The sequence below is a fragment of the Athene noctua genome, chromosome 2, assembly GCF_965140245.1.
Source record: "Athene noctua chromosome 2, bAthNoc1.hap1.1, whole genome shotgun sequence".
Taxonomy (NCBI): domain Eukaryota; kingdom Metazoa; phylum Chordata; class Aves; order Strigiformes; family Strigidae; genus Athene; species Athene noctua.
In genome coordinates this window covers 36,878,781-37,167,138 of record NC_134038.1, presented here as the reverse complement: position 1 = coordinate 37,167,138, position 288,358 = coordinate 36,878,781, and the positions used below count along the sequence as shown (strand labels likewise).

At 39.3% G+C, this 288,358-nt stretch overlaps 2 protein-coding genes across 3 annotated transcripts; both read right to left on the bottom strand.

Annotated features, from left to right (window-relative positions):
• Positions 1-43,591: 43,591 nt before the first annotated feature.
• On the bottom strand, positions 43,592-50,892 carry PRDM14 (PR/SET domain 14). Its single transcript, XM_074897466.1, is given in 7 exon segments — positions 43,592-43,819; positions 45,843-45,944; positions 47,556-47,758; positions 49,279-49,549; positions 49,733-50,006; positions 50,267-50,558; positions 50,658-50,892. Coding segments are annotated over 7 exon segments (1,605 nt in total).
• An 8,386-nt stretch (positions 50,893-59,278) lies between these two features.
• On the bottom strand, positions 59,279-256,416 carry NCOA2 (nuclear receptor coactivator 2). 2 transcript variants are annotated; one of them, XM_074898853.1, is made up of 24 exons: positions 256,189-256,414; positions 246,098-246,177; positions 184,996-185,240; positions 140,516-140,617; positions 139,440-139,612; positions 114,528-114,631; positions 109,451-109,628; positions 107,866-108,051; positions 106,889-106,990; positions 106,653-106,793; positions 103,132-103,279; positions 99,703-100,972; positions 90,499-90,709; positions 87,129-87,338; positions 84,888-85,103; positions 84,111-84,240; positions 80,993-81,158; positions 78,840-79,118; positions 77,880-77,957; positions 77,117-77,354; positions 75,388-75,565; positions 72,894-73,092; positions 67,363-67,452; positions 59,279-63,079 (listed from the first exon to the last, which is right to left on the bottom strand). In XM_074898853.1, the coding sequence occupies exons 4-24, from the start codon at positions 140,596-140,598 to the stop codon at positions 63,068-63,070; spliced, it is 4,392 nt and encodes a 1,463-aa protein (XP_074754954.1). In that variant the 5' UTR covers positions 140,599-140,617; positions 184,996-185,240; positions 246,098-246,177; positions 256,189-256,414; the 3' UTR covers positions 59,279-63,067. The 2 variants fall into 2 exon arrangements, 1 of the variants encoding a protein (XP_074754954.1); XR_012633103.1 differs by lacking the exon at positions 72,894-73,092 and having other exon boundaries at positions 256,189-256,416.
• Between the last annotated feature and the right edge of the window lie 31,942 nt (positions 256,417-288,358).

Here is a 288,358-nt window from a genome sequence, read left to right as displayed (position 1 = left end):
GAAAAATTTCCTGATATTCAAAGAGAAACCTCCTATGTTTCAATTTGTGCCCATTACCTCTGTTCCTGTCATTGGGCAGCACTGAAGAGTCTGGCTCCATCCTCTTTGCACCCTCCTTTCAGGTATTTATATATGTTGGTGAGCTCCCCCTAAACCTTCACTTCTTCACACTGAAAGCCCCAGCTTTCTCAGCCTTTCCTCAGAGAAGAGATGCTCCAGTCCATTCATCACCTTAGTGGCCCTTCACTGGACTCTCTGCAGTATGTCCATGTCTCTCTTGTGCTGGGGAGCCCAGATCTGGATCCAGTACTCCAGCTGTGGCCTCACCAGTGCTGAGGAGCAGGATCACCTCCCTCCACAACTGGCAACAGTCCTCCTAGTGCAGTCCTGGATACTGTTAGCCACCTTTGCTTCTAGGGCACATTGCTGGCTCATGTTCAAGTCGGTGACCACCAGGTTCTCCCCAGATCTTTTTTTGCAAAGCTGCTTTTGACCTGGGTGGCCCCTGGCATGTACTGGTACATGGGGTTGTGCAGGACTTTGCACTTCTTCTTGTTGAACTTCATGAGGTTTCTGTCAGCCCATTTCTCCAGACTGTTGAGTTCCCTCTGGATGGCAGCATGACCCTCTAGTGCTACTGGTTTTCCTTCCCTTGTAAAGAGGGAAGATCTGTCACCATATCACTGCACATAGGAGACATCTCTTTAACCTGCACATCCAAGTGTGTGGTGGGAGGCCTGTGTTCAAATGGAACCTTATGACAGCTGCCAGGCTCAGTGCAAAGCTCTTTCCAAACAGAGGCCTTTAAGATATGATTCTGCAGAACTTCACCAGCTCAAAAAGCCCATGAACATCAATGGGAATTCTGCATGTTGTGATCTGCATGAAGATCAGGATTCATCTAAATAAATATGAGCAAAACTAATGACCCACATACAGGCTGTGTTTGTCTTCAGTACTCTGGTTGAGGGGAGCTGGACTGAGTCCTGGCTCTGTGCTGTGGTTTTATCCCATGGAAATCAGAATTTGAAGGGGAAGATGGACAAGTTTTATCCTAGCTCCACAACAGAAGTGGACATCTGGGCTCAAAGTAGATGTTCACTCAGGTCTTGCAGTTTAGGTGTACCTGTAATGACCTCCAGACAAACACTGTGATTTAAATAACCAAACAACTTACTAACTAATTCTGCATTTGGATGATATACTTCACTCTAATTTAGAGAACTTAATATTGTCTGACAGCTAATAAATAAAGGTCCACTATATTTAACATATTCAGTTGCTCTGAACAAGTAGTTCAGGGTCCCAAAGGATTTGAAAGATGATTGGAAGAGTGTTCTGCTTTGCACCACACAGCCCAGCTTCTGAATGGTCGCAATGCATGTTTGGCTCCTGCTCCTAACTACCTGTTAAATATCTAAAAAAAAAAAAAAAAAAAAAAGGGGGTTTGGGGAAAAAAATATGAAGAAAATTAAAAAAGATGAAATAAGAATACCTCTAAATGTCCTCTTTCTCTCCTTTATTTTTCTGACTCCAGAGGCAGCCCTCCCTATCTATTTCTGTGTTGACATGAAGACCCTACACATGCCTAGGTCACAACATCACAGCAGCTTCCTCTGGATGAGGGTCTTTTCAGGACATGACCCAGAGGCCCAACATCTCTGTCTGCAGGCAGCTCCTGAGGCTCCATCCACGGGTGAGTTTGCAGAGAGGTGCAGGAGTACAGCCTCTCTGGCAGTGGCCATCACCTGTGGGACACTAGCCACACTGGTACCCCGAAGGGAGTGACCCAGAGGCCTCCTTCTGCTGGCTGTGGAAATCTCTGTCAGAAATGGCTTCTGCCATTTCTGAGACAAGTGCAAGTTTTCTTTTAAAATTATTATCAGCTCTATGTTTTTCCTGATGTTCATTTTTATTTCCTAAGCAGCATGTTGGACTGTTGACTTCCTTTGCTTCTGAAAAATCAGATTAAATATGACATTGACAGACTGCTTGAAGAAATGGTTTCAGATGCATTTTCTGTTTAACAGGACCTCTCAGACATTCAAACCTCATTAATACAGCTACTCCAAAATATTGTGTTTCCCCAGACTTAAGCTCTTTTCACTATCTGCAAATAATGTCAGTATATGAGTACATGAAACTTTTTAACTTTATCTAGAATTTTTGGGGGAGGATCAAATGGCAAGCCAGTACTACCCAGTAACACACAACAGCCACAGATCAAGAAATCTGAGCATATGCAACAATATTATTTGTCTGCACAGCCATCCCAGCACTTGCAAGAAAAAGAAGTTTCAGAGTGTAGAAGGACCTAAGCAGAAGGAAAAAGGACGAGTTATTTGGCTGACACAGCAGTGACAGGAGACCAGGTAACTCACCTTAGCACTGGCCTTGTCACACATGTCTGTAGGCCTCCTGGTTGCTCAGAGCACTGAGCACTGCACATCATTTGTTGAACATATTTTTTTATAGCTTTTAAAAAAAAAAAAAAGGGACAGGTCTACTCCTCAATAGCTAAAACCTGGATGAACACTGCAAGAGAACCTTTCTGAAACCAGAGCCAGATGAGCCCTGGTGGCTAGGAGAGTTGTAATAGCCATGAGCTTTTAAGACTTGTGGTGTATATATATTAATATGAATTTCCACAAAGTGATCCCCCTTTCAGATGCCACTCATCTGGTGTTTCTGATTAACTGAGCAGGTATAGTTGCAGCACAGTCACTGAGGAAATGCAAAAAGGACCGGATTTAAATCCTGTGGGACTTTAGCTGCAACTCAGTGGAAGTCATTTGTGCAGGTCCTGCAGCCCACTTCAGCTGAGTAGTCAAAGTCTTGGCCGCTCCATCCCCTCAGCCAAGGAGCTCGTGAAAAGCCTTGGTGACAGAAGAGCACCAGCCCTCTGTGAGAAGCATGAATCTCAACATCTCCTGGCAGCATCTTGGTGGCACTGGCTGTCTGACTGCTGTAGTGGAAGAAATATTAGATTTGGTCCCTCTCTAGGAAAGGCCTTCCTTCTTCAGCTACTTACAGAATGGTTTTAGTCCAAAGTAAATGTCTCTGTTGAACCTGAGTTCTGTTTCCAAGCTTTCCTCTGCTGCAGAGATAAAATCTGACCTTTTTGTTACTGTTTAAATTATGCTATATACTCCAAATGTGAGACACAAATCAGAAATTCATCTTCGTTCATCAGGACTGGCATGTTCAAATATAGGCAATGGCAAGTGTTTGCCATAGAATGTTTTTCTATAAAAAAAAAAAAAAAAAAAAAAAACAAACAAAAAAAACACACAACAAAACACAAAAAAAACACCAAACCCCCAAACAAACAAACAAACAAAAAAAAACACAAGGGGAAATTTCGTTATGAGTTATAATGGGCTGCACTGCATTTCAGGAATAGCATCTGTATGGATTGTGCATATTAAATGTAATCATAGTCTTGAAAAAGGAGAGTACATTCATCATTCTGCAGTTCAGGGCTAGAGGACAGGCAAGACAATGGCCAGGAACAAACTGACCACAAGTGTAAGTGAATAGCTTAGGTTTTTTAATAATGTAGATTATGTTGTCAATTTTCCCAGTTTTAATGCAAACTTCAAGATTTTATTTTCTTCAGAGACCCATTTCTTGAAAACAAGCAAATACACAGAATTCTGACCTTTTTTTCTTCTTATGGAAGTACAAAATCTTTTCCTGTTAGAAGTTTAGGATTTTATTATTTTTTAATAGAAGAATATCTGAGAAAATTCACTTAAAAATCAAAAGACAAAGGAAAACAAAACCCCTCAGTTTATAACTGTTACTGTTCTGATTTTGTGACGCTTAAGTTAGACTTTCCAGCACTGAGGTCTAGCAACATTAATTTATGCTTATTTGCAACATGTGCTTGCATTTATGCTTAGAAAAAGCATTGTGCAGTCCATTCTTAGTTATCTAACTCCTGGATTTGTGAGGTTGAAAAAAATCAGTGCCTGGGCTGAGGAGGCACCAGTGCTTGATACCTTCAGCCACAGCGAGATGTGGTGACCCACCCTGGTGCATCCATTCATGCAGCCCTGAGACACGCAGGGCTACAGAGCTGTGGTTGCTACTTTCTCCACGCTGCGATTATGACAGAGGCCCCTTAAGCCTAACTTAACGTGGCGCGTTTTGTAGTTGCTGTCATTCAAACCATCCCGTTTTCTCGCGGGAGAAAGACTTGGCTGTACTCTCACCTCAACCAAAAAAAAAAAGTAATGTCCATATTTGGCCAGAAGAGGGCAATATTACGTCACCTAAAACACCCAAAGGTCATGCTAACTCCTTACAGACCAGAAAGAAATCCATGCTATGAAATTAAGGCGAGCGAAAGAACGTTTTATACCAATATAACATGGCATTTCTATTCCCTTTCATAACTATATTGCATTTCGCTGCTTTATATAGTTCAGGACCGTGTCCTGTTAGAGCTCTGCTCACCAGAAGACCTCTCAGCCTCCCACCTGCAATCCTGCTGAAGCTTCCACCCGAAGGGCTGAATGCAGCGATTCACCCTCAGAGAGCAGGCATTAACTTAAAGCATATGTGCAAGTACACTTGAAGGAAGGCAGAAACAAGCAAAGAAATTTATTTTAGGTTTTTGAAAGTTCAGAGAAGGAAAAACAGTGGTCAGTGTAGAGGAATTCAGCTCTCATACTACTGCAGTGGCATTGCATGTGTGTGAGGCAATGGCTGTGTAAGTGCAGCCAGCACAGCATCCCCTCCATCCTCCCCACCTCTGTTTTATGCCACTGCCTCTTTCTGCCCTTCATTTTCAACCACTGTTTGCTGGTCTCCCTGGCACAGACTTGTGCACACTCTGTGTGCATCTTCCTGTATGTTCCCCTCTGCATCTAGTTAATGCACTTTCAGCTGCGCCACTCTGTTTCGCCACATTGTGAACTTTAAACCCGTGGACATAAGGGGAGTTTATTGCTCCGTGCTTCTCCCTGCCCTTCTTCTGCCTCCCTGCTTCAAAGTTTTAGGGGAATTATCTCCCTCACTGACCCTGAGGAACAGGGTCTGAGCCATAAAGCCACCCTGGGGGCTACTCTTTTTTTCTCAACCTTCTGGGTGGTATCAGTGCACCATTTCTTGAGAACTTCTGGCAGCTCAGAAAATCTCCATTCACTGAACTAGGAAAGTGAATAATTTCTATTCCTCTTCTCAGTGCTTTTCTTGTGTGATGAGGGCCAAGGGGAGGTTCCCCCCATGAAACCAGGGGTCAGGAAGGCAGTCAAATGTCACAGATGAGTGCAGACACCCTGCACCCCAGTGTTTCTTTGGAAGCACCTCATATTTAAAGAACTTTTGCCAAATCTGGGGCAAGTTTCCTGGCAGACAGTGCCAGGGTTTTGGTCTAACATTCACCCACCACAGGTGATCTTTATCAAGAAGACTAGGGCAATGCAGACAAACACCATCCTCCAAACAATTTACTGGTTTCAGTCTGTCTATTTTCTTTTCATATCAAAAAGTCAAATCTTGCACAATTTGACATTTCCTACAGAAATGTTGCTTGCTGACTAACTATAAGTAAAATACCATGGCTTAGATTCTTCTAAAAATTGTTTCATATGACCTTTAGTTGTCCTGAATAGTAAGAGACCAAGTAGCCTACTCCTGCAGAAACTCTCAGCTATGGCTTGAGTAATTAGCAGCTTGCATGCTTCAAAGAGATGAAAAGAGCTTTACAAACACTAAATAATGAAGCACATCAGCTCTACTGGCTAATACAGCCAAGAAAAAGGAAGGCTCAGCTGACACACCACAGAAATTCACTTGTGGAGAGCACGGCATGCACCCGCTGCATGTTGGTTCAAGACAAAGACAAAAATATAATATCATCAGCCCTGAAAAACTAAGAGGGACTTTAGTTAGTCCAAACACATTTCATTTGACCTAAATGCTCTTGTGATTTGCTCCTTGTTTTTTTAACTACTGTAAACCCAAGAACCTACTCACTTGCATCCCATCAGACTGACCAAAGGAGTCATTGTGGGATAGTGGCTTACATGGAGGAGAGTTGCCTGTTATGTCACCAGCTGCCACAGCATCTCAGCAAACATACAGGGTCTAACTAGGGCCTGCTCTGCTGACCCATGAGCTCTCACAAGGTCACAGCACAGGCAATAAGGCTACTGCCCAGAGCTTGGGAAAGCAGTATCAGCCAACATTTCCCTGACCATAGTACTTGTCATGGAAAAATGCTCCAGAATTTAAACTGTCAGTGAAGTCAGGTCACACCACCGTCAGTTGTCTTGTTGTCTCTCGAGTACTCACAGTAATGCCTTCATGGACGACAATGATGTTGCTGTATTTATGCATTTGCACCTGCAGAAAAAAGGACTCAGGCAGCGTGGGCTACTTATAAACCACACTAATAGAAACCATGGCATATCCCTAGCAAGGTATGCAATACCTGAAAACTCAAAGTAATCTCGACAAAGCCTAGTCTTACCACCCACGTGTGAGGAGGGTATGAAAGCTCTCAACAAGAACTTGACAGAGTTCTTATGACATCATATCTGGAGTAGAGTATCCAAGAGGAGACCTCACATGGAAATGGAGCTGTTAGCAGCAGCACAGCCGTGTCAAGTGCTGGTCACAGCTATTGAAGGGTGAACAGTCTGTTGGTCATTCTGGCAGAGAAGCCCCCACAACTCGTACACCATCATTTCTCCTGTACCAAGTTACGGTTTCCTGGATTTGTACTATTACACAGCCATATAGAAATGTTCGGTCTGTTGGTGAGAAAAAACCATGATCACTAGGCAGAGGTAGTAAGTTGTTCTCTCATTTATTTTTTACATCCTTTTTCTTAGGAGCGGGAGGCATAAATACAACTGCAGTGTCTGTCTGCCAAACCTCTCACTTCTAGTGCTGTCTGAACTTCTTGGTCAATTGTACTCATAACTGAGAGAGATAAAGGCTTCAAAGATTTTACGTTGCCTTAGTTTGCATGACAACTGCAGTGTAGGTAGAGGGAAAATACCCCACCAGTGCTCTCACAGAAGAAAGGCAGCACCCAGCAGCTCCTAACCAGGAAAAGGCACTGCTCTGGCCTGACAGGCAGGGACTCTGTACAGCGACAACGTGGAGAAGAACAGTAGTGGATGTGGAAGACTGGAAGACACAGGTCACACCTCCATTGGAAAGCAAGGTTAGTGTTATATTTATAAAACCTCACTATCCTTAGAGACACTGTCTTTTTGCCTTTAGCTAATACAATTTACACATTTTTATTGGTTTCTTGCATTTTGTTTTCTTATCCTGACATCCAGCACCTGAAATATACTTTACTGGGTTTTATCTCCTAGTGCAATAAACCTCTATTAAATTTACTGGAAACATGAAATTTAAGTTTGCCTAAAATATCACAACTCCATCTTTCTTACTATTCTGAGGTTGATTTGTGCCTTTATATGTATAATGAGTTAGCCAGCCACATTAACACAGCCATGTGTGACTCAGTGGTACACTGAGTATTTTCAGGGCTTTGAAAGACAAAGACAACATTTTGTATACAGTGCGGATGACTCCTTACCACTGCTGATTGCTGTTCTTCTGGTTGGAGACATCTACATTTTCCTATCTATACATTTATAACTGGAAAAACGTTAAGTTTTCCTCAACTGGTTCTATGATTTTGAGTCAGTCAAAGCAAACATAAAAGCCTGGTATCCTGACACCAGCTCACAGGATGGCGTAGGGCCTTGCTGCAGTTTACTGAAATGAAATGCATGGCAATAGGGAGCTCCTGTGACTCCCTCTTCTATGCATCATGATTGATCCTAAAGGATGTGCAGCGTCCACTTGGGAGACTTGCCAAAGTTTAAATGACAATTTCTTTGCACCCAAGACAGAGAACCTATGGTCAGAATCTCCATACAGGGGTGTAGCTGAAAGGCAATTTGATAACTGATAATAGATGGACTATTATACTATAAAAATTATGGACAAAAAGATATACAAGAAAAAATTAATTAAAATTCAAGTAGTTTTCTGGAAAGCTGGGATAATATTGCAACTGTAGCAAATATAGGATGAAATTTTCAAAGGAAATTGGCCAACATCGATGAAAGTCAAATCCTTGGTTTTTCCTTTTTTAAAACATTTTCTGCGTATGTATCAATAAAGATGCAAAATTGCCGGTTTATTGTGGCATAATAGCCACGACAGCTAATATATTATTTCACAGATTGGAAAAAATATATTTATGAGATATCCTGGTATAGCGGTTTGTGGGAGCCAGGAAAGTGCTAATTCCAATCACACAGAGCCATTGACCAATGTCTGCGGTCAGATCATTTGACCTTCTTGTTCTTCAGTCATCCTAGCTGGAAAGTGTATTAAATGCATTGCCCCTGGAAAATGACAGTGTGTGTTCATGCATTAATGTGAGTTTTACCGAATATAGGATATTGTACTTCTCCTCCCCCTTCAGTTTGTAGTTTCTGGTTTCCTAAAGTGTTATGCAGAATCCTGTGCAAGTGATGTTTTACATTTCCTAAACCTTTTACATCCTTGAAGTTTAAGAAATTAGATAGTATTAGCTTTCCTCTCTTGGATTTCTAAAGACATTTCAGGCTCGTCTTTTATCTAAATCATTTTATGGGCCATTAATTGAATAGATAATGTTTCTCTGCAAAGTCTGAAGGGTCATTTAGCATTTTCAGCATGACTACAACATGAACACAGTGTATTTTCATCCAGAAAAAAAAAAAAAAATTACAGTTTTAACAACCAACAAGTGAGCCAGCCTTTGATATCTACTGTTCTTGATAAAGGTAAATATTTTTGCTGATATTTAAGCAGAAGAAAAAGGTTTTTGGTTAAAATGGCATGGCCTCTAATACATGGTTGAAATTCTGAAAGGGCAAGGGCGGCATGAACTATTGGTTTTAATAAGATAGAATAAAACTTCCCAAAGGCCTACCCACTAGCTCCAATGAAACTCAGACAAACTTTTCATATGCTAAGTAGTAAATATGTGTTTTTAAAGAAAAAACTATTTATAATATACAATTCAACTCAAAATCAGTTTCACAAGCCAGTTTAATCTCTGCTTACTTAAAGGCCTTGTTAAACATCCAGTTGAAAGTGCTGCTCAGGGAATCATTGCCATTAGTGGTCTGGTGGCACAAGCAGCCTTATTGCCTTATGTTACATAATGTCACAGCAAGTCAGACAGACAAGTCAAACTTCTTATAATTATTGTAGCATTCTAAACATTGGGCAGTATTCAAACTGGTCAACCTAAGCTACATTGAGTCTACTGGATCATTATGTTGCATCACATACCAAGAAAAAAGAAACATGCGCCCTCCTTGGTGTTCTTCTGACATTTCAAACAGGGACCCAGTTCTGTAAGATCTTGGAAATGTGTTGAGTTGCAAACACCCCTTCCAGACAGGTGTGGACAGGAAGATAAAATCCTCTTGATCAACTAGTTGGATGCTTGTAGCCTGTAAGACTTCTTGGATTTTAGGCAAATAAATGGAAAACTAGGCTTAAGGGTTCAAAAAAGATCTGCAGGTATAGCATTAGACCTTTGGCTAATAATCAGTCTTTCTGAAGTTAATGAGACTATTTACATTCCACAGTATTGCTTCTGTGTGCAGTCTTTGCAACTGAATTAGCATAATTTGCAGTGGGTCTTTAACTTCATCTTTTAGTAGCTACTTGAGTGGATATTTTAATGAGGTTGCACTGGGGAGGAAGAAAGGGAGTTGGCAATTCTTATAAGAATACCTGTAACTAATAGTTAACAGGTACTTTAAATCTTCAGTGGCCACATTTAACAACTACAGCCTAAGAGCAAGGCAGATTATAGTCCATTATATAATTTTGAAAGGTGAAAACTTTGGGGTGTGTTTTGAAAGACTATGTGCTCTCTTGATGAATAACAAATAACTACTCTTCATTTCTAGAATTAGTCCCTAGTGTTGCAATTCAAGTAAAAGAGATCATAATTGTGTACTCACATGTTACTCCTTATGGTACAGTTGCTCCAGTGACTACTTCTGAATTCACACTGTTTATTAAACAGATCACTTAGACCACGCAACTTCTATTTCCATTCATGTTTCATCACAAAAAACCAACACAGCAAAACAGGGAAGAAGCATCATAACACGTGCAATATTATTTTCTCATTCATGAGCTCCACGTATTAATGTAGGATTTAGATATTCTGTGAAATGAGAACAGTAAGTCAGCGAGTTTTGCTGATTGGTGTCTGAACTGCCAAAAGAAAATTCCATAGATCTTGTAGAGAGAATGAAGGCATGCAAAAGAACTCATCAGCTTTCAAAGTTGTCTCGATCATCCCTCAAGTTTCTGAAGCCCCAGAAAGGAATTAGAAAAGGCATCTCCTGCACATTTGTCTTTGAGTAGCACCAACACAAAAAAAAAAGAATCTCAAAGGAGCACTTGCCTCACATAGTTGGAAATATTTAGTATAGTTAAAAAAACCTTTGAACTGGTACCCAGAAGACTACACATGGATAAGGGCCTTATGTAGCACTTTCTGCTCAGAAAATATTACTTACCTCTTAAGGGACAGAAAAGTCTCATACTTTTGAAATATTAATTATATGACTGCATGCTCAGATTGGAAGCTGTGCAGTCCATCTTCAAACCACCTGAACCCACCTAAAGCACCGTCTCCCCCTTGATTCTTGCTCCAGCCATAAGAGAACATAAGTAGCAAGTTATGGAAGGACAGTTCAGGTTATTGTAGCCAACAACTACCTGAGCATAACATGGGACAGATTCTTTGTGAATTAATTCTCAGTAGCCACTGGATTTCATGTAGGATTTAATGCCAAGGTGACGAAGAACTCAGCATCCAACACCAAGTAAATTTGTGCCTATGATAGACCTTTTAGAAATGTGATTTCAGCAGTGTAATCATTGAGAGAACTGAGAGACTGACTATCTCTTAGCATTATTAAAACTATCAAGTGGTCCAGTTTTCTAAGAATCCCCTGAGCACCTATACAACCACTGGGCAATAAATAACAAAGACTTTAACATAATATGACATCACCTAGTAGCAGCAGTAGAAGTAACAGATGTATCACAGAGACTACACAAGGTGCTGCCTACATGAGGAGGCACGGCTTTCTGAACACAGGCTGTGGCCAAATACTGAGCAAGTACATACTTCCCAAGATTTGGGATGTAAGAAGTCATAAGAAAGCCTATTACAGTGGAGGAAGGTGAAAAAGAGCGTTCATGGACTCCTACACCCATTGTACAAGCAGTAGAAAATGTGATGCATTCTCCTTTACTTATATTGCATGATTTAGGGTAAAACTAGGATTCGGGCAGTAGAAGGAATTACAAAAGCAGGAAAAGCAGGAGTCACTGAACATCCAGAGACACCTGTAGAGCTGTGTGCATATTTTCACCTTTTTCTGCTCGTTGGCTGTCCATTCTAGTCCTGTTCCTTTCACTCCCTCATTTTCTTTTCCTCTGCTTTTCTGCCCCAAGCCAGTGTAACTAACAATGCTTGCTGCCATCCCACAGCTCACTGCGCGGTCTCATGATTTCCTTTTCCACCTTGTGCATTTATCTCATCCATTTGCATTGAAAGGTCTCTGGGACAAGAGACACTCAGATATTTTCCCAGCACCTTTAGGCAAACTCTGGTTTCTGACCTGATTTATAAGGTGCTAATCTACTCACTATAAGAAGCCACAGAGTATCTTAACCTATAGTGTTTTTAAAATAGATTATAGATAGCCACTCACTGTTTAGTTTGAGATCAAAACAACATAATATATCTGCTTCTTGTGAATAAGAATACTTGCAATGCGCCTTTTAAATGCCGAAATAAAACAGGCTCCTTCTCATAATTTCTTGTGTGCATATCTTGATGGAAACCAAATATTTTTGCAATGAGCATAGCAGACTGAAGACGTTTTGGGGAAATATTTATATTGTGAAATGAAACTCCTCTCTGGTTTGTTTTTTTGTTGTTGTTTTTTGCTTTGTTTTGTTTTGTTTTGTTTTCTCTCTCTCTCTGTGTCCACGTGCACTTTTCTAAAAATTAAATAGATGACTTTTTGGTAATGAGGTAAAAGCTTGCAACTGAACATTAATAGTTTTTGTGGTAGAAGAGCTTAGAGACAAGTCAGAATCAACCTACTGAGAACTTGGAGGGAGCTTGTGGCTTCCTGGTGAGCACCCAGTGAGCTCCTGGTCTGGGTGGAAGAAGGAAGATCTTACTAGGATATACCTACTAGGTATAATTAAATTAGACATGAGCAGCAGATAAAATAGATGAGACACAGTCTGACATAAGTGAGACACAATCTGAGATAAGTGATTAAAGAAGCAAACCCATCCTATTAAGAATGTGAAATTAAAATTATGGGTTCAAATACACCTTCCTTTCTAATGATGAGTCTACGCTGCAATCAGCACTGTGATTGCAGCATGCACAGACCTTTACCTTTAAACTAACCAGTGCAGATGTTGATATCCACGGAGTCCAGCAGGAGACACCAAATATCCAGAACAACACCGAGTTCACCATTCATTTATTACACCAGTGGTCTAAACTGTGGCAGTTATTTATAACTAAGAGATCTGACAAATGTGGTAATGTCCTAGAGACTCTTCAGGTTCTTTCGTGCTGGATCTTCTGCCCCCAAAAGCAGAATATGACAGAGGATAAAGAATGGATGGGGAAAGCAGATGCACAATTTATATGAAACTGTGAATGCGGTCATACTGCCATTTTCTCTGAGGGCAAAAAGGTTCTTGAGAAGTTCCTGGTTCTCATTTTTTCACCAGTTTTGCCTTCACACAATTCGCTTCCCGTGCTGCAGGTTAGAGCCCAGTATGCTGGACTCATGCAACTCTGCAGGGCAATACTGCAAACAAAATCATCATGACGACAAATTCCAAAATCACACAAGGAGGGAACTTCCCAAACTGGCTTTGCCAACAGAGAAAGCAGAGTACCTATAGCGTACGTCTAATTTCTCCTACCAGAATTGTTGCAATCATGTGAATGGGACTTAAAATAGATCAGCTTTTCTGTTACTGTGGGAGCCAGGGTAGGAGATCTTGATCTTCAAATTAGAGCACTGCTGTCGATGAACTTAGCTTCTGTAGTCATATTTGTGCTTATTTTAACGAAGCTAGCAAGCTCAGGCAGGCTTGCTTCTCTTAGTTTCCCCAATCTGTGAATGGTAATGGAAACATTTACTAGAGAATAATGTATTAGGAGAAATCAATGAAAACCTTGTGAAGTACATTATATTAGTACAGATGTAAAATTCTATACCAGGATTTTGCATCTTCTGGTTCATCAGAAAAATAAGCAAGATCTCTGGATACACTCACACCCCTTTATATTTAAAATACATTTTTAAATTTAAATTTAAAATACATTTTTAAATATAATACGTAAAAATAAATACACTCACACCCCTTTATATTTAAAATACATTTTTGCTATTTATAATTGTATTTCTGCATTATTGTTCGCTATATCTTCTAACTCCTAGAAGTTAGACTTGCATAAGCCAGTGTGACCAAAAATTTGTCTCGCTGATATTTATATAGCTTTGATAACAAAGATTTTTTTAAGGCATGTAAATAAGTATATTGTGTAAAGCTAGACCATACACAACCTTTATGATGAAATCATTTGTGTTATGTCCTTATTTGAATTTCCATATTTACTTAACAAAAGGTTTCGCTGGGGCTTTTCAGTCCATATTTACATAGATCCATCAAAGATGGCATAGTTAGACGCAGGATGTAGTTGAAACAAGACAATAGCACAGCAGGGTTAAGGTATTGGGCTGCAGCTAAAGTGTTTTGTTAGGAAGATCTGATAAGTGCTTAGACTTTTTGCTAAAATAAAGACCCTAACAACAGTGGGAATTCAACAGGGTAATCACACTTAATGCAGACTGTTTAGAGCAATTAGAGGTGATTGGCAGTGTCTTAAAGCCCTTAAACAGAAACAACATATAAAAAGAACTGACCTCAATTGGATTTCAGCTTCATTGCTAGTTTCAGTCTAATGCATTATAAGAACAGGTTTAACGCACATAGGAGTGAAGTATTTTTTATTGGTCCTGGGGCAGTAAAGTATTGTTCCCGAGACTTTCTCTGTCATGGAAATATTAAAACAGTTCACGTGATATTCAGCCCTGTCAGTAGACAGTGTAAATAAAGAGTTTGTACTGGCCAAAGGATAACTCTCTTCCCTGATGTCCATGAAATATTTGTCAATGAATGGATCAGGAATGTCGTGGGCAAGGCAGGGAGACAGTGACAGATGATCCAATAGCAGAATGGACTGCAGAATATGTTTTTATTGTAAAACCAAAGTTTGGGAAGGCTCATTTTCAAACAACTATGGATTTGTGCCTATAAATAACACAGAAGAGAGATTTAAACTACAGTGGATGCAATACTCTAATTCCAATCTATGCAGACATTCTGAATTCACCGAAATAAGGCTGATTTCCCAAGGATTTAACTCATAGCTCTAAGTGGAACTAGCTAATGTAATGAGTCACCAGGGCAGTTACATACAGTTTTAGGAGCCTTAGCAGGATGCATTTCTGTGATAGTGTATTTGGGCCTGAATTTGTTAAGACACTAGATCCACCGAAATAATTACCAAATGTTGAGTAGTAGTCTGTCCTGTAGAACAGTTGTTTGAAATTATAAAGTAGGCAGTAACAAAATTCACAAATTTTGTAAGTAATTTATATTTATATTTTATTTATATTTCTACTTATGTTTATTTATACAATGTTTTTGTGTTGGTATAAAGACGTCTTGTGTTGATCTGACTTAATCTGCTTTCAAAACCAATGATCTATATTAGTATACCATTACCATTGTAGCAATGTGTCTGTAACTACAGATTTTTTTGGAGTGGTTGCAAAGACACGTAGGGAGGGAACACAGCCACAACCAGTCTGCCATGACAGTCACACCAGCCAGAGCTTTTTGGGCTCCAGGGGAAAGAAGCAATGCTGAAATCCACAGCTGGATACATTGCTTTGACAGCAGTATTTATGCAATATAATTAATGCATTTCCACAAGTACAAAATAATGACCAAAGATAATAACAATCTTCTGTTAGTTTGAATGCACACTGGGATTGGTAGAGCCTTACTCTGGATAAAATCTATATAAAATGAAGCTTTGCCCACAGACTTTGCATTATGGCAGATAACAAAAAATATTGCTGGTTCAGTTTTCTTAATCAGCTCTCAGATTTATTAGTAGTCATAACAATCCCATCTACACAAGTGTGTGAATTGCCTTGGTTCCGCCACCCAAGAGATAAACTTCTGGTCTGACCCACTCACCTGGACTCCCTCCATGGCCAATGGAGACAGATTAGGCACCTTCACAGAGATATTCCTTCCACCCCTAGAAGGTATGTAAGCCAGGTGGGCAAGTGGATGTCTACAGTGGCTATCTACAAGAAAGACATACATGATTGACTCATCCCAGGGACTCAGCTTTCAGTTATTAAAGTTTAGATAAATGATTGCACAAGGTGTCTAGCACAGTCCAGAGGTCACTAGAATTGTGCTCATCTTCAATGAAAGGTTCTGCTGGTCAGGGTTAGGGAACATCCCATACACACAGATCCCTTGTCCTTCTGCTTCAGTTGCAGATGCTGAAAAGCCTTTTCTCTGCTTTCAGATCCAGTAGGACCAGAGTTTTCCTTTACAGTCATACACAAACCTCCCTGTACACATGGGTAACTCCTGAGTCCTTTGCCTTCCACTTTGCTCCTTACTGGTCATAATCCCGATGTCTCAAATCTCTGCTTATGCATATATTTCACCAATAACAGAACAGGTAAATGACATTTTGCATGGTTTCTATGTTAGGATCAATAACATTCCATTATTTTATTATGTAAGAGTCCAGAACAAGTGAAATTGAAATAATCTCCCAAAGGCAAGCTCTCAAAAATGAGGAAACACCATCATTTTGGTTGCTTGGCTAGTAGCATAATGTTGAGGCTTATTGCTACACAAGCAGCTTTGCTCTAAGTTTTGTTTTCATTTTTAGAATATTAGCTGGAGGCAGAGGCTTATGGCTACTTAGAATGTTAGTTAATTAAAAAAACGTTAAATTAACATAATTTCCCTTGCCACGGGAAGCAAACAGCCAGAGGATAATGAGTTTTATTAACTCTCATAATGTCAGTGTTGATTGCATCCAAATATTGGATCCATTGTCAGTCCCCAAAGAACCACCTAGAGAAGCAAATGGGTCAAGGATTAATTGATCGGTGCAAGGTTCTCTCCTATCAGTCACGGTTTTGCTACTGTGCCATTTATATGTGCAGGATAGGAGAGTCAAGGCGTTCTGAGACGCGGTTATTTCTGCACAGCACTCGCAGCATACCACCCTCTGTTTGCCGGGCTTCTCGAGTTTCAGCAGCTTCTCTTTTCAGCAGCTGCCAAATACACAAATACAATACGAAAAGCACTAGTCTCAAGTGGGAACTATTGAGAAATTTTCTAACAGATGTTTTAGAGTTGAGTTTTGTTTTGTTTTTTAAACCTCATGCTAATTTGTGGAGATGGAGACATTACCTGAGAATGTACCCCCCTCCAGGAAATTCTCACCGGGAAAGGACTCTCCAGCACAGGAATTTGGAGAGACATCTCCACCCCAGACTAAGGAATAGATCAGTGATTAGGACACTTGGCTGGGGTGGTGAAGATCTATTCTTCCTCTGCCCCAGTTTTGCACTAGCCCTGGGCTACAACAGGAGGAAGAGACTATTCCTCAATCTCTTCCAAGGGCTTTCCACTTTGGATAAATTAACCATTCCTTCCTGAGTGACAAAAGCTGCGTTATTTCATAATACAGATAAATTTATCAAACATCTGGCTGCTATTCCTATAGCTCCTAGGCAGACGTTTCCACAAATTCCCTCTTGCCTGCACTATCAGTGACATTTGTTCATGGGTGAGACATGCAGAATACTAAGTCTACAAAAAGGGGGAAAAAAACATTTCTTCTCCTGAAGTTGCCGCTTTGTGGGGGATCCCAGAAGCATTGGTAGCAGCACAAAGGAAGCAGATCACAAAACGAACAGAACTGCTGTTTGATAACAGGTAGCCACTAGTTCACATGCATTAAGTGATCAAGTTACATCTTCACATATTTCCCACCCTTGTTTGCCTCTTTCTTGAAGGAAAGGAAATTGGATTATCATTTCTTTTATTCTTTTAAAAATGCTTGGCTCTACCTCACTGAGGAAAACAAGCCTGGGAAGAAACATTGCTTAGCAGTTTTCCAAATGAGATTCTGGGGGATTTTATCCATCCAGACAGCCCTGAGCTGGAAGGCAAAGTGGCAAATCTCCATGAAGAAGATCCCATTGGTTTGGTGTCAGAGATATTTTCTGACCTGTAAAGAGCAGGTAACCATGCAAAGTGTCAGAACACCACAAATATAGAGGAAGCAGGTAAAAGCAATTGTTTCCACTGTGCATTTGTGTTAGATGTGGCTGAATTTTCAGGAATTTGCCTCATTCCCCATGTTAGTCCCGCCCACCTCTGTTGTTCATATGTTGACTCACCCTTTGACTCTACTCTGTGGTGAGCCAGACAGCTCTGCAGACAGGGCACGAGGGTTCACCTTTCTGAAATTAAAGAGAAATGCAGTATTTCCTACACCTTAAACTGTCCATAAAGTGGATTTTGTTTTTATTTTAGCTCATGCTCAAAGGAAATTTGAGAAGCAGAACCAGTTGAAGGGAAAAAAAAAAAAAACCACAAGATATTCAGATGATATTTTTAAATTACAAACTCACTCACCAGTCAGCATTTCCTAGATCTTTAACAGAACACTGGTAAACATGATGTTGAAGCAGTTCAGCACTTCAGATATGAAGAACTGAAACGCTCAGTTTCAAAATAGACTATGATGCTAAAAATAAGCAGTGAAATGTTTGAATATAAAAAAGTATTTTTTTAATTATGCACAAAATCCTTCAGAATAAGTTAAGTACAAGAAGCACTGGAAATTATATCATTTTGCACTGTACTCCAATAAAAATAAAGTCTCAGCTCCTGCAAAACTCAGACAACAGATAAACACAGGTTTTCAAGAAGTGTCTGCTGGTTGTATATCTTCCCATACTACTAAGAACTGAACAACATGATTATAAAGTTCCTGAGGTATCATAAATGCAAATCTTTTAGGAGCTCATTTCCAAATATCATTGTGCTATTTCCACAAACTATAGTTTAACGTTGGCAATGTGAATGGAACATTCTCTGTGCCAGCTTTTGAAATCCAGCTTATTGAGTTCATACAGCTGACAAAGTAAATTGCCAATAGCAATAGTAAATTGTGACACAGCAATGATCAGCACAAGTGTTCATTGCTCCATATCACTGAAAGGTAGGTGATGTGCCGATATAAGATATCCCCCTCTTCTCCATTCGTTCCAGTTCCTACTCAATGGTATGCTGTTCCCTTAGCTGATCAGCTGCTCATGGGCACATCCTCTGCACCACACTGGAAAACTGACCTGATTTTTTAAAAAAATAAACAAATGAATAAATGCTTTAAAAAATATTCAAAAGGCATCCATAAACCAGCACCATGACTTACATCAGCAACAGGAACACTGTAAAAGGAAAGACAAAGGGGTTTAATGTAGTCAGTGTAACAAACTTTGTGCTTGCTTGTTCTCAAGAGGTGGTTCAGCAAAGCTTCCACTTAATAGAGCATGCTGACCTCTCCATAAAATAGGTGATGTTGCTGGATATTAACACTCAAAGCCATCTGCAACTTGGAAAGTTGTATGTATTTTAGATCAGGCAAATCCTCTAGGGTAGTCTTGTTTTGTTAAAATGGATAGAGAAGTAGGTTAAAGGGTCTGAAGATAAATAATAAATGAGTGACAGCTCAAGACCACAATTAGGCCAAAGTTAATAAGCATCAATTCCAAAGGATAAGGGATTTATCTTTAGAAGTAACTACCACATAATAAATGTCCTACTACAAGCTTAATGGATAAACTCACTTGGTATTACAGTTGATTACAAAACAGGAAAAAGGTTACACATAAGCAAAATACAACTAAAAGTCAGATGACTGGCTTAACCTTTCATAAAGCCAGACGGTGGGTTTTATTTACCCCTTCACTCTATGCTTTTCCAGTGCACCCAGAGAATGCTACAAGCAATTACAAGACACATCTGCAGATTTTTCTCCCTTGCTTTTTTCCCTCCTTCCCTTTCCTGCCTCAGCAACAGAGTTACAGTCATATCCACCAGGAAAAAATATCAGCCCATTTTTCTGCCCTCCTGTCACACAAACCCAGTCTTCAAGAAAGGGTCTTCCAGTCATAACTAGCTTTGCTTTGTGTACTACTGGCACCCCATTCTCAACCCAGAGGGGAACCCTTTTCTGTGGCAATTTAAAATTTGCTAACTGATAGGAGTTATACTAAATTCTGTTCCAGCTAAACTGGTAGGTCTTCTCAAGGCCACTGAACCAACCTGTAGAAGATAACAATTCCAAAGTAAAAATGGTGAATTAAATTAGATCTTTTCTGTTTGCTTGCTTGTTTGTTTCCCTTCCTCTCTTCTATTCTTGCTGTTTATTTGATCAAACTACACTGAATGGCAAAACATCCCTCTGACACGTCTGGCTCCTGCTGAGCATATTAGCTTATCTGTCTTTTAATCCCATCTTTTAAAAAACTGAATGCTGTGACAAATCACAGCATTTCATACTGTTTTAAGTTCCTCAGCTCTAAATGACTTACTGTTATTTTACCTTTGTTAAAGGACACAAGTCTTAGGGGCAAGATAATGATAATGTCCAAATTTATTACATGAGATCAAGATAGGACAAATATTAACTGGTAAGAAATAGAACTTTAATATGTGGTTATAAGACAGAGACAACACAACATCAGGAGAGACATTCAGAAATGAAGATGCAAACCACACCATTAGTCAGGACTGACTTTATGCCTTGTCAAGCCTACAGCAGTGGAATTATAACTTACTTCTAATGCTTTAGAGCACTTCAGCCAAGCACAGGTTTTCATTATGCTGACTCAATAAAAGCCAATTTCATGGTGCTGCCACAGCCCTGTTTTACCTTAAGCCAAAAGAGTTATCCTCCAAACTCACACTCTGGGTCTAGCAGGTATCAACCCAATTTTTCTACTTGAAGCATTGGAGTTGGGAAGAATGACCCACAAAGCACAAAATAGCATCATTTATATGGGAATCTAGCAGCACAAATACTTTCTTTTAATGATGAAAAATAGCACTGCTTAAGTAACACAGATGTTCTTTTACCTGTCAGATAGCCAGGAAGAGAGTTGGTCTCACCATGAAGGTGTCTTTGCCTAAAATGTTTAGAATCAAGAGAACAGGAGACTATGTCATTTTTCTCTTAAGGAAAAGTAGTGTTAGGAGTAACACATACATGTGATCAGGCACTTTAACAGGAGGATTTCCTCCATCTACCAAGAATTTACAACATGAACACTTTTCTTATTAAAAAAACATTATTTCATGAAACTGCAAGCTCCATATGGAGTATAACACTAACACTAATACTAGTAAGAATAACAACTACTACTACTACTTTCCTGGAGGTCATTCAAGCAACTACTGTTACTGCAGTCATTGTTTCTGATGCTGAAGCAATGAAAGAGGTAGTGGAGGAACTAATACACCTCTGAGTGAAGACATCCTTGTCAAGGACCTGACACAAGGCCATTATGCTACTGGCACCTCCAGAAAAATATCAGGCAGTATCAGCTCAGGTAACTGATATATCTCAGCTGAGTGATTAAATGGATTATGGCCTCATTTCACAAACAAGAGGGACATTTACCCAGCACTCAGTGACTGGAAGATTTAAGTTTCCACTCTGTTAGAAGCCCATTGATTCTAAAATACAAATTAATACTGGAGATAATAGATCTGTTTTCTAACATATTGAAATCTAAAAATCTTCCCAAGGCAATAAATAATTACAACATTTCCAACTGCCCTTTTAAAACTGGGTATGATAGTTCACGTATCACTTAAATGATAGCGCTGTCTGTGCTAGAATAAGTAGATACAATCACTAAACTAGACAAGAACAGACAAAAGCATTAACCCCATGCTATGAGCATGTCCAAAGCAACAGAGATAATAGTAACTGGATATAATATTGAAAAGCTAACTCTCAAACTACTTTGGCAGTGAATGATTAATATGGTCTATTAAAAGCCTGCTTGATGTCAAACAGCTTTGCTTCTCACTGTCGTTCCAAGTTTCCCAGTGTCCTAGCTCACACCACTGTGCCCTGCCTGCCCGAGGCAGAAAACGGCAGTAATTATTGACGATTACCATGATAAACTCAGCATTAATGATGTACGATGGTGTCAGTGCTTATGTTCATGTACCTATGACCCTGCACACTTTCAACAACAGTGATTATGTTCATGATTGATACATTCACTTTGTATCCTTTTAGAGCAGTTCAAAAGGCAAACAGTTATTGGTCATCTTTATTATAAAGCTGGATAATTGAAACCTTGCTGATATTCTCAAAGCTTCATATTTCCTCATGTTGTTTTTATTTTCTCAGGTCTTTGAGCAATGGTTTTGCATTAGGCCATATACCCTACATACCAGGAAGAATGAACGTATGGGCATTACTGTCTCTAGATATTAACAGCAGGCTGAAATTCAAAACTCCTTCACTCAGTTTCCCTTCAGTTTTTATGCTATTAAAATTCTTATTAAATCAGTTGGAGGTTTACCTCAATGAGGATGCGAGAATGCACACAAGGATGATTTGGCTCCACTTGAGTGGTTGTTTGGGTGAAGATTGTGTACATTAGGATTACTCACCAATGGGTGAAATAACTGGATAGTTCAGGGACCGCTAATGTTTTGTTAAGGTTTTCAGTTCTGTATTACTGCTGTCTAGAATATGACTCATGGTGGCACCAGGTGACAGCTCTTCAGTGACCCATAAAAAATGAGCTGGTAGTAGATGTCAGGTCCTTGGGGACCAGACATCCAAGCAGAAAGGTGAGCGAATGCTGAGTGTGAACTCCCAAAGTGATCACTTCCCAAGGCCAAGAGGGCCCTGGCACACCACAAAGGAATTGCCCTACTTGCAGTTACAACCTTTTATTTTCCACTGCTGGTGGAAACCTGTGCTGTTAATTAACCTCTCATTTATAGCTGATGAAGCTGCTCCTTTGTTGCTGTGGGGACATAGGTACTGGCACACTCTGTCCCTTCCTGATGTGAAACCTGGTGAAGGTTTCATGGTTTATGAATTTATTTGAACTTTGAGATCTTGTAAAAATATAGATTTTTTTTTTTTCCCTACCTTTGGAGGGTATCAAGGATGCGTCATGAAAGATGTAGCATCTCACATGAAAGAGATGTTGAGATATTTCCTCCAAAATGTTAGCCAGTAGACTTGATGTGTTTGTTATGGACTTTTTACAAAATATTGAGCAGTGGAGTTGATGTATGTTCTACAGGCTTTCTCCAAAGTGTTAGCCAGCAGAGATACCTTTATGCTATGTAGGAGTTAGCAAGCACAAGCAAATGTATGCGAAGATGTCTTCATTTTTAGTCCTATTTTTCAGTATCTAGCTCCTTGAAGCCACTGTTACTCTCTGGTTCATACTGTGGTTTTCTGAGGCAGATAGGATTTGAAATGTATATGAGTTTACATGTGTAGGAGAGAAAGGGGAGCCTTTAAAGATCGTATCTTCTTTATAGAGACACAGTAAAGATCACTGGATTTTCCTTTTTTATTTCAGTAACATTTTATTCTTAATTTTAGTGATTATACATTAACAGGCTCATTTTCATCTTACAAGCAATTATTAGAAAGGTATGTTTCAATATCATCCTGATAAAGCCTCTCCAAAGAAATATCATTTAGTATAGGTTACAAGTCCAGATGTGAAACACTGTGCACTGTAAGCCAGGACTTTTGCTGGTATCTTGGAGTCATTGTTCATCTGTGAACGATGAGACAGGGCACAGCCAAATTTGAGTATGGGATATATGACAGATTCCAGCATGAGCAGAGTGCTTGCTTTCTTTTTAACAAACAAGCCTGTGCTCATGATTGTCAATTGCTCATCAAAACAGAGCTTAAATTCAAAACTTGACATATGCAGCTCTAGCACTTCTCCCTTGCAGTTCCATCTGAGAACATAGGTAAGATTATCTGAATACTTTTCCTTAATACACAGGATACTCACTGCAGGATAAATTTGTAAATCAGTATCATTCAAACACATGGATTTAATCACCAGAACTAGGTACTACAGAACTAGATTTTGTCTCTCTCCAAAGCTGGAAAAAATAGACAAAAATATTAACAATTGAATCCCACATGTCAGGCCCTAGATATAGTTATAATTTATTTTTATATATCTATGAACAGAATTTAATTTCTCAGACTGTATGGTTCCAGAATATATATTTGAAGATCATTATTATTGAAGCACACTGAATCTGTACTTATTTTCTAGCTAACTAATCTTCCTTATTTTTTCTTTGTTATAAATGTATTGCTACACTATTTGTTTTTTTGTTTTGCTAAGCACTTGCAAAATCAAATCCCCTCAGGTAAGGATATAGGATGAGAAGGTCAGCTCATGAAAATTCAGATGCTTCACCTGCTCCTTTAATACACTCATTCCTTCAGTGCCAGTTTCTTTAAATACTTCTGTGAATTTTCCTCCAAAAGATTATTTTACTGCTTTTTATAATAAAAAGATTAAAATGTGAGGATTTTCGTTTTGAAAACAGAATGAAACTAAACATACATTACGGATTTATTTTTTTCCTGAAATTTCCAGTAAAATAACACATAGATTGACACTGGATGTTTTACTAAACTGCTATTTCAGCTAACTGTGGCTAGTTGACATCAAACATTAGATCCATCAGTGACTGTAAATGTGGAAGACACATATTAAATGCTATTTTTAGGCCACTAGTGGTTATTTCTTGTATGCTCTTTAGCAAAATAAACCCTGCCTACATTATTGTCAATCTGACAGCAGTGAGCTGCAAAATACAATCAGAAAGGCTATAAAAACTGCTTCTTAATGAAACCACTAAGTTTTTTTGTGGTATCTAGATTATTTTCAGCAGATCAGCTGAGGAAAGAAAGTTTGCCATTTGGCATTCTACAGTAAGCACTCAATAGGCTACAAAATAATGTTTTCACTTTAATCAATTTTGCCTTAACAAACATGTTTTTTTAAAAAAATAGGTTTGTAAGCCATATTGCTTCATTCCATATCCAGCAACCTTGGGATAACAGTCACAGGCAGTAAGAGATTGTTCTGTAGGCCTTGATATTGAAAAAAAAACCCAGCTTCTATGACCAAACATAGATTTCTTGGCAATTAGACTAGCTGGACTAAATTCTTCTCTGACATGATTTATAAATTCATCCAACCTAATTTGCTGATAGGAAGCTGAGCACTGTACCTGGGTCATTTGGTCTGATTTATATCAGAAAACTGTACAAAAGAAAATGGAGCTTCTCTATCTTGCTCCTGTCCTCTCCTAGATTCCTGTTACTATATAACAGGCATATTTTTCCTTTAATTACCTTCTTCACGGCTTGAGAGCTTTGATGACTTGATTAAGCCTTGCAGTTCAGTTCCAGTCCCTACCCATCTGATTAATTAGCCCAAACCTTATTAACTTCCTAATTCCAATCAATAATGCACTGATGCTGAACCGTGCAAGGGCAAACTAAGGATAGCAATTTTATCTGAAGACACAGAGCCACATACAGTTTGTTCTTTTACGTATACTTCTTCATAGCTGCAAAATTAAAATGACCTGTCAAGAATATATATTGGTAGAGGGATGCATTTTGTCACCACCTGTCGCACCTTAACCACATCTGCAATAAAACTTATAGAGACAGAGGCATATTTAGCTGTTGCTGGTGGAGCATGCAGGGGTTGTAGTTTCCTGCACAAAATGCATGGCAGACACCTGTCCTCTCCTGCATACCCTCCCTCAGACTGTCCAGAGGCAGGGAGAGCCAGCTAGTGCATTTTACTTTATTTTAATGATGCCAGTGGAGATATTCCAGTGCTAAAGGGTTATTTCAGCCAAAACAGCATCCAGCTAAGTCAATTCATGTTTAACTAAGGGTGGCTAAAATGGAGCTGGGAGGTGGTGGCACTTTCCCAGTGGCCCTCCAGCTCCTCTGCTTCTAACTGCCACTGCACTGGTGCTGGAGGCCTAAATGCTACCCAAGTCTGGGCAAAAGGAAATCAGGAACTTTTTCTAACCTGGCATCATCTGAATGTGCTAGCAGAGAATTTAGCATGGCCGGAGCAACTGCAAAATATGTCAGGCAACTGTTTCTCAGGCTGCCATTTTCTCATTCAATGTTTGACCATTGCTACCATTTTGTGTATTTTCATTACAAGCATGTGTTACACCTGTCACAGGCAGTAGACATTCGGTGGTTTTTTTTTTTTTAATTTTCTCACAGCAGCATTGACAGTGAAAATGGCATTCAGAGGTCTCCAAAAGTCTTATTCAGCAGAGATTGCACATAAAAGTAGCTCTACCTATTGTTATGAAAAGCATTGCTCTTGTTTTCATTCAGTTCAGCTGAGGTGGTTAAGCTTTCTTCAGCTACTAGGAGGTGAAAAAAGACCTCTTCACCATTCTTCCACCTGTGGTAGATAAACCTGGCAACAGCAAAGATAGTAAAAGGTGCAGCTTACAGCACACTTCTCAGCAATGCAAACTACTTCTGCTTCATTGGAATTTAGAAGAGTCGGTACCTAAGACTGATGCTTGCTGCTAACTATCTGCCATTTATTCTCCAAATTGAAACACACAACTTTCAGACCAAAGCCTCTGAATAACAGACCTTAAAAGCACTGGATTGTGCTAAGAATGCCTGCAAGAGGGGACCTGCATAGGTAGGCTAGCCACTGGGAGGACACAAGGTCTCCTAATGCAATACCATTGTTATTTTCAATGGGTTTTCGTTTTCTGCTCACATGGGCAACTTTTTTCTTCTCATTAATGTCTGCCTTTCTAAACAATCTATAGTACCAAGTACCTCCATTATGCTTTCCACAGGCTACTGACAACAAACCACAATTCTCTGTGCAATACATTGTCTGGGAGGTAGTGGGTATCAAGGACTCTTAATAGTGCTGTGGCAAGGATCAATTGTTCAGCTCTATAGTGCAGGAGTGTCTCCTGAGCCTTTCAGTGCCCGCTTTGCCTACCTTTGTGTACAGTATCACTGATGGGGAGTGACATTTCTTTCTTAGGGAACCTTCCATTAGAGAGGCTGCTTCTAGGCAAATCCAGTGGTGGAGTGTTTGGAAAAACAAAGCATGGGCATAAGTGGGCTTTTATCACATTTAGTCATGTGATTGATAAGGAATCGGACACTTTTCCCAGTACTCAATAAGAAACTCTATAAAAGCATTTTCATTCCTGAAGTATTGCTGTTTCTCTGAACTTTTAAATATAAATACCTGGCATCTCATTATCAGGGTAAATTTCCTAATACAGAATTTAAGAAAAATTCGAAAATTTCCTTCGTGTCTCTACATCTGATAGAAGGTTTACATTAGCAACTAGTATTTGGGTATCAATGGCTTCAAGTTACCTCCTACACTTTCCTAAAGGTATGAAATCATGTTTTTCATGTGCCTGTACTGAGATTTATACGGTAAGAAGAGTTAGGCCAGAGTAGTAATTGTGTAAGGGTTATCTTGAAAGAAAGCTGTACATGAAGTTTCAACCCCATGAAAAGCATGCCTACACTGTAAGCAGCTCTGGTTTTGAACGCCTCCTATTGTACCAATGTAAAATTCTTCTGCATGTGTGCTTGTGAGTTTTGAGTTCAGCATCATCCTGGGGTGTGAAGTAACTCATGAATATTTCATCTTTATTGATGATGGTTTTTATTGAAGAAACAGAGTATGGTATTTTGCTTGCATTAACACAGCCCTGCAAAGCCATGCCACAAATCTCTGGTTCCTAGCATCTCTTAGGATATTAGGGGAAATCAAGATGTAACTGGGGACAGCAATGAATATGTGAGCTACAGAACTGCTCATTTATTAGTATTTTGAGTCACATTGCCCTGGAAGGAACTTATGAGGACCTTGGTGTCTAAGCATCAGGAGTTAGGCAGAAGCATCAGCAAGAGAGGCCATACAGCTTCACTGTGCCCCAGCTTCCCATCTGCAAGGTGGAAAGGAGCAGTATGCTGATAAACCCCAACAGAGGACTGTGAACTCCAAGAAGAAGGTAGCTTCACCAGCAGGCAGTTCTGCATAGCTAGAGAAGGTGTGAGGAAATTATATTGTTGCAGATTAAAGGCACAAGTGGAATTCCACATTAGCCCAGGTTGTGAACACTTTCTCCATCCTGCTCAGGTTCACAAACACATGGCCCCAAGCAGAAAGATTTTAAGCCAGTTTTGCTACTGACACCCACTGCCAGTACAAGACCCTGAGGGTGTGCCAGGCTGAATGCACTACACAACTTGGCTGCTCTCCCAGGGCCGGCATAGGGCAGGGGGAGGCGTGCTTCACTGGCTGAGATAAGCATTTAAGCAGCTTGCGATAATCCTTTCATTCATTAAACCACACTAAGCAGATTTACATGGTCTTCAAAATGAAGTCAAACATCAGGAGAAAGGAAAGTGCACCTAGACTGAATGCACGAAGGGAGCATGAGGCTCTTGGTCTTCCTGTGCACCACGGGTCTCCTGCCCTAGGATGCACACCAAGGCATGAGGCTGGCTGCAGCAGCCAGCGTGTCCATGTTTGAATGGGTCACTGGGTGTTGAGAAGCAATGTGACTGCAGAGATCTTGGCACTTACAGGTTAGAGAAGCGTGCAGTTCTCCAGACACTTTTGGCATGCTGCATTTCTACCATGCTCAGGGTCAGTCAAGAACCTCAGGCAGACAAGGCCCAACACCTATCAAGTCTCCAATCTACCTCACCTGATTATTTCCACCACTATGTCTCCTTTCTGTCATCTGAAACACGTTCTTCACCTTGTCTCTTCCCTCCTCCTCTCCTCTAGCATTGTCTTCTGTTTCCTCCCCACCCTCCATTACTCCTTTGTCCTTTACCTTGCTCTGATAAGATGCCAAAAGAGCCCAGCCTCTTTTTCACAGATATTCAGGTAGCAAGTGATATCTTCTACCTGTCTTTTTTTTTTTTTTTTTTTTTTCATTACCTGTTCTTCTCCTTTTCCCATTCCTCCTCACCCCACTCAAAAACATGCAAGCCAGATAATCATCACAGGACACAGACAGCAATCCTAATGGCAGACAGCACTGAAAGAAAAACCAGCTCCTGCTACTAAGCCCTTCCATATGGGCAAAGTGCTGTGGAGCTGAGCACAACTGGCTACAGCAAGAGGAGAGGACAACACAGGTTTGGCCAGGCATACAGAGATGGCCATTCCTTCCCCAGAGCCACTCAGAGAGAGGCTGTTCCATCATCTCCTTCCCTTCTGCACAGGCACCAGTTTTCAGGGATGTTCTCTTTGTCCTGATACTGCTATGAATGTGGCGTCCACCTTTTCTGACACTTCTTATGGGATCCGTGCTCTCGAGGACTATATGGTGAGGCTTTTCCTAATCATTGTCTGGGCATATGCTCCTGACACTGTGAATGGCATTATCTGATCTGGTATGCATTTCCCTGCAATGCAGCCAGACCTGCTAGCATCAAGTGATCACAGAAAGGTCATTATGTTAGGTCATGTGGAAGATTTCTATCTAGTGCAATGGGGGAAGGAACAGCTCAGGAGAAGGCTTCAGGGACAGCCCATTGCTCCTCAGGCCAGAGGAGTCAGGATGGCAGGAAGCACAGCATGGGGCTGACTCTGCCAGCCCAGACCTTCCTCTAGACACCCCTGGACTGTACAACAATCTAAGTAATTACCAATAGCAATTGCTTAGTAGTTACTCAGTAAAATGTGATATTATTATATTGGGTTTCTTTTCTCAATACTCTTATCACAAACTATATATCCCATTCTAATCTATGTCATCCTATTTCGATAGTAGCTGCTAAAATTCTTTCCTCATGTTCCTTGGGACTGCAACAACAGGCTACTTAAAACCTGCCTGGACCATTCATAACTTAAACAGAGTGAACCTTCTTATCAAGTATGGTAGCTCCATCATGTGTTAAAATTTTTTCATACTTCAGGTGTGCCTAAGGGGGAAAAAACCCCACAACAAAATCCAGAAAAGTAGGAAAACAGGTGGTCATATATAAAAGAAAGGGAAAAATGGCCTTCTGTTTATTTTCCCTACATTCTTTCCTTCAATTATGTGGAAATCTTATTCTAAAATACATATAAGAGATGAGTTTTAAAAATAGTGCAACAAGAAAAAAAGATGTGGTGAGCATGTTATCACCCTAAAAATTAAATATTTCAAGTTAGGATCCATCTCACTCAGCATATATTTTAGCAAATGGATTGCATTGTACGGAGGTCAGTGAAATTCCCCTGTTCCAGATACCCCAGGGGCCTGAGCTATAGCTTTCATTCTAGGACATTAATGGAAGATTCCTAACCAGGCTGAATTTACTAAAACAAAAACAACTCAAGGTCACACTTCTTAGGATGAGATATGTTCAATAGAATCACTGAAAAGGGCACATATGTTCCATGCAGATGTACTTATAGATGTCAATCATATATGTTCTTACTTTTTGAAACCTGAAGTGTAATGGGGGTATATTTATGTTAAAAGGCATTAAAAAATCAAAAAATCAATTTCTGGTAAGAAGCCTTCATACAAGGAAAAGTAAATGTTCTGTCCAGCTCTTTGGGTCCTTTTTTTTTTTTTTTTTTTTCCTTTTGGCTCACAGACATTGTGGTAAAGTACAATAGAGACTTTGTAACAGTTTATCGATGAGTACACAAGGACATCTGTGGTCTTGAAAAACCACTACCAAGGAAAAAAAAAAAAACAAAAAAACCCCCCAACAACCCAACCTCAAAACCATAAGTGAATTCTAAAAAGACCACAAAAAGCTCCAGTTCACTCTTCCTGGGGTCTCCCATGGGAATTCTTCAAACAGTTGCCCCTTTTTTTGTGTGTTCAGATTTCCTGTATTATTAAGAAGCCAGCTGATTCTCTGGAGCCCAGAAGAAATCAGTTTGTTCCTTAGGTAAAACATGCCATGACCAGAGGAAGCAAAAAAGTGGTGTACCTGGAGCAGTATACTTTTTCATAAGAAGGAGTAACATTTTTCAGATATGGAGGTGCTGGTCTCTCAGTTCTGTGCTGATCCATGAAACTTCCAAGGCAAACTTCAAACATTGGTAAGTCAGTTGTGAAGGACTAGTTCTAGGATTTACCCCTCAAAGTTGTGTTTTTTTCCAAAAGAAACCTTCACAGTCCTGACCAATGTCGGACAGAGAGAGACAGTTTTCTTGACACGCTGACAGAAAAAAAAAAAAAAAAAAGAAATGATTACTTAAAATTATGAAGATTAACAAGGGTTGCAATGTCAGTCTGACGTCTGGCTAAAACTGAAGACACTTTGTTCTTCAATGCTATCAAAACAGTGATTTTTTAAAAAAAAAAACAACACAAAAAAATCCCCACAAAACAAACCAACCTGTGTGTGTATACACACACTTCCCTCCAGTCTTGTAACTACAGACTCATTATGATGGTGACATAACAGCTTACAAAGGCACCAGCATCACAGTTTTATTACACTTTATTTTCTAATTCATTAGAAAAATAAAATTGCTGAAAATTAATTTATTGACATTGTCTTTAGTGCTGTGAATTCACATATATCAAAATATTTATTAAAAGCTCTTACTTATTTAGCGAAGTAAATCCTCTGTATTGCAAAATATGAAGGAAATAATCATGTTCATTTCACTTCAGGTTTAACTTCAGACTTCAGGCATGTGATTTGTTATGCTGTTCTTGCAAGTTCAGGCTTTTAAATCAGGTAACACAATGTGTTGTGTATTTTGTGCAGCTCTGGTGAATTGCAGACCTGAAAATACTTAACATTCACATTGTAGCATATACAGTTTTTGCTGTCCTTACCTCAACATGCCTTTATAAATACCTATGCATACATTTCCACAAAAGAGAATTAAGAATCAAAATGGTCAGCAGCAAAGAAGAAAACAGCAATTTTAGAGCTTAGGTCGTAGCGTGACAAGTATTTAATACAGAAATAAAGCAATGAGTTAATTAAGTTTTCCTCTTCTAAGGAATGCTTTCTTTGTACTTTACACCACTGTTCTCAGGTGGAAAAGGAGTACTGACAAGGTTGTTGTCTCCCATTGCCCCATTCCTAATTATCATTTTCACCCTATCTCATACATAAAATGTATGGTGATTCACTGGAATGAGAATTATTTGTTGAAGTCTTCTGTTTAATCTCTTTGGATTCGTACAGCCTGTCCATCATGGTACAATCTGAGCATCGTCTAATGCAATTTTTTCTTCTGTAGGAACCTCCACCCACATCTGTGAGAAATATTTTTCAAGTGCGTGTGTTCAACAGTAAATATCGTAATGAGAAGGTTGACGTACAGGCCAAATATTAATTGGAATATCTTCATTCATCTTTGGTTTTCAGGCTTGTGTTGAATTTGTCATTCATCCAAAGGCCCCACCCTATCTCAAATGACTCATGTTCTACTTGTCACGTTTTAAGATCTGAAATATACAAAGCACTATGTATAAAGCAATAGCAACCAATAATTATGCTGCATGATGAAGATAAATACTGTAATGTTAGCACTCAGAGAAGAGTCTGACCCCCTCTACCCCAGACTATTCTTTATAGTGACTGAGGTGCAGAAAGCACTTGTAACTCAAGCAAGTGGTTTTGCAATGGGTGTGTTGCTCACCTATCTGCCATTCCACCAGGTCCGGAGACTGTGAGTAGCATGTGAAGGGAGTAGCTACTAAATATTACTAATGAGAAGTGTAAGAGGCCGTAAGTATTTCAACATAAATATGACTATTTTTTCTTTTTAAAGAACTGGCTAATAAGGAGTACATTAAGCAGCAGTTTTAATCAAGCAATTCAGACATCTGTCTCTCTTCTAAAGACCATGTGTGTCTTAGATCTTTTTCCATATATGTGCTAATTATAATCTTGAAAGTTTAAGTGGGTACAAAGTTGTGTCAATTTGTTCACTATTTAAAATAACAAAAAGGCTTCATCTCCAGGGAGAAAGGCTACACAAAAGGAAATACAGCAATGCAGGAGAAGAAAATTCCAAGTATACCTAAAAGCCTATAACAAATAACATCATAAAAAAAGGGTGAGAAATGAAACTGAAAGCAACCTGCCTGGGATGTTCTAAACAGCTACAAGAGCCCCAGGTACAATGGGGATAGATGCCCTCCATTGACCAATTCCAATGGGGGGTGAGTTATTAGTTTAGCAGACTATTAGATGGATTCCTGATCATGGCTGCTGAGGGACATGTACAGTGATCCAGCAAAAGGCATCATCAGGTATGTAAATGCAAGTTCTACCCTTGGAAACTGGGCAAAATGAACTGAACAAATGGGATTAGGAAGACATAGGCAGCAGGACAAAAACAAGGATCTGACAGAGACTATCACACCAAAGCGTTCAAGAGGGAATTTTTCCTTGCTTTGGATTTAGCCAGTTAAGAAATAGTAAACAGTGATTACAAATGTGCTGATCTGCTGCTTACAACACTGAAATTTTGAAGAGCTCACATGCACTATAATGTTCCTTTATTGCCCTTTTCTCGCCCCATACAGTGGGAGAAACAATGTGTTGTAGAGCACACGAAACAGAGGCTAGTCCCAAGCAGCCTATAGAGCTGACATGTGCTGCAGCTCCCTTCCAGGCCATGCACTGAGGCTCCTTCTCTTTCAGAATATACCATAATGGAAGAAGGAGGCAAAGCTGGCTGTGGGAAGTACGTGCTTGTGTCTCACTTCTGCACAACAATTTTTTGAAGTCCATTAACACAGATTTGGGCTCTACTTTTGGTATCAGTCTCTGCAGTGCAAGGGAAATAATGTAGCTGATCCGTGGCTCTTTTTTTCCATTTGGAAAAATAAGAATTGTTTTCCTCATTTGTCTTTACAAAAGCCTCTGAAGATCTAAGGACAAAAAGTGTGAATTAATATCACACTGCAACATTAAAATATACCTATTATAGCTCTCTCAAGTTTCTGACAGTGTGCATCAGCCCTGCTCCCACTTTTAGTGCCTTGAGAAGATCCTCTTTCAGCAGAGAAATCACAAACAGAAGGTCACCAAAACAGCTCCACCACCTCCCCTTTGTCTCAGGCTTTCACCTTGTCCTGGCTGCTGTAACAGGGCCTTGGAGAAGGTGTCAGTCCGAAGTCAGCAAGAAAGAGGCTTGGAAGAGACCAACCTTCACCAGAGCCTGCCCTACACAGCTGGGAGCCAGAGGTGTTGCCGAGATCAGCCCAGCCCAGCCAGAAACTCCAGGATTGGGATCATTGTGCTGCAAAGGAGCCATTGTAATGAAATCAATAGGGACGTTTTAAAATACCTTTACATGTCAATTCTAGTGTCAGAACAGAGCAGGTCAAAGAAGGTTGACTCTCATAGCAGGTTAAACTCCTGAGGGTGAAGATAATCTCGCAGCAGGAAGGGAGGAAAGTGCTGTGCCCGCCTGGGCCAAGATGCTTTCACACTCCCCATCGCCAGCTTTAGGCTACAGAGCCGGCCATTATCAGAGTCATTGTCATTATTATCTTTAAATCTGCTGCCTCGCATTCAGGCACCTATCAGGAAAAGACCCAAGACCCTATTTGTGAAGGCAATAAGCCCCCAGAAGGAGGGGAGGAAACTCATTTATAGATAAATTAACGTTCCTGCTGGCTACATTCCTATCAGCTTTGTTAATTCCGAAGTGACATTTATTGGTAAATCAGGTTTTGCCACCCTTTCCCATCAATCAGCTGGACAAGTCTCCTACCAGAGTTGGGTTTTTTTTGTTTTTGTTTTTTTTTTTTTCCGCACACAATAATTTTCCAGACACAAACACGATCTGCTGGCCCGGGGGAAGCTGAGCATCCACCCTCTGCTCCCGTGTGAAAACTATGTGCCCAAAAGGCAGCACTGCCAATGTGTCCTGGCCGGGTCTGTGCTATCCACTTTCCTGCTCTCAAGCTGCAGTTCAGGAAGTCAGCATTTCCCCGTTAAACATATGAATCATTTGTGAAAGAATATCACTCCACCTCCAAATGATGCTTTCTAAGAATAGGATGCCTAAATAATAGAAAAATCCCTTACCTGGAGGAGAAGCTTCCATTGCAAGTGCACACTAGATATTTCTAGTGGTTAGAAAAGCCTGTGTATTTTACTGATATAAAAAAGGAAAATGTTAGACAAGCCATAAGTATTCATCTCTCACCTCAGCCAGTCAAGTCCTGCTGAGAATCGAATTCCTCAAGCTGATTCAGAAACCTTTTGCCCTGATCTAGATGGTCAGTCACAAAAGACAGTATCTGACAGGTTCTTGTAACTTTAATTGAATATTTTGCCAGCAACTGCATAAAATAATTAAAAAAAAAAAAAAAGAAAAGAAAATGAAAAAAAAGAGTAATAAATAGACTCTTCCCCCCCTCAGCTATTCTTTTTGGGAAAGGGTATAAAACCCAATTAACTTCTTGATATATTGCTATCCAAGTGAATGGAAATGGGTGGGAGCTCACAATAGTCCTAGAGCTGTTTAGGAAAAAAAAAAAAAAAATCACTAAATCAGATGCAGGTTTAAGTAAAATAATCCAAACTCATGAAATTGAGTGTGAAGAGCATGGTCTTTAAGGTGATGAATAGTACTAAAAGACCTCTTTACCCCTCCAAAGGCAGTTACCTGAACTGACTGCCTCAAGGTTTGACACCTTTAAATGTCATGTTTTGCAAGGGAAAGATAGATTTAATTTGTAAAATCTTTGCCCTCTTTCTCCAGCCATACATTAACCCATTAAACCATATAATCCTTTAATTTTCCTTTAATCCATACCCTGCAAGTGATGATGAAAAGAGAGCTGCTCTCACAGGGCCACCCAGCCACGAGACTCGACCATGCTGCAGCTAAAGCACCTCACATTAAACTCCAGCAGGTTAAACTTCTGATGAGTTTCTAATGACTGTAAAAACTCCCCTTTGGCCTTGGGTGTTATAACTATTTATGAGGTTGACCTTTAATTACTCTCCCATGTAGAAATCTTTGATAATATGTCTTTGAAAGCTTGACAAATACGGACCTACACAGCACAGATCAATACCAATATAGTAACACTATGAAGTAGAGCAGCTTCCACAAAAGCAGATGCTAAAATGTATTACCAGCAAAGCTGCTTCAAAGGACTTACTTACGCCTTCAGCTGGGCACTGTCAGCTCTTTCATATTACAGAAGGGTCTAGGTAGTGTAAAAAAAAAAAGTGCAAGGGATGCCAAATATCAGTGTAACTTAAAGACTGGAAAGTGTATGAGCCACTATCCCACTGGGGCCCAAGGGAACCGCAGCTGTCATCAGCAGTCAGACAAGAAGAGTGGCTGCCATCTGCCATTGCTGTAAAGTCTTCTGCTCATCCTCTGTTCAGACAGGGTTGGGAAATATACTGATGATGTTGAGTACCTAGTTTGAAAGTCACAGCATTTCTTGAAAAGAAGCTCTAGCAAATTAATTGTCTTTTGCAACATGAGTGCCATTCAAAGGAGTAATGAACTGAAGGTGAATAGTTATTAGTTCTACATTCAGTTTACTTGAATATTCAGTATTGCTTGATTTTTCAAAAGGAGATTTTTAACAGACATTATACATATGAATGGACATGGACTGTACCTACATCTACAGAAATGCACATATATGTGCATATATGTACACACAAATACAAACCAAAGAGTTGGTAATATTCTGTTAAGATTAGTGAATACACTTGGAAATACCTACACAGTGTAGAGGAAGGGGTTATCAGTACAACCATACAGTTTTATAAAACAGAAGCAAATAGGAATCTCATAATCTAGAATTTTTTATTTTAACCCAACTAGCATAATTATATTATTATCGTGCAATTTTAATATATTGTGTTGTAAGTATTATGAGAATAAGTGGGAGTTTTTCCTGTGACAATGATTAAAAACACAAACCTGTATAAACACAATATGCATCATCTTTGGCCATTGCTGTACATTATACAGAACTGCCATTTGTTCTAACCTAATGAAATTCTGCTGCGAAGGGGATGAGTCCCAAAGACATAGATTGAAGAAAAAGGAAAGATAAAATTCAAAAGATTTTATAATCATTTTTATTTCCTTATTGCTGCTAGAAAACAAAGGGATCCATCTACCAGACAGATATAATTAAAGAAAAGTGTCATGGACCAAAAATTTCCATGGATTTGGGGGGAGGTTTTAAATGCTACCAGTCACTTTAGTTTTCCTTCTCTTCTGAATTTCCCTCAAATTAAATTATTTTCTGCTATTCAGAAGAACAACTGTTCTCCCTTTGTCCTCCCATAGAACCTTTTTGTTATAACAACACCCTGGCCAAAACAACTCCCACAACACAAATCAATCAAAGCCATAAAAGAAGAATGTTTTTGTCATGTTAGGCCCTACTGCTCATGTCTTACAGTTACAAAACTGACAGCAACTAAACTGGGTTAGACAGGCCATCTGAATAGATCTGGCCAGTTACTCTAACCAAAATCAACACCCCTTTTTAATTTTAATATTATACAGTTAAAAAACCCAACATATAGAAGCAAGCTATGTTAACATGGTGATAACAGTGTCATAATGGCATAGAAACACAAAAGGAGCTTAAAAGCCTGAAATCTAGGCACCCTCCCCACAGGGAGTTAAGCTCTGAGTGGTTTTCTCTTCCTCCCTGCCTGCAGATCTGGCACCTGAACTCTCTCTTTGATGGAAACAAACTCAAAAAATAAACTACCATAAAGGCTCCCTCCCTCTCCATCCTTGTTTCTCAAACCCTTGGGAAGGGGTCTGGTGGGGTACAGGTGAAGAACCCAGAGGCTTGTGCAAGTAATCAAATGTCTCTTTTCCAGGAATTTTCCCCTCTGCTGACATGTTTTTTCATGGTGAATTTTGGTTTGTGTGCATTAGAGTAACTGTGTGTGAGATCCCTGTAGTTCTGAAAATGAGTAAAAAAGGCTTAGAAAGAGACTCATGGGTTAAATAGAAGCTTACTGTGATAAATCTAGTAATATCCATACAAGATTTGATTTGATGACCATAGGTCCATCATAATTGAGAGAAAAACTCATTTTGACTAGCAAAGGTCTGGATCAGCCTCGTTGCACTGTGTGGAGCAAGAACACCCACCAGAGGCCTGTCTCAGCTCCCCTGGCTTCAGAGCCATGGTGCCAAGCCTTCTTTTACTGACAGCATGGGGAAGGAAGCCTTATAGAAGGCTCTAGACACACCAGGAATCAAGAACTAAGCACTGCTGTCCTCCAGGGCAGGACTGCCAATCTTTCAGCACTGCACATGACTTAGGGAGGGAAAAGCCCCCAGCCCCACCAACATCCTTCTGTGCTGCCATCTCCAGCGCTCCCTGTTCCTGTCTTGCCTGTCCCACATCACAGCAAGAGCAGGATGCTGCCAGGCTAAATTCCAGCTTGCTAATGGCTACAGGCACACATCAGGTTGCAGGGGTTGGTTCAAGAAAGTGAATGGATCCCCCTTTGGTTGTTTCCTTGGGGTTTTCACATCCCCGGGAAAAAAAAAAAAACAAAAAAAAAACAAAACAAAAAAAATCCACTTTTCGTTGAAAGAGTCGTTTGGGTCTGTTGGTGAAACTGATACTGCAGAAATATATGTTCCTGTGTGCTGCCTTCCTGCTCCGTAATGGCTCTTGCATTAGGGACTGGGGGGGGGGGGCTGCTGTTTTCCATTTGCTTTAGTAAAGATTGCTATTGAATGAAACCTTTAATGGGGCGTTTATGCTCCCACTCAGCTAAGAGCTCAGAGCTTGTGACAGAGTAGTCTTTCCCTCCACCTTCACAGCTATTAGAGAATCAATACAGGTAATCCTTCAGCTGGCCGTCAGCACCCGTCGGCCGTGGGGCTGCCCTGGCCACCGCGGTGGGGTCACTTGTGGGAAAGCGAGACTTCTCTGGGGAGCGGCGTGCCACCACATCCCCACGCCACCGCACCGGGCCAGCATCCTCCCAACCACGCAGAGCCCTGCGGCCCCGGAGGGAACACCGCTGACTTTGCTTGGATCAAGGCAAAGGATGGGCTCGACCATTTCTTCCTAGGGAGGAGGGGCTCCACAGATTGATTTCATTTCAGGGCCTATCTGTGGATTGCAATTTTTGGCCAGTATAACCCAAGAATTCACCTCTTTCCTCTTCTTTGATAAACAGAGGATGTTTTCTCTGCTACTGCATTTCTGTTAATGACCAAGGTGCCTCCTACTGGCTCTGCTCAAGTCCCTGCAGTCAAAGGGGGAGAAATTGTATTTTCTCACTGTTACTTTGCAGACTAATACCATAGTTTACAGGACTGTATGACATTCTTACACTGAGGTACGCAACAGTGCTCTCTACACTACTAAATTTCTGGGCTAGGGAGAGGTTAGTCCCGTGAATTTAAGCCTGGTTGGCTACTGCTGCAATGCAGTTAAGCTGGGCTTTCCAGGACAGTCCTTACAGCAAGAGCTGCTTCAGAGTGACCGGCGGGGTTGGAGTAGAGCCCCTCAGGTCCCACCGTAGGACACGCAGAGGTGCTGTGATACTCTCCTCTGGTGCTCCTGCATATCCCCAGTTGCCAACACCCAACTCCAGGCACTTTTGAGGAACTGGCTTTTCAGAAAAGGCCTTCACTGGTGGAGATTAAGCCTTTTCAAAGCTTGTGTCAAACACCAGTGCTGGTTCCATTGAAAATCTAAACATGTTTTATATGACATCAAAAAAGAAGGAAAGCAGAGTGCAAAGCCAGTCTCCCGACATCCCTTGTGTGCCTGAGGCCCTGCACTACATACATTAAGGAGAGACAGAAGGGAAAAGGTGCAAGGGGATGCATGTGTGAAGAGAGAAAGGGAAACGAAGGTGACAGTGACACTGATTGCAGGGGTCAAACAAACCCCAGTGCTTGCTGCAGAGGCACATAAGACACTGGGGACCCTGAGAAACAGCTTTGTGGAGAGGACAGCCAGTCAAAGCTCCCTTGGTGAATGATCTTTCTTATTTAATGGACAGTTTGGCACTAATCAATATTTGTTTGTGGCATAATCTTCAATTCACGAAGTTTCTTGCTGCTTTTTGCCTTCCCTCAGTGATTAACCACCTCCCTTTTCCCCCAAGTCCCCTGGGGAGCACAGCGGGACAGGGGCCAGGGCGGCAGGGGGATGGAGACCAGGCATTTGAAAAGCAGGGACATGCAGGGATATGTTGGAGGCAGCAGATGTCGGTGGCCAGACCTTTTATTCCCTCGAACTTGCCAGTCTGAGCTCTGGGACCTCCTTTTTGTTTTTGTCTCGCCATTGTCATTCACCAAGAAGGGGCTTTTCAGGAGTTAGCCTCACACACTGCTCATCTCTCTCCCTCCACAGCTCCAACAAAACAGTCGAGATGATTGCCCTCATCCTCTGGTTTCTATTTAGATCACTTTCCATTTAACATTTAAAAAACCCTGACACAGTTAATGCAAAGCACTTAAAATCAGCTAGTGTCTTCCATGGTTGACTCATCCTAATGACTTAACTTGCTGTTCCCCTTGGCAGGACCATTTTTAATTCTAGTTAGGAGAAAGAAGAGCCAGGGTGCACATGTCAGATCTAGGGAAACCACGCTAGAGCCAGTTTAAGCCAAACTGAGTGAGAAACATGGGTACCTATTGCACAGTGTACTATAGTCACTGTCATGGAAAATGTCACTTCTGTCCCGTATTTGATGATGCGAAGAGATGAGAGAGTTGGATGTAGTACAGCATGCAAAGCCACAGCCAGGTGCCTCGGAGATTTGCAGGGATGTCCTGCTTTCAGCAGCCTCAGATCAGAAATGGCCAGCAGGAGCAGAGTACCGTGGTGTCTGCTCAGGAGCAACCTAGTAGCTGGGACTTCCCAGCGAAAGGACTGAACCTTTACCGTTGGCTTGATCACAAATATTCTCCCTTCAGTCGAACTTGCAGTACAGCCTTCTTGATGCACGTGGCTTTCTGCACTGGGAACCTGCCAGACGAAAAAGCACATTGTGCATGCACACTCCTTCCCTCTCTCCGGTTCTGATCTGTGTGTGTAAATACAGAAACCCCGCTCCTGGTTGAGCTGGCCAGAGCTGCTGATTCATCAGGCTGCCGGCAGAAGGGCCACAGGTGCACATAAATGTGCAAATCCCTTGGAAGGAAAACCTCAGCTCATTGGGTGCATGTGGGGAACACGTACGCTACAGGGGCATTTCCTAATCTAAATCAAATCTCTCCTAAACCCTGACCGCTGCAATGTTTGCGCTGACTGTCACTGCATTCTCCTTGCAGAAGGAAATTTGCTGCGGGCTGGCAGGGCAGCTCAGCCTGCCCTCTCCCTCCTGCTCCCCACTGCTTTATTTCTCCCCACCCTGCTGTGAAGTGTGCTGTGGCCAACTGCCCCCCCCCCCAGCACAGCTGGGACTCGCTATTCAGAAGGGAGAGGACAATGTTATAGGGCAGTTAAATGTTATAGGGTAGCTAAATGCCTTTTAGTGCTCAATCCGGATCCATCATCTTTCTTGCAAGTAGGAGTAAACTCCGTCCAAACCTGAATAGCCTCATCTTCCATGAGGTATTGGGACACTTTAAGGGCTAATCCATCAAGACACTGGATGCCTTTGACTTCTAATGCAGTCAGCTGCTACCCAGCAGGACAAGGGATACAATTCTCAGCAAGAGACAGTTTGACTCTGTAGACTTACAAATGACACAGAACAGACCCTTCATTCATTTAGTAGTATCTCAAACACACAACTCCAACATACCAGGCAGAAAACAACCTATAGCCCTTTAGACTACAGTGCAGCCTCCAATAAATTATTTTCATTCTTTCTATGAATTTCGTTGTAAGAATCTGAATTATCATCAACATTTACATATACAGGTTTAATGTGAAAGACGACCAGTACCTTCAATCACAAGCACAAGTGAAACCCTTCACACAGTCTTACAGACAACTCATCACACACAGCTGTAGAAGAGTGCTGATACTTTAGTACACGATATTTGGGGGTTCTTCAAGCAGAAGAAAATGCACAGCTAAAAGCACTATGGAAGATGCAGCACTTAAATAGTTATTTATGAGACCAAACCAGCAAAGCCTTCACACAGATTTCACATTTCTTTTAGCCAGGATTCTCTACACTTGGGGAAAAACACCTCCATTTGGATAGGCAGCTGGAACTAACATTCAGTTCCTGGACCTGTACTTCAGCTTGTTTTGTAGACATAAATGGTGTGATAAATTTTCTGCTCAGGAGTGAATTTTACCTATTTGGAGCTCACCTGTTCAGCCCTCAATATGTACAAAATTCAGCCTGCTGTACTATGGGAATCTTTGATTAAAAAAAAAAAAAAGACAAAATGCGGTCTTTATTCTACCCTAAACCCTACATACATTCTTGCACAATAGTAATGGCTTGCTTATTTCAGATACTGCCTAGTGCTGGGCCTCAATATTTTACTTACAAGTAGGCAGTTTTATAAATTTATTTTTAGTATTTTTACCATGAAAACAATGAGGACAGAGCAACTTAAGGTACAATAAACCATTTAAAATTAGTGCAAATCAATATAGATATTTACACAGTATCTGCATGACATAAATGTTCAGGTAACATTTTTCTAGCCCTATGCATCAAGACATTGTTAAGGTTGGCACAAAATAAAAACTTTAATCTCCAATACTTATGTGCAAAGTCCTTGTCAATCCTAGCTGACCTAGGATATTAAGAGAACTTCATGATCCCAGTAACATCAACCTGTCTGTGTTAATCACCCAGCTCCAGCAAGGGCTTCCATTATCCTTCCTGGACACAATACACAGTCCCAGGGACACAGGGCGAGATTCTCCCTCACACAGCCCTGCCCATGGCGGTGGCCACTCAGTGGTAGGAGGCTTCTGCACCAGTTACAGCACTCCCTATACCATGCTCCTTCAGCACAGACATTTTGCTAAGCCTGCACTGAGATGATATTTCTTTAACGTTGCCAGAGACCGCTGTTCATTAAAGTTCTTTATAGTTCTGAAAATACTTTGCAAAAAATCAGGGTCAAATCACCTAGGAATTTACACTGAAATTACTTTATCCATTGTAATATGCACTTATGATAGTCCTGGCATTGTCTATATCCTACACCTTAAATCTTAAATTTAGGGCAGGAGAAGGTTTTCTCCCTTTCTAAACAGAGGTCTTACAGAGCTGATTTTGAAACCTTTGTGCCTTGAGAACTAGTATATGGTTCATTTTTAAAAGCATTCAGGAGTGACACTACAGCAGCCATCCTACAATAGAGCCAGCCGGAGGAAGCAGCCTTCAAGTCAGGACTCACTGCAAAGGCCTGCCTGGCCAAGACTCCCAGTAGTGGCCAATTTCTAGACAAGAGATGGTTACAGGACAGAAGAACCCAGTGGTGGGATCATGTCTGCTCCTGGCCTGTGCTGAGCCCACAGTGCAATGCCTCTACGAGGCCACTTGACTTTTAACAACCCACCTAAGAGCTCACTGGTGCTTGGGAATACCTTCACATTTGGTCCTCTAAACTGTGAGAAGGCAGAGTCAGCCTCCAATATCTCTGCTAGCTGGCACAGGAGGCTTGCAGCTATCTTGTCTCACCCTGCCTCTCTCCTGCTGGGCTGACTCGTGTCCAGTATGCTCTGGAAGTTGGTCTCAGTGTCCTGGAGCTCCCTGAGTCCCAGCGTCTGAATGAAGGAATTAAATGCCCCTATGCTGGTCCAGCAGTCAGTATCTCTGAGGCAGTTCACATTTAGAGAGAGCATCATTAAAAGACTTGCACATTAAGGGGAAGTAGACCCCGTAACTGGTCATGCACCCAAACAAAACAGGTTATATCAACTTTGGGAAATGTACTTGATAAAATGCCCCTCACACAAACTTTGACAGGGACTACACTAGGCAGTGCTTTAGAGGCACGGACACACTCCTCAACAGTCATGTTCATGCACAAAAGGTTCATGGGAGGTCAAACTCCCTCCTGCCTGTGTTTCCCTTTTGTGGAAATTAAGAGTATGAGAAGAGAGAAAGAAAAGTGGGATAGCGCATATTGGACTTCACCCCAGTGTGACATCAGGGTACCCAGGTGAGATAAAATCCTGTCCCCTGCACTCAGAAATATGCCAGAGACTGGACATACCCAAAGAGTCACTGCGAGGATCAGTGTCACCTCCTGCAGTATGCACATAACCACGCACAAGCACGTGCACATAGACTGTCACACACGTAAGCTAGTCCAGAACATGTCTGCATGGCTCTTGACTAATGAACGGTGTGAATCTTCATGTGGAAGTGGTAATCCTCCTGCTCTGGGAAGTGCTGGCCACACACCGAGCAAGTGCAGCCCTTCTCCTTGCTGTGTGTGCGCCGCACGTGGCTGTCATGGGCTGCATGAGAGGCGAAGGCTTTGCCGCAGTGCTTGCACTTGAAGGGCTTCTCCCCCGAGTGCTGGCGGATGTGAGTGCGCAGAATGCTGGATGCCGTGAATGCCTGAAAGAGCAGGGATCGGAAAGGGGGGAGAAGAGGGTTTAAAGTACTCTGTTTTCACATATATAATTGCCCAATTTCTGCTAACCCAGACCCTGTCAGAAGCACTGTACTCTGAAATTAAGTCCTCAGATAGCTCACATCCTCAGACAATTGGAGAAAAAAACAAAAACTCCCAGCAACAAGGAACCAGAAGTCAACAGCTAATGCTATACAGATGTGGCTGAGTCCATGGAGTTAGATGAAGCTCAGAGAAAGATTTCTGACCAGAGACACCAGTAAATATCTTCTGCATGTCAAAGGATAAGAAGTCAATACTGCCCTAATTAACTTTGCAGCTCCTTTATGTTTGGGAAACATAAGGCAGGTTTTCCTTTCAAAGTTAAACCCTTTCATGTTTACATACACTTGGCATTCAGCTGCCAGAATTCATCCACAGAATTCAGCATCCTTCTTTGGGGGTTTCATTTTTCCCTCTCCATCATACTCTGTTCTTCCTTCAGTCAAACCTTCCAGCTCATTCCCCCCGCCACACACACACTTGAGCAGCAAACTCTGTCCCCCTTGTAAATGCTTCTCCTTCACTTAGGGAGAAACCCTCTCAACCAAGACTTAAGCAGGAATGTTGCAAAGTTGCCCTCGTTTTCCCCATTTTTTTTTCCCCAGGAGACACTTTCAGGCCCTTCACTATTTGCTTATGACACAAAATAAATCCTCTTTAGTACCGCTATGTTGTTGAAGCATCACAAGTAAGTTTTCACGCAAAATACTTCTCAAATACCTTTTCACTAGGAACATTAGAGCACAAACAGATCTGAGATTCCTACAGCGAAGTCCCTGGAGGTGCATATTAAGAGGACCAAAATGGTGACCTTGGCCTAAAACTTTTCCTTTAATCTCACGATGTCACCAAGATAGTGAGAGCAAAGGGGAAGGGAAAGCAAAGCTGCCCTGGAGCACAGCCACGGTTAGAGGTAGAAGAGATAAAGAGGAATCATGACTGTGTAGGAGGAGCAGATGAAGATGATTTAAAATTGCCCCTGATTTCCCAGACACAGAAATGATGTCCCAGGATAGCTGCATCCTGCAGCCTGAAGACTAATGGTTTAATATGATCGAATCTGTAACAGTCCTACCAGAACGACTGGCGGCTGTCAATGGTCCCATGCACCCTAGAGATCTGTTGACAGAGTAACCTGTGAAGCTCTGCCACCTCTTTCTGTGATCAGAAGACTGAAGGAATGACATTTCATCCTAAACTCTACAAGTGTTCAGGATGTCTGGGAGAAAAAAAAAATAGCCAAAAGGAGTTTCTTTTAAGGTTTTTTTACTACAGGACACTTCAGCTCTGTGTTAGTCCAGCCGGTCATAAACAAAACCTCTCTCTCTCCAAAATCAGGAGCACCTTAATAGATACGCTGACAGTGTTTTTGCATTGCATGGACACTCCACAGCACCTGGAGCCCTACAGATATTCATCCAGCAGCAGCCTGTACATCCACCCTCCATCTGCTGGGAGAGCTGTCACTGCTCTCACTAGGAGAGCTCACCTGAAAAATCCCTGCTGTTAAGGGTAGTTAACAGCTGAGCACATTTTGACCAGTGCTGTATGGACCTATTTACGTTCTTTTTCAAATGAAATCTCCACACCCAGTTGCACATCTATGGCCCTGTTACTTCAAGGTAAAAATGCACGAAGTCACACCGTGCAGCTTCTGCTTATGGGTGAAATCTGTTCAGTGCACTCCAGAAGCAGTGTCTGTAATATAAAAAATTACCTATCTGATGAAAAAGGGGAATATTGAATCCAGCTGCATTGGATGGTATTTGAAATACTCAAGGTTTCCTAAACCTTATCCCCACAGCAGCTCTCTGAGCTGGGATGAAACACAAATTCCACATCAGATGGAGACAAAAAAATTGACAAAAAGAAAATGGAGCAGGGAAAGAGCCACCCCCCCAGGTGCAGTGTGATGCTGAGCACAGAAGAGGACAGACATGGGTACAGGACAGGGCTTTGCCTTACCTTGTTGCAGTAGACACACTTGTAGGGGCGCTCACCAGAATGAACCCTCATGTGTTTGTTCAGGCTGGAGGACTGAGAAAAGCTCTTCCCACACACTGAGCACTGGGAACAAACAATAAAGGGATAAAGTTAAAAGGAAGTACACAACAGCATAGCTAAAAATAAAAATTAGGTATGTCATGTGCATGTGTTTTTCTATATATATTTATGTATATGCATATATATCTATATACGTATATTTATGTATATACAAACACAGTTGTAATTTTAGCAGTAACAATCTGAAACACAGTCAGAATTTTAATCTGGTTTTAAGAACAATTTTTTTTTTTAAAAAAGGAAAATCATGCAAAATTTCAAATCCATTAAAATAATGATTAAGTGATTAAAGGTGTGGTTAAAACTTTAATTAAAAATCATGCTTATTCAGAACATGAACATGTTCTGAATATTGAGTTCTAGTTAATAAAAATCTGAAAATTTATGTAAAATCACCATTTTCTTCAAAATGTATATCAAGCTCCAGTTGCTATTTTTATTTTTTTCTCAAGAGACAAACTTCCTAAAAAAATATCTTAAGGAGACATCTTAGAATAGTAACTTTTTCAGAAATGTGAGTCAGTCACAGCACTTAAGACTACAGCTTGATCTGTCAGAAATGCCTCTCCTTTGGAGTGAAACAAGGGAAAAGGGAAGGGAAGGGGAAGGGGAAGGGGAAGGGGAAGGGGAAGGGGAAGGGGAAGGGGAAGGGGAAGGGGAGGAAAGGAAAGGAAAGGAAAGGAAAGGAAAGGAAAGGAAAGGAAAGGAAAGGAAAGGAAAGGAAAGGAAAGGAAAGGAAAGGAAAGGAAAGGAAAGGAAAGGAAAGGAAAGGAAAGGAAAGGAAAGGAAAGGAAAGGAAAGGAAAATGACATGATCTTTAACTCCTCATATTTAATAGAATAATATTTTTCACCTGTTACTAAGCCAATGCAATATTCTGACGTTGAAATATTGCTAATTTGGTTATAAAAGCTTTTCCTAAAAAAATCCACATTATTGCAAGATGATCTATAAATTGTGTATTTGAAAAATTTTCAGGATTGATTTAACTGTGCCATTTCAAACACTGGGACTTGCCCTTCCCAAGTCTTTAGGGAAAGTCTGATTTTCCACTCCCAGTGCTCCTAGAGAAAACTGATGCTACAGAGAGGCATTTGGTGGAGGTGAGGAAAGCATCTCAGAAAAATTCGCTTCCATCAGTTGAAAATGTACTCCACATTGAATGTAAAGCTTTTAACTCCTGTTTCATTCAGCGGACACAGATGTCTGTCAGTTCTCAGACTGATGTGGGGGAGAGACATGAAACATCAACTCTTCTGATCCTGAGCAAATGGACCCCCTTCAAATATAATTTACCCCCGCACTCTGTAAGAAAACTAGCAAAATCCACATGCCAACACCCAAAAAACCCAGAAGAAATACAGTTTCTTTTTGAAAACTCTCACTGAGACTGTGGAGTTAATTTTCCCAATATAAAATCATTACATTTCTTCAACTAAGCTCTGCTGCACAAGACAAACTTCCTGTACAGGCAGAGCGGTCCCACAGGGAGCTGCCAGGGTAACTGCAGAGGGGGAACAACATCAGCATCTTCTTACCTCGGCCAAAAAAACACTTAAGTCTTTAGCCCCCTCCCAGAAGAGTCAGAGAGACCAAGGAGCTGAGCAGGCTCACCTTGTGAGGTCTGTGCTTTTCGTGAACGTGGAGAACATGGATCCTCAGCCTATCTCTTTTTTCAAAGGATCGGCTGCAAAGGTGACAAGGAAATTTGCGGTCCCCCTGGTCCACGCAGCGAGTGTACTTGAGGTGCTTGTCCCGGTAGTACTTGTAGGCAAACACCTTGCCGCAGCGCTCACACTTAAAGCTCTCCCCGGCTTCTGTACGGCAGAAGGGAAAGTGCCACCTCTGCGTTACACCACAGCAAAAGGGGCTCATTTCAAATCTGCTGCCTTGTCAGAGCTGGAACCCAATCGGGAACTTTAAGTCACCGGGAGGGTAACAATGGTAAATGGATTCTGGCAATATAATTAAATACATGTCGGATCTCTTAAAGGTTCGCACCGCTCCACTTGTCTTTCTAACGGAGGGAAACAAACTGGAGTCCACAGCCCGATAAAATCATGGGGTTTAGCTACTGACTTCAGCAAAGGCAGGATTTCATCCTTGTATCTCCCACCAACAGCAAGCGAATGCAAGAAACGCAGTCCCACATAGAAGTGTCTCCCCACACGGAAACATAGCCAGTTATTTATTATGAAGATTATCGTAAACTTTACCACTCATCCCAAAAAGAAAAATTAATTTGCACGTCTTTTCTATCGTTTTTAAAATACTAACGAACAAAAGCACGTTTATTTGGTTTTCTTTTGTATTTCGAACTGTTCTTAACAGCTGAATTTAGGAACAACACAGGATATTTTTCAAACGTTTACACATCCTTTTCTGTTTTTAATAAAAGTAGCTTTGGCTTAAGCCTTAAAGTGAGATGAACAATTTACCAGCTGTCTGAACCAGGGACCTTAAGACAACAGCTACAAAAATTTCCATGCCAATTTGCTTCCCCCCCCCCCCTCACTGCCGCATCCGGGCACCCACTCCTCACTCGCTCCAGCTTTCCCTGCGTTGGCATAAATCTGTTTTCTCCATACATAAGTTTTCCTTATAAGATCACGTCATATTTTCTGCACATTATAATCAGAACTAGTCCCGGAGTAAGTGTATTTGGCATTTCTTCCGCCAGCAGTATCAGCATTATCGGGTCGCAACGACTTCAGCCCGCCCCATTTACTGAGAGTGTTAATTGCCTGAAAAATGTTATCAAGTCAGGTATGTGCAATCGCAGGATAAAACAGGACCCAAACCAGAAATGGCCCCCTAAAGTCCCTCTCCTCCCGGAACGGGACACACACCCCCCACCCCCCGAACAACGGCGCTGCGGAGAGTTAAGCTCGGCCCAGCACCACCAGACGTTTTACAGCCCCAGACGAACAGTTTGAACTCTCTGAGGAAAGGCGAGCCGGGAGCAAGCTGCGGGGCAGAAAGGGGTGCTCCCCGCTCCCAGGAGGCAGCAGCCCGCGGGGCTACCCCCGGCCTCCCCGGTGCTGAGGGGAAGCTGCCGCTTTGGGGTGCCGGAGGCTGCAAGGGAAGGGGAGGGGGAGCAGACCCGTGGGACGGGGGCTGCGGGGCCACCGCCACCCCAGAGCACCCCCGCGGCAGGGCCGGTCACCCCGCCACCGGCTCATCGCAGGGACTGAGGAGGGTTCAAAGTACGGCACAGCTGGGAAAAGGGTGATGCCCGAGCTCCTTTACCTCCTTCCACGCGAATCTAGTCCCCGGCCAGGCGCAGGTCCGTGGGAACAAGGGGCAGCGCCCCTCGAGGGGTGGCTGGCAGGCTCACCTTCGGGGTGCTGCGGGGGTCTCTTCCCCTCCGGCATGCTTTTCAGGGTGATGGGGATGCCCAGGAACTGCACGTAGCAATCGCCGTACCACACCAGCAGCTCCTGCTTCGGCAAGATTTCCTTGCAGCTCTCGTAGAAGATTTGCCCCTGGCACTGGATAGCCGTCAAATTCTGCTCCTCGGGGAACCTGGCACAGTTCACCAGGGACATCCAGTTGCCAGAGGTGCCCTTCCCGTCAATGAAGTGGCTCAGGCGCCCGTATTCGAAGATCTGGAGAGCAGGGAGGACCGGGTCAGGGCTGACCGACCCTTCCCGCACCCGTCCCGCTCGCACCAACCCCACCACCCGCACTGGGCCGACCCGCTCTTGCAGGCTACGGGACAAGGGCGGCCGAAAGCCTCGCCCCGGCCCCGTTTAAGGGGTACAGGGGGAGCCCGGCGGTGCCTCCGCTACCTCCCACATCAGCGAGTTGTCGTCGTAAGTCTTGATCTCGCTGGTGTTGACCACTTTGCCTTCGAAAGGGCCGAAGCGGACTCCTTTGGGGATGGGGTTCGTGCAGAAGACTCCGAGCTGAGACACCTCCCCGTACGCCACCCGCAGCACCGAGAGCCCTGCGGGGGACAGGGCGGGCTGAGCGCGGCTCGGCCGCGGCTGGGCGCGGCGCGGGGCGCAGGCAGCGCCGGGCCCCTACCTTCGGGCAGCCGCAGCGAGTCCCTGTCGAGCAGCGGGGAGGAGTCAGCTGCACCTGCAGAAGAGGGACCCCCTTTTTCAGCTCGGCGCCGGCCGTGCGGGTGCTGCAGGGCAGGGGGAGCGGGTCCCGCCGACCCCGGCCGCAGGCCGATTCGCCCCCCGGCTTTGCCCCGGCGTGGGCTCGTAACGCAAGAAAACAGCGGGGAAGGGAAGCCCGACGTGCCCCCGGCGATGCCCCGTGAGCCTGGCCGCCGCCGCGCCGCCTGCGCCCCTTTGGGGACCGTCTCCGAACCCCACCGCACACCCGGCCGCAAGGAGCGACCTTCCGCTCGGTGCCACCCGGTGCCACTCCCGCCGCCGCTGTCGGCAGAGACCCCCTTACCTGGGCTGGTGGGGGGCACCCGGAGCCCCGAGATGGCGTGGAGGCTCCCGGCCGGCTGGCTGCTCTGGAGCGCGCCGTACAGCACCGCGTTGAGCTCCTCCTCGGTGAAGTGGTACCTGTAGCTCTGCCCCGCCGCCCCGCCGGCCCCCGGGCTGCCGGCACCCCTGCGCGGGGGACCGGCGTAGAGCGCCGGGGGCGAGCCCGGGGCCCCCGCCCCGCGGGGGGAGCCCTCCCTCGGGAGAAGGGGGTCCGGCGGCTTGGCGTAAAGGGGCAGGGGGAGCCCGGGGAAGGGCTCGGCGGGCAGTGGGGGCGGCTGGCTCAGGAAAGCGGGGACCCTGTTGAAGCCTAAGGGGGGCAGAGGCGGGGAGGCGGGGACCAGCCCGCCCAGGGGTTTCAGGGGCTGTAAGAAGTCCGGGACTGTCTCGAAGTACTGGGCGGGAGGGAGGAAAGAGGGGTAGTAGGCAGCGAGTCTGGCGGGGCTCATCCCGAGCGTGTCTCCGCCGTCCCCGGGGACCGACTCGCCGGCCAGGGACAGAGCCATGTCGGGCCGGGCCCAGAAGGGAGGGAGGTGCTGGGGAGGGGGGCGCAGACACCCGGCAGCTGCCGGGGCGGGAAGGGTAGAGGCGCGGGAGCCGCCGCTCGCTGCCCTCTGGCGCCGTCGGGGATAGCGGGGCGGCCGCCGGCCCCCCGCGGCTATATGGGCCCGGGGAGGGGAGGGGAGAGGAGAGGAGGAGGGGGGGAAGGAGGGGGGGCAGGCAGCCGAGGGCGGCCCGCCCCGGGGGTCGCGCAGCCCTGGGGGAGGGCGGGGGTCTGCCCCGACCGGCGCCTCTACCCAGGGCGGAGCTGCGGCTCCTCCCGGAGCGGCCGGGCCGCCCCTCTCCACGTGGAGGTCGGAGGGGGCGGTGGGATGCCCCCCCCCCACGCCCCCCTCCCCGGGACCCACCTGCCCTGCCGCCGGCTCTGCCCCCCGCCTCGCCAGGCGCCGGCCGCTGGGCCCGGCCGCAGCCCGGGTGGGCTCTGCCTCTCCCCGAGCTCCTGCGGGGCGCGGGGCCGCGCTCCCCACGGGTGAACACCCACTGCAGTGGGTGAGCGCCCCAGCAGGACCCACAGCCCCCGCACAGTGTCTGGCGGGTTGCAGGTGTGGGGGTTGGATATGCAAAGTCAAAAGATGCCTCCCAAACCCCGGGGACCTGCACACGGAGCAGCACGCTCCCTGCCTCTGTAGGTCTCACGGGCATTGCGGAGGTTTGTTTTAGTCTGGGGCTGGTATTTGGGTGCTTGGCGGGACACTGGGCTCCTGCTGGGCTTTCCCAGATGCCATGACCAGGCCTCCTGTGCCAGGACTTGCCTGGAACGGGACCAGAGGAAGACATCTGGACATTGCCCCCTCCAGAGGTGCTGGTTGATCCCCTTCTGCAGGGTTTCATGCTATTTTTTTGTGGGCTTCATCCTTCTAATCTCCTTCCTCCCATGTGGCTATGTGCTGCAATTGCTATAAAAAGGGGATCTGGAAGGGACTGCAGGATCCCAGGATTGCACCCTGCCATTGCAGCATGTCATCCCTTCTGGTGCAGGGAGATGGAGAAATCTTTAGTCTGGTGCAAAACTCCATGCCAGACAGGTTACTGCAGAGCCTCCCCTTGGGTAGGTCATTTCCCTGCCAGTGTCCAACCTGGGTGACACTGCACATGCAGGCGTGGCAGGAAGGTACAGGGTGGGCTGTGCTGAACTGCAGAGAGCTTGAGGAGTATGGCAGCGTAGCATAGGGCTTCCCAGGGCACAGCATAGCACCAGCCAACCTGCACAGACACAGCTGGCGTGGGGGACAAACACAGCCAGGTCTGACTCCTGGAGGTTTAGATGCCATTTGAATAGTTATGGTGTCCTGTAAAAATTAATTAACATAGCTCCATGTGATCTGTAAAACATTGCCTTCATCCCAAAGAAGGGATGTATCCGGAATCACCTAAAGAGGCAGAGAGACTGTGGCTCTGGAGCAGTTGCTGACTGCACTTGACCAGAGGTGAAGCCATCCTTCCAGTCCTTATTTCTTATCTAGCCTGACCAAAGTGCTCTAAAATAGAGTTTGAGAAAGAATCACCAGGTGCCCCAGGGGAATGAGGGTGTTCAGAGCATAGGACCTCAGGCACTGTAATTCCTCTCTAACAAAAGCTTCAATTTGGAATTTCCCCTTACTTTTTTCACTCAGGACATAAACAATAAGACAGAAAACACAAAAACACAAAACAGTAAGACAGAAAACACAAGCACCCAGCGCTACTGAGGGAGACCCAGAACTGATCATGCTTCATGACCTCCCAGCTCCCAAAACTCCTTCCACAGTCAGCCCAGTGCAGCTTTGTGCCCAACCTTGAGTTTGAACACTTAGGTACTTTGCATTAAATGTATTGGGCTAATTCTCCTACCTTCAACCTCATTCTCCATCCTAACCTCTGTTTGCAAGACAAAAGTACTGAATACACCAGGGACAGCCAATATGCACAGGAGGCTTAGGGAGAAGGTAGGAATGCAGACTTCTGAAACTCACTTGAGATAGTCCCTTAGTTTAAATAGCCTGATTTTTTTTTTTGTAATCTGTCTTTTTTTTTACTCTCTCTGTGTTGTACCAAACTTCCGTTATTTGTAAGACAGAACTGAATGCCATATTGCTTTAGGAAGCAGTTTCAGGCAGGCAGTTTAATATAGTTTTATTGATGCAGCATCAGTAGCATAAAAGTAGTACCAGCATTAATCAGATTTACAGGAATAAGCCTTTGACTCTGATTGCACAGAAAATTTGCCTTACCCTTAGAAATTAAGTGTTGTCATATAATCTGGAATTCTTTGGCTACCCCATGCCCAGGTACCACAGCACAGGGAAAGGAAAAGGGGCTTTTGACGGAGACATACTCACCCTGGAGATTAAGGAGACATGAAGACCAACAAACACAATGTGAGATTGTCATTAGTTAAATTGTAGATATGCCCAGAAATAAAAATTTTTTTTTTTTTTGGAAGCCTGATGACACAGAGCCCAGGAGAAGACAAGGGCTTGAGGCACTGTTATCACTATATTGCACAGAATATTTGGAGGCTTTGATCCCTTAAGAGGTTAAAGGCATTTACTGCATTAAAAGAAAGATGGGGGGAGCAGAAGTGCAGTCATGCAGAGCCACCTCCAGCAGACAAGCCAGTGCCATGGCCAGCCCTGTCCCTGCAGCCCCTGACTCTCCAGGGCTGCTCCTGAAACAAGCTGGGGGTTGGTTTTGCTCACCATGGCAGGGGAGCAGCTCTGTAAAAATAAAGCCAATTTCCAGGTGCTAGTCTTGACGTGTATTTTCAGCCTGGCCAGGGAAATAGCTCGCCTCTTCCGCCTGTGAAAAGCAAGGCAAACAGAAACATTGATTCACTTTGAGGGGCTCCCACACTCGGTTTAGGCAGATGCCCCTTGGTGCGGAGCATCTCTGCTGCCAGCAGCGTAGGGGGCACATCAGGTGAAGCGAAAATTCACTCTGAGATTATGGCTATAAAAAGAAAAGCCTTAAAAGGAGCCCTGGAGACTCCTTTAAAAGGAGCCCTGGGGACTCCCTTGCTTCGGCAGGAGGGGCTGCTGTTATTTAGCACCTTGCTCAGTGGCACCTTACAGATGTCCCCCAGGCCAGAGCCATCCGCCCAGAGCACACCGCTGTCACCAGCAACTTGCCTGTTTCTGCAGCATTTGGCTTTTTGGCTACTGAAGTGCGGCTCAGCTTTTCCTTTGGGACTTTCTTATGATTTTATGTCTTGTTACAAAGTAATCACAAAGTCTGTCAGCCTCCCTCCCCAGCTGGAGGATTTCGGAGGGTCTTCCTTCTCCACAGTGATGTGGGAATGTGTATTAAAGACAAGCACTGAGGGACATCCCTGGGGGCTGCTTGCATACCATCCAGTCAGCTAAAAGTGGCCTGACACAGATTTCATCTCCTTGAATTGGTTCAGAGCTCTTGATCCAAAAAATTGCATTCCAAGCCCTCCTATTCTCCTCTCAGTTTGGACACAAGCTCTTCATCATCACCGTTACTCCCACCTTCCTTGTTCCAGTGTTAAAGCGCTCTGCTTCCTACACCTTCCCAAGCACAGAGGTTACACCTACGAGCAGCCTCCTGATCCTCCCAAGATCGCAGTGCCGCGGTAGACCCAGATGCCCAGCTTCCCACCTGTGGGATCCTGGTGCCCCAGCACTTACACTGACAACCAGCTGTGGCACGGACATGTGAATCCCAGTCACGGCACCAGATACTGTTGTGGAAATAACCCAAATTACAATTTAGATCAGGTCAGAGCCGAAGCAGTTTCTTGCTATGGCTATAGGATACAGAGCAGTGAAGCAACCGCCTCTGCTGATATGGACCGTTACAATAAGGGAAATCAGATATTCAAGTGCTTCAACTTCCCTTTTCTAGTACTAGTTGTATATTTAGATATAGCAGCATTGTAATTATGTGGTCATTAGCTCAGTGACTTCACTAAAGCAATCCATTGCTTTCATCACACTCCAAATACACTGAGAATAGACAAATAACTGAAAAATACATGTGCAAGAAAAAATTGGAGCAAGCGAATCTAAAACTTGGAGCAAACCAATCTTGTCATATAGCTGCAATCCTCCTACCCTTGCTGGAGTAGGCCACTGAGTGGGCACACAAGCAAGGGCAAGAATATCTATTGTCCTTGTCTCACAAAGCCACTTTGCCTGCGGTTTGCAGGGAGCTGAGTAAATTACCCTGGCCAAGTTAATCGTGGATACTTCCATCCTCCTGAATAGTTGTAGTACAATTCATATGAGGTTATGAAGTGAACTGTAGTCTGAAAATGAGGAGGCAGAGACATTTCTGGAGCATTAGGAGAGTCTGCCCACCTCTCCTGCACTGTCTTCTCAGGAACGTTTCCTAGAGAGGAATCCGTGGGCACATTGCAGGAGCCAGGGCAACCCCACCACCTCAGCAGCTTGTATAGGGCTGGCGAGTGTCTCACTGTCAGTTGGTTGACCTCCACCTTCTTCATCCTTAAATATCTCAGTTAGTGGTGGCTGATATGTTAATTTGGAGTGTATTCAGCATGAACTGAAACATTTAAAGCAAAGTTCCTGCTGCACTGTTGGATGAGCTTGACCTTTGGCTCTCTGGTGGAAGGAGGGTTTGAATGTTATCTCAGACCCTTCCCCTGCACAGAGCCCCCTTCACCATTGAGTGCTGCTGCCTTTGGTGCCTAACTTCAGGGTAGGTGGGGGAATACCATGTTGGATGGCATTGAAACTGTCACCTGGCCTGTCCCCTGTGCTCAAACTGTTGTTCTTAAAGCCAGAATATTCTAATGATCCCCAGAAGGGTTCTAGTGCCTCAGGGGAGCAGAAAGTAAAAAAACCCCAAACATATACCCCATTGGATCAGGGAGTTATCTGAGCATTCTTGCACACATGGACCGCTTGTACCACTGACAATCATACTGTCTGACCCTGGAGTGTCCTGCCCAGTCAGCTCTTGTACTCGAGCAGGCTGGTATGCATTTATCTAATGGCAGCAGCCACAGGAGATTCACATTTCCACTAGATATGTTATTTGCAGAGTTAGATGGTTGATCCACCATAATTCACCAATTTCCTCCGTATTACTTGGTTCTACTACTCAGCTTTATCAGGCTTAAATCTCTGTAAGTTGGGGCTATTCCTTTGCAACTGTGCATCTCCCTTTCTACCCAATTCTTCGCAACTTTGGAAGTTCAAATTGCAGACAGTTTGGCCTTAGCCAGATTCTCTCAGTTTCCCTCCTGCTTTATAGCCAACACCATTTATCCTTTCAATAGTTGGAAGTGATCTGTTACCTACAGAAAGAGGTCTTGTACATACTCTGGTAAACCTCTCTTTTCATACCCCACACTGCAAATTTGGATCACTACGCCTTCAGCTTCAACTGTTTACAACCCTTACTGTTCTTTAACATTCTATAAACATCTCTTTTCCAATCTACCCATGCCAGTTAACCCAAGATTTACTAGCACTGGTCCTGTTTGGGTGCCCCCATAATGCTCTAGATGTTTGTTTACAAACTTAACACGATGGGCACATTAGCAAAGGATCAGTCTCCCATCCTATAAGAATTATATACATTTAATCTTGGGAATATTCACAACTGTGTGAGATCCTCCTGGCTACAAAACTACTAAGGGATGTTAGAAGCAGCTGGCTTCTGTAGCAGCCCCAGCCCAGGCCCCTCCTGCCCAGCTGCTGGAGCACAGCCTGGGACCCAGCGCCTCTGCCGAGGTTGGGGGATGCAGCTGCCACTTTCCCTTTTGCAGGTTTGCCCGGTAGTGAAGCTGAGCACGAATTCCAGAGATACACCAACATGGGACACACATACAGAGGACACTGACATGGCCAGGCTTTTCCAGAGGACAGTGTATGCACTCAACGGGCTGGAGCTGCCTTTAGGAGCAGTGGTGCTTCCTCTGATTGTGTGGGTTCCATTTTCACTCTTTCAGGGGAAGAAAAGTCACGTCAGAGGGAGCCTGGGTCATCTGGATCCTCAGCCAGGGAGTACAAAGCTGAGACCTATCCACAGCAAAGGGATAGGAGAAGAGGTTCAGACACCCCCAAGAAGACTTAATCCCCTCAGAACAATCAATTGCATGTTTTCAGGTTTTTTACCCCCAGGGCAACTATCCAGAACCAGAGACTGAAGCTGAAGGAGACCAGACACATGAGGGGTCCCTCCTGGTCACAATGTCTAGCATGAGCCCACCGTGCTGGCTAAGGTTGGGATCATTAGCAGCGGTACCAAAGGAGCTCAGACTGAAACTCGAGACAGGGAAAAGTTAATGGGGCTGGTCACACCACCTGAGTTTTTAATAGCTAGGGTGATTTCTTTTGCAGCTGAGAGATGTCTCAAGAGTCTGTCCCTATGTGGTACAGACCTCAAGGCCCAGATCTCAAGCACCACCGTTCATACAGGTTCATTCACACTGTAATTCCAACCCAGACCTTTCCCAGCCTATGTCTCCTTTATCAATTTGTGATCATTCTTCCCTCTTCTAGCAGGCTGAAGAGTAGGAACTCTTAGTGGGACTCTGGACTGGCTTATATTAAAAACTGAGATTCAGCAGCCCCTGGACACCGCAGGAGCCTACAAGATGACTCTCGGCTGAAGCCTCAGCAGGGATTTCAGAAGGTCCCATACCTTTCCAAGCAGCACTGGGCGTTCAGCAGGGAGCAGCCCACATTCCTCACAAGTGAGGCAGGATGTGTGAATCCCAGTCATGACACCAGATGCTCTCATGAAAATAACCCAAACTGCAATTTAGATCAGGTCAGAGCAGAAGCAGCTTATTTCTATGACCATAGGAGAGGACAGGGAGCAGCAGAATGACAGCCTCTGCTGACGTGAACCCTGTTCCTGTAGAGTGGGTACACGGTGCACACACACCTAGAGATGCTGTGCCACAGACAGGATTAGAAGACACAAGTTGTATGTATCTGATACATGCTCAAGGCCACAGAACTGCTCAAGGCTGCTTTGGCTTCAGTGCAATTTTGCTTTCTTCAGTAGAACTAATTTATCATGATGGTTTCATTCACCACAATTATTGTTTCAGGGGACAGGGCAAGAGTTCAGCCAAGAGGCCCACTCAGGCTGTACTCAGCACTCTACTTCCACACCTTGGAGCCCAAGAGGACAAGGCAGAGGGCAGATACCCCCAGCTGCTCTCTTTCCTCACCACAAGCACAGCATGACATGCAGCCCTCCTCCCACACGTGGAGAACCAGGATAAGCAGCAAGCAGCAAGCTAGAGAATAATTCAAAGCCTCTGAGCATCCCTGTGTCACCCCTGTGAAAAGTCTGGTCTGCAAAGCTCAGCCATGAGAAGGACCTTCAAAAGGCACTGTCACTTTTTGCCTCTTCTGTCATGATGCCAGGTTAGAAGAACTGGGCTGTACGTTACATGCACTGGTCTCTGTCAATGAAGCCTAATCCAGAAATAAAAGGCAGCACTTTTTTTCCGTAAAGTCAGTTAGATCAGATGTCATTGTTATCATATTTAGACTGATGCCAAGAGTTTTAGCTAAAACTGTTGTCAAGATTTTTTTATTTATTTTTAATATTAATAAATTATAAGGGGATAATCATGTCAAAGGCAAAATGCCAATAAGAAACATTTTTCCTCTTACTATACACAGATGTTTTCTCTACTTGTTTTTGAACTCACATGGGGAAGAAACTTACTTCCTTCCTTTCCTTAACATGGCAGTATTTTCCTCATATCCAAGGATCATGATCATTTTGCTGAAGCCAAGAGAAGTGCAGGATAAGCCTTATTGTTTTTGTAGGAATGGTGAAGGGTTAATAATATTTGGAGGTCTTTAAAATAACTGTAGCTTCTAAAAATTTTGGATATAAATAGCTTTTCTCCCTTATCCATTTCCCAGAGAGAACAGTAGATCATTCTGATAAACTAGCACTCTTGTAGCTACTTTTTTTTTTTTTTTTTTTTTTTTAATTGACCAAACATTTCCAACTGTTTCAAATGAACCATTTGGCACATCAAAGAGAACCAGCCCTTAACTCTACTGGGTCCCACTTCACACCATTTGAGGTCTGCCTCTGCTGAAACTGCCATGAAAGATGCCCATTTTGTCCTGACTGATATAAAAAAGTAGTCATAATGAAGCATTTTCACATTAAGCTATATGATTAAAATTTTTAATTAATATAGCACTATAAAGATAAAAGGATTTGAGAGTTACAACTCGTTGGAAATATTAGAGCCTTCAACATAGAAAGTCTGCTGTCTTTTTAAAACCTGCTGATTCATCTACCCTCTAGTGCTTTAGTGCTACATCTTACACCATTCTATGAATAAATGAAGACACAACAGAAACACGTTGAAATCTCTAAAGCCATGTAAAACCCGAAGGCATTAAAATTTATTAAATGATGCAATAACAACAGAATTCTTTATTTACAATAGCATTATTTAACATCAAATAAGCAAATAGCATCAGCAAAGCAATATTAACTTGCATAAATGTATTTAAAATTTCTCTGAATATATCTACCTTTGCATAAACTGCTCACACTAGAAATACAAACATCAATGCAGGTGAACAAAGTGATGTTCAGAGTCAACTCCGTTTTGAAAATAAATCACAACCTGAAACACTGTAAGCTTTCTCCTGAAGAACCATAGTTTATATATTGCTTAATTTTACCCTTGTATAATCTTTTCATATACACACATCTCAGATGCAACTTCATGATGAACTGTACAAATAAAACCCACAAATGACATAAAGGGAAAAAAATTAAATGACAGTAAAATGTTTGAAGAAATGTGTCCATCATCTCTATTGAACAACATAAAGATTAAGTGATGATGCACTTATTCCAAAATTGTACACAATTCACTATACAAATATAATACATCAGACAGCTATGTAGGAATATACAAGACTTAAAAACAGATCTAAGGCATTATGCTAGATTTTAGCATTTTGAGGTTCTTGCACATAGCTTTTACCTGTAGTAAGAAACTTAAAAGATTTTGTTTTAGTCTACAAAGAAACACCAGGGAGAAAATTCTAATCTAATTAAAAATCAAAGCCACTACAGTAAATTTTCGTTTGTGCAGAGAATGCTTTTGCTCTTAGGCAGCATACTACCATACAAATACTAGAAAACTTTTAAATTCACACCAACAATTAATGGCTTAAGTTGCATTTCAAAACTGATTGTGTATCTTTGGGTTCTGCAAGTGGAGCTGTGCCACCCATTTCATCTGTTAAGCCCATATGAATTCCGCTTTTAAACAAAGATTAAAAAATGTATTGTATAAACTGCAAAAACATTGCTTTTGATTAATACAGGCCCAAAGGGATACTGGTGTGGGACAATATTTTAAAGATTGAGTACAAATTAATTCATTGTAGCAAAACAGCTCACTTCACTTTTTAAACTTACCACATTACATGAACATTTAAACAGGTCGTACGACCATGTATATATGCTTATTTTTCACATTATGCGCCTTTCACATTTAGTAATGTAAGTAGAACACTGATTAATTGTTCTGTTAAACAAAATCCAAGTACTTTATCAGACAAATTTACTGTATACAGGATGAAAAATACTGATAATGAAGGGAATTGATTTGGCTTTTTTGTTTCTATAGTGATCAATATGATCAGAAGATTCCTTCACTCACTTTTCTCTTTCATTAGTTAGAAGGCGACTAAAGTCACGATGAACCTAAACGGAGCCAAAGTGATAGGTACAATCTCCTTTCTGTCAAAATGGCAATGGATGAAGAAGTATCATAATCACTACAGATGATAAAGGTTTGCAGGTCTGTCATGAAATGGAACAAATTTCAACTATTTTGTCCACTGTGAAAAAGAATAATCTATCTGCAGAGGTTACAGTTAAAGAACCGAAAAAGAATGGAATAGAAACAAAATTATTTTAAAACTCATTTACACTTTGTGGTACATGAAGTTAATTTCTTCAAATTTATACATTTCCTACATAAATAATTTTTTTACAGATACATAATGCAAGCTTAACACAAATGTCATTGTAGCAATGAGGCTGTGGAGCTCAGGGCTGACAGCTATTTTGGTTTCCCATCAGCAGGTAAGAGGATGATGGCTCAGCCGACTAAATATTCTGTTTGAGTTTGGTAACAGAAGAGTGACAGCTGAAAAATGTTTCTCCAGAACGGTGGCACTGCCCTCCTTAGGGACAGGCACGACTGTACATTTCCTGGGCTTTCATCAAAAGCGTTCTACAGAAACAGCCTATTTCAAACCATCTTTATCATATTTTCCTCAGCCTTAATATAGAATAGCTGCTATTTTATTCGAACTCCCACCTGAGAACCAAAACAAATTAAATGGCAACAGAATAAACCTTTCACTCCCAAAAGGCATGGCTGTTGAGATATTATAAAATGCATTGCATTTTACATGATGTAAAAAAATTTGCGTTCAGGTTAGAAAGTTTGTGGATTGGGGGTGAGTGGAAAGAAAACGGAGGTCAAAAACATCAATTTCTTAATATTTCGAGTCCTCAGAAACTGATGTCAGTTTAATAAAAGATTATTCCAACCACAGTGGGCAAGAAAAAAAAAACACCCCCTAACAGTGGCCTGCTTAGTAACAGTTAGTTTTTCTAAGATTTGTTACGAAAGGATATAAACATACAAAAATCAAGAATTGGTTCCTACAGTGGCTGCATATAATATAGGTTAGTTAAATGACATTATGAGCAGAATCACAAGGTTTAGAAAATGAGAAGTCTCAAGCCTACAAATTAGGTCTAATCAAGGCATTGTGATCCTTTACAAAACACTTTTCCAGGAGACACACACGGCTAAGAAGATATCTAATTTAATACTGAAGTACCTCATTTGGAATCAACTTCACAACATGTATATCTCACAAAAATTATACAAGTAAAACACTTAAATTTTCAACTTAAATTATTGCTTGTTTACATATAAACTGGATTTTAGGTACCTTACAAAACGTCCTCGTAGTCCACACTGCTTTAAAATAATCAGAAACACACGATAGTGGTGAAGTCTGTAGTGATATCTGCTATAGGTATTACAGGAATTGTTATTTTCCCAGCTAAGGGGATGGGAACCAGAAATTATCATGCTTTAAAGCAGGTATCTTGAGCTCTTTGATATTATGCACCAATTCTGCCACTACCATAATCAGTACATGCATTACCATCGCACTTTGCTGTCCAGCATCCAGTAACAGGCCATCCAGATTGCTGGAAACACACCTAGGGAAATAAAGGGGTAACCTGGTTTTTTATTTGATTAGAAAGAAAAGGAAGATGACAGAGGTCAGGAGAGCCAGGTAAAAAAAAAAAAAAAAATCACCATTTGCTGATTGTTAGGAATTTAATTAAATAAGAATGTAACCAACTTGTATTTTTGAATTCATGACTTGCATTATAAACATTACCACAAAACCCAATTGAAACGCCCCTTATAAACAGCCCTCTCACAGGGTAATTTTCACCTGTTTCACAACTTTAACCCCATTTAAAATTGGTCTGTATAGTTTTCTGCATCGGTTCATCTTCTCTGACTTGCTGTCAGTGGAACGCGCTCGTTGGAGGTCTTTATATGTACCAGACGTTGCTTCTACACCCTCCTCCACACCTCCTCTTCGCCCCAAAATGCAGGCCTTAGTCTAAAACACCAGTTTTCAGACGGAACTGAATCCTTTGCACCAGACTGAGTAAGCCAGGGAAAACAAAGCAAAAAAACCCCAAGGTCTAGAACTAAACAGAAACAGAACAAGAGCATGGTTGTTTTTCCTTAAATACATACATTTAAATACATTCAATCTGACATGGTTTATGAAAATTGCCTGTCAACATTTACTTTGCAGGAGAGATCTAAGTTGCACTAAGGTGAATGCAGTGAACAGACTGAGCAACTGTCTGTACGCTAGCTTCAGACTGTCAAAGAAGAAGCTGCTCTTCGGCAACGACCGCCTAGCTCCCCTCGGGAAGGCAGGGCTGAGTCCTGTCGGCAGCAGGCAGCCGCCACCGGCGCTGGCAGCTCAGCTGGGTCACGACAAACAGACACAGCTCTTCAAACCAGTAAGGATTTGGGGCCATAAGCCCAGTCAGCTGAAGAAAGGAGCAACCAAACCACCCTCAGGGTCAGCAATATTTCTGAAAAAAAAGAGAAATTGGAGAAAACCAAATTAATTCTTCCTTCTGGGATAGTGAAGATGGATAGGTCAAGGAGAGCTGGATGCTGGACTGCAGGATCCACTGTCAACCACACATTGGTGTATTACTTGAATCTTGAAATTTAATTGGAATTTATAAAGCTAGACTATTCTCTGTGTACACTGATACAATTGACCTGCAATGTAATTCCAGTGATAACAGTGGGGGTTTAATTTCACTGCATTCTTAGGTCCAGTTATCATGACTGTTATGAACAACTCAGGATCATCTACCCCTTGTAGACTCCAGCTAAAGGCACAGTAATGTGGTTTAAGAGAATTCTCATTCTTGGAGTATGTGTAAAATCTCTCTGTGTTACTGCTGCTGCATCACCCTCAAAGGAAACAACTGCCTTCGTTCACCTTTGTTCACCTTTCCCTCCAAGAATCATAACAAGAAAGGGAATAACGAAGTAAAAAAATCTTCAGCTACTAATCCCTAGAGATGTTCTTCACACTTACTACCCTTGCAGTGTCTTTACACAAATAGAGTACAAACTGGTTTTAGATGAGTTGTATTTTCTTATTCTCGTACTTTCTTATTTGAAAGAAACTCAGGATGTGGTTTCCACAGTTGTTTTAAGACTGTCCATTCCAGTGACTGCAATCTGTGCCTCTTGGCCTTCCTCCCCTTGCAAACTCCTGCTCCCATGGGGTGCTGTGGTCAGTCATGTCAGAGCCAATCCAGCCAAAACCCATTTTTGTTCTCCCCTGGGGTTACTCTTCACTTCAATCCCGTGGCTCCACCAGCAGAGTAGCTCTTTGCTCACAGCCTTCTGCTGTGCATGAGGAAGGCCCTGTTTGCTCAGGGACGGTGCTGGAAGTAGGCAGTTTCCTCACTGGCCCATGTGCATGCTGCTAGACTGCCTTCTGGAAGCTGTCTACACCATGCTTTGGACTTTACCATGCTTTCCTCTGCAGTCCCACAAGGCCTAGAAATGTATCTTTACTGACAAATAAAGTCAGTGTCAGGAACCATTCTGGGACTCAGGAAAGAAAGGTCCTGTGTTTTGGACACCTGCTATTCCCAGCCCAGCTGGTGCAGATGGAGCTCTTGAGGGCAACCTGCCACAAGCACGGTCCAGATGCCAATACAGTGAGTCTTGCTCCTGCTCCTCCTTGCTTCATCACAGGACATACACATCACACTCACATCCCTCATGCCCTGACTAATACCAACAAGCTAAATAAACTTTGGCTCCTCTTCTTAACATGTTGAGAGGCAGTTCAGGGACACTGTGACAAACATGTCTATATTTTCAGAGTGAACATTTAACAAACAGTATCTCTACAGAGATGTTAAATAAATGTTTCTACCATACCAGTGTCTTGAAAAAAATTCATGCACTACAAAAGATTTTTTAAAATAATTTAGCAGAGATTTGAATCACAGGATGGTAAAATACATAAAAGAGTGGGTAAGACAAAGAAGGCACAAGCATACCTCTAGAAAAACATTCCCCCATCCCTTTTTATTTAGATGTAACCAAACCAAACAGGACTTTAAAGAAACAGGTCAAATTATTATTCCCAGGCTGACAGTGAATGTGGGAAAAATTGCTCAGAATAACTTCCATGGTTGATGTATGCAACTTCAGAGCAGAGCAGTAATCTGAAAACCCCAAAGATCATTGACTATAAGATTCCTGCTACACTGGTATTAAGTTAAACTGGAAGCCCTTCAAAAACCTCAGCTACGAACAGTACTCTTCAGTCATCTAATTTTAAATGAAGCAGGTTCAAAATTTTCTTTTACCATGTGAAATTAGTTAATACAAATTTGTTCCAATAATCGCAAAATAATATATTAAACTGTTCCAGATGCAACTATTTTCAGCTCTACAAATGAAGGGTACTTTGCACCTTGAAAAATTCTCTGTTCTGTAGTTACTTTAAAAACAGCTTCTCTGCTAAGCATTAGTATCATCCTTGCAAGTTTTAAACTGTAGAATTTTTATCCTCAACATGTTAAAACAAAGTTAATCAGTATTAAGCAAACAAATTAAAACAGTAGATGTAGAGATCTGACATCCATAGTTGTACAGATTTCAGGAACAGCATGTTATTTCCTGGTTATTCAACTCTAAACAGAACCAATCCCTTTAAAGAATACAGTTGTTGAGATCAGTTTTATGAAACATTGGGGAAAAAAAAATTGTCAGAGGAGTTTCTCATTTGTCAGATGATTTTCTCAGCTTTCATATGCTAAAGCCACAACTACCAAGGGATGAAGCACATTAATCCTCTCCTCAGCTTTCTAATTACACGGCTTGTGCTTAAAAAAGTTACACAGGAATAGTTTATAGCACAGACACATGTAACCTCTATTACAGTTCAAAGTTCTGTAAAAGGTAATTATAGTGCATATAAACCTTCCACATTTTCCTTGACAGTCAAAGCTACATTAGTAGAATAAAAGTAAAATCACAAAAAGTGCAGTCCAATGTACCCTTACAAAATAATCCAAGAGGTTTAAGAAGTTGCTTTTCCGCAGGTGACACAAAACTGCTCTCTATGCACACTGTCCTCCTCATTGTCATGGCACCGACTCCATTATTTTAATTTAAAACACCACAGGTTCCCTGTCCAAAGTCCTGTCACTTGTTTCCTTCCACTTGTATACTCTTCCCTGACTTCTCTCCACCCTCTCTCATGCATTTCCAAACCTTTTCTGTCACATTCACTCTCTCTTCCTTCTCTAAATATTGCATTTTTTTTTATTAATCTTCAAAGTGGCCGTGAGATGGTTGCAGAAAAGCCTCCCTCTATGCACAGACAGGCACTTGTCTTTTCATATGAACCATGAAGGTGTGAAAACAATAGGCCTCCAGGAAGTTTTAAACACATATGCATGCAAAAAAAAAAAAAAAAAAAAAAAAAAGAGGGATACAATAAAATACACATATGGTTACTTCTTCCTCAGTACTTTCGCATTGTTCATTTTCACTACTCTTGATATATCTGCAGTCACTTTTTTAAAATTTCCCCTATTATTCTATTCAAGTTTCTCTTGTCTTAACAGTAGAAAACTTTAAAATTTGCCATTGGATTCAGTGTAAGAGGAAAATTTGTTCATTTAATTCCATCTTTCTGATCTCAACACTGCATACAAGGAGATGACAGGAAACAATGGTGCAGGGAGTGGGCCCTCCAGCAGGTTACCTGATGACTCCAGTAGGAATAACAGCTTAGATCTGCCTGTTTCGATGACAACAAGCGGCTGGGAAAATGGGCAACTTAAAGCCTTTTCCCTCCCATCCTCCTGAGCCGGGGAGGAGCCAGCCGGGGCAGCTGCGACATAACACCCCCCACCCTGGGCCTGGGGTCCCCACAGGGACGGGCGGAGGGTCCCCACACCGCTTCCTCGGCGAGGCCACTTGGCTGCGCTCCTCGGAAGGTCGGCCTCGGACATTCGGATGGGTCCGCACAGCCGCCTTGCTGGGATCAGGCAGGAGAAAGGCTGAGCTCTGGTTTGAAATCACACAGGGTCTCGAAACACCAGGTTTCATGTAGCAAACTTATGTTATGTGAAGATTATCGCCACAAAAAAAACCTTCCGCTGAGGAGGGGCACATAAAACCCACCTCATTTACTTGGCCACTTGCCAAGAACTCCACAATGTCTTTCCTTTAGTACTGTTGCTGTTTGGAATACAAATCGGTTTCAACCTAAGCAAACGCTAATTACCCTGTCAGTTGGAAATTTGTGTGAAAATTAGTTCAGTTCTACCACTTTTCTCAGAAGAAGAACTGTATAGAATGTAATAAATTAAATAATTCATGAGATTTTTGCCCTAAGTATAATGCAATGAGAAGTACAGAAACACTTAGGTAGGATGAAACATGAAATGGGTTAAGCATGCAGCAGTGCAAATATAAATCACTAGTAAGTCTTCCCCATCATCAGCAAATAGTCATGTAATTGCTCTGTGTAAAAAGCAAATACTACTATACATAAGTCTGCTGAATGTGACTGTTAATTCAGTAACATAATGTATTCTGTTAATGTAAAGGTATTCTGTATTCTTCACTTCAGTAATGCTAGTGAGATCTAAACAAGGAACTTAATACAGATGTCACTAAAAGCAGAATTAAAAAAATTAATTGCAAAAAACTTAATTACTATTGCCCTGGGTACACTCAGCTTTGTAAGTAAAAAGACACTGTATTCATTCTCGACCACAATATATTCACGGTTCTGTTGCCTCTGTATGCTATTCCTTACCCGTGCTGCATCTCCGTCCTGCTTTATCATATCCATTCCAGGCAGCTGGTTTGGAAAAAGATTGCCTCCCCTCATAGCAGGATCATTAACCTATTGGTAACAAGACATGAAGGAGAATGAATTAAAAAATATGTTGGGAAGCGGGCTGGGAATTAAAAAGAAGCATTCTAAACCACTATGCCCCTTGCATATACCTACATCCACTTCTAAGATGATGTTGCAATCAGAAAAGTGACTACATAGCGAGCACCCTTCTTGTGCAGCATGTGTTTGACGCATATTATTCTGCTTCACAGTCAACAACCAAGATTTCATTCCTGATACTATGACCCTTGTGTGTATTTTACAAAGCAGGCTCCATAAATTAGGTCAGTGTTATTTGAAGAGGACATGCTTGCTACTGAAGTCCCAAAAGCAGAAACGTGTAACTACTTACTTAACCTCAGTAACACACAGATTTTTTGCTTGCAAACTGCCACACAATTTTTTCAAAGCCTGATAAGGTAACATGTAGGCTGAATAATACCGACTACTGACTTAGTTTTAACGACACTTATTTTTATGCTTCTAAGCAATGCAGAAAGTTAGCATGAAGTAGGAAAATGTGCAGTAGCATGCTTTCCTAACTGGACGGTCTCAACAATTTTCTGAACACAGCCACAGGAAAGTATTGAAACTATATATTTCTGCACAACCAAAGGGTTTGTCATGCTTATTTATGTGGAGAGAGTGGCTTTCCAAATTTACAGCATTGCTTTCATAATCAAAAGATTAATCTCTCTGTGGTATAAAATATAAAACACAGCCTTTCAAGGTTCTGAAATACTAGAAAATTCAGCTTTCCTTAGAAGTTTTACAGGGAAAGAAACCTCTTCCTAGGGACCCTTTGTTGACTCAGTTCTCTCTGTTACTTCCCTCAGATTAGATGGATGTGGTAATAGTGAAGATATACCCCTCCAGATTTTGCTGTAAGGAAAAAGATGTTTCCCATGTCACCTGCCCTTTAGGAGACTCGTGTTGCCAAGGAGAGGATATTCTGCCACAGCACTACCTCATGTCAGCTACAGCAACCTGCTGCAGCAAGCGGGGAAGACTCTCTTGAATTTACCGCATCAAAGTATTTTCATTTCAGATCCTCCTGACTGTTGTTTCTGTTGCTATTCACCAATTCTGCAAAACGTTGCAAAGCTAAATGCAATCTCACACAACCACCTAAAGAGGTGGTTTCGAATGCTGCCAGAGACAAAACTGCAGTTCAATAGGAACAGTTAAAATATTTTTGTCATAGAAATTTCACGTCTGAAGAAACTAAGTGTCGCAAGACTCTTAGGGATTTCTTCTTAACACAAATGAGCAGATTTTTAAACCTGAATGTGAAAATTTACATCACAAGGGAAGAGAACCGCACTATTTTGTTCAGAAAGAAATTAGACAGCTTCGCAACTTTATCTACATGCATTTGACTAAGCAACAGAATCCATGTCTGAAAAGTGTTTTCTACTATTGATCAACATTCATCAGAATGTACAGGCCTTTTCTGTTTTTTCAGCAGACAAAGGAAGGAAAAAATAAAAAGCAAAAATACAAAAATTCCATACTGAATCAACAGCAGTTCTGGAACAAAAAGATGATTGCATGATTTTCATCACGGCAGTTAGGACAGGTATGGAAAAGGAAGCTGGTTCAGTCAAGTTCCTACCACAGATGCTCTTTGCCAGTCATAATGCAAGAATCCTGTCTGACATGGTTATCAGATAAAAAAAAAATATCTGCGGTTTTGTTACATGAATACATTTGCTTCAGAAGTCCTTGAAACAAAACACTCCACATTCACTTATTAATTTTTCTGACTGCAATAACAATTCAATCAGAAAAGTATGGAGAAGGACAAAGACATGGAGGGGTTTATATAATTTTCTAAGGACAGGTCAAGTGGTGTTATCAGATATGAAATCTGACAAACAAGACAGAAGATACCATTCCTTTGCAATTAAGCACATTAATAGGGCCTCCTGTTAATAAAGCAGAATTATATACAAGGTGTCTAATAAGAAAAGTTTCCTACCCCTCCAGAGCTCCTTTCATCCAGTATGCTGAACAAAATCAAAATACTGTTCCAAGATAACTATAGATACCATGATAATTTTGGCCTGGGAAGTACTTCCCTGTGCAGATTAATAAGCATCTACTCTAAGTGGACAACTAGATAGGGGTTTATTTTATATACTGAAAAGCCTCTTCTCTTGCATAGGTTTCGAATTGCTTCTCCGATAGCTCAGTACATGGATCCATGCTGCAAAGTAAGTAACAAGCAAAACTACAGCAACAGTCCATTGTACAAAGAAGATAAGGGAAAAAAAACAGTTAATTGTGTGAATGGTGTAACACCAAGAAGATTTAGACTTTCTCGATGTCTGGGGAAGCTGTTTTGGGCAGAAGGAACCTGCAGACCTGGCAGCTAGCATTCCTGGTAGCAGCTTCCTAGAAGACACACTAGTAAGAGCAGCCGGAAGAGCTTTAATGTAATTATAAGGGAGAAGATGATAATGAGACAAGGTCTGATCTGTCAAGTACATAAAAGGGTCTCTAAGCATCATAAATAGAAAGCCCATTTTGGGCATAATCTTCATTTTTTACTTGGTGATGCCAGAAGCCTAAGTAGCAAACAAGAGAAGCTGGAGATACACCAGTATGAGCAGAAATACCAAACTATTTCTGAGCTCTGGATATGTCTGTATGATACAGTATAGTGCCACAAAGAGACAGGAGACAGAGCCAAACAAACCTCTTTGGTACCAAAGCTAATATACCTGCTTCTCACCAGGTAAATAAGCCCAGGCACAGCTTTTTACTAACAGGTAATACATATTAATTCCCAGGCCATCCAATAACATGTGAAGTGTTAAGTTTTTTTCAAAAGATGGAACACATTTTTAGTGTAAACACTGTTATCTGATGTGATTAGAAAGAGATGACCATGTGAAGTAAAACTGTGTTTTATGGAACAAAAAATGGCATTAAGTAAGTAAAAGTATGACAGTAAAAAAACCAAAAGAATGAATAAAATGGTGACAGTCAGCAGAATTAAAGAAAATGTAGTAATTTTGAAAACCACCAGTTATAAGAAGTAGTTCAGCACAGCCGAGGTCAACTGCTAAATAAAGATGCCAAATTGTAAAGCACTACGCTCTGAAAACTGAAAACAATAACAATTTTAGTATTCAAATGCACATATTTATTTATTCCCATCTCTCAGAAAAGAAAATGGAAAGCAGCACAGCAAACATTCTGGAGGACTAAAAAGTACTGTCTTGTGGCCCAGAAATGGCCCCTCAGCTGTCAGTTGGCTGACAGCGTTTGCAGATGACACAGTGCCGGGGTGGCAAATCAGGAGTAAAACAGGTTACTGTTACAGAATGAGCCACAGCACTTTGGCTAAACAGACTCAATCTAAGAAATGCGATTTGATGTAGACAAAAGGAAGGCAATACATTTGGGAACAAAGAATGCAGGTTTCATTTACGTAGAACATGCTGAGGAGGATCTGGGGATCATTGTAAGGGTTTCAGTATGTGCTCTCCAGTGTGACATTGTCATGGGAGCCAAGGCAACCCATGGATTGAAAGAGAAATTAGAAGCAGAACTTGACTTTACACAGCTTTGATACAGTCACTGTTAAATCACTGTCTCTAATTACTCTGTTCATACTTCTAGAAGGAGATTACAACAGTGGAATGTAAAGTAGATCCACGAAAGGGACTGAAAAACAAATGTTGAGATGCACAAGAACCTCAGACTATTCAGCTTACTGGAAGTTAGATAACTGCTATCTTGAAACAAGACCTTGTAGTCTAACAGGAAGGAAAAGCCATGTGACAACTGTGCCAGTGGAAAAAGTCTGCATGGAAATCCTTGAAATAAAACCAATCTCCTTCTATAATGCATGTGTCTCAGTTCAGGTTCCTGGGGAAAATTGTGTAGAACGGGCAGGCTGAAAAATCGGACTGGGCTGTCACCTTCACGTCTCCACTCCTTTTATTTTTTGGTTTTATTATTGTTTTACTGTTTTAAATGTGTGCAACAGTATGCACTTGGGAACTACTACTACTACTACTAATAATAATAAAGTCTGCTGTAATTTGGCTTAGCAACTGGGAATATCAGAGAAGATGACAGATTCAGGAGTATCAGAATTACTTCAGGTCACCAGTATGTGGCAGCTGTAAAAGACAAATGTCATCTGGGGCTATATCTGTCAGAGTATTCCAAGAGAAATGGGGAAGAACTGGTGTTATGCACATGGCTCTGGTGCTTCGGAAATACTGATTCAAACTGGAACAGGTGCAGAAAAGGAAAGGGAATTTAAAGCCTACAAGAAGAGACTGAAACACTGTGGCTTGTTTAACTTACAGGAAAAACCCCAAGAAACGCAAAATAAAACAATCCAACAATCTCAAAAGAACCAAAAAATCATGTTGATATATTTTAGAAAAGAGCCATTCTAAGAGAAGAGCTATTTAAGCTTAAGGGTAATATTGGAAAAGTTATCAAATTTAGGCTGGAAAATGGACATACATTAACAAGCCAATAATATAACTAGCTTTAAACTGGAACGTTATAGTCTCAGAAAAAATGTTTATGATATTGTCTGCCACAGCAGGAGACGCTGCCTGAAAACACAAGAGGTACTTTCCTTCCAAAATTTCTAAGAAAAGGCCATCATTTCAAGTCTGTGTTTTGAACAAACGGGAGTTCAGCTCTGAAACAAACATATGAAACCGTTAATTAAGAAGACTTGTTTGTCAAATACTTATTAATGTACTGTGCAGTTTAATTGCAGGTCGACAAACGGAAATGTTATTTTCCTTATTTCGGATACCCTAAGTAGCAGCCTCAAATAAAATCAAGTGTGTAAACCTCCTCTCAGCAGAAAAGAGCAGGTTACTTACCTATTGATTCAGCAACATATTTTATATGCACCACATTACAAAGTGTGGATTTTGTGTTTGTGAAGGTGCCAGATTGATAGTTCTTGAAGTTGACTGCCTATTGTCTGCTACTACAATCACAGTGGCAGTAGAAGCATCTTCCACACACTGCCCACACCAGCATCTTTCACTCTTATCTCTAGGAAACAGCTGCCATTCAGTCCTAGCCTCCAATGCTGAGAAAATTAGCAAGGACACTTGTGACCTCCAACTGTGCTATGGCAACTTACCTACTGAGAACAGCAGCTAGATCAGTACACACTTTCCACAAAGTCCAGGAGCAACTATAGGTGCTAACTAAAGTGGTGCTGGGTCAAAATGGGAAATTGAGATGCAAAAAGTGCTCTCTACCTCATCGGTCACCTTGGTTATCTGAGTGCAGAGCTAAAAACAAAGCCTTTTTAAACAGCATTATTTCTCAAGAAAACTAGTAAAAGAAACATACTGGCTTACAGCAGTTACAGCCCAACGCAGCGGACCTGAAAAACTACTGAAAGTCAAAGCAAATCCTCTAGCTGTCATCTCATGTCCTTAAATTCTCACCTGCTCAGGACCCATGGAGGACAACCCTGATGTAGGCACAGAGGTCGCTGAGGTCATGCTGATCTGCCCTGTCATCTGGTTCATGTTGTTCATACCACTTGTGTTGGTTGCCATGGATACACTGATGTTCATGTTATTATTGTACATGCTGGTGCTTGCTTGCTGCCCAAAATGTGGTGGGGACTGTTGTGAAAACATGCTACAGCAAGGAATGGAAAAAGCAATGTGTCAGACTTAGAATGCTGAAGCCTCTAAGAAACTACTCTCTTTTTAGTATATCTTAAGCTAGACTTTGTATATACTGTCATTTATCCCAACTTCAAAGGAAAAACTAGATTTCGTCTACATTAATGTCTAAGGAATAGATTTTCAAAATTTAAGGTCCCATGTCTGTGCACAAAAATGCATGCCTTTGTGTGTGAAACTATGGCAGAGTACAAATCTGTTATACGTGTGCAATAACAGACAATTAACTATCTAGATGAGCTTTGCATGTATTTTAAATACCTTTAAGAAAGTAATTTTTGGAGGGAAAGGAAGCCACCTTTTTCTCTTTCCAGTGTTAGCACAGCACAGGACTGTTGAGCTGAAGTTGGATCTGGTCTAAAAAACTTTTTATTTTTTTGCAAAAGAGGCTACTTGCACATATGAATACCAGATTTGCACATACAATTATGGCAAGTGGGCTCACAAATATAGACATGCAATTGTGCAGAAATTTATTTTCTAAATCTTGGGATCAGGTTTTGAAAATGTGGCACTGTAAGAAATATCATAAAGTCTAAGACAATTACCCTTTACGTTCCTTTAAGGTCATTTCAGAACAACCTAAGGAGGAGTAACTGTGGAAGATCTCATCCCAGATTTTATACAAAGTCAAGTCCTTTCTGGATAGTATCTTCCTTCCAATTATGTTGGAAGTTATACGAGAGACTTTTTTACATCTCCTAAAATGCATTTCACTGTTTACATCTCAGTCTTTTATACTCTTTCAGCATAAACCAACAGTCAATGAAGGAATTATTCCTGACAATGTGTCTGTTTAGAGGATCTGCATTAGACTGCAATACTGTGGAAGGGCTCCTGTGTGTCAGATGGCACTCAGTAACCACCTCTATATCAACGGCTGACTTTTGCTTCCCTGGGAAGGACTGCTCCCACAGCTGAGGAAATCTTTCAGGGTTAACGCTCGATCTTGCACTTGGGTACTCCATTAGGCTATTCCTGTGCACTGTGAGACTTGGTGGAGCGCAACGGCATTCTGGGCTTGGGACCAAACTCAGAAAATCCCACCATTCTCTTCCTTCCAATTCCATGTCTTTTCAGGCCACCTAACCCCATTTTTAAGTTGTTATCTGGATGGCTGAAACAGTACACTACAGATCATTGTGAATAGTCAGTGGCTTGTGTAAATGCATTTGACATGTCTCCACTGTAGAGCTGCAGTTTAGCAAGCCAACCATTAGTCTTATCGAGCTGCCCCTGATGCCACTTCAGCAGAAGCCACGATAGCGGTAGCTATGCCTCCTGCAGATGCTTCAGGAAGACAGTGAGGAAGAGGCATGGACAAGGATGAGGATAAATCAGTTGCTTTAAGGGGAACTTCACTTGGATCAGTATCATCACTGGTGGTCTGGGTTTATTAAATCTTTGTCAACCAGCAGGAAAAGGTTTTTTGCTGGGCTGGGATAATAAGAGCAGCCTGAGAACTTCAGGACGACAAAGGTACTGTGCTAGAGACAACTGTGTGTACCCCACTTTCAAGTGACACAGGCTGTACACCAATCTGATAGCTCCTCCCGCCTTTCACTGAAAAGCACAGATCATTGCCATCTGGAAGCTCATTGCTGCCTATTGATAGCGTTCAACATCCAACCCATTCAATGGGGACAGACTGATTAGAGCTACACCGACTGGGGCATGGGCCTCAACTGAAAAGGTGACTGCATGCATGGGGCATGCTACAATGCTCTCAGAGAATGACAGTTATATGCTGACCCCCAGTATGTGCAAGCACTAATGGATTGAACCCGGTTGCACTCCAGCGTTTAAAGTGGGAGGTGATACCCAGTCATCACAACTCCAGCGCAGTAGGGAATGCATATGCTCCAGCTCAGCTGATCCAGCCATGTGGAAAGCAGTGTGGGAGCACAACATGAAAGTCATATGCAGAAGAAATGCATCCACACAAACATAGGGGCTGGAGTTCACTGTGCAGCAGAGGTGCTTCTTAAGGACACACAGAGTTTTATCAGTTATCACAGATAAAGCAGTGCATTGTGTGGATGCAGGTCTTTTAGCTATGCACTCACTTTGCCTTATACGAAGACAGAATTTAAACCAACTCGTCAAGCCAAATTGAAAAGAAATCTTTTTTAGGATATAGTTCACAATAAACTATCAAACAATTATAGAAAACAACTCCATAAGTAAGTGTAGACCTTAAATGACCCCATTACGCTGTGTATTCATTTTGGTTTTGTTCTGGATTTACCTGTTTCCACCCATATTCCCTTGTGCCCACCCATTCATCTCTGTAGAGGACTGATAGGCAGGATTAGCCTGAGACTGCTGAATCATGGGGCTTTGAGTATGAGCCAGTCTTGGAGACATCAGTGGACTCTGAGGAGTGGTGGCCCCTGTGAAGCCTGGATCAGGCTGCTGACTAATACCTGAAAGAAGAAACAAGAAATTTAGCCACTGTAGATTCAAAGCTAAAACAAACCAAGGTCCCATACCTGCAGACATGTCTTTACTTAAGTAAGTCTACTTATGTAGACTTACTTAAGTAGTCCACCTGCAGACTGTCCTACTTAAGTAATCTGGAACCTACAACTTTGTGACTTAATGTGGGATTTAGATTAAAAGTAAGACATTATCAACTAATATTATACGCATAACCTTAAAAAAAATTTTGCATGTGTTGGCTACCTGTGTGTCCTAATCACATAAGTGGTCTCATTCCTCTACAGACCAAAAGAAAAACACTAGTAAGTGATTGTTTTTTCCCCTCCAGAAACTGCATTCAAACGAGCAAATAAAACATATTGCTTCTGTCTATAAATCCATTTTGGTGAAACTTACGCAGGACCCATTTACTGCATGGCACTGCCTTTTAACATTTAGGCTACAATTTTCAATTTTTTCTAATGTTCTTAAAACCTTAGTACCTCTATTTCTGTGTCCCTGCAAAAAGAGGCAATGCCATTTTGTGCAATCATTTAATGATTTTATAAAATCAAAAAATTATCTAGATGCAAAGAAATCCTAATTTAAGATGTAAAATGCCAATTGTGTGCAGAAATTATGTCTTAAACCAAGTCACTTTGGTCTTATTTAAATTCATCACAAACAGCATACTCAACAGAAACAAGCCACTCTTAATGCTGGGATAAGAATCAGGCGGAATAAAATCTGTTTTTACATTTACTGTCTGCGTGACTTAACTTCTTTGTATCTTTGTTTATATCATAAAATGGGAATAACACAATGTCTCTTAATTTTCATAAAGCAATTACAAATACATGGAGTAAAAGCACTACTATGATTTAGAAACTGGTGTAAAAGGTAAGAGATTGGTAAGAGTAGACAGCAAATTTAGAATTGGATGGCCATAATTTGTTGTATCAGCAGAACTTGCACATAACATATTATTTAATATAATTGCAATATAACTTATACAGTACTTATCATTATAACATACACATGAAGAATTATGTTTCCTGGGCAAGAATCTGTCTGATATTTAAGCAGGATCTCATTATCAAAATGAAAAGAATTAGGTACAGCTTTGGTTTTGGTCATTTTATGCTGTTCACTATCAATTCACATATTTTTCTTCATTCACACTTTATATATTGGTTTGTTTAGTTCAGTCAAAATTCAGAGTCCAACAAGCCAATACATCCACATATATGTGTTCATGTGTGCATACACACTTTTATCTGCATGTATCTATCTATCTATCTAAACAAACACACACCTTGCACTTCTACTATTGCTCAAAAGAAGAGCCGTGCTTGGAGAATTCGTGGTACTAGAGCTAGGAAAGTGGAAGGCACTATGATGCACTTAAGGACTTCCAAGGGGCCCCAACCTTCACGTTTCCCATTGTTCCCAGGGGGCCAGGCAAGGACCTGTGGGAGTGGGGCTTGAACCCAGCAGTGGGGAGGACACGGGGGACTAGGATTGCAGAAATGCACTGGAGGGGGTGGAACCAGTACCATAGTTTGGAGGAAATGGAAACTGCTGTGCGTTTGCCTGCGGGATCCGCGGATTGCTCATGGTTGCTGGTATGCCACCGGCGGCCACCATGCTGGGGGTCATGCTCAAGCCCTGCCCTCGCATCATCAGCGTCCGCTGCTGCACCTGCTGCTGCTGCTGCTGCATCTGCCGCTGCCGCAGGTGCTGGCTCAGGATCTCCCGCTGCCTCTGTGCCAGCATCTGCGCGTTGATAGGACCCTGCAAGGAAAACCACCACCACCTATCAATAACCCCTCCTCAAGCAAGCTGACCTGTGGAGGCATTTCCACTGGAGTAATCTGGCAGATTCCAGCTCTTCTTTCCCCTCATCACACAACTAACAATAATATTAAACGGGACAAAATCATCCTATTAATACTTCTGCTGGGAAAGACTTCCAACAGTGCAAGAGTCAGTAACTGAAATAATACCAGTGTTTAATGTTGCAGTGATTTGCAATTGCAAATAGAGTAGCTCATTAAAATTGCATCTTTAGGAAATGAGAAGCTTGGTTAAAATGCAGTTATATTGTATGTCTAGTAAACAACCATCCACCCCATGTAAATACGAGAAAGACTCTCAGAAATAAAACAGTAAAATACTTCTTATCACACATACTGCATTATTTGTATTCAAGCTTTAGAATTTATTATATGTGTTTACCACATACCATTACTACCCTATTTAACTGGAGAGAGAAAGAAGAAAACAAAGTGATTTTTAAAAAAGTACTATTTCTCTCACCTGTGTTGGCACTCCAGGTCTCAAAGACAGATTCATATTGGAGACACTACTGATCTGATTTATCAGTGGCTGCCGATTCTAAAGAAAAAAAGAAACAACCCAACACAAAACCCAGAAGTTTTTAGAAGGAAAACAAGAAAAGGGAATTTTTATATACAGAGGTATATATGTCTACTTCCCGATCAGTTGGTTTGAGGACCTAGTTTTACATATCCAAGCAGGGACTAGTTTTGCTGCTCAAGTCCTATTACTATTCACAGAATCCTGTTTCATAAGGAGATAACGCACTATACAAATGACAACACAGGCACTAAGCTGTTTACCAAACATGCTGCCTTTACAGCTCCTACTGTTTTTGAGTTTGGGACTGGACTGTTGAGGTTTACTCTCAATTAGACCTTATCCTGATGTCTGAAGGCAGAAATGATCTTTCCTCCTCCACTAGAAAAGCATTAATATCTTATTTAGAGTACTACAAACCTATAAATTTAAAAATGAAACAAGAAACAACAACTTAAAATGATCCTTAAAAGTTGACCAAGGCTACCACAAGGAAAAGATGTAGGTAACAGGCAGCAACAAAGAAAAGGCACTTCGGTTAACTGGAAGACTCAAGATACAACAAACAGGAAAAGACCTGTACAACAAAAAGCACCCTGTAGCCTTCCTAAAAGAATCAGTGAGACTTAGGCTTAAAAACTAGGCATGTTCCTGAACAGTGTTAGAGAAAGAATAACGGAAAGATGCAAAAAAGATTACAAAAAACGAATGTGCAGGGTATTGTCTCAGCAAAACTCATTACGGCTAGTGTTTTTAGTTTCAAAGCAGAATGACGCTATAATAAAGCAGGGTACACACTTAAGACCTGGTCTCCTCGCAGCAAGCTGACAGTCAGTCAGCCGGCTCTGCCTCGGAGAGGCACCTGCGCCGACGTGGAACCGGGCACGGGAGGGGAGGTACCTGCTGTGCCTGGAGCCTGTGCTGCAGCTGGAGCCGCAGCTGGTTTGGCTGGCTCTGCACGATGCTGGCGGGCCGGAGGCTGGGCCGGGGCTGCATGCGAAGGGCTGCGTACCCCGGGCGCTGCCCCATGGGGTGGAAGCTCGGGTCCTGCATGGGCGCGTAGCTGCCCTGCGCCATCTGAGCCTGCGCCGCGTACTGCTGGGAGAACACCGGAGCCTTCTGCTCCATCAGGATGCTCGACTCCTGGCTGGGGAAGGTCTCTGGGTCGACAGCTTGGCTCTGCAGAAATACATGAACAATAGAAACAGTTGGCAGGACATGGCTTTTCACAGGATTATGTGAGACTAATACAGTCACCCTGCAAAACCAACCTGCTAGGCTGTGAATGCTTTTAAACAGAAAATTACATAAATTTTCTTTACCTAAATATAAAAATTCAAAACAAATAGAAATGCATTTTTTGAGTGTCAAAACATATTCATGGAGACAAATTCCTCCTCTCTTCTTTTCTTTTTAAAACAAAGACCCACAGTCTTTGTCACATTCTTAGCATCATCACTCTATCATTCTGCTAACAAATAGAAACCTGAAATGACAAATGCTGTATCAAAATCTGTAAATGAAGTGTTGCCAGCACATTTTTGCCACTGAATACAAGATAAATTCAAGATGTTACAAATGAATAAGGATAAGAAAGTAGATATTTATCAGTATCTTTAAACAAAATAATGACTTCAAATAACTATTACAAAAGCTAATGTGAACAGAGAGCCTAATTCTTTCAGGGCACTTTTGGAAAAACTGATTTACATTAGCATAAAAAAGCTAACACAATTCTAAACTCCATTCTAGATACTCCCCTAATATTTGCTCTAGCCAGAATAATTTTATAGCTTATTCCACATCGACTTTGCAAATCAAGTTAAATATAAATTTCATTGCCCTCATGAAAGAAGACTTTAAGCTCCTATAAAAAGTTTGACTGGTATTTTAAAAACATGTTTTGAAATACAACAGTTCTGTTATCTGCAAAACTGTTTCCACTGAGGTATTAAATAAATAGAAAGTTATTTACCACTTAGTTTAAAATAAAACATTATTCATAATTTTTTGGTAGTGGACACTGTAAAATTGAAGTCCACCAATAAATTATATCTCCAGTTTAACACCTCACTGAGTTCTCTGTTGTACCAAATAGGCTTGGAGATAGTTTTCTCATGTCCAAAGCACGATTTCATTGGTCCTATTTCATATGTAAAATGCAGAGCTAGTTCAGAAGTTATGCTCAGGATGCTGATGAGTGCTGGGAAATGAAATATGTATTCTAGGTTTGTCTGAGAATATTAAATCATTACAAAGACATGTAGAGTTGTTTTTGGAAAGATGATTTTGATGCCAGAATCATCAAGCACTAACTTTTCCCCCCCAATTTTTTTTTTTTATACCACACTTCTTTACATCATATAAGACTGAAATGGACCAGAACCAACTGGAATCTACTAAGAAAATAACTAGAGAAAAAAATGGATGAAAAAGAATAGAACAAATTCATGCTGCAAAGTTTAGAAAACATGTTTACAATTTAAAAAAAAAATCTGCTTTTAAGTGCTTGGAGTGGAATCAGCTGCATCAGGTGAAACTTGTCCCTTAACAGACATTAACTAAAGGTAAAACTACAGGTGAAATTACATGTTACAGGTTTGCTCATGCAAAAGCTTGTGGCCCCCATCACATAAAGGTCTTGATTTTGCTCCTCTGCTCCTAGGCCTTCATATTCTTTTTTCATCTTTCCTATATCCTGATGCTGGCTGTGATCTTACCTTTTTCCCACACAGTCATTTCTTTGACCACCTAATGAGCAAAAGCTTCTGGCTTCGGACAGGTTAGTTGCATAAAACAAAGTGGCGCAGCACAGGTCAGAAGCAGGAGAGCTAGAGTGTGGCAAGGGAGAGGAAGGAAGACTAAACTTGGGGCTGAAGGAAGCTTTTCAGGTGACCCTGAGCTGTTAGAGAGACTCCCACCAAAATACGTAACTCTATCCTAGCTGGCAAGAAGTGTTTTATAATCCCCTTTTTCAACACATTTTACCTCCACCCTGACAACATATACTTTAAACGCAATACATAATACATGCAATGTAATGTCCACTATACCTGGCTAACCAGTTCTGGTATTCCTAGAGCCCTGTCGATTTCTTCTAAACCATCAAAATTCCTTAACGCCATGTAAAGCTGATCCAGGAGAGCACCCTCATCACTTGGTGACTCTGATGAAGGATGATTACACAAGAGATCATCTGGTGAGCTGCCAAATGGTTGCCTGTCAAAACATGAACACAGCGTTGGTAAACAGCTGCTGAGAAACAAGAAATAATATCAGAGGATTAGTACTCAGATTGAACTAACAAGTGGAGACAGAAATTATTTTCATCACTGCCAATTTTGTTTAGAAAACTATTCCAGATGAAAGTTATGTTATGCAAAGAAATAACTAAACAGCGTGATTAATGTCTGTCAAGACCCTGCAGGCACTGTGTGTCTGACAAGTAAGCAAGTCCACCAAAGGTACTGCCGAGTACTGATTTCATATTACAGAGACAACAGAGGAGCACAGTATAGAATATAGTCACTGAACGCAGAAGACTAAATAATTTAATCGTAACTGAATTTTAGATGTTAGATTAAGTATACTATCACAGGTAGAAAAAGAACTGATTTCCACACACACTCTTCTTAATTGCTTCTCTATCAGACCAAGCAAGCCAAAGAGGTCACAGAAGGGTCTGAGGACTATCTGAGCTGGCACAAATGGAACATCTGGAAAAGCTGGCCAGAAGCATGAGGGAGCAGGGAGAAAAGGACATTCCCCTTTTTGTTTGCAGCAAAACACTGCATCAGCTCAACCCACCTTACGGAATCGCACACTTGGGTGCCAGTTTATGCACTTGGTTATGTGCCTCAGAAGGGTGTCAGCAAGAATTTGGATATTGTCAGGCAGAGTGTGCTGGCGCTATAAATCCTGCTTACCTCACCCCTGAATTTGTATGCAAAGCACACTCACAGTTACAAAGGCAGAATAAAGATTTATTCCAAACCAAAAGGATAAAACTTACTGAGAAACAAACTAAATCTGAAATAACACCTTATCTGCAGCCAAATGACATATTTTTATTTTGCAGTTCACACACAAGCTTTACTTCATGTACAATATTACGAGACTACTATAGAAAATACAAAGAGCAAAGCATTCTGCAAGCAAGGGCAGCTACTGTATGCACATCATGGCAGAATCTCATCCCAGATAATTACTCAGAGACAACAAAAGCTGTCACACATGCAGGGAGGAAACAGCACTATATGTGAGCCCTTTTTACATGTCTGTTTGGAAAAACAAAGAAACATGTTTGTGTATTTAGTTTCCATAATGAGATATATGGTTGCCATGGAAGTCTAATCTCTCTGTCAAAGCTAAGCAGAAGGAAAGAGCTGCATCGTCAGGCTATAACACCTAAAAAACCAAAGGATGGCAGGCAGGAAAACTAACAAAAACATCTTTTAAATTAGATCCTAGACTGTAAGAAATAAAAATATGGATACATATGACATACCTTTAAAACATCACAAAGTATTGATCAATCTCATATAGAGAGAAGTTTCTATAACTCTCACAGATGGAATTATAAATCAGTAAAAGGGAAGAGGGGAAAAAAAATCCTTTGAATCAAATTGCTTGCAAACTTTAAAGATGACTTAAAAGAAGGAATCTGTGATCTGGAAAAATAATTGATAAGGCGAGCCAAAAAAACTCCCTCAAATTGTAAACAAGCACGAATACATATGATAAAAAAAAAGTCTAACACATTTGTCAAATTCTGTGTGTTAAACAATGACCATTACTTTGGGGTTTTTTGCCTTTTTTATATAGCACAATGATAATGTTTAACTTTTCTCTAAAAGAATTATTTTTACTCAGGATTTAACCTGTATCAAATTTAATACTCATTATGGTAATTAGATTATAAAAATACAAATACCAGGGATTAATAAATAAGAAATGCCAGCACCAAGCAATTCATCATCTCTCGGTGCAAATGATCAAAATATGGTTACTTTTAGATGCAACACGATTGGAATTTTTTTCACCATCTTCAGCCACAAGGAAATTATAAGAAATGCAAAGGTAACAAAATGGAAGAATTATCTGCCTGGCTTGTTAACCAGATATGGCCCTGTATTTTATTTTATGGTGTCATTTTAAGTGAATAATTAAGTTATGCAGACAGTGATTTTGGCATATGGATGCCAATATGAGAATTAGCACCAGGAAACAAATTGAAAAGCATGGAAAGTTACAGAGAAAATGCCACACTTAAATTTACAGATAATAATTTAAGACATCTTTCCATAATGATAAGAGAATATAGTCAGAAGATTAACTTTTTTCAAATGCACTTTTTTCCCCAACATCTTCCTCTTCATTTTCTTTTCAGTGCTCCCCCCATTTACTACTGAAAAATATCCCAACTTATGCAGTTCAAAATATTTCAACAATTTTCAATTACTTGTCCATTTTGTATCACTTATACAGTCCACATATATATATAGTTTCTCTAATGTAAGCTGCAAACTTTTTGGAGAAGACATAGCTCTTTTTTAAGAAGTGTAAACTGCTTTTCATAGTTTTAATAATGAACAAAGTTAATAGATTACATACGAGTTAATGAGCTGTGATCAGACTGCAGTTTTGGCTACCTGAGAAGGAACTTCAAGAAAGAGACAGCCTCCCTTTCCCTTCATCTTTCCTTCCTTGCCTTTTACAGAATTTAGGTCAATTGAAAAACCCCGAACAAAACAAGTTAACCATGTCCTGCTCTACCTAAAATGCTACCCAGCTGCAGGAAAACACAGCTATGTTATAACTACAAAGGCTCTGCTATTTTTCTACGTTTAGTGTTACGTATGATCGTTCACAGTAAGAACAACAAAATCAGACAGCATCAATGCCCACATTAATGCTCGAGAGGTGAAAATGGTACAATTACTCAAAGCACTGGCAGCATTCACTGTGAACTTCCAATTCTTCCAACACATTAAAAAGAGAGCATTTGTAAGTATTACTTGGACAGGTACACATTTAATAAGCATAAAATACTACAAGCATTAAATTGATGTACATTTGTTGAATATTTTATGTAGAACTTTGTTTCCATGAGGTGTATAAAATATAGGCCTGTAAAATCTCTCTGTGTTTTGAGGTGACACTAAGACTCACCTGTTCTGATTACCAAAAGATGCCTGATCTATAGGCAAGATGCTGTCTGGCCACGGTGCAGTCTGATTTGGAGGTGCCTGTTGTTGGCTATACTGAGGGCCTCCTATGTTCATCTCCAATTCGGATGGCCCTAGTCAAGGAAAAATAATCACATAACTTCTGTGAAAAGAATCTATTTTCATATTAATTCTTTCCACTGAATTATGTATGTTACAGTAAAAGCAAACAAAAACATTAAGACTTCAGTAACATTACACTTAAAAGCGTCTTGATCTTTTTGTTAAAAATTGCTTTTAAAATTTCAGAAAGTAACATGAGAAATCTGAAAGTGGTTCAAAACTGTAAAACAGCAGATATGACATCATAGATCCAAATATTAGTAAGATAGGCATAAAAAAAAAGACAGTATATCGAGTCAGTATCAAAATGTACTTGCTTTACAGTGACTAAGAACAATTATAATGTTCACAGCATTTCCTCTTTAAAAAACCTACAGCCTTTAATAAACAAGGGGAGCTTCATATCCCCTTTCTTCGGCTGTACCACTGTGGACCTAAAGAGTAGCAGGAATTGTTCATATCAATACATAAATAGAAAAGTTAGTGTTTTATGCACCTTCCTTCCCACTTCCACAGCAAACTTTCACTGCGGAATATGGTTCTCATCAAATCTATAATTGAAGCGAATATTTTACTTTGCTTTGTTTTGTTTTTCTGCTTCATCTTTGACAATCCAGCGTATGCCAAAAGGTAAAACTCCACATGTGCCCTGACTTACCCATATTCATGACCTGAGATGGAAGCATCTGCCTCGGGCCAGGCTGGTTGCTGGGTCTCAAGGGGATGCTGGCCGTGGGGTTGCGGATCATGCCTGCTTGCACCGGCCTGTTCATGCCACTAGCTGTGGGCGCACAGGTCACCCTCACAGCAGGAGCTTGGCTTCCCCAATCTCCAGATGTCATGGCAGGCCGAGGTGCGTTGCCACCGATCATTCCTGCACAAAAGCCAAACAGACTCAGGTGCCGGCACATGATTCAGAACAGCTTTACCATTACAACTGCCTGATGAGCTGCATTTTTAGCAACACAAATGCAGAAGAGTTTCACTCAAAGCACACGGTACCACAACTGCCCGTCCAGATGTGCAAAGCTACAGAATGATGCCTTACGCTGCTTTGTTAAGGGACTGGAGGTTATTATACATTTTACAAGAGGAAGATCCTTTTATCATTTCCGAAACGCTGTTCAGAGTAAGTGTTCCCACATGTAGTCTGCAACAGGTGCTGAGGGTGTGTGGATAGCCCTAACTTCCTTCCTCAGGAAATGAATCACGTTTGCTGATGTGTGTGTCAGTGCTTTACTTTCCAAGTGCTAAGTGAGAATGAAGACTTGAGTAACAACATGTTATTGCTACACACACTTACAAGTTAGAAGGCTTGAATTTAAATTTTCATTCTGCAAACATCTTTTGGCGAGTCCTTTCATTCAGAACTTAGAGCCTTCTTAGCTTCAAGGCTCACCCAGATAATCTTGAACCAATATACAGTGCAGGGAAATTACTCACAGGAACTTTCCGATAGATGCTGAAGTTCATTACCGTTATTTTAGGGGAAGTCCTCCTACATCTACTGTAAACAACTGATACAGTTTATTTACACTTGGAATATATAGAGTACTACACTCTGACAGTAGTGCCAAAAAAACCCAACCAAACCCCACCACAAAAATCCCCAAAACCCAAAGACATGCATTCATAGTATCTATACATTTCAGTTCTATACAGTCAAGAGAACAGATAAAAAACTGATTTCAGATTGGACTACTGATCTCTACAGTTGCATTTCACAACATCCTTAAATGAATACTAAAAGCCACACAAATAATTATTACTATTCCTCAGTTCAATTATTTGGTGATATATAACCAAGGAAAAAAACCCTCTGAAGAGGGCCATTGTTTCAGCTACTGTATAAAATTTGCCTCAGTGTTACACCCTCAGGTTTGTTCTGTTTGTGTACACATTCTATCAGCTGAAATATGTGGTGTGCTAGAGCAAACGGCAGGAACACAGATAATACTCTCTAACTTGTATACATAAGATGAATAACATCCTCTAATATGTATACAGAACATGAAAGTAATGGGACACTTGAAAGACTGCAAGTTGACCTCTAAACTGCTTAAATAGGATATCTCAGTGTCTGGCAGCATGTCTTTTTTAATACTGATGCAAACTAAATATAAATTTTTGACAGTGAATAGCCAGCTGAAATGACTTACAATACCCATTTATTTACTCACTCAGAGTTCTTAGCGGCTGTTGTACACTTGGACAGTCTCAGACTATGCACTAGTTGAAATAAGTCAATCAGCCAGACTTTTCTTGTGAAACCCCTATGCTATCTTTGTACAGTATTAGGACAACATGAATCAATCAACGCACCACAGATCAGGAATAAACTATGAGAAAAGGTAATTCAACTGCAACATCTGATGTCTCCCAAAAATTTGTTTCAGAAACTGATGAAAACATCAGCATTTCTTTAATTTAAAATGAGAACTAAGGCTAATAAATAAAGGATAACTGAGGCCAAAACCAAGGTCTGTAGAGATATACATCATAAGGACAACAACATTGCCCACAGTTTTGTTTTGAAAGAATGTCCGCTACAGACAACTGCTCATTTATTTGCTTTTTCGAGGCAGAAAGATTGGATTTTTACCTTTCTGAGCCCCAGCTGAATCTGGAACATTGATGTGAACAGACTATAATTGCCAATACACTGTGTTCATCTAGAAGTTTTCAAGTAGATGAAAAGCAGTGCATAAAGAGCAGGACTAAAAATATGCAGAAACAGAAATGAAAAATAAGTATGCCAGTACATAACAGCCCATGAAATATGATTTTTTCCAGGCTTTTTTACTTATAATAACCTGCACTTGTAATAACCCCAACATTAAGTTACACATGCTATAGTCTGTTACTCAATTATTTTTTAAAAAATGGAAAGTTATCTTACCTGTGCTACTGTTGCCTAAAGTTCCTTGACTTCCTATCATCCCTTCATTCCTGCCCATCAGTCCCGGCTGAGGTATTACTGAATAGGGGCTACTCGTTCTTATGGGTGGGAAAGTTCCTGCACCTGCTGGGTTCTGCAGTGTGATGTCAAGTGGTAAATTCTGGTTTGGTAATAACCTGCCCAGTTGCCCTGCTCGTGGATTATTAAAAGCTAGACAGGAGGAGCAAAGAAAAAAGCAAAGTTAGAAGAATGGAAACTTTACTTGTTAAAAAAAAAAAAGAACCCAAACACACTTTAAGCTCTTGGGTTGAGCTATTTAATGCTGTGTAATTTAACCACTCCATAACTGTCTGAGAAACATCCCTTCTTGACATTTTTATGTAAATTTCAAAATGGAACATTCTGACACTAAACTACATATGATGTATATTTTAAAAACTTTAAATGATGCCATTTAACTGACAGAAGAGCCACTACAGCAAAATATACCACTATGTGATGTGCATACTACTGCCAATTAATCTTATACCTAGTAGGACTGTAATTGCATGCAGATGTCATCCTGAGGCAGATCGTTAGGAATTATCTCAGCTTTGAATCTTTTCCAGCATAAGCTGTGCCCCTGCAGAAGTTACCAAAATTAAGGACAGACTGAGTCTATACCAGATCTTGTAGCCTCTTTTCTACATATCCCTCTTAAATTCTTTAAACATTTTTTTTTCATTAATAAAAATAAATGCTTCCATGACTCAGCAACAACAAATAAGTGGTCCAGAATTAGAGATGTGCCATCATAATACTCTGGTAAACAAAACCATGCTTGATGGTTACTGTCACCTTTATATAACCATTTTATTTTGTTGAGGTGTTTTGTGCTCTTAAAATCAGCCTCTGCAAAGAAAACTGCAGGCTGTCTCAGAAAAGTGAGCTTCAGACCATGACTGGCAGGCATCTGGCTCAGCTGGTCTTTGGGCAATGTTCCAATGCATGAAAGCATCTCCTGTGTGCACAACTAGTTCTCAAACACGAGTCAAACATTGACCTTGTGCCTATGATTCCACTTCTAACCATACCAACAAAATACATACAAAATAAATTAACCACTTCTGTGAAATTATTACTTGCAATACCTCTTGATAGCTTCCCCTAGGAGAGTCTCTGATAATGGCATCCTTAAAGTGACTTCTGCACTTTTATATTCACCACATTATAAAGAGGTTAAATAACTTCTTTCTTATTTTAGATCAAAGTAGTGATATTTTGATACTTTTGAATCTGAGAACTTAAGAGTTTTATTAAGCTTGTTAAAAAGTACAGAAACATCTTATTACAAAGGTCTCTGACTTTTCTTCTTATTTTATAAAATCAGATTACAGGAACTCATTGTTTTTTTGTTTTTTTTTTTTAATGTAAATTCTCTGCCAGGTGAATTTGCTTATATGTGTGTATAGGAAATACACCACATCTCATACACCTAATTCCTACCCATGAGATCAAAATTTTGTCTTGACCACTCAAACAAGCAAACAAAACTTACTTACAAGACAAAAATGACCATACCAAGCTTAGGGTCATCATAAAGCGTAAAACCAAACTTCAGTTACAGTTTCAGAACAGTTTGCCCCAAAAGTTTAAAAAAATCGCATAGGTGAGTAGTTATGATTGGGTAGCTTTGCCAGCACCCACTGATCCTACAAAAAGGAAAGCTGGAAATGCAGAACAAATTAACAACACAGTTGATGAGGTGCTGAGATCACATATTTGTCTCTTGGTCAAGACAGAACTGAAGGAGACTCCCAAGTCTCCTTGTCTGCCTGTCCCCCATGCAACAAACTCTAGCAATTTGGCAAATCTAGCATATTTTGAGTCTTTTTTTTTTTTTTTTTTTAAAAAAACCAACAACAACAAAAACCAGGTAAAAATATTTTAAGTATTTTCATGTAAAACCTATAAAATGAAAGCTGGTTATTTCATCAGAAAAAAAAAAAAATTTAAACCCCCAAATCTCTTTCAGAATTGTGTATGTCTTGACAGTCATTCTACATTGCTTTCTTTGAGCATATGAGAAGCCACTCACTGTTTCTGTGCACCTGTATGCTCTTCTACAGAAAACAAGGCAGAAGTTCCCTAGGGGAATCAGGCACAGACACAAGACTGAGCTGGGGGAAAAAGTTTTAGGGTTTTAATTTACATGGGAAACAGGATGCTGCTTTTACAGAACTGCTAACCACTGAGACACTCCCATTTATAATCATACTGTTACTGTACTGCCAGTAGCTTTGAAAGCAGATTTTAAGGCAAGTTAACTCTGGAAAGCCAAAAGGCTACAGTGGAAGGAACCAGCAGACCTTGCTTCAGAAAAAATATGGTAAAAATTTCAGATGCATGGAGATTTCCTTCTGATTTACGTGCTGTTGCTGTTAGTACTCCCATACTTACAGAAATGAGCACATTAAATCAAAGCATCTTTCTCTGAGCAACACTGATAACACATGATAATTTAAGGATCTGTAATGGTTTTAATATTAATTTAAACACTAATAATTATTAATATTAATCTAACAATTTCTAAGTAATAATACGAGTTCCTTTGAAAGCGGCACGGTGTTATTTCAACATCATCAGAATGGCTAAAAGTATTATCTAAGCCCTATGTTTTATTAAAAAAACACCAGTGTACATTTAGGGAAGTAAATAGAAATATATAAAGCCTGTAAAATATTTGCCATCCTAGGCAATAGAAATAAAAAACGAAGCAGTGGCTTTTTATGCTATTTTCTTCAACATTTATAGCCGATAAGACACCCATCTTGCTCGCTTTCCGTTATTCCATGGTGGTAGACCAACATTTCAACGCCGATTTGTAAGTTAATTAATAAAGTTAAGGAACACTGTCAGCTGGAAGTGACTCAATTAAAAGCCACAATTTCAGACTAAACTCGGGCATTCCTCTTAATCATACGTCTTTCTATTAATCTTGTGGTTTTAGAAGACGACTCTCCTTCACGCTCAGGAAAGCCTCTCTCGTCCCTTCTACTGCTGGGAAGGAGCGATCAGCACCGCAGCAAAACGCGCGCGCCCTCCGGTATCCACAGCAGGGGACGGTTCATGTATTTTGAGGGTGCCCCCGCCGGCGCCCCGGGGCCGGGGGTGTGCAGGGCTCGGGGTGGCGCCGGCTCCCGCAGGGGCAGGCTCCCGCAGGGGCAGCTGCCGGCGGCGCAGCGGTGCCGGCGGGGCGGAGCGCACCGCAGATGGCGCTGTGTCCCCACGCACGGGCACACCGCCCCGGCCGGCGCACGGCACCGCGCCACGACCCCGCGCTCCGGGGGTTCGCAAGCCCAGCCTGCGCGGCCGCGGAAGGTGGACTCACTGCTCTGTGAAATCCTCATTGCTGGTTTCTGGGTGGCCACAGCCGCGCCGGGGCTGCTGTCACTGGTGAGCTGCATGAGGTCATTGATGATGGCTTGCTTATCGACCGAGCCCGCTGGTGCGCCTGGGCGGTTATCTGGGAAAAGCTGCGGTAACTGGCTGTTCTGCAGGTCATCCAGAATCTCCTCCAAGTTATCCAGTTCACTGCCTGGCTGCAATAAAAACAAAACACAAACCCACAGTACACGCCGCTGCTCGCCCGCTGCTGGCGTCCTGCTCGTGCTGAGCCAGGCAGCCCACAGTTGTCACAACCCGCACCGGCTCTGGATGCTTCCTCCAAGAAACCTGATGTGGAGGAAGCTCACAAAGCTGTTGGAAACGGACTCTGCAGGCTTCCCAGGACACCTCTGCCTTGCATCTGGGGAGCCTGGCGTGGCACTGGCACCCCTTCAAAACCCTGGCATCAGGACATACAAATTCACATGTTCTGTACCTCAAGAAAAGGGGAGATTCTCCCTGTGCACTCTGGGACCAGTGCAGACAGCATGGATAATTTGGCAGGGGAAGAGATCCAACCATGATGAAGATGGGGTTTATGTAGGTATAACCAATATTCCTTTCAGCACAGTCATATTTCTAGTCTCTTTATGACTTGATTAAAAGCATATGATGGAAAAGTTACTTCATGGCTAAAACAATTCCCCATATGCATTTGCTTTGTTACATTCAAAACTTTAACACTGAATAGCACTATATAAGTTAACTGGCAAGAAATACACATTTGAATTAAGTTCTATAAATCAAAACCTGTCAGCTAGTTACTAGACTTAGGAATTGATTTTGCTCACAACTTCCCAAATCAGGGACAAGAACTTCCCGGTAAGAAAAAAAAAAAATAAATTTTTTTGTTACATTCAATTCAGTAGAAACTTATCATGAAATAAAGATGGGAAAAAAATGAAGTTCATCCTATACTAACCTAAATACTGACCTGCATGTTTTCCTTAAAAATGTCAATTTTCACCTTTTTTTTTTTTTTTTTTTTTTTTTGGTCAGCTTATCTGTCTATGAACCCTCAGAATGCAAAACTTCCTGACTAAAATTTGGAAGTTATTACAAGTATATTCTTCAATCCTAAACCTTTGAATGGGGTAAAACTCTTTTGGGTAATTAAGTAACTACAGGCAGTCCAGTCTCAGTTACCACCAAGTTCCACAGGAAACATTTCATGACAGCATTTATAACAAAAACCTACTCAAAATCAGCACCTTCATTAGGAAATGTGCAATGACGGAAGAGAGGCAGAGAGTGAGCAGCCAGCCGTGAAGGATGGGGAACCAAGAAGTAACATCACTATCATGCACACAACTGAAATACAATTCTCCCTGTTCTTTTTTGTTCTACTGCCACATTGTGAGCTTGTTATTTATTGAGAGCAAGATTAGAAATACCTGAGATGGCTTTAATCTACCTACTGAGGCTCTTACAGCCTAGCTAGGAAGCACTGCACATTAGTCTCCTGCTACCACAGCTAACCTGCTCCTGGGAAGCCCAGCTATTTTATTCAAAGGTAGCTAAGGTGCCTCGAGGTTACATCGCTACATACCTTTTTTGGATGACTGACTGCAGATAAACACAGTATTACTCTTTACTCCTTCCACACCACCTCCTAGTCTTACAGATTGGAATATATAGTGCAAAAGAGGACGGAGTTTACTCTGTTAAAAGGCAGCATGTGGGTGATCTGGAGGCTGGTGTTACTGGCAAAATGGGAGGAAATCACAGAATCAGAGGACTGGAAGAAATTTAAAGCCTCCAGGCAAAATCAGTGTATGCCATTTCTTACCGAAGTTCATATAGCCTCTTGTTAAAGACGTCCAGTGACAGAAAATCCACAGCTTCCCCAGGGAACTGGTTTCAGCGCTCTGTCATCTATACTATTTGAGTTTTTTTCCTCGGTGTCAATGCAAAATCTCCCTCACTGCAATTTAGGCCCTTCCTTCCTGTTGTATTTGGAATCTGGAGAACACACTGTATTTCCCTTTCTTTTCCTAACCTTTTCTGTATTTGAAAACATGTGCCTTTTGGGGTTTTAAGCTGAAGTTAATAGGCGATCTTAACTTGTTGAATTTTCTTCAGCACATAACCTGTTTTCTAGACCTCTCATTACTCTTGTTGCTCCTGTGGACCGTCTTCAGTTGATCCACACTTTTGCTGAAGTGCTGTGTCCGTAACAGGACTTAAGATGAATCCTTAACTGCTGAGTAAAGCAGAAAATTTACTCTACCCGTAGTACACTCGGATGGCATATTCCAGAAAAGCCTGTGATTTAATTACATGACATTACTGACTCTTACTCATTTTGTGCTCACTATGATCTCTAGACAGCTCTGAAAAAGTCCTATCTAGCCAGTTGCCCCTTCTTTTAAAATCTGTGACATTATTCTTGACTGATTATAATAAATAGCATTTGTTCATCCTGAATGTTCTCCTAAGATTTTTTCCTCCATATCTCCTGTTTGTAGCTGAATTTGAATTGTACTCCAGTGTATTTGCAGACATTCAAGTGCCACACACAGAGCTCTACCAAGCATACACTCTATTCAAACACTGAGAAGCTCTAGATGCCGCATGAGCTCCTGCAGCACCTCCATTTTGACAGTGAATCCTTAAATAACTACTTTGAGTGTAAGGATTTCCAAACAGCTTCCTACCCACTCAGTTTCATCCTGACCATGCATCTCTAATCTGCTTATGAGAATGCCATGCATAAGAGTGACAAAGAGCCTTACTCAAACCAAGACACATAGCATACGCTGCTTTTATGCCAAAAAGCCCGCTAACCTCTTACAGAAGGAAAAGAGGTTGGTCCAACACTACCTGCTCTTGACAAATACCCCTGCTGACTCGCTGCCTTCCAGGCATTTTCAAGCAGTTGAGTGGATACAGCACACCAACTGAAAAGGTAGGGCCAAGAGGAATCAGATGTGATTACAAGAAATCTAAAACATTGTGCGGACAGGTGATAAGCAGATTCAAAAAGGTGCTCTGAGAGACAGTCGCGAGCAATGTTTATACCATCTGCATTTTGAACACTGGGAGATCTGGTACAAGAAGACTGCAAGAGCCAGTAAGAGTCTGATGTAGGGTATCGTAAATTATAGTAGAATGATTCAGTACTCTTTGGGGGAATTAAGGCATATGGCCTTCATTAAACATATTGAGACAACAGTGAAGGGAAGTTTTAGATTGATGCAATGTATTTTTTGTTTGGTTTTGTGTGGGATTTTGTGTCTTTTTTTTATTCCCTTTTTAAAAAACATTCTGGCTACTGCCATTCCTTGTTTAAACATCAGATGTAAAAACCCCTCAACAAACCAACCCAAAACAAAGACAGAGAAGAACATATTCATCCAAATGTGTCAGAAAACTGCACTCCCCAAGATGCTTTTAATTCCCCTCAGGAAGTGGCAAAGAAAGGCCAAATACAACAGATGTATTATCACAATACAAATATATAACCTTCCTTTTTTTTTTTTTTCTTAACATAATATCAAATATTTCATCTTTATTTTTTGATGAGATGAGTGCTCTCAACTGCTGCAAAAGCTCCAAGATAGATTTAGAATTAACACCAAGTTATGATGCTAGCCTAAGTCTTTCCAGACCCACCCTCAAATGGCACCATATGCACAGAAACTAGCATTAAAACATTTACTTGGTTAGTTTAATGGGATTTTTCTTTTATTTATATTCTATATTTATTTTGTTAATGGTCTAAATTGAACTTTATGTAAATAGAAGGCACACCCTAACCTCCCTGTAAAACAATTATTTGTCATGAATTAAAAAAAAAAAACAGCCTGATAAAGTGCTAAGCATCACAAGAAAGTTCTCATGCACATATTTTCACTATCTCTAAGCAATGCCATTACAACAATCTCTGTAGAACTTGGACACTAAGTGCCAGAAAACATAAGACAAATTGTGCTTAGAAATATTTTTGCATTTGAAAAAGTACTTACTTTTGAAGTACTTATCACTGTCAAGTGCAGAAAGGCAGATTAAAGTGTTAATTGCTTATAGATTTTTTTCAGCTCTACTGAAAGGCAGTGCACCTCAACATGAAGTTTTGTTTACAGAAGTTCCCATGTCAAAGTCTAGTTTCCATAGATTGTAAAGGACTCAGTAAGATCCTAAATTCTCTTGAGATCTCATTTCCCCTTGTGGGAAAAGAGATGGACTGAACTGAGACCCCGTATTCCAAACTTCATACATGTGTATTTCCTTTAGGTCTATGTATGACGGAGGCACCTGGGACTTTTTCCTTACAACAGGATGTCTTCTGGTGGGGACACAACTTGAAACTATAGCTGCCTTATATAAACCCCAAGTTAGCCCATTAGCTACCTCTGTAGCGTGGGCAAAATATTTGACCATAAAAGGTAAATAAACCAAATCTCTGCTCTAAACTGGCCATAAATTAAAGTATTATAAAGAGAAGGAAAAAGTAAATCAGAAGTGGAATCAATATAGTCTTTTTGACCCTGGTAACTGCAGTAAACATACAATTGGCTAGAGATCCTGTTATAAGGCTAATCTACTACTAACTTCTGGAAACAGAACTCTAATTGAAAGACATTCAGCAAATAGAGTTTCCTTTCTAAGGTTTTGATAGAATTTCAAGAAGAAAGAAATGTCCATTAATTTAATGAATTCTGGACATCAAGAAATAGGTTTTTGAAAGATGAGGGGCATGTGTAAAGAAAATATTTTAATATTGGGAAAATACTGGTTTCCACATAAAGCAAGATGATAGCAAAGTTGATAAAGTGTATGAGAAACACCAGAGTAGTTTCTGAGTTTTAGGACAAAAAGGTACATGCTTAAGACGACTTCTGGAACAGCACTGGTGGAAGCTGTGGCACTGCAAAGTCCCTGTCAGACAAAACAGGCTGTCTGTATTCTCTGCTGGCTGAAAAAGAGAGTACACTTACAGAGATAAGGATTTTAATTCCACACTGTGCCAAGTGCTTTCTCAGAGAATAAGCTACTGCAAATTTCTACATTTTGATTTCTTAATCTGTAACATGAATATAATAATCCATGCCCAATTTTATAGAAGAGTTTTGCAGTGCAAAACAATGTGGCTAAACAAAATGTTTTTTGAGCAAGGCAATACCTGACATTGTCAGGGGATGATGCTTCCCTGACGTAACCCTACACTTTCACTCTCCTTCCCTCAAGCTGTTAGCCAGTCCTTGTCAGATCTGACCATCTGCTGACCACTACACAGGCTGCTCCCAACCAGCAGCAGCATGTGCTGGCTGCAGCCAGAAGCACAGTGAAGGTTTTTTTGAGACACAGCACAAGCAGTGGGGCACAGGGAAGGAGTGTGTGGGATGAAGTCCCACCATGGCAGCTCCATAGTAGCTGGTGGGCCAGCAGGGAAACATAGGCTTACTGCTGAGGGATGCCCTATAAAACAAACATGTAGCAAATCAAGACTCGTGTTTCCACTGCCTTCCCTTTTTAATAGTGGAAAATGATATTAGCACTCGTGGTGCTTGATAGCAACAGCCCTACTACTGTTGGTACTGTAGGAAAAGCTCTGCTGAGCCTCCCTAGCAGGTCTCTCTTTCATCCTCTCCCCCACAGCTGCCTTAACTGGAATAGCAATCAGCCTAATAGAGCTTGATAACCATCATCCCACCAAGGAAGGGAAAAAGGTACGGTGGCGCTGGAAATATTCTCTGCTATTTGAGAAAGGCTTCCTGTCAGTTGCTGCTCTCTGCAGAAGTATATGTTTAAACACACTACCTAGAAGACTGCTATTTTTAGTAGTGGTGCACTTCAAAGCATTTCCTGCCCAGAAAGTCACACCAAAAGTAAAAGGAGAAAACGTAATGGCTCTGCTACCTCCCAACACCCCGATCCCCCTTGTAGAGGCCATCCCACTGCTGCTCCACTGCAGTTTCCAAAGAAACTGCACACTCCAGTGAATAATTACTTAAAAATACAACATTCCTCAGGGAGGAGAAGTTTTAAATAAACCTGCAAAATAGGTAACACAAGCACACAGCTAATTTTTACATACAGGAGGAAGAAGGGGGGGGAAGGATGCAGGAGGATGGAAGAATTTAGCACAAGAATCTGTGTTCTAGTCTTGTACTAAATAGTTCCAGCTTTGATCTAAATTTAGGCAATGAGCACTTCCTGTGGGAGACCGTCTTCCAAAGCTGAAGAGTTTTTGATACTAAATATTTTCAGTGATTTTATAATTGGGGTAAAGTGGTTATTTGTTTAAAGGCCTGGCCTTCGGCTAGATAAACGCTTACATTATTTTATATTCCCTGCTATTTCCTCTCCTACTCCACGTTGGACTTCTCCTGTTTATTCAGCTCCAGGTTTCACTGCATTTTAAGCAGGTTTTAAAACTCTATTTACAACCAATGGGAGCAACAAAAGCCTTTCTGTCATTATCCAGCAGCCTTTCATCACAGCCGTGGGACTGGCTTCTCCGTACTTTGGCACTAAGGAAGCTCGAGGACTTCACTTCAGCCCTTAGCATTTTATCACAACTCCTGCACTGCTTCGTGGTTTTCTGAACAGCCACAACTCCTAGACCTTCCTGTACCTCTGGTTCCCCCTCTCTTGGGAGACAACTTCCGTCTTCAAATCTTAAGAAAAGGCAATACATCCATAGTCCATACTCCAACCCCCTCAAGTTCCTCCCCTGACCTCAGAAACACAAAACCTAAAAATAAAAAATGAATAGACTATTCACTTTACAACATTCATAATACTGGGGACCTGATTTTCAAATGCTTTAGGCTGGCAATGTTTGTAGACACTGAAGTCTCTTTCTTTAAAGTTAGTCTTATAATTACATGTTTACATTTAGGGTGAGATGAACTTGCCTGTCTTTAGTCATGGAAAAGTAAGGCAGCTAGTTTCAACTAGCCATCTAGGCTATCACTAGTCAATGGGAACATCACTAGAGAGCAGCTTACCTTCCACCTTCCCTGTTTGAGACACACATTAGAATAAGACAGAAAAAATCCTGGAGTATTTTCCCATTTTTCCATCAATGATAAAAGGAGTTCGTAGGACTACCTTGGACTAGACAGCTAACTTCCAGAGGGGACAAACCGGCTCTTTGTGAATGGGTTCACAAGCTAAGCTGTTTCTTGTCTATTCCACAGAGATCATGAAAGAGGAAATTTTAATTCTTTTAGAAATGTAATTCTTGGGGAGTAAAACATCCGAAGGCCGTTGATTTTGATCTACTTCCATGGGCCCAATTTTTTTGATGATTTCCAAGTTCTATGTTCTTGTTCAGTATCAAATACTGAGGACTGAAGTATCTCTGCCTTCAATCCAGTATTGACTTCAATGTGTAGGATCTGAACTAGGAATTGAAATCTGTTAACTATTTCCACAGTAGTTTATTCTGGCCAGTTTAGCTGTATATTTCTTGATATCTGTGTTTTTCTAGCCTAATAAAGCACAAGTTCTCACAGAGAATCTAAGCCCTCCCTCTACAGGCACTACAAAATAGCAGCTGTATTCAGAACTAAACTAGCATCCAGGCTTGAGGATAAATCCCTCTAGAAATTAGTGTAATTTGGCTCAGTTTCCTCCCAAAGCATGGGAAGGATTGAAAAACCACAACTGCTCCTACATAATGGTAATAGCTGTCAAATTTTGTTGAAACAGAGGAGGTGAAGTAACCTTAGGAGATGCCTGGATAACTGAGATTTTAACAATGCTGTGTCCATGCTGTAGTAGCACATTTGGCCATTATGTTTTGTGGTTATAACCACTGTTGAAAGAACTGTCTACTGGTTAGAGACTGCCAAAAGGGAAAAGTTAAAAAAATCCCATCCAGTGGTGTGACTTAGGGCTAAGAAAATTTTATCTATCCCTCCTCATCTTCAAAGCACAATATAAAAAAAATGTAAAATATTATGTATATATATATAAATACACAATAATAAAACCACAATATATTCACAAAAATAAACAAGGTCACAAAAAAACAGTCTGCACATTAAAAATACACAATATTTCAAAAGTGAAGGATATGGCTGTGAATGAGAGTCATGAACATTTGCACAGTGTATGATCTGATCATGATTTACAAACTAAGGCTTCATGCACAGGGCACTGTCTAGGGATTAATGACCAGCTGGGAGAGTTGATAGCGTAGGACAAAGCTAAGGATCATTAACTCCAGGTAGCTATAAACTCCCCAGAAAATGCCTTATACTAAAATTGATATGGCAATTACCCATTTTATAAATAAAATAAGCAGTAATATTGAAGTAGCAAATTGCTTTTGCTGCGTTCCTTTTTCTTGTAAAGCTCTGAAAACTGGAACATTTTGGGTGATGTGAACCTGGTTCTTTTTGAAAGTGGATTCTGCATGAAAGCCAGTGAAATAACACTTTTCAGCATAGGTCCTAACAACATACAGTTTATTAGTATGTTGGGCAGCAGAGCAACAAGCAATCTTGCGCAGAACGCAAAGAAATTCTGAATGCAAAATTCAATGCAGATAACCTTGCACAGGGAGACATGATCTTTGCACTGAACAATTAATCATCCATGGGAATTTGGGGCTGAATATAAAAAAATTTTTAAGTAAAAAAACCCAAACCCAACAACACCACAACCCCCCTAATTGGCACAGAAGCAAGAGAAGTCTATTTGCCTTAATTTTAATTTGCAGATCAAATATAGCACAAAGACCAGTAATGCAAAGTTGGCATCAGTCTTTTCAAGCAACTCCTGTCCTTAAGCATGAACCTGCTTTACATGGGAGAAGTGTAGTTGCTACGCTGGGATAGGTCAAGAGCCCATCTAGCCCACAGCAGTTCAACAACAGCCTATGGGAAAAGCTGTCAATGTGAGCATTAACTAACAGTTACAAGTACTTTCTCTTCATCTGAATACCATCCGGGAAAAGCTCCCCAGCATTCAGTCCCTGCTTTACCTATCCCCTCCCAGGCAGAGTCTATTCTTTTAGACAGAGTGATGATCACAATTTAGTAGCACCAACTGGAAAATTGAGTGATAGACTGGATTTCAAAAGACAGGTAACAGCCTCTTGAAGTGTCAAGAAATTACTCTTAGAGGGAGTCAGATGCAGGAATGCAGGCCTAGAACACCTCATTCACACGTAATGCAAAGATTTGCTTACCTGTTCGTTAGGCTCAAAGCTTATTTCTTCTTTTTCTGTCCTCATAGCTATCAACTTTGTGCTACCGGAAGGGTCTGTCTTACTGTCCAACCGCTCCAGTTTTGGGGGTATGTCTGGTAAACCAATATCTTTAGTATCATCTTTATCTAGCAAGTAGCGAAGTAGTGCATTATTATTCTTCTTAGGACTCGCTGGCTCCTGTTTAACAGTCACCTCTGAACCAGGAGCTGTGCTACTGGACTCCTGGTTCAGTTCTTTGCCTGTGGCCTCTGCTGTGAGCTTGGCCAAATCTACAGGAGAACTACTGTCCTGCAATAGTCTGTGCAAAATTTTATGCTTCTCCTTGAGCGAGGTTCCGTGTGCCGAACCAGACCCAGGCAACCCTCCCGTGGAGTCCTTGCTAACGTCTCCCATGGTACTGGACAAAGGTGAAGGCTCCATCTGATCCGATTTGGTGGTCAGCAATTGTAAGAGCTTTGTCTGGCTTTTTCCGTCGTGCAGTTTATTCTGTCCATCAGGTCTCTCACCACTGACAACCGGTGGCATGTTGCTATCGCTATTATCTTTCTGTTCTCCTGAATGGCAGCTATTCTCTGCTTGTCCAGTTGTACCTTCTGATTGCTCCCCATATAGTCCAAAGCAGTCTTTAGAGTCCAGGCTTCCCATCTTGCTTAGCTGGGGAGGATTCATATTCACAGGGGAATTTTGTAGATTTCCCATTTTTAGGTCAGGTGAAGCCAACGATGATCCTAGAGAAACGCCATGGCCCTCGCTGAGGGCCTGAAGTGCGTTCAGGGAACTGTTGGTGTAGTTATGGCTATTTCCTGTGCTGCTGCAGACTCCCACGGGTGAATGTAAGCTTCCTGCAGGGGAGAACTGACTGGGTGGGATGCGAGGGCTTCCTGCCACTCCAGGGCTCACACGATGCCTTGGGGAAAGCATAGAGTTTGGCTGCCCTGGGTTCATGCCGGGGCTGCTTTGTGAGGGACTATTCATTTTTAGTGCATAGTTACTACCCTGAGGAGTGGATGCTTGTATGCTTGACACATGGTTCATTCCCCCTGAACCACCAAACCTGCCTGCTGGCATGCCCATTTGTTCCTTTGGGCCATTTATGGCAAAATTTATATTGCTACTGATGGTCATATCCTGACCTGGGTTCCCACTGCACATGGCCTGATGGGCAGGGCTGCTGGAGCTAATTGGGTTCAATATCTTCCCCATTCCTTGTCCAGTCAAATCCTGATTCATTCCACAGACATTCTGCTCTCTATGTGGCAAAGGGAAGAAAAACAACCCATTAGCTAAATGACAGTGGCCAACTTGCAATTACATTACAGAAAAAGAAGCAAAACCTCAAACCTTGCTTTAAAATAACAGAAGAAACCTACAGTTAAAAACAAATTGACAATTTGACAAAAGTGATATGCAACTCTCAACATGGCTGCATGTTAACAGTATGGTTTTTCAGTACCTCATTAACAAATCAGTAGCAGAGAGGAAAAACAAAATTATACCTCATTTAAATGACAGTCATTAGAAATGCAGATAGATTACAATTTCAGACTCTCTCCCTTTAACGTATATCTCTTCTCTACAATTAATTCAGCAAGAGCTAACTTCTAGAACTGACAGAAATCTCATCTGAAACATATGATCCAAACAAATGCATGTTCTACAACAGCTGTGGACATCTGCTGGAGTTTTGAATTTCTACGACTTAGCCCCACCACAAGGCTGGAGTGGGCTATTTGCCCACCAAGTTCATAGTGAAAGGAAAGTTGAAAACTTGCATTTCTACACTGCCAGATTATTTCGATACTGCTCCAAAACAGTATGTGAGCCAACAGAACTACTGGATACTGCTTCAGAATGGGAACAGTCTGTTAGCAATCCAGTCCTGCATGCATGCTTAGGAAAAGAGGAGAAGAAAGAAAAAAAAAAAAAAAAAAGCCCACATAGAATCTGAAACTCGTATTTTAGATATGTAGGCTGTAGGATGGAGGAAACAGAAGAGAGAGACACACAGAGAAAAAGCTCTTGGAGAGCACCCGAAGGTCACTTCTCTTTTCCTCACTAAATTTTAATTAGTTTATGGGAGGATGCAATATACTTTTTACTTTTAAAACTTAAATCAGACATATTTCCAAATGCTAAAAGCTATAAAAGAGACAGAGTCAAGTAGATTAGGAAGAAAAAAAAAAAAAAGGTTCTGAAAAAAATCAAGTCAACTCCGGACTGCGAAACACAAATACTAATGGAATATTTTTAATATGTATTTTTGATGATATGAAAACCATTCGTACTTGCATGGGATAAGTGTAGATAAACTTTCACATTTTGCTCACACATGAGAAGTGATAGAACTGAAGCACACAGAGTACTGAAGCTTGTTACTCTGTTACCTTAGGTATAAAGGCAAAGGTGAAAAACATTGACTATAAAACGAGAGGTGGATTTTTAAAACCTTATTACAAATACAATAGTACCAGTGTTCTGCTAAAAAAAGCATGAATATTTGCAAGTACCATTTTTAACATGATGGTGGTTTTTTTAAATTTAAAATTTAGCACTTCATGAAATACCAAGTATATTCAGCAATCCAAAGAAAACAAATTTCAGACAGTTTTTGGTCAGGTCAATTTCCAATCTCTGTGAAATATTTTCAGTTTTAATTACATTTAAAGCTGTTTTCTTCCTCTCAAAAAAGTGATACTGTGGATGCAGGGGAATACCATTGTAATTATAATCAGCAAACAAAACCTGACACAAATACACCAGGACATGCAATGACTTAATTCAAATTTTATGCTGAAGTTCTGAGGTCAGTGATTACTTATCCTTGACTTCAACATATTATTACTTGTGACTTTTTTAAAAAAAAAACCTAATGGTGGTGGCATTTATCAGGATTGGACATGTGAAAGACACTACTCCGAGCACCATAAATACAAGGAATGAAGAGAGACAAGGTGTTAAAATATGCTGCTTGTCTAAAATGCAGTTCTAATAATTATAACATGTTTATTAAAGAAGACCCAGGCCTAACATATGACTGACTGTGAACTACAGGAATTTAATCCTTCAAAGTTTTCTACATTTAATTACATTTGGAAAGCTTCTTGTGTCTAATATGCAAAATACAGTAAATTAAAACACCAAAATTAAGAACATGAGATTAAGGGAAATGTTTTATGTTTAATGAAACATCTTGATGTGAAAATCCATCATGCCATTTTTAAGTACTGAAATAATCTTACACTCTTTTCCTGCCCTAAGTGTTGATTTCAAAAACTTACTTTGTTTTCATGCTATCAGTTCTATGTCAACTGAACATCTATCAGCCTTAAACAATCTATTTGCTTTGGCAACTTTGTACTTTCCCTGTCTCTCTGCAGAGTGTGGATGTAATAAACTGGTCAGGATTACCTGTGAAGCATATGCAAGGAGATTACAAGCTGAGGTTCACTAGTTGTCTGAGAACGGATGAGCTTGCTCTTCGTTTGGGCAGAAACGATAGTGCCATCAGACAAGGAAAACCGATAAACAGGACTGAACGCTAGTCCCTGCCTCAGCACTGCAAGAAAGAAAAACAACAGAATTAAAGAGAAACTGTAATACAGGTATCTTAGCTGCTCAACATCTGATGTTCTGAATCCATCAGCACTGATACCACAGACACTGCATTAATTTAAAACAAACAAACAAAAAATAACGCAGAAGAAAAATTTTGAAAATAAATAGATAGGATGCATATAAAATAAAGGGTCTTACATACTGTAGGGTGATCAAGAGAAAACCTATGAGGAGTGACAGCAATAACAGGACAGAGTATTTCAGAAGTGAACAAAGCAGTCCTCAATATCTATTTCACTCTTCGTCAAATACATGTCTAACTCCTTTTGGTCCTCATACATTTTTTCATCTGTATCACCTACATCACGATGATTAATATAAATGCCTTTAGCTTCTAGATCATCTGTTTCCATTAGCCTGTATCTTTTCCTCCTTATTGCCTTCTTAAATTATCTCGTAAGAGTTACTCTCACTACTTTAATTTAAAAAGTACATAAATCTCTCACATGAGAGCAATTAGGAATAAGAAGAACTGGAACAAGAAATTATTACTTTTTAAAGAGCAAATACAAAAATATACAGCTCAAACAAATTACAAATACAATTACCTAAAACAAAACTGCGGCTGTGCTATCCTTCCCCAGTCTTAAATATGACTGCATTTCAGGTTGGGGTTTACTTCACTGCACATATTCTGAAGCCCTTAAACTTTCAGTGTAAATCTGAACTTTAACAAACTCAGTTCCCTAACTTTTGTAGACCTCTGTGACATTTCTTTGATTAAAAATGAAAATCATGTTATGGAAAATAAAACTTCCAACCATTTATTCTGCTGTTCACTCTTTGCAGTCAATGAAATAAGTCTAATAATTTTCAATTCCTAGTCTAAAAGCTGTAGGATTAGGACTGCAGATACGGCAGGAAGGAAATACTTCAGAATTTTCATATAATTGTTTAGGGAAAAAATAGGAATGAAGCACTACAAATACTTCTAAATTCCTGTTTTTTCATACATATACATTTTATGTGGTTTTGGTTTTCTTTTTTTTTTTTTTTTAATTAATAGTATCATCTGATCTTCATTTCATTGCTTGTCTTTTAGCATTTCCTGTTGTAATGAAATGACATGGTTTTCCAAGTGTGGTTTTATTACATAGTCTCCACTACAGAGTTACTAGCTTTTCAGCCTTGCAGGACTGGTTATGATTGCTTTCCTTCCCTGTCCCCCCCACCGTTATATATTGTTCTGCAAGGTTTTAAAGTATTATTTAGACAGTGAGAAAACAGGAAGCACAATTTAAACAATCAGAAGGGGGTTTTCAGAGTAAAACATAAAGAAAAACAAAACCCTACAACTGTGAAACAATACAAAGCAAAATTTCACTGTTAGGTATGTCATTGTTTCAGTTTAACCTTTGGGCACCAGAAGGTCTAAAGCTCTTAACTTTAGCATATACCACATCAGGAAATTCCAGTACTCAATGCCAACAGGATACAAGTGAAATCTCTACTTAAATCATTTTCCAAACTAATTCTTTAAGCAAACAAGAATGTTTCCGTATTCCTCTTGAGGAAATGCTATTTTTCTGACTGTGGCCAATAAAAACTTACTATATATTTTGCACTTTATACTGAGAGTTAATTTGAAAGCTTTGTGGGTTTTGTTGTTTATCAAGCTAATGCTGATTTTTTTTTTTTTTTTCCACACTAACACTTAATTACATACAGGAGACCATTACTTTCTTGGCTTCTGTTCTCAAACCATGATGACTTAAAAAATGCAAGGAGTTCCTCACTCAAGTGAAAAGATGATGCTGCCCAAGATATGCCCTGTTTTTCTCCTCCATGCTGCAGGGCAGGGGAAGGAAACATTTCAGCCATTATTCCTCTCTAGTGCTGGATCCTTTGCAGCAAAGCATTTCCAGAGGTTTTTCCTCCTCCTCTTATCACTCACTCTCTTCACTTGCACAAGAAGAGCCCCCTCATTTAGACTAATTCTACAGTTTATGTGATGATCCTAAGCCTCTCCTGCAAAATGATACAGTGCAAACTCCAAAACGTGTATTTTTATCACTTCAGAGATAGCTTTGAGAGGACCCACTCAAACCTCGGCACTGGAGCTGCTAATTTGGTCAGGAATCATTTGAAGAGGCCTAAAGTAACAAGTAGCTGGATGTCGTAACAGAAACTTCTAAATCGCCTTTGGGACAGACAGGTCCTTACCTGACACTGCTCTCTCAACCTCTGCTGTAACTTTAATTGCACACTATCTTCAGTTCAGTCTGAAATCACAGCATGAGGCTGTGAACTTTTAGTACTCCTACTGTATATTCCCCAAAAGCACTTATCTAAAATATCACAGTATTTCAGTGCTCCCACATTCCCAGAATGAAGCCTGAAGGTTTCATGAAAGCAGAACATATTAAAGTATTAAAGAATATTTAACAAATGCCGCATGACTAACTTTTTTTTTTTTTTGTGTGTGTGTGTGTGTATTTGGTGGAATAATTTGAGATTCCATTTACAATTCAGTTTCCAAGACAGCATGCCAGTTGTTTAATGACCATGGCAACTATTTGTTACAGGCCAGCTGTAAACCCTGTTCTACAAACATGAACCCAAAAGAATGATGCTCCTGCACTGGAAATGTTCCAGTTATTCCCCACTGGTTTTGAAAGGACTTTCTTGTGGACTATAAAGTGTTATTTGTTTTTAGTAATTTGGATTTGTGTCACTAGAATTATTAGTATCAGGGTCTGATGAAAAGTAAAATCCTCACCTAATCACTACCACAGAAACTTCATGGGGAACATTTCACAGTGCAGTACTCTCCTACATCTTGCCTACCATAATCTTGACTGAGTAGATGTGCTTGTGGTATATCCTATAACACTTACCAGCTAGATACACTACAACAATGTAAGTTTCCAGATAGTACAACTTCTGCATCTTTGATAAATCACACTAAGTGTTTTTCACAGGAAATGTGACAGTAAAAGCCTATTTTTTGTAGGGAAAAGGAATACAGGTCAATGAACTGCAATGTGTGAGCTGAGGTTTTGAAGAATAGTGGGTAGTGAACGTTTTGTTGGGCAACATGCAAGGGTCTTTCTTTCTAAAATAATTGTGACAATCTGAAAATTTATAACACTCTCCAATACTGCACAGTTATAACAAGCAGGCTAAAACAAACAGGGAGAAAGTTGCAAAACATCTCTAGAGAGAGTCATCAGTGTGTCAGGCAAAGCAGCTTGAAAAAGGGACTGTCAGTGGCCCTTGATTGTTCCATGTAAACATAACAAAGAGAACACAACCAAGAGCTACAAATGACAAACAGTTTAAAGATAGAAAGTGCTAAAAATATGAAACCTAACCTTCCTGGTGATGCCTCTTGGCAAAAGATATTTCTCCCTCGTGCTGCGAATGGAACCTTTGAATGCATCTTCTCACCAAATCCTCCCAGCCAGGTTTCATAGCTGCTCGCATGGTACTTGTGTCCAGTGAAGTTATTTTGCCTGATATTAGATAAAACGTTTGTTACAGCAATTTCCCCTCTGAGAGGGGAAAAAAAAAAAAAAAAAAAAAATTAAACCTTCCTATTTCACAATACCTTGTAGATCCTGGCGAGTAGTAAAGCTCTCTGATGAAGGAAGAAGTGGTCTTTCCTTCATTGGAGCTCTTCTTGCAACACAAATCAAGCAAGACTGCAAATCTTAAAGAAAAATGTTACCTGAGTAATTTGTACAGAAGTGAAAGATTTTTCTTCCACAAAGAATTCAGAAATATTTTTAAAAAGGTCTTTAAATCTTTTTGCACCAAAAGAATAGATTTTGCACCAATAAAAGGACAGATAGAACTCAGTAGTTTTACATCTTCATTATTTCTTACAACACTAAACAACACAGGAGAGATGGGTTTCTTTTATTTTTTAGAAGAAAATTTATCAAGGACTCTACCACAGACCATGATTATTGGCACATGTTTATGCATATAACTGTAGCAGCTCAACCACTCAGGAGATAAATGATAAAAAACATATACTGCATGCACGGAGAGCACATTTCTTCACCACTTACCTTTTCATACCTTCTAAGCCACATTTCTTAAACATGCCCCAAATGTTTGCTCTCCCTGAGAAAGCAGCTTCATAAGAAGCCATTTTTACTTATCTGAATATTTAAAATACGAGTAAGTTTACCTGCTGAAGTAGTAAATGGCAAAGGAAATGGTGAACCACACTTGTCTTCAAATTCTAAGAACTCAGAAGATTGCCCATTGAAACTTTCCTCCCAGCCAGCTACATTCTTCTTATGCTTTCAGTAATATAAAACTAGGATATGTCTTTAGGGTAAACAGCTTCTCTCAATTTCAACTATATTGGTGTAACAAATAGATGCCTGCAATTGTATTTGCTCATAATCCAAGATGAAAGTACACTTCTACAGTTAAATGAAAAAGGAAAAATCTTACAATTTTTCAGAATTTAGAAGCCACTTTATCAAGTTTACCTCACAATCAACTGCATTGGAACTGTCAACCCACAACAGCATGGAAAGAGAAAATACACAAATAGAAAGTGGCAATTACCTTCACCATCCTCCTTGAAGGAATTTGGTTGAGAAACAGCAAAGCACTGCATAGTTTCATATTTCTGATGTGCTTCCTGGTTATCATGGCCTTCTTCAGAATCAGCAAGAGGTTTTACCAGCATCCGACAATTAAAGGTATGGCTATTACGCCTAGGAGTGTCACCAGACCAAGATCCCCCGTTCACTGAGCAAAGCAAAGATCATATAGTGAGATAAATCTGGTAGCAGTCATTTCTGCTGCTTATCCACAGGAAATTAATCAAGGTGCAGACTGGTCGGGAAACAAGCTCATTTAACAACAACAATCTATTTTTAATATTAGAGCCCAAACCAGCACATAACAAAGTAATTTATAAAATTATCAGATTTTAAGAGCACTGCTAATTTGTTCAGCCATCATGGTTTTTTAAAGTGACTTACAACATAGTAAAAAGGCAGGACAAAAGTCTAAATATTGGTGCATGTAAAAGTTATACAGTACAGCGAAAAGCCTACTGAGTAGATTTATGTGCCTGGAAGAAATAAGGCAGTATGTAGGATCTGTCCAGTGAATTTAGAAGTGATTAATACAAAAGAGATGGCAGCATTATATAAATATCTGTGTCCAAATTAGAAATAGAAAGAAAAGAAACTAATATGCACTTATAAAAATAGGAAGCAATAAAATCAGGAATATATTGAAACACACAGTCTCAGCTACAACAGCAAAGACTGAAGGGATGAGAATGTCCTGGGTGCAGTGATAAACAAAAACTAAAGGCTAACACAGTGCTTAAGTAAAAAAGGAAACAAAATTCTTGAGGTGCACAAATATAGGTACTGGACATCAGTCAGAGTGAATTAATGTAACACTACGTAAGGAAATATCAGGGTCATATTTAAAATACTCTTCACTTGCCCTCTTCAGTCATAAAATGTAATAAAGGCAGTAATTTATGGAGTTTAGCCACTTACATTTTTGATCCTTCAGGGGTTTATAAGTAAAGTCATAAAATGCCAAAGTGAATTACATAATACTTTTTAGACTGCTGTGAGTAAATGAGGTGCCCAGTATTGACTTTTTCTTTTCACCTCCTCCAAAAACTAATGACATTCAACACAGTATTAATATGAATCCAAAAATGTCTACAACTAACAAAAAAGAGGTTTTGAAAAATAAGGTAAATACTGGGGAGATGAAAAATGCTGAAATAAAAATTCCAACATAAGGAGTTTTCTGATTTTTCTTTTATATTCCTCTTTTCTTGGGCCATTCTTAGAATAACCAGCCTAGACAGAGAACTAACAGAGAGTTCACATAGCTAATGCTGTCTTTTAGTGATTCACTCTGGAGATCCATTAAAAATATCAGCTAACATGAGTTACTAAGAGTAATTTTAACAAAGAAGAATCTGAAAAGAGTGGAGGATGCTTTTGAGAATAATATTAATCATTTATACAGCCTATATATACATTAAAAATAAATAGAGTGTATATGATGAAACTGTAAGTAGTGGAAGGACATTAACTTAAGTTATTGAAACGCTGATTTATGAAACTGAAGTTAAATAAGTAATGGTATGATATGAGGAAAAGATATATACCTAAAGATTTTGGCAGCAGGATTTTGACAAATTCATTGTGGTCCCCTACATGCAGGATGCTATATATGCTTGTGTTCATCAGCTCTTCTTGGTTGTACCTTAGGTACTGTGTCACATTCTCAGAAACAAACACAACATTACCTTCTGGGTTCACTACAAAGAAGAACCCATCTAGGGCCTAAAGAGGGGGAAAAAAAGCAGAGAGAGAGAAAAGAGAAAAAGAGAGAAAGAGAGAGAAACACAATACCAAACAATCAGATTAACATCAAGATACCCAGAAAATAAATATTCCCTTCAGAAGACATAGCTGAATCTTTCTGCATCCATCTCAGTTCTTATATTCTTGTCTGTAATAGCAAAGGACACATTTCAGATTGAGCATCTAATCTTACTTATATCCAACCAGTGTAAAAGCACAAGGGTGCACACCTTGCAAAATAATGAAACCCACATATGAAAATAAACCAAATCCCCTGCCCCAAACAAACAAACAAACAAACAAAAAAAAAAAAAGGAAGAGATTGCTACCTATCTGCCTGTCTGTGAAGTAAGAAACCTGGACCAGAAGCTGGTTCTGCTAAACCCAGAGCCTGTTCAACTCCTCTGTGCAGCACAGGGAGACTGATCCCAGGAAAACATCACAAGATGTGCTGGCACAAGGCAAGGAAAACCCTGGCAGAAAAGAAAGAGAAAGGCTCTCTCCCTATCCCCAGCAGTGCATCTTCATAGAAGCAAGGCTCCATGCAGCCAGGAACACGAGGGATTAAAAGCAGAAAAGGGCAAAGGGAGCAGAGAGCAGGCATAGAGCAGTGAGGAAGGGGCAGCTTTAGTCTCTACTCCCAGGACTGCTTTCATATTTTTTATTTGACATTAGTTTTATTCAGTCCACACATGATCCAGGGAACAGGAACCAGACTTTCACCTCTTCAACTCAGCTCCATGGTACTTCAAAGGACTTAAAGTTTCTGTGAGGAAGTGTCTACGTTAGTAATTTCTGCTGATTGGCTTCCCCACTTATCTCCTGTGACGGTGACAACCTAGCTGTAGCATTCTTTCCAAGATATCTGCTGCATGTTATCTAAAGCCTAAGACAAACACTGTATCACTTCCAGTTGATGAGGATAAAGTAAAAATTTGAGTATCAGTAAGAACTTCTCATGCCAACTTTCTTTTCCTGAAGATGCAAACATGATTGTGGATGGTAGAAGTATTTCAGAATACATCCCTCTAGTCATATGAGCAGATAAAGTGGGATACATTTAAGCGTGAGGTACCAAAGCTTTTGGTCTAAGTATTCAATTCAATTAACAATCAACCCATACAGACTTCTGCAGCTTTGCCTGATTTATTCACCTCTCTAAAGACTGGTGGGAAATCACTGGAGCAGTTGTTAGTTATTGCATCTCCAGGGACAGAAACAAGTCAGGAAAACAGGCAACCTATGATTCATCATGGGTTAATTAAAAGTGAGTGGACCCATACTACACCTGAACTCAGCTCACTGCAAAACAATCTGACAAGGAGGAGCTGCCATAACAAGCGTATACAGGCATGTGGCATTTTTGGTATGACCAAACTTGCATACTGTACAACTTGCGTGTTGGTCTTAGCAGGCATTTCTTAAGTCCTCAGGCTACAGATCCATATTAAAAACATTGTACACTACTGAGCAGTTAGCAAATCCAGACAGTACAGATGGGAAGGCTAAGGAGAGGTCTCTTCTGTCTTCAGTCACTTGGCAGAAGGCTAAAGAGAAGACAGAGCCAGGCTGTATTCAGTGGTTCACAAGGGAAGGATGAGACACAGGAATCTTCATGGAGATACAAGAAAAAAAAAATTCACCATGAAGGTGGTCAGGTATGGGAAGAGGTTGCCCAAAGAGGCTGTGAAATCTCCTTTCCCAGAGATTCAAATCTTGGCTGGACTTGGACCTGAACTACCTGCTCTAGTCAGACCTGCTCGCAGTGGGAGGTGGGACTCCACAAACTCCAGAGGTCCTTTCCAGAATAAGTTAGTTAATGATACTGCGAAAGGGGAGGGACAGTGAAAAAGGGAGGGACAGTGAAAGCACAACACACAAGCAGAGCGGCTGAGCCAATGGTTGCCAAATGATTTGTTTGTTCCATTATTAAATTACAAAATAATAAAATCCACAAATAAATGTACAAGTATATAATTTTCTGGACTGCTTCTAAATTAAGATAAACTGGGTCTTTTTTTCTCCCGTTAGTTCTTACAAACTCTAGTCTCTGATTGTTTTTTATCATTGCCTTCTTTTTGTTTCTGATCATTCTTGGTTCCTCCTGTTAATTCATATTCTTTGGAGAGCTCTCTCTTTTCCATGTGCTTTTGTACTATTCATGACATTTTCCTGCTGACTAGTTTAACTAACGATGATTTACAAGATTTAATTAATTGAGGCCCTAATACAATTTTCTATCAGCATCTCTGCTATGGATTAGTATCTTAGACTGCACTTCACTACTGCTTGAAGCCAATGTAAGCATGGCCTCTTTGGATTAGTCCTTTCTGTGTCATGATGGCTCCCTGTACTGTCTAAGGATATGAAGAGCTGGACTAGAGAACTGAGTTGGCTGAAAACTAATGCAAGAAAAAAAAAAAAGCTAGCCACATCAGTCCCCTGAACTAGCCCACCATGGAACAACGTGGTGTTTAGAGCTGGCAGAAGGTTGTGGGTTTGGCTGAACCATTCTGCTTGGCAGTGGTCCACACTTACATCAATTCAAAGGGATTGCAAAGCCAAAGTCACAGCAGATGTTTATCGGAGTCGTAAGAAGAAAACTTTCCAAGGCAGAGATGGCAAGCAAGAGATTATGAAGAGATTACTGGCATCCCACAATAATCTTTGGTTTTCCTTACTATTTCCAACTATGGCAACCACTTTGGCAAGGAAGTTCTCTGTGCTGCTTCCTCACAGTTGCTTCTTGGGTTTACCACAGAAGGCGTCATCTAAGCCTAGACTAACACAGGGCCTATTTCTTTCTATTCTGTTAATAAAATAATCTTGTAGGTAAGCAACACCAGGCTTTGGAGCAAGTTAATACACCAAGCCACTTAAATCTTTCAGAAGCTTCCACTTTTGTAGTAATTTCTTAATTCTGTCCCCAGATGTATGCCACCACAATAAACAACTTTTTTTCAGAGCTATTGGGACAATGGGGGACAAATAATGGACAACGTGCTGGAAGAGAAAACAAGAGAACAGATATTATTTTAGATGATATACTGGAATGGAAAATACATTTGGGTTCTTTGAGATCCTGTCAGCTCTCTCTTGACTATTTTTTAACCCTCTCTTCCTATCTTCTTTATGTTTTAACCAAGAAATATGTTAAAATATTCCTCAGAGGCAGCTGCATGATGAATTTTACTCACTTTCTTCAGTTGGAAAGACTCACTACTTTGAGGATTCTTCAGTTTTATTCTTTAATAAAAACAGACAATTATATTTCTAAATAAAATCAACTAATAAACTGTTCATCAGCTCTACCATTTTTATTATTATTTGGCAATGGAAAAGGGTGGCTTTTTAAAGAGTTTGTATAAAGGGGTTCTGTAAAGATAAAATAACTTAATTGCATTTTCTTAAGGAGATAAAGACACAAAGAAAGATCTGTAGTCTTTCCACAGCAAACCTATAACAACTTTCAGTCCTTTTAAGTGTCTTGGTGAAAAAGGACCACAGTTTATTAATTTAGTTCCACAATCTTTCATTGTTAATATGCAATGGTTTTACTGTGAAGGAAAACTAAATTAAATGGAATAACGGAACAGACCGGTGATTTTACATGTCATGTTTGCTGCAATAGCCAATCATGCAAGATAAGCCAGGGGAAAAAAAAAAAATCATCTTATCCTTATTTTCCCTGTGATTAAAACAGGTCCTTACAATTAAATTAATAGGAAAATAAAGATAAACTTTAACATATCAATGTAAGAGATGAATGTTTAACCTTGCTTGATAGCAAAACCAACACCACTCAATTCAGTAAGCACATATAATAATTATTAAATCAATTAATTTGTTACCCCCACTTTTCAAAGAGAATGTTTTCACTCCAACCTGTCTAATCTTCCTTATGTTTAGTACTGTGATTTTGGAGCCTTTATTTCATACATAGTACAGAAAACTATGTTTTCATCTAACAAATCATGAAAAATAATGCAAATACTTAAAACTGTTACAGTGTGCATCTTATTCCTGCAACATTCAGAAATGACAGAGTAGTTATGCTCCTGCCAAAGTTGGTTCCTTTAGCGTGATTAAGAGTTTGTGTTTGGTTTTATCTAAAGTAACATTTATTTTTCCTTACAGATAAAGTCCACAGTCAGAACAGGAATAAACAGTTTGCAAGTGAGCTTAAGCAGATAAAGCAGTAATGCCAAAGGACAGTAGCATACAACATTAGAATCCCAGATAACGTACCTACCCAACACTACTGTTAATACATTTAGAAGCTAGATTTTAACCATGCAGTCTTTTGTGATATCAAAATAACAGCAAAATCAGACAGAAATCTTAACTGAACAAACTGAAACAAACTGTCATGAAAAGCTCTCCTAGATTACTTTCATATTCTAGAGGGAAGAGTCATGCTGTAAGTGCTGAAATGATAAATCATTAAAACAATATAGCAGTAACATGCAATTTTAGAGGAAGTATTATTCATGTGTTTAGCACTGTGTCTGTAAGCCAATGTTTAGGTACAACAGGTCTTCCAAATCTGTTGTGGTTTAGAACAAATAAAACTTGCACAAGCAGATACCCAAGATTTGTTACCAACTGAAGCCCCTCAAGTTGTCCGCGTTACAAAGCAGCAGAATTATTTCTTTCTCTGCCTCTCCCCACCCCAAGTTAAAGAGAGTTTCATCACTGAATCAAACAGAAATATGCTGCCTGCTCTTAAATGACATAAACCTAAGTAGCCAGGATGGCTTGTCTCTCTTGACCATTCTTTTACAGCGACCTCTGACTGTACTTTTTCATTTCATTACACTGCTTTTCAGCCTAGGGGGAACAGAACTGGCTTAAATAAAGGAATTTTGTGTTCTTCACCTCAAGCATCATTGGTCCAAGTGCATCCTTGTCGATGACACTCTGACCTGTAGATGATACATCTGCTTTCTGCACTTCATCTTCATTAGCTGCTGCTGCTTTTTCTGCAATAAAGAAAACTACGTGTTAAATGACAGAGCAGTGCTCTCGAAGTGATACAGTAAGAGCCCACAGAGTATTGAGACTAGCTATGAAACTGTTACAGTACAACAGTTCTGAAAATGAGATTAAATAGTCACCCATAATCATTCAACAGAAGCGTAACTACTGTATTTGCTTCTCAGTTTTGAAGTTTTATGACACAAAAGAAATAATTTCTGCTGTTTCTCTGCTAGACATTTTAATAAACTACAAAATGTAACACTGGACAAAGACAAGGGCTCCTTATGACGGTGCAATGAGCAAAAGCCAGGATCAAGGTGTATTAAAAGACTGATCTGCACAACGACTCACAGCTGCACAACTTTTCCACGATATCTGTATTTAGAAGGAAAAATGTAAGTCTGCAATCTACTGTTTCAGTACTGAGAAACAGCAGTCTCATTTCTGTTCCCATGCCTCCACCCATATTTTTACTATCACATAATTTTCATACTGCCTTATTTACCAACATGGTATTAAAACTACATACAATTTCAAGTGATATATTTGAAAATTACAGGCAAGAAAATAATGCTTTAAGGTTTCTGGACCATAATGCCACATATTACTAGATGTTATGTACAGTATCATAGATCATATCCAACTCCAAACACATACTGGAACTTTCAAATCAAGAGGGTTTTTATTCTCTATCAAGTAATGGACTGCATTAATTTTTCTATTCCAAGAATTATATTGGTGCTTAAGGAAGAAGTAATAAAAGTAATAAAAACACTATATGAAATACATATTCCACGTTCTAAGTTAACGAGACAAGTAATTTTTTTGTTGCTAGTTCTATTCTCAAAACATTCTTTTATTATTTTTCAAGCAATTAGGTAGAAGGTAGGGCTATACAGCTATCTAGAATATTAAAAATAATTAAATATTTTAATTTTTAATAGTAGGCAATAAGTTGTTTTAATAAACATGAAAGCACACTGAAATTACGATAACAAGCATTTATGCCTTCCACAACAATAAACCAGAAGAGGATTCACTGCAGGAATTACTTAAAGTACCACGTGTGGATAGAGCAAAGGGTCTTTGGAAAATCACCCTTAGTGAAAATTAAAACATCAGTCATACAAATTGAAATGTATCCAAATGTACAGTTTTTTCCACTATCTGTAGATCTGCAATACTGCAGCCAAAGTTCCTCTGAACTCTTTCCTTGGCAGAGGTTATAAGGTCAGTGTGAATATAAGCTGCTTAAACATACAGTAAAGGAACAGCTTCTGAGAACCCCTGGGTGCTCTCCCATCAGCAATCACCTGCTGGCAATAAGGCTTTGGTCACTCAGGCTGTCTCATCCTAGATTTCTACTTTTTCTTGCTTTCATGAAAAAACAGTCACAAAAATCTTAGCTGTCATCTCAGGGTATGTTCATACGCAATATAACACCATTGAGAATAATGATGAAACAAAATTGTTCTGAAGATGGAGTTTTTCAACTAATTGAATAATTTTAAATTGCTTTGATTATTATAATCTGATAGAAATAAATACACTAGAAAAAAAATTGACCCTTTCTCTGCCACTTAAACTCACCAGGACACAAAATTAGTATTTCTGTTTTGGACTGAGGAGTGCAATGGGTTTTTTTTACTTTTATTTTATTTTTGTTCTTCTTCTTTTGGTAAAAAGCAGAGATTAGGTGTAATGGAAAAGAATTGAACAGTCCTTCCCATACTACAATACAGTAGAGTTGGCACCATATGATGATACAATACTGAAAATATTTTCTAAAAATTGTGAAAGAATTCTAAAAGATTCTAAAAATAGGCTTCAGCTTTTAATAAAGTTGGTGATGATATTCGTTTCCCATCTGTTTCTGGTAGCATAAAGTGATCCCTGGTTTCACACTGCAAAATATTATAATGGATACAGATACCAGCTTCCTGCTTTCATCTCCTCATTCCTTCAACCACTAATACCATCTTGAGTATCGGAGAACATGGGATTATTCTCTATGTGCTAGAAATGGAGGGGCTACAGATATGGTCCAGCAATGACGTGCAAGCACATTCATTACACGGTGTTTCCTTATTTCACCTATTTACAAAGACTAATTTTACTGATTATATTTCACACAATACAAAACATTTGCTGAAGATTTTTTTCACTCTTACAACCATGGAGTTCATACAAACCACCAATAACATATCTATAAAAATAACTGTTCTCCTTTATGCACACAGGTGAGGTTTCATACAAAGAAAAAGGAGAGAGTTTTTAATTACTATAATTTAATTATTATAACTATATAAACACAGAAGCTGCAATACCAGGTCAGACCAAGGACCTCTCAAGCCTCACATTCAGTCCCTGACAGTGGCTGCTTTCCACTGGTTCCCTGTTTCTCCATTTCAACCTTTTGACCCCTGACCGCTTCCATTCCATCATCGGCTGTTCCTTACAACCATTCAATCTCTCCATTTTCTTTTCCCTTAGACACTCTTTTCCACAGAGGGCCCAACACCTTTGTGGGATCAATATACACTATGCTTGTGAAATGCTGGGGTTTCAACCCCAAGCCCCAAATAAAGGTTGACATATGGGTGATTCCCACAGCCCTTCACAAAGGGGGGTGAGTTTACCTTTAGGCTTCCCTCCAGGGTGGTGCCGGCCTTGCAGACAGAGCCACTGGGTAAATGAGCCCCAGGTGTCTGCATTAAGTGAGCAAAGGTCAGGTGTCCCACTGAGGGATAAAAGCCGGGACCCCTTGCAGGCAGGGGCAGTGTCTGTCTGAGGTGGATGCACTGTGCAGAGTTCCCTGTTGGAGAAGGGCCTCCTGCCTCCCTGGGACTGGGCTCCAGTCAGGTCTGGCTTTTGTAAATGTGGGCTGTGTAGAGATTCAGTATGTGGCTTCCTTGGTCTTATGGGTTTGGCTTGTTGACTCAGTTGTCTCCTGTCCCTTTTATGGGAGACTGCATTTCACCATTTATTCCACCCATTGTTGGTTGTGCAGTGTTGTTGTTGGGGTCAGTGGGATTGATGTCAATTACGTATAATCTGACTTGTTTGTACCCCCAGCACTCACTCATGTACTGCCCCTTTTGTATCAAATACAATTTGGTTACTGGTTCATCTTTATGCTGGCTGTGTCCTTTATGCTAGGCTTAATAATTGGCAAAACAGCTTGCTCGACTAGAAAAAGTGTAATGAATGGAGAAAATATGAAAATGCTACTTAGACAGAACTGTTACCTACCAGCCTCTCCCAGTGATGGTGACACCATACACTACACTACTCATGATGTTTGGTTAGGCATTCTGAAAAGCTTTATAAGTCATAACTGCTCCAAAATCATAGACATCATAATTGGATTTGTAACTTAATTGTGTAAGAATCTAAGTGGCTGGAGAACTTAGAAAAGGCTACACATTCAGGCCACCTATTACTATATATTTAAGTGGCATTGTATAGGAAACCATGGCCTCAGACAGCCTCTGAGTAGGACCAGCAGTAACTTATGTCAACGTTACAAACTACAGCTACAGAGAATGTTCAACTACGCATTAAATTATCCATTTTTGTGACTGAACTACAAAGCCCCTTGTGAAGACTGTATCAGCACATACAGGAAGAGTGCAAACCCTGTCAGCAGTGTCAATTTGACAGTCAGGCATGGTGAATGTCTTGAAATGTGAATCTTTTGTTCGGTGATACAACACATGGGACTAACTGAGAACAAAAATTTGTTGCAGGAAGGTTGGAAAAAAACAACTGGTACACAAATTCCTAGTGCCAACAACACTCATGCATTTATCACGAGTCAGTATTTTTTGTTTTTCTTAACAGGTACAGCTTCTGGTGTTAAGTAGTGGAACCAAAATGTGAAGTTTACTTTTCCTTCCTTTACTTCTATCTTTTATAGATTCACTAGGGGCCCTACAAATAAATCAAAAGCACAGAGAGTTTATTATTTCTACGCTAGATTAATGATTTTTGAATGTTGGGGGTTAGGAAAATAGCTGCAGAGGCCCAACCTTGAAAACCCATCAGAAGCCTTTTTTCCAGCCCCATGGGAATTGCTGGTATTACCCTGTGACTAACCACAGCCACTAGATTTTTTCCACTGCGGCCACTAACATGGAGAGCAGGAGCTGGTTCCCTGATCTCGCACCTTCCAGTGATGCTGCCTCCTAGAACAGTGATGCCCCTGTTCAAATGTAAAACACCACGAAAGTATTACCAGGCATCTGATGGGCACAGTGGCTAAAGCAGAGCGGAGGTTTAGTATGGAAAGAGAAATATAGCCTTGTGCCGTTGGAGGAAGTGAGTGGGGTAGAAGGGGACTTCCCATGGCTTCACCTCCACACAGGGAATTCTCCACTAGAAAGGGAACAGTCAAATTAGAAACTGGTCCCATCCTTATGAATATGGCTACCAGGGATCAAGCATATTTTATCCAAATTACAGCAGAATAAACTTCATGCACATGAAATAATTATTAGCTCTGCTCAATTAAGTTTAGCCTAGAGAGAGAAAAAAAATTTAAATAAAATAGAAGTACTCATGAGAGAGATACTACAAAGAATATATACATTCAATCATGTAGCATTTTAGTGATGTGTGTAATTTAAACAGTGGGTATGTTCACAATTGTATAAGCAGTAATATAATAAAATACATATTAGTATTTTCAACTGGGCATCTTACTAGTAGTCGTAATCTGTATTTACTTTTCTATGTTAATATACAGAAGAAATAAGGGGGAAAAAAAGCCCTCACAAATATTTTCTGTCAAATTTATCAGTGGGAAAGCCTCGAGCTTTATTTGAAACTCATTCCAGATTCTGAAAGCAAGCCTTTGTGAAATCACATTAGTTTAACAGAAATTTGTAAGTCAGAGTAAAAGAAGCCAAAAGCAATAGTTTGAAGTCTCCTTCTACATTTTAACTCAGCAAGCCTTCCTGGTTTTCCATCCTCCCAACTCCAGCTATGTTGGTTCTCTCTGGGTTTCTGACAGCAGACTCAGAAGTGCTACTGACTGGCATCGCCTTCTCTTGGTTGCGTTTCAAACCCTCCCTTCCTACAGGTGGGCAGGCAGGACCAGCTGAACCACCCGAAAAGCTCTCTTTGTATTTAAGCTCTACTCCAACTTCCTTAATGAAACCAGCTACAGAAATATTTCCCCCTTCCAAAGTAAAGAAAAGCCATAGCCTCTGTAGGGACTGCAAAAAGACGAAGCATAATCTGAAAGCAAAAATTTGCATCACCAAACATTTAGTTTATTTTTCATAGCAGAAACACTTAAGGTTCTTCTTAGAACAAGAGGAGCAAAAAAGATGCTGGTGAAACCCTGGACAGGGCAGCACCCATGCTCTACAAACTGCTGAGGAAAAACATCAAGAAAAAACCCACTGTAACAGGCAGAATCAAATTTATTATTACATCCTGTTTAAAACAGGACTTGCCCCATATAATTCCTGTTCTTCATAATTTTTTGAAATAGCTATTGTCAAACCCTTTTCAAAACATATACCCTCATTTATATAGTAATAGGTTAAAAATATAAGCAAATAGATTTATTATAAAGGATACTAGAACGCTTAACTCTGCAATTAGAAAAATCACATGAATCAAGAAAGATCCTTATAACAATAACAGCAACATCACTTGAAAGTGATTGTAAATGCTATATAATGTTTAAACATGCAATTAAATTTTACACTGCAACTGTCTTGAAAACAACTTATCTTCTCGATTTCGTATGCATTAGCCAACTACTTTTGTCTTGCCTCATTCATATTTGTGAGTAAGTTTACCCTGTGTGGTCCTTTTGATCTCTCCTGAATAGCCGTGCAAAAATAAAATCCAAACAAACAATGTAGGAAACAGTGAAAGTATGTAACTGGCCAAAGATAAAGGTAGATAATATTAAAAACTAATGTTAACACATAATAGAAAGTATACTTAGCAAACTGCTAAATTTTAGTTGACATTACAGTTTTAAGTATTAGATTTAATAACATTTGAAATATTAGATTTAATGACATCTGTATATGACTTGCTAAGTAATGATATTGGCTGTGGCAACAGACAGGAGGTTTTTAACATGAATAAGGCTATACAAAAGTTACCTTCAAATGGATCAACTTGAATAAAAAAAACCAGAAAAACAACAAGAAAGCAAGCTTGTATTTGGTAACGTGAGTAGTTTTGGATCACTACACATGATGAAGCAAAGCAGTGAAGAACGTATAAGTTATTTTGATGCTTGGTTAACCACAGGGAAAGCAGCTCTGCCTTTGCACTACGATCCATAGCTCGCATGGAACTTGATATCCACATGCACGGTTCTTAGCCAGCTTCCATTGCCTCGACACAAGTTGTTTTTTCTCCATGAAAGCAAGCAATTTTTCAAAAGACCAGTGCCCAAGAAACAGCAACTATTTCATCAATCAATTTTAAGACCAGCTTATCCTATCCCTGTGAATAAAGTTAGCTACTATTTTAGGGAAGTGATTATGTAGTGAGGTTGCTCTTTCATCATACAGCATACATCTGTCCAGAGCAAAGAAGCTATTAGTCTCAAATACATCTTTTTCCCCAGAAACTATAGATCAAGTCTTACAGGAAAAACTATGCCACATCTCAGGAAGGTTTTAGGAGGTAAAACAAGGGAGAATTATGCATCTGCACCAAACTAAAATTAGAAAAGCTGCCATATGGCTCTGTGAAGCCAGCAGCACGTTCTTATTCATTAGGAAGCATTCTGCTAACATAAAAACACAAGGCCTTCCTGTGCTCTCCAAATGTGTTTATCTTTTCAACATTAATGCACGATATATCATCAGGCTGCTGAAATCTCCTGCAGTGCATATTAAAAAAGCACAGCTGCACTTTTTCTCAGCACGTTTATTCACTATAAGCAATCTAAGAGCACAGTTTTGTCCACCTCCCCAACACACGTCCCTCTTGTTAGCACAGCTTGGATCCCCCTTGGTCGGAAAGGGCTGCGTGCCCACCTGCCTGCTTGCCTGCCCAGCCCAGCTCAGGCCAGCCCAGTAGCGCCCTGTGTCTCCCCATGCCCCAGCTCCACTCATCACATGGTTTTGCTTCATATTTACCACTGCTGGGGGAAGCACACTTAAACAGCAAATGACTCCAGGGCTTAAGCTAAAAGCCCTTGAAAAGCTGTAAGCTCAATTATTCGCTCAGGAGTAATAGCACTTATAACACCACAGATTCTTCTTTGCAGTGTTTTCAACTTCTAATTGGCACAGCTGCTCTCCTGTCCCACACATACCTGCCCCACCTTCCCACTGCAAAGAAGCATCAGTAAGACAAAAAGCTTTACATTCTCACAAAAAACATCATATACAGGTAAGCTTTCATGGAGCTTTTCAAGCTTTGAGAGATGCCTGCTCTTAGAAAATTCAGTAACAGTAGCCAGCATATAAAATTTTCATGGACACTGAAAGTAAAACAAGCACTGAAAACACATGATGGATTTAGGTATAGCAACAAATGGAAGTAATAATACATAAAATTAATACTAGTTTAATTTATCTTAATAATTTTGACATTTCTCCACCATTCTTTCTTGTACAAGTCAGCACTTTTGTCACCCAGTACAACTTCTGTAAGAAGTACTGCCTGAGAAATAATTGCCCCCAGCTCAGTTAAACTAGAACAAAGACAAAAATAATGAAATTCAACTCACCAAGAAAAATATTTAGATGGTGGACAGAAAGGAGCTTGGTATGTCTGTATGTATTTTTTGGTTAAATAACTTAATATGCATTTTACTACCTCTTCCTCCTTGGTTTCTTCTCTTCCCCATTCTCATTTTGCCCGTCTTTTCTGTCATCACATCTATGATCCCTTTTTTCTCTCATTATTACAAAACTCAAGGGTATACTTCTTGGAAGTGAGGAAGAGGACAGGCGGCAGCAGTGGAAGTGCCCCTTCCTTCCTCCCATTGCCCCGGGAGCCAGTTGGCTCCAAGACCTATGAGCTGGGGTATCACAGTGCCGTGCTCCTGGCACACAGCCCCATTCAGAGCACAGAGGTTGTGTCTCAGCCTCTATAAATATGCTTAAATAGCTTCTCTGAAGATTCCTAACTTTTGGATTTAACAGCGGCAACTAAAAATGACAATGTTATTTACAGAAATAGAACTATTTGCAGAAATATGTTCCTATTATTTCCAGATTTACCTGCTTAATGCAGTGGCAGAGATTATTCACACCTGAAATTATCTCAGGTGGTCACCAGTTTCTGGTAAATTAAGGACTGGGGACCAAAGTAAAACCCAGAATTACAACCCATTTGCTGCTGCTTAACTGAAGAATAAAGTGTCCTATCTGGGACCCCAAATCCTCAATGGCTTGATGCATTCCCCAGCATGCAATAAAAATATAAAACAACACATCAAGTAAAATAATTTCCCTGCTGAGGTTATTTTCAGTGTTTTTGTTTATCAGTAAAGACACAGAACAACTGTCATCCTATCATTTAAGTGCAATCTAATCTAAGACTAAAAGCAACCCTGGATCCAGAAACTATTTCTCACCCCATGCCTCAGTTTAAACATCAAACCACCACATTGTGAGTAGAAAGTTGGTTTTCATCTCTTGAATGTGGAATTAAGCTTCCATTATGACCATCACCTGTTGAACCCCTGGACATGCTGCAACACTGACCTTTTCCACTAAGTTTTAAAAAAAAGTGGAAAGGAATAAAACTGGGTGCAGTTCTATTCCTGCAGAATTTTAGGACAGGTCTTAGCTTATCAAAATATTTGAGTACATTCAACATACGCTTTTATATAAAATGAAAGGGTGTGCTTAACTTGCTAACTGACAAATTGAATGTGTATGTATATATTCATGTGTTTTTAATATATAGTCTTTCCCTTACCTCCAAAAAGACCACTAACACTTATCTTTCCAGGTATACTAGAGCATAAATAAATTAAATGTTGAAGGTGGTGCCTGCCCAGGAGACCTCCTTATCAAAAGGCCAAAATCTGGGATGGTGCTGAGAATTTATACTTTTCGATGCTTTAAAATGCTTTTTTAAATGCTGGGGGTTTGGGGATTTTTTTGCATTTACACTTCCTACACCTCTGACTGGTTGTGGTGTAATTTAGAATAAGTGCCTAAAATACAGTACTTCGAAAACAAAGGAGTACAAATAGTAGATTAAGTACATTGGCTATCCATGCCTTACCCCAAAATACCCTCAATTTAATAAGTCATTTGTTATTCTATTCTGGAATCACATAAGCAGATTCAAATATATGTATCTGTAGCTGTACACACAAACACATATCCATGAAACAGTTCTGCCTCCGTTGGTATTTAGATGACTTCAAAGCACTCACGTAAACTACTCAACTGTACATGATAACAAACACCATGCACCCATCAGCATTGACCTAAAAACCGTTACATTAATATGGCTGAATTTCAAAAGAAAGAGCCAAGCTAACTGACCTCTGCACTGAAATATTAGATATAAATATTTGGCATCATTCAGTTTAACAAAGTAATTATTTTCTTTGGTATGTACTGAATTAGGACAGAAAATTTTACTGTATTTTTTGGCCTTTACAATTTTATAAGTGTCAGATATTTACTTAATGAGTAACCTCATCTTGTTTTGATAATTCATCTCTAATAACAGTATTAATATGAATGTCTAAATGATGGGAGCCTAATGTTCTTTAACATCTTGGCTGAGCTGATGTTTTCAAAGACAAGAAACATGGCAGGATCAGTTAATTTTGTTCAAAACAGGGCTCCATCACTGTCTCAGAAATAATGTATTGTTTTCACAAAAGTTAACAGCTCTCCAGTTTGTTCTTTGATGCATAAAAACACAGGCAAGATTTTAAAAATAAAGATACAAGGGTTAACACTCTTTAGACTAAAATCTGCAAATGCAATTTCCAAGCTAATTAAACTTAAAGGTTTCCAAAACTTAGGCCAAAATAACATACTGGAAAGGAATATTAATCTAGCCAGACACCATTTCTTGAAGCCTTACTCTTACGTACTCAACCAACTGTTAAAAGGAAACAGATGACTCCTGTTCTTCGAATACCACATCGCCATGATTACAAAATATCTTCTCCTTATTTTAGGATGCTGATGATAAATCTTTGTGACACACCAGATCATTCACAACAACAGGCAAAGATCTTTTTGCTTTTATAAATTGCCATCAACAACTGCAAAAGTTTTCAAGAGACCTAATATGGCACACCAAAAAGAAATATGATGTATCACAGGCTCCCTATGAGCCCGTGAAAGAAAAAAGTTTCCATAATACAGCATAGGCCAAAATGGAGCACAGATAATTGAAGACAGCTAAGGAAGAACAGAAACAAGTTTAATTTAATGTGTCCATGCTAACATGGATATCAGGGCTCCTACTGTTTCTAATAGTTCTGATTAGAGTAGATAAATCTTTTACGAAAAAGCTCTAAATCATTAAGGACAAGTAAAGTTTTCTTCCTATAATAGCCCAGTGTTCAGAAATAGAAGCTGGAGCCCCTGTTCTTTCTTTCTAACCCACCATCACAGGCCTCAGCCAAACATTTAAGTCAATTTAGAAACAGAAATGTTCCTATTACTGCAAGGAAAGCAGAAGGAAAAACAAAAGCTTCCTAAAAGAACCTGTTTACTTCTGCATGTTAGTTACTTATAGGAATTTTTAAAATCAAAATCTTTTATGAAACTGTGTTTAAGATTAATTTCATGTATTTCAGAAGTGGCTACTTCAGGTACAATACAGCATGACTGTTGGAAGAATGGTAAAGACTATTAACACGTATTGTTTAAGATGTTCTCTGAAATTAAAAGATCTTTTTTCATTACCCTAGAAAAGTTTGGCATATCTTGTTGCTAAGATTTACATACAGACAAAGTCACTTTTAATCTCAATTACATGAATTTGTTCTGTCACATTTTAAAATGATTGCTAACAGAACTGGTATGTACAAATGGGTTCCCTTCAATAGACTGAACCATACTTACAACTTAATTAATTAGGCATTATAGAATCATAGAATGATTTGGGTTGGAAGGGATCTTAAAGATCATCTAGTGTCACCCTCCCTGCCATGGGCAGGGGACATCTTACACTAGGCTAGGTTGACCAAAGCCCCATGCAGTCTGGCCTTGAACACTGCCAGGGAGGGGCATCCACAGCTTCCCCGGGCAACTTGTGCCAGTGCCTCATCACCTTCATAGTAAAGAATTTCTTCCTTACACCTAATCTGAATCTACCCTCTCTCAGTTTAAAACCTCTATTCCTCATCCTATCACTACACTCTCTGATAAAGAGTTCCTCCCCATTCTTCCTGTAATGCAGTACACATGAGTACTGGAAGGCTGCTATAAGGTCTCCCAGGAGTCTTTTCTCCTCCAGGCTGAAAAACCCCAACTCTCTCAGCCTGTCATCATAAGGAAGGTGCTCCATCTCCCTCATCATCTTCATGGCCGCCTCTGCACCCACTCGAGCAGGTCCATCTCTTTCTTATGTCAGGGGCCGCAGAGCTGGACAACAGCACTCCAGGTGGGGTTTCACGAGAGCAGAGTAGACAGGGACAATCACCTCCCTCGACTGCTGGCCACACTTCTCTTGATGCAGCCCAGGATACGGTTGGCTTTCTGGCCTGCGAATGCACATTGCTGTCTTGTAATCAGTTTTCCACCCACTATTGCTCCCAAGTCCTCCTCCTCAGGGCTGCTCTCAGTCCACTCATCGCTCAGCCTGTGTTTGTGCATGGGATTGCCTTGACCCATGTGCAGGACCTTGCACTTGGCCTTGTTGAACTTCATGAGATTTGCACAGGCCCACCTCTCAAGCTTGCCCAGGTCCCTCTGGATGGCATCCCTTCCCTCCAGTGTGTTGACTGCACCACACAGCTTGGTGTTGTTGGCAAACTTACTGAAGGTGCACTCACAGGTCCACTGTCTGTCGCTGACAAAGATGTTAAACAACACCAGTCCCAACACCACTCGAGGAACGCCACTCGTCACTAGTCTCCACTTGGACATCAAGCCATTGACCACAACTCTTTGAGTGTGACCATCCAGCCAATTCCTTATCCACTGAGGGGTCCATCCATGAAATCCACGTCTCCCCAATTTAGACAAAAGGATGTCATACAGGACAGTGTCAAAAGTTTTGCACAAGCCCAGGTAGATGACGTCAGTTGCTCTTCCCTTACCCACCAATGCTGTAAACCTGTCATAGAAGGCCACCAAATTTGTCAGGCATTATTTGCCCTTAGTGAAGCTATGTTGGCTGGAACTAATCACCTCCTTTTCTATATGACCTAGCATAGTTTCAAGGAGGATCCACTCCACGATCTTGCTGGGCACAGAGGTGAGACTGACTGGCCTATAGTTCCTCATGTCCTCTTTACTTCCCTTTTTTAAAATGGGGGTTATGTTTCCCCTTTTCCAGTCAGTGGAAACTTCACCAGACTGCCACCACTTCTCAGATATGATGGACAGTGGCTGAGCCACTTCAACTGTCACTTCCCTCAGGACCTATGGATGCATCTCATCAGGGCCCATGGACTTGTGCACCTTCAGATTCCTTAGATGGTCTCAAACCTGAACTTCTCCTACAGTGGGTGGTTCTTCATTCTTCCAGTCCCTGCCTTTACCTTCTGCATCTTGGGAGGTGGTGGCTGGAGCACTTGCCAGTGAAGACTGAGACAAAGGTGTTGAGTACCTCAGCCTTCTCCATGTCCCAGGTAACCAGGTCTCCTGTATTCTTCCAGAGAGGGCCCACATTTTCCCTAATCTTTCTTTTATTACCAACGTATCTATAGAAGCTTTGCCCTTCATGTCCCTGGTCAGATTTAATTCTATCAGGGCTTTTGCTTTCTTTAGCCTGATCTCTGGCTGCTCAGACAGTTTCTCTGTATTCCCCTCAGGTCATCTGTCCTTGCTTCCACCCTCTGTAGGCTTCCTTTTTGTGTTTGTTACTGTTTCTTGTTCTCTATTTCAGAGCCATGAAGTAGGGATTGGCATCTACTCATTTAAATAAGTCAGTATAATCCATAAACAGAAAAATAATTAAACACAAACAGTATCACCGTCTGTATTTTCTCAATGAGCTTTATCAGTTCTCCTCTGAGAAGAAATTTTGTCCTGCCTTAAAAACAGCTCCCTTAACCACAGGCGACTAGCAGCTCACTGGAAAGGATGCTCCATGTCACAGCAGTGTGTGCTGCCGTAGCTACCTCTGTAGCTTTGCTGCTCTTCCCCAGCCCCAAGCTCCTGATGCAGCACAGGCTGGGAGTGAGGTGGCCCTGTTTGCCCATCGTCGCATGAAGCATGCTGAATAAATGTGGCTTTAACCTGGAAATGTTGAAGATTAAGGTCTCACCCCACTCATGTCTCTCCTTGGCACAAAGGCTGGTGATTCAGGTCTGCAGCCAAGCCCATGCATCAGATCAGAATCAGATCATAACCCAGAACCTTCTCCAGTCTCCAATTTATTTATTTGCTTGCAAAAAGGAACATGGGTGCCTACTCCTCACTTCACCTATTAAAGCATCAACAGGTGAGACCTTCTAAATAATAGATGTTGTTCCCACAGGATTATGGGTTTGCCTCAGCCTAAACATTTAAGGGTACTGGGTTTTGAGCTAAGTATCAAAATTCTAAGGCATCTGTAGATCTGGGCCAAAGTCCTTATTTTTAAAAAAAAAAAAAAAGAAAAAGCAAACACACAAACACAAAAAAAAACCAACAAAAAGAAACCAAACCCCCACCTTTGGAAAGGGTTTAAGGTTTCAGATGTTGAGATAAAGGACATATATCCTTTGTCAGAGCATCAAACAACGAATGAATGACAACACCGATGAACATGGCAGAGTGTGGAAAGGAAGAGTATTCTTGCACCGTAACCCACATTAACCCTGAGAAAGCTAATATCCTCCTTCAGTTATATTTAATAAAGGTTTTATAGACTGGCTTCTCTACCAGTATCACTGATACAAAGAAGCAAGGAAAAAAGCTTACTGGGCATCTTTACATTTTATATTGCCAACTGCAAACACATAATTATATTTTGAACTTTAAGTACAATGGACTGACAAGCTGTATTACAATGTCCAGTTAAAATCAGCAACTCTAGCAGCTAGACAGATGGTAACTCAACTTTCAAGCTTAATAGTAAACACAATAATCCTTGATATCAATCGGTGTAACACTCAATGATTCATTAGTAAATTCTGTCACATTCCCTAAAACTATTCCATGATTTCTTACTGCAGCACTAAGAGAAAAAACAGTATCAGAGGAACAACAGTGAATGGAATAAAACTGCCATAGGTATGGTGATGCTGGTCCCCAAACTATGGTTAAAGCCACACTGAAGGCAAGAGACCATCATGGGGAAGAAGTGAAACACAAAACAATTATTAAAAAGGAGAGAAAAATAAACAGCAAAGGCTGAAAATAAAGACCTTCAAGAGAAAAGGGAGAAATCGGGAAATACAAACAAAATCCATTCTACATAAACTATGCTTTTGACAGCTAGCAACAAGGAGCATTGCATTCAGAAAAGTCAAGAGGGATACTAAGAAATAACTAAAGACAGAAAAATAAATTCAAACATTCAAATATTTCCTCCAGGCTAAGGAGGTGAAAGATGTACTAAAGAAGGAAGACAGGAAGAATTTTATGTTACTGGCACAAAGTACCTCAATATTTTTCCACCAAACACCAAAACAAACCAACCAAAAAAATCTAAATGAAGGTGCCTATGATCTTCCCAATCTATACTTAGAATTTAGAACCTTGATATCTATTCCTCTTTTTTTTTTTTTCTTTTTTTTTCTTTTTTTTCCATTTCCAAGTGAATCAATTGTTATATTTAAGGAGACTTCCTCTTCAATGTTGAACATAGGCCTGGACCTAATTTGACATAGAATAACCTGTCTCTGGAAGGCATCTCCTTCTGAAGGCTCATGGGAACTGCAGGTTGTTCCAAGTCTTTCTAGGAAATTGTGCCTCAGAAGAAAAAGTACCAGTAAAAGGCTAATGCTCTTCATGCTCACACATCTTAAGACGACAAGAGACCACTCTGTCTAGCCAGATGTCTGTAATGCATCCCAAAATGTTTCACCAAGTGACTCCTGCATCATGCCAAGAACCTCCACTGAATTACAACACGTATTTTCAAGGACTTTCAAATCTGATTGGAAGGGCTGATAGAACCTACAAATTCTTCATTAAATTGCTTCAAATTTCAATTAACTTTCCACTAAGAATCTGCACCTTATGTATGAGTCAGCTTTGGCCACCTATTCCAGCTGTTAGACCGTATCCTGCCTTTGTGTATGAAAGAGTCCTCTGTGGCAGGCATATTGCGTAGCTCCATTTCGCTTTGTGTCGGTAAGCAAAGCAAGATTTGCAGGGACATGCCTTTCTGCTTCAAGATGAATAGAGGTACCACACGGCTACTTCTTCCAAAGGGGCACATGGATACGATTTCAGATAACATGGCAATATCTGGAGCATCTCCAGTTAGTATCTACTTTGAAAGTTTTCTACTTCAGCAGAACTTAAATTTATATACATTTCTGTCCCCATCTTCTGACACTTGCTCTGATCTTGTGCGAGCTAAAGAAGAGTGGTTTGCTTTCAAAGGGAAGAGGGAAAATGTGTGTGTGTGTGTGTGTTAAGTGTGTAGTACACACTGGAGTACCCACTGTCTTGTAAAATACATATAGATGTGCCAACAGACTTTAACAATGAAAGGAAACACAAGGCATATATATCTTGGCTCTCTAACCATTTGTCTCAGGACATTCACAGGGAGCCCAACAGTGTACATGACAGAGCAGGTAAGTGATCATTTGCCACGTCATCCTTCAAACTTCAGTCTGTTTTTTTCCCCAGTCGCATACTGTGGGTTTTCATAAAAGAAACTGAAAGCTGACATAGTAATTGTTTTTCATACCCTCAGTCATTTCACATTCAAGGACTCCTATTTCTAACTGCATATGCAGAATCTTTTACAGAAATAACAAACGCATGACTTAGAACAGATGCAATTATCTTGGTTCTAGTTAGAACACAGAGGAGCCTTTGATCGATACCTCTTTAATGTGCTGTGAATCCACAGGTTTTCAGGATTCAAACATGGTATGAAAGGCATCACACCATTGTGAGTAAATATTATATTACCACTTTTCATGCTGCAGTCTTTAAAAAGAAAAGATAAAAGCTGTGTAACAAAAGCTAGGTTCCTTATAACAGATGATCTTATTTTGACTGAAGTATCATCACTACTCTCAGTAAATTAATTTGCTATTCCATAAATTAAGCTCCACAGAGACAGTCAAGGTAACATGAAGTCTCCTTCCACGTTTACTTGCTTTAAGTGCTGCTGAGATTAGTACGTTGCATTCACTGATCTAAAGCACACAACAAGCCCTGGTGTTCTACAGTCAGCACCTTTTACACTGCATACCTTTCAGCAATAAGAGACTAAAACCGCAAACATTAAGACTCAAATCAGCAGTCCCTGATTCTTATTTAGCACCTAAATTCATATTTTTTTTATTGATCACAGAATCATCAAGGTTGGATAAGACCTTGAAGATCATCCGGTCCAACCATTAACCTATCACTGACCGTACCCAACTACACCAGATCCCTCAGCACTGTGTCGACCCAACTCTTAAACACCTCCAGGGATGGGGACTCCACCACCTCCTTGGGAAGCCCATTCCAACGCTTAAGATACCTTTAAAGACAGAGCAGCTGGTGAGAAACATTGGACTCAAGAGCTTAGTTCATACTGTGGAGGACTGGATGTCAGACCGTATTTCATTCCCCCCCCCCCCCCCCCCCCCCCCCCAAATTTAAAATGCTAAATGCATTTATGATGTTTACAGTTCATAAGAGAATACATGATAAACTGCAAAAGAAAAATTGTAAAGTTTTGAAGTTTAAAGTGCTCAGTGACAGTTTAAATGAAACCTGGGAACAATATACTGTCTGCAAGGAGGTAGCCTCCAAAATCCTAAATTTCAGGAAGAGATGTCTCCATCTTCCACTCCACTCCCAGAAGTACATAGACCATTCTATGATCATTAAATATTAAAGTAAGAAAACCAAAACTTTAATGAAAATATTCCTGCAATGAACAGAAGGAACACTTGAGATACATCCCCCAAAGCATGTTATATATGGGAGAAGCAGCTCAAATCTTTATAGCTTTCCCCACCATTGATATTATAGACCTCTTAGATCTCAATCATCTTCACAGCTACAGAACATAAAGTAAGCAACAATGCTCTACTACTTTGAATGATTTTCTCTCTTGGTCATTTAGAAGGTATGAAAGAAAACAAAATAAAGATCAAAGAAAAGCAAAATACCAGTAGGATTTTGCACAAACAAGCAAATTTTAATGTGATACCTGCCAATAATTACTATTTCTACCTGGAAAAGACCACTACCTTAACATTTAGGAGCGAACATTTAGTTTCTCTTCAACTTTGAGCCACAACTTGGGAGTCAAAACTTAGGCTTCTGAATTAAAACTCCAAGCAAATTATCTCTAGAACTTAAATCATCCATCATTGCCAAAATTGAAGCCCACGGACAAGAGGCATGTCTTATTAAGTGACAGTCATTGCCCGACACCCTGCAATACCCAGCCAAGACAATGGTGGGCATTAGCCCATGGCTCAGTCATTGCTGTCATGCTTGGACCTGTGTTGGAGGAGGCCTCAACAAAGACCTGTAGCAAGATAGATGCTCTCCTCCTGGTCAAATCAAAAATCGTGCTCAGGCTCACCAAACAACTGTCAGGGTAAGGGAAGGAGTGGAAACTCAAGTCCAGGAAGAGGGCAGGGATGATAGAACCAGGGCTTTCAACAGCTGCCTCATTCCCACAGTCTGCTGCCTGCACATCAACATCTTTAAAACCACTCTATTATTGCTCTTAGTCAAAATAAATAATAACAAAATTGACCTAGATCTCCTAATCAGATGATGAGTAAACAGTCTCTTTAACTTTGAGGAACAAGGCTATATTTATTCTAAAACAGCAGATAGGGCATCAACCATGATTAGGAAGCAAAAAATGACAACAATCCACTAAATCTCATTAAGTGCATAGATTTTACACTGGTTTTACCATTTTTATTACCAGTTTGATTATTATTTTTATCTGTTTTCTTGAAGAAAGAGAATCACAGAATCACATACTGATTTGGGTTGGAAGGAAGCTTTAAAGATAGTTTAGTCCATCACCCCTGCCATGGGCAGGGACACCTTCCACTAGATCAGGTTGCTTAAAGTCCTGTCCAACCTGGCCTTGAACACTTCCAATGATAGGGCATCCACAGCTTCTCTAGGCAACTTGTTTCAGTGTCTCATCACCCTCACGGTAAAAAGTTTCTTCCTTATGTTCAATCTAAATCTACTCTTTCAGCTTAAAATAACTGCTCCTTGTCCTGTCACTACAGGCCTCAGTCTCTCTCTTTCTCATAAGCCCCCTTTACATATTGACCAGCTGCAATAGGGTTTCCCCAGAGCCTTCTCTTCTCCAGGCTGAATAATCCCAACTTTCTCAATAGTTTGAGCCTAGTGTGGACACAGCTATATGTCATAAAGACATATTCAGCTGCTCCTCTCATAAATCATATTAATTAAATTATAACACTGCTTCCACAGAAAATTATTAGTATAGCTAAAATGCCATAACTTATGTGTAGATAAGGCTTAAGCCAACTATTCCACATGATACACAAGTCCAGTAAAATAAGCAAACCCCAGGAAATTTTCCACTTGATGGGTCTGCTGGCTAATAACTACTTTTCATCAGAGCCACAAAAGAAATTGATGGTCTGCATTACCTAAAACCAGTTTAAATTCTTCAGTGAATCAGTAGTTCTCTGAGGGCCTGCTAGTAGTAAAGGTAACTGGGTATTTAGCCAAAAAGCTTTACAAAGTACAGAGGAAGATCAAAGCCATTTTCAGTGCACCATGCTCAGCTGTAGGTAGAAGAGACAGCAAAGCAAATTCAGTCATAAACTTTTTTTGTAAATGTTCTGCATAAATTACTTCACCTCACAGCACAAATTCCTCTATCACTTAATTCAGTTTTAAAAGCCTATCAGGCTGAAAGTACAGCACATATAAATAATAATAGCCATTGAAGAACTCCTTCAAAAAAGGAGTCAAAAATTGGCATCAGTTTTAAATCTCCTGCCATCTCAAATATGATTAACACAAAAAAAAAAAAAAAAAATTACGGTAAAATTGACCAACTAAAATATTTGCAAAACAAAAAAGAACAAACAAAAAACAAGTCTGCATATGCTCTCTTGTCTTAATATCCTGATTTGGTAAGATATTTATGCACATAACTTTAAACCTTTAAGTAGTTCCACTGACTTAACAGGGATTACTCATCTGCTTAAAGTTAGAGAGTTGCTGAAATACATTGTGAAATATGAATCTAAATTCAGATCTGATAAACTCAAAGTAGCAGCAGCCAAAGTAACACCTCATTACAGCTTTAAGACCATGCTATTTTCCTTTAGCAAGCAAATTTACTTTCATACTGGCCTGGAGGCAACAATAGACTATCTGGTGGAGTGACCCTGTGATTACAAAGTAGTACTGCTACAGGGAAGCAAAAACTGGTTTTGCTATCAAATGTGAAACCAGAAAAAGAAGATATATATGATTAACAACAAGCCTTCCTTTTAAATTCACACAGGTTCCATAGCTCTTGCATGTCTCTCTTCACCAAGTACTTCTCCTAACATTGTTTAGCTTTCACATGGTGATTCATTCCATCCAAGGTCTGCCTTGCAAGGCTATTCTGAAACCAAGATCTGATAACTCAAAAGTGTATATTAATAGCTAGACTGATAATCACCACCCTGATATCCCTTCCCTGTACTACTGAAAAGCTGATCTACAGAACACAAAACCTCTTCAGAAACTGGTGACACATGAAAGCTCAACTCTGCAGGAAAATGGAACTGAGACATAAAAAATCACATTTGGGGATACTTTGGCACAGTAGGTTATATCCCACCGTATGTGAATCTAAATAAGACAGGTGGATGCCAATCTAAAAAAAAGGCTGCAGAAAATAGAAAGGCATGGAGAGTAGAAGGAGAAAAATAAGAGATGCAGACGTGGAGTTTAATAAAAGGTACTCGGGGGACTTGAGAAAGGAAAAAACACATCTTGTACTTGATATCAGCACACGTTCTTCAGCACTCCTACTGAAGGGGTCAGAGGAGACTGCTTAGCTAGAGAAACTGCTGAAGAAGCTTAAGGTGATCTTCAGTATCCTCTGTACCTACTGCATTGCTGATATCCAGAGAAGAGGGCAAACGCACAACTAGATAATGAAGAAAGGGAGGTTTCAAAGCCTGAACCAGGAGATGTTCAAGCAGGGAAATGTAACAAATAGTCTCTGCTTTAAAATATGAGCTATTTACCTGCTGAGACTGAGGTTAGCATGATGGATAAAAAGAGCTTTAAACTAAAGGTAAAGGTTTAATTTTTAGATTCTGCTTAATACCTAGAAGGAAAAAAAATCAGCTAAAGGGAGACAGAGCAACTAAAAACAGTAATGAGAAAGAAAATGCTAACATAATGAGAGGAGTCAAGCAGATGGCAAGATTGAAGGAAAAGGACTATTGTAGGTATGAAATGAAATTACATTGATGTGAAACAGTTCAATTAATTGTAAAGTAAGGAAGAGAATCCAACTCCTTTATTTGCTGTCAGAATTGTTGTCTTCAGATATGAGAAACCATTTTCAGCAGTATTTATACAACTGAAATTAATCTGTCTTACGTGCTGAAATTGTTTCTTAAAAATAAGGTAGGATCCTAAAATCAATCAGACACTATTTTACTAAATATATTTCTTAAGTATGATCAAATGGCTTTATAGCTTCTTGGCTGTCTGGCATATAAAGGAACATTTATCCCCAGTGGTCTTTACACTTGCCTAAAACAAGGTTTTTTAATTAAGTACGTGCAAATTGGAACTTTCTGTGCTTGGACGTGTCTGTGTACATTATGAACATATCTTTAACATATATGACTTACTTCTTCGAAGTAACTTAAGACAGACTGCAAATAACAAGAGAACTTACACTTTCATAACTATGTAACACAACCATAAAATCACCATTTCATATTGCTTTTACCCTATAAGTAAAAAATGGAATTATTTTTTTCCCAAGTGCTTGAAACTCAAGTCTCAAATACCCAGTAAAAATATTCACTTAAGATTTACATGAATACCACTTCTGTTTCATCTTCATGGTAAAATCACAATTTTTCATCTGCTCTGGACATCCACAAATCTCTATCACTGTAAGGTAATATGGTAAAAGTCCTCAGTAGAAAATCAAGCTTTTGTAAAGAAACTTGTCTTCATTTTCCCCAAGTACTAAACCCATTTCAAAACCCAGATTAAAACTACATGCAATGGCTACATCTTCCAAGTATCTTTAATTCTTCTAATGAATTCAGTTACATGCATATATTTATAACTTGCTTTCAAATTTTAATAAACTGAATCTCTAACATACCACAACTAAAGAATCTTTAAAGTATATACTGTGAGAAACGATATAAAGATAACAGATATAGTATTGCAAATATATATTTGCATATAAAATAGATCAGATAACATTATACTAAATTATATAGTATTACTACAGAAAAAAATAATCTATTCATTTTTTAAGCTACCAGCCCAGCAAGCTTGACATGGGAAATGATTATCAATCTGTATTTCTTCCTTCTTTGTTTTCATTCCTAGAACCTAGAATAAAGTCTCCTTGTCAAATTTCAGTAGCAGCTATAAAACTTGTTGCTTTCAGTGGCTTTACAAGGTATTTATAACAGACTGTGCTTTTGTAAATAGACTTTAATGTGCAATTTTATTTAGAGATGAAGAAGAAAATTTGTTAAGAATTCTTCGTATTTGTTTCAAAAGTCCAACCTCTTTACTAAAACTTTTAAATAATAAAAATGTAAAATAAGTTTTCACTAATTTAATTTAATCTGTCTTTGAGGGAGGAATGCTGAGAAGAGCCACTGCACAAAAAACTGAGCCATTTTAATTTGTCCATGTTATTGTAGAATCACTCAAGATTTTCAGCACATTCATTTAGTTTTGTCCTACAGGTATTCAGTGTAACACTAAAAATTAACAAAACATCTTAACTGTAAGAAAACATGATTTTTAACCTGAGCCTCATAGCACTTTATAAAAAGTACAGTATATGACTTTGTTTTAGAACTATATTTTGTTAAAGTAATGCAAGTGTTTCACCACTGTAAAGGTCTTCTAACACATCTTGGCAGTGGAAAAGCAATCAGAAAGATTTGGAACAACCTAATAGTTAATGCATTTAAATGATGAAGATATACAAGCGCACTATATATATTATTATATACAATAATAATATATATAATATATATACAATGTGATGTTTAAACTACCTAAAAAACGTGAGGCAGCAATAGTAATAGCCTCATTAGGTCTTCAATCTGTTTGCCGTGCTTAGGTCAGTTTTTTTGTGGCACAACAGAAGTATAGGTGTGCCAAACTGTGCAGTTTGAATATTAACTATACGTGAGACCTATTTGTTAATGAAATGGCTGTTCCAAAACAATGTTGCATTTGAGACTGTGCTATCATTTCAAATTTTTCTTAAAAGGAAAAGCCTTTCAAATTTGCTATTACAGTAAACGGAATAATTTCAGGTATTCTAATCTTTGCTTCTAGATTCCGAAATGTATTAATGTCCACCTTGAAGGTCTCAGTGGTTTGCAATGCCCTTTAGAGAGGCTTAAAGTCTCGCCTGTACCAGCTATGAGTTTTATACAAAGGCCCAAACAGTTATCAAACAATCTAATTGTTCTCAGTAGAAGAACCCTGTGCAACAAATCAACATCATAAAGAGCAATTTAGTATCTTTATTGCTCAAGGGTTGCAAAGTACTTCTGGCTGTTAAAATGAACAGTATTCGTAGCATTTTAGTCTGTCTTTAGAATTGCATTTCCAGTTGTTTTTGCAATAAACTTTTATGAGCTTAGAAAATCAAGTTCACAGTCAGCTTTGGTACAATTCTGGCTCAGGATGACTTAAATAATTTACATGTAACCTGGTCTGATGAGCTTGAACATTTTATATCAATATGAAAACTGTTTTTTATGATACTAGACCTGAATAACAAAACCCTGGATTTGCCAAAGTTGCCATTAGTTAGAGGCAGATTTTCAGACTAGATTTTCTAGAGACGCTGAGAGAAGTACAAGTGGACTAACAGATTTTTCTTTGTGGACCCACTTCCCAGAAAAACACAAATTTTTGTCCTTATCCCTTCTCAGGTGAGGATAGGAAGAATGTGTCTCTTGGTGACAGTGAAACAAAAATCCAAAACTGAAACTGAGAAAAGGAAGAAGAAAAGAAAATAAGGAAAAAACAGCAATCTCAAATGCCAGCAAGGTACAAAATGATGACGGGCACTGTGCCAGGTTAAGAGATATACTTCAAATATGGGGCACGGCAACTTCACTACAATATCCACTTAAAAAATCATGACAACCTAACAGCAATAAGAAGAGAAAAAGATGAGAAATAGGAACATTCCTCAAGATTAATCAATTAGAGCCACATTGGAGGCAGTTCACAGAATTTGACACTTCCCACTTTCCATTTAGCTTTGCACAGGCTGATGTCTGAAACTGCAGACCTACTTATCTACTTGCTTTAGAAGTAAATCTATATCTAAATTATACAACACACAATCTCCACTTTTCTAACTTCACACATACAGTACGGAAAAGGAAGCATTATTTTCCCACAGAAATCACAGAATACTAAAAAAGTAAAAGATGTTAATTACAGTGTTTGAAAGATGTTAATTACAGTGTTTGAAAACCAAAGGAACTACTCTAAACAGGTTATAAAGCGATTGCAATCTTCTACACTAAAAGAAAAATGATACACACCTTCTTTAAGAATACGAATCTGCCCAAAACACCTGTAGTGCTATTCCTGCCTGACCTGTGCCACAAAACCCACTTCCAAAAAATGTAAAGTTTCTAAAAGATTTGGTGTTTTTCTTTAAATACAAATATACCAGAAGAAAAGAAATACAAAAGTAATCTTCTAGACAAAGAACAGGAAGAAAACTGTCACGTTCTCTGTTTACATTTATAACAGGACCCTATCTAGAGATTAGAATAGTTTCAAATCTATTGTAGTTGAGGATATGATGTCATCATTCAAGGGACGCAGATAATTTAGTCCACAATATCTATTCATACCAACAAAAGAAAGCAAAAGGGGCATGCAGAATACCCCACTCTCCTGGATTATGCCTATTTTTCATGAATTCATCATCCTTGTATGAGTATGCAAGTAGTCTTTTTTTTTTTTTTTCCTCTCCTCCAAAGCCATCTGCTAGTTTAACTTTTGTAAAAGCACAACTGATTTCAATTCCATTAGATGCACACATTGGACTGACTGATTTTCTCTCTCTCGGCAATTTCTGAATTTTCAGTGACACTTATTTTAAAAATACTGAACACGACACTTAACACACTCCTTTCACATAGCATTACAGCATTTTCCATTATTGATTAATGAAAAACTTGGGAATTTGCTAAAGAAAAAAAAAAAAAAAAAAAGCTGAAGAGACTATTGAGTTTGCCAAAAATAAAGTAATAATCAACACAGAAAATATTCAGAGTAAATTAATTAGTCTTCTTACCTTGTTCTTTTATCTGACGAATTTGCTTCACAGTTTCTTTCAAGATTGCACATTTGTCAGGTTTAAAGTTAAAGTTGTCAATATCATTAAAATTTGCAAAAATCAGCTCTGCAAGTTCTTCTATGTATTTATTCTCTTGCTCACGATTACGTTTCTCAGTGCTTCTTTTAGGGCTGAAAGAGGAGTTTATAAAAATGTCATATTTAATGTCAGTTCGCTTGCTTTCTGACCAGCTCAAATATGATTTCAAATGGTTTGAGAGCAGTTTAACAAAAAAAGAACTACCCTATCTCACTACAAAAGTATAACTTAAAAGTTTCTCAAGCAGAAATGTTTCCTCTGGAACAAGGAAAGGAGCATTAAAAAAGATGTTACTTATTTTTTCCCAGCAGTCATGTTCTTGTTTCAAAAGAGGATTGGGATTTGAAATTCAGAACAAGATTAATTGGGGGAGTGGGATTTGAACAAAGTATCTCTCCACATGGCACTGAGAATCCAAAGAGTATCATACAGTGACAGTGTATGAGAACATAAAACAGCTTAAAAAGTTAAACTAAACAACCCATACTCCCTGCCTCCTTGTGAAATTACAACAGTCATAAGAAAAAATGATGAATGAGTGGTTGTGCTTTACAATTTGTGTTGGTAATGCAACTACTAGAAAACTGAAAAATATTTTTCAAGTCCCTAATTAGGATGCACAAGAGAGGTGGTAAAAAAAAAAATCTTAGATTGTCAGAATGAGTGACTAAAGATTCCTTGCAATGATTAGCCAAAAAATATTTTACATAGCTCCTATATTGTCACCAAAACTCTGCATTTTGGCACTATGGATTCAAAACAAACAAACAAAAAATAATAATAAAAGACAATAATTCCCACCCCCATCCCAAACCCACAACATAGAATTACTGCATCAGAATAGTTTAGTACTGACTTTTCTGCAAGAATGGCAAGTTTGTGATTTTCTAACTGAAAAACACATGTACATGTAACATTTTTTAAGCCTTTCTCTGCACATGTCACATTTTTTTAAGCCTTTCTCTTTCAGTGTTTTCAGACATGAATGGTCTAACCTGGGTCCAAGCTGATCAGGATCCTTGCGCTTTCTTGACTCTGCTCTGGATGGGTCAGAGGTATTTTCCCCCATCCCACTCATCTTGAACACATATCAGCAACTAAAAGGAAGAAAGTGCAAGAAAGGGTTATGGTGGAAAAGTCAGGAATTCTCTGCTCGTATTTCTAAGTTTCTTGTTCCATGATCAACTCAGTTTTTACTTGGCAAATCTATAATTCAAAATAGAGTTTGTTTGACAGGTACTAATAAAAACACTGTGTTTATGACCCCATAAAATGCTCCACAAAACTCCTTCAGAAGAAAATCTGTGGTGGGCAAGTAAAGCGTTATCATCTCTTTGACTGTTACCAGTTATATATGAATAGATAAGTACGTTTTGTGCCTGGGTTGCTGAATTTTCATGGCAATTTTGCAAGGTTGAATGAGGGAAGACAAAGGAAAAGCCATAGTACCACACAATAAGAAAAACACAACCGAATGAAATACATTAAATGAAACATGTATCCCAGCTACATGAAAAGGTAGCACATGCCACTTTAGTTAAAAATCAGCAGATAATGCTTGCACAAGTACAATACTGTAGAAAAAGAATATGTGTCAACCCTAGAGATCACTGAGAAACTGATAAATATTTTGTAAATATAATCTACCTCATAAGGAAAATAACTTGTCAAGACATCATATGTTACAACAAAGAAAGCTTACTTTAATTTGTGCAATGAACAGCCCTGCTCCTGGCTGTTGTCCTATGCACCATAGGAGCGTATGAAACTCAACTGCCCCAGATTACATTACTCCTCAATAAGCACCAGTATTCTGGAGGCAGAAATCACTACTATGAAGGGCATAAGGAGATGATGTAAAAAAGCTCATGCAAGACAGGGCAGTCCTAGGCTCACTATCTGCCTAGTTGCTGCCAATTTTGTAAGGATGATGGCTGAGAGACATTGCCAGACATTTCAGAGAGCTCCTGTATTGTTTGGGATTAGCAGAAAAATAAACATGAGGGTCATGAAGGAGGTGAGTGTCTCCAGGCAGTGATTCATACCATGCTAAAATAAGAGCTACGAGTCCGTGGTTCTTTCTATGATCACTTCACACTGGAATAAAATGGAAATCAGGTATCAAAACAAGGGGGTTCACCACATCTTTCAAGCCCTTCATTTCTGCCCCACCAGTTCCCTTCCTTCTGCTGGTCCAGTCAGACATGCATTGAACTTAATGAGGAAGCTGCTGTGGGTTAACACTGCAGTCCCCTTCTCTTTTTCTTTTTGATACCTTATAAAATCTAGCAGCCAGAGTATGTTTCAGTAATAGGATGTTCACACTAGAAATCTTAGTTTTCTCAATAAACTGGCTGAATGGAGATTTGCAGAAACAGCCTGGAGACTAAGATCCAAGTTCTGTAGGGATGCTGAGAAAGGCTACTTATTGGAAACTCCAGCAAGCAAATGAAGACTCAGAGCTGTCTCAGGTTCAAAACTGAAAACCATCAGACATTTTTCTAAATTAAAAAAAAAGCGCCTTTCTTTGAACTGAAAATATTTTTAACGAGTTTGAGGAGAAAGTGGAGTCATTTTCCTTTTTCTAGATACTGGTCAGGTTTCATTAAAAAGACTGGATCATGCCGGAAACATATAGCTCCCAGATGGTCTTTGACATAGATGGTATCAGATTCTACTTGAAAAATAACTGGATTATCTTTTTCTGTATTGAGTCTATACATTCATATGTGTATCTACATGTACGTGCATATTGCCAGTGTTTTGAGAACTGCAATAAGAGCATGAAGGCCCTGGTTCTGCAGTGGACCAGAGCTGACCTCTCAAAAGGAAGATGTACCATCACAAACTCCATCATTCTGTACTTGCTGGAGAACTCTCAGTGTTCCCAGTCAGGGCATTCACAGCACCACACCAACCCTGACTTTACTGCAGAGCCTGAAACATCTACCAGTCTCCAGTGTGGCCTGTGACACCTGCCGTTCCTTAACAACTACTTATCTTTGCTGATTTCTAGCCCCAGCAGTCATTCAAATCCTAATTTATCTAAGTACGAAAGTAGAAATATACATTTGCCTAATTCGTTAGTACCTAAGCACTTTCTTGAATACACACAATTTCACAAGTATCACAAGTAGAGCTCCAAGGAAGGAGCAAGATTCTATGTGACAATAATTAAAGAGAAGTTGTGAGGAGACAGCAGTTCCACGTCTCTGTTAGTGGAGAGTTTGAACTGTCCTTGGGGCTTTGTTCCAATGACTAAATTTTTCACTGACCAGGGTGAGAAACATCATCAGCATGATGAAAGCTGTACATTCCTGAGATCATCTGGTCTCTGAGACAGACTCACATGGTTCAGAAGAAAAATTAGTCTGGGGAATCCCTTAGTTTCTTATGCTTCCCAAGAAATACCTGAGAAATGTAAATCAGTTAACTGTTTTTCTTGAGAAAAGCAAGCACAACAATTCACAAAAACCCATCAAACATTCAGCTGTCATCTTCTCCCCCAGAGTATTAAGAATTAAAGTCAGAGATAAGCATTTAGGGGGAATACCCCTCTCCACTCCTACTTCCTCCCCAAGAAAGCAAATAGGAACAGTTATTGACAGTTTTCCCACCTACTCTGCCAGGCTTACTTCAAAGGGAAGTTTATTTTTGCAGGAACCAAAGTTTCACCAGTAGCTCCACCAATGCACAGCTCAATTCTTCTTGCATTCACACTGATGCTGTTCTGTAGGAATTCCACTACATGTACAGTATCAGCCTTCGGAGGGAACATTAAAACTAACCTCCCACCATAAACATCTAAACTTCATCCTTCTGTATTTAAGGAAACAAAAGTAGTGCCATTATTACAAAACTAGCACCTTCTCTCTTTATTAAACACAGTAAATGGTTCTAAATATTTTATTTTTTTTTTTTACTTACATGCCATTATGTCTTTTTGTCAGCAGCATTATCAGTTCTTAGAAAGAGTTACTTCTTTCTTTTTACTCATCATAAAGTGTTTCTGGAAACCTACCACCTATTATCATATTTGCTTTCCACTCTCCCCTACGCCTTCATTAAAAAAAAAAATCACATTCTATACCTCAAAGATCTGTATAGGCTCTGCAGCTCCTGTGTTGTTGATGCCTGTGCTTCAGAGCAGAATGCAAAATCCAGTTAGGTGCTTTGGAAAGTGAAGAGAGAGAGAGAAGATACTACGGCAATTTAAAAGTCTCACAGGCCAAAATGAAAGTCACTCAGCAGTATCTAGTACACAGTACTAAAACCAAAAGGATGTGCTCCCAAACCCCATATCGCTAAGGAATTAGGGGCTGACTGGGCTAGGTAAAGTTCTGCTGTTCTCTTGGGATTCAGAAACTAGAGAATCCTCTCCTGAGTTAGGATAAATGAGGAGGTATCACCTTTAAGAAGCTGTGGATAGGTAATCTGCTACCCTGCTCTTCCATAATGCTACGTACCAACTAAGCCAGCCAGAACTGGGTGTTGGAAGATTCAGTTCCTTCTTCCCAGAGGGGTTTCAAGCCTGTATTTTTTATCACACAGGAAGCCTCCTAGATGGCAGGCTATCTGTTTGCCAAAACTGGACATTTATGAAGCAAAGAGAGCAAGGTTAATTAACCCTTGCTGAGCAGTAGGAATCTTTAGGTGTATAGTCCATAAACTCACAGGTAAGTAGTTCAAACACTGTCTTAAGACGCAAAGGATTGAGGTTTGAATCCCTTAGGCTGAGGAAGGTAGCAAACCTGTATCTCCCATTTCTCAGTAATGACTCTAACAAGTCGAGTCAAAGAGGTGAACACACTTCCAGTTGCCTCACGTCTTTCAAAACAAAGCAAGGGGGGGGTGTGGGTGTGTTTGTTTTTTTGTTTTTTTCTATGAGCTAATTCACATTCAAGATCTATGCATACTACTAGATGAAGATCTCTGGAGGGTCTAGGTACCTCTACAAATTTAATGTGGCATAAGCAAGGAACGAAAACCACATTTTTCAGAGGAAAGTGCTTCTGGGCACATGCAGCAGCAATAAGCAGGCACCTAGGAAACTTTCAAGTGAGAAGGAGAAAACCTCACAAATTTAGATTGACTTGATAGATGAATTTTAGACATACAAAAAAACCATTTGTGGGCCAGGAGCAGCTAAACTGCTTTTTAGGTTCTGCCCTAACTCCCTCCATACACATTCATTCATCCATCTCAAACTTTCTTGGTTATTCATTATTACTAATAGTTTTATAATATACAAAAATTTGTAACATCAAATAAATTAATATTTTTAAACAAGATAATTTAGGAACTTTTAAAGTTGTTCTTAAGACTCTTGAACCACATGGACAGCTTCTCAGACTAGAAAATTAAACTCCCAAACTTGAAGTCTGAATTTTTCCAGAAAATGTGACAATTCAAAACTGAAGCCACTGCAAGTACAATGACAAATCAGAGGCTCAAAGTTTTACTCCATAAACCTTCTCTATAGGGAACTACCTTCGATTAGAAAACAGCATTCATCCTGCTTCTCTGATCTTTTTATACATCTCTGCAGGAATTTCCAGAAAGAAGAAAGATAAAGAAATTCAACAGTTTGATTCATTTAGTGCTTTAGAAGAAATGAAAAGATAGTATCAGCTCTACCATATGTCTTCTGAAACAAAAATCAATAAAAAGTGGGTAAGGTTTATTTAGCATGGTATAGAATAGGAAAAGGATTAACGAAATTGGGAATTAGTAAAAACAAAACCGACAGTAATCACTGCATTGAGGAGAGAGAGAGATGGAGACATATCATAGAATCATAGAATCATGCAGGTTGGAAAAGACCCTTGGGATCGTTAAGTCCAACCATCAGCCCTACTCTACAAAGTTCTCCCCTACACCATATCCCCCAGCATCTCATCTAAACGACCCTTTAACACATCCAGGCATGGTGACGCCACCACCTCCCTGGGCAGCCTATTCTACTATCTAAGCACTCTTTCTGTGAAAAATTTTATCCTAATGTCCAGTCTGAACCTCCCCTGTTGGAGTTTAAAGCCGTTCCCCCTTGTTCTGTCACTAATCACCCATGAGCAGAGACCAGCTCCAACCTCTTTCAGGCAGCTGTAGAGAGTGATGAGGTCTCCCCTCAGCCTTCTCTTCCTCAAACTGAACACTCCCAGCTCCCTCAATCTCTCTTCATAGGATTTATTCTCCAGGCCCTTCACCAGCTTCTTTGCCTTCCTCTGCACTAGCTCCAGCACCTCGATATCTACTGAGGTGCCCCAAACTGGACACAACACTCCAGGTGTGGTCTCACCAGTGCAGAGTACGGGGGACTATCACCTCCCTACTTCTGCTGGTCACACTATTTCTAATACAATGCCGTTGGCTTTCTTGGCCACCCGGGCACACTGCTGGCTCATGTTCATCTGTTTGTCAATTAGAAGCCCCAGATCCTTTTCTTCCAGCCACTCTCCAGCCACACCTCCCCAAGCCTGTAGTGACGCATGGGGTTGTTGTGGCCTGAGTGCAGGACCTGGCACTTGGCCTTGTTGAAGTTCATCCTGTTAATGTAGGCCCACCTATCCAAGTCTCTCTGCAGTGCCTCCCTATCTTCATGCAGATCGACACTCCCGATTAACTTGGTGTCAGCTGCGAACTTACTGATAATACTCTCTATGTCCTTATCAAGATCATCAATAAAGATGTTAAACAGAAATGGTCCCAACACTGAGCCCTGAGGAACACCACTTGTGACTGACTGCCAGCTGGATTTAGCTCCATTGACCACCGCTCTCTGGGACCGTCCATCCAGTCAGTGCTGACCCAGCAGACAGTTAATGTTTGTTAATGAAAAAAAATACCATCATGATATATCAGATGCTGAACTAAACCAATTTTTATTTGAAAGAAAATGTCTTACAGAGCTGAATTTGAATGTGTGTCTTGAAGAATTAACTGTCGTGCAAGACCAGGCACTCCTTTTTTTATTGTGTAAATAATACCCTTTTAAAGTTGTTTGGGAGCTGTACCGTGCTCCAAAATACAAACATAATATCTCATTGTGGAATTAGTATTTTGCCTTCAGTGGTGGTAGCAGATTTTTCTTCTCAATATATATTAAGGGTTTTTCCCATCTGTCCCACAAAAAGCCCTACAACAATAACTAAAAGCTGAACTTTTAATGCTGACTCAGATGTCCCTCAAGCTGCAATTCCACTGGGCATCAATGAGGAGCAACAGAGTAATGGAAAGATAAATACACTCACAGCATAATTTTCATACAAGGAAGAAGATAATTAGAGAAGCAGAATTATTATTACCAAAAATACCTAAAGAACTCATGGAAGTAAATACTTTCTTTGTATTTACTTTTATTACCGTAAGTATATTCTCCTGCTCTCTCCGTTTCTCTACCACAGACCTAAGCATTCAAAATACTTGTAGATAAAATCACTGTCTAATTTTTCCAGTTGTTAAATGCAAATGACAAATACTGAAAAATTAAATGAATAAACTCTTGGGCAGTATATGTTACTAATTACAGTCATTGAGACCTAACCAGTTTCTACCAGATGTTGGGAGACTTAAACAACAGAGCCCGAAAGAGGTCTAAATTCATTTTTTCTTGTTATCAGTAATAAAACAATAGTTTCTGCTCTTGTCGTGACAGCATATCCTCCTTCACATCCTCCACCAGCAACCATTCCAAGTTAGAGTACACAGAGAGACTTAACCTAATTATAAAGCAATAGTAAACATATTTTCACAAGACATTCATCTTTCAAAGGGAAAAAACCCCCGAACAATGTAAACCCAAAAATAAAACACATGTGGAAAAAAAAAAAAAAAAGAAAAACAGAGGCCCCATGAAGGAGAAGACAGAGAAAAATTTAGCACAAATCAGTTGCATGAAATTGTAACATCTCTTCCACTCCTCAAACCCCACGAAGGAATATGGCATGCAGAGTAAACCTTCCAGCACTGATCCTCAGCATCAGTGAATCCAGTTAATCATCCAGAGTCAATGTAGAAGAAGATAATGTGCATTTTATCTCTTATCAGGACAGGCCATCTTCCAAACAAGGCCTGTTAAACTGTCAGATTTATTATAAGCCTAACAAATGCAGTTAAAGAATAAATGAGGATTACACCTTCAAAGCTGCTATTTCAATCTGAAAAGTAGCAAACAAAAGGTAAAGTACCATATAGCAGACAATCAGGTAGCGGTACTACACTACCACCCTTCCAGCACACCAACACATGCATTTAGTGTAGATACAACTGATAAATACAGAAGTCACCATTTTATTGAGTAACAATCAGCAAAAAGGCTGTTTACTGACCAAAAATATTACAAGTCAGAGAAAAGTTTGGCAAAAATTTTCTTTTAATGGCCCAATTTACAAATATAACCAGCTAATATTCCTGCGGCTAATTATAAACTCAAACATATATCCATTCTAATTTATACTTTTTTTTTTTTTTTTTTTTTTCCTGTGAAGTTCTCATGACTAGAAGCTTTCGGTCTCAGTTTCAAAATTACTGATGTAGTCCGTGTAGCATTAATTCTGGTAGAAGACAGAGGAAAGTTGGAAGTCACATGCAGATTCTGATCCTTCACATTTTTTTCCTGCTTATGAACTCTTTCTTCACTGGCTCCATTTCTGAATTGGAAAATATTTAACATTGATACATACTGCAACCTTCAACCTTTTTGAAGAAGGCAATACTTGCGAGCCACTTTCCCAGGCCTCAAAAGGAAATCGCTTGTCAGAGGCCGGATAAGATGCTAGATCAGAGACTGGAGCCACTGGAGCCTAAGGCCAAACTTGTATGGGTGAGCCACAGCAGTTCAGGAAGGAGTGCTTTGACTCCCAGCACTTTTCACTGTCTCACCTGTCAGAATCCCAGTAAGCTAACTGAGCCCCCAACCCCACACTGAGCTTGGAAAAGCTCAGCTTCCTCATGTGCAAACTTTCTCTTGCGCAGGTATTTTGACAAATCCAGAGAGACATGGATAAGGGTTTGGAAATGAGTAAAAAAACAGAGATGAAAATCAAGGGAAATAAAAGGAGCAAGAAAAACAGACTGTATTTCCTGGTAAAATTAAATTAAAGCGAGACATCCACTACTAAAAAGTTTAGCAGAAAAGAAAGTTAAAGATATATCAAACCATCCTCCTGCATCACTGATACACATAAGACACATGTTCTGCCACCAATTTACTATACCCATCCTTCATCACCAAACACCTGGAATTGGGATACAACCCAAATGAAACAGTGCCAAGTCTGCCAAAATGTTCAATACCTTGGTTGGTGATGGTAACCTCATATTAACATACAAATTAATTTATTTAAGGATATGCTCTTTTCCTGAGACAGCACTGCCACTTTCACTACAGATAAAACTGTCTAAAATCTTTACCACCCTGCAACAGTCACACAATATAAAGTGAAAACAGAAAACAAAATTTCTTTGAGGAAGTTTGTAGCAGCAAGCTGAAAAATTCCAGTCACCTTTAAAAGACTTGTACTAAAACCTGATGTGCACCTGTACCCTTTTCTATCTGAAAATAACACTTGTTACTTAGAAGATGCAATTTCATTTGAAAGAGACCCTATCACAGATTACATTAAAACAAGATTTATGTTAACATTTATTAAATTCTACTTTATTCTTGAACTCCACAAACTAGAACTAAGAAAAGGAACATAATTTACTAGCAAATGCCATTGAGTCTGTGTAAAATAGAACAGAAAACTGGCTCCAACACCTACTACTCACATTCTTTCTCAGTCTACACAAAGCCTAACAGACTATAAACAAATGTTTAAGCTGAAGGCTCTTTCTTCAACAATATCTTTTCCCTTACTTCTGTGTAATGGCTTTAAAGTGGTGTATTAGACAGTAAGAAGACTACACATTCCATTTGCAGCCTGAAAGCCAATAATGCTCATGAATTTTTTACCCGAAAGACACTTCAAGATGCCACTGGGAAGACCATCTAATAAACACATTAGGCTACAAATGGGCAGCAGCAGCTCTTTAACACATGCTTTAACAATTAAATAAATGGCTAACATTAATGGTCAATGCTACAGACCAGTATTTAACAGGACTTTCTTTAAAATCCACCTAAATCTTGAAGGACAAAGAAGTTTTTCTCAGCTACTCAAAACCACAGGTTCAGAAAACCCCGGTTCTGCTTGAGACTTTGCAAAAACCCCTCCAGGCTGACCCCAGCACTGTAAGATGGCTCCTACCTTCTGTATTCCCATAGGCTAAGGCTCTTAACAGAGCCACTCACTCAGCTGCTTACAGATTAGACTAAATCAGCCACCTCTAATATGCCCAGGAATAGCAAGACTAGGCTTTAATAAAACAACAGGGAAAGAACATTGGAGGAAGAATGTACCATTTTTTAAAAACATAACATATAAGAGGTTTGCTCAATTTCTCCTTTTAAAGAGGAAGAGGTCTGTTTTCACCAAAACATTGTCAAAGAGAAGGCAGGTGGTACTACTGCAAAACATTGTTCAAGACTCTATTGTAATTTCAGGCTTGGGATTCTACCTCCCTCTTGTTATCAAGAATTGTTTCTGATTCTTAATAACTCAAGGACAAAAGAAATGCAGCTTAATACCACTAAAGCTCCCCTTAAAACACCAGATTATAAAACAAAATGCAATGGCAGAACAGTATTTGTATATATGCCAGCCATTCTTCCATCCTTTTGGGGAAGGGAAGGGAAGGGAAGGGAAGGGAAGGGAAGGGAAGGGAAGGGAAGGGAAGGGAAGGGAAGGGAAGGGAAGGGAAGGGAAGGGAAGGGAAGGGAAGGGAAGGGAAGGGAAGGGAAGGGAAGGGAAGGGAAGGGAAGGGAAGGGAAGGGAAGGGAAGGGAAGGGAAGGGAAGGGAAGGGAAGGGAAGGGAAGGGAAGGCCACAAAAGTAATTCTAAAACCAAGTAACCTAGGTTGTATTTGACAAGTGTCAAACTATGGCTTCAAAAAATATTAAGCCTCAAAGCATTTTCACTGGAAAAGTAGGAGTTCAAATTTCCACATAAGATCTAGAAATTTTCTTATAGTTCACAATTATTAACAATTTTACTCATGAGATTGATTTAGAAGCCTGGTGTTTCAAACCTACTATGATTTAAAGCAAAATGTTTTGAATAGAAAAGCTGACGAAGCAAAACTAACAACACAGAATAGGATAATATTATAGGAAACTTTGTATTTAAATAGCTTTTTTTTTTTCCAGCTGATGGTACTTCTGAAACACTGAGTTAAGTGTATTTTAATTTCTACCGAATCCTCTCTAGCAATCTCAGTTTCAAAACTGTTATTTGTCCACTTAAATTCCCACGTCAACATTCCGCCCCAGAAACCACCAAAGAGCAAGGGGAAAACCAGACCAAAGAGAGGAAAAGAGTGAAACAACTGCTCTCACACGTGTAAGGCACCATGGAAAAACTCAGTCCAGCACTATTTCCTAATCTCACAAATATAACTGATACAAATGTATACAATACTTACAATACCAGTAAGCTTATACAGTTCAGTGTTATTTTCAAGATGCCTATCTTAGCAGTGAGAAAAATATGACCGATCACAACAAAGGCATTTACACATCTCTGTGGCATGGGCATGCCTATATTAGGATTTAACTCCAGAAAACTGCCTGTCAAATACCAGTCTGTTTACTTTAGATAAAACATATTCCATTAATAAAAAGCTCAGGAAAATGGGTTCCATAGTGGTAAAAAGTAAAAAGAGAGGGCGAGCCAGAGAGAAGAACATTGTGTTTCCACATCAGCTGTATACAGTAAGTAACACATAGAGCTATATGGTACCCACGCCAGTATCATCCATTTATACTGGAGCAGCATTGTAAGAGTTAGGAAGTGGAATAAATTTTATTACTATTTTCTTATTAAGGTTTGTAGAACAACCAATTTAATACATGCTTTTTGAGACAATACGGCTATGTGCATAAAGGATTATACTTGTATCATCTCTCAACATGCAGAATTACAGTTTTGTACTTAATACAAATGTCTGTTAGATGTATCTTAAAACTCTTGGCAAAGGCATTGAAAGTACTATGTACGTTGTTACTAAGCACAAAATTTAAAAGTAATAGATTAGGTCAGAACCACACACAAGTGTCTTGGCAAAGTACAATTAACTTGATAAAAATTAAATGCCCATAGTAGCCTGTACACTCTAATCAAATACATTCTTAATACATCCATGAGTTTAAAAACTGATCAGTGAACATGAATAATGGTTATTAATGACTTCAAATTTCATGTCGGTCTTCATTCTATTTGCTTTAGTAAAATACTGCAACCAGCAATAACAAAAGAAGATGAAAATTTCATCATCATTTTTAAGCATTTAAAAGGAAAACACAACTCAAAAATCTTGTTGCTTTACTTAGTCAACTACCATGGAGTAATTGTGGACACAAGCTCTTTACCCACAAGTAGGAGTGTGTGTGTATATATATATATGTGTGTGTAAACACATACATATGAATACAGACTATGACAAAATAAAACATACATAGGAATGGCTGTATGAGTCAAATGAAAGAGACATCTAGTTAGTAACTAGTCTGTCATGGAAGCTAATAGCAGATGCCTCGGGAAAAAGTACAAGGCAGCTGCAGACTGATCCTTCCCCCGATAACTCTTCTCTTTGTCTCTGACAATCAGTAGTTCAAGCTTAGCTGTGGTGTTGCTGTCCCTCCTCCTCCCTCTGAACTTATCTTCAGTTGTGCCCTATTCCTTCTTAAATCCACATATACCTTTGGCCTCCACCACACTTACAGGCAACACCCTTTACAAGTGTTACCACAGCTCCCTTAACAGCAGAAATGACATTCTGGAAAAAATGAAAGAGTTCTAAGGGGACTCAACTGAAATAAATAAAAATTTTATCACTGACTTCACTGATGTTTGGATTTTCCTCCTACTCTACTAGAGAAAGATGTCAAACTTATTTCTCTCTTTTGTAGGACACAAATCACTCCATTGGTCTGATACAACTATGTTTGTATCCTGAAGCCCAAGGAAAACAAGGTTACTCTACTATTAAAGCTGTATGTTCATTATCAGCCACCTTATTCTCTTTGTAAAAATAAACAAATTAATTTATGTTAATAATAAAACCATCTACAGTAAAGAAGTATCACAAGTGCTAAGAAAGAATCAGCATATATCCCAGGTATTTTTAATTTTGGAATAGAATGAAATATAATTACTAAAGAGGGGAAGAAACACCGGTTACATTCATAAGAGGAGTTGACTAGAAGCCTGAAATACATTGCCCCAAAGTAAAAAACAACATGCATTTAAAACTAGTTGGATTGAACGAACACCTGGGAAAACTTCATGAAAAGTAACAAAAATATCTTTATTACCATTGCTGTTCTAACATAAGTTTCTTCATGAGAACCTTGTGTTAGATGGTTGCTCAATCACAACAGTCTATGCTATCAGGAATGGAAAATCAGAGCACTACAGTATCCTGATGGAGTTTGTTTGGGGACAGATGCATAGGAGAAAATTAAATGGAAACAGTAAAGAGGAGATTCAGGTACAACACACACTGCAGATTAAGTGCATTTATCATAAACTTTTGGTTTTATTCTTCATTTAGGATTTTCATCAAATTCCTGAGATTGTCTTACACTTTGCATCTTCACAATCCAGCCAGCCCTTCCCAGTCCTTCACTGTACAGCTCCAGCTATCAGGGAAACTACTCACAGGGTCAGCCACTGCATCCTGGGTATTGAGAGTAGCCCACTTCTGAAAGACACAGACTTTCAAATCTTACTCCTCACTTTCAGAGAATAGAGCTTTATTTGCTAATAATTATTTGTAGTCCAATTCAGGCATCCTTCTAAGTCCTGCCACAGCTGGAGGTAAGCAAGTAAGAAAACCTAAGGAGGAATGCAGGCAGTAAGACAACTCCATTGGGATTTCCTCGCAGGTACAGTGATTATCAACTTACAAACTGTCTTCTCATTTACTCAGCTCAGACAGCTTGGCTTGTAGACCCACACCTCAGTCCTTAACTCAGCTTTCTTATTACAATTATGGAGCTATTCTATAAGAGTGTGCTAACAAATTTATTCTATTTATTAATTAAGTAGTTTCTGAGAATCAAGGTTGTTTTCACACCTTTCCTCATTTTTTTCCCCATTACCAGTCTAAGTAAATAAATAAAATGGCACTGCAAAATCTAACCAGCCAGTTGAGTTCCTAATAACATTTGTTATTAAATACTGTGCTAAGAACTCTGGAGTGAAATTAAATATTTCAAAGTAGTACTCTAGCTCAGACTTTCCAAGAAGGTTTTTTTCTTAGAACATGGTATATTTTGCAATGTAGTCATGTCTTCCCTCCCTCCTTGCACAAGAAATTTACCTTACAGAGATGACAGCAAAAAATAAAAAAAAAAAAAAAAAAAAAAAAGAAAAAAAAAAAAGAGAGCAACACCTTTTGAACATAACCAGTGTAACCTCATTGACTATAGTAGCATACAGTATTTTGAAGAGTGGACAAACAAAATTACTCTGGTCAACGACAGTGCTTGAAAGATTTCTATATGCTGCATACCATACTTCTGTGAGAAATTGCTTATGAAAGAAAATACGCCACCTTGAGTTTTGTGAGAACATGGAGCCACCTGAGGAACACAGTCTATACCAAAAGGGTGATGTTCAAATTTCCCCCCTTAATGCATCCTAAAAGACATCAGGCAAATGAAAATGACTGTAAAGCAGAAAAAAAATCTATTTTTCTACAAAACATAGGGCCAACATTTCAGCAAGCACTACTTGGCCCCCACTATCTTGTTAGATCTTCCGTAATGAAATAAAGGAAGAAAACACAAGAAGCAGAGAGGAAGTTTCATTGTTCTTGTGGCTTTGACATTTGGTGCCGCAAACGTGACGGGTTCTCAAGCCTCCACTCAACAGCAATGCCAGCCCCAAGCCTCTGTATCAAAATGTAGGTATACTGCAATTAAAATAATCAAACTGAGACAAAAGAGAACAAGCAAATAAATAGCGCAAAGTTGTTTACGTTTCTGGCTCTGCCCTCACAGTATGAAATAAAGTCTCTTCAAACACATACTACATTAATTTGAAAAACAATAATATTTTCCTTCCCCCCTCCTATCTCAAAGTAGCATGAGTTTTTCAAAGTCCTAAATAAAATAAACTAAGGCATTTCCTGTATGTATTTAGTTAATTATTAAACGGATTCTAAGCATGATAGCCACCACCACTATTTCAGTATGAATCCGGGAAAACACACTTTAGCAAACTGCCAGTGTACTGCAGCAATGACATGCATCTTCACAATCCTGCCCTTAACTTTGGAGGCAAAATTCTAGAGAAGTGACAAACAGCATCCCTACGCAAATTCAAACACTTCATCTCTTTTTTTGTGGTCTGGGATAAGTATTATTGCTGTGAGGTAAAGAGCAATGCTGGGCTTAATGCAGTGTACAACAGGAAAATAAAGCCAACAAGCCTGCAATAACTTCCCGAGCAGGGGAAACAGCATACTATCTTCACTTACTACAAGTAACTATCTATAACCTTTTTTCAGGGGATATTATTATTTAATTAATCTGCAATATTAAATGTTGCCCTCCCAAGGTTAAAAGAAAGGTAAATACTGCCAAGATATTTAATGACATCAGCATGCATAACCATGAGATAAATACGAGGTCTGAAGATTAACTGAATGTCATTCTGTTTACAGGATCACGTACTTACAAAGAAAACTATTAAGATTAGAGAACAGAGAAAGTTATATAACTACAAACATTTCAGTGTGTTTTGTCTACTTAAGCTCTTGGTCAGAAAGACAAAGCTTTATTGCAAAAATGTCTCAGTCTGACTTATTCTGTACTTTTTCATGTGCACAGAAATTACTGAATATTGAATAGTAATTACTGCAATAAAAAAGACATTCTTGGGCTCCACCTCCTCTTGACAGTGGGAAAATATAGATGGGTTTGTGTATTACTCTGGTTGCCAGAAAACTTGCTTACAAAAATATTTCCTGTACACTGACTAAGATATATTTAGCCTCGTAAACCCTTAACGCTGTCACAGGCAAACAGAAGTACACCTGTAGCCATTGAAAAGGGGGAAAACTACAGAAACTAAAGAATCAAATTTACATTATTCCTTTGTAGAAACATCTTTAAAGTCTCTTGCTTAAAAAGAAATTAGCTCTTCCTCCCACTTGCTCAAACCAACACACACCCCCTGCCCACCCCCATCCAGACACCTATGATGCACACACGGGAGCACACATACGTGCAAAAAGACAGCACTAACAATGAAGTCACAGCACTTCAGAAACACACCTTGTTGTCTTCCAGCCTTTGCAGCTGAAGGCAGATCTCACTAGTTTTTCTGCGTCTTCAGATCAAGATGTAGACAAATTCCCCATCCATCACACTGGCTTTTTATTAAAAACAGGAGAAGGAAGGAAAAAAAAAAAAAAGGAAAAATAATACAATAGAAAAGGAGACAATTACCAGTAAATTTAGAGCCTTAAAAATATCAGCTCTCCGTTATCCCAAACCAGTGTTACGTCTTGATGTAAACCAAAGCACATGCTGAGTGAGGACGTGCGCACACAGCAGCTTATCATCTCTGTCATCTGCTTCTAATGACAGCTGACAAACTGGCCACGCTAATCCTTCCCTAACTGCTGATCAGAGAGATCCCCCTTTGACAATCCAGCATGGTGGAGTACTCGAAAATTCCTCCTGCTTCTGTTCTGTTGCTGCTCTAAAAAGCAGTTTCCTTTTCATTGAGATAATAGCCTTTTCTGCAGTCACGTGGCGCCCGGGTTACATTAGCAGAGCTTGATGATAATAGACAAGAGTAACTCCCCTCCCTCCCTTCTGCTGATTTTAAGCATACGACTCCAGGAGAAACCCTAACCCAGAACACTTGAAATAATTTTGCATCTTCCTCTATCGAAAAGCAAATTGTGCTGTTGGTGGAGGAGTACGTGTACTCTCTCTACTTCTTGCACCAAAACTAATTAACAAATACATTTTTAGGCAGTGCCTTCATTGGGGCACACACACTAGTCATAAACATGTCATATGAGACTAAACTGAATATTAAGCATGCTTAATACTGAATATCTGGCATGCCAGAATTACTCTTTTTCCCCCTAGAGTCCTTTAATTTTTGCCTGTAATTTCAGTTCTGCTGTAATAAATACTCCTCTCTCAGCAACATCCTATGGTTCAACTTCTCCCAGCACCCAACTTTGCTGCAAATACAAAAAAAGCACAAATAACAAATGATTTGCACTACAACCTCCAGTGTGCTTCCCTTTCTCTCTTTTTCTTTTTTTTATTTTTTTCTTTTTAAAGTAACATCATTTATCTTGCTTTAAATCAGTACCCTGACAACCATCTTAAATATTTTTTAAATACACTGCCCAGTGGGGAAACCTACCTAAGCTTCAGCTTCAGAGTTCCCATCCCTCCTGAATGCCAAGCCCTGGGCAGTTTTGCACCTCACTGTTCAGAAGGTTTCCTGCTTGTAAAAGGCAATGTATACATGCAAACACACCGCTCTGTCCTGCCTTCACTTAAGTATTTCACAGACTGCAAGCAGAACAAACCTTTCCTCTTCTGCACTAGCACACCTTTTCCCTGTTGGCACAACACATAAAGACACCCAATTTATTCCCCCCAGGTCTGTCCACCTCTGACAGCGCTGGGCAGTGCAGGAGGGCACAGACCAGCATAGCCTTTCACCTGACATTTCAGTGTTGGAGCTGGCAAACTGTTTAAGAAAGCACTGGATGAAGCATCTTAAAGTAATTTTCAAGCTTGAAAAGCAACTTTTGCAGCTTTGTACCTATTCTTTTTCAATCTGATTAGGAAACGGAATTATCTCCTTTTCTCACGCTACTTCCATCTTTTCCCATTACACTAGATAATTCTACTTAAAGACAACATTGTTCATAAACTTACTGTTTCTCCAGAAACTGAAAAGAGTAGTGTTAGAGACTGTGGTTGTACTTACAGGAAAATAAGGTGGAAATTGTGAGGAAATAGTGGCTATCCCATACACACCACCTTTGCCAACACTGCCCTGTCACCTTTTCTGTTTACTCCGCTCCCCAGGGACAGCCTTACTCAGGAAAGTGGCCCTGACCAAGGCTCTGGGGGATCCCTGCTCCAACACTACGATCAAAGCACAACTTTTCTGCGGCAGAGGAGCTGGAAACAGAACATGAACTGGGGCCCTTCTGCAGTGGCATGAATCCTCTCTTCTACTCTTCCCTTTTCCATGCTTTAGAGAGAATCTGTGAGAAAGATCCTCCAACCAGGAGGAAATAATCTGATTCCATAAGGAGACTATGTAATACACTATGTTCAGCAGAAAAACTTATAAACATACACACTAAATTGAGGTTAGGGGTTTTTTGTCAGTTCTTTCTGTCTTTCCATCTCAAAGTGCCACACTATATAGGGTAAGCAAAATGAACATTGTTCAGAACTACATATAACTTTAAGCCCAACAGAACAAGAACTGCTTTGCAATCTTAATATTCTTTTATTAAAACAAATTGTCACTTGCATCTTCCATATTAATTCCTTCCTCTGAAGGCAGGTGTATCAAGCATACTGGTTAAACTGGAAAACGATACAAATATTGGAAAAACTGTGAAGATTACAGATACCATCTCTGATATTCAAGAAAATATAATATTAACAGACAAGGACCAGAAGGAAAATGAGCTTTCACAAGAACATGCACACACATAATATACTTCACTTGTGAAGTACAAATCTAAGGAAAACAAAAAAATGGGAGCATACCAGTCAGATACCATAGCTAGAACTGTACTGTTAATATTTACAGGAAGGATAAGATGATTAATTCAAAGACAACACAATATGGTGAGCAAAAACACAATAATCACAGTGTTAGGAAAGGAATTATGTGTAAATACAAAGGAGGTAACAGAAAAGGGTCATTGTAGCAATAAAATATCAACTGAAGACTGAAAGGAGTGAAAGTATACAAACGTTGTTAAAAAGATTGCTTTGTGAAGAAGAGAGTACAGATCAAGCAAATGAAGAAGAGTGAATATACCACTGCAGTGCACAGATTAAGGGAAAGCAGAAATGAGTGAAAAAATATTCCTGTTAGAAAACACCAGTCTGATTATAAATAAGGAAACATGCAACAGCAAAGGAGGAAAGGGTCTGGTTTCTTCAGGAAGCAAATATATGCTTCCAGTGGAAGTGACAGAATTCTTGCTTCCTTGGCACAGGAATCATATATATAATTTGGGGATGAACAGGTGACCTTTAAGACTAATTCTGGCACTACAGGTTTTTTTTCATTTTAGGATAAGACAAACATCATACACAGCAGGAGATGTTCATCTAAGTTTTCTCTAAGAAATGCATTTCATTAATACCTCATTTTGTTTGACCAGCCACACAGGTGGCTTTGCAGTAGACAAGGGGAAGTTGTACCTTCACTAAAACATTTACAATTTATATTTTAACATGATCGAATAATTGAAACTGATAAACAGAAACCTGCTTTCATTGAATGCATTTCACAGTACTGTTGAGTTTGTGTTTTCTTTTTCTTCCTTCATTTTCTCTTATGAAAGAGTGAATTGGGCAGAGATGAGGGACATACCATGACACAATCTGGCATTGTTTGCCCTTCTTGCAACCTGAGGCAAGGACTGGTAAAGCAATCTTTTCAATATTTTTAGTCCCAAACCATGATTTTCTAGTCCTTTCTCTCACCTTTCATACCATACCCAGGAGTATCCAATTCCATCTTCACAATCCCTTCAATCCTCTCACTTTGGAGTACCCAAAGGGGTACCATAATCGCCAGCTATAGTGACGGCCCTTGTTTACACTGCCAAACAGACACACCAAAATGTGTTTGAAAGATTACAAAGCTGACTTTCTGGGCTTTATGCAAGGCAAGAGGCCACTGACTTTAAGAAAGCTGACTAGGCAGCATTGAGTATTGCTTATGAGAAAGACTGGAAGGGCAAAGTCCTGCACTGGCACGGAGAGCAACAAGCAGAAACTACTAGGACTGACTGCCAAGAAGCAACATAAGGATATTACTGCTCAGGTCAGGAACAAAGACAGTACAATGATTTTTCATGTGTTACATTTCAGTAAATATAGAAGCAAGCGTAGAGTTTTCAAATATTAGGTCAATTTTTTTAATTCTTTTATCTGAACACTAACAAAAATGTTAGGGTTTTCACCTCAAAACTGGAAATCTGTTGACTTACATGTCAATGATATTAACATTTTATCAGTTCAGGAACTCCTAATTCACCACTACTTGAAAACTAAGTAGATTTTATTTTTCCTTTTATCAGCTGAGGAAAAATAAATAGGACAGTGTATATAAATCTAGTTTTTCTGACCTCTGCATCCCCTCTTGAGGGACACAAGAATCGTATCAAATGTACTTCCACTGGGATTTGGAGCACTTGGCATTTCTCACAGTCAGTCTGTGTATTAGCAGTACATCTATCTACAGTGCTAAGCACCTTGTGACTTCTGTCCGTGTGATGGCAATGAAAAGACACCCTCCTCTCTCAACCTCTCAGATACTACTGTTGACTTCTCTTTGTAGTATGAAAAAGTTCATGCTTCTTGAACACAGCTTACCAAGGCTCTCATAACTTTGCAAGCATGCATGCAGCCACCCACTCAGAGTATTCTGTGTGCATGTTTCTGCAATATCTAACTGCAGAATTCAATACTGCAGTGTATGCTATATATAGCAATTAAGTTCTGTATGGGCATGTCCACTGACAATTGTGCTCTTTTTTTTTTTTAATACAAGTTTGATGACTATGGTTAACTGAGATTTCTGAGTAATGGTTGGTTGGGAATTCTTTTTTTTTTTCTTTTTTTAATCTCTACTGCTTCACTCTCTTACCTTCAATTAAGAAGACACATGAGAGAAGAAAAATGGCTTCTTTCAGTGTGATCTGGAAATAGTCAGCTCATGGCTCAGCTCTTTCTCATCTTGCAAACTACAAAAGGGTCAGATCCCCTGCTCAGGGTGCTTGCTGGTGCTCTCCATGGGTTATACACAGCGAGGTACTCTCTGGTGGAGATGGGCCTCAACCCACAGAGAGACAAGTTCAAGACAGTGGGTTGCTTCCATCTGCACTGACGGCACATGAGAGGAACCCAGCACAGGAAGTTGAGCAAACCAGAACGAGAAGGGAAATACTACGTAGCATAGAAAGAAATTTGTATTAACAGTGTATGTTACATGAATATAATAACATTTAGTGCTACCACCTATTTTTAACAGAATGTAGCTAAATTATGAAGAGTCTGGGATTTTTGTTTTTAAAGAAATTATTTTTAGCTCTACAGAACGTGCCTTTCAGTGAATATATTTTTAAAATCAGTTCAAACTCATTATTTCACCTCATCCCAGAACAGAAGTACTTATGTAGAAAAGGACTTCTGACAATAAAAGGTTCCGGAAATCTGCAGACCAACAGCTGGCAAGATTCTATGGCTGACATTTAAATTAGACAAAAGTTTAAATTAGACAAAAGTCAGACTAGAAAATATTTATTATTAATAGCAGAACAAAATCATACTAATTCATCGAATGATAGGGTAGGGGTTTTTTTTCATGTTGCTTCAGCTAGGAATAAATATATTTCTAATTGACATGATATGACTCAATCAAGGTAGAGGACTGAGGAAGAAATAATTTGGTGAAATTTCATGGCCTCTGATAACCAGGCAAGTGTAATCCTCCATCTGGCCATAACAGCAACCTTGTATGAACTCAGCAAGATTTGATATATTGTCTGTGGTTTTCCTTGAAATAGAAAGTTGCTGTTGTGTTTAATGCAAGTGGGACCTCTACCTTTAGTTCAGGATACAGCAAATTACCATACCTGGTGATGAATACGTGGGTCTCTGCACCTAGATCAGTCTCTGAAGATAAAGTTAACATTCCGCATTGTCATAGAAGTCTCATGTCTCATCTATGTTCAGTAGCCGTCTTCTAACTGCTAGTGGCTTGCAGACATTGCTGTGCATTTGAAAAGCCACTTCCCGTGAGCAGTGAGGAAGAAACACAGAGACTGTATGTTGCAGACCCTGAAATTCTGGGCTTTCAGATCCTTCCAAGGGACCTCACTGAAGAAGGGAGACACTATCAATTACGATGAGCTTCACATGGGAGAAAATGGAACACAGGGACAGTTGCTCTTTACAAAATTGAGAATAAATAATAAGCTACTTTAGTGTTGCATCTTCCACTCTAGTCAAATCTTACAAACATGACAAACAGCACTAAGTCAGTGTAAATGCTGAATGGTAAACAGTGATGAACAGTGAACACTAAGGTCTAATCTCCTGCCTTAACCATTAGGAATTTAGTGCACAGTAAAGCAGGGTCATGCCTCAAATTTTGGTATTGTTAAACAACCAGAATATCAGTGGATGATATGATGTATAGAAGAGAAACTAATGAAAGTTAGCTTTTCATTAAGAGTTTTAAAGTGTTCTGGTGATTCTTCTACCAGTATCAGACAGAATCAGAAAAAAACCCTGTTTAACTGAGCCCAAGCATAAATACTCCTGAAAACTACAAGGGCTGTCAGAGTTAACACTATTAGATGAGAAAACCGAAAGCCAGAGACTGCAGCCTACCATGTAAAACAAAAGTGAAAAGTTGTAGCAGCTGGAATCAATTTCATTTACAATCAAATAATTAAATACTCTGATAGGAAATAAAAATCAACTTTAGGACAATTGGTGTGTGCTCCTTTTTATAATGTGGTTGATGCGACAAAATTGAGATTTAACTGAAGTATTGTGAAAATTCAAGAACTTCAAATTTTACTTGGTGAGGGTAAAAGAGAAAAACACAAACTTGTGCTAAAACAAAGGCAATCACTGAATGTATGGTAATAAGGAATATGTAAAACAATGACAGTTATGTGTTCAACAGAAACCAGAATTTTTCACTTCTCATCCGACAAAAGTGCAGGTTTGCTACTAGTGCCAGTAATAACAAATGGCAGCTCTAAAACACGGAAGACAATACTCACTTCATCTAAATAAAGTAACAGCAAAATTTAGGTATGCAGAAAATTATTTGCAGTAGAAACGAGATGTAACATTTTAACAGAGACCTAATTCTGAGTAGAAATGCTGCACAATCTCAAATAACCCTCAGTGTGGTTAGTGTTGAATATTTAAGTCTATGATAAGAGAGGAAACATGTCAGGACTTGGGTCTATTGCTAACTCTTAAGAGATAAGTTCAATACACTGAATTCCAAAACAGAAATCTATTTTTCAACTTCAATTTGTTCTAGGTTTTCCCTAAAATGAACTGCAAAGCAGGTGCATATGTATGACTGAAGGGAAAGGCTAAGAAACAGCATACAGTTTAATCATTTTAATCTGAAATATTTAGAACATATAGCAGATCCTGTCCCATCCTGAGAACTCCTACACACACACACATATTGATGTTATATTGTGCATCAAAATGAAAAGTTACAGTCAGATGCAATCTTTGAAAATAGATTGCAGACACATTACAACTGCTACCAACTGCAAATAGCAGGGCTGACAGATCTTCCCTCAATGTAAAATTAGTGGCCCCTACCATGCTTACACATTTTAAATTTTCCACAAAAGCAATCTCAAAAGCATTACCTTAATCTAAGAAAAATATCCACAATATGGATGGCGCACTTCATTTTCTTAAAGACTGCACTGGAGTGTGTTGTACTGAAGAAAGATGATACAAGGTCAGTTAAATGGGGAGAAAAATCAAGTTTGGAAGAATACATGGCTATTTCATTGCTTTGCTTTTGTCAAAGAGGCTCCCATCTTTATCTTTCAAACACATGGCTGTCATGCCTCTCTCATCTTGAAACTGCAGTACTTCACAGTTCACAGGACTATTTCTCCAAACCCTTAGCAAATCACCCTTAATATGAGATTTAGAAGTTATTTAGATTTTTACAAATTGCCTCTCCCAGGTTCTTAAGAACCCACATTTTCTAAGCTTCAAGTTAATAATGTAATAATAAATAACACTGTATAAGCCATTTACCTTGAGTGAAAAGAGTATCCTTCTGAGAAGAGATCAGCCAAATCCCTGAAATTAACTGTCCTTTCTCCTGTGCAATTTCTTTCCTAAAACTACAGAGAAGATAGGCAGGGTATGCAACACATCAAGGCCTTACAGAGAATATTTTGCTGGCAGTTTTAACAGCAGTATGGCAAAAGAAGACAGAGATGATCTGTGAAACAATCTGGACGTAAAGTCATATATGGCTTTCAAAAGTCAGAAATTCAACCACAAGCCAACAGACAACCAAAGCAACCGTGAGAGAACTGATGCGCTCTGTGTTTCCAAACTACGCCTCCACCTGAGAAGCAGGATGCCCCACGGGGCCACCTTCAACACCAAGTGTATGGCTACTACCACTGTCCAAGGGCAGTCCAGCCAGCCTTACTTGCTGAGCAACATTTCAAGACCATCTTGCGGTTTTGTTCGATGACATGCATTTGTATCAACTGATAAGACCATCTAGGATCCTGAACATTCAAAGGTTGGGCCTTCTGGGTTTGGGATGCTGTTGTTTTGGAACATATACATAGACACTCTGATAGCCACTCAGATTTTGGAAATTGCTTACTTAGCTCTGCAGAGATAAGGTTCAGGGACAGTCACTTGTTCTCCCAGACAACTGCCTAACAGGGGTGGATACAATATCAATTAAGTGAACTAAGGCCATTAATTAATATTAAGGGGAGTTTTGCTCTCAAACTGGTCTGATTCTCTTGATAAGAATGTGTGACACTACATGTTTGCAGATATTACTGTTCAAGCAAAGTTGAAGTATTAGGGGGCAGCTGATGGATTTTTTTTTTTCCTTGAAAAGCCTTTTAAAAAAAACCTAAAACTTTTCCATTGTTTTAATCTTACACGGGAGGAGATGCAACATACAGTGATTACCATCCAGAAATGTAAGCCTTTCCAAATCAGTAGGCAAAGATATCTAAAATAAATTTTAAAAACCATGGAACTAAGCCAATAAAGAATGGCAAATCTATGTCCCTATTAGCCAAAAGAGATGCAATTTCTTAAATTACCTGCTGTCTGGAGACTTCGGATTTAACACAGTTCTAAATATGCTAGCTCTACATACTATATATAGGCATATACTAGTTGGCACTGAGGAGGGATGTATGCGAGAACACTTTTTGAGAGGAGCAACAGGGCAGAGCCCCCAGTGGAAGTAATGAGTGATGCACTGGGAATTAAGTAACAGGGTCAATTAAAATGCCTTGATTTTAGAAAACCAGGTAATGGTTTGTTCTGCAATGTTGTTCTTCCCTTTTGAAAAAAACTTCTGCGGTGACAATATTATTTTATGAGTTTAAATATTTCATAATACAAGGGGAAAAAAACAGCAAAGGGAATTCTGAGTTGGGTATACCCCTACATAACACTGACGCTAACGTTTGTATTTGCAGTGGAGATTACTAAGGATAAGGAGAAAGAAGAGGAAGTGATAAAGTACCCGTTTAAGTTTCAGGTACTGACGAAGTTTACATGACACAGGGATCCCTGCATTTTTTCATACATCACACTCCCTTAATATCTATGCTACATGTAAATTTATATAGATGAATTACCTTTATTAATATATAGCCTGAAGTACACCTCAGCCACTCTCAGAGTCAGAGCAGTGGACACATAAGAAAAATCAGACTAGCAAAGCCCTCAGACTCTACAGCTGCAAAGAGGGCTAGATGAAAGTATAAAATAAATACAAAGAACAAGCAAAATGATGCCTAAAGCGTAATGGAAGAGAACCAAGATGGAAGGCAACATGAAGGGAAATATTTCTGAGCAGATGGCTCCTTTTAACCAGACAATTTACTATGGTCTAAAAGTACAGTCTTCTTAAACCAGCTGTATTAAAACACGTAGAAGTAATTTTTCTCTGAGCAATTTTATCAAAAATCTCTTACTTGTGCATAGCATTGCTTCCCTTCTCAATCACAATTTTCTTTCCAGCGATACTTCCCCAGTCTCTCCAACTGGATGTGACTTCATCTGTAAAACTGCATTCATCCAATAGTGCAGCAGAGAACCAAAGTTACCCACCAGGAGTCTGTTATCCCTGGGGGAGTTTTAAAATCTGTGGCAAGAACCCTCTTGCCTCTGTTGTCAGTATTAGAAAGTCTGGGCCTATCCCAAATAGTTAAAGGCTCTTTTGGATTTAGCTGGATACAATTCTGACCTAATATTTGGACTTGGATTAAAGGCCAAGCACATTAAGTGTATGCTAATGTCATGGATCTCAATCCTAGATAATTTAAGTGTGCTCTGCTGAAGACCATTCTTGAAAGTCTTTCAGAGGCCAAAACTGATATAGAGAAACCCAGTTATTAAAATAACATATCTCAGCAGGAACTTCTATACCGGGTCTTCAAAATCTGTGCTAGTTGTCTGCTGATTTCCAAGTATAGTTGAAGATGTTCACACTGAAGTGTAAAGCTTGCAACATGCCTGTTCTTGCTTTCTGTATGTTTTATGTCTGCCTATATATACACATACATATAGCTTATCTTAAATAACACATAATTAAATTAATAAATAATACAAACATTAAGCAGAAAACACAACTTTTCCCCCCTTCTATACTTTGATGGCAATTAAGGCCTACAACAAACTCTAGGAAACATACTAAAAGGAAAATCAGTTTCTTTCACAGCATGCTGCTGTCATTTCAAATATTAGGAAATGGATAATGCTTACAAGTATTAGTAATCATCTGGAAATCAAGTGATCTGTTACCTTGTAGTAACTCTGACACAATTTTGATGCCATGAAATTCCAATTCCCTTACTTCAAAACCCAGTCTTCCCCCCACTTCAGACTATTCTTTCTAATCTCACATTCATTCTTTATTTTTAAAATGTTTATTATTTTGAAAACTGCATTTACACTTGACAGGGGAACCTGGGTATTACCACTTCAAACCAATTCCTTGGAGATACCGAAGTTTCAGTATTATCACATACTCATAAAGATTATATTAGATTTCATATGACCAACACTTCTTTTCTAAGTAGAGCTCTGAAGATATGACTTCTGTTCTCAGGGGAAAAAGGAACAGACCGGATTTCTATAACCCTACAGTCTGCATGCTGTGCATGTCATGTAGCAATAAATAATTCATATTTTGACCTTATGGGATACCTTTTACTCGTGGATTTCAAAGAGCTTTTGCAAAGGTGGATATATGTTTTATTATCTGCAGTTTATAGATCTCAGGATGAACAGAGACATAAAATGACCTATTCAAGGTCATTCAGTAAGCCAGGTGTATTTAAATGGGTAATACCAGGCATGCTGCCTTTTTACTCAGGTTGCAACTTACAATGACAGTAAGAAAACAGTTAAATACCGCCTTGAACTTCAACAATACTCATGAGAAAAAGCATGATGGGTGTTAGCTCTTTTACAAATATAGAAGTCTAAACATATTCATGGGGAAAAGGAGAAAAAATTACTAACTGTAGGAATGCGGTACCAGGACCGTACAGAACTGCCCCAGAATCATCTTGTGCAAACACTCTGGAAAGGGCACTGACTCCACAGGCAGAGCTGTCAGGAGCTGCTAACAGAGTTGTCCTCTTCCACACTGAGAATTTCTTGGAGACTGTATCAGAGACCGGACTGAACTTGAAATAAAGTAGTAGTAGTTGCAGTATACTATTATATAAATTGTACAGAGAGGTACTTCAGATTATTTTCTGATATTGATTTTATAACACCTTGTGAGCAGTCCAACCAGAAAATATTTTAGAAATACTGATTCTACTTACAACATTACCAAAAGAAGGTACACAACACATTACCAAAAGAAGGTACACTACTAGGACTTAAGTTACGTAAACAAGAACTGAGGCACATTTAAAATTCTAGGACATCTAAAACACTCTTTTATCCCAGAACATTAAAAAGTGGTGTTTTCCCAGGGGTTAATATTTCACTTTAACTTCTGAAAAATACGGTAAATAAAAAATAAATATGCACAAATCTTTGTATAAAAACCTGTTTAATTACAACCCTAAACTGAATCATAAACATGAGAATATTTATGAGAATGTATCACTGTAGGAAGACAGTTTGTTAGCTAACTCCAGAGCAATAATGCTTCGGATTAAATACTTAATCTAGCAATTTTCTGAACTGTCTTATCTAACCTTAAGTCCAGGGCTCCATTCAGGTTCTTAACTGTAAAGATTATTTGTAAATGGTTTCTTGGAGTAAGATCAGAATGTTCTTTACTTTTCAGGATGGAGTCCTTATGTTGTCTTAGACTGCTGAGGACTTAGGAGCACATAACATGCATTAATTATCTGTTCAGTTGCCCTCTGAAGTACAGCAGTAGTAGGACCCAAGGTCCTTATGTGGTAGCCAAGAAAGATAACAAAGAAATAAGCCTTGGGTTGTTTCTTTGTTTTGCTTGTGTTTGTTTCTTTTTCTTTTTCTCCAAAGAAAGAACATACTACAGCCCGCAACTCTCTTCAAATAACATGGTTTAAACAAATCAAAGATTTATATTTTACATGGGAAAAAAAATACCACCACGGTTATCACCACTGGCTTATAACAATTGGTAGTAAAACACTATTTCACAAAAGGTCAGCACTTCAAAGCTAGATTTAACTAATGTCACCACTGGAATGTTTCCTTTACAGAAAACAAGCTTTTAAAAAGACCAAAAAAAAAAATCACAAACCACACACACTGCTTATTCTGCACGTGCTAAAATGAGGCAAACCCAAAACCTGGCTATTGACAAAGTATCATTGTGAAAAAAAAAAAAACCACCTCATTTTTGTCTATATGATCAGAATGAAATGGGAGTTAAATGACATGCAGCATGCAATAAAACAGATTTGCCAGAATTTTCCTGGGATTAATTAAAGGGGAATCATTTTAAATCCCTCTTCCACCCAAGCCTCTGCAAGCTGAATTTACTCCATTTAGGTAACAAATGTAGGCAGGGCGGCATGTGCTATTTTCCAATCAAGTCATCCACAGCAAAGCAATTTGGTTTAAAGAAAAGAATTTTTTAAGCTTTCAAAATATAAACTCATTTGGAAGACCAAATTAAATATATTCCTCTGTGCAAATGGAGTCTTCCAGACAGTAAAATGAAAGGTGCATATGTCATCAAAAAATTCCTGTGCAGAATTTACAAGAAGCCATCAAAAGTCTTGACATTTATGCCCGACTGCAAAAATATTTTAATGTAGTGGAGAGATAAGTAATGCTTCTTGGTGGAGTTCAGTCTCTGATTCCCCTACAACTGATGTGTAAACAGGAATATCTACATCGAGGATTGGGATGAACACAAACCCCCACGTGAAAGGAGTCGGATAATTATGATTACCACACACAGCATGTTTCACCACAGTTTGCTCCATACCTTCTTCGTATTTAAGCTCCTTACCTTTTTTTTTACTACTACTTTCACCACCTGTGCTTAAGCAGAAATTATTATAGGCTTATTAGCTGTAAGTGGTCACGTCTACAAACATGGGAAGGGCTGGTGCTTGGTGCCAATCAGCTTTCGCTAATCTGCACCCTACCAGTGCTCCCGCTGCGCCTCGGGATTGACCATCAGGAGGTCAAAACCATCCCCTGAGCCAATGTGGGGCACAAAATCACGTTCCTGTCTCCCTCTCTTCTGCTAAAGACTGGTATCAATCTAATTTTCATGTCTATGGAAAACAAACGTGTAGAGTTACTGTGGGGTTTTTTCATTTTCAAGGTATTTGTTATGTCACATACGTTGTGCAAAGCTAGCGATCTCCACAGCTTGTGAGGGGAGCTGTTTGAAGAGAAAATCTCTCTCAAACACCTTGGAAGCAGGGATATTCTGAGTTCCTATCTCGTTTATAGATGAAGAGAGACAAGTGCAACACCTTCTTTGTAATAAATATTTCACCTTAATTTTGGTGCTTTATGTAAAAAAAAAAAAATTACCTAAATCTGCATCTTGTCTACTACTCCACTAGCAAGTTAAATTTATCAGGAAAAACAGTTCTTTTAGCTAGATCTGCATTAGCAAATTACTACTTTTATTCTCTAGTTACACAGCCAGCACTTAGCTTGGTGAGCAGTACAAAAATAACTGTTATGCTATAATATATGTATTAATATATTTGTAATGATTATACAATGGTTTAATGACAAGTTTAAAACATCTCAGTATCCAGAGTATTCCTGTAACAATTCTCTTGCAGTAACCTAAATATTACTGGTACAGTGGTGATGGTGCTCTCTTGCCACACTAATTTCAAACCCGAGTTAGATGAGCTAAGTACTGACACTGGTGAGTGACGCTTCGATACAGGACAACAAGGAAAGATTCCACCAGATCTGGAAGGTTGTCTTCTGGGAGCAGAAAAAGCCCATCATGCTCTACTTCTCTCTGTATGCAAGATGCAGCTTAAGAAAGGATAGCTTTTGTCAGTTACTCTTTCAGAGCACATACAAAGGAAAACTAAATTAGGTATTTAGATAACACTGAAAGGAAACTAAGCTTACATGTGCTGCACACAGGCGTTTCACCCACTTACCAAAGGGTAGATAAGAAGTTTTTTGCAACTCATAATGGAAACCTTCGTACTTAGCTTTGAGTGATACCAGAAGAGTAATTTTAACTCTTTATTTCCAGCAACAATTGGGAAGTATGAGCCCCTCTGTTATACTGTGGCAAGAAATAATGATCAAAATTAAAAGAAGAATATGCAAGCACTATATAGCCCATGTCACTGGTTTAAAGGTTTACTATATCCCTCAGTTTTTTGTTCACAAGTTTTATGTTTTAAAGAAGCATACAGGGTTTTCCTTAAGTAGCTATAATTGTTGAAGATTATTTCATTTACTGGAACACAAAACTAGTTAGTCTATTATTTACAAAATAGCTGTAAAAAGTACACATCCTTCAATTAGATTTCTATTTTAATCAGTGAAACCATGGGAATAATCCCATAATATTTCAATAATGTTTCAATAATAACATTTCAGTAATAACGTTTCAGTACTTTTTTGTACTTCAAAAAAAACCCCATGAAAGAACATAATGAGATAAAATCACTTTCTTTCTCAAGTATGAAACCCATCTCTTTAATTCATTTTCCTTTCTACTCCATTATATTAAGAATGTTTTTACCGAGTTGGTTTTGTTTCTTTGCATCTCCCAAGTACAACAAATCCAGAATACCCCTTTGAAGTTGGTACTTACAAGGCAGAAAGCTGGCCATAACTGCCCCTATTTTCAGGTGAAATAGCTGTCATGCAAACAGCCCCAATTTATAGAAGTCATTAACACAACAGAAACAACCACCTCACACTGAAGAATTATGCTACTGCCTTTAGATTAAGATTACTCAATTACATTTTAATGAGGTCTGTTGGGTAACTCTGCCAACCTACTATCTCTGGTGGAGGCCGGCTGTAACCCCGCAGCCCAGCCCCAGCAGGGAGCACAGGGCAGCACCATGGCTCATGAGCCTCCTCTGAAGAGCTGGGGCTTCAACAGGTCCAGGCAAATTTCAAGTGCAGCTCAAACCTGGATATCTGAAGGCTGCTCATTAGTAAAAGAGGGGAATGCACAGGTGGTGTTTTTAAATGACTAAAAGTTTGGTTTGGTGGTGTGTTTTGGGCTTTTTTTTTTTTATTTTTTTATTTTTGTAATCCCCCTCATACAAAAAATGTAGAAGGAATTGGTCTATGACAGTGTATGCTGTTTGGCATTTGAGTAGTTTTCATTTCACTGTATTTTAACAGCCAGGAAAGTTTCAAAATCTTGTGTGATCAGATCAAACTCATGTGGTAGCAGTCACCAAGCTGTTTAAGTGCCTTAAAGCTCTCAGCAGCAGCTCTTTGCTGCAGGTACAGGCATGGCTAAAATGAATACAATTTGTCTCCAAAAAGAAAAGAAATTAAACCCAGCAATCTATGTACAGTACAAGCTTCAGCATGATTTAAGAGGAAAAAAACCCAACCAACTACTCTTTATCAGTATTTGAAAATTCTCCCTTCCTCCAAAAAGCATTTTTCAGTCTCTTATTTAGCTTATTACCATATGCTTGCAATTTCTGCTCTCTGTATAAGTTATTCTGGAAAACCAAAGGAAAATTTTTGAGAACCACAGATATAATAAAATAACCCCCTCCATGAAATGGTCTAAAAGCTTGGATTGCTTCTGCTCCACCTCCCCACATCTGGCACACGCATCAGATTACAGGCCAGAAGGCAAAGCGAAGAGACGGAAAGGGAGATAGGGGCTGGATCACAACTAGAAGGAAGCATGCATTCTCTAATTCAGACTTTTTTCACAAATGCCGATACGTCAAAGTGTGATCGATAAAAGCAAACATGGGAGAAGTCCATGCATGTGTACACACAAACATTGTTCCCCCTTCCCGCTCCAATCAGTTCCCCGAAAGGCAGTCAATTACACGAAATACGCTTGGATGACTTCAGAACTATCATTCTGTGCCAAAAGTGCAACTGTGCTTCTGATTTTGTTAACGGACAAAATTCACAGGAAAACAGCATTCATTCATTCATTCATTCATCTCTAATTCACAAGACTCACTTTTTCTAATTCGTGAACTATTTCACAGGTATGAATAAAACCGAGAGACACTGCATCATTTAAATGCCACAGTGTTGTCAAATAAACAGAGTTTATCAACTTGTCTTTTTGCTATTTCAGTTTTGCAAACTTAAAACTCAACCAGGAAGATGCATGCATCTATACAAGGATGTAAGGAGCTGATTTGGAGTGCTGTTTCTCAGACCTCCCTCTGTAGCCACATTCTCCTTGTCCTTTCAGCCCCACATCAGCAGTCCAACAGCATAAAACTTTCACTGAGTCTTTCAAGGTTAGCAATAAATCTGCTGCAGTCTGAATTATCAAAATTATTCAGACTGTTCAAATGATTTTTTTGTTCCAAATGGGCTTGGCACGCTGGTCAGGAACTTGTTGAGTCAAACACAAGCAACAAAAGTGGAATTCTTCTTGCTAAGCTAATTGATGGTCCTACAAAAACAAAACACGCAACTGCATATTCAAAACTTTCAAAGACTCACTGTATTACAGTTACGGAGTCCCTTCCCCTCTGTGCCTAGTGTAATATGATCGTAATTGCTGTGAAAGGGCGAGAGACCGACTATATGTTAAATCCTGCCATCTGTAGGTGCTTTACACAGTTCCATTTGCTGCTGCCGGGTCAAAAGTTTACCCTATTTTCGCTTGTTCATAACCAATCACAAGTCTCTGCTATGCGTAATCTTTGACCCACTCTCAAAGCAATTTTTGTATTATACAGTCATATGATTACACTGAAAAAACCCCACACATTTTACTAAGAATACACTTCTTGTTAGTTAGCTTCATAATTATTATTATTATTATTTCCATATTCAGCAAGTGTACTGTACCGACCTCATTCTTCCCTGTTAACTCCCTTGGAGCACAACTATAGTGCAATCAATTCTCCCTGCAAAATGCTCCAGCATTTCTTGCTAGTTGCAATCCAGAACCACATGCAAGACAGGGCTGGAAAGCATTCATGGTACCTTTTGTTTTAGAAGTAGGGGGAAGCAACTTCTCAGTTTGTCCTAATAGGAAGAGAAGATGCTCTGTAAATATTTAAATTAATGTTCACAGTGAAAATAAAAATGGTCTCTGAAAATTAAGATTCTCATAAGAATATTCCTACATATTTACCTTAAAAAGTAAATCTGCAAAAATATACTGCGTGGAAATGTTTATGCTGCTGCTACTACTATTACCATTATATCTAAGGAACAAGTAGTTCCATGAACAACAGAATTAATTAAGCCTCATCACCCACAGATCTACACCTCCTGGTTTGTTGACTTTGGTCTCTAGAAAGGTGAAAGCTTTGACCAAATCTTTTCCCACAGTTGGGACATTTGCTTAAACTCCCTCTTTTCCTAATACCAGGATTCCCAGTCAACTAATAAGATTATTTTCATGCTGTAACCTTTCCCTCTGTCAGGGCACCTTTAGGTGCTTCCACCAATACTCAGCTACTTATTTTCACAAAAGTTGTGGTATCTGAATTTTGAGAGCTCCGCTGTGCCAAAAAATGTGATCGAAATCACCAAAAGGTTCAAGACCTACAGAGGGGAGATGAATGGATGTGTGTGCCTGTACACAAGTGCATGGTGTGACTCCATGAGCCATGTTTCCATAGGAAATGAGACTAAAAATGAAGGAGAATGTTTGACCTTATTGTAATTTCACAGAAAGCTAATTTAGACGGACCAAACTAAACAGCTGGCTATACAAACAGATCACCTTTTGCAAGACAGTTTTCAAAGGAAAACAGACATATAGGCCCCATTTATCTTCTAATAGAAGACATAAATAGATACTTTTCCACAGACATGTTTTTTACTATAATCTATGAATTGTGATAGATTTGTAATCCTTTAATTTTTTTTAATCTAGCATTTATGCGAGTGTGTTCTGTCTCCAAGGATATAAACACAAGTCACCACTCACATGAATAGCTGCATTGCTCCATTTCACGTTTGACTCTTAGATGCTAAACCTTTCGTAAATGTAACAGAGAACAAAAGCAAGCCCATGCCACTGAGATTAGTTAAGTAACATATACCAGAGAATAATCAAATAAGTAACAGCATTAAGCCATTTCTAAGCAGGTCATAAAATATTCAAATACAAAATTCAAAGTTATGAAATCCAACCATTTACTAACACACAGAATAAAAATTACCCCAAATAAATAAATAAAAATATAATATAGACACTAAGGCCAAACCAGTCCATCATCTCACCTCTTGTACAATAAAGACCGTAGGATTTTACTTAGCAGCTCCTAAAGCAAGTCTGATACTCTGGCATCCACCAGTGAAGTTTCTTGCCTTGATGTGTTGTTACGAACAACCTGCCCATTTCAGAACTGACCATGTCTGGACATACACGTATTGTCAAAAGTGGAACAAACAAAATATGCACTTCTAAACCAGCATCCATGCTTGGAGGTACTTCCATGGCTCTGTTCTGCAAATACAGTTACAAAAAAGTTGTTCCATCCTCAATGAGCAGTCATCCATCTCTAAAAGCTTTAACAAACTTCCAGACAAGACCTTTGGTCTATATGCCTACCTTGAATAATTCTCCATGTGCCCATAAAGATGCTGCATTTTCTCATTTTTGTGTCCCTTATTAACAACAGTGTCCCTTACTAACAACAGTGACAGAAGACTAATTTAAAACCCTGCAGAAACAGAATTTTAAAGTGTCACAACTTTACTGAGCCCTGTAATTTTTCTTGCTGTAGGAAAATGTAGGAACTCTATCTGAAATGGAAACCAGATTTCAAAGAACAAACAACAAACAAAAGTTGGGAGAAGCCCTGAGACCACTTTTTAATTCTTAAAGATAAGAACTAGAACCTCAGAGAAATCTTCCGAGTAAGAATATTGCTAGCTAGGAGTCCCACCAGAGTAAAAATACACAGGAACTGAACCCAAGCTGTTACACGCTCTTTAATGAGGCACATCTCTTTAGAATGCTATCCATCAAGACATATACTAATAAACTGATCAGTATCAGTCAATGCCTGATCTTTAGAAAACAGAAAAAGCTACTGGTAATGTCGTATTTCTCCTAAACAAACAAACAAAAAAGTAAAATAGAGTCTACATTTTACAGCAATGAAACAGATTTATCCAACTGGAAAACATGTCGGTATATGTGACTTTATATATAAATATTAAATAATTATAAAATTATTGATACTAACAATCATACACCAGACATTAATTATTAACTATGATATAAAATTATATACAAGATAGATGTTTCTTTTATACATTATATACATAAATATAAATAAATAAAATGTGCCCACATATACACACAGCATTCAGACATCTGTTAATAGGACTGGTGTCACCTATGATCCAGGCCAGGAACAAGTGAATAGTCTTTCATCCAGGGGAAAGCAAGATGAATGATGTTTAGAGGAAACCCACTCCACTCAGCTTACCAGCAGCAAAAGGGCAAAGAACAGTGGAAAAAGCCTAGTATAAAAGAAGAAACAAAGAAAACAAGGTGACAGAACTGACTCTTAAGAATGCAGATGGGAAGGGTGAAGGTACCCAAAGGCCTCTACATGTCTGGACACAGAGAAATTTTTTACCTTGGCAAAAAAAAGTTTGATCAAGAGCAGAGCTCAGACAACTGCAAGGGACAAGACTGAAGGAGTGAAGGTTAGAACTTCGGAAACCTCACTCAAGGTGACCCAGTAGCATGGAAACACTATAAAGCCATTTGCTACTTTGTCTAAGTTTGTCCATCTCTCCTCATTTTTCTACAACGCAAAAAGTGACTGCAGAAAGTTTGCAACTGAGCATTAATTTATCCTATTCTTTATATTACTGGGGCAATTTGGAGAGTTCAACACTGATCTCAGCAATTTGGTTAGGTGACTCATGAGCACCCCTGAGTGCCCCATTCCTGGTAAGGAGAAAAAAAATCTGTCCCCATCAAATAGATCTTTCCTGTCAGAGCCAGAAACCTTAGAGGAGTCTGATGAGGCTCAGGGGAATTCACAAGCACCTGGATTTCAAGTAGGTCCATAGAGCAATGACATGAGGGAACTGCTTTGATTCAGTTTTATTTAAGAACAAGTCTCCCATATATACTAGAGGTGAGGCTAATTGCAATAACTCTTTACATCCAATGCATGCATTTTTCTAATTGACTGTATTTGAATTAAGTAATACAGATTATTTGTATAAATACACATACACAAAAGTAACTTAAAGGTTTTTCTACCATCAGCTGAAAGAAAAGTAGTAAGTCAAGCTGTTAAAGCTAGCACCCTCTTTGTACATGATTTTTGTATTACTTCATTTTCACCTGAACCATCTTCATTATTGCAAGAGCTTAATGGTTTCCTAAGTGTGAAAATTCTTAAAACAGTGAACCTGAAAAAATACAAAAGTTAAAAATTATAAATAATACAAAAATCTAAATCTTCTTTCAGTATTTAACCTTATGATGATAAAAATACACAACCAAGTGTGGAAATAATTCTTAGAGCCATTTGTTTTGGATGACCTGCATAGATTAAAAGGGTATTCAGCGCTCTCAGGTAATAGGTATCTGTATTATCTCAGGATGATAAAAACTTTATAGACTATCACTGTGTGCCAATGAAGAGTACATGTACAAATGTTTGGGGTTTTTTTAATTTTTGGTTTATACATATACAGAACTTTCCAGCTTCCCATGCTCTTTTCAGGCTTATCAGTTACAGTCTCAAATTAATTTTGAAATTCCCCTAAAAGGCAATACAAAACTATAATATCAAAATCCACTCAAAAATTAGTATTTGACTTCTCATATGGCAATTATAAGTTTGAATCTGAATTACTTCATATGGAAATGAGATGCTTTTTATATGGCATGGTAACTTGTAATTGATAAGGGCATTTTTAATGAACTGTTTTAAAGGATGTGGGTTTTTTATTAAGAGAGTTTGCTTATTACAAGGGGTTTGCAATTATATTTTGGTGGTGGCAGAACCTCCCCCCAGCTAATTCTCACAGACCTCACTTCCTAGTCCCCAGGTCACTAACCTGACCAGCCTGCACATGCCACAAGTAGCTATCCTAGAAATACTGTCAAGATGCCATCATGGAAATAAGACCGGCCTTTCTACCCGGCCCCTTCCACTGCACCTCCTTCCACTCCCCTGGAGGCAGCCCTCTAAACTGGATTGTGGCAAGCCTCCAATTGTTGCTGGGCAGCATTTGCTGCTGCAGAGCTGCTCTCCATCTCCTTTGGTAAAAAGCAGAGCAGATGGAAATTTCCTGTAGGCTGGTCTTGGCCCACAGACCACTGTTTGGACCATACTCCTCCACGAATAAGAGCAATCTATTCATTGCATCGAACTGACTGGCCCTACTGTCCTCTTTTACAACGCAACCCCATCCAATCCCCTAACTCAGTGATAAAACACAGTGCAGCATGAGCACATTTCATTGCCTGTGCTTGGGTTAGGAACTAAGCCATGAAGGAAAATATGGCCATGTCACGCTAAGCAAAGAAACACATGAGTAACTCTGGCAAGCACCTAAGATAAGGCTCTTCTGAATGTCTGAAGGTAATGTTATATTGATGTTATAATAAATTATTACCTACACACAGACACAGAGTAAGCAGAAGCAGCAGCAGAAGCTGTGCAACCATCCTCTTTGGAGTGGCAGCTGTATGTTTTCTTAAAACATTGGAAGATGAGAATAGGAAGGAATCTTTTATACAACTAAAAATGTTATAAACCTTGCTGTGCCCTGAAAGTTCCCAAATTTTATTTAGAATGAAAGAAACACTTCAACATAGCTACAACCCATGTTTTTTCGGAGGACGCAAAGGAGTTCTCACTTTCATTGGTCTTCCCTTGTCTCCCCTGCTAAACTACAGCTAAAACCACTAGGGAGCTTGAAGCAGAATTCTGTCCTGATTTCTGTTCCTTTCACAGTTGCTGTCAGATGTATCCTGGTTTTCACATGGAGGCTGTTAAGACTGCTTTTGCTTTTAAAACTCCATTCAGAAAGATGAGTCAAGGTTCTCTTGTCATCAATGTAGCTCTTCTGGTTGTTCCACTGACACCAAAATGGGTTAGTCAGCTCTTCTTGAAGAAGAGAAAACTGGGCATTACAGGATGAAGTAGTCCTTTTAAAGACTATTAACTTTCTTGCATAAAGTCAGAAGATGGTCACTGTGAATGTATGATATTTTGTAAGGTCCTGAGGAACATCTGACAGTTGAAGAGGAAAGCTAGGAAAGGGAAGGGAAATGTTTCATATTAAGTTTAGGACAGAGTAATGTTTGTTGAGCTCTGCCTTAAAGCTTCTCATGGCTTTGCAAAATGGTGTGCTTGTGCTATCTCTCACATGGAGAAAAGCCTCTCTCCAAGAATCCGTCACAAGAAGAAAGCTCCGCTGTTGATTACTGTATGCAGCAAGTGCTGCAGCTTCAGTAACCAAGCAGAACTTCCCTGGAGAAACTCTCATGGGAGAGCTCCCTTTCCCTGGAAAGGCTCCTCATCAGCTCTTCCCAGCAAGCAAAGTACATGGGGAATATTCAGTAGCTATTTGCTGCTCAAGTGCCTGATATCAGCAGAGACAGAGAAGTGATGACAGGCCCTTTCTGGATGAAAAGTTAGGGGTCTCCTCAAAGGCCCCAAGAAGCCTAAAACATATTTGAACCAACCCGAGAGGGTATAGGAGCAGAAGAGGAACTCTAATTCTTTTGTACTCATGCTTTTCTGCCATACTAAGTGCATGAGCAGAGTCAAAGGCAGGATGGGTGAATTAACTCAGAAAAAAGCTGTCCAAAAAAGCTGAGCAATCAGTCTTCAAAAAATTAATGATAAAAGACTTTGAATAAAGCCAATTTGTAATGGAATGTAAGAAGGGAAGTCCCTAAAGAGAAAAACTGTCTACCAGCTCTGCAGCAGGTTTTGCTGCCCCATGCAGTTTACCATGGCAAGAAGCCAACTTGGCAAGGCTCGCTCTTCTCCAAGGAGCCTGGCAGTGCTCCAGCCACACTCACAGGTCTCATTTCTGCTGCCAAGCTTGAGGGGCAATCGAAGATCCTGTTGTGTGAATCTGCAGATCTGGTTATGACCGAGAATATTTGTGTTTTAAAATGTTCTTAAGCAAGTCGAGTTCCCTCTGTTTATACAATGACTGAACAGGCGAAACAGAATACTTAACCCAGCTAGAGAAAATGAGCCACAGATTGTTAATTATATGGCTATTTGCACTTTGACTGGAAGAGGAAGTAAGCTGGTTATAACTACTTTGGGCTTTACTCCTGCAACTGCATTGAAACCACATTTATGACAGCTGAAACTATGCAATTTTATATAAATGCGGGTACTTCCTGTTTTTGAAACAAGTCCTCGGGTACCCACCCTTACCTCACGGTAATGTTGCTAGAACCAAAACTTACTAAATGCGCTCAGTTTTGAAGACTGGTCTTAAGATACTATTTTACTATTTTTAAAAGCGTACATAAAATGCATATATTGGACTACTACTGTCAAGCATCTCTATTTCTAGGACCTAACCATACTCTTTAGGCATTAGGATACACATATGTTTTCCACGTGTGAGACTGAAACGCCCAGCTGTCACCCGGGGCGTGCTCAGTCCTTGGTGACGTGGTCACGGTCACTCTCGGACAGGGAGAGAGGCGTGTCGCATTGCCCTGAGCAGGCAGGCTGCACTCTGAATTATACACTCCAGCAGATCTATCTTTTTCCATTCAATATGCAGTATTTCAAATAATTTGTAATAGCAGCTTTGTTATTTTGCAGCGTATGGTATTAATTCTTCATCGTGGCAAGCATACATTCAATTTTATAGACACTGAGTATGGGGAGTAACACAGTCCTCCTGGCATAAATCGAAGAAAATCGTTATTTGACTAGAAAATAATTTTGAAAATACCATTTAACAACCCTGATAAGCAGCAGTATGTTTCCTGTGCCTTTTCTCTTACTTTGCTTATTTATGTTAATTGGATCTCACAAACCAAACTTCTGCAGTGAGTACAATTACATAAATCAGCAGTCTGCTTTTCCATTGACAGTCATTTTCCTAAGACATTACAGCAGGAAGACTGATCATATTGTTCAAGTGAAAAGCAAATGCATATCCAGTAATTCCTGATGATAAAATGTGATAATTATTACTTACAAAAAAACCCCCACCCATTTACAATGTATTCCTCCAGATTTAGTTCATGCGATACTTGAGAGTCAAGTACCCCATATAAATGCAAGATATTTACAGTCAAGAGCACCAAAATCCTTAACACAGAGAAGTGTCAGCATTTCTACTACCTTTGTTTTGCTCTCCAAGACCACAACCTCTTATTTCTGACCATTAGACCCCACCCTTTAACTACAAGAATTTGTAAGCTTTGCAGCACATGAACAATTACACACCTCTTCGTTTCAAACCAGAAGAAGATTAAATAAGGATTCCATTTAAAAGTCCTTATGTAAAAACCTCCAACTAAAAGAAACAGTAAAGTTAAAATTTAAATTCAATTACGCCCAATTTATTGATTTCACTTAGCTTCAGAGTAAACACAGTGTACAGCCTAACTCATGCACTGTAAAAACACTTCCCTTGGTAGCCTTATTCCTGCCTCAAGTCAAGGCATGGTTTCAAAGTGGCAGACAAGCCAATTTGCAACTAGAAGAGGCTGATCCTTCTGTCCCTCTTCCAGGTCATCTTTAGCACAGACATTCGTCCCATTCTACAGTTAGCAAGTTCAAAGAGTTAAAGAGTCAGACAAGTAACCCAACCAAAAAAGCAGTTAGCTGACCGCTGACTCCCTGAGCCAACTCACCCCAGTCGTGGTAACAGCAGCACTAGCACAAAGAAGATGGGGTAATACCTCAGCAGTGAAGGTACAAGTCACACTTCTGGAAGCTGTTAGACCAATGTTAGATGGAAGGATGCTGAATTTGTGACATCTCCACAAAAACTGGCCCTGTGTTCAGCCCCCATCCTCCAAACAAGGAAGGACAGGACATTGGAAAATCTAATTCATGGGGTGCAGTCCAGATCTCCCTTAAGAGCCTCACTGAGCTACAGACACAAAGTCTCAACTCCTCTTTTGACTTTTTTTTGACTGAAGTCTATTGTTTCTACATAGAAGTGCTCAAGTCCAGATCTCTGCAAACTTATTCCCAAAAGTAACATGAGCATTTCTCATAAGGAAAAAAAAAAAAAGACTTAATGAAGGCAACCCAGATTAGCTAAATGATACATCATAGTGGAACAATTCTGCTGTTAAAGATCATGCAGATGTTGTGATGGAGGCAAAGAAAGCCTTTCTTTAGCTACAGCACAGCTGCTGCATACAACTTCAAAAAGACTTGGCACAGGACTTCAGCCACAGAACTTCCCCCTCACTTAATTTCATGCACGTCATCTGAAACTTCGGCGAGCTGCACCAAGGACAAAACTGACACAAGGGGAGTTTGGAACATCTTATCAGCAGGGAGGCAGCTCCTTGCACTGCCAATACTCACATGCACCTTCACAAAACTCAACTATACATCTCCAGTCCTCCTCAATCCAGCAACCCCTTAAAAGCAGTACTATTCTACACTTGTGTCCGTCTTATTTATACTTGCATTATCTTCTAAATAAGACAACCGAATTACCACATAATTAACATATATTAAAGCTTCAAAAATAGCAATAATAAAAAGTAAAGGAAATTATCTGCTAAAGTAACATTAGGAAGTATTATCAACTTCTGTTCAAATCCTTCATTCACTGAGCCACTCTGAACAGTTAGACACTCTGACCACAAAGCTGAAAATGCCACAGCTTACAGTGACATTGAATGTACATGATTGAGGCCAGTCTTGTATTTTCTAAATAATATATGCACTACAAAGAAAATATATTACATATTCACTGTCTAAATTCAAAGTTCAGCTTTCCCCTTTAAATGTGTCAAACTATTACAGCCAGTTACATGTGGTATACAAGAACTTGCATTGATTTGATATATTTAACTGTAAAGCACATAGAAATTAATTCATTTGATCTGCATATTAACATTACACTTACTTGTGATTTCCTTTCCGTGACGATAATGATAGATGTACCTGAGAAACCTAAACTGCTTTAAGATGTATGAGATTAAATTAGAGCATTCTTGATGCATAGGAGCAGAATCATAGAAACTGTTTTTAATTTCTCCCTTTCTCTTGTTTTGTTTATTCATATGACATCAGCTTGTTGACTCTTATGACATTTTTAGCTTCCACCAAGTGAAGTCATAAACCAATTTGTCACCTACAGTATTCTTCCCACAACCATGAAGTTATGAAGAATAATTAGTCCAAACAAGAAAATTCTCTTAACATTCAAACTTCATAAGTAAAACAGAACTGAAAAAACTGCAGAAACAAGGAAATACAAGCAGAATGCACCAAAAGAGGTGTTTTTTTTAAAAAAATAATAAATTATTTTATTGCTAAGAAACGGATAAAAAGCTGGAAATCCACAACTTTAAAGAATATTAGCAATGTTGATTAGAAACAGTGAAGAAAACTCATTAAAGCAAAGGTAAAGCTGGAAATACTAGAAATATTAACTACAGTATTACTGTATTCATGAAAACGTAACACTTCAAAATGACCTACTTTAATAATAGTAAAAAAATGAAAGAATATGGGCACTAACCCCCCAACTCTACTGGCTTTATAAAACACCATCTACTTCTCAGAATTAGTAACAGACTCATGAAACTGAACCAATTTGTTCAACAGATGTTTCAGTTAACCCAAAGGAATTTTACTTTTCTATTGTAGAAATAGAGCGTGCCGAATAAAATTCCACTATTATTAGCAGCTTTCAAAATATATTAGCTCAAAATTAGCTTCCATTTCTATTCTTTCTTTCTTTCACATAACAGAAAACATTTTCCATACTGGATTAGATGTGCCACCGAAATAAAGTAGGCACACTGATAACACAAGTCGCCCTCCTCCTCTCCCCCGCCCCCCGTTTTATGGGATATGCAGAAACGGCAAGAGTTTTTATTTTTCTTGGCGTTCCTCTCTCCACATTAGCCGATAATCTTCCCCACGTAGCTCTGCCAGCGCACTGCCCCGCAGGCCCACAACACCCCTGCTGTTCCAGTCCCGTGCTTTTCTCCAGCAGGCTCTCTGAATTGTGTGATCCTTTCGTAATGTGTGCTATTGCATCAGTCTAATTGCAACATAATTTTCAATGTTCTAGGTAAAGCAAATAATTTCATTTTTAACTTCTGCTCATAAAATACAGATTGTTTCTTCTACCCTCCCCCCCCCCTTTTTTGTTTATGTTTAAAGATTTAAAGAATGACTTGCACTGCACAGCAGTAGTCAAACAAAAATATCTCAGGTTTTCTTAGAAAGTAGCACTTAAAAATATTTCTCGGCACCTGAAGCATTACTGCAGCCTTTCACAGAGCCGTATGTAGTAGATCCCCCATGAGCAGGCTGGAAGGGGAGCGTGCATTCTTACTCTGTGTATTTAATATAATATTTAGCCATTACCAGAGCTTCATAGCTTTTACTCTCACTCTCTCTCTCTCCTGCAATAGAGACTAACAGCTTATCTGGCAAACACAGTACGTTTCCAGGCACTGAAGACACGCTTTTTGTTAATTCATAAAATATGATCTAATGTTAGATATTTTGCATCCAGGTTAGCTAAGTTAAAACAATATTTAGCTTAACCATGCCTTGGCCAAAAAACTCTTTGTTATCTACTGATTACAACAGCATTGGAGCTAGCTATAGACATCACAGTGGGAAAACACAAATCCTGAGCCTGAAGAAATGCAGATGAAATCCTGACCTCATGCCATTCTGATAGTGGACATTACAAACACTGTCTACTTTGCATCTGATACAATAACCAGGCACAAGAGGCATGTGCCTGCGATGAATGATGAATTTACATGTCATTTTGGTTTTATGTTCATAATATTATCTGAGTTGACAGCATCAAAAAATACTGTGCTTCTCGCACCCCAAATCATATTATGTGATACAAACATCTACACAAATACCAATCTGCAGAGGCAAGCACTCACAAGAGGAAATGTCAGAAGTAAGTTTTAGAGAAACCTAAACTTTGCCTTTGTTTGCTTCTGTGGCATGGTATACACTACAGTTATGTCATAGCATTTCCACAGTACCTCTGCTTCATTCAGCGTACAGAATTACCGCTAATCAAAACAGTACTCTGTTTTACTCTCGGTATTTGGCGTATGGTCCGATACCTTATTTACTGCGTGCTACTCTGATTTTTTTCAGAAGATAGAACAAGTAATTTCTTTGTGAATTCAATGGTGCAGCCGTGTGCTTCACCAACATAATGGGTTAGTCCTACTGTTACTCTGTTACTCCTAACTTAGAATAACTGTGTTATTGCTAACTTCCTAACTAAAACAGTGACAGCTTTAAGGTCAAAATGATTCTCCAGTTCTGAAGACAACTTTGTCTCCAGTTTGGCATAACTCAGACCTAATTTTTTCACAGCACTTAGCATTACGTTGTGCTTTATATAGCACTTTCAAACCTCAACCCCCACTGCCTCACTCGCAGTTATCAGTGCTCAGCACTTTTCCAGATCAGATCCAAAGATCTCAAGTCATCCGCGAGAAAGCAAGACACATACAGTTAGCAAAGACATGAGAAAAGCCAGAATTGAACAACTTACCTAGCATCACCTAGGAAGTCGGCAGCACAGCCAAAAAGAGAGTCCCGTTCGCCAGGGCAGCATGCAGCTGCACAGAGCACCAGAATGGCTTCTGCCTCCCGCGATCCCCTGCCTCGCCTGCCACACGCGTCCCGACTTCTGCTGGAAGTGAGGCAGGGGTACTACAGAGAACAGCCTTCTCCACCACATCAACCAGATTCATTCCCAGAGCAAGTCCATTCTGTGCACAGCACAAAGCAGGGGTCCTGCAGAAAAACACAGCATGTCAGTGCACAATTAAATACTGTTAAATTGTAAGGTTTCCTCACGAGGGGCCAAATGAAAGAGCATTGCAAAGACAAGCTCAGTTTTGACATTCTTTGACTTGGACACTGCCACACTGCAAAAATTCGTCATTTCCTGAAAAAAGAAATCAAGATATCAGAGCTTGTACAATGGAGTCACACTGACACCTACCAAAAAAAAAATGAGTAGGGTCAAAATCTTTAGATATACCATGCAGCTCTTGTGGCAAAGGAGTAAACTGGTTGTAAATGCAAAACGTTTCTCTGCATGGGGACTAGCCATATATGACGGTTAAAAACATATTCTCAAGGAGCTTCTACTGAAATCAAGGAGTGTTTATTTATATCCAAAGATCTTTATAGAAAAGGACCTTCCAGAACAAACTCCTCTGCCTGTTTTCCTCAAGCTATATCCTCTGGCCTATGTTGATTCAAGCCCTGGTCCCTCATTCTCACCTTCAGTGCCCTTGCCAAGTGTCTCCTCGCCCCCACTCCCCAAGGCTTTTCACCTCTCCTGGCTCAGTCACTTCCAGGTTGGCTGGCAGTGCCACACTCTCCCCCCCTTGACTTCCCCTCCTTCCTCCCTTCTTCATTCCCCAACACACCATTGTATTAACTCTCACTCTCACCCTGGGGTCTGTCTCCTCTGTTCACAGTCTAAGGTATTTTGGAGCTGGGACTGTGCCAGGGGCCCATGCATGCCAGTGCCCCACGGGTGTGCTTCTGACCCTCAGGCACTGGGGTACAAGCATCGGTTTGTCCCCCAGGTCAGCCTCCCCCTCCCTTTCCAGGCCATACAGCTCTCACATGCTCAAGACAGCATGCAAGAACTGTGATTTCTTTAAAAGGTTAAAGTTTGGTTAGATCTGAGATTTTTAGGGTGCTGACAAAGGCAAAACCGTGACTCATAAGCCACTCTTCTTCCCCAGTGCCTATCACCAGCGCTTCTCACAGTGCCATCTAACTCCTAGTCTCTGCTTCAAAGGGAGGGACATAGAGCATTTCCAAAAAAAAGGTTATTTTTTTTAAAAAAAAACCAAACCAAAACTACAATGCAAAATAACTTACTCCACACAATCTTACAGAGAGCTAAATAATTTTGGGCAGAAAAAAAAGTTAAGCTAGGGACAACTGCTTAGCCTCAAAAGCTAATGCTTGCAAAGCTATAAAAAAACTCCAACCAGTATCTTGTACTGGGAAGTGTCAGGCAGCCTTCCTTACTACAGTTCCTGGCACTTCCCTTTCAGTCCTTAACAGCCTGATAACTAACAAATACTAACCCCTGAGACCAATGGTCAAACTGAGGAGTAGCAGCTGCGGGGGGACAGTGCCAGAGTGAATGCCACTCAAGTCACCTTTGTCTTCACCACCAGTTTTGTTGCATGCCTACTAGCAGTGTTCAAGCAGCACTGTCAAATGACAGCACACAGTCCAGCCATTTCATCCTAGAGGTAGCAACGCTTGCCTGAAAAGCTACAGTTGCCCATGAAATACTTCAGGACACGAAAAACTGTAGTAAAATGCATTAGCTTCATTCCCAGTGAAGGTCACACACAGCTAACAGTGATAATTTAAGCAAATCCATACTACTTCACATTTGCACTAAATTAGGAGCAGTCATGTACCAGTTACAAAGAGGAAGGATAAATTTGTACAATACCACTGCTTGTGATCATCTGCCCCTGCCTGGAGGGGAAATAACCTTCTTGTATGAAACTCTGGGAAACTTTTTCTTTCCTTTTCTCTATTTAGCAGTTACTTTTCTCAGCATGAAAAATAAATGCAGCACACTGTCACGTAATACACAGAAGGAGGAAAACTTCTCAAAACAGACAACACATTCTTTTAGAGCAAAATGCAATTTACAGATATTTTACTGAGCTCTTAATAACAAACAAGACAACAATTTCTTGATGACTCTTATAAATACTTCTGTACAAACATGGTCCAGAAGAGCATATCAAAGAAAGAGAAAAACAGTGTCACATGCTCACAGATGGGTGCAAATTATAGTATAGACTAAATGCATTATGATACTTAATTTTCAGTAAGAAATAATTATTACCAAGGAATTACTAACTATTCCTATGACATTGTATTTAGTCTAGAGTCATCTGATGTACCTAATTTTCCAAAAGGACTTAATATGGCAAAAAAAGTGACCCACATACATACTCCTAGAATACCCATGTTTGTTCTTATGAAAATAAACAGAGAAGCTTCAACATCAGTGCGTAAAACATAATGAACCATTAAAAGCACATTTCCACTTTCAAAAATTACTAACAAATAATTTTATTATATCTTAAATTTAATTTAAATACTGAAACGAGCTATCAAGCATCTATAATAGCTAGGGGTATTTTTTTAAGGAAATAATAATTATCTGATCACTAGTTGCAGTTAAGATCAAAAATATAATTAGTTTGAATGAAACTTCAGTACTTCAGTGTACAATCATGGAAACTCCACAAAACTTCTTCCTTAAAAAAGAAAGCAGAATTTCATGCACTATTTCATTTGGCAGAGTATAACGTATTTGCTGTCAGCAAAGGACTTTTTTCAATGAAGAAAATGGAATAGAAACTATTTCCATTCATACAGCATTGCCCAGTTGATTAAAAGTATCAAGCACTGGTAGTTGTGTCTCAACTGTAAGCAACTGTAATACATTTAGTTCCTACAGACCACTGTACAGTGTTCCCAAAAACTCAGCTGAAATCCAGCAGACCTCCAAAACCACTGTTTGTTTAACATAAACTAACCTAATTGTTTTGTCATCAAAATCAATAGTTATAGGCTAAAACACTGTATCAAGTAGGAAAGCTTTAATGTAAAACAAATCATAAAACACTGATAACGGAAATGTTTGAAAAGGCTCTAGGACTGCACGTATTTATGTGAAATTTGTCAATATATTAACACTCAGTTATATACGTCAAGAAAAAGGTGAGGCTCTGCGCACTGAACTAATCATGAAAAAAAACTAATCTTCCTTAGCACAAGTGTATTCCTACAAGGTCTTAAACCAGCTGGTTAAAGCGTATTGAACATCTTACCCAACAGCAAAGATTCATCCAGGACTACTAATTCATTGTAAGGTAAGATTCCCTTTCTCGTTTGTTTTTGTTGGTTTTTTAAAAGTAGTTTCCAGCATTTTTGAAGTACAAGTTATTCCCTGAAAACCTTCAGCAGCTTTCTGTTACTAACACAATTATTACAATAGCCTCACTACAATGAAAATAGCATATTTGCTATGATCAATGTACTGGCATCATTTGATGAGGGATACTTCTCTACATGGCAAAATTAATTTTGTTATTAAGCTAGTTTAGGGAAGGTGTTCTTTAAATTATCACAAGGAACATAATTACCTACAATACTAGAACTTTCAATCATCAAAAGTCCCAAAATCATGCTTCTCTTTTTAATTTCAAGAAATATCTCAAAGAATTGTAATATCTTATATAACTACTGCTACACTAGCATCAACACAAAAACTACTTCATGCATTGATCAACATGTATAGTGTAGTTTACTCTTTTATTTCAATCTGTTCAAATAACATGACACAATAAGCTCAGTATAAAACATTATGGTTCTTATGCAAGTAAACAAGACTCCCACATTAAGGTTACTGCTCCACAATACATTGCACACAGCTGCTCACAGCTTGTCCTCACACTGAAAAATAGATTGAATTGGAATAGCAACCCTATACCAGGATACCATTGATTTTATTGACTTAGGGCACAGTACGAAAAATAAAATTTAAAAAAAAGAAATCTGAGTTACCTATACTGACAACAGCACCTACAACCTGCCACTGCTATAGCAGTGGGAATCCTTAATTTTGTGGCTCATTGTCATATGAAAAGAAGCATGTGTCTTGGAAGCCAAGTCTGACACAAGAAGCGCCCACAACACCAACCTTCTACTGCTAACACCATTCCCAGCACTGTCGCAAGTACAAGAGAATTTATCTTCAGTTAAATATTTTTGAAGTCGAATGCCTTTTCCATTCCTTCCTAAGCATGTCGTGAAACACCAGGTGCAAAGTGAGTCAAAGTACCATGGCTTTATGGACATCAACTCATGTCCCCTATTGACTTTCTTAGGATCTACGGCAATTTCCAGCAGCTCAAGAACTGCTCTGGATGACTACTGTTTTTAGTTGGTCATTTCATAACCACTTCCTTTAGACTAATATTTAAGCTCACCTCACTTCATGTACTCTACAAGAGAATTTGTTTTCTTAATCTATGAATGACAGTGCCAAAAATAGCTACAGAGCAAATAGTAATGGGTATAGAATAGTATGTCATCCATATGGTATCAACTAAAATCAATCCACTCATAGTCTGTTAAGTTTTTGAAACAATGCATTTGATTCTCAAATTTGTGAAAATTGGAAGTTATATACTTGTGTGTGATTTTACTTTTTACAAAATTAGATAGTTATAAAAGCAAAACTAAGTAACAGCACAGACAAAAGGATATCTTGCATATAAAGCTAACAGAAAGTCCTTAGAATAAATGCAAATACACCTGTAATATTCTCTGGCCACTGAACTGGCTCTTAGGAGATTATCTCTGAGTGAAGATGACTCCTGGTACACATTTGGCAGTACTGTACCAAAGCAAACCTTTCAGAGTTATCCCCCTCTCATTATCATGGCTTAGAACAGGAATGCACTGTGACCATTTTGTGAGCAAAACCCCATTTTTGCCACAGGGTTTTATGACTATTTTTAAACTATGCTTTAGTTTCCACCTAGGTAACTTTCAGAAATTAAAAAAAAAAAAGATAAAATTCATATATTTGCCAAAGACACAGGAAAGTTCTCCATAGAGCAGAGAATAAAAAATAGGAGAACTGAGAAGTTTCACGGCTCCTAAATATACAAAAATTCATGTCACGCACAGGCTCCTTAATAAAACAATGATAATTAAATTCTCTTATACTGTTTGTGCCTAATTTGTGAGATTATTTGAATAAAATGTCCCCTTTTTACACCATCTTGCTATTCCAGTAGTGTTCTTAGCTCCAGAAATTGTAGGTTTTGAGCCTGATACTCATGATGAGAAAGAGCAGAGAGTATTTTCTAACAGATACTCTGTGAGCAAATATGGGTTTGGTACCTCAAAGCTTGACAGCTCTGATCTAATATGCTGATTTCTCCTCTACACACACACACACACACCCCTTGGGCTACATCTGTAAAACTTAATAATCTTTTTTTGAAATCTCTTATTTGAACCACAAATCCTTCCTCTCATGGTAATACCCCCGACACCACCACATTTTTCTAGACAGAAATGTTCAAAATGTGCTGTTACACCAGGGTTCTAAGCCATCCTAACAGCTATTATTGAAAAGTTCTCGTGCTCTTGTTCCTTTCTTTGCATTCATCCTATCCTTTAGTGAACCTATTCAGCGCTCTAATCTGGCATAAAACTATTCACTTTTTTTTTTTTTTTTTTTTTTTTTTTTTTTTAAGTTTAACAAACTGAATCAGTTCATCAGGTGAGAGAAATTTTAGAGCCAGCAAGATGGGGAGACAACATGACAACCTGGCCAAGACTATAGAGATGATGACAGGGAAAAGAAAAAGGACTTTTCAGAAATCACCAGTTTTTTACCCCTACCAGATTAGCTCAGTTTATCTTGCCATACCAAACCCTACCACTCACCTGTTGATTCTTGTCCATTTTGCACAGATACATTAACACTTGATAGCCCAAAAACTAGAAATCAGGCATTTCTGCTGTCAGGTGAGCGCATTTATCTAAGCTAGACAACTCCTGTGAACCTCTACCTCTGCAGTCCTATGACTATCACCATCTTCTGTCTCTCTCCTACTGAAGGTGAAGAATCTCTGAATACCCCAAACAGCAGTTTCCAAACTGTAATCCATGGTTGATAGCCATGTAAGTGGTCTATAGCTAGTCTGGTAGAACTGTATCACACACCATAATTAGAAATGCCTAAATTTCACAGGGTTACACCAATAGCCAGTGAAAAAAATTAGTAATGGGGGGGAACACCCTCAAAAATTTAGGGTAGCACCTTGGGATGAAGCTTCCTGGCCTGGGTCCTTGTGCAAGAACTGAAGAAAGCTCCCAGCACAGTTGATGGCCAAAGTAAGCCTCGTTCTTTATCTATGGTCTCAGTGGTTCTTCTCCCACCTTCAGACAATGTGGCTGGACATACACTTCAAATTGGACAGTGCAGCAGTTATGGAAGCTTTTGTAAGTTTTTCGGCAAAGAGGAAAAAAACAGCTGTAACTTCAGTAATTTGGTTCAAATTGAGCTGCCTGGTTTCTATTATTTTTTGATTTCTTGCCAAGCATCTTCTTTTTTCCTTTAAGCCAACTCACCAGCAACTCTCTATATAACCCAGATGAAGAAACAGCTTCTTTATCACATAATCTCCATAAATGTGAAATGGTTTTAATACTTACCTCCAGTGGCAGTTACAACACAGAAATAAAGTATTATTATATATTAATCCCATTAATTTCTGAGTCAAAAATAATGACCATCATTTAAATACAATTTTAAAATTAAATAATTCTACCCAATTTACTAAGAAAAACAGGTAGCACATACTATGCATGTGTTTATATAGGTATACACACGTATATATAAAACTATAAAACATACATAATGTATATAATTTCTAATGCTGGTTAAAAAAAAAAAGTCCCAAAAATGCTACTGAGTTGTTCTAAAAATCAAAACAGCTCCAATTTTATGACTAAATTTGATGACTCATTTTCTTTTTAGGTTCCAGGATCTTTCTGCAGACACCCCTAAAAATGAGGAAACTGCTTTTGTTCCTGCTGAACACAAATGGAGTAAGTTGCATCTCTCACAAGAGAGAAAAAATTTTAATTGCTTCAAGTTTTCCTGAAGCACAAGTGGAAGCAAAGAGAAAAGCTGCTCTATCTACATCTCTGTGCAACTGCAGTTCACGGCTTTCACCAAGTTAAAGTAATGCTCTCATGAAAGGTAGGGTATGAAGAAATTCTGACTACATATAAATTAAAGGAGGTAAAGAGAACTTCACACTTCGCTACGCACCTCTTCAAAGTGCCCTGAACACCCCTGTGCCACTTTTACACCCTCCTCTATTTCACAGACTACTGACCCACCTCATCTGCTCCTCCAGTCACATGAGCACTACTCCTCCCTTTAGTCACTTTTTGGGAAGCTAAGGGCCTTTTATATGATTGCTACCTGACTGGTTTCTAACCAGGCAGGCCAGTTTTACTGCTGTCTTAATGACTGAAAATGACAGGACTGAATTTTCCAGTTTTCTGAGTAGCCACTCCACCAGGGGGTGTGTGGAAACGTGGGTGCACACGCCTGGCCATGGCCCTGCAGACTCCCAGCTCTTTCATCACATCTGTGCCATACCCTTGGCGTGGCTGGTACCACTGCACACGCACAGGGCATCTGAGCATGCAAGCCAATCATCTTTAGATGCTTTGGGGTTTTTTTTACTAACTGGCCAGCTGGCATGCCTAACTCTCTATTTTTCTCCTCTTGCATGTCAGCAGGACAGTCAGCTTCCCATTCCCATCAATAGCTTGCCAAAGGTTTTGTAAAAATCATCCTTTGGTAACACCAGGGCTTCCCACATCACATTTCTACCTCCTCTTTCACTCCACTTCCCATGCACTCCAAATCCGCATTCCCATCTATCTTCCTTCTGTTCAGGAGGTAGGTCTTTCAGAGTGCCAACTTTTTGAGCTGCACTAGGAGGATGGGCAAAGAGGGAGCTGGGGATATTATGCTGGAAGGTGTTAACGGCCACCATCAAATGGTTCTTTGATCTCCAGACAATTACAGAGCTGGGCCTGCTAACCAGATGCAAGGGGCTCCCTCTTTCCCCTATTTCTTCCTTCTGCATCCCAGACGGACTGAAATGCCATCAACTTGAGTGCAAGGCCCTATAAACCAATTGTAGGTTTATTTTGAATTTAAAAGAAGAAAAGGACTATTTTGCTTTCATAGGAAGAAATGTCAGAAAGAGTTTGCAAACCAACAGTTTGCAAGTCTCTCTGAAAGAGACTCTTGTAACAACTCCTGTCTGCTTAAAAGCTGTCTGAAAATATGCAATTGCTTAAGTTTAACAACACCTAAAGTTCCTAAAAGTTCTTATCACAATCATACATAAGAGAATTTCTTTTAAGGCTAGAAATACTAGACAAAAAGCATAAGAGATTGTTTTAGTGCTTTCTACTAATTAGTACTGCTTTTATTATACAAGACAAGAAAATGACATTTTTTTTCCTAAACTGGCAGTGAACAGCCAATTCAGTAAGCTGCGTTTTTGTTTTCTATGATAGGCAGTGGAAAAATCTCTTTCATTTATTAGGTCTACAGAGACCAGAACTGGCCGGGCGTCAAACCTGCTTTGTAAAAGCCCAGATCCATTCAGCCATGTGTAGATTCCATAATTCTTTACAACCTGTTATCAGTATCAGCTTCACAAAAGATGAACCTTTGGTGTCTTCCAACGAGTGTCACTGCAACCCTTTATAATAGGAAGCAAAAACCCGAATTGATAGTTCAACACAGAAAGTAAAAAAACCCACCTAATAGCAGTGCCAAATTAAATTCTTATTAAAAATCTAATATCTCATTTATTTATTTATTTATTTATTTTACTAGATGAGCTTTGCATAAATATAGAAAACAAGATCTCCTACAGTGATGGATAAGCAAGCTGGATAACTATTTAAATTTTAATAGCAGATTGCTCCAAGACCCACTGCTTGTACCTACGCTACTTAAAGTGACAGTTTCATCACCTCACTTGTGATTGCAGGGTAGCCAGAACCTGTCATGGGGACAGACAGGACAAGGCCTTAAGCTGAATGGGTGCTGATGGCAACCTGAGACAGAAAAATAAACTAAACTTTAGAAGGATGGGGCTTTCAGGAAGGAAGAAAACTACCAGGGTAGAGTGACTGTCTTGCCTTTAACAACAGCAACGATAGATTCCTAGATGGCTTTGGTGAACTTATTAAAATGTGCTGCCTTATTAAAAAGGTACTGCTCACATCAAATCAGGTGCACACTATATATCATCCAGAAAAAAATATTAAACTTCAGTTTTCAGTAAACAGACCCAACATCACATTCTTACATTTTCTATAGCAGAAGTCTATAAATAACAGCACCCACACCACTTCTTAATCTCAGACTTTAAAATGGAAAGAACTAATTAATCATTTTACCCAACTAAAATATTCTTGCTATGCTAAGACTCCTCTGTCTATACTGACATTTCCTTGAATTTCCCCCTTTTTTAGCAATGGATTCTATTGCATTCTTTAAGAGAAAAAGCACTGCAAACTAACTGACAAATGTTTCCCACCTTATTAGATACTATAAACAATTATTTTACCATGAAAACAAGTAATTCTTGTGAAACATTTGGTATGCTTCACATAAGCTAAGCCTAGTGTCCTCATTCAATACAAGGTTTGCAATGCTGCAAGCGTGCATATGACGCAAACGTGAACATTAACAGTCTTAACACCCTTCCACAAGTAACATATATTTATCAATGCAGATAAACATGCAAACATGCACATGATTTTCTTCAAAGTTTAATAAAATCTGCAAGGTCTTTACATCTCGTGAAAGTATGTGTGATTTTTATCACCACCACATAAACGGTCCTCTTTAATACTCCTCACTATGCAGTCCACAGATCACAGGAACACAGAGACTCTGAAGTTGTTTTATTTGCGCAAGAGCACAAGGAACATTACACACCACCATTTCTCATATGGAGAAAGAGAGAATCTGTATTCCTCACACACAGATTCACCACGATTCATACTTCAGCTGTAATTTGCTGATAGCCTGGGGTTAAGGAGTAAAAATTTTTGGAAGTAAATAAATGCAGCAAAATACAAATGAAGCAAATACAATGTAGAAACGATTTAGCACCGCTTTAGGAGTACAATGTACAAATGTGGCTCATCTGCTTTCTAGAAATCTGCTGCAAAACATTCAAACTCTTCTAATCTTTGTCACTGGCTTGAAGCAAAACAGCTTTGTGTTGCCTCTAAAAATAGGGAGGCAGTAGTGGGGGATGGGAAGGGGAGAGAATAAGAAAAGTGGGAGTGAGAACTGATACACCATACTGGCATTAATTTATAAAAAGACAAGTAAATTGTATTCTTAGACTATGGCTTTTCTAACAAAGTCAGGCACATTCTCAATTATCAAATAAAAAAAGGTCATCCTGTACTTTTTATTTGTACATGCACATGCAAAGGAAAAAAGGAAAAGTTTTGTTTCATCTGTTACCAAAACCACCATTCTGTAGTCAACACTTTTAATGAAATACAGGCCAAAGGATTAGTCAGAGCAGATTCATGGAAAACAAAGGAAATCTGTATGCAAATACAAGCCTATCACTGTAACTAAACCCAAGAATGAATCCTGCTTGAGTACCTCCAAATACTATCCTGCAAGGCTCCCTGCAATGGCTTCCACTCACCCCAGCTCCACAGCAATTAGCAGCAACTTCAGTAGCCACTGCCCTGAAGAGGACTAATGATACTAGTATCATAATTAAAGCACTAACTTAAGTGTTCTACATGTGCCAGAAATAGAGTCCAGATGTGTTAAAAGTCCTTAGAAGATTCTGTTCATTTTTTAAGGGAAGGAGCAGACAAGGACCTGGTGGGGAAGGCAATAGGTGAGACTATAGGCTATGCTACAAGGCTGCTGCAGAGCAATTGCCCCCCTAGGAGGACAAGTGATTTGAAAGCTAGGGTGTTACAAATAAGTGAAGAGAATCGTGCTTGTCACCAGAAAATCTCAGCTGTTGTGAGAAGCCAGGGTCTGGAGCAGCACAGTCCAGGAGCATGGAGCAGCACCAATGCAGCATTGCAGACCTGGCCTGGCAGAGGCGGAATCGGCAACCCAGCACTTTCCGTGGCTTAACGTTAGGCCAATCTCAGCTGGGGCTTTGCGTGAATAAATATGACTCTAGGAGTTCTTCTCAGAGGGTTATTTTTAAATACCTGACCATATGAGCTTCCTTGGAATAGGAAAAAAGGGGAGGAAAACTAAACAGTCATTACATATATATTTAAATATAACATTAGAAAACCCACAAGATATTTAAACTGACTAGAAATGTTCACTTTCATTTTAATTTTAAAGTTGGCAATGGACCTGGACAAAAAAAAAAAAAAAAAAAAAAAAGAGGTTATATTCTGACCAAGATGCAGCAGCCTGGAGTTTCTAAAACCAGTCTTTAAAAGAGTTCAGAAGAGATTGGGGGGAAACTTGCTCAAATTTTCTTACTTAGAAATAGCAATTTGGGTTTGAGTCTTTATTCAGATATGTGCTAAAGTCACTCAGAGCTAAAAGAGAAAGCTCAAGTAGCAAAGGCAATAGTAGTACGCAGCTATACAGAGTTCAGTTCACAGCAGCAACATCAACAAATAAGGTCGGGAGGTTTGACCCTGAGTTTTCTCAATACTACTTTCCCTTCAAGAAGCATCTGCACTAATGCCAAAAAGACACTTGTAAGTCTTTATCTACTTCTGCTTCCAAATATAGACATAAACATGTCTCGGTCTATGCAAATTATCTCAGAATATGTAGTAGGATATTTGGAGAACACATGGTCACAAGCACCAAGCATTATCAAGATAAAAGGCTGAGACCCAGACAGAAAATACTTACATCTAATGGCACATTTTGGGAATACCGATGCTGTTTGACTGCTGGGAATCTAACCTGTTAATATATTTAGAATCAAATTCCATAACACTACCTAATATTACAAAGCAAGCAACTGCTTGAAAACATGCTTTCTGTATATAAGAACTGTATTTTTATTTATAGAGAAAAGTATCTGTTCATCAGTTAATCTCTAATCAACCATCCTCTCTGTTTATTTGGGATCTTTTGGGCTGTCACTATCAATAATGCCTGCAAAAATTTGCATAGCTCTGCCACAGTGCTGGTTAATTATCCATTTGCTGAAGTTCTTCTAAGCAAAATTATTTTATTTGTCAAACAAAATTGTCTTTTAGTAGACTGTTTTGAGAATGGAAGATCAAAATTTAAATATTAAAATTACATATGATCTCAATATATGACAGTATTAGCCAATGAAAGAATGGCACTTCTTCAGGTGTGAGTGTTACCTTTCACAGTTACTATAATTGCTTACTCCATCTTCTCTTGGCTTTCTAACTTTGGATTTTCATATCATTAGAAAAAAAAAGATTTTTTGGTTTCAAGAAAAATACACTCGCCCTGTGTCTTGGAGTGGAAAACATGGATATACTAAGCCTTCTTTTGAGTAAAACCCCTTTAAAAAAACCCCACAAAACAACTAGCCCTTTCCCCAAACCTACAAACAGAAGAAAAACACCAGAAAGACCCAACCCCAAATGATACCGGTTAATACTTACAGGTTTAGTCATTTTAATATTTGAATATTCAGTACATTTTAATTCACTACAAGTACATCTGGATTTCTGGAACTGCAGAGCTTCCCTTCACATGGCAGAGCACAAAAAAATATTCTGTGCTGTTTCCTTTCTGCTACATAGACGTCATATATTTGAAATTATCTGATAACTCAATTTCTGGTTGTGCACAAGTACTGAAGCTCATAAAGTTTTTGATTGTTTATTGGAGGAGGGAGGAAGAGGTACATTGACTTTTAACCAAACTCTGTGACACTGTATGAATTTTTTCTACAGTGGCTGTTCTTAAATGTTCATTTCAGCTCCAAAGCCACAATTTTCTTTCCGAGCTTACAGGATTTCTCTCAAAGTACACAACTTAAAAACCTCCAAACAATCAAACACAAAAAAGAGCATGAGCATTCACACCACACCATGTGTGCACTAATCATCCACAGAGACAGAATTACATTATTACATACACTTTTGTGTATCATCAAGTTTTGTACTTACTCATACACCTACGGGTCCTAGTCGTGTCCCAGAACCCTTCATCTCAGGCAAGGCATTTTGGGTTCCCTCACTCCAAAGAGCTGACAAAAGGCTAAAGGCAATGAACTGAGACTGACAGGGGAATGAAATATTTAATATTTACAAAGAAGATATGGAGTTCCAACCATAAATTAGCTTTCTTCAGAGTTGTTTAATCCCCTGGTATTTATAACCAGTTAATTTGGCATGAGTGCAACCAAGTATTTGCAGGAGACAAAAGCCATTAAAACCATCTGCAAACAGCAAGCGGAAGTAAGTGATCCTAGGGCTACTTGTATCTTGAAAGAATCTTCCTTTCTACCCATATAAAAGTTTCCAGCATTCAAGAGAGTTAAATTATAAAACCACAAGAGGAAAAAGCACAAAAACACCCTCACAAAATACCTTAGCACCATCAAGACCAGGTTTCACATGACGGTAAGGGCTATCATCTCATTCATTTTGTTTCCATGTTAATGTACACACACCCCACACCCCCACACCCCCCTGCAAAAAACCCACAAAACCAAAACCAAACAGAGTACAGGAGTAGAAAATTAAATTCTTGAGTTACAACCTACCTTAGCTTGCCTGAACAAATCAGTCTCCTCACATGGATGAATTATAATACATTTAACCACACACATGCCCTTTTCCAATTGTGCTGCTCTCTGTACTTCACTACAATATTCACTATATTCAATGTTTTGTCTTACTTTCATTGTTCATTGCATGACTGCACACACCATTTATTGCAGTATTCAGAAGTGTTCAGTGTTGAGTATTATTTTCATAAGAGAACTTTATATGAAGTTCATCAGTAAGTTGACCTGCTTCACTTACAGCATCATTTGCATTTAGGATCAGCGTTATGCCTGCTTCCAGCATCAGCAACAGACAGTATATAAACGTAGGTAGCTTTTATGGAAACTTAGGCCCTTTTTTCCAAAGTACTTGGGAAATATATTTATTTAAATATTCAAAGCACATCATCTCCTGACTCAAAGTACAGCTTCTCCTTGAGAAGACTGAGCACTCAGCACTTTTGCAAGTCAGCTCAAAGCTGAGCACATGCAAGCAAGATGCATATTTAGTGCCAACCTCCTAAAAAGCTGAGTGACATGCAAGCATCACACAAGAAGTGGGTAGCAGAGCCCAGGGCAGAATTCAATTCTTTATGGACACCTTGGTCAGGAGACTATTTTCTAACTGCAAGCGCTGCCCTATTCCATTCTCACCGTCCATTTTCTCCTACCAGTAAGACAGCAATACACCAGCACCCCTATGAGGAATGAATGGGTCCATGGTATGTGCTATAAAAACCAGGAGCCCAGTAGTAAAATTGTATGCAAAGCCGAAGCCTGTGGCATGAAGCACACACAGCCAGGGAACTGAGCTACACCTGCACAAATAACCTGAATTTTGGCATTTTTAACTTCTGGGTCATAGCTTTTGCACCTTTAGTATTCTTTCAGTATTTTTGGTATGTCATTTATTGTGTTTTGGAAAAAGCAACAGCAACAATAACAAATCATCACTTGGCATCATAACTTCAAGCATGATGAAGAAAGGGTCAGTGAATATCTCACAGTCCCAGAACAGATCTCCAGTGCCTCGAGCATACAAGGCAAGCAAAAGCAAGCAAGACAGCCACCTTCTAATATAGGTTCATTACACAGATACTATGAAGAGCAGAAAGATGATAAGTCATTAACCTTTGTTTTCATATCTAAATAAGACTATTTTCTATAACTATATGCCCCCTGACCCCTCATCAGCACAGCATGCAGTACCAGCATGCTCTGCTGGGCATAAAGCCTCTCCAGCCGCTCAACCCAATGTGGTTCTCCCTTCTCAGCCCCAGTTCCACTCACCAGCCTCCTGGCCAAGCACCACATCCCCATCCAGAATAAAATGGGAGCTGGAGAGCTGGCAGAGCTAGTCTATGCAGATAATGCATTTATTTTGCAGAAGAAGCTAAGTGAAGCGCAAGTATACTTGTTAAGGACAACATCTTCTAATGTTTCATACACTGACGTCAAAGTATCTTAAAGCTTACACCCTGACCAAGTTTGCTTGTTTTTATATTGGGACAGAACAATGTGCATTACAAAATGTTATCATTCTTTTTGGGTTTTTTAGAAAAAAACCAAAATCTTCACTCCAAAGCATACAGTCTACAGTTAAAAAAGGACGCAATAAGGTTTTAACCAGTCTCATTCACAAAAGCAGCTCGAAATTTTTCACTGAAAAATACAGACCAAGTATTTATTAATTCAGCTTTAAGTAGACATCTACCACAAAAACTTTCATAAAGATGGAAGCAACTGGAAATCAGATTTCATATTCATATTGAGAGCTGTCAGCAGAAAATACAGATATTAATACTAATAACTTGGCTTAAAATATTACCTTCTCCAACTCTTTGCCCCTTTTATGTGGGTTGTCAGCTTTACAGGCCAGAATTTTTTATACATTGAGTTTTATTTATATATATATGTGTGTGTAAGTATACAGTTCTACATGTTTATATATCTTATATATAAATAGGTTTATATGGTTTATATATACATAAAAGACTACAGCCAAAATTTTATTTAAATATTAACAATATCAGACTTTGGAGAGGAGGGGGAAGGGAAGACAATGTTTTATAATTTAAGTAAATTAAATGTGAAAGAATAAAGCATCTGTTTTGGAAAAGTGGGCATTTACTGAAACACTTCTCAACTAAATGTCAAATCTATTAAAAATATACTGCAAAGGCAACTCTGGTTCTTTGGCATCATATTTGTTGCTGCACTGTTCATTTATGGACTACTAGCACAAGTCTGAATACAAATGTAATGTGTAAATTACACAGCCCCAATTCAAGATGTCTGTGAACTAAAAATAATAAAGTAATTCAAGTCTCATATGAAGAGCCAGATGTTTATCATGCTGGGGAACTGGGGATTTCATATGCTTTCCACCTTCCCTTTTGGGTTCCCTTAGAAGGACACTCACACTACTAATGTGTGTAGTAAACAAACACCTGATCACATTACAGACCACAGATTAGTAAAGCAGAAGATCTGTTGTGATCCAACAATATTACTACAGACAATAAAACTAAATTAATTTTTGAATTAATCTTTGAAGTAGTGCTTCTCTTCATAGAAAGACATCTGATCTTGATTAAAAATTGCTGTGAAATCTACTGCCATATATGGCAATGTAATGTTCTGCTGTTGTTATCCTTTCTATAAAAACTTGCACCTTTAGTTCTGAATTAAATTTATCTAGCCTTCCTGCCCTTGGTTCTGCTTATAGATTTGTTTGCTTAACTTATGGGCCTGATATTGCAGAACTGTTCGTTGTGTAGGAACACAGAGGCAGACAAAGGTCATCTCTTTCAACTTTAGCCTTGTCTTTTCGAAGGGAAGCACACCCAGGTTCTCAGCTCTTTCAGCTCTTTTCTGATTTCTTTAATCAAAAATATCTGAATTGGAGCAGTTCCAATTTATGAACCCAGCTTATGGATGCCAGCAAACTAAATAATTACCATAGCTTAATACAGAAATTATACAACATCCTAACTACTGCAATCCTCTGTTCCGTGCTTTCTGTTTACACAACCACATTTGTATCAGTCCTTTTCACCAGGAATTTTTGGGAACTCCTGGATTCAGGTGATTATTAATCACCACCCTTCCAACAGCCACCTTTATTATTTTGTTGCTGGATGCAGGCCTACATACTGTATTCAAATGCACATTTTGTTAGATTGCTGCCACTTTGTCAAGTGATCCATATGGCTCTGTAGTGCTTGGTTTGTTGTTCTCTTCACTGTTCATAATTTCAAACACTTTTATATCATTTATATATGAAAAAACCCTGCAAAATTCTATTTTGTATCACAGAAGTCAAAGTGACCAACTAAGTCACGCTGTTTTCTGATAAAGTAGTTGCTCAATAATTCCTCATTTAGAACATGTTAATGTAGTGCATATGTATCATTGAGTTTGTCTTGTTCTAATTTTTTTAAATTCTGTGCAACACCAACTCTAACTACAGGATCCACAGGGCCATCTAAAAATGTAACCAGAGTAACGACAGTCATGGTTCTAACTATATGTTGAACGCCTGCAGTATCCAAATCCCCAACATCTGCTCTCTCTGTATATATGTATTTCACTTGAAGAATGACTGGAAGAAACATGGGCAAAATGAGATAGCAAATGTGATTAAAAAAAACCTACAAAAAAGCCCGATTAGATTTAAGGAGCTCTTTTAAGGAAAAGAGAGTCCTAATTCTTACTTTTTGTTCCCAGTCTGTTTCTGTTTTGTTTTTCAGTAGCTCTGGCTTAAAAGAGCAAAACAAAAAATATTTTTAAAAACGCATAAGGAAACATTGGACAGTCCTTGCACACCTACCGCTGGGGAGAGAAACGAGCTGGACAGCAGCCTCTGCACTTAGTCACCTAAAGTTTATCTGAGCTCTGTTTCTGGAACATATTGTGTCTTAGCATATTACATGAAAACTACTAATTGTTCTCCAGATAAGATCAGAAATGATCTTGTCAAATAAACTATATTAACTATCATTAATTATATTGCTATGTTTTAATTCCTGGTTAATCAAGTCCTTGGTCAGCCTTTTTGAGATTTTATCTAAGGTTGGAGTCAAGGCTGTTAAATCTAGAATAAGCAACTCATTCTGCCCAAGACAATATTAAATTTCTTCCAGGTATATCTCAACTTTCCACATGTGACAAGTTTCAGGCGGTGGGGGTGTAGAATAAAAAATAAAAATCAACATTATCAGTACAGATAGCTCTGCAGATAATCCCATGAAGTTATGGACAGAAGTTGACAAACTAACCCAGTATGCCTAACTACTCTGCTGCTTCATAACCTCCTGAGCCAGTACAGGAAAGGCAAGTGTTTCATCATCAGCTCATGGTATCAAAACACAGCTGTTTTTTTTAAAAAAAACCCAAAATATATGAGAAATATATTCTTAGTTTTCTGTATTGTTAATTGCTATGTTACATTTTTCTCTTTGGGTTGCTTTGCTTTTTCTTTTGTTACTTTCTACAATCACAAGCTTCTGATTTAGATTAGTCTTCTTCCCCCCTCTTTGCTTTGTTACAGACCATTCCCAAACTGCCTTAATTCTCTTCATAACATTGAAGGTTTTTAAACCATCATTTTTCATCTGCCAAGTGTTGGTTTGTTGTTGTGGGGTTTTTAAAGCAATTATTTTTCAAATGATGTGGCTTATCATTTGTGTATTTCACACTTTCTACAGTGTAAAATATGCAAATATACACAAATTTTTGTGCGCCTAGCTTTAGATATGTACATCCCTCGACCCCCAACTGGTTCAGACTTGATCATGCTTCGAAACTTGCGCATTTTTTCACTTGTGTGTTCAATCTTTCTTTATTTCACACAATGGGATGTAATGTCTTTTTTTTTTTCCAGAGTAGAGTGCAAAACATATTCCATAAGGAAGTTGCCATCTCTATATTTAGAACACCCAAAATTATGGTACTACCAGAGGGAGACTTAGTATGTACTCCTCAGCTTGAAATCTCCCACAATACCCTCCTCTTCCTCATCTCTTGGAGGGTCAATCATTCTCAGCTGTAGCATGACTTTAGCAGATCTTCATCTGACACTGTCATAAACATTTAAAATCATTTCCCTCAGGGTTGTCTGAAAAATCACAGATAATTAATGACACCATTTCTGACAAAGTCAGATGTCCTCAATACACGTAGGTCTGTTTCAATTTTCCAATCATAAATCTGCATGTGAGGTGGGGGGTTTTGTTTGGTGGTGGTGGTGTTTTGGGGTTTATGTTGTTTTGGTCGTTTTTCAGATATATCCTTATGGACACAAATGTTTCTCAGAGTAGATTTCTGGTTCAAACATTATTATATTTTCACTTGCATTTGTCACACAAAAAAATTGCTCGAATTTGCAGTACTCTTCCTTAGCACACTACCTTCCAATTTCCTTACACCAGAATGTTTAAACCTTAAAAGCCTCCTTTCAACAAGGAACTGAAAAGAATGAGACAAAAATCTCTAGTGGTCATGCTTTTTCTAACTAGCATAGCTTCCTCACCTAAAAGGATATCCATCAATAATCTAAAAAATAAACAGGGGAAAAAAGAAAACCACCAAAATCCCCAAACAAATCTCATCAATTGCTTTTTGATCTTTGGATTTTTTGCGTTATATAAATTGTTCACTTTTCTAACACGGGAAAAAAAAACTAATCAGTGTCTGTATACACAGTTTTTTTTAATTCTTTGCTATATATTTATAACCTGGATCAGATGTCCATATACTGGAAACAGCACTCTAAAAAGTCCACGATGATTTCCCAAGAGATGCCTCAATTTGATCCTTGGCTTACATCCAACTAGCTGCCTTTTGGGAAGAAAGTTCACTTCCTTCACCATCTTCATTTTATTGGAATGGAAAGTAAACCAAATAGAAACAGGAACATTCCAACCACAACACAAAGACAAAAAAAAAAATCTTAAAATGAGAAGCAGAAAGTGGCAAAACTGGGGACTACTATAGTTTTTTGCATCACAAGTTAATCACAGCTGTACTCAAATTAGCACAACTACAGAACTGCCATCTGCATACCAGCACGCAGGGCACGAGAACTCCATCACTTTGCTCAAATTCAAGGCCAGCATTGATAAAGCCCTCCAAAATAATTTTACTTTGTTTTCAAAGATACATTAAATCCCTAAATTTTGTCAACATTCTCTGTGGAAATTCTCTGTAGTAGCAATTCCATGAAAACATGGCTGGTTTGGTTCGCTGATGGCATCAGCTAGGAACAGAAGCGCTTTGACTTGGAATAGCTGGCACCCTGCATCTCTGCTTGCCAACTCCAGTGTATCTTACCGACCCTAGTCTGTTTCCATCATTATTCCTCACGTGCATAAAGATCTGCCATGCATAAGAAGGGCATTATTAAATTAGTATCATAATCTATCTCTGACCCACATAACTTTAAAAAGAAAATCAAAATCAAACCCCCCTATTTTTCTTATTAATAAAGTGAATAAAACAGCAAAACAGGACAATGAAATAGTTTCAGTCCACAACTTATGAACATGATATAAACAAGAGTCATACTGATCCCTTTCATTAACTGGGTACAGAGGAGAAACAAGGAAAAATGAAGCTATGCTCTCACAGTAGAAAAATATTAATTTTAAAAAGATATTATAGCAGTTAAGACATATTATACATTTTAAATTTTAATAACATTTTTAAAAAATGTAACTAAAAGCAATAAACATCAGTTTATCACTTTTGCATTTCTGACTGACGTAAGAAATACTTAAATTAAAACCTTTCCAAGACAGTGACAATGTTAGAAGCAGATACCAGATAGTTCTGAGATTTGCTGAAGAGGCTTCATCCCATCACAAAATAAATGAGTTTCTGAATTAACAGAAAAGACAACACATTTGCAGGCAAAGAAAATTCCACTTCTTTCCAATTATCTAAACAAACAGATAACATTACAAATATGAAGCAGTAGTCTTATGGGAAAAAGAAAACAAACTCCTCATTAAAAAAAGCCCTTTGCTAAGCACTTTTACATACACTGGGAAAGTGACCATCCTACTGATGCCATTATGCAGCCCTTATATACGCATACATGTTGATTTTCATATACAGTGCAAAGTGATAAGGTATAATCAGCAATCTAATTAGTGCCAAGACTCAAAGTCTTATACATGTTCCCAAATAGAGAAAATCAAGTCACCTTGCAAAACAACGGGGATATTAAAGGTTTAGATTAGCCTAGCTCTATGTACCATCTCTAACTGTGATGACAGACTGATGCTTCCCAGAGGCACCTTTCCCTCAGTTTTACCTAACTTTTTTTTCACTGTTGTGTATAGAAAGAAAACCTTTCTGATTTGATGCCTTGACACAAGTTACGTGAAAAATCTTATTAGCAAAATAGCAAAACCATTTACATGGAGGATTACACCCAAATAAGGTTTCAGTCATCCTACAGAAGTACTTTTAAAAGTCTACAAAATAACATTAACAAATAAACAAGTTTGTAAGCCTGTTCTGAATCAACTTTACTTCTTCATCTCAGACTAAGCTTTGACTTTACTAATAACAATGTAATGTATCTTGAATTCACCTGTGAAATCTAAAGTAAAATTAGTTTATGAATTAATCCAACATTCAGACAATGAACTGCTGACTTCCAATAGCCACCTTGTTTAATGCAGATTTACAAATAGCTTTACTTTAGGCAAATAATATGTGCTTGCTAAACATAGTCGTTCAAAAAGCACTGAAACTAACAAAGATTACTTTCCTACTGGTCTGGGCCGTGTGTGGTTGATTGACTTTGTAAAGCTCTTCCCATGCCCGAAACATTTATGAAATCTCCCTAACCTATGCCAACTCCTTCGGGTATAGTACCTTTTCTTCCTTGGTCCAGGTACCAATAAAATGTCTCTACTTTACTCAACCTTCTGTTGCTATAAATGTCTTTGAAAAATGTATTCCTCCTCCCTTTGATGTATTTGCCCATATTTACTGAAAAGGGCTAATAATTCAAAACTAGCAAGTGGATGAAACCCTAAGATAGGCAGACAGCCTAATCACAATCGTTGTTTTTAACACAAGTTTAAACATTGAACTTCTGAGTTTTAAATGGTCATTTCAAACTTTCTAAGAGAAGGGTATCTTGGCATATTGGGAAAGCTTAGCACCCTTCATCACATCAGTGTTATACTACCCACAGCTCTTGAAAGCTGATGAGCCCAGAGAAACTGCACAGAAACACAGAAAGCCTGGAATTCTGGAAGCGCACAGTTAAGGCATTACCTTGACTGGAAATTAAGAGTGATGTTGGGTCTGTTACCTGTTTTGACCTAATTAACTCCTTACTAAAATTCAGGAAGACAAAGCAATTGTTCTTCAAAAAGTGCTAAACCTCACAAGTTAATGCTTAAGCTTCCCCCTAAACTTTAACTCCATTAACTAGAGGTGTTAATGAGATCAAACTAGGTAAATCAATCAGGATCACACCTTTAAAGCCTGGACTAGACAAGGCCTAACCCCAATATACACTGAGTGGATAGATTTACTAGCATGCTTATTAGCATAACTGTCTAGCAAATATCCCACTACGCTTCTGAGCATCAATGTCTTTAAGGTGCAATAATATAAACAGATTAAAGGTTTACTGTAACAAAGAAAAGTGGTGACACACTGGCCTAAGTGAATACATGCCAGTTAAACAAAACATACACTTTTCCTTTAATTGGATATAGGCCACCATCTTCCAGCATTACTTAAACGATAAAGATCTAGATCTAATATCTCTAGATGAAACCTTCAGCAAGATAATATCTTTAACCAGGTTTGGTTCTGAACTCACCATGATAATTAATCGTAGTGGATGTAAGGTCCCTGTGGCCAGCACAAATGCAGTCCTGGGTACTGTATTACACCCATAGTACCATGCATTAATTGTAAAGTAGTCTAGCTTTTTTACTGAGGGATAATCTATGCTGTACACTTATCACAAGTAATAGCGAAGGGGAATACATATAACAGGGTAAGAGTATGCACAGAAAACTGAGGTTTAACTGACAAACAATAACTTCCTCGCACTGCACCAATGCAAATTCCCTTGCTCCAGACTAAGCAAGACTCTAATCCTAACTGAGAAGAAAGGGCAGCTCATTACTCCTTGGACATTTCAGCAACATGTAAGTGAGTAGTTCTGGAAAGGGGCAGAGTAGGTGTCATGCAGGTAAAACCGTATATTTTCCTTTTACTACAGCTTCAGGTGCAAAACATCCCAGAACAGTGAGATCTAAGAGGGTCCACAGTGCACAGACTACTTCAGAGATGATTACAAGAGGGATTTATTCATTTAGTATTTCTATTTTTAAAAAAGCTAGATAGAACGATTCCAGATTACTTTCTGCACCAGGATTTCTCCAGCTTTTTGAAGTTGAGAAGTTTTATTTGAGGTTATCACATAACTGGGAAAATCTTGTTGCCCAAAACTTTGACCAGATTAAAGTGTTGTGATTTTTCTAGAGCTATCTTGCTGGAAACAGTCCTTACGTTCATACCCCTCTGAAGATGTTAAGCGTGTGCCAAGTCTCCTATTTTAGGCTCATATTCCATCCATCTCCCTTATAAGGGCAAAGTCTTCCAAGTTTTAATCAATCCAAAGCACTGATTATATATTAAAAATGTAATGCTAAAATACTAATTACTGAACAATTATTCAATTATTTCCCCTTAAATTTTGAAAAATGATGTAGATCATTCAAAAAAAAAGCAAGACCCCAATTTCAGTCTCTCTCAACTAACACTACTACCATTCAGAGTTTGAATGAAGAACTAAATGCAATAACCATACTACAAAGAGCTTAACAAATGCATACTTTAATAGTTTTCTTTTTTTTTTTTCTCTTCCAACAAGTATTCTTTACATACTATAGATTTTATAGAAGGAAGACATTCAATGGACTATGGAAAAATTATGTCCTGATAGTTCTAAACTACATTTTGGAAAAATCAGTGTATAGATAACAATTTTCCCTCAAATTTGCTTCAGCATTGTACACATTGAACAGAAAAGAGACAGCACTATTCTAGCCAGAAAAAAAGAGTATTTATACAGACTGGCCTTCTCTTAGGTGAGTTAAAGCAAAATACTAATTGTATGCATACAGCTCCTCACAAATGATGTAACCAACAGCAGAATTCCAGCCTTATCAGAGACTTGACTATTTTCCTGAAGACAATGTACTCAGTTTTTCTTACTACTGAATCTTTCTTGCCTTGGCAAGTCATAAAACTTTGGCTCCAACCTCATAAATGCCTAGATTTGATAATATTTGAAAATAGCCGGATTTTCTAACATTGGCTATAACTTCATAATTCTTATTCATGAAGCAAAAAATAAAACAAGATTCAAAGTAATGCAACAAAGTGGAATGCAAAACCTTTAAAAGGCACTGTAGTCACCATCCTGTTATTTTTTTTTGCAGATTTAATATAATTCTAGAAAACATAAGAAACTTGAGATGCTAGATGTGCAGATCTCATTCAATTAGCAGGAGGCACCTATTTGTAGTTCTAAATTACAATCTGAAGCCTAGTAGAGATTTGGTGGTATTTTGGTTTGGTTTTTAATATATTGGTCTACAAAGTAAAAAACGAAAACAGGTCCCCAACCCCAAAAAAATCAAACTCAAAACAAGACCCTAAAACAGTAACCATTCTCCATCCCTGCTTAGAGCTAAAAAAGCCCACCTTTACAGCCTCCTCCTCTTCAACATACAGAAATGTGGCTGTATCAAAAAATGCTTTAGTCAACTAAAAACAAAAGAAGCATTCTTCTGTATTTTTAATTTGGCCATATCTTTATAGCCAAACTTTGCTTGCAACCTTTACAGCAGATGGAAGCCAACACGGTATTCAATAGAAAGAAAAAAATTGGTTTTTAAGGCAATAAAATGAAGAAAGGGTTACTCTACTGAATCACAATTATGTTAGTGAGCACTTCATAGTGATCATATCAAAGATAACTAAGACTTAAAACCTGAATAAACACAGGCAGACTAGTAGGATAGGCACCTTACCATTTTGTAGAACAATTAGGAATATTAATTTTCCAATCTACTTCCAAAAATCCAACTGTCATATTCTAACTCACCCACTTTTCCAGTTCTTATGTGATGAATTCACCCTTTCAACATTTGTAGTCTTCTTGCCAAATAATAAGTCTACTTAAATATTTAAAGTACTGCTTTTATATGAAAAATATTGTTATATATTTTATAGAAGAAAAACTTCAAGTTAGGATACTGGGGGTCTCACTCCCTCCACAGGTGAATGTAACTGGGAGAATTATGAATCCTAGGATTTTTGCATCATTTAGGAGATGCATTTAGAATCACCAGGGGGGCAGGGAATAAGAAATTCCATATTCCTTCTCATAATAAAAGTTAATTTGAAAAGTTATTTTAGAACCACTCTATAATTCCTCAAACCTCATTATTGTCTAGTGAACCTGCAGAAAATTATTAATTTTGCCATGTATCCCAAAAGCAGACAAGTACACAATTCTGTTCTGTCCTCAGTTCTTTACAGGATGATTCCGTATCTGCAGGAAGGCCAGAGAGGATAGGCACATTGCAAGGGGATGCCATTTCTCATCACTACTCCTTCGTATGTTCTCTTTATATTTCAGCCTTTGTGAAAACTAAAATCACCAGGCTTTCTCGATAAATTAATCCTGTTATAACTAGATTTCTTTTTCTTGTGATGAAAGAGGAACGCACAAGAGGCATCCCATGGAACAGACTCTACACACATCTTAACAATGACAATCTGTTCAGGCATGCTTGAAAGCCTAGAGGTTTTGATCTTTCTGTTTATATTTTTGCACCAAAGGACATGGCTTAAAACATGGAAGTGCACAACAACTGCTTAAGAGTCAACATGAGGAGGCAGGAGTTAAAATGCAACATCTATAACGTGAAGAACTATCGTGTCCTCAATCAGATGAAATTTGTTTCCCCAGAACACATTATCCTCTTTGATTGTGGTTGAGGACCTGGCCCTTAACACAGCTAGATATAACAGGTCAGTACATAATAGAGTTTCCAAGGGATGCAATACTTAGTGAGAGACCAGAGATTAAGAAGGAGACTAAATTATACTCTCAATCCAAGCAGCAGCCCTAAGAGATACTTCAGCAGGGGCTGTATTTCCACAGACAACTTTTCCTTTGGACAATGAACCTTCCATAAACATCCAGCATACTGCAAGAATATTTGATTTGGGAAGACCTGTCAACATCACTTCAGTAAAATCATCTTGCTTTTCAATAGAAATTTCATTCTGACTGTGTTTAAGAAGCACAAGAACTCTAATATTCCAGTTAAACTAATAGCAAATCTAGAAATCCTTCTCTAGTCCCTAATGCCAATTCTGCCCTACCCACACTTTACTGAAAACTTAGAAAAAACAAGCCAAATGGGCAAGAAAGTCTCACAGCCTGTTGCTTACAGTAAGAACATTTGAGTCTGGCATACATTAACTGCACTTTATGGCAAACATTCTATTATGTAAATATTTATGAATAATTTCTTTGTATTTAAATTTAAAACTCAAATGGAAATACAAGGCTGCATACCACAATGGTTGTTTTAATTAGTGCAATGAAATTAATTCATCTTACATGTCAGCCAATATAACCAACCAGAACCTGTGTGTCCAACAGATTTTTGAATAAAAATGCCATCAGACAGTATTGGTGACAGAAGCCCATAACAAGCACCCTAAGAAATATTGAGAAATCTTGTTATAAAGTGATAGTTTTAGAAGTAGTATTTTGACATGGATGGCAGTGAATTAGCATTAGAGCAAGTTAGTAAATTAATCGGAAAAGCAAAAACTACATACATGTATTATTAGTGATGTTACATACCAAGTTGCTCCAGCTAGACCTTGTTATTTAGGACATAATATTTTCATACTGCAGCCACACAGATCCCAGAGGCTCAACCCACATTTCCTGATTTCTACAACAAAGAGTGTCATTAGCTACCAGCATCATCAGGAATGCAGTACTACAGTAACCATACTTAAAGAAACCTTTCATCTTGTTTGAGAAAAACAAAAGTATGGTGAGACTGGTATGACAAGTTAATCAACTTTTAAGCTATTAACCATTAGCTTCAAACAAGACAGCTCAACCAGTAAGCACAGTCTTACACATACAGAATCTGTGCTGAACTTGAATTAATATGAGTATTAAATGTTCAGTTTAGTCTGCTTATTCCGATTCTTGCTTATTCTAATTCTCTACTTCCTTTTGTTTTCATTTGATTCATATATCAAGTAATGCATAATTTCATAAAATTTAGCTGCTAAACCAAAGTCTCAAAGGAGGTTTTCCTTGCTACGCAACTCTACCACTGGATTCATAAGAGCACAGATTCAAAGTTTATTTTACTAATATGCTGCTCAAAAAAACTGTGCTACTGGATTGGGGTTATGACTTTTCTAGGTCTTATCTTTTTCTGCAAGTTAGTGTTTAACTGCTGATTTTAATAAAGCATTAAAATGTTCTTCTATACTTAGACTCAGTTGAGTCTTATAACTCCTGGTAATCTTATGACTTTTAATTCCTTACATTCCTGTATGTAATTTTGCTATGCCACAGCCAGTCTAGCTGCAATAGGAGCCAAGATCTCTGTATACAGACCCTCTGACTATGCCTCCTATTGTTACATCCTTTGACATCTTAATATGTTGTACTAAAACAATACTACTGCTTATATTTTTACTTTAGCTTGTCCTTACATTGCCTTTTTCATAAGGTACATACATACCTGGAACAACGTGCATAGATGATGAACACATCAATGCAATCAAAGTCCTTAAACATCTCATATAACACACAAAAACTGTACAGCATTTTTAAAAAGTCATGGGAAAAAAAAAAAAAAAAAAAAAAAAACACAACATGCAGCTGGTGAAGAATATAATTCCTGCTTCACCTGACTGGATGCAACATAAACTGGGAGATTCAAGAAATGTCTTCCAGCAACCCCACAGTCAACTCTCCTGCAACAAACCTGCACTTCCAACACTGCTCAGACAGCTAACACTTCTTGTTACATACTTGGGCTGGCTGTGGTATTGCCATCGATTTCTTGACAACATGTGTGCAGTGAGTTTCTAGAGATCACAGGTTAAATATTCAAGATAATCCTGTTGCAGTTATCTGTAATTTGTTCACATAAATGTTGATTATATTGGCCAGGCTGGTGGAATAAAACCACTTGCTATTCCACTGCATGACTGCAGAGCCCTGTGTGCAGTTCAGCTAAAAAAAGCAATGAAAGTGGTACTGCTGGCAAAGGACTCAATTTTCTTTACCTGCAACTTCTGTATTTTGTTTCCCACTGGCATTAATATCAATGGCTACATCAGTAAAATCTGCAGCCTTCATGAATATTACTTTCTGAAAAACTTTTAAGTAGTTAAGATAGATTACAAACATTTCTAGCTCTGCTTATTTAACTTCACAGAAATATAAAGGAAACAAATTACCTGAAGGATAATTTCTTAATTATCATTTTCAGAAATCCTGATTTTTTTTTTTTAGTATATTTTTACATAAAATCTGGAAAGCTCCTCAGTCTTCAGCATCGCTCTTCTCATCTCATTACTTTTCATTAACTGTTTGAATCTTAGACCTCTGAAGAGCAGCTCCAGAATTCAAACTACGAGTCACTGAAGCTGCTTGCTAGGTGAGATTAAGACAGTTCCAGTCATATGCTGATTAAATCTACATACACCAAACAAATTAACTTTACAAAGTTCTAAAATGCATTTGTCTTTTACAATTACAATAAACTTTTTTGTTCTCAGCATGGATACCTAGGGAAGCAACACATTCAAAATTACAACATGCCTGCCAGTTGCAAATTTTGACCCAGCTGGCCAGGGTCCATCAACAATGAAGGACGAAGAATGTCCAGATATCTGAGAAGTTCAATGAAAATGAGGAGCAGGCGACTCAGGCATCCTCAAACACCTTTTTTTTTTTTTTTAAGCAAGTGTTTTGGTTGTTCTCAAAAGCCCTATTTAGAATTAAAGACTCGCTGTTCTGTGTGAGCAGCACAAACATGAGGTGACAGCCTCTGTCTTGCAAGGTTTACCAGGAAAGTTAATGGAACCCTTCAGGGGTTTCCTATTATTCTCAAAACTGCTGTTTACAGGGTAGTAAGAATCTGGTTAGAATTTCTGTAGATTTGGAAAATACTATAATCTTCTATCACACATCATAATAATTCTTTGTCCAACAGTTAAGTACATAATACACATACACACACCAATGAATGTATACCAACAAATGCATTATGCATAAAAACTTCAGAAACTGTGATATGCAAACTCCTGTAATTTCAAGACTTGCTTTTAAAAGAATGAATTTTCTAATAATTTCAGGGCATTTGTTTGTCAAAGTTGAATTTGGCCCAGTGTAAGCCAGGCCACTGAAATGAAAATTCCAGGCATACCCAAAAACATCAAATCACAGTATCTTCAATACAGTCTCAATGTCAAACAGTAACAATGAAAAAGAGATATATACCTCAACTGCCTAACTCCTTTCATCATAAAGGATCTTGAAACCATTTAAAGCAGAAGTGCCTACACCTCAATGGTTTAGAGTATACCTTTGAATTCAGCAGACGAAATCCCTGTTGGGCTACATAACTGTTTTCATTTTGTCCCATGAAATTCCATTCACTTCTGGATGATGTATAAGCTCTTAAAGTCCAAATTTTTCTCCTCTCTTGCATTCCTGCAAAATTTTTGGCAGCATACCATAGTTATAACCAGCAGTTATAAGGCTGGGCTCACTTCACCACCAAAGCAACAATGGAATTGCCAGAATCACTTTAACTGGCCAGAAGAAAACTTTCCTCCCGTGTACTCTCAACTTTACCTTCCAAAAGTCACCAAGCAGGTCAGAAGATCCCTTATCTCCAATCATGACATAGCAATCCTAAAAAAACCAAATTCAGCATGCAGCTGCAATGGTCAATATAACATAAGGTGGTAACAAAGAGAATCATTTTTTTAAGTCTTGGACAACAGAAGACTGCATGAAGAGTCATGACCAGAAACTTTCTTGCCCATTCAAACAACTAAAAACCTAAATTGAACTATCCATCCTACTGAAGACTGATGGCAGACAATTTTGCAGTTCATTTGAATACTCTAAAGACATTAATGCTGCAGTTCAAAATTACAATCTTATTGCTTCCCACTAATTAAACCCAGGAATGTTCCTGCACAAATTATTAGAGAACATAATTTAGGTTACACACTCAGGTCTTTGAAACATGGGAAATGGTAGCTTGATAGTCATCAGTGCTGCTTTGGATATTCTACACTGTCATGCAAATGCATTATGACTGAGTTTTTAACTTATGTAATACCATTCTTTCATTAACTTTACCTTCTAAATTTACTGTGAAAAAAACCAATTTACAAATGTCTGACAAAGGCAAATGAGTACAGCAACCAAATACAGGTAGGCCAGGACCCTCCCACTGTGGCAACTTGCAGATGAAGAACATACTCTCATTCACACATTCTCAATTCACTGCCATAGGAGATCACAGAATCAGAATGGTTTGGGTTGGAAGGGACCTTAAAGATCATCTAGTTCCAACACCCCTGCCAGGGGCAGAGGTGCCTTCCACTAGACCAGGTTGCTCAAAGCCCCGTCCAACTTGGCTTTGAACATTTCCAGGGAGGGGGCATCCACAACTTCTCTGGGCAACCTGTGCCAGTACCTCATTACTCTCATAGTGAAGAGCAACTTCTTCCTTATATCCAATCTAAATCTACCATCTTTCAGTTTAAAACCATCATCCCTTGTCGTACCACTACATGCCCTTGTAGAAAGTCCCTTTCCAGCTTTCCTGTAGGCCCCCTGTAGGTACTGGAAGGCCACTATAAGGTTTCCCCAGAGCCTTTGCTTCTCGAGGCTGAATAACCACAAATCTCTCAGGCTGTCTCCATAAGGGAGGTGCTCCTGCCCGCTGATCATCTTCATGGCCTCCTCTGGGCTCACTCCAACAGGTCCATGTCCTTCTTAGGTTGGGAGCCCAACTGACAACTGTCCTGCTTTTAATCTCTCCATTGTTAATCATGATCTATCAACCTCTAACCTATCCTTTCCAGCCATAGAACAGATGACTATTTCTTCTCCAGACAGAATAGGACCATTTTTCATAGACTAAAGAACAGCTGACCACACTGAGTGAAATAAGAGTATATTAGCCACAGCCCTCATTTGCAGGTGCATGTTTTGACTGATCCTATCTCAGGAGGGCTCAGACCTGCAGATGTTCCCTAACCAGAGAGATAATCTCAAAGAGAGATACTGCCTGAAATTTTCTTCCTGCTGCTTTGAATTGCATGGAGTTACCCCTCTCATCCTTTCCCCAAACTGGGGAATTTAAACTGGAATCACTATGACACTATCAAAGAATGGCTGAGGTTGGAAGGGACCTCTGGAGGTCATCTAGTCCAACATCCTGCCCAAAGTAGGGTCAGCTAGAGCAGGCTCCACAGGACCATGTCCAAATATCTCCAAGGGTGGAGATTCCACAGCCTCTCTGGGCAAACTCCCAAGGCAACAACCAAAGATTATGTAGTTTTTCATTTATGATGAGCCCATCCACACACTCTATTTGGGCATTCCTGCCCTGCTGCACTTTGGAACATGAAAGATTCATCCAACTTTGGGATTATACATGCCTCAAAGCCACTTGAAAGAAACAGGCTTTCCTAAGCACAGTCACAAGACTCTCCAAACAAAACTTCTTCCCAACTACATTTATATTCACATAATCTACATACAGGCTAGAGCTCAGTGGCCCTGTATGATTTGATTAAAATATTCAGAGAAGCATTTACATCTTTTAAAGAAAAACTGATAACTGCTATCTGCCCTTCTATGCAATTCTAGAAGGGAGACAAGGACCTGCTACAGTTCATAATATGCACATTAATGAGAACAGCTGAACAAGACTTGAGTAGCTCGGTAGCTCAGCTGTGGAATATCAAAGGAAACTGAGATCTTCCCATATGATATCCATGATATCAACAAGAACTTCCAGAAAGCTTGAGGAAGTCCTGGCTGCAGCTATCAGAGACATAGTCTTAGCAAACAAGTTGCTGGAATCTTCCTAGACCTTTCAAAGATGGTTTTGCTTTGGAAGGAACCAACCAAGAAGCCAAGGAGAAAGGCTGATAATTTTTGCAAAGCAAATTCAGTCCTGTGTTCCATCAGCACTTCTTAATGCAATAAGAGAGGAAAGTGGGAAGACTTCTCAAAGTAAAGAATCTTTAGCAAGGAGATTTCTTCAAGGGATTTCCAGTGAAGGAATTTCTAAGTGAAGATTTCAGACCTGTATCAGACACCAAGCAGTCTGGGTGGAAGTACCAGTATGTCAACATTAACATCCTAGAAAGAGTCATACTTTGATTCACTCAAAGATGAAGGATACAGTACTGACTCCAAGGTATGTAATCCTCCAGCCTTAACAACCTCACCGAACTGACATAATTTTGACACAGGAGGTGTGCCTGTTTAGAGAAACCCTCATGAAATCTCTTATCCCTCTGCTTAGCCAGCTCTGTGAAAGCAAATAATGCTCGGCCACACCTGGGAATCTTTGATCTCTCCTGCTTCAGGGAGAAGTAGTAACCACCAGCCCAGACAGACGGATGAAGTGGGTCAGAGCATTTCTTCATGGCATGAAGTTTCTTTCAGTCAGCAGATCTTCTGTCTCCTGGAGCTAGCTCTCGCAGGCAGAGCATGTCAGAGACAACTTCAAGGCAGAAGTGTGCTACTGAGAGAGCATCTCAGAGTCACACCAGCTCTTCATGAGCTTTTCCATTAAGAATCATTTTAGATGGGTATCACAGACTCCTCAGAGAGCCTCACAGACTTCCTACAAAGTCTCCCTTGAGAGTTTAGAAAAGAAGAGGGGTGGAATGCTAGAAAACAGGCCCTACAAACAACTGCCATATAATGAGAGGCATTTCAAAGACCAAATAGTTTGATTTTAACTACCCTGCTTCTTTAAGGCTTCCCCAAGGTCACCAACAAGACCAGACCTGCTCACTCTGGTGAGAATGACATACAAAAGCCAAGTGCAGTCAGAGACCACCCTCCAGCACACACACAACCTCAAGCACCTCTGCAGGCACTTGCTTGGAGATATGTTTATGACCTGGACAGCTCACAAGACAATGGTGTGCTAGAAAAGAGGAGTCTGCAGAGCAAATTGTGTATGTGGTCATTCTCAGGCTGAGCACCTACAGACTTGCCATCAAACACAGACCTTGGTGTGAAGAAACAAAACCAAAACCCAATGATTTATACCTTACATCATGGTAAAAACCAAAGAGCATAACTAGAACTTCCCTAGCAAAAGGAACCCTCTCCTCAGGTAGAGACGAGAGCGCAGCTACCTGTGACAGACAGCTAGCTGATGCTGCTTCATCTGCTGTATCTTCACTGGAAGGCAAAGCACATGCACCAGCTCTGGGCAGCTACACACATCTGGTATTCCACATGTACAGCCACTGTGGGCAATCTGGGCACACGCCTGGCATGCCAGGTTTCAACTCAATGCAAACACAGTGAAATAATTACGTAACAAGAAATTGCCTTTAAAAAGCAAAGCCAAAAGCCACTAGAATTAAGACGTCTATTAAGAGGTCCTGGGCTGCATCAAGAGAAGTGTGGCCAGCAGGTCGAGTGAAGTGATTCTCCCCCCCTACTACTCCACTCTTGTGAGACCTCACCTGCAGTGCTGTGTTCAGCTCTGGGACCCCCAATGTAAGGAGGACATGGACCTGGAGCAGGTCCACAGGAGGGCCACTGACATGATTGTTGAACTGGAGCACCTCATGAGGATGGGCTGAGAGAGTTGGAATTGTTCAGCCTAGAGAAGAGAAAGCTCTGGGGAGGCCTTATAGCAGCCTTCCAGTACTTAAAAGAGGCCTGCAGGAAAGATGGGGAGGGACTCTTTATCAGAAAGTGATAGGACACGGGGTAACAAACTGAAAAAGGTTAGATTTAGATTAGATGTAAGGAAGAAATTATTTATTTTGAGGGTGGTGAGGCACTGGCACAGGTTGCCCAGAGAAGCTGTGGCTGCCCCCTCCCTGGCAGTGTTCAAGGCCAGGCTGGACGGGGCTTTGAGCAACCTGGGCTAGTGGAAAGTGTCCCTGCCCACAGCAAGGGGGTTGGAACTAGATGATCAAGGTTCTTTCCAACCCAAACCATTTTGTGATTCTAGTGTCACAGAAACAGCACTATGGTTAGACTGAAAAAATGTAATTCTTTGCTATTTTCAAGTATTTATAGTCTTCTCTATGAAATAAGTGTAAGAAACTATCAACTAAAACCTGAAAGCTTTCAGTATAAAAGCAACTCAGATTTCATTCAATACCTTTTCAGCCTTAACATGAGAATAAATCTAACCATATTAACTTTTTTCAGTTACTGTTTGCAAGTCTGCAATTGTACTTTTGATAATATCCAAGTTGATAAGTCCATAATAATCAGTTACAAAAGCCAGGCTTGCTTACATTTATTTCATAAAGACAGAATCAACAAGTTTAATTTCTAGCTCAGGAGATATCCTGACTTCACAAAGAATATGTTACTTAGTTAAATATTATGTAAAAGTTTTCTTAAAAAAAAAGAGCATGTGTGTAATCACTGTTCTGAAAACCAGTGCCCACAAAAAGTACATATGTGTAAATGTATTGTTATTTTTAAATGATTCCATATGTACAAGTTACTCAAGTGTAAAAACTTACATTTTCCAATACAGCAGATGAAAAAGCTGGAAAAATGTAGTAATAGTGGAAGATTTATCTAAGAAGAAAAGCATGACAGACTGTGTTAAGATTTTTACAGTACTAAAACTATTAAAACGCGTGTTCATGCCATGGCCAAAAAAGTTATAGTATAGGCTTACAAATAAATATTAAAAAGCAGAAGTTTCCAAATGGTGGTCCAAAAGGCTGTGGTCTGCACATGGTCCTGTTTAAAGACTTTTCCCTGTAAGTCTTTATTACAAGTGCACAGTGGTCTTGAATATACTGAAGGAAGAAAGCTGTTTCACTGCTAAAAAAAAAAAAAAAAAAAAATCTGGAAAACCCTGGCTCACTTTAAGTTAAGGAAACAAAAAAAATGTTTAAGAACTCAAACAGTTAACCTTTCCTTTCATACCTATTCAATACCCATTAGAGGTTCTATAGAAACAGTACTTAAGTCAAAACTAGTAATTATTTTATAGTGTTTTCAAACATATCCAAGCTATTTTGGCAAATTATTGTCTCTGGAGCTATATTTCTTATTTATAGTCTGAAAGGCAGAGGCTGCTCATACTCATCAATTCTATAACCCTTTTTTACATCTGAAAAGCAAATATAAACTCTTAGGGTTTTTCAAGACCTGAAGGCCCTCTCCTTAATTAGCTTTCTAAGCCAATTAAAAAATGTTTTTTGAACATCATTCAGAAAATGTTTTGTTTAAATAACTGCTTAGGAAACACCACTCTATTCAATATTTAAATTTATAGTTTCAACAACTCACTGGAATTCTATAGCAGAATTTACTATCATTATCCTTGGCAAACAAATCAGAAGCATCATTTTATTCCTTAAGTAACCCTTAAACTCCACACCAAAGTAAGAATGTGAAGAGACTTGTCAGAAAAGGACTGGCTTTCATTTATCAAAAGTCAAACATGACACACAAGTGTAAGAACCAAGCAGAAAGTTGTCCCTTAGCTTGAGCCAAGGTCAAGCACAAGGGCAATTTCTGCCCACTGCAGAAATTAAGGAAACACCTAGATCTGTATCTAAGGAGTATTTTTGCACTAAGCTGGCACACTAGCCTTTCAGGTAGACACAATGTTCATCTGCATGTGGTATGGACCTATGTATGCTCTGGAGTGTGTAGTGGACCATATTTTTATGCATGGCTGACAAATAAACCCATGTTAAATGGTCTATCTTCAGAAACAGTAACACAAAAGTACCCCAAATACAACATGCTACACTAGTATTTCACATTCAAAACCTATCAATGGCTACAGCCAACTCAGTCACACACAAGGCAAGCTTGACGCAAAGATACAGAGCTATAAAGGAGAGAAAAGTATGCTGTTTGTATAGTCTCACCCACCTCCAGATGGGCTTAAAGGATTTCAAATTCCTAACAATTTCACTAATATTATTATTATTATTATACTTACAGTGGTCTCATAATAATAACATCCTGACAATAATATATTGCTCCAGAATTGAGCTTCTAGTCTTCCTGATACCTACTAAGTCTACATTTTACTTTGTCCACCTGATAAAAAGCCAATGCACTTTGCCAAGAAACACACAAATAATATTGTCAATAGGTACGTATGTATGTTCCAGGCCGTATTCTGTACAGAACAGTCAAATATACTTCATACCCAAAATCTGCTTTTTCTTCCCAACTCAGCTGTATTTTAAGCTAACTTTATTTGCTGTTTATATCTTGATTGGCATTTATGTAGTGGTACTACATATAAAATACTGCTGCTACCAACCACCCTGTATGGCCAACACATTGAACTATTATACTAAAGAAGAGACAAAACCTTTGCACATGTCCACAGTCTACTCAGAAACAAATCCACAAAATAAGAATAAAAAGGTATTTTTTTCCTAACAGGTTTCAGAAAATGTTTATTTAAGGTTAAATGATTATTTTCTTCCTGTAATAGCAACTTTGTCAAAGTTGGTTAAAATGTTTGCTGTTATAATCTCTGCAGGTTGCTAAACACTTTCAGGGTACAAAGTCACAAGTTCTGTGGAATGCTGCTCCGTGCACCCTGCCACCACCAGCACAACTTCCCTAGGTAACACATACACAGTACAAACAACAGCTATAACTGGAGAGTTAGACATCTGTGCTTTTAAATTCTGTTAACAACAGAACACACAGCAGATTTCACTTTACCATGCAAAGCATCTTCTGAGTTTCCTACAACCACAGCAAGTGCCAAGTCAGTGCGTCCTTTCCACGCAGACAAAAAGGTTTAAAAGATAATCCGGGAAGTCAAGAAATCACAGGATTCCTGTGGAATGTAATCATAATTAAAAAAAAAAAAAAAAAAATCAAAACAACAGAATAGGGTTTCCCTACTCTGTGATACGGTGAAAATGCATGTCAGCAATCCCTCTGTTTTAGTCTTCAGGATTTTTTGTAAGAAATTATAAAGAAGATTTTGTTTCCCCCGAATGTTCTTCCAAGTAGTATTGTTCTACATAAACATTGTGCTTCCATCAATTTATGCTATTAGCAAACAAGTATATACAGAAGCATATTTATTTCTACTCCTTGTCACACAAATGCAATAAATTTCAGTTCTTGAAACAAGTGTCATTGTGAACTAGGGTTTCAAATAACAGCTGGAAACATTCAGATTTGTCTCGTGTTAAAAAGCTAACATGACATATGTTAAAACTTAGATGACTGAGATTACTGGCTGAGCATTCCTTCAAAACTTGAATTGTGCTTCATAACGTTCAGAAAAGCCCCAAATGGGAGAATACACAGCCTCCTGACAAGTGAGTGAGCCCTCTCCCAGGGCAACATATCCAATGTCTGGCAAATTCTGCAACATGCACAGGAGCACCTTGCAAGGATTGCTAAACACCCTAAAGATCAATACATCTGCACAGGCAGCATGACCTGGTAACCAGCAACTTTTCAGTTCAATGCTGGTGCAGAAACAAACATGTATCATCTTGGTTTCTTAAATGAAAAAGTGATGGTACTTAGTGATACACAGTTATAGTTACAGAACTGTTGTAAAGTTCTCTGAAGAGATAGATATATATGTTTCAGTATAGCATGAAAGTTTCTCAAGTAGCAAACCATTACTGCCTCCATTTTCAGAAACCTTAGCAGTTAAAATATAAAAAAGAATTAAAATGTGACACTATCTCTTTCAAAAAAAAAAAAACCACAAACACAATAAAAACCCCACACCCCCCCACATAAATGAGTAAGCCAAAATAAATTAAAAGCTCACACAAGACCAGATAGCGTGATAGGGGCATTAGAAATCCAGACTATTGGAGCAACTGCTCCAGCTGTCAAACTTACCATTCTTTTTAAAAAGATGGCATGTTTTTGTTTTGCTTCCATGAAACAACAATATAAAACACATACTTGAGTCCTCTAAACAGCTAACTCCATAAAGCAAAATTTAAGACATTACAGACCCTTCTCCCACCCCTGGCTTAGAGAGGTTTTAGGAAACACCATGTAAGAACTATACAAACAATTTTTAAGAACATTTCTCCTTGCAGTCATTCAGAAGACTAAATTACAGATCTCTTTACTAAATTGGCCCCTAGAAAGGTCTTCTATGTATCCTAAAGGTGCCTTTGGAATTCACTATTTCTTCCAATTTCCTTATTAATTTCAACAGGATTGAAAAAAAAAAAAAAACCAAACCCAAACTTGATTGGCTGACGTTTTAGTTTTTGTTTCCTACCCGTAGTACAATATTTTAGCATCACAAAAATGTCAACTAATGCTTTAAAAAACCCTTAAGCCTATCCTTATGTCAGTAGATCTGCTCAAAATGCCACCAGAAACAAACACTATCACACCCACAATTTAGAATTAAATATTCTTCATACCTAATTCACATAAAACTGTTAAAATACATAGTCATAGTGCAAAGTTGAGGAGTAGCCTGACCTCTCAACTCTAGAAGACTCATTCATTAATGTTTTCTACATGAACAAAAATAATAGTAATTTTAAAAAAAGGAGGAAGAGGGAAGGAAGAGATTTAAAAAAAAAAAAAAAAAAAAAAGAGCAAGTATTTAAGGCCATAGCCTTGAATTATGTTTTAATGTGAACACAAGGTAATATAGTTCTAAAGTACTTCTGACAGTAAGAAGAAAATGTTAGCCACCCCGTCGGTTGGAATATACACCAGGTTTGACTGAGGTCTTTTCCTCTCAGCATTGTTGACTTCTGTCCAAGAGTTAATTAAAATAAGTAGGTTGTATCTATCAAAAGTACAAAAACACGTAACAACTACAGCTTAAACTAAAGACAGGTAAATTTGTATCGATTTACAGAAGTAGGTCTTCTTTTTAACCCTGCTAAGAAATTAAATGTTCTAATCAGCAAGTGAAGGTACATAATTTTCAAACCTGCATGCACCCAAACACAAAAAGGAAAGAAAGGAGATGCAGTAAAACCTGTACCAACATGCTGTACATTAGAAATCTGACTCTCATATTTCAGAGCAGCCAAATGAAAAGATGCAATGAAAATCAGGTTAAGAACAAGGTAGAACAAAAACCATACAAAGCTTCCACACATCATTCGATTGATGAAACCCATTTAAACACTTTTTTTGTAGTTTAAAAAGGTCAAAAACAAAAAAACCCCAAAGGATTTATATTTAATTCTTCCTTTGAACACACACAAGCCCTTCACAAGTGTCCTTGGATCTTAAATATACCTTCCCTACAGATCATGAAATTGGCAGTATCAGAAAAAAATGTTTGACTAAAGCAAGATAACTAAACCAAACAACATCTTCTGCTGAATTATGGATAAAATGTTAGAAAATAAACGGACTTAAGAATACTAATAGTTTACCACGAGGATACGAACTTTTATGTATGGTAGTCTTCTGAAATTACTGAGCTGAAGAACGACAGCACAATGAAAAATTCCAGCAAAAAGTAATTTCAAATACAAATGCACAGAATAACTACTTGTCCTTTTGTGTACAGCCCATTCAAAGCTGGCTTTGCAATCACAGCTCTGTTGGGCTATTTGTAGGATGACAGGTAATTATTTACACACAACTTGTAAGAGCAAAGATGGACATAACATGCAGTTAAGGCAGGCAAATGAAAGGCAGCTGAAGCCTGCACTGATACTCTCCAAAGCACTCCTCATGTGGAAATCTTCTTTCATAAGAATTCCCACTAATTTACAACAGCAGAGGAATCACCCCTGGACAGCTGGGCTGAGATTTTACTCTGCTATTGGTTATATTACATTCCTGGTGACAAAAGTTGTTGACATTAAGGCTGAATTGTAGAACTGGCACTAGAATAAAAACCGTCTTGTATATCCTTCCAACATTTTTTCACTACTGACAGCACTTGAATGGCCCAAGAACTTTGTTTAAAAGTTTAAGTACAAGACAAATTTCATAAAATGCAATCGAGGAAATAGGTCTTACACTGTGCCTTACAAAAGGTTGATGTTTTACTTGCTTTTCATTGGCACAGGCAAGTGTTATTTTGTCACTGCCTTTGAAATCATCCACCCATTTCTTCTTTACTTTGCAGTTCCTAGGAAATGTATAAAATCCAGGCCCAAATGTTTCAGAACTCATTTTCCCCTGAAGGCCCTTCCTTTAACAGGACAAGCTCACACATGTGGCCAACGGCTATATTAAGGAACAGGATTAGTATCTGAAAACCAATCAACATCTACATCACCACTGAATGGAATAATTGAAATTACTGCACCATCATTCATCGATAGGCCCGCAAATGAGCTCCAAGCATCGCTAACATGGTGCATGAGAACAAGAACAGGGCTTTAAAAACTCAGTTGTTTTCCTAACAGGGTTGTCACTGTTGCAAGACGTGACTTGGAAAGCTTATGAGGTGCAACTGAGTACTTACTCAGCTGGAAGTAATAGAGTGATACTTTCACAAGAGCCTTTAAAAACCGAGTGTGCAAGTGACATAACACCTGTAGATAGAAAAAGGAAAGGAAAACAACGTGTAGAGGAGAATAAAACACATTTATGTGAAAAGCAAAATTGTTACTTGTAAGTTTTTTTTTCTCCTAACCCTGTTGCCTGGTAATAACAGTGCATATTTTAGTAACATCCATTTGTGTATTACACTTGGGAGACTGCTAAACACTCATTTAATTTGTAGAAGTACACTAGATACAATAGCCAAATCTTTCCACTTCTGCCAGAGTTTATGACAATTTATTTATTTGGATTATTTCAATCACGAGAGGCTGGACTTTTAACTTCTTCTATTGACCAAATCCTGAGATACACAGAAAGTATATAAACACTTAATCCGCACAATTATGTTTAAACAATACCATACATGTTGTCCATACTAAAACAAACACAGGTATTTGTGACTATTGAAATCGTCATTTTAGCTCTCAATTTAGGACATTTGGGAACAGAAACCTGAGCATATACTTGTACATGAAAAATAACAGTGTGTCAGTTTAGAATTTGCTGGCTATTACTGATGTAAACATTGCAACAAATTTATGTACTTTTTTGATATTGTAGTATCTTAAAACAAATTTTTTTCTTAAAAGATGGTTGTAAAAAATATCCATCATAGTATTTACAGTCAAAAATACAAATTAATAGATTTACAACTGAACTAACATGCCATAAGAGTTTATTTTCCAAAAACATTTGTCACTTGAGTAGAACAAACAAATACCTTGAGTTTTTTAAGCCTTCTGCACTTCAAATTTCTCATTTTATTGCCCTTCCACATCCACCTGCTTCTTTTCATTTATCTCCATAACTATGTTATATTAAAATGCACATAAATTCTGCATTTGGTAGAGACACGAGAGAAGATTTTTCATAAAACTAGAATTCTGAATGGTTTTCAAATGTATGCAGATAACATTACCAGTTTTGTAATGCTGGCACAAATTAGGTCCTATTCATTTTTATGGTTTCTGTTACCAAAAGGAAACAAAGAATGAGTGCGCTCCATTCGATTTCTTAAATGCAGAAAAATGAAAAGTATCAGAAGTACAATTCAAAGTGGTGCTCATTTGGAAGCTGAGGAAAAATATTTTTGAAAAAGAGAAGTGTTAACATTTCAAACCATTATTTGAAAGTTCTTAAGGGAGAAGTTGAGAGAGGGAAGGACAGGATTACAGCAATGATATTACACACAAACAGAGAGTCTCGTAAAGCAGAGTGGAGCAAAACAAGTGTATGTGTGTGGGTGGGACGTTATGTAAAAGGAAATATATAAATGAGTCAACAATTATATTTATTGTTTTAAAAATACCCATGAAATTTTGTTCCATCATGTTCAGCAGACTTTAGTGGATGCCCTCACCATCTTATAGCTGTAAGCACAGGTCTTCTTCCTACCATTTTATTTGCTCCAGAATAAACCTCATTTGGAAGATGATCATAAACTTGTTAAGGCAAAAGTGATGGCACCCAGTTTCTGTTCCTTTCCACATAGCTTCCCACAGCATGGGAGCACAGAGAAGGTGGCACTGATGCAACTGCAAACTGCTCAACTCCATATTAGAAGCATTCTCATTTTTCTAAAAGACAGTGTTCATAAAAAACACTAACTTACCAAAACCAGTTCCTCTGAAAAAAAAAAAAAAAAAAAAATCCAGTTTTAAGAGAGTCCTGTTAGAGTAAGATTCAGGATGAACCTTTGAGTGAGGATGAGAGTATCACCCCAAGATAACCTAGTGAACAGTCCTGGTGCTTACTACAGATGTTTAAAACCCTAACTTGAATCAGACAAGTTGGCAATTTTACAACTGGAGTCACTGTCACCACAGGAAAATGCCATAGCACTGGCTATTTGTTATTTCAGAATCTCTTTCATCCACACAGTCTGTGAAAAATTTCTGAAACCATAATCTCATCCTCATATATAACAAGCATATATCAGATATCTCACTATTTTTGAGAAAGGGAAAATAAAAATCTGTTTTAGCCCTACCCTGCTCAATTTCTGACACTTGTTAAATCCTTAAACCAAGTTTCTTACCCTTCACTCCCACTTCCTAAGATACTCTTGTGTAAAGGGGATGACAGCTGGTGTGCGTGTATAGCAGGAGCTATGGGACCAAAGGACTCCATTATGTTTAGTTCCTCCTTGGCAGACACTTCCCAGATGCATTAGGAAACCAAGTGGCAGAAGGGCCAAACCCAAGAGACAACTCAAAACTTCATGGGTACTTCACATGTTTGTCAAAGATTAAAAAGACTGCCATAAAATAACGTACATCATCAGAATCTAGCCAGAGTCAGTGCAAAAATTTAAATTGTACACTTGATTATGGATAACAGGACTCTGTCTGCTCCTTAAAGTAGCATCACAAGAGTTTCTCAAGGGCCACCATAAGGTGATGAAAGGAAAAATACAGTGTTAAGCTCCTCAGGTGGTCAAAAGCTTCTCTATCAGAATAAGATGCTTTCAACTTATTTTTCTAAAGCCTAAAGAATGGTTGAACCTTTTCAGGTAATCTTTTTGGTAAGGTTTTATATTCTGCACAGAAATTTGAGTTACAAGTACATTTTGTGGTAAAATTTTAATCTACTAAAATATAAATGTTCATAAAAAAAGACAATTAAGCTTCATCTGCAAAAAAATATTAAAGCTGCCAACATAAAGTGCACACATGAAAAATTAAGCCTATAAAAATATATAATGAAAGACATCTGGCACAAACGTCAGCCTTTGCATGCTTGTTTTGTCAGCTGTCAAATCATGGTAATATACAATGGTAAAAGGCACACTGACAGCAACATTCCTGGTATTTTAAAGATCATGAAATACATGCAGCTATAAGAAAATATCTGCATTGCTACCAAAGTAACCAAACAGGGCTGGTGGTCTTTAGAAAAAACAGTCATGCTTAATGCTTCTGACTTTCAAATGGAAGTCTGTGCGGGACAGGTCCCAAAGTATTTCTTTCCCACACAAACATTTTAGGAAAAGTTACATGAGTTCTGAGCAGTTACACATGCAATCCTTTATAGAGTTATTGTAGCTAAATACTGTTCCGACACAGCAAATGACATAGGGTCAAGAAATGCTATTCATTATATACTTACCTTCGTCAATAAAAAGTCTTTTAATAATACATGTAAGAGGAAAAAAAAGTTATTCCCAATAACTCCCTGTTGGTTTCATCTCAGAAAGTGAATTATTTTGGTATGTTTTACTGATTTAAAAAGCCAGTGGTTTTCCTCCATGTAAAACACAAGTTCCAGATACACTCTGTACTTGTGCATATGAAGCACTAAAACCAAAAAAACCCTCAGGATGTGGCCCTATTATCATTCTCCTATGGTCTACCCAGACCAACAACAAGGAGTTAGAAAGAAAATTAAAACATTATACTGATAAGGGTTTTGAATTTCATATATTTCTTTACAAAATTTTGATTGAGCAGTAATACCATGGGACAAAAAAGAAAATGGTCTGAGACGATGCTGCATACCTGAAGATTTTATATAGCATTATAGTCATCATCTCCTGGAAACCAAGGGAGCAGTAGTAATAAGAGTTAGTCATAAAGACTGCAAACCTGGTTTCCTGTTAAATATATAATCATGTTGCAACAAAAACACATTACTTTTGAATAACCATTCCTTAAAAAGCATACCTGAATTTTTTTCTGCTGTAGTCAGGAGCTAAATCAGGCTTGCATTTATTCACATCCCAGACACACTGTACCATTTTACTTTAAATGCTGAGGATGGTGAATGAAGAAAGTTTTCACCAGAAAGTAAGTTTATTTTCAGTTTGATTGTGAGGTTTTTTTCCTTTGTAAAGTCAATTTCTGCCTTAATGTTACGAAGTTAAAAAATGTTAGCCTTTCTCACGCTGACTCTGCAGTGAGAAAGAGAGGGAAGCAAGGCATATGAAAGAGATGAAACTAAGACTCCTGGCTAGCAGAGACACTGCAGCAAGGCACTGGACTTGATGAGTCCTGGGGGGAGCTGGCAAGCGATGGGTTTTTCTGGGGAAAGCTCAGTACACAAATTTTATTAGGTGGCATTTTACAAGATAAACTGAAGCAAACCCCCTGAATTTAGGAATTAACGAAGGCTATGTTAAAGCTGGCTTGCAATTGTGTTGAAGAACCTCTGTTCAGGGCACATAAGATGACACTACATTTTCCAGTTTTTCTTAAGTACAGCTGGCCTCATCATAGGCATCAGATCTGACCAAGGGCATCTTCTACCTCACAGAAATCTCTGATGAACATGCAGCTGGCCAGTAACAGCTTGAGTTCATGACACTTGTTACCATTCAGAGAACGTTTTCCTCAACGTTTTTATTGAGTAACACTTAAAATAGACTAACTACATAAATCTCACTGCTCTCACTCATCCAAATATCCAAAGTATTTCTTTACAGAACGGGTTATTAGGCAGTGGAATGGGCTGCCCAGGGAGGTGGTGGAGTCCCCATCCCTGGAGGTGTTCAAGAGTCAGGTCGACACAGCGCTGAGGGATATGGTGTAGTTGGGAACTGTCAGTGTGAGGTTAATGGTTGGACTGGATGATCTTCAAAGGTCCTTTCCAACCTAAATGATTCTGTGATTCTGTAATAGGAACCAAGCACATAAGAAAAAGTTCTCATAGTGGTTTATGTCTACAGTCACTCACACCAAAAGATCTATACATACATATATATATATCTCCACCTCACTCTTTTCAGTAAGTTTTTGTTATCACCAAGACTATTAAAATGAAGCTTTCCACATGAGCAGTAGCTCAGTGAAATATCACTGCCATTTCAAATGCTGTCTGTATAATATCAAATACCGCCAAGATATTTAATCAGATTGATTATCTGAGGCTGAAACAAACAACTTGCAGCACTGACAGCCAAAATCATTATGTTAGATGTGGGGAAGGACAAATGAAGGCCTGCACTGTCCCACTGACAGAGAACACTGTATATTTTCTTCCCGTCTCTACCCTGAAAATCAACAGAGACTTACAAAAAAATAATGGACGTTAAAACATGGCATTATGGCTAGTCCATAGATGAAAAAATAAGACTACAACCATCAGCAATAACTTTACATTAGTACAACGAAAGGATTCATAATCTCCATATTCAACCTGAATTTCTCAGTGCATTCTTTAAAGAAATGGAGTTCTACATTTTAATTACCCATATATATCTCAGATCACATTAATATTGTATATTATTTCTATCAATAGATTTTGAAGCACATAAGACACTGTCTTGATGTATCTTCTGCTTTTTAATATGTAAGTCTTAAACCTCACAATTCCTCTGCATCAAAAGGGGTTTCAATCTCCAGCTGACAAGCAGAAATAGTAAGGCGCATAGAAATTTAGTTTGACAAACACGCCAACACCTCTGCACTTGACTGACTTTGTGCCCTCAGCCATCCATAATTTTGCTCTCCCATAATGATTTGCTGACACCAAATCAGGGTTGTCAACAGGTAAAGTCCTTTCACTAACAGGATGGCAGTTATCTGCCTGACCATGTATCTTCTTGCAACCTGCAGAAGCACAGTTTCTCTGAGGCAGAGGAAGGAAATGGCAAATACATACATACTACCACACAAATGCACATAAACATGTTTTGTCTCAGTCATGATCACATGAGTTTCATTTCCTTTAGAAACCAGACTAAAAATGAGAAGGGTAGGAAAGATGCATAAATACACTTCTATTGGATTCAGTCATTCTCACACCTTTTTATCTCTCTCCTACCCACTTCCTCAGTAACTTTTGGTCACCCTGTTACATCCTACTGATCATCAAAGAGAAGCTTGGAAAACATTTTGGCATCCATGTAATTCTTGTAAAAACACCGGGAAGCATAATTCTCTCAAAACAAGGATCCTAGGGAACTAAGGAAGCAGTATTTTGGCTGTTTACCAAACATTTTACAGCAAAGGTAATTAGTAAGTTACATACCATTGTAAGCAACACCAGCACAAATCCAGCTTCCTTCACCACTTGCTGTCTCTTCTAATGATGCCAAGATTGTGACAGGCTTACTTAGCATGGTTATTGTTTCCAATTTCAAACCTTTATACTTAATTAAATTTCAGCTCTAGATGATGTATCTTAAACAGTTCAACAAACCAAAAATACTCCAACCCCATTACTTCACCTTTTTTTTCCACTCACTGCAGCAATTAATCTAAAACACTTCAGAAAGATTTTGTGTTGAATGGCTAAGATTTGCTAAGTGCATGTGATAAGCTATTTTTGAAATAAAATACACAGAATAACATATATTTCAGTAAGAGTAACTATCCAGATCCTAAACAGTCTTCCTTTATCAAGAGACAATTCTGTGTATCTGGAGCAGAAGTCCGACAGAAGTCATATGAAAAAAACCAAAAAGATGACTAATCAATTATATTTCATGCATATTAGGTACAGTCTTCCATCAGCTGACAAACTGGAAGAGCTGCGCCTCTGTCTCTTGTAAAAAAAACTATTGCCTTTTTGGATCAAAAAGTATCAGACATTTGCAACAGGTTTTGAAGATTTATATAATACATAATTACACATGCCTGCACACACATACCACATCACCACCTCCCCCCCGGAATTCCAAGTTTTCCATTCAAATGCGGAAAGAAGAGCTAAAAAGATTGGAGCACTGATCAGCATCTCAATACTTCTTTCAAGAACCAACAGGAAATGATAACTAATGAAAAATTCCAAATATTATTAATACAGGAAAATATGTCCAGCTTTGACAACCAACACAGTCATGGAATAAACACTTCCATCTTCAGTAGCTGCTAAAACAAACACTCTTTTACAGGCTTTGACAGAGAACAGAATTCATTTCCCCTTTACAGCTGCACTGCTTCAAAGTCAGTTAAACATCAATGTGACAGCCTTACTTGCAAGAGCTCAGACATTTACTATATTATCTTAGCCGGACATGAGCAGAAAGCAGAGACTGTGAAGGTAGAGAAGTAGCAGGGGAGAGAGGGAAATCAAGATTGTTTTTCTTAAACACCTTATGAAGTGTTCGTCTTAGCTGTTGCCAGAGAGTTATTTTTCTTGTTCATTTATTCTGTATTTAAAGACCTGGTTAATACAAACATAGCACAAGTCTGAAGGCAAAAAGTTCACTAGGAAAGAGCTTGTTTACACAGATACTATTCGGTTACCAACTTCTCACTCTGTGATACACTGTGCTTCTACAAACGAAACTCAAGTTGACTGAGCTATTATCAATGTTTACAAAATAGACTATCTTACTTGCAACTAGCCATCACCCTATTGGTTTCTCATTAATATCTAGAAGACACACAGTTTAGGTTCTTACCCTAATTTCTTCTACCAACTTTCCTGTACAACTCCTACCTCACAAGACCATCATGAAGCTTCATATATATTAATCTGACACAGAGCAACAAGCATTCTAATAAGTACATAATAGTAAGCAGGAAGGAATATTGGCCAGATGTCAAACCAACCCTAACAATGTGTACAGGCCGCTAAATTGAATATCTTGAACAAAAAAATAGACATCAAATAACTGTAGCAGCCAGTGGCAAGAAGTGGTCAAGAGTATTTCCTGAGATTATGTAGAAAGCTGGCTGCTCACATGATGATGGCTCTGCTTACTTCCAGATGTTTAATTGCATTAAAGAAAACTAAAAATACATCAATCCATGTTCTTACTACTGGTTTCCCATGAAAGCAGTTGTTGCCATTGGGGGAAATGACGTGATCGTAAAGAGCTGTCTTATGAATTACCTACCAAAATACAACCCAAACTACTAGCAGAAGATTTGCTGAGTGACAAGTTCTTTCATGGCAAATGATCCCTCAATACTGCAACTCAGAAAAAATTCCCTACAATACTGAAGAAGTTTTCCATTAGGACTCTGGACATATTTAACACTTCTCTATGCATGCTATAAGCAAACTTGAAAAAAAAATAAATCTGTATCTCTTCCTTTATTCCTAGTGGTATATTGTATTTAACTACACAAGAGATGGCATATCTGAAATACAGCTTAAACCACCAATCTACTATTTAAAAAAAAAAAAAAGACAGAGAGAAAACTGTAGCTAATAAAAGCAAAATGTTGTCACACAAAACAGTCTGTATAAATTATGTTATTAACTTCTATTCTTTTTTTCTTATTTGAACCTCAGCTTTGGGCCAAGTTGAAATTCTAGAGAAAGCCTGATGACTTGTTGCCATACAACTTGGCAAACCATGTAAGTTTATTTTCAGGAAATCTCTAGATCTCAGCTAATGAACCACCTTTCACCTTCCGAAGAGTCACCTCAGGTATAACAGAAAGACAAATCGAGATGCACTTCACCTACCAGTAACAAAAACACTCTTTTTCACACTTGACAGCAGACCCAATCTAAAGATTCTAGTCCCAATCTAATTTTTTCACAATAATATTTTGTATTTGAGGTTTCTGTCTGGAAGTCATCTGCATGAACTCCCATATTGCCCTTACTATATCTGGAGTAAGGAGACACTTCAGTTTGTACTTCCTCTCCAGGAAAAAGAAGAGAATCAAATCAAGCATTCCCTACAAAAGTTTTTTTAACCTCTGCATCTTGAATAACCCTCTTTCCAAATAGCTCAAACAAATGATCTTCAGGGCATGCAGCAGAAGCTGGCCAGTCAGCCAGACTCAGGATGAGTGGGCCTGTAACTCTGCCTACCATGGGGAGACGGTGTTTTGTTTAAGCATTTATTTGTTAAAATCTTAGGGTCTGGAGAGTTGGGGAGGTTTTCTGGTGCTGTGCTACTGTACCCTCCCCACTCCAGCACCACTATTTTTAGTAACCCACAAATGTGTAGCTGTAGGACCTCTCCTATCACCAGAAAGCTATCCAACTTGAAGTAGAAAGCAGCCCAACTTGTGCATGCTAGCAATTCTTCAGATAGAGGCTGGCGAGCCCGGCCCTGCTTGCTTCTGCTGCAGCTAGAACTTTGCTATGTGCACCTTAATGCAGTAGACAGAAGAAAGGCTTTTTTGCTTTTGTAAACAAATTTCTGATGGAAATACTGCAAAATAAATCTGCTTATTTTTTATCTTTATAATCCTTATTGCACTATATTATTTACATCTCTGTCAGCTCCTAGAAAGCACAAGAAAAACTTTCATATCCTAAAAAATTTCCTTCTCTACACATGTGCAAAACTGATGACTGTTGTTTTACCCAGTATTTCCTCCCAAAATCACAAGTCATCAGACCTGGTCAAGACTTAAATTTCCATAGCTATTACCAACTTCAAAAACATGCTACAACATGTTGATATACATATTAAAAATTTATTACTAACTTATATACATGGAACTGGTACAAGTATAAAAATATGTTTTTTAAAAAAAATAATTCTCAGAAGCAACAATAAGTAAATTCTGTTAAAAACACAATTCAAATAATGTATAGCCATGGTTACTCAAATCAGAAATCTTGGGTGAAATACCACATGCCTACGTGGTAAATGACAGACTGGCAATGGAAAGTTCTGCAGGACAGGCTACGATCAGAGTGGCGCTGGAGCTGAGCCCACGACTCATTTCAAAACTGGTGTCAAAAAGTCCTGTGAAATTTCTCAGTATATGCAATGCACACTGCACAGCTTGTCTCTATTCAATACTCCTGAAGAGACACTGAGTGCCGTTAAAGTGATGTATTATGCTAAGCTTTTCATGATATTAATTTATATCCTATGACATCACAAACTATAGATGTTTAAAAATTCAATTTAATTTGTAAGACAGAGAAATATGTAACCTGCTAAAATATGACTAGGTATGTTATATGGCTTTTAAAGTTGAACTGTAGCTGAAAAAATTATAACAGTAATATGCACAGAATATTCAACATAAAATAGAACGAAAAGTAAAATGTTGAGTGAATTCATTATTAACTGAAATCTTGCCTTTAACCCCCCCAAATTCAAGTTACTAATTAACTGCCAAATACTCCTTTTATGTATGACACAGCATAATACATTTGACTATTATATTTGTATTTCAATACTTTGCAAATTAATTTTAAAGCTTTTGGTAGGATAAACTTTACATGCATAAACTTGCAAAATATTCAAGTTGCTTGTCTACTTATAAAAAGCAGAACTTCTCCCTTCAGTTCCAGTCACATGGATGTCATTTAATAATAAATTTTATTATGGAAAAAAAATATCTTCTTGTCAAGAGCACAAAACATTTATGCAAATAAAAGAAACACAAACTTCTCCATGCATAAATAACACTGAAGACAAAACAAATACTAAACCCCTAAACCCATCCCCTCCTCAGGTAAAGAAGACATTTTCCCCCTTATCCCTCAGTTACATCAATCTCCAATTATACAGTTGATGGTAAGCAAAAGACAAAAAAAAAAAAAAAAAAAGGCAATTTTCAACCTCAAGGTAGATCTCAAAAATAAGACCCATTCATATAATCCCTCAGTCATCAGGTGACACTCCTAATTTAAAACAACAAATTATCCCATGTGGCTCCATTATAAAGTGATAGCTAGCACCTCTAGTAATTTAAAGACATCGCATTTTCCTTGAGGTTAACCAGACAGCAAATCAAATAATCCCACAGAGGATTCAGAGCAGGCTTGACCCATTACTGAAGTGTTAAATTAGAATTTCAAAGAGTAACTCCATAGCCACCCTTCACAGAGATAATTTTTAATTCTTCCTCTGTGAAATGTGAAGTTAAGTCAATATTCAATGTTTTATCTCATAACATAAGCAGACAAAAATGCTGCTAACTCAAAACAGTCTAGATAGATTCTTGTTTAATAAAATAGCAAAAGGCCATTGCTTCAACGTTTTAATAGGCAAGTTCTTTCCAGCATTTTTTACAATTTCAGTATTAATTCACAACACAGGTAAGCAGAAGCAAGCATTTAATTTACATTTGAGGAAATAAAATATATAAACATATTTTTATTTATTTTCCCTACGCAATCAACAAACACCAATGAAGCTGAATTATGCATATGGAGAAAATAATGAGGGTTGACCCCATTTTACAGCCACGAAAGTGAGGGACTTAGAGCTCAAGTGACTTGTTTTCTCTGGCAAATGTGGCACTGAAGAGTAAGCTCCTGGCTCTCTAGCTCAAGAATCCCTGTTGTTACCCATGTAAGAGCATTCCTGTCAGTATAATTATAGGGAAATTTCCATCACAGGCAGGGGCAAACATAAGTCCCCAAACTCTACAAATGGTTCCCTGCCACCTTATCTAAGTTATTTGTTGATTATTAAACAAAAAAAACAAAAAAAACAAACAAAAAAAAACCAACCCAACCAAAACCCCAGAAATGTTGTCAAAGGTAACAAGATGTTCAATTTTTGTAGCTGACCCTCAGCCAGCCTGAATAAATCGTTTAAACCGACTGTTTAACACAATACAAGAACACCAGAAGCTTGGCACAATAAGAGCCACAGAGCCCATCATGGGCATGGCATAAGAGTGGCTGATATTACCCAGTACCCCGAAAAAAGCAACAGGACAGAACTAAAAACTGATAATACAATCAGTACAACATAGAAACAAACATACACGCACAGAAAAAACCCACACGTTTTCAGTTATTGAAATATTAAGTAAAAAATTCTCATGTTGTTGCAGGTATGCACCCTCACGGAAAACCATGTTGCATTAATTTATTCTGTTCCTCAAGACACTGTCTGTGTAAAAAAATACCAGTTCCCTTTTACTGACTTCCTTCCCTGACAGTGGTAAGCAAAAATCAGTTAAAACCAGTAAAACACAGTATTGTCTTTACATTCAGCTAATACAAGTGAGAAATATTTTCAATTAGCAGAAGGTCTGACCCAATATTAGATTTTATATTTTCATCTTTCTTGTATTGCTAGTTAGCTCAAACTTTCTGCAAGAAACCCTCCTATTTCTCTTCTCAGAATCTCGTCTCTAAAAAAAGTCCCTCCTCCCCCAAGGAAATTCTAAGGGCAGGCTCACTGTCTTCCTTTCTCGGCTTCTGCTATACAACTTGAGTAAAAATTATTTACACAAGTGCAACAGAACAGAGTACAGCTCATCATGAAAGTTACCACTATGCTTATGCCACAGTATTTCCACAAAATTAGAACAGTAAGAACAGTCCCCAAATCATGTCAATAGCAAGAAAACTTGTGGCATATGGCCCTTCCCACCATAACACAAAATACTCCCTCGTGGTTTTAAATTTTTAAGCGTTTATTTCTACCTTTGCCAGACACAGCGTACATGGTTCACATTTTTCCTTCTCATTTGCTCCAAGAGATCTAAATATGTCTCTTTTTGTATCTTTTCAGATTTTCAAGAGTTCATCAGTTTTACACAGTAAAATACTTCACACTGACCTTAAAAGGATTTTGAAAAAAGGATGGCATACACAGTGGCAACCATGTGAAACTTTAATTTGTGTTATATCTTTTCAGTCAAATGTATCCATTTAATTATGGACAATGATACCCCTGATAGCAGGAACAGAGCTGTGCATATAATGGATTTTTCATTTCAGCCACCAAACAAGAAAAGAAAAAACAAAAAAAATTTAAAACTGTTTCAAGTTGTACAAATTCTCAGTTCACCAGGAAAAATGCCCTTGCTTCAGATAGCTTACTTCATGCCAAAGTAGGGTAAGCTATCTCAAAGCATTAAGAGTATCCACAAAGGGATTTAATTGCTAAATATATCTGTGAATATATACCTTAGCTTCCTTTGCAGTACCTTGTCTGAGAAGACAACCTCATATGTAGCAGATAAATAAATCTATAAAACTGGACAAGTGAAGAATCTACTGGTTTTTACTATAGGGCACACACAACAGCTAAGGCGCTCACTGTCAACGTAGAAAATTCAATTCTCAAAGTATTTATGCACCAATAAAAAGCAGAGCTGTTTCAGAGGCAGCAAAGTTCTGCTCAAAAACATTCAGCAGCCCAGGGATGGCAGCAATCTCCTAAGAGGCAGGAGACCCAAATGCAAACCTCTTCTCTGAATCAGGAGCATTGTGATTCCTTCCTTGGTCTTGTGCACCCACATCCTGGTGTTCAGAAGGCTGCGTGTGGCAATCTGCCCTCCTACCTCTCCCCAGTTTTTGCAACCAAAGACGGGTGTACCCCTATTTCCATGCTGCCAGTGCCCATGCAGGCACAGGAGAGGGCTCACCAGCCCAGTGAAGCAGGTGATGTCGGGAGCCACTCTCTGCCACAGCTGTAAAACACTGGCAACCTGCCCATCCCCAGCCTGGTGCAATGGGGACAGGCAGGGCTGCCCTGGACCCGGGAGCAGCAGGGTAAACTGCAGCTCATGGGGAGCAAGACCAGACACCAGGATGCAGTCACAAGCCATCCCTCTACCCAGGGCACCGGGTGCCACTGAAACTGTAGCCCAGGGAGAACCCTCATCTCACCCACTCACAGTGGTTCCTTGCTCAGAGCCGTACCCCAGAGTCGGGCTGTCTCCCCATGGCTTATTGACTGTTAAGTCTTCCTGTTAATCTAGCCTCGATATCCAAAACTTCTGATTTCAGAATTTCCTAAGTGAGCCATTATAGCATTTCTGATTAGTAGGGAATTTTCCCCCTTCCTCAGCAAAGCTACTCATGAAATTCAAGCCAACTCATTAATAGCTTCAAGCTAGCCAAAAATACATTTTCAGTAAGTAATTCCCCCTCAAAATACACAGATGCAAATACGTCCAACACTTACTACAGAGTTTCATAATCATGGATCAAACTGTCCAGACCCAAAACACCACTCCTCCTACACTGCTGCCTAGGGGCTTTGACTGATGGCAAAGGTGGAGGAGAATGGACTAACCCAAAGCTTTACCACGTTGTATCAGAAGACCACAACATACAAAAAAATTCTCTTGGAAGCTGGGGGCGGAAGGAAATAGCTCAGAAACTGAGTGATGAAGCAAATAAGAGGAAGACTAAGTAGGAGGAAACTTTGATAACTACTGTTACTGGAATCAAGTTCAGCAGCAGCAGGCTGTTACTTGTTTGTTGGGTTTTTTTAAGAAGTGCCTACAGTACCTAAAACAGGACCAAAGCACCATATGCACAGTTCTATGCTGATATTCAAAACAAATATATATTATTGTGAATCAGATGTGCTATACACACAGCATATTTGACACTAACCAACAAAAGCAAAAAAATTAATAGAACATAGCCTATGGTGTACAGTAGTGGTGGTAGTGGTGCTTGGGGTGTGACAGTGGTAGAATACCACATGATATTTCATATAAAAAAACACCCCTAATTTGGGGTGGTTTGGGTTTGGTTATTTTTTGCTTCTCTGGATTTGTGTAGAGTATGTTTTAAGTGTGGCAACCACAGTGTTATACAACAGACTCATATGTATTGATTCCTCAAATATTGCAGTGTTGATCAAGAGCCTAGAACTTGGATAATGACAAAAGAGTGAGCTCATGAGGAAGAAAAAACTAAAATCGCAGCCAAGGAAAAGGAATATTTTAAACATCAGTAGTCACGCATCAAGCTTCATGTACCATCAGCTGCACATAAACCCTATTCCATTGCAGGATACATTCTGGAAGTTACATACTGTAATTACAGACAGAAAAAGTTTTACATTAGTCTGTTCAGCAGGACTAAGCAATAAAAACAGATTTAACCAGGATTTGTGAAGAGAAGCCAAGCAAAAACCCACAACTGAAAACTGAAAGGCCATAAAAATTAACCCGAGTGAAATTTTATGTGTTGGCCACCTACTTCTACAGAAATGTAGTTGGGTTTACCCCATTTCAAAATACTACCACACAGTAGAGTTTCAGGATTACAACCTGAACAAAGAACGTAGGAAACATCACACTCTTTCATAGCAATAAAACACATACCTTGAGATTGAAGGACAAAGGAACCCAATGCAAAAAGGGTTCTTCAATTTCATGTGTTACTTGTAAGGATGATGATTCAAAGTTTAAGTGAGAATATCCAAATATAAGCAAAAGAAAAACATGCTGAAAAAATATGAATGGAAACATTTTAACTCCCTCTGACGCTACTACAGCTTTCCTCAATGATGAACTGATTTGCAATACCTACTATAAAACCAATTATTTTCTCAATTCTAATTTTAAAGATTCCTAGATTGCCTATTACTGTCATTTTGAAAGATACAGAGTTCGGTGTATACAGAATGCTGTAGTTTATTGAAATGGGATTACTGAAGGAACAAAAGTACTGATAATGAAAAAAGGGAAGAATATGGACCATAAAAACAAAGATGTGAGAACAGAAAAACAGAGCATATTCTTCATTTATCATGGCCACAGCTGTAAATAGTTTTACCAACGCATTTATATACTGACAGATATTGTGTACATAGGAGTGTCAGTACCCCTTTTTGCTTGTGATGAAATGATTAGAGGAGGATTTAGTAAAACATTTTGAATAATTTGAGCCCTCCACAATGATACTGTAAAACTCACCAATATTTCTAAATAATTTTAAAAATACTTAACATCTGTAACTTATCTAAGACTCTTCATCTGAATTTTTCAACATCCAAAGTTTTTTTAAGAGAAAACCTGTAATTTCTTGCCAGTATAGGTAATACAAACGTAAATTAATCAGATGGAAAGACACTGTGCCACACTTCATATTAATCAGCTGCAAATTCACTTACTATTCTAGTCACATAAGTCTTCTGAGCCTAACATCCCAGCATTGTGACATTATAAAAATTTACCCACTTTAATGTACAGAAATATCCATGAACCTCAAATTATTGCACTATAATGCTGTCAAATAAACAGACTACTGGAATTCAATTTCCAGAAAGCCAAAGCAAAATCTACTGGCCTTAATCTGGAATACCAGTGTCATTTTCAAGCCCTGTATTTAATTAATACTATTTACTGTCAAGAGCCAAGCCGGGTAAATATTTCACTCTTCCCAATTCAGGGGCTAAAGGCAGGCCCAGAGGAAAATCTGCCCAAGTAAATGCATCTCATCTCCTTTGATAATGCAAGTACTCAGTTGTCCTGTTCTTGACCCCTCTAGAATTCCCAGGCTCCAATACTGGTGGTACAATGTCATCAATCTATATTTAAAATATATATTGATTTTCCACAGATGATAATGACAGCTATTTCTTCTGCAAATGCGTATATACTATACCTTTGCTCATATAAAAAGGTTCCTATCAAGGTAAGAAATGAAAAAATCTTAGCAAAGCCCATTACTAAGTCAAACCCAATATTTAAGAAGTGAATAAAATCAAGTTAGCAATCTCATTTCCTAAATATTTTTTATTTATCTCACTGAAACTGAAATGTTAAAAATAATCCTCCAGGATATAGCTACATACAAAAGGCAAGCTTCCATCAATCGAATGACAATGTTTTCAATATATATGAAGTTGGGTACCATCAATTCAGTAAAAAAATTCACTGATGGAGCACTCAATTTCAATCCATTCACAGTAATTAATGAGTTTTTCATATTTAAGAATGGTTTACTATGTATTTGAAAGTTGTGGCCTCAAAACTATGAAAGTACTTTAAAATTGCTTCGTTATCAACAAATCTAGTTCTGCTAGTTGCAAGCACGATGAGATTTCTCTCTATAATACTCTCAATTTTTCATCAGTTTTAAAGGAAATGAAATATATTACATTTGTGTAAATTTCAGCTTTTCCACAAAATAAACCCCAAAGATTTCCATAAGCTCTCATTTCCAATTTTAGAGGGAAAAAAAGTCTGTGGGATGCAATTGTATAAATCTTCATAGACATTTATTTCTCAATACTTCTTATCCTCATTGTACCACCCACACATAACTTCACTCTCAGATTAGGACTATCATTTTAACGCTGATTGCATTAAAAATTAAATTCACCATAATCAAGCATCCACTTTTACAGGCAATCCATGTTAACTAATGTCGCTACTGAACAAGAGTGACTGAAAACAGAAAAATCTGATCATATTTCATGCAAAACACAACTCCCCAATTTCAAGGTCTAGGAATGGGAACACATTCCCTTTATTTATCACAAACCAATTCAATGTAGATTAAATATCCCTCACAGATGCCTCTGCAAATGAGAAGGCCCAATTCAGTAAAAATTATCCACACCTAAGATCAATACCTGTATTTTATTTCAGGTATTTCAGAAACACAGCTCCTGTGGGAATTAAGGTGCTCTGAACTGACTCCAGAGCTCTAGGTAGGCACGAGCCCAGCCCAGCTTTGCATGCTGATAGAAATGAGCTCTCATTCAGATTTGATACTTGGAACCTACTATAGGTTCCTCACTGCATCCTTAAACTAACACTGAAGGCTCTCTAAACTTGTTTCAATATAAGGCACTATTTTCAGTATCGCACTTTATTTTCTGACAACATTCCCCTTACACACACATGTATTAGGAGGACACAGTCAAAAAAATGAGACATCTGTCAGAATTTTCTTTATCTACTACTGCTGTAGAAAACAATAAGGAGTACTATAACTCAGAACAAACAGACACACAAATATTTTCTATCTATCACACTTGACACTAACTACAACACAAACGCCAATGAAATCGCTACAAAGTTAGATTGAAACAGACTCTCCAGATCAAGAGTGACAGAAAACAGATTTCTCTAATCCACATTCTCTTTTTTTTTTTTTTTCTGAGAAATGTTCCTTGCAAAGCAAAACGTTTCATGCAAAAAGAAAAGGAGAAAAAAAATTTTCTGACTGAAAACCTTTAGACTAGGAACTACAGATTTTTATCTGTTTGGAGGTTTTTTTAAACAAAAATCTAAACTTTTCACCATCTTTAACTGCACAGGTTTTTGGTAGCACACAGCAGCTACTTCCCACCACCCCAACTACCAGCTTATCAAGGGAGCAGCCACAAATTCTGTCATTTATGCTAATTCTTATCAGTTCATATACACACAATCTAAAGCAAATCAGTCCAAGATTCATACTCTTATCCATTATATCATCTAAAAATAGATCCAGTAAGTATTAAGCAGTGGTTTCACTTTCCAAAAAACTTAATACAGTGGTAGACAGGTTGAATACACACGATTTCAGTCACAGCAGTTGTACAGACTCACAACACACAGTCAAATCCAACATCTATTTCACAAGCAACTCCAGTCAAAAGTCGAGACCATGATTTCTTAAACAAAACTCCAATTGATATATCCTTCAGACACTAGTATAATTTCAGGTGGGTGTACTAGTTAAAATAAACAGCTACAGCTCTCTGATCTTGAGATGGAGAAGGTGAACATCTGGGTACATTGAACAATACGACTGAAATAGGACAATCAGAAATCAATGGAAGAATTTCCAAGGATTCAAAAGAACCAAAATTTGAAACTATTCCTTGTCCTATGCAACCTACTTTTGCTTAACTGTCTATCACATGAACACATGGATAACTGCCCACTTCAGAGCAAAAGGATATTTTGAGTGAAAACCTACCTCTTTACTTCATCCTTGCCCTGTAAATACTTCCATGACATCCATTTTTTATAGTGGTTTCTTCCTCACTGTCATCACCACAGACTTCATATACCAATATCTATCTCCTATTTGCTCTTATTAAAGGTTTTGAACTTTTCAAACACAGCAACTATGTTTTCGTCAGTGTCTGTAAAGGTACCAGATTACTTTTTGGCACAGTAACAACTACATGTACAATTTTCATGCAGAATGTAGAAACACTAAGCAAAAGAGAGGGGATGTTTTATCCACATATATTAATTAGGGGAAAAAGCAATTATATTTAAATTGCTTTTTATGTCATTATTTTCTTTTTTTCAGTCTTTACCTAATGCATTCCTTTTCAAATGGAAAATTACAATTGAGACAACTGAAAACAAACATAACTATCAACTTGACAACAAAATTTCATGTTCTCTTTGGAGAATTTTGGCGGTGACTTTTTTCTCTTTCTTTATTACACACACCTAACTCATTCTGTTATGAGTCTTATTCACTAGAAAAAAAAAATATTTTAGATTCTTACTTTTTTTTAAACAATTTGTTTAAATTATGACAAAACCAGCTTATTATTGAGAAGACCTGCACATGCACATTAATATAATCATTATGCAGCCCAGATAAGTAGTGTAAATAAATAATACAGTGTAAGTAATATGTGTAAATAAGTAATAATATCTATGTGGCTGAGCATTTTCAAGTTAATAAAATACACAAACGAACTATTAACCAGTATTACAAACTTCACTGAACACAGTGAACTACAAAGTGTTTTATCAGAACAGCCAAGGGAAAATGAAGAAAAAACCCAGAAGCACTGGAAAGCTTCTTTATCTGTTTTCATTCAGCGATGCTAGAAAATTCAGTAAGTTTAAAGAAAAGCATTGTTAGTTTGCAAAAATTGCTCAACATGATTAACAAAAGAGGAAATGATACTTGATGTGGACATACATAATTTTACCCATAAATGGCTGGCATTTTATAAAGTTACCCCCCAAACAACTAAAAACCTTTTCAGCAGGCTCATTTCCCGCCTCTATATTTAGTGTGCAAGCCTCAAAAATACATATTTCTGACCTTAATAAGTCACTCTACATGTTAGAAGACAACATTTATTCATGAGTACCCTGAAAAGGTTCTCACATAAAATCTCAAATGCATATTTGTAAAATATTTATAGCAAGTGAGTATATTGATATATGAAACATACCTAAAATGAAAACATGGCATTTATATCCTACTTTCTTTCACTGCACTACCAAACTATTATTAGTCTGCATTTAAACAATCCGCAGGGGTCCCTTTTTCTAGTTCTCAGTGGTATTATCCCTTCTTGTGAGCAGAGTTAAACAGGCACAGCACTGCCTGATGGAGTCATCAGACAGTAATTCTTGAGCAACAAGCAGTTTAAGTCATCAGTGCCATTACACCGATTTCAACCCTCAATTTAAGTAATTTATTAGTGCAGATAGTTCGATGGAAAAGCTTGCATTATTTCATACTCAACCTTTGCCATAACACAGACCATCATCTGCACATTTGAAAAATGTCAATTCCTTAGTTACAGTTTAAAATATCAAACAAACTTAAACGTTGACCCCTTCAGCCTTTCTCAGCAGAGCATCCCATGTCTGGTCATGGTACTAAAGCAAGATCCCAGCTTCCATAACCAGTCTGGGCATTATTTTTGAAAGTGTCTAAAATGTCTGTATTTTGACTCACTGTATTATTATCGTATGTTACTTAAAACCAAGGCTTGTTCTGCTGTATCCACAATCAGTTTAAGACATCTCACATCAAATTTCCCAGTGAAGAAGATAAAACTGTAATACAATCCAATTAAATGCAATAAGATATAGACAACTCACCAAGACTCACTGGGGCAGGCAACGATTTCTAGGGGCTGTGCGTGCAGGGGGCCTCACTACTCATATACATCTCAAGAATGCTAGAAACAAAATTGAGAGAAAAAGATTAGTCTTTCTTTGGAGGAGACAGGCATAGAAAAATAAAAATATGATGCTTAGCACACTGCAGTTTTAAGCATAACCCAAGGAGAGGAAACAAACTTTGCTGAGCATTATCTGCTTTTCCAGACATAACTACAACCCCCTTCCAGCTGCACAATCACTCCAGGCACACAACTTCCTCTCTACCTGCTGCCTACTGCAAATTCACAGTGACAGCAACTAAGATGTTTACATTAACTTACATGGTACACAGCCTTTATTTTAGCAAAAAGAATCTGTGGGAACCCTCTGTGAAAGTAGCCAGTTCCTTTTTTGGTTGACTGCTTGGCTGGCTGACTTTATAACACATTAGTTTCAAATCTCTAAAGAGGAGAAACTGGTGTTCTTATAAATCGTCTTTCAACCATTATTAAAAGTTGCAGGTAAAGAAGCATGTTCGTTCTCTGAATATCCACTTACAGTGCTCCTGACCCAAGTGATGAGTATCAGTGGACAAACAAGCAGACAGCTCTTCATTAGTATAGAGCTTAAGAGTCCAGTAGAGCAGAGGACGTACGCTGCACAGCAATACACATTTCTTCAGGGAAGAGGAGCATGACACTACCCACATAAATATTATACCTGCATTTCTGTTTGTAGGTCAAACAGTACTCTATGTTAAATGCATCCAAGCATGCTACCAAAGAAGAATTTTCTATCGTTTTATTCTGACAAACAAAAAGGCAGAATATAAAGAAAATGAAAGATACACTACAAGAGTCATCAACAGAAAGAAAACCCACACTAATTATGCCTCAAGAGAAACAGAATTTAGGAACAACTTTCTGTCATTTCTGCCATCTCACAGAAATCTTCAAACAAACTCTGCTTAAGTTCTTTCAGTCACAGGCACGATAGGATACCACTACAGTAACAGGCTACTCAGGCACACCACTAAGAAGTATTCTTATAATCAAATATATACAAGAAGACATGACTACATTAATTCCTCAGGAATGCCCAAAAGCACACAAGCTCTAAAGACCACAACAATGGGGGCCTTACTGACAGAAAAAACATCATTTTGACTTAGGATAAAATTTTAAGTAAGACACTACTAGATCTTTTGGTGATTTAATGAGATTTACAGCGTCTGTTAGACACCTGCACTTCAGAGAGACATACCAAAGAGAAGCTGCTGTCTCACTAGCAAGTGCAGGCTGCAGCCCCAGTCCATGGTGGGGACACATTTTCCACAGAGGAACAATAATGATGAAAGTGCCTGTGCAGACAGAAGCATTTACCACTCATCTCCTGTCTTTCAGCTGCTGCACAACAGTGGATAAGGATGACTACTCTACTGCCATTTGTTTCTTGACAACTAGCACGGCTGCTCACTGGTATTTTCCTACTGCTGATATATTTTTTAGTCCCACCTCCTGATCCAGTACTGCAGCTCTAAGTCTGCACACAAGTAATGTGGCTCCTGATTGTTACACTGTAGCCCACAGAACGCTATGGGGCAACAACAGAAATAACAAGTTTTGCTGATTTTAATTTGTTCTATTCATAAAACATTTAATAATAATGCTGTCTGAAAACAAAGACAACATATAATAGTTTCACCATAGAAGCACTGCCTTCAAAATACTAATGAGATATTTCTTTCCAAATAAAACTCTTTAATTATACAGCAACTAGCGACAAGCTTATGTATCCGAATAGATGCATAATCCGTTATATTCCTGATTTTTTCCTCTAACTAGACTGTCAGTGAAGAACAACGATGAACATGAAGTGATGGGCAATGAAATTACCTACTAGTCCTTTGCCTTCCCTGCTCAAGCCCTTTCTGAAGCTTGAAATAAAGGAAAGCCAACTCTGCAGCCAACAGGCAATGCTAGTACCCATGCAAATTCCTACAAGAATTGGGGGGTTCTTGGGGTGCCCCTCAAAACTGAAACCACTCTTGCATAAAGCCAGCTTTTACAGTAACATAATGCTGTTAATGGTGGTGCTCAAAGGCCTGTAGGTAGGCCTCATGCAAAGAGCTACATGAAGAATGGTTCTCTGCCTCAAACAGTACACAAATTATCAGCAACGGCTACTATATTAAAATGGAATACACCATTGCCATCATTCTCCATATTTGCCATTTTCCAACACCATCAATCCTCCACCCCACAGAGAGTAAAATAAAACTTTTTAAAGGTTAAATAATAACTAAAAACAATACGGCCTAGAATAGCACACCATCCTCTAAATTCAGAGTGGTTTATGTCTTTATTTTCCATTCATGCACAGTCATTTCTTTCTTTTCCAGTGCAAAGGGACATCTGTATTCCAGGAACATAAGATGTATTACCTCCTCACCCCATAAAAACTGTAAGTTGTGAGCAAAACACACAATAGCAACTCTACAAACTACAGTTTAGATAAAAGGGAGTGAAGGACTACCACTTCAGACATACTTGGAAGAGACCATCATCTCTAGCATGCAAGTTTAGTGAACATATTTTTTCATCTACATACAGTCTTCAGGTTTTCTCATTCTTATACTAAGAAAAGGTGCCACAAATGATCTCACCATTGTACAGTTAACACTAATTTAACGCAGAACTGTAACAAGAAAATAGTTTGAGGACTTATTAAAAAGTCAGTATGTGTCAAAGTAAGCCATGATTCTCAAGAAAGCCAGCAAAACAAGCAAAAGCATGTTTGCACTGCAAATACCAACAGAAATTGGCAAGCAATTAAAAAAAAAAAAAAAAAGCTTTAAACTATGTTATTAGAGCCACATTTTGTAGCCAGTAAAGTATCAACAGGTTGACTTTTTCTTTTAAGATAAAGGCAACAAGTATTCTGGCCACACTGAAACAAAATAGTGTATTTCTAGTTGTAAATTTTTATTTTGGAAAAAATACAAAGACTTAGACTTGAAGAACAGCTTTTGTCCTTGAGAATAGAATTGAAATCTGCTAAAATTAAAAATAGATGGATATATATATCTGTATACACTCATAATTTTCCTCCACAAAGAATCTGTTTTAGGAAATTGATAGAACAAGAGGAGGACATTGCTTATATCTCTGGAATCAAGGTACAAATTTGTGTAAGGGTAGCAGGTGAAACTAGTTGACAATAATCATATTAGTTTCTGGGAATAACATAAATGGTGGAATAACGTAAGTGGTTGGTCAGCAAGTCCTGACATTAATTTTGAAGTAGGAAATAATAGTAAAGAATAGACTTCTGAACTATCTTGCGAAGTCAAAGCATGGTGAAACACGTATGAAGAAGAGTAATCTCCACTGTATACTGGGTGATATCTGAACCCTCGCTTGCACAAGTATTAAAACATATGACCTTGGGTTTTGTCTTGTTTGGTTGGGGTTGTTTTAAAATTTGATTCCATCTCACAGGCATATGATGAATTTGTAAATTCATAAAAATACCTATAATGAAAGTGTCAGTATGTACTATCAAATTTATTCATAGGCAGACTTTCCTCCATCCTCATAAAATTTTCTTTTTATATGCAATTTAGTACCTCCTACATAATCTGTAAAGTACAAATAGGTGACATACTGCATTGTTTTTAATTGCAGTGATTTTCTTCAAAATCCACGGGCAAGGCTCATTAGAGATCAATACTGACAGCAATAAAAAACTAAGTCCGTTCACACACAGATGAATTACAGCATGGGCAGAGTATGAGTAAAATTCCATAATAATTCTGACCTAACAAGTAAAATGTTATTTCACTTCCCATGCCCATACTTCAATCCCAGACTTTTCCACGGAGGCAGCCAATAAAGTAGCCAATTGTGATATGCCCACTATAAATCCTACCAAAGAGCAACAATAGGTCTTACATAGCTCACTAAAAAAGCATCAAAATAGCAACTCTCAGTCATCACTACATTAGATATATGTTCTCACTATGTCCCACGATCACACACCCCACCCCACCCCCCGGCAGAAACTCATGTTATCCATACTACCTAAGATTTATTAATAAATCAACACATTCAGTAGATATTTTAATTAATTTGCCACCTATACTCTCTGCCCTTTCATTAGTTCACAATCTATGGAAAACATTAACGTATTATTTTAGCATAATACAAGTTATCCTTTTTAAGCAGCAAGTAACTTCTTGAAGTTTAAAACCAAACAGAAAATATATAATTAGGCTTTTCACATAGGGCATTGCATCTTAGCTGGAAAAAGCAAACGCACATTACAATGAGGCTTCTGAATATCTAAGTAATGGGAGCACGCACACAGAAAGAGTGAGATTTACTATCCGTTAGTATAACTGCTAAAATGAGAGCAAAGCAAGAATAATATCTGCCAGTAACTGTATTAATGGGAGATTGTTATGGAAGCCATTTAAGGAAATGCAAGACTTGGAATGGTATAATGATGCAGCTGCAGAAGGAGGGGAAAAAAAAAAAAAAAGTGTGTATTGTTAATATGTTGTTCTATAGCTTCAGACATTTAAATTAATGAACCAATTTCAAACTTCAATATGCCAAGCACCCTAGTGACCATACACCTTCCATAGGAATTGTGCTTATTTTATTTCCATAAAACTCTTAAGTAAAATTTCCATTAGTCTAACTTGAATAACATGCAATTTCCATAGAACAAGATTGAAAAATCATAAACAGGAACAAAATGTAGTGCAGTAAATCCACCACGTTCAAGATCTATTTTTCAAACTATTCATCAACTGAAAATAATTGTATAAAATCAGCAGAAGTATTCCAAATGCTCGGGAGAGGAAAAGCTGTTCTAGGTAATAGGCAAATGCAGGACTGAATAAAAGAAAATTAGTTTCTTCCACTCAGTTTTTTCGTCATGTAAATACTATTTCTGAATACTTCTAACACTGACAAAATAGTTTTTGCTTTAAAACTGTGTTAAAAAAATTCCCTGGTTGGTTTGTTGTGTTTTGGTTTGAGTTTTGGTTTTTGGTTTTGTGGTTGTTTAGGTTTTTTTTTTTTAATTCTGTATCCTAATTTGATTAAACTATACAAGCTGTCTTTTTTCATGTCACATTTCTACTTGGTATGTTTTGAAAAGGCTAAGCTACTGAATCATTAAAAATAGGGAGTGTTTGCATAATGTAAATACTGCTGACAAACTACTAACTGTAGAACTGGTAAGATGCCTTAGTAATATGTAACCACTGATGTAATATTACAAATTATTCTTAGTACTCAAAGTTGCCATTTCACCAATATGTATGCCTGTTCAAAATGTTATTCTAACACAGAGCAGGAGTCCTGGTAACTGTATTTATTCCCTGAAATCTGAAAATATTATAAAAATATTATCTATAATAAATATGTGAGATATGTTGTCTAAGCTTGATTATCCTGATGGGTAAAAGCCAAAGAATACTTCTGTAAGGTTTAAATTCCCAAGAGAAGAAGAGCTCAGATCCCGTCTGCAAGCACACAATGGAATCACAGCTGACGATGCACATCTTTTTCTGGATGTCTCCATATGCTCAGGAGGGGGGTTCTTCACCCCCCCCACCCCCACCCCCCCAGCTTCTCCCTCTCCACCTCCCTTGCTCCCAGCACTACACTGAAGGATTTGTCATTAACTGCCACCAGGAGTATGAGAATGTTTTAACAACTAACAAAAATAAAGTAGTGCAGTGAACTTCACCTCATTTAAAAATAAAAATAAGTGATCCTGCCAGAGTAGCCATCTGTAACTAAATTAACTAATAGTACAAAATGGGTGGATGAATGGATGCTGCAATATGCCTTCTATAAAGTAAATATCCATGTTACTCTGTTCTTAGTTTAAAAGGTTGTGTCAAACAGAAGAGTATATACTGTAACAAAACATCTAACCTCTGATCTCCAAAGCCAAACATAGAAATAAATGAATACTGAGAATTTTAATGCCTATAAGAACACCGAAGAAATGTGTGGAATTTGTTAAATACTTTATACCTACTTGCATACAAACTGCATTGTTTCGAGAGGCCAAGCATAGCAAATGTACAAAAAATGAATGTGGCAAGAAGAGTTTTAGTTCAGCGTTCCCTTTCTCCAGTGCACAATCCGTTAGCACCGGGCAGACAAAGAGAGTCACGTTTATACTTGAATTTAGTACCAGTCTTTAGTTCGGCTTTTTCTTTTAAACTAACTGACAGCATCCTCAAGTCTTAGACCTCACAAGCCTCCACAATTTCTGCAGTTCTGGTGTCGGGTGCTAGAGAAACTCCAGCTGAGCACAGAAGCCCAGATTTTGCCAAAGAGACAGTGACATCAGCAACAAAGGCAAGGAGCAGAAGACAGTGGGCACTGTAGCAGCAGCTGGCTCACTCATTGACTTTGTTCTTCCTGCTGCAAAACCTGGGCTCCCTGCAGATGGGCTAGCTCTTACTGGTTTTGGTTTTTTTTTTCAGGACAGAGGGAAAAGTTGGGAATGTCAACACTACAAACTGCTTATGTGTCTCTTCTGACAGAGCTTTTCAGCCTTAAAATGAGCAACATCCTAAATGATTATACAAACATAAACATTATTGTTAAATAACTTTGACTTCAGCGCTTCAGTTTAATGCAATACACTACATTTTATGTGATTGAATCCCTAGAATTTTCTAATTTTTCCCACTAGAAATAATCTTTAGTTTCTCCCTCAAATAATGTGGGTTCAGTTAAAAAACTTAAATTGAACTGTCTTATTCCCAAAGTATCACTCTTGATGGCGATAAAGCATTCCTTCCACAAATGTCTTGAGTTGCGAATTTAGCACTACCAGGACACACAATGAGAAACACAAGGAGATTTACACATTTAGTAAAGAAGGGTCTTCAGACCCTGCAGAGATACTGATGAAACACATCATATGTGGATCATCTCCATAGTAAAGATCTCAAGCTTGAGAAAATACAAAGTTGAGAAATCTTCATTTTTTATGTGGAATAAAAGCGTATGGTGGCTGGAGGAAAAAAAAAAAAAAAAAAGAAAGAAAGAAAAAAAAATATATTACACCCCCTCTGTCAGGCATTTATTGCATAATGTTAACCAAAATGAGATACAAACACATTAAAAATTACGTGATTCTTCAAATATTTACATGATGTTAAAAACATTGACTTTTCTTCTTAGAAGTTATTCTCAACATTTTTGAAGGTTGAGTCCATGACAAAGTATTTTCTTCAAGACCATAGATGACCGAGAACAGCTATGAACATCAAGCTTATCACAGCACTTCTGATAAACTTAGGGTTTAATCATCTGGGGGCAATTTACATCTTTCTTTATCTCATGTCACACAGCCGAGCTGACTTCTATGTTCCAGTCCCCAAGTAGCTGCATCACAAACACCAAAATAAGGGGCACAAATGCACGAGTGTCCATACGTGCCTGCATACATGCCTGTACGTGCAAATACGCACAAGCCTGGTATATCCTATTTGTGACACCATTGCTGACGTAAACAAGCAAGTGTCCTGAAAAATACGTAGGAGGGACAGTACCTACACCAACTGCGATAAAACGACTGGCTTCCATTCACAGTGGTCTTAAGCTGCATGTGAGCAAACAAGAGCCCTGCTTTGGGGAAGAATAGTTTCGGTATGACATTAACAACAGTGTGCAACATTGTCATTTCTCCAAGAGTGTCCAACAGAGCGGAGCAGCAGCTCCGTCCTGCTCGGCACCCGCAGAGGATTCCCCCATGAGAGGAGCCCACCAGGTGGCCCAATGCTACTATCAGGTTGTGAAGAGCCAGGAAATTAACTGGCTAGAGTTGATTTTATAGTTCAGTAAATAAAAACCCAACGGGATAAAAACCCCTAAGGACTGCCTTCAGTCACAATGGCATCAAACTAAGACCAAAAATAAAAAAAGAAGCTTTAAGTAAAAAGACTGCCAGTCTTAATCTGTTTACTTATTTACAGCAGCAACAGAGCTATGCTTTAACTGTCACAGCCAGACACTATATGCTTAGTTCAAACCATACTTAAATGCCATAAAAATATTATCGGTTCAGTTCTAGAGCCTGTTCACCTACTACTATGAAAGAAAAAAAAAAAAAACAAACAAAAACACACAAAAAACCCAACAAAAACCAAAGCCAGTTGATTACTACTGAGCAAGCAGGCTGTTCTCCTTTTACAAGGAGACTCTTTCCTGGCTAAATTACCAGTGTATTTAGACAGCGGGCTCCTGCACACTCACACTTCAGGCAGAAGTATACAGGCTAACGCAAACCAAGATTCAGAAATCATTATTTCCCAGTGACTATCAGCAACCTTCCCCCCCCCCCCCCCTTTTTTGCCAGGCTCTGGGGCAAGTTTCCTGCAGACAACCCGCACGGCCCGAACGCCCCTCTCCCTGGAAGGAGGCATGTGATTCCCGGGCTGGGGGGGAACGCTCAGGCCCAAGCGGAGCCGAAGGAGCGAGGGGCAGCGGGGGAAGAGGGACGCGGCTCCAGTTACACCGCGCCCAGGAGCCTCCGACCAGCGCGGCGGCAGCGCGGTCCCCGCGGAGGCGGCGGCGCACACACCGCCCCCCGCGGAGGCGGGCAGGGGCTCAGCACCCGCCCTCCGCGGAGGCGGCGGATATCTCCCCACCCCCCCCCACGCGACTGGGGGCCCGCTCCCGGCGGCCGCGGAGCTGCCCCCCCCCCCCGCAGCCGCCGCCGCCTTGCGCGCAGCCCCGCGGCCGCCGCCCGCCGCCGGGAGCGGGAGCGAGCGGCGCCGCCCGCCCCGCCAGCGGCACCCGCCCAGGGACCCCGGCCCCGCGCCCAGCCGGCTGCCATCCCCTCCTCCTCCTCCTCCTGCCGCCGCCGCTCCCCGCCCCGCGCACACACACGCAGACACACGGCACTGCGGCGGCCGGGCCCCCACCCCTCCCCGGGCCGTGGGGAGGCGGCGGCGGCGGCCGGGCGCCCCGGGGCTGCGCTCGCACGCAGCTGTGCCGCGGCCTGGCTGCGCGGCTGCCGCGTCCCGCCGCCCGCCCCCGCGGCGCGGCTCGGCCCGGCGCTGCGCGCACGGGCAGGCGCAACCCCCGCGCAGAAAGTTAGAGAAGTTGCCCGCTTCTCCCTCTCCTTCCCCGCGCGTCTCTTGCGGGCGCGCAGCGGCGGCGGCGCGCCTCGGAGCTGGACCCGGGGGAAGGGGAGAGGGCACCGGGCGCCGCGGGCCCCTGCCCGGTGCGGAGAAAAGGGGGCGGCCGGCTCGGCCCCGCGGAGGGAAAGCGGAGCGGCCCGCACCCTTGCGCACCAAGTCGTTGTCAGCCGGGGAAGGGGAGGGGGTGAACACCGCCCTGCTCCCCAAATCACCCCTTTTGTCATCGGGGAGAGACCCTCCCTCAAGTTTCCCTGTCGGTGTGTGCCGGGGGGAGAGGGGGGAATGTCCTCAACACAACCCCCGGAAAACCGCCCTGCGCATCTCAGCTGTCCCATCCTCCCCCCGGCTCGGGCAGGGCAGCCCCCTGCCCCCCGGATCACCGCAGCACCCCTCTCTCTCCTACCCGGCTCCTCTCACTTTCTCCGCCTGCCGCCCCCAGCCAGGGGCGCGGGGAGGCGGCACCCGACCTCCGCCTGGCCTGGGAGCAGGAAACCAGCCCCCTCGGCCCGGCAGGGTGGGGTGCCGTACGCCCCCCCCCCCCCCGCACCCCTCCGCTCCGCCGAAACGGGGGACGTCCCAGGGAAGTAAACCCGGGCCCCCCCTCCCCTCCCGCTGGGCCCCGGGGGTGCGAGCACGATGCCCCGGCGAGGGGCAGCCCCGCGGTCCCCTGCCCCCAGTTCCCCACGGAGGGGGCCGCGGCCCCCACCCCGCTTCCCCCCCTCCGCCGGCGCGGGGAGAAGCCGCCTCGCCGCGGCCGCGGTGCCGCCCGCCAACGCCGCCCCTCCGCGCACCGGCGCGGCCCCGGGCGTCCCCCCGGCATTACACAAGGCGGCCGGGGAGGCGCGGGGGGCTCGGGCACACCCCCCGCCGCGCCGGGGCCGAGGGGGCGTGCGGGAGCCGTTACCGGGGTCAGTGCCGTCTCCCGCCGCTGCCGCCGCGGCTGCCGCCGGCGCTGACCTTCGCTTTGTAAGATGAAGCTGAAGCTGGGGCTGCGGCCGCCATGTTCCCGTTTTAATAACTGCCTGCTTGTTTATTTCAATGGAGACCCTCCCACCACTCGCCCTCCTCCTCCTCCCCTTCTACCCAGAGGAGGGCTGGACGGGGAGGAGGCGGGGGGAGGCACAAGTCACTCCCCCCTGCCCCCGGGCACGGCGGCAGCGGCCGGGCCGCGGGCTGGGGGAGGCCGGGCCGGGCCGGGCCGGGCCGGGCCGAGCGGGCGGCACCGCGGCGGGGCCCGGGGCGCTGGTGCCGCCGCCGCCGCCGCCCCTGGGTGCTGCCGCCCGGCGGAGCGCGGGGCTGCCCCGCTCCCCGCCCGCAGGGACAATGGCAGCCGCCCCGCTCCCTCCCAGCCCTGCGCAGCGCTCCCGGGAGCCTCCTCCGCGGGAGCCTCCTCCTCGGCACCCGCACGGGGAAGAAAGGGGAAGGAAAGGGGAGGGAGGGGAAAAAAGAAAAGAAAAAAGTCCTTCGCCCTCGGAGAGCGAGACTTTAAATGTGGCCCTTGGCGGTCGGCCCTGGGAGGAACCTCGCTCTCAAGAGGGACCGGAGCAGTCAGCCCTGATACGGCTTTCAGTGGCCCACATTCACAAAAACGGGAGGACGACGACTCGGTCTTATTTTCTTTCTTTACTCGCGGGAAAAAAAAAATAATTAAAAAAAAATATATAAAAGAAAGCACACACATGCTGAAAATCGTGTCACGAATACACAGCATCAACTGTATCTCACTCAAGGGAACGAGGGGATGAAGAAGCAGGCTTTTCCTAGGTTGGAGGAGTGAATACGTGAGTTAAAAATTATTTAGGGCTGGAGGGTGATTGTTAAACGTTGCCCTTTAGTTCAAGAAGCAATCCATGGTGCAGAAATCTCATCTTAAAATAAAAGCTTTACATTTTCATGTGTCAATAACAGCAAGCTATACTTTACACACTGTAATAATTGTTATTTGTGACATTTTTTCAGATGGGTGTGCAGCCCCAAGTTTTTCTGCAGCTATCCACAGATTATACATTGTCACTGGTGATATGGCTAACTCTGCTTGCAATTAGGCTTGTCCAATACTTTTTTCATCATAACCGTTGTTTTCAGATGGTTGCATTTTGCCCTACTGTGCTGCATACAATTTCCCATACTTGTGTCTGACTCAATTTTTTTAAAAGCTTTCTCTTTCATTGGGCAAAAATAGTTCAATTGTTTCTCCAAACAAATTAAAGGAAAACTGTCTTTCCCACTATCCTTCTCTGCTAAAAAGGTCTTTGCAATCAAGTTGCTGAAAACAGATTCTAATATTTTTCTCTTCTACAGAAAGAACTTGGGTGGGGGAGGGATGGCTATTGGAAATTTATTTCAATTTAGTCCTATTAGGAAATGGGGGTAGAGGGATTTTAGTTCGTATATACTCATTAGAGCTTTGCTTCTAAATTGACAGTAGATCCTACCTACATTAAACACCACTGGTTTAGGGAGAGTACTTTTGGCAGCATCTCCAGAAGAGAAGTGGACATGCTTTAGCACTGGGCTGCAGCAGCTGGAGAGGACAACCTTCTTCAGTGGCCCTCTCCATCAGTTGTACTCCACAGAAAAATTACTCTGTCTCCAGGAAGCTCTTCCACTCTGCCCATACATAGGCAGGCATCAAAGAGATTGAAGGTTAATTCTGTCTGAAGAGCAGAGAAATCAGAATATTACCTTGAAATAACGGCAAATGGGAGTAGCTTGTATGTGAAAAAAAAAACCTGGGGCAAAGAGTTCTGGAGAGACAGAGCTTTTCCTCTGGCCTCATTTGCTATATCTGTGCAAATCTCTGTAGCAAATAAGATGAGTTATACAGGCAATAATCTAATTTACCTCACAGTTGTGATTCATTCGTTCTCCTATGCTAAGTGAAACAGTGGTCCGCTGGGGGGGGGGGGGGGAAGTATGTGTTCAATTTTATGACCATAAGCAGTCCAATTTAGAATTGCACAGGTAATTTTAATTCCAGCATTTCTTATTTATGTAAGCTTGATTTTTCCCAACTTTACATTTTCTTTAACATAGCCAAAAGTCTTTATTAAACTGGTACCTAAATTCACGGGAAAAGCAAGACCTTTTAAGCCGCTGCATTACAACATAAAAGATAGCCCGTGTAACACAAAGTTTATGGTCTCAACATTGACAAAAACCCCTGATGTGGCTGAGTGTCCTTGTCAAACACACATGCTCAGATCCACTGAAATTTGTTACAAGCTTCTAAAGCATGAGCAAATACATTTTGTCATTTAAGGCCAAACCCCAAAACCCTGGTTACAAATATCACTGTGTGTAACAAAGACCAGTAATTATGTTATTCCTAACTGCTATTCCTTAAAGGGTAAGCACCATCTTCCAGATGGGATACAGATTTAATAAACACACTTCAATGCTGGATTTTATTCAGCATTACAGCTCTTCTCTGAACCTTGTCCAGTGTCACCATTGCTGCATTGTGCTGACTAGAGCTGGGCTTGATTTTTCAACAGAACCTTCATGTGTTCTAAACAAGACTAATGTAAGCTTTCTGTCATCCTGTCATATCCATCCTCCTCCCATTTATATTTCTGCTGGCTATTTTGTTCACAGCATCACTTTATGCATTCACTTGATTATTCACCTCGATCTGCAAACCTTTCCTGGTGTGAAATTTAACACAGAGAGAAGATTTCAATTATTTTGAATTTTCAGTGATGTTTGGTTAAATGTAACCTCATAACTTTTTTTGGTTGTTTTTTTTTTTTTTTTTCCTAAATCAAAAGGGAAAAAAATAAGAATCTGAATACAATAATGTTTTTCTGATCAGTATAGCCATATATGGTCAATATTTTTTCATACTTACTTTTTCTACATAACATAATTCTTTAAAAAAGGGGTACACAGGGTACTGTGAGTAAAACTAGCATTTGCAGGTGTTTTCTAACTGATTTTCAAATGAGTTATTCTTCCATAAAGTGAAAGGTTATGAACAGATTGTTGAATGCCTATGAACTTGTGGGCCACTCAGGTATGGCTGCTGTCTCATAAAGCTCTATCTGCAGCTTTAGTGTGTAAGGAAGAAGGGTTTATGTGCACCTGCTGACACCAGGACTATATGTAACACAGCTGTTGGTGCACAAAGCCTTTTTCATGAGCAGCTGCATTTACCCTGTAGAATCACTCTGCCCACCTTTATGGGGAATTGAGTCCCCACTTACTCATTAACCTTCCCAAGTGGGTTTAAATATGGTCTTTATGAAACCAGTAAGACTTTTGTTGACACAGTATATACCTAACTCAAACCCACAAAGAAAACAAAATGAAATTTAAAGCCATTTCATCGTACTATACCATCTTCACTCTCTTTGGGATGGGGGGACACCTGTTGAAGTCCTCTGGTTGAACCCTGAGTTTCAAGTAGGGCCAATCTTGAAGTTATGCCATGTTTTCCAGGGTACATCCAGCTTTTTTACTGTCTCCAGAAATGAGGAGTCCACAGCCTCTCTGGATGACCTTTTCCAGTGTTTGACAACGGTTGTGAATTTTTCTTTTCCCCTGATATCTAATAGGTCTGTTCCAGCTTGTGCCTGTTGCCTCTCACAGTAAAAAGGCCACTGTGGACCTCAAAGAAGGTTTCATCTTCTCTATACCTGCCCATTGGGTAGCTGAAGAGAACAATAAAATTCACGCCAGACTTCTCTTTTTAACAGCCTGACCTTCTCAGACCCTTCTTGTATGTCCTGTGCTCCAGCACCCTCACCATGCTGGCAACCCTCCTCTGGATTTACTTTTTTATGTCCATGTCTTTCATGTACTGGGGAGCCCAACACTGCACACAGTAATCTAGATGTGATCTCACAAGTGCTCCACGGATGGGAATAGCCACTTTTCTCGACCTGCTGGGTATTCTTTTGCTATTGTGGCCCAGGATGCTGTGGACCTTGCAAGGTCACTGCTGACTTACTTGTTGCTCACCAGGACCCCCAGATTATTTTTTTTTTGCAAAGCTGTTTTCTATCCAGTTGGCTTCCAACTCATAAAGTGGACGGCTATTCTGTTCCAGAGGCAGGACACTGCACCACCGTTCATGGAAATTCATGAGGTTCCTGACAATCGTTTCTCCAGCCTGCTGAGGTCCCTCCAGTGCCCTGACCACTCCTTCCCAGTTTTCTGTCATCTGGACTTCATCTCATCACTGAGGCCACTGACACAGTATCTGTCCCAGTATGCACACTTGAAGCATACTGGCCACCAGCTAGACCTGCTACTGCTGATCACAGCCCTTGAGCCCAATGTTCCAGCCAATTTTCCACCTAACTTATCTTCTACTTAACCTAGCTCATACCTCTCCAGTGTGGTTAAAGGAGGTCTATGGGTGACTGTGTCAGTAAACTTTGATAAAGTCAAGGCAAACTTGACATTCACTGTTCTCCTCTTATGCATAGACTCAGTTATCTTTTAAAAAGCAGTCATGTTGATTAGGCAGAATTTGCCCTTTGTAAACCCTTACTGCCTGTTCCCATCCACTGTCTTGTCTTTCAAACACCTGGACATGGTATTCAGGAGGATTTACTACTTAATCCTCCCACAGTCTGAGGTCAGGCTGGTTGGCCTATAGTTCCCTGGATCTCCCTCCCTGAAGATGGATACATGTGTCTTTTTCCAGCCACCAAGTGCTTCCCCCAGTCACCACCACCTTTACACAGTGCACACACACCTGTCATGATATGCATACCCTATTGTTACTACAATTACTGTGCCCCTCTGACCTCACATCTCCAAACTATTGCTGATTATCCTCCTTCCATTAGCTCTGCCCTCTCAAAATAACACTGACTTACACGGCACTGTGTTCTTTAAAGCATCTAGGATCTGGGTCAGCTTCTTCAATGGCACTTTGGCTTTGCTGCCATTTGATACAGTGATACACCAGACTCATTAAGAGCTTGCACTGAAGAGCATATCCTAGCAGTATAGAGCTTATGTGCTAAAACTAAAGATAAGGGGTTTTTTGTTCTAGAAAAACTTCAGACATAAGAAAAAATAATTTTTGTACCTCAGATAACAAACTTGTAAATTAAAAGGTGGCTAATCAAACATCTTATTATATGTTGATGTCTCATTAATTCAATAATTTACTTCTTTTTTTTTTTTAAATCAGACAACCTTGAAAACCTCCTTAATTTCTTAATAAAAGAAATCAATCAAGATCAATTTCACTTTATAAAATGTTTTGAAGAAATTTACAAATGTATACAGTAATAATTATAATTTTAATCAAGATTTGTGCAAGTGTTTTTATACTAAAATAAATGTCTCATTTTACTCATGCTACTTTGGTAACAGTTTGTGCTAAGACAAAATAATGTTCAGCTGAGGGAAATACACCTGTAGAACTAAAGCACAACTGCTGTACTAGTACCAGCAGTGTACATGTTTTTCTTGTAAGATCATACCTAAAACCTTGCATTTTAACCTTGCTGGACATGCACCTCCATTTACCCAGCCCCCTTGCTTCTGCCACTTTCCTTCAGCTATGTATAGCAATTGTGACCACATGAAATGCTGGATCAGACAAACAAAATCTGCCCCTGAAGTTCTTCTCACACACTGTGATGGGACTGCTGAGCAGGTGGCACCAAATTCCAACCATGAGGAAAGGAGTAGTGCCTGCCGGGCACTCCTAGGCAACCTGCTGGAGATGACCCTGCTTGAGCAGGAAAGTTGGACCAGATGACCTCCAGCAGTCCCTCTCATACTCAGGAATTCTGTGGTTCTGTGATAATTTTTGTGGAAAACAAATTTCTTTCTGCTACTTTGCTTTATTTCACACTGCACTCTCAACTTATCCAATCATTTTTCTCTTTAACCATCTTTTTTTTTTTTTTCCTTTTGCCCTTATTTTCCCCATCTTCATTTTTGCTAGTCTTTTATTCTGTCTCTCATATTCTCATCCTGCAGCATGTGCTCAACAATAGTTTTCCGATGACATACACTGTATATTCATGCAGACTACTCAAAAAGACATTGCCATTCCTCCTACTGAAGATGAAAAAAGCCCAGCTCACCCCTATAATCTAACTTTAACCAAAAATGTAATCAGCCTTAAAGCATACACACTAAGGGGTATAACTGAACTACATATAAGAAATAAAGCTAGAAGTGTTTCATTATGATTTTGCTGTTTAAAGAGCAATGTTGTCTTCCCCTTGTAATTACACTGTTGAATATGTTCACTTACCTTTTGTTTATAATTGTGTAACACTGTCTTCTTTCCTTGATTTCCTGCACTTGAATACATAAATTTTTCTACCTTCACAAGAATCTGTTAATAAAAAGCACTGCTAAGGAAGGGCAGAATTAAAAGCCATCCCACTATTGGCAAGCAGAGATGTACAGTTTAACAAGGCCCCTAGACACACCCTTTGTGCTGCTCTCTTTGGGGTGCCCCCCCCAATTTTTCTAAGACAGCTTTATTAGTTCGCATTTAAGAATTACTTCTCATAACTGACCACATACATCAGAATGTTTTCCTCCTAAATCACGATTGTGCAACACTCAGCCTAAGTGACCCTACATCTTGAATGTACTTTCTAAATCTGCTATTAAGCTGATTACACCTTGAGGACGATCAATCCATGTTCTCCATTGGCCACTTATTATGTAAATCTAGTTACGTACATATGTAAATTTACCAACTCATGTAATTAGAGCACAGAAGATACATATAAAAAACCCCAACAGAGTGGTGGTGAAGCATGTTTTTAACCGGCAAAAACTCAGCATGTCTGTACAAGTATCACATTTCGTGCAGCAGACTTAAGATCTGCCTCTTTCTGTTGCAGTTCTTAATGCCATTATGAAAGAGGTGAAATCAAGATGGAAGGATGACAGTGATTTAGTCACAGAACCAGTTAAATGGCTTTCCAAACTTGAGGCCATAGATAGCTTTTTGATTTACAGATAGCACAGAAGCTTTATCTTACAAACCTTTAACTGTAGTAAATAAAGTCTAGAAAGTATGAAGAAGGAAATACAAGGAGACTAGCTTCACTTCAAGAGAGAGCTAAGAATTTTAAGTTCAAGTTCTGTGAATTCAGACATTCGGCTCCTTGCTGGCTTTTAAAATTATTATTTTAATTTAATTTATTTTTATTATCAAAACAATTACATTTTCTTTACAGCTTTTTAAGCTCATGTCTTTGGTTCAACTTCCAACCCCAGACTTCTGAATAACCAAATTGTTGTATGGAATTATTTTAATCTAACAAATATTGGAAAAAAAATACTGTCCCTGAGCTTTTTGGACTATGTAGTAGGACAGAGGGTTTTCATTCCCTGAGACTACCTCCATTTCACCCTTAATGGCATGCCCTCTGAAAGCACCTTAGCATCAGATTCATCTGACTCACTAGACAAAGGCATCAGGGATGGGGAACAGTCATTCTTAAAGACTGAGCCAGAGAGTGCAGAGCAACCAGAGGAGTTTAAGATTTCCCTGATAGGTTGCGGACACCTGTTCTTTCCTTCCCCAAGCAGCAACTTGGATTTGCAGACTCTGACGGTCTCCTTGAACTGCCTTCCCATACTTTTGGGCTTTAGTAGCAGATACTATTACCACCTGATTCCTCCACGTGTAGGAGCAAGACGACACATTGCTCACCATACAGCAAGCAATTCTATGGTTTTCATTCTCCTTTCTTGTATCAGGAAGGAAAGGTAACGGTGTTGACCTTAAAATAATCACTGGGCATCAGAATGAGCACCTCAGCAAAATGAGTCTCAGCTCCAGCCTCCTTGCATACTCAAAAGAGACAACTCTGTATCAGTAAAAGATCATTTCTGAAGTTGTGATACTATCACAGTACATTCTCACATCTCTGTTTTTTGTAGACAGAGATTTCGCTTTTGTTTTTACTACATGTGCCTGTTACGTATATCCTTTAAATATGGCTCATCTGGAAATAGAAAGGTTAGCAAAGGCTGAAGGTGGAAGAGGCTACTTTTGTATTATGTTTTGATTTTTTTATTTTCTTATACCATCCCACTCCAGCCATTCCACTTTTAAGTTCTCAAATACATTTGTAATAATTATCATGATGATTGAAAAACCAAATACTAAACAATAAAGTTGTTTCATAAAACAAAACAAAAAGTAACTAAGAAATGGATAAACTAACTGAGGGCTTGTGTTTGCATTAAGATAATACATGCTTGAATAGGTAGGTGCTTGAAAGAGGATGCAAATGCACTGAATGGTTTGAAAAAGCACAATTTGTAACCATGTGTGTACTTACACATAACTTAACCAACTCAACCTTACCATTGTCTGGTGACTCCAACCTGACAGCTAAGGTAATGGGCTCTGTCAATAGTTCTGCTTGCACTGTTTAAATCAACAAGTGTTTTGCAACGACGGCTGCAGCCCTAACGTTTGGAAGACAAGTGGCATAAAGCTATCCCTCCCCCCTCCCCCTTTGCAGTCCTTTCCGTTCTGTCCCTCTCAGAAGACAAGTTGCAGCTTTCCTCTCCCCATTTTGACTCTTAAAATTAAGAGAAGTCCTCTGTTAGACAATTAAATAAGTTTGGTAAGATGGTTACACTGTGCTTCCTGGGATGCAGGCTTCCAAAACAAATTGACCTTTGTATACTCCTCTCTTCACAGTCTCAGTCTTACACTTATCAAAGGGAAAAAAAGTTCTATGAAGGGCAGACTGAACTGAGACAAAGGTGTCCATTTTTTTTTACATCAGAGAGTGCCAAAGTACAAGAAAAAAATTAATTTATATATAGAAAACTATCACATTCCTTTTTAGTTTAAATAGCACTGGGTTGGTTAAATATACACCCTGAACCCAGAAAAAAAGAAACAAGAAGATCGAGGCTGAAAGAGGTCAAGAGGTCATCTGTGTCCACCCCCTTCCTTTAAGGCAGGATGATCAACACCTATATCACTCCTAATGCATTGGTCTAACCTGTTCTTAATGACCTCTGATGAAGACATCTCAGCCTCACAGGCTACTACATTGCTCTACTCTAATCGCCATTAGTTTTCCTAATGCTTGGACATAGTTTCTTTTGCTGCATTTTAAGCTTTTATCTTCTCCTCAAATCTACCATAGACATGGAGATTTCCACCCCCCCCCACCCCTTTTTGTCAGTTCTCACCCTTATGCAGAGCTGTTGCTGCAGTGTTTCTTCTCAGTCTTTTTCTAGCCTGAACAATGCCAGTTTCTTCCAGCTCTCCTTTTAGGGCATGTTATACCAGTCTCCGCTTATTCAAGCTGCTGTGGACTTTCTCCAGTTGGTGCAGAGAAAAGGATGCATTTTTGATACTGAGCAAACTGCTTAGTTTGAGGCCTTCCTGATGATTTGCCATGCAGGCTGTATGTATGTCCCTTTCCACATCCCAATAATTCCTCCCCCACCCCTCCAACAACATGACATTGCTTACTGTTGTTCGGAGATCAGATCTACCACCCTAACTTTAGGGACCCCAAATTTAAAAATGCAGTTTGATACTTTATTACAGACGTTGTATTGGTGTAAAGACATACACCACTTCGACTGAAGACCCCACCCGCTCATTATTTTTAAAAAGTACTAAAGAAAGAATTCTAACTGAGGTGTTTAGAGCACTAATGTTTGTACATTTTGGCAAAATCAAAACTCCAAATCAAAGCATAATAAACAAAGAATACTGCTACTGCTTGTGCATAGATGTGCCTGAATTTTTCAAAGACAATGGCACATATATTATTTTCTGTACTGGTCATATTTTTACAAAACAGGATGAGGAGTATCAGAGAACCACTCAACTACAGAAAAGTCTTAAAAATATCTCATTATAGCCTTAAGCCAAACAGTCCATTTTGTAGGAAAAAAAAACTCCAAGGATGGAGAAAGAGACTATTTATGTCTATGAAACGGATGGTCACACTTGCTCAGGTATTCTATTCATACCTGTATATTTTAGGTTCAAACAGGCAACACCACTTGTGCTGTTGATTAGTTGTTGAACAAGATCCCATTTTGCTAAGGACTCTACAAGTTTATTGCAAGAAGATTTTCCATGTCCAAATATTACAAGCTAAATACCAGGATTGCAAAAACTCCCAAAACCCCAAACCCAAAAATCCCACTCTACAACCCCCATCCCCATGCTGCACCTAGAGACTGGATTTAAAAGGAACAATGAAAAATTGGCCAAGTACAGGCCTTGATATGGTAGAGAGCTGTCCTACTCGAGCAGCTGCTTAACTGTTGTTGAGTCACCCTTGGTAGAAACTAGAGCAGGGTAAACAATGCAACAATTCAAAAAATTCAGGAGACACCCTTAGGTAAGTGATTTGGCAAATATATTTAGCTTTGCTGGGGATACTCACTGAGACTACTTACATGCCTAAGTACCTTGCTAATCAGGAGGCTATTTAAGCTATTTGGAGTCAGAAATTGAAATGTGTTTGTTTGTATGAAACTGGTGTGCCTGGTTTTAGCTAGTTCTTTCAAGACAGAATTATGCATGACACAAGATGACTTCTAAACATGACTTTAGCTGAATTTATTTGTTACCTATATATGTTTTAAAGATAATTTTTTCATACTCATTATTATAGATCCATGTATTCCTTTTTTTTTTTGTTAAACTGAAATCAGTGAAATAAATTAATCAATACAACACTTCAGAATACCTAAAATATAGATTTTTGAGGCAAAGCATGTTTGCAAACAAAAAAAGCTTCGTTAGAAATTACTTAAATCTCATTCCCTACTGATTTGATAAAAACTTTCATTTTCTTTAATAATGATGATAAAGAAGGAACCCTGGATTGTGACATGTAGAACAAGTACTATTCAAGGAAAACAATGTATAATTGTGTATATTGTGTATAATTTTGAATGTGTCAATATTAATAAATATAATACATTTTGTTCTGTTCTATAACAAAACACATGGTTTTGTTTTCCATACCGACCGTCTTACATGCATTTTTATGACAAAAAGCATTTTAGTTTATAATCTACCCGTAAGAACAGAGTAAAATATTCCTATTAAATGGATTATATCCCTTTTCTCTGGAGGAGCTGCTCATAATATTATCCAAAAATTCTGTTTGATTTATTACTTTCAAGTGCATTAAATTCCTCAGTGCCTGTTTCTTAGCATCCTCTTCACTGACACATTGTTTGTGTTACTTGCAAATTTTGGTGGAGTAAGAAAATGTTTTAGAGAAGTCATGTATTGTATTTCTATTTAACCATCACTTGGCCCATGGAACTATGTGGTAATAATTTGCAATTTACTCACTGTGTGAGCTTATTTCCCAAGTACTTTCTCACTATTCCGTCAAAAACTAAAAAAAGTAAATGATAACCTCAGATATCAAGGAGAGCATGAGCAAGGAGCAGGAGGCTTGCCTACATCGAGTAAACCTTCCTAACTCACATGACTCAAACAAGAAAATCAAGTGAGCTGGCAAACCCCAAACAATGGAATGAAGAACTAAAGCAAGAGTAATTCCTAATTGATGCTGTTTATTTTGTAGAAGCAGAGTATCTAATATTTGGAATTTCATCTGAACACCACCATTCAGAATATGTTGCTTTTAAAACCTATATTTATAATTTCTAATATCATGCACTGGATCTCAAAATGGCACCTATATAGACATTATAGGCATAAAATGCCATCTATAAAATCACCAGCTGTAATTATTCATACTCATTGTAATTAAACATGCTGAAGTCAAAGCAAAGAGACAAAGTAATAAAAGCTAAAAGAGGAAAAGATAAAACTATGCATATTTCTGGGCAGATAAAATTCTAATAAACAAGAATATTTTCAAGAGATAATTTATCCTCTTTACATGTAAAATGCCAGTTTGGTGTCTGGAGTAAGAAATTCTGGAAATTAAATGCAAAGTAAGGTGAAACTGAAAAATTAAGTTGTTTCTTAAACAAGGAAATGTACATACATATTAGATATCCCATAATCCATAACCAAATCCTGACTGAATTGCTACTTCAGAGCAAGTGCAAAGGTTTATTGCAAAAGCAAAAATAAGTTGCTGAATAGTCAAGGAATGGAAGTGTTTCTCTATTTACACCTGCATCAGTCCTAAACTTCACATGTTCCTCTAAGACCTACCTACCTATAATCCAGATAGGAAAAACCTGAGAAAATACTGTACAGATTGCAATAAGGATAGAATCTATATTGAAATATAGCATAATTTTATTGAAAAAAGCTGACAATGTGAAGATTCAACTCTATACTGTGTTTTGTAAATGCAAGTATTATTCTAAATACTGGCAGAAAGGAACCTCGCCCTACTTCAAATCATACTCTCCGCAACTACCATTTACAAAAAAAAAAAAAAAAAAGCACTCTGTAGTTCTTGTGTAACTGGTTCACACACAGGTTAGTAGAAATCTGCATCAAAACCCTGCGTCAGCTCTTTTTTATATGAATGCCTTGTGCTACCCTTATCTTGCCCCGTGCATTGGGATGGAACTACACGCTGACATCACTTACATAAAGCAAAATAAATTGTACAGCATTGAAACCAGACCACAGACAACACCTTTTCTGGCTATACCCTATGCTTTTTTCTAGCCAGATGCAAGTCCTCTCTGCATTGCAAGCTCTTCCTATGGATACTGCTTCTTACTGCCTGGGTTTAGTATAAATAATACTCTGAAGAAAATGCTCCTACAAGCAGGACAATGGAAGCTTGCAGTGTATCAACTCCAAACTGAAGTTTTAAAATTCCCTAAACATACTGTGTTTTTAACTATTAAAAAGCATACTACATCTGTACTATTTCAGAGTTGGTTGCATAGTGTGTTTCATACATCAGAAATTAAGCCCTACTGTCGCATCGAAACCCCTGTGTGTCTGGGTGTTCCAAGATGCTGGAGGTGCTCAGACATTGTAAATAAGGCAAACCTTTAGGCACTGAAGAATGTACTTGTAAAACTTCCAAAGAAAACCACTATGGAAGCCAAACTTCCAAAGTTGACATAAACTAGCAATCCCAGCATGGTTTTAACTGTGAAAAAAGCAATGCAAGAATTTGATTTTTGGAAAAGAAATCAACTACTTTGGACTTCTCAGCCAGAATAATGAGATATTATTTACCACTTGGGCCAAGGGGCCCATTTTGGCCCAAGCCAGGACCAAGGCACAAATGTACACCTCCTGCATTTGCACTTGTACAGTTTCTAGTGGTGTGCTCCTTTTGCCCTGGCTGCACTCCTTTAAAACAGTCCTTGCCTCCATCATATCTTCTCTTGGTCTTTACTTCCTCTTTCACTGAGAGTGTTAAAAAATCCCCAGGCTCCCTTTTCCACAGAGAAGTTGCTTTCTCTCCAACCTTGGGCAAGTGTGGCCAGAGGGGAGACATTAGAGGGGAAGAACATGCTGCCAGGAGTGGCTGGGGCTGGGGGCTCCTGCCCCGCCAAGTGCTGGCAAGTGCAATATGGTCCTGCAGCCCTCCAAAGCCAGCGCTCAACCTCGACAGTCCCTCACAGGCACCAGAAAAAAAAAAAAAAAAAAAATTATTGCACTACTGGCAATTCAAAGAAATAGTTGGTGAAGAAACAATACAAAAATTCTGAGGTTTGTTTGTTTATTGCTTTCTTAAAAAAAAAGCAAATATTGCTTTTTTTGTAGAACTTCTTTTCTTGAAACCTGGACATCAGGCAGATGTGGAAAAAATAAAATAAAATAAAATAAAATAAATAAAATAAAATCCCTACATGATGGTAACAAAAATAAAACCCTCACCTGCTTCCCATAGTCAGTGCATCTCATCAAAAGCTGTATGGTTTCAGGTACCAGTCAGCATGCCCAGGAAGAGCAGCCTCAGGAGTCAGTACCAACAGGCCCCCACTTTGACTTTTCATACAAAAAGAGATCAGGCCCAAAATGAGCATAAGAAACACAGGTCTGCTGCTGATGGGCCTGAGGCACAGGGATGGAGCCCATTTTGTAACTTCCTTGTATCTCAATAGAATAGCTTCCATAAGCAATTAATTCACTTACAAACTAATTAGAAGAAGTTTAGCACCTTTAAAAATTAGGCCCTCATTTTTCTAAAAAATTAACAGAATAGTAATTCTGTTTGTAGAAGTGAATTTCCTACAAAGTAATAACTGTTTTCTCTGGATTTCAATTCCTTAGTTAATTGCATGAATTAAGGCATAGAAGCTTCACCAAAAATACAGTTAAGTCTCCTCAGTTTTTTTAAGGGATACAAAAATTTGTGTTTATGTAGCTTTGCTTGAGAACCTAACATTTACTAAGATAAATGGTAAGGTAATTATATTCAATGTTACTGAAAGAAAATGACAGAGAACCTTATGTAATCGTTCTATTTCTGCAAATACACGTTTTTTAGCTGCTAGCCTGCAATCTGTATTTTACCCAGTCATATCCCAATTTCCTCCCTAAGACAAGCTGCAAATTGAGTTTATAGTTTATTTTAATATTTCCTGCCATCAAATTATATGGATAAGAAATCCTGTATACTCGTGCCATAATCCCATTTCTGATGAAGAAAAGAATATACAGGCCTGTAGTATAATACTGTCATGCAAATGGATTTGTGTCTCCCTATCTTAGCTTGCACAGACTTTGAAATCTTTTAAAGTAAACAACATATTTTTCTTAGGTTAGCTGGAGAAGGAACATAGAACCCTCACATGGAAAACTGAGGTATCATCTTTCAAAATGAACAAAATAATGGACCGTAAAAAAAAAAAAACATGTAACATGGGTTTGCTTACAGTTCCATTAAGAAACGAAGAACAGTTCTCCAAGCCCTTCACTGAAATACTACAATATAACTTGAGACACAAAACAGATCTTTGTTTTTTACTGAGTACAAGTTTTGTGACATGCATGTTTAATTTCATTAGAAATTAAACAAAAATCCATGTCTCTGATGATGAAAGTAAACGAAAGAATTATATTTGCATTAAATAAATTTCAAAAGGAAAAAAACCCCACAACCCAAACAAATAGTCACTGTGCAGAAAGCATAGTAGAGGAGAGCAATGTATCTTTAAGAGATCAGTGAAAGTACTTTGATTTCCTAAGAAAAAAAGTTGATGTGAACAAATTAGTGTAAGGGGAAACACAGCGGGACCATCATAACTCCAGTTTCTCCACAGGAATACCAAGCAAACTATAAAACCAAAGTGAAAAATACTTGATTATATGGTAAAAAGGCAAGATAAAATCAGTTGATGGAGGGATTTTAAATTGGTGTTTACATATTTTTAATACAGTTGAAATTTTTATTATAAATCCAGTAAAGCACAGGAATTATACATGTTTAAATTCCTTAAATTAGATGTTTTCTACAGCAAATATACAGCAACACAAAATGTTCATTATTTTTATGCTAGATGATAAGTGAAGTACAGAGTACAATCTGAGGAAATGAATGCAGAAATGGCCAAGATTTAACAATCGGTAATTTCAGGGTACTTGAAACTTTACTGTGATCTGTTCTCCTGTCCTCAATGCTTTCTGAAAATCAGGTCCCCTCTGATGTTTCCACAGAAACTGGGGCACACAGAATAACTAGCAATTTGTTAAAACTGTGGCCTGAAAGTACCTGCAGGAAGTAGATAACCTCACAGTTTGATGAATATTCTGACTGACTCCAGTGAAAATTTTTGGCAAACACAAAATATTGTAGAAAGTCCAAAAATTAGTATTAACACATAAATCACAACTCATCGAAAGAAAAACTAAGATGCAGCATCCTATCTGATAAAGTTATGAAGAAAAAAAATCCAACTTATTTATGAAGAGGAGAAACAACCTCCTCAATGCATCAACTGGCAGAATAATCACTACCAAGCAAACCAATATCAGATGTATTAAATGTTTTGGGAAAATACCAAACTAAAAGCCAGGAGTGCCCAATACCTCTAATTCTGACAATCTAACCACACTGCTGTGAGACACTGAGGAAGTTCTCTTACCACATTACCATGATAAGGTGGTGCAATTAATATTAATAGTACAGGGTGCAGTGATGCCTTAATTTCTGTGGAACACTATAAAACTGTAAAGTATTACATGTTCTATTTTTATTACTATTATTACAGTGCTCTTTATTTTTCAGCCAGAAAACTGTTGGTAAGTCTTTGAGAAGGTTTTGACATACCTAGTGTATAGGATATTCACAATAAGAAAATAGTTCAAGCATGATGATACAACAATAAATACTAATGCATTTCAAGACTGTGGTCCGGAAAAAGTAAGATACAATTATTAAAATATATTTGAATATATGCTGGAGAAAATTAAGGTCAGATAAAAAATATACAAGGCCATATATTATACGGGTCTGCTTAAAATCTTCCTTTTCCCTCATCCTTGCATCAAGCAGATTTTACAGCCCACTTCTGGACCTGCAGTCACATGGGTGCCTATTTTCTAAATTAAAAGTCAGGAATTACTGAAGAGTATTCTCATATACCCTCAGCATACCTTTTCGGTATCATCATGAATAATCTCACGAAGAAAATGCTAGAGTGCTTTGATTTTTTTATTGCAAGGCAGCAGATCTGAGGAGAAAATGCTTGTTTCGAATAAGGTGCAGCAAGGGGTACACCTGAAAGAAATATAAACTGCTTAAACAAAATTGATGACACAATCTTATTTGAAAAGCTTTAAAAATGGAAGTAACACCTGTAGTTCCCAACCAGGTTGCCCTCATGAAACAGCAGGGCCTTTTTCACAAGTTTGCATGAGGGTTGGTGATGTGTCCTGTTACTCTTCCATAAAGAGTGACTATATGGCTTGAAAGCCATTTAAAGCCATTTTTAAAAATCAGAAAGGTAAGCAGTGAGTATTTGAGTTTATTTAGCTCTCTCTCTATGAGTCTAAGGAGGTGTATAAATGGGTTTCATCTCATTTAGCATCTTCATTAATAAAATGGCAGAGCATGTTGTAAACAACATGCTAATGACATCACATAATGCTAAAATAAGGTGGTCTGATGACATTAGTAAGAATGGAGATAATGTGAAAAACAGAGAGGATGAAAACACTGTAAGAAAATACAATAACAAGCTTTGAAAATGATTACAGGGAGAGCACAGGCAAAGTCCATGAAGGGAAGGCTGAGCTGGTGAAAGCAGGCATGCCAGAGCAGCCCTGCAGGTGACACTGCACAGCAATTTGGAGGAGGTTTCACAATGTGATGTAGGAGTACAAAAAGTATGTAAAGTTCAGGCTGCTATTGTGGCGTTTCTCTTCTAATAGAGCAGAGAAAGCCACTTCTGCTAGCTAAATCTGGTTCAGTTTTAATTCCCAGAAGACAATGCAGCATGCCGGCATAGGTTGGAATGAACTGGAATGAAGGGTAGAAAAAGAGGAAAGGTCTTAAAGGTTGTAAGGAAAACATTAAACTGTTAAGAGGTTTTGAATTTTCCCTTTCACAAATGTTGCAAGAGCTAAAGTTTGGAAACATTAAATAAAACATGATGGAGAAAAATGAAGAAGGGGTTGGCAATGGATCTATTTCTTGAGTGAGTCAATTCATTCTGGCCAGAAACCATTCAATGTCTCTTGCAAAAGAGTAGTGGCAAATTAGAAATGAGTTGTGGTTCTCTTCACTAGTCCCAGGGAGAAAGGCTTCCTTTTGCAAAGACCTCCTGCCAAATGGTATCTCCATCAGTCACAACAAAAGAGTCAGGGTCTGAAAGGAGAAGATGGGCAGCTTCCTTTCAGAAGTATGTCTCAATAATTCTCAAATTATATAATGAACAGTATTCATCATGAGGACTGGGGACTCATTATCTGCATTTTTCACAAGAATTATGACCAACGTTTTAAAAATGTGTCAGTCTGAGAGCTGACACTCAAATCATGTTAAATCATCTGAAGTAGAAAGCCACAAACTTCACTGTTTAGCAGAGAGAATGGCTACCATTAGACTTTGTTACTTCCTCATCCTGCCAAAGCTTCCTTGAAATCGTATTGTCCCCATCTCTATTTCAAGATTTTCCAGCTCGTCTCTCAAACAGTGCTTAAGGTAATGGCTGCTACTGACAACTGCCTTGATGAGAGACAATTTCTGGCCTAGTTTCTAATAAATACAACAACTACTATAGCCCTAGTAGGGTCTGCGTGCACTTTTTCCTCACTGCTGCTGCTATTCTCTGAAACTTTGCAGTAGTCATGTAATACGAACCACTCTGCTTTATGCAGAGACAGAAATATAAAACTTCATTAATAACTGATTAAAAAAAAAATTTCCCTTTCTGAAGTGCTAAACCAAAATCAACACACTTCTCATCCTTAATTTTATGCACCCAGATTTGAAAATGGTGAATCACAAGAATTAAAAGGCAAGGCAACTCCATAAATCTTGGAATCAAATGAGAAAACAAAGTGAAAATGGGTCTAGACATGCTCTATCCAGCCAGCACACAAAACAGTATCAAAGGTTCACCATCATGTATCCAGGATCCCCCCACTTCTTAAAGCCTCTTCCTCTGGCAAGTTACCCATGATATTTGAAATAAGCACATGTACTTGGCTCATCCCTGCATTGCAACCAGAGCACCTTCTGCACAGCACCTACAGCTTCTGCCCCACCCTGCCAGGTCACAGCCTGCAGGTTTTGTTCTGTGCTCTGTTTTTGGACTGCATCGAATGGGTACAGCCCAAATACAGCAGCAGAAAAAACAGAGCTCTGGCACCATGGGCAATGGTGTGGTCCTCTGAGTCTGAAAGTGCGCGAAGGCAATGAGCCATCCCACCTTCGGTCGGCGTCCTGATACCTGAACACGCACCCATGCGTTCACATACCCACATGCACGCACGCACGCACAGTATGACAGCTGTTCAAAGCCACAAAAAAGGTGATGGATAGATGTTGTTGGTTCTGATCATTTTCCTCTCAAAATAAGGGCCATTTTGTGCATTGTTATATGTACTACATTGATAGAATCAATGGTAAGCTTCATTCCATTTATAAATCGAAACAAGTTTTCCTGATTACATTTACATCACTTTGTTTCATAAAATTTCATCACAAACAGGGCACATGTTCTGGAATGACATCAAGGACTCTCTGATGACATAGAAAACAGGCAGATATCTTTGCAGCAATATTGACTTTTGTTACTGGTGTGCAATAAAAAAATAATCCTTTTTTCATCAGGAATCTGAATGTAGGAGATTCCAAAACCCCACAGGAAACAACAAGAAATTGTTTATGAACTATGATTGCATATTCATAATCAAAAAAGGCAAAAAAGTACATAAAATCCATTTTTAATTTGAGCTCTTTTCTGACACTGGCTCAGCCTCCCCCACTCTGCCTCTCCTTGCACTGAATGCTGCCTGATCACATGGCCACAAGTCAAAATGAGACCAAATGACGCAGAAAACTAAAATTGAACTTTAACCCCACCTCCTCCCCCCAGTTATTCCCCCCTGCACTGGCAGGGAAAAAAAAAAAAAAAAAAATCCAAATATGAAGCAGAAGTCATTCCCCCACAAATACCAAAGTCAAACAAAAACCAAACAAAAAAATAGTATATTTAATTAGACACAAAGACTTTTCTTTTCGCACAGTTCTGCCAGGCAGATTATCTGCAACTAGAAGTAGAGCATTTAGAATGAAGAGCAGAAATAGAAATGTAGGGGTGGGGACTGCTAGCTCAGAAGAGCCTTTTGTCTGGCAATACTGTGACTAAAGATAATCTTTGTTTATCTTGTATGTTTAACTTGTGTCTTGTATATCCAAAGTGTTGGAAAAAAATGTGGAATTACAAGTGAGTAACCGAACAAACCCATAACACAGGGTATAATTTCTAGGCATGGTGAAGGCAGGAAAAACAAACTCAGCAGTTACTATACCATTTTTTTTTTTCTTCTTTCATAATCTCTCCCAGACTTGTGGTACAATAATATTACAATTAAAATACACTTTGACTAACAATTTCACAGCAGAATGAAATGAAACTATGTCACATTACTAATACAGAAAAGCAGAGCTGCGATGCACCCTGGCTATGCAAGTACAGCTTAAAAATAAAACTTTACAGAGAAGAAGGAGTAAGCTCAAGGCTGCTGAAAACTGAATAGGATTTAAGTATTTAGTGTCACCCAATCAGTGAAATATGATTAATGAGTCTGGAGGAGTACACTGCTTTTTAGTCTCCCAAGCAAGGCGGACATGGGGGGAAACATATTTGAGCTCTTCAGCGATAAAAGCCACAGCAAAATTCTGCACAGCTAAACTACACGTTCAATCGCAGCTGCTTATTTCTCTTCTGTGTGATTAGAGCCTCCCATTTCCCTCATTACAGGCTTGATATTATTGAAGCAAAGCCAACAGCAAGTTAGCAAGCCAGCAGGGGAGCAAATTGATTATACAGTTAGCTGTGGAAAAACTGAAATTCTTTATTAAGGGGAAATGAAATACAGTTAATTTATGCTTCAGCTGAACCCCTCCCACACTACACTTACTCTGCTAGTACTCTGAATTTTCTCTGAAGCTACAAGACAGCCAAGAAATTACAGAAGCTTTATTGATATAAAAATAAGTCAGGCCTTCAGTATTTTTTAAAGGATTTTTCTAATACTAATTACCATAACTCACTGACTATATAGGACAACATGGCATTAAAAACTGAAAAGAAAGGTGGAAAGCATTTGGGTTTATGTAGACTAGAATACTTCGCTATCTGTCTTTAACTGGTGGAAGAGACAGTTCACAAATGAATGTAAACATCACTTTATCTCTAAAGCAGCAACTCAATTTTTGTGGTATTTCCATTATAAATCTCTTTCACAAAATGAAGAAAATAATCCTTGGGACCAGAAGTCATTTTCAGAGAATAACAGCAGGCCTGTTACTTTATTTCTGAGAAGAACAGTAGGTTAAGTTGTGAGATAAAGTTTGTTTCTAAAATGAGACCTTTCGCAAGACACCACCCAGCATCACTCTTACCCTGTCCCAAGTGATTATATCCTAGCAGTTCAGATCTTCCTTACAGAGCTGAAAAGCACTGAGAGCTCATGAGCAGAAAATTCCTCCTGCCCTGCAGCCCTTTGCTCTCCAGCCCCAAACTCCTGCCCTTGGCAAAGCTCTCATAAATAGGGCTCTGGATGGGACTCCACTGAGGAACATGCCCTCTGCAAACAGCTGTCACCTCCCATGGCTCTGAGCAGCCATCCTTCCCAAAGACTCGCTGCTTCTTTAATCTATTTTCCCCATCCCTTTCCATCCCCTGGCAGGACAAGGGATACATCCTCTTCAGAGGGCACCTTGACTTCTGTCCCACGAGGCACAAAGGATGTGGTAGCTTGTGGAAGATTATCATCTTAAAAAAAGAGAGCCCACACAAGAGTCCCATGCAGAGAAATGCTTAATGAGACTGCACTTCAGAAAGGGAAAATACCATACAATGCATCTTTCATAAAAAGTCTGCCTTAGTCAGGATTCACAACCTGAATCAAACTGCAAGGAGGAGCAGCCCTCCGATTGCTGGTGTGCCTGAGGTAGACCTTCCTGTGTTTCATTAGCTTTTCTTCTGCCTTCTCTGCATTTCTGACGCTTCATTCATGATGCAATCTCCCTGTAATATATTTTTTTCTCCCAATTACTGATGAGTGGTTTGAGATTTTTTCCCTGGTTTTCAGATAAAACTTACTACCAATTTTCTATACCTACCAGTGTCTTTTTGGCTGAAAACATTGTGCTGGGAGGGGACACAGCCAGGACAGTTGATCCCAACTGACCAAAGGGATATCCCACACCTTATGATGTCACGCTCAGCATACAAAGCTGGGGGAAGATGGAGGAAGGGGGATTTGGAGTGATGGTATTTGTCTTCCCAAGTAACAGTTACATGTGATGCAGCCCTGCTTTCCTGAAGGTGGCTGAACACCTGCCTGCCGATGGGAAGTGGAGAATAAATTCCTGGTTTTGCTCTGCTTGCATGCACAGCTTTTTTTTTTTTTTTTTTACCTATTAAACTGTCTTTATCTCAGCCCACGAATTCTCTCACTTTTACCCTTCCAATTCTTTCCCCCATCCCACCAGAGCAAGAGCGAGCGAGCGGCCATGTGGGGCTTAGTTGCTGTTTGGGATTAAACCACGACAAACATTCGATGGTTTTATTAGAAGAAAAGCAATCAAGCTTGATTTGCACTACCCACTTTAACGTTATAAATATTAAAAGAGAAGTAAAAATATATGATATGCTTTTATTTCCTCTTACCCTCCTCCTCCAAGAACTGGAGAAAATATAAGTTTTTCTTTTTTTCATTAGCTTTTATAATATCCACTGACTAATCCAAGGAAGTGATAATAAATGCAAGTGAAAGTTTGCACACAACTTAAAACGCAAAAGAGCTTATTTCACTGAAGACTGGATGTTTACCAGGAAACGAAATGGGCTCAAATTGCCCTTGTGAGTGCTTGAGACATATACTATATACTCATTAAAGATACCAGTGAAATAATATGGAGGAAGACATAAATTGTTTGAAAGGATAGTGCCAAGACTGACAAATCTAAAATTTACTACACAGTCATACAGCAGCTATTTTGGGAGCCACAATCACCTCTTGGAAAAATAAACACATTTCCACAGAACAGCAATTCTGTATGTTGCACTTGGCCATCTTGCCTGAAGCCAGTGGGGTAATGACTTGTACAAGTGGCAAAAACCAGTCCCTTGGCAAAAGTGATCTTTAACCTCACGAAATACAGAACTATTTGCTAAAAGAAAAATAAAATTGAAATTTGTTTTACCTAAATCTATACCTAAACAACTATTTATATAGTTGTTGCTTGTGAGAAGATTTCTACTGAGAGAAGACAGTACACAAACTCTGACACAAACAATTACTGACATAAAACACCTGCTTTTGTGCTGACAGGTGGTTTTCAAAAAGAAACCAAACTTAACTGCTTCACAAAAAATTAAGTGAGAGAGATTTCAAAAAAATTCTCAGTGTCATTCTGAACAAATTATTTCCTGATTCATAGCAGGATATCTATTTTAAATGTTATTATTCATATTTGACAAAAAAAGCACCATAAAGAAACCAACAACCTACACACACGGAATACCTTGTAGCTGTGATGGGGATGTATCCAGAAAACATCCAGAAAGTGTGTGCATGCGTGTACACATACACACAAAGTCTTTTGATAGGCTTTTCTCTTACATTTTGTTATGCTTCATTTTGCTCTTCATTTGTTATACGGCTGTTTTTTTAACATTTATTGTTAAGGTTTTTTTATATATATATATAAATATATATAAAACCTCAAAAGATTTCTATTTTGCTAAGGGAGCATGGCAAAAGATTGTAGAAGAGTTATGGCTCTTCTAAGGTAAGTGCCATAGAAAATTCCTGTTATGAAAATTAGCCCTCACATGTCTATGCACGCTCTTCAGCTAAGCGGTGCCATCTTAAAGAGAGGGCTTAGTGGAATCTAGAGCCTGAGCACCCCTTTGGAGAGCACCCATGATTTGCAATAGAGCTGTCAGACATAGCATGTGATTTCATAGTATATGACCAAAAAACCCAACATGGCACAGGGCACAGAGCTTTTCTGTTAGGAACAGGTTGTTTTTCTGGGGATGGGGCTGGATACATGTAAGAGAATTGCATTACTAAACGGATCTGTCCACATGCAACAAATCTGACACTGGGCTCCCTGTGAAAAATGTGAAACTTTATTTTCAGTATGAGGAAGACAACCTGATCCGTTCATGGTGTATGATGCCCCCAGACTGCAGTCAAGAATTTAGAGGTCCAAGGTCTTTTTGACCCTGTTACTAGTCTTAAATATGAAATAAAATACAATTCATATATCTTGAAGGTGGGAAAAATTTCTTTTGTACAGTAGGCAACAAAGGTAGGTGGCTGACAGCATATACTGAGTGAATAGCACAGCTAGAGCTTCTGTCCTAGCCAAATGCTTTGTGTGTTACACAGTATTGTTTCCTAATACTCTCACAGTTGCTTCTAATGCTTCTCTGCTAATGAGCTCCAAATGCTTGACAAAGATTCAGAGTTTCAAAAATCGTTACTGCTAAGTGTATTTTTCTGTGAACCCAAAATCCTAAAAAAGAGCATTTAAGAATGCAGTTAGTGCAACACACAAGCATCTCAAAGGCAGCTGGCATCAAAAAGAGTGACAAAAACGAAGGTTCAAAAGTCCTCATCAAGTTTTAGAAATCTGTGGCTTGTGAGTCCCATTTCCTGCATCTTTAAGACATCATATGTAATCGTTCTGCATCAGAGAGCATCCAACTGCAGCTGGGAGCAATAGGCATCACTGATACCAACCACTGCTGTTCCAGGTGTATGAACCTGGAGTTAAATAATTTTATCCCTAGGTCATTCTCTGAGTCAGCTGCAGTGCAGAGGAGAGGTGCCTTTCCATCACCTTGCTGACAGTTTAGACTCTCAACAGATGCAAAGCACTCATCTTTCTCTCTACCAAAAGTGAAAACACACCTTAACATGGAATTTCCTTATGTGACAAAACCGAACCTTTTTTTTTCAGTTTACTACAATTTGAAATGTCATATCAGTCTACTTTTATGAATATTCTTAACATAATCTAGAATATAAAGTGATCAACAGAAATTAAAAGGACTATAAAATGAGAGATGGAGAATAATGCTTTACTGTTGTAACAATATTTTATTAACATCACTTCTTGAGTGAGGCTGATGCACTGAACAGGAATCTGGGCTGTTTTGCTATAAGTGGAAAGTTACCTAAGTAGGATGTCTCTGCAGAGATGAAGGATGCAGCAAAGAGGTGGAGATTTAAAAAGCCAGATCTGGTTCTCAGAAAGAATACAGCAACATAAGAACACATACAGGTATTTGGAGACTTTTTAAGCTTCATAGTAAATACTTTTAGCTGCTATGTTTTTCATAGCTTTTTACCCTGTATAGAATCAACTCTTCAGCATTTAGAGCACTAGAAGACCTAGGAAACCTTAAACAACTGGAAAACTAAAAAAAAACCCCACCACCCAAACCATCTGAAGCAGTATATACCTATGTTGATTCACTTGGAATCCTAGGTAAAACATCCCATCAGATCAAAGATCTTTTATATGGACCCAAATAGGGCAGCAAAGAAAGGCAAAAGGAAAAATAAGGGGGAAAAGGAAGTTTGATATAGCAATAAAGCATAGGTTTTTGTTAAATTCCCAGATCTACTCTGGGCAAGTTTCATTTTGAGGTACTATAGGTTCCTCATGTGTGGAAGAGGTGTAATCTCCAAGCCAGTGGGGACATTATGAAACTTAACACCAGCTGTTTGTTCCATTAGTGTAAATGTACAGAATGACATTATATACTTGAAAACATGGAAGATTACAAGAAGAAAACAGACAAAACTATCTAACATTAATACAATTTCTATAAGCTTTTGCTCGCCTAGGACTAGAGCAGAGGGCAACTCTGTTCAGTGTGCTTTTGAACAGCAACAGGAGATCAGCTGGGATATTCACAGTATTAAAGCAGATAAATAATGAAGTGGACAAATCACCCATCTGACACTTGAACAACATGTCTGAAATTAGTATATCCAGAAGTACCGAGTGGTTGAGGAAAAAAAATTCCTTGCTTTTGCATTACAAGTCCTATTTTTAAAACACTGGTATTTTAAAAAGGTTTTCAAGAAGAGTGTTTTCTAAAAAACAGTCAGAATTTACAGAACGAGACCAAAACATGAAGTGCTGGATGACTTTGGGTGAAGGTTTTGGCACAGGCATCTCAGCAAGACAGCCCAGACTCCTGGCTAGACTCCAGCTTTGGAAGCCATCCTCAGCCTCCTCCAAGATGACTATCAGCTCCTGTTCCTGCTCAAAGCTGTTGAGCAATAAAGCTCTGAGTTGTCAAACTGATACTGCTCTTTCAAGCAGAAGTGACTGTGATTCAGTCATCAGTGAAATAACCCTCCTGATACTAAAACTCCCTGAGCTCTGCTGGAATTAAAAGTACAATTATAAACACAAAGAATTTGTTTTGTTAAGTTTTGGGGGAATATTGATTTGTTATTTTGGTGAATAGTAGTTTGTTACATTTGTGATGCCTCATTAGTAATGACTGACCACACACTGCTGGAAATCTTTCACTACAAACAGGAATAAGGTTGTGCACTTCACAGCTGCATTTTAGTAGCATAAGCAATATTATGAAATATGGTTTTATTCTTTCATCGTGTCATTTCACTAAAACAAGAGAAAAGAGGATGTTTGAGTACAACAGAAGCACTTGGAGTCATGGGACTGGCAAAGCTGAACTTGAAAGATACCTCCTCCCCCCACGGAAGCAGTGCTCTGTTTCTTCAGCATCCCTAAAAGTGAACCAGAATTTCCTCCGAGTACTGAAATTAACCCCCTCTTGACTGCCACACACTGATTTTTTGGTTTGTTTGTTTTGGGTGAGGGTTTTGTGGTTGTTTTCATTTTGGCCTTTTTTTTTTTTTTTTCAATTTGTTCATTTTCCAGGGGGACCAAAATGCTGCACCTATAATGTTTTATTTTCCAAACCAAATTCAAACTTCTGGTCACCAGCACCTGTACCTTGCCACTGCCTTCTGGCTCTTTCTTGACTATTCCACTAGAAGGAGCATCCTTTCCATAGCATTTCCTAAATGGCTAAAACATTTCTAAAACATCATACCTCCTTTTCATGTTCCCCATGTTCCTGCTGTCAGGAACTTTTTAGGACTGTGTTGTGAATCAAAAGCTAGCATTTTATAGAGAAAAACAAACAGGAAAAGTCTAGTTTGCCTCTATCTTTTTAGAAACTAGCATATTCATACAATGAACAGGACTGTAACAGGAGCTGTGCTCCTAATCTCTTTTTCTCCTATGAGAATGAAAGCCACACTATGACACCTGCAACAATATCAAAGTGGCTGAGGGCACATCTCCCCTGGTCCAGTGGTGCTGGAGGGGATCTGTTTTCAGAAAAATCTGAGGCATACAAACTATCATGATAATTTAGTTTCCTTCAAAGGGATTGTAAAAGAGAGAACGACAACTGAACTAACTATGTATCTGTTACTGAAGTAAACATATGTCTTAAGTAACCAAGCTTCCACAAGAAATGAGACAGAGAACAATGATTAATGGGCAAAACAGCTAGAAATAGATATAAAAACTAGCTTTTGTACAAAGGATTTTCTGACTAAGACCATGTTTCTCCACAGTATCTATGTAAAGAAAAGCAGATCAAAACTGCCCAGTCTTTCTGATCTAAAGCATATTTCTGGTTGTATTACAAAAAAGCCTTCTTAAGGATACACCCATTGGGAAGTTCCAGTGTTTTTTGGTCATGTTGGCTGTCAAATACGCACATAAAACTTTGTTCATGGCAAGGACCATTTTCTGTTTCCAGGCTCAGACTCTTATTATAGCTTAGATCAAACCCTGTAATAAAACCCTCTAACAGCTGCCAATTCTATCATACGCAAATACTTAAACTTCTACTGAATCCCCTAGCCTAATTTACCATCTACAGCCTTACTTACCCCGAGAACATTGCCAAAGGTGCATTTGTTCCTCATCATTTCATATTCTAGGCATGGCCAAAGTATAAAATTTAGTTGTGGTGTTCCTCTTCTAATAGGAAAAGAACTGCCTTAACATCACAAGCAAGCAATTCCAATATGTTGTTATTGTCTGAAAACGGGGTTTTAAACTAACAGACCCTCATGGTTTTGTTAGACAGCCCCTCTGAAATGTTGGAAAGAACGAGGACCACTACTAGAACCCAGAAAACAAAATTCCCTAGACCAAGCTGTCCATGACCCTTCTTTTTACCCTCCAAAAAAGACACAAACTCCTCTGGAGGAAGAGGACACTGCTGCAAATACATGTCGTTTCTCATTTTTGCCAGAGAAGAGAACCTGTGAACAAGGCTGCTGTTATGAGAGCAATGTCCAAGTATTACAGACCAGCTCTCTAGCCTGCAATAAACAGGATACATCAAAAAACCCCCAAGCGAGAGCCATTGCATGAAAACAAAATGCAAAATGGCATATAAAGGAAAATGAAACACAAGAATGGCAATGTCTTTCATTTGTAACTTTACCTTTAAACTTTACTTAAGCCTCATTCATTTGGTAAGTGCAGAAAGCAGGGATGAGTGCATAATGACAATAAGAAGTTTCTATTAAACCATGTCACTACCTGCTGCCAGATTATGGAGATTTTTAAAAATTATTATTAAGGGGCTGGATAAGGAGGCAGCAGATGGTTATCTAACCCAGACCCGTACACATCTTGCCATTCGGTCATACCTACAAGATCTGAGGATTTTTAAGACATGGGTGAGGCCACTTCCCAGTCTCAGGCTCACCAGCCCTTACACCTCTTCTCCCGGGAGCCACTTCATTCCCTGCAGCAGCCCAGGACACCAGCCACGCCTGCCAGGTTCTTGCCATGGTGCCTTGAGCTGAACAGCAGACTTCTCCTTCCCATCCCTTAGCAACTCCCTGACCAGCTGCCAAACCTCCTTGCTCCTCACCACTCCTTTCCACACTGCTCTTGCTCTTTCAAGCTTAATATCTCCAACATCTCCCCACAGTAACTAGTCCCTTTCCACCTGCTGCTCCCATTTTGCTTTGTTTTATGACTGATGTTGCACAACTGGATGTATGTTCACTAGCCTGTAGCTGGTGGAGGTAACCAGACTCCCTTCTTAGCCCTTTCGAGTTTCCCTCTGCAGATGTTTGTATCCCAGCTCCAGAATCACCAGTGTCCAGAACAAACTTTTTAATAGATTAACTAGAATATTTTAGGGTAAAAAAAAGACATATTAAAAATTCACCAGCAGCCCAAGGCAGCAAAAGATAGTAATGTGCTTTCTGAACTCATTTGCTGTTGAGTAAATTATAAAATAAAATTGTATTTCCAATTGCTGCCTCCAAAGGAGCAGAAGGGAATTGGAAGGAAAACGCATAGCTCTGGAAAATCAGGGGATGTGGCTACAGTTTTCACCTCTGCTAGAGAAATCCTCTGACATAAGCGATATCTCATCCAGGCTGTAGTTTTGGCATTAATTAACCAGGGTATAGCGGATACAATGTTCAAAACCACTTTGCAATTTTCAGATGAAATTTGATGTAGTTGGAGGTTCGTAATCAAGTATGTTGTGTTTTATGCTTTTTACTTAACATTCTCTTTATCATGCACTTCGCCAAGAGACATAAAAAACTGAAGACAGAACAGTGATAGGAACCGAAAATAAGAGACTTTTAACCTTGTAAATAAGTGTTAAGCCTTTCTAGTGTCAGCAATGTTCCCAGTGAAGATAAACATCGCTCCCTCTTGTGGCTAAAACTAACTATTGCTAATTTAGTGGCACTTCAAATGTTTTAATGAAAATTAATTGAAGAAAGGATTATTCGCCTAAATTTGTGTCTCAGTGAGCAGTCACATGCATATTTACACATGCAAAAGTATGAGTGTAATAATACACCATGCACAGAGTTCAGACTGGATAGACAATTTCACCTAGTATGTCCCTGTTATAAAAAGCTACCAAAAAAAAAAAAATTATCTCTCTCAGAAAGGCTGACAACACCAGAAAACTTCTAGCGATCTGATGTGCAGAAATCTACAGCTCCATAGAAAAGAGGCTGTAAGTGATAGAGTTTTTCATATACAAACACTACTGATCAGTTGCCTCCTAGATAACAAAGAGTTAAACTCACAGACTAGCTTGGAAATTAAAGATGTGAAACTACTGGATTCCTTCACAGGATTAACACATACCCTTAAATCTCTTCTCAGGGTGTGCAGAGTCCTATACAAGACTCTCTGTGAGCATTTCAAGACTTCAGTGGCTCCAGAGACCTCAATAATTTATTTTTCACTTCACCTGAATGGCCATTATAAGTCCAACATACAGTGCAATGACACAGTCAGTCCCTTACCATGTATAAGTGGACACAAGACATGTTATTAGTGCTGTTTAATAGAGCTGTACCGATGCACCCTGATGGCGTGAAGCTCTCCCCCTCGCCCTAGTTTCCAACTCAACAGCAAACCAGGATGGCACTCATTTTGTCTCAATGCAGTGGACCCTTCTTTATGCAGATTTGCATAATAAACTTGCATAAACAGGTTCCCAAAGACAGAAAATAAAATAAACAGTGCTACTTCTAGTCAAGCTGCAATTTAATCAACAGAACAATGAATTACTTTCTATGCTTTCATTGCTAACAAATCATGATTTATATAAAAAGCCAAGTATATTAGAATTTTTATATGAAATATCATTTTACAATAAATTCCTCCCCAAAACCGCTGCAGTGTGAAGATAGGAATAGGCAACTATGGAATTACTGAAATCTGTGTTCTCTCAATTCAATAGCAAGTTATTTGAACAAGAAAGCATTATTTCATGATATAGTATGAATAATATGCTTATTCACAGGAGTAACAGCTAACTCGGGTATTTCCAGTTGATTATCAGGAAACATTCAAATTTATCTAAAGTACATAGTTACTGTTATTTGTTGCAAAGAATGGTTGGAGACCAAGAATTAAAATACTTTGAACATAGGACATACAATGTCATTTAATCCCAGACAAAAAAGCAAAAGCGCGCCCTGGGATTTTTCCACACCACCTTCTGTAAACCTATTTCAAAACGTTTGTTGCATTCAAGGTGGAAATGTCCTTGAAAGAGAAAAACAAGGAAAGCACAACGATGATATTTTGGGAGCAAACTGTGACTACTTATGTCCATGCTTTCCAGGAACCTGCAGCTGCGTTTTTTCCTTAGTAGTGACAGCAGCTGATCTTGTTCTTTTAGGAAAACTAGACCCATCCCTACAGGAGTTTCCTCTCAAACAGCCTCCCCACCCTCCCCCATCATTAAGGAACCATAATTCAAACTTAAATACTTTGGAAAGGAATTCATTTTCCTGCAGCAAAAGAAGACTGATGCACAAACATTAAAGCAATCTAATTTTAGATCATTCAGACAATACACTGGATCCTTACGTGCATTTATTTAAGGCTATTTATAGTCCTCCAGACACTGCTGGAAGTACAGTCATCCATTGTGGAGCTACTCCACTGTACTCTGGTTTGGGAGGGAGGAGGCAATCAAAAGTATGATTGTTCTGGGGAACACAGGTACGGAGGTGTTAGATGAAATGTTCATTTGCAGTCTGAATGGAGATCAAAAGGTTCAGCCGCTTAGCAACTCTGCTGCTGCCAAAAACCGTAGGGGCACTGTAGAACTTGGAAGTCCCAAACCGCACCAAATTACAGGCCCAGATAAAAACACTGCTTATAGCTGCAGGCATGGAAAAGGGACCATGTGCCAGAGCAGGGGGGGGGGGGGCGGGGGGGGTGTAAGAAAAAGTTTTCAGTCCTCTGGGGACACTTCTGGAGCAGAATAAATGGCTATACTGTACCTCAGAGCCTGAGCATTGAAACCAGCAGCTCCCTCGTAGGCATGTGACTTCCAGAACAAAGTTCTTCTTTTTGTTTCGGGCACTTGCAAGCTCATCTAAATGTAGGCACTCCGCGGGTTCTAGGGCTGGGTTATCAGAAGGCCTCTCAAACCCCAGTCTTCAGTTTTTCTTTTTAGTTATTTTTTTAAAAAAAACAGTATCAACATATCTTCTGGTTTCAGATTAATTTTAACAATGCATCTAGGGCAACCTGTCCAATGCACACATGCAGTGGTAGGAGGAAGGCGACTCCCACCATTTTACATATTGAAGTGTAATTCAGACCTGGTTCGCCATGGTGCCACAAAAACCTTTGGACCATTAGTTCTGGTTCTTTTGCTGTAAGATGAGAACATATTGCTTTTCCAGTCCTCCTTGTCCAATACATGGATCATCTTTTATCACATTTAGATGCAGGTCTTGGGGCCGTTAGCTCTCTAGAGCAGACACGCTATTTTAACTCAGTGTCATTCAGATATCCAGGTCAAAGTACTCTGAGTTGAATGTATGGAAAATCCGAAGTGCTACAGTACAGCATCTTGTTTTCATCACAGCGTGTCCTGAAAAGAAAAATCTGCTTTTG

Excerpts from the sequence above, each read along its gene's own strand:
- NCOA2 (XM_074898853.1), bottom strand. The coding sequence starts at position 140,598 with ATGAGTGGGATGGGGGAAAATACCTCTGACCCATCCAGAGCAGAGTCA. Across the intron at positions 77,355-77,879 it reads GACCTGGAGTGCCAACACAG|GGTCCTATCAACGCGCAGAT; the intron begins GTGAGAGAAATA and ends TTTTCCTTGCAG. Across the intron at positions 75,566-77,116 it reads TCCATTTCCTCCAAACTATG|GTATTAGTCAGCAGCCTGAT; the intron begins GTACTGGTTCCA and ends TTCTTCTTTCAG.